Source organism: Mustela erminea, chromosome 14, assembly GCF_009829155.1.
Source record: "Mustela erminea isolate mMusErm1 chromosome 14, mMusErm1.Pri, whole genome shotgun sequence".
NCBI lineage: Eukaryota > Metazoa > Chordata > Mammalia > Carnivora > Mustelidae > Mustela > Mustela erminea.
Window position 1 is genome coordinate 60969581 of NC_045627.1, and position 288358 is coordinate 61257938.

The window sequence follows — 288358 nt, forward strand, 5'->3', positions numbered from 1 at the left end:
GTATGTATGTCCTACTCCATTCACCTATAACCAACTCCCAACTTGGAACCAAGTTCCAATATGGAACCTTCCATATTTCACTCTCTAGGCCCTCCCTTCCCATCAATGACCTTCAAGGTTAAGTACCATAATCTTAGTAGCTTAGACTGAGCCACTAAGAATAATCAGGACATTGGCCAGTTAAAATGACTTATATCCAACTTCTCCATAAAACCATTTCCTCCACTTTGTAAATTTGAAATTTTAACACCTTAAACATGCAAAATTTTGAAAATGACTTAAATACATTTGTAGACTATATTAGCACTGACTCCACACTCCTACTGGAGGCACATTCCCCCCTACTCTAACGTTAAACTGGAGATTAACAGTTTAAGAAAACAGTTCTCACTTTGAAATCCAAAAGCTGGCTATATAATAGAGTCCCTCAGACTCTTAATTTTCCATCCACACAGAAACTGTCCATTAGAGATCAAAAGCAATCCACATTTGTACTAAGTGAAACTATTTGGCCAACAGCAATTGTCAAGTATTTGTATTGACCGAGGTAGCTAAAATTAGGGGAAGAACTAAGAGGGTTGACAAGGACTGAAATAACTAGTTAAAGCAGGAGATGAAAAAGAGAAGTACCAATAGACCTGGGGAAATTACTGATTTTGATGTAGCACAATAAAAATAACCTCTTCTGTTGGAATAAAACACTCATCTTCAATGCGATCTTTCCCTATATTATCTGCTCCACAGGCTAGAGTTGTGGTATTCGCATTTCACAGTGAGAGTGGTCGAGAGGACCCTAATCTCATCTTGATTCTTTCTGGCCTAAAATAATATACTCTTTGGCTGCTCTAGCTTCTTTCCTAGAATATGTAGTAGTCTATCCTATCAGCTTCACAGAAGGGTTGTGAGGGAACATGGGTGGCACTACTTTGGCTAGACAATGTAGGATTAATCATAACAACAGGCCTGGGGATAGAAGGGTTTGAGTGTAGGAGTCAGAGCTTGTACACAGAAGTCAAAAGAATGATAATAGAAGAGAAAAATAATCTTGTAAAGACAAACCTTATACACTGTACCATTCTTTCAACTTTCTGTATATTTAATTTTTTTTTTTTCAAAATAAGCAGTTAGGTGAAAAATCGAATCTTAATTTTTAAATCCTTCATTTCAGGGGTCAGCAAACTGTAGCCCATTGGCCGTTATTGTTATTGTTCGACAATCAATCTGTATATCCAATAGCAAACAGCCATGTTCACTGGTTTATGTCCTATCTACTTCCGCTGCTGTGCTACAGTGTTAGAGCAGTTGCATCTGGCCCTCAATGCCTCAAATATTTCATACCTGCCCTTCACAGCAAAAGTCTGCAGGTTCCTGTTTAACTGTGAAATGCTATCAGTAATCATTTCATATGCATACCAGTAATAATGGGTGATTCCTTAGGCCTGGTTCACTTGTTTCAAAAAGGAAAGAAATAAAGCATCCAAGGAAAGTACATTTAACTTTTTATTATTTTAAAAATCCAACTTCAGTTAGATTAACAGTCTAGATTAGAACCTCAAATGTATTTGATACAGTATATACTGGATATCTATTACTAAAAAGCCAGTTGGAATACGACCTACAGAAACCAAAGGTGGGTACAAAATGGAAGTAATCATCAATCAGTAACAGTTTCCTTCCCACTGGTAACGACTGCCCGTGCTCTGTGGGGATTTATAGGTTCAAATATGACACAGACGAAAAGCCCACATGCGACCGCTTTTCTGCATATACTCTCCTGTCCTTCAAAACGGAATTCCATGTTATTTTTTCCTTGCCTGAAGATCTTACTTCGAACATTTGTTAACTTTCAAATGTCCTAAAATGAGGAACTGGGGTAAACACATAAAATACTGCCTTGTCCGTCAATTACCTGCAAGCCTAGTTCACCCTCACAACAGTTTCTGTTTCCATCTCTTGATACAGTAAAATAAAAACTTAATTTTTACTTTTGTCTTTGCACAATTCCGCCTACAGCTCCAATAAGAATGTCAACTCAGATGGCTTTCAGAAAAGGCTCCTGAGAGAACTAGAATTACTCCTCATATTGAATTTAAACCTTTTAAAATTTCTGCAGCTTTATGTTCACTTTCTGATCTACCCCACCCCTAAATGTAGTCTATTTCTGTAGACACTTCCAAACAATCTTTATAAATTTTCACTGCTCTGATCTCTTTAACATCTTGATTGCGAAAATACAGCTTCATAGCCATCGAATTTTTATGAAGACATAAAACATTAATGAGTACTTGCATTTTCATACGTCACTGCTCCTATTTATTACATGTTCCAATAAATCAATAGACTGAAGCACTACAACATGCTGAAACCTAAACTTAAAACCCAGATGGAACTGCAGTGTATAGATTACAAATAGGCTTTTCTTTCCCAGAATTTATATACAGAAGCCCTTCGGTATGCAGCTTTTCCTGAACAAATTACATTAATACATTTCTTTTCTTTTTTACATTTGTAAAAATTCAAGGAAATTACTCAAAGGAATATTATTTGCAAGACATTTGGCAGAAGGTGGTTTGTAAACATTTAGGAAACACAAGCTTTAACAAACTGAATACAATTTGTGGGTAAATCCTAAATAAACTGGATTTTGGAAAAACTAGAATTTGCAGCAACCACCCTTATAAAGAGATCTGTCCACTGTCAACGAAAAACACCCAACCATACCATTCATTAGGTTCAGATATCAGCACAGTATAATGGATTCTAAGAGGATGGGGCTTGATTCGTGGTCAAACTTAGTACAAATTAGGAGCCCAACATGATATACCAAAGAATGCTTTACCATAGTCCCAGCCATTCCATTTCCACTTTATCCTACCCTTGTACTAGAATAGATGAATAATGATGCCAGTTAGTACTGTAGCTAAATTTTAGTAGAAGCATGCTTACAGATACAAGGAGAAAGTTTATCCTTAGTTTTTGGTAGTGTTCAAAGCATCAGTTGATAAGTTGAGCAAGTAATGTCAACAAATGGATGACAGACACATAGCATTAAAGGAGTGGAAGAACCTCACCCTTTAACTAACTTAAGTATTTTATTTTACTACTCTATAGCCCAGAGCTAGGGAGCTAAACTGTTTGTGGATTAAGTCTTCTTCAAGACACACACATGGCCAGCCCCTCCATGAAGGCATAAATCAATATATATTTTCTAAGCACTTTCAAGGCAATTTATATTCATTTTAATGATACAACATATTTGGAAATTAGAAAACTTTTGTTCACTGAGGATTCCAAAGGACTTGAAATAGAACTCAATTTAGTAAAAGGAATTGGTATACCCGAAAGCACCTGAAGCACACGATTTTTTAAAACCCTTACCTTACCTGCAAGATTCAAGAGAAACAGATTTCATTTTACTAAGACAAAAGCTTGCTGCCCAACTGATACTCCATTAGATAGACTTTATGTTGTAATTACTTTACATGTAGTTAAAGTTACATTACATAAGCCACTAAATACTGACATTCAGTTTGTTGTAAGCTCTTAAAGGCAGGTGAGAAGGAAGAGAAAATGGAAGAGCCACAGACTGCATTTAATACAACATTTTGGCTTGAAGAAGGATTTACCTACAGCTTCTGATCAAACTCCTGTTTGTTCATGTGAGCCATACTTAAGTGGTAAGAAATCAAACTTTTCACTCTTAATAGTCCTTATATACCACATTATAGGATGCAGAGTCAATTTACAGAAACATATTTTTGTAATGAAAACAGCTTATTTAACTATAAATGGCATGAGTTTCACATTAAAGTTTAAATACAGCGGTTCTGAGTCTTTCTAAAAATACCAATATACAGTATTGTTTTAGGTGGTCATTTGCATAGCAAACTATTAAACTAGAAACTCAATGGTTCTAGGAAAACTTCACATTATGGATAGCTCCAGAAAGACGTATTCAAAACTAAATCACTTCTCTTAGAAAACTGTAACCTTTATTAGCTCATCCAATAGCAAGCTAACCACTTTTACCCCATCCCCACTTGACACGGTCCACCAACCTTAACAGCTTTTGTGCCACAATGTAATTCGAAAGGCTTATCATTTACTTTGTGACTCTACTGGATAATCTAGATGTAAGCAAGTCTGGAGATTCTAAGGTGTGGGTCTCCTGTATTAGAAAAGCACAGTTTACAGTATATTTAAAAAATTGCATTCAGTAATATTGCCTTTTGAAAAGATACCTTCAAATTGCAAACACATCTATTTTCACAAAACAATTTGGTCAGGAAAGTTTATTTTAACATTCTAAAGCAGTAATGCTTTAGATGTTACTTAAGTGCCCCAGACAGGATTAACAAAATTAAATGTTTCTAAATTACAAATTTAGCTCCTGTAGGAGACTCAGAAAAGAAACAGAAGAAAACAATCCCCCTCCCAAAGGAAGTATGACACACACATTTTGAAGAAACCCCAATGTTTCATGCAGTGGTAGGCAAGATGTAAAAAGCCACCCAAATTCACACATTTCTACACCAATCATCATCAGAAAAAAGTACTCCGTAGTCAATCTGTACATCCAAATGCATTTGAGAATCTACACCTACGTTACATTATTTAATGTTATATACATTTATTACCCACCCCCTTGTTTTTAATAATTTCTTATGTAAAACCTTCATTCAAACCCAAAAAAGATGTAAGACTAACTTGGGGGAAGGAAAAAGATAATCACTTTAGACATTCAGTTAAAATGTAGTTTATCTAAATCTCAAAATGTTTAATAAAAACAAATATCTTCTCCATTTAACACTTTGCTTTCTAACTGTACAGTAAATTGCATTGTAGAGAGTACACCTCTATCTTCAGACTGTATCTTCTTTGGATGGAATTAAGATGGAACTGAATAGTTTTACGATAAATAAATGGGAAGTTGGTCCAACTAAGATGACAGCAGATATATTACATGCAGGATTTTAATATTTTTTAATTCTCTCTTTTTTTAAAAAAGGATGCAGTTGGATTGGGGGGGGAAAAAAACAGGTCAAAAGAACCCAGATTCAATATATAAAAATGTCCCACAATAGGTTGACGATGGCAGTAAAAATAAGAGAAAAGAGTAATCTTTCTGGAACATCATTTTTCAATAACGTAGAAACACTAAGTGCCAGGAAGATTCTATTCATGTAATTTTAGCATCCAAGTTTCCCTCTATTTATTTTATTGGAACAAATGCTTTAAATAAACTATTTGTCCTCTTCACTGAAGAGAGCTGGTCTATTTCATCTTTAATAAGCTAGTTTTTGGGAAGATTAGCCATGTACTGTAGTAATGCCTACTGCATAAAATCCAAGCATTTGCTGTGAACAGTTGGAGAAAGCAGTCAGTAAGAACCTAGGATCAATGGAAATAGATGTTACTTTAAGCCATCCACGAAAGAGAGACCCACAGAGTACCCAGTGTGAAAGCCCAAATCTCTTCTTGCGCTTTTTTTTTTTTGCTGTGCAAGTTCCACCCCTATGAAAGAGAAATTGATCCGAAGTTCCAGGTTTTCTTGGGTCTCTAGTCAATTTTCACATTAGTATAGATTTTTCGGACAAAGGCACTTGTTCCCATGTAACCAATTGCTCCTGCAAAGATAAAATAAAATGTTTTGAAACTAATACATATAAGGCAATATCCATCATTTACAAATATTAAATGCTCTCTGCTCTGGAAAGTTACTCTTTTTTCAAGATAACATCTTTTATGTTAGTGTTCGCTCTAAACTTGCTAAACTGTATCACTTGTTTTGCAATCACCTATTACTGTCATATACCAAGTTAGACCCGATGTGATATTTTTAGAATTAGAACTATACTACATGTATAATAACTATACGAATTAAAATACATCACGTACAAAGCAAGAGTAACTTGATAATGACAAAAAATTTGTTAAATGAAAAAATATGTATTTTAAAAATTTGAGCATAAATTATTCTAGGTCATTTAAACCATTTTAACATGTTCTCCAAATCATATGATACCTAATGGAAGTAAGATGTGATGGACTCAGATGGTTCTCAGAAAAGGACTGAGAACCATGGCACAATGGCATTTGAAGCTCTAAAGAGGCATTTTCTGGCATAATTTTTATCTTTAAATTGTAGAAGCTCTGTGGTTGGTAAAAAGGAAGACATATTTGAGGAAGACATATTTGAGGAAGTGGATGAGAGAGACAGCTCAGTACGTCAGGAGTTGTGAAATGTTTTGAATAATTAGCCTCAAATGAGGCTCAGAACACCAGAAAGCGAGGAATTTGTCTGTTTTGTTAAATGAGGTATTTATTTTCTATACCCTAGAGAGTACTTGGCACACGATAAGGTACTCAGTAAATACTTGCTGAGTGTATTAATGAACTGGATAGCTCTTCACTGCAAATTATACTAAGGAATCCTCAGAACAAGACAGGTAGTCAATCAAGTCAAAGAGAAGATTCTCCATTGGATTTAGAAATTTACTATCCGAGCCTAAAAGTAAATCTTCCATAAGTTAATAATGATATACACACAACACACACACCCCTAATTAGTCACCTTTTGAACTAACTTCTATTCACCCAACTGGTGTATACAAGGAAAAAAAGAAGTCTACTCTGCCTTTCCTATATATGAACTGTACCTCAAGGTACCAAATAGTTGATGAAAAGAAGTTTATCCTTATAGAAGCACTCCAGAAATATAAAAGGAACGACAGAATTTGAATATTATAACCACCAAAGCATTATTTGAATGAGGCAATAATTAACAATGGCTGCTAACTTCACAGAAAGAATCAGTAACTCCTGATAAATTTATGAACCCCTATTAAGTACTGTTGGACAAGTATTCCTGAGTATGATTAGGCCTATAGCTCTAACTACCCCTTTACAGGAAATATGGGGAAAAACACATGGAGAAACATTAAATGACACCTCAGGAAAATTCAGAGTGTGGGAAACTCTATAAAAGTTAAAACAAACAAAAACTCAAATTTCTTACAGAAATTGTAAGGGAAAAGAGAGGAAACATCAGTAGATTAAAAGAGTCCTAAGAAACATTTTAACCAGGGGGCTGTGTGGCTCATCTGGTGAAGTGTCCGACTCTTAATCTCAGGATCAAGTCCTATGTTGGGCTCCACAATGGGCATGGAGCCTACTTAAAAAACAAAAAACAAAACAAAACAAAAAAAACCCCAACATTTTAACCAAGCAATGCATGGACCTTAATTAGATCCTGATGTAAACAAACTATATTTAAAAAGACATGGAGGGCGCCTGGGTGGCTCAGTGGGTTAAGCCGCTGCCTTCGGCTCAGGTCATGATCTCAGGGTCCTGGGATCGAGTCCCGCATCGGGTTCTCTGCTCCGCGGGGAGCCTGCTTCCTCCTCTCTCTCTCTCTGCCTGCCTCTCTGCCTACTTGTGATCTCTCTGTGTCAAATGAATAAATAAAATCTTTAAAAATAAAATAAAATAAAATAAAATAAAAAAATAAAAAGACATGGAAATTGGTGGGGTAAATGTGAATACTAACTGAATATTTGAACATATGAAGGAATTAGATACATGTATATACTGAAATATGATTATTATGTAATTACAAATATGTAAGTATATAATTATTACATAACTATGTTATAGTTATTATACATGTACACACACATATATATGTACTGAAATATTTACAGTTAAAAAAGACTCATGATTCATATGAGAATAAAAAGAGGGATGAGATGGGATTATGAATAAGACAAGATTGGCCATGTGTTGATAATTATTGGTATTAGGTGGTACATGGGGACTCAGTATATATACTTATTTTTCATTTTATATATATATCCATATATATATAGTTGTCCCTCTTTCTGCATATATTTGAAAATCTCCCATAATTAAATACTAAATGTATTCTTTTTTTAAAAGATTTTATTTATTTATATGACAGAGAGAGAAGAAAGAGAGAGCACAAGCAGGGGGAGCTACAGGCAAAGGCAGAGGGAGAAATAGGCTCCCTGCTGAGCAAGAGCCTGACTTGGGTCTTGATCCCAGACTCCAGGATCATGAACTGAGCCGAAAGCAGATGCCCAACAGATTGAGGCACCCAGGCGCCCCTCAAAGTATTCTTAAAACCCACCAAGCAACAACGCAAACCTATTTCTAATTATTTTTGCAATTAATAGATGTTTATTATAATATGAAGTAGTTATATTACAATTACACTTGGAAATTGTGATATCATTCTGAAATAGTTGAAAAGAAGTCCTTATAAAGTAAGGAAAAAGACCATTCAATTTGTAAATAGGAACCTAAAGTCTTAGAACATAAGAGAAATCTATAAAATTTTAACAAGAATCAAAAATTTAACTGGCCTAGTATCACACCAATCCAATAACCAAATCTAATATTCCAGACTTAGAAAACATTGTTCCCCTCTGAGCAGAGAGATGCTTAAAAGCCAAACAGTATCAACCTAGAGAATCATTTTTCCTGATCATATGAGTTATCTCAAGAATAAGCAGATAAAGATATGACTTTATAAAAGGAAAATACTAAGTACGCTCCCTAGAAATATAACTGTCTTGAGAATAACAGATACACTTTTAATTTCCTTAAAGCTAAAATGATATGATCAAAATATGAAAACTGTAAAATCTCATTATTTCCACCTTAACATATTTCTTTTTCCTGCATTAAAAAAAACCAATAAATATTTTTCTTTCAATCACTGATTTAAAAAAAAAAAAAAAGCATTTTAGCAATATAACCTGAGGAGCATGTACAATTCTGTATTATGATGACATTTTAATCAGTTCATCTGAACTACTTCCTCCCCCTCACCCCCCGCCAAAACAGATTAGCACTGAAGGCACACACACCCATTAAAGAATACATGCTGGGACACTGCCAGGATAGCAAGGAACTGTGAATGTGCCAAGATTTTCAGGCAGCAAGATGAAATTTCAACATAAAAAGCACTAAAAAAATTAACTAAATTCATTTCATTTTCTTTGTAAATGTCAAGATATTATCTCTCTAGGTCTTCCTAAGATCACATATAGAGTCAAGAAAAAAAATTTAACCCTCTGCATAATCTCATGGTTCTACACATCACTGAATGCTGGCGATAATCAAGAAATATCTCCCACTGGGGCGCCTGGGTGGCTCAGTGGTTTAAGCCTCTGCCTTCGGCTCAGGTCATGGTCTCAGGGTCCTGGGATCGAGCCCCGCATCAGGCTCTCTTCTCAGCGGGGAGCCTGCTTCCCCTGTCTCTCTGCCTGCCTCTCTGCCAACTTGTGATCTCTCTCTGTGTGTCAAATAAATAAATATTTAAAAAAAAAAAAAGAAAGAAAGAAAAAAAAAGAAGTATCTCCCATTAAATAAAGAGGAGTTGGAGGAGCAACATTCTGAAGGAAGGCAGGCTAATAACAATACTAAAGCAAACTTCTGACTGCCTAGAGATACACAAGGATGTTCCCTTGTGATACAAATCTAGTTTTAACCTGCAGATTCTAGCCCTCTTTCCCTCAAAGTTGGTTAACTAATTATCACAGGGTAAGGATGGTTATCACAGCAGCTACAAATAAAATATGTGATCATAATATAGAGAACTGTCTCCGCTTATAGCTTGTGGAATCAGTTTTACTACTTTACAGTCAATATTGTGTGTGTGTGCATGCACATGCACAATCATGCACGGTATATATAAATGGGACAGATTTTAACTGACATAAAACATTTGTTTTAGGTTAAGGTGTACAACATAATAACTTGATATATGTATATATTGTAAAATAACCACCACAATAAATTTAATTAACATCCATCACCTCACATAGCACAGAGTTATGATTTTTATCTCGTGATGAGAACTTTTAATATCTAATCTCTCAGCAACTTTCAAATATACAATATTGTTAACTGTAGTCGCCATACATGCCTAGAACTCACTCATCTTATAACTGGAAGTTTGAACCTTCTAACCACCTTCACCCATTTTTGCCCATACTCCTACGCCCCCTGCCTCTGGTAACCACCTATCTATGGAATGTATTCTTTTGATGGAGGTAAAAAGCAATCTTGTACCCCAAAGGGCCACAAATGCCATACCAGAACCTAGCTTTCAACAAGATTATTGTATTTCCCTTATTCTATTGCCCTCCTTAGAGCCAAAGATGGAACTACCAAAAAAAAAAAAAAAAAAAAAAAAGTCAGGGAGCCTGGGTGGCTAAGTGGGTTAAAGCCTCTGCCTTCAGCTAGGTCATGATCCCAGGGTCCTGGGATCAAGCCCCACATCGGAATCTCTGCTTAGTGGGAAGCCTGCTTCCTCCCCACTCTCTCTCTGCCTGCCTTTCTGCCTACTTGTGATCTCTGTCAAATAAATAAATAAAATCTTAAAAAAAAAAAAAAAGTCAATGGCAAATAACAGAGAAAGGAGAAGGGTCTGAATCATGAACTATCTAGAAATGTGTCCACAGTCATTAGTCCTTAAGCCTGGCATTACTCCTATGGGGGAACTAGGGAATTAGCCTCATTCATCAAGCAGAAACCTGAATCAGAAGAAAAGTTAAGTTACTTGTATGCAATTTCCTTAAGGTACCTCTGCTTAAACTCAGTGTCATCAAGTTGTTCTGAGGTGAAAACACATGGTATCGGAACCTAAACAAACTATAGACTCAGAGACACAATCCCAGAAGAGAAGCGCAGGCACTGTTAGCCCTCTTCAGCAGAGGAACCGCGGCAGCCATGGCTCACTGAGCATCCGCCATCTACCTGTTTACCCACATCCAGTCACTGAAGCCTCCATACAACCCTGTGAGGTAGGTGTTACTATGTTTCGCAAATGTGAATGTTGAGGAAGAAAGGTTAAATAATTTGGCTGGAGTAACCTGGTGAGTTGGGTCACCAGGATTCCTACCTAGAACTAACAACCCCAAAAGCCCCCACTCTTCCCACTCCCTGCCGTGTCTCCCATAAAACCTGAGTCTCTCTTAGCACCTGATAACTGACCTGCATTACACTTGTGCTTTACACACGATACTATGACAAATAACTCTTCTGAAAGATATGCCCATTTTACAGATGAGAAAATGAGATTTAGAGAGGTCAATATGACTTCTCATAGCCACCCACACAAAAAACAGTAGGGGAATTTAATCCAGGTCTCTCAGGCTCTCAGGTCGATGCCCTTTCCCTTGATCAGGTTGCTTCTAAAACTTCTTTTCTAGGTATTTCACACATGCCAGACACTCTATTATATGGTGATAAATACTACTTCTTCTACTTAATGGAAGACTGGGACAAACCCCCCAAATTGTGGCATTATCTTATTTTACATAGTTTGAAGAGCTTGGAGAACTGGATCAAGGTGCAGAGCATACACGTGGCACAGCCAGAACTTAAACCCAGTCTACAGATATCCAAGTGTGTACTTATAACCCGAACAATGCCTCTTAGACACGGTTATCTCTGTGAACAGTCTTAGAAACTTCCAAACAAGAATCAAACCTTAACTTGTTTACATTATCTTTTCCAAAAAGACTAAGTTAAAAAACGGCCAAATTTCAACATGAAAAAGAAACTAACTGTGGTATAGAAAACAGTGTAATACAGATTAGGAACAAAACATTAAAAAAGAATCAATGATGAATTTTTGAGGAATAGTCAAGAGGACTGAAATCAGACTCTTGAGATTATTTTGTTGTTTCTGACCAAGCAACGGAATGTAATTTTCAATTACTGTATTTTTCTGATTCTAAAAATCTCGAAGATTTACACATGATATTCCCAAAATTTCAGAACTTACCACACATTATCCCCAAGGCTGTGCTAAATACCGCCATATATCCAAAGTAAAATGATGTTTGAAATAAGCCATACATCCTGAAATAAGACAAAATATATATATATATATAGTATATCCATTTTTACTATCAAAGAGGGCCTTAGATTCTACATTTATTTTTAAAAACTGAAGTACAGTTAGTTGACACACGATGTTACATTAGTTGCAGGTGTACACACAGTGACAAGACAGCTCTGACTGGACAAGTCTATACATTATGCTGTGCCCACGCAAGGGGAGCCACCATCTGTCACCGTACAGTGCTTAGGAGGATACCAATGACTACGTCCCCTAGGCTCTACCTTTTATTCTTAAATTCTGGTATTTAAATGACAACAGTTTCCTAAATACAAAATGAGGAAATGTCTCCACTTACTTTGTTTTGAAAAAATAGTAGTAAAAGGAATACATGTAAACATAGATCGCGGTTGATGCAGCAGAGAGAAAACTTGTCCATTGCCTGAAAAAGAGGTAACTCTTTTGAATAAACAACGCTGAAACAGATTTTAAACCCAAGAATTTTATAAAAACATCCTTGAAAATCCTGTGTATTTAAAAACAAATACATGTGGGGGTTTGAGTGGCATAGCTGGTTAAGCAGCCAACTCTTGACTTCAGCTCAGGTCATGATCTCGGGTCATGAGATCAAACCCTGTATGGGGCTCTGTGCTGGGTGTAGAGCCTGCTTAAGATCTCCCACCTCCGCACACCCCACCCAAACCCACCACACTCAAGCTTGCTCTCTTTCCCTCTCTGTGAAACAAATAAATCTTTTTAAAAATGCAGGTAGATGGCATTTAAATATATCTACAAGGAGAAAGCCTAAGAACTGGAAGGAGAGATCCTGAATTTTGTCAGATGCCCTATTATAAGTGACCTTAAATAAACCACTTCCTTCTTCAGAACTGCCTTTTGTTCAAAATGTAGCAATGTCCTCATAAAGTTCTTACCACATCAAGCACCTTGTAAAAACATATAACACACTGACCACTATGAGTACAAAAACTTTTTTTGGCTGTTATTACTTTTCCTCCAAAATCTTTAATTTGTAACTAAAAATAATTCCCATCCTAAGGACCAGAATTTCTATACAGATCTTTTACTCTACTTAATACATTTCGAATGGCATCTTACTTGAAAATAGGATCATCCCCTGAGGTTCCTCCCCAATATAAGTACTTACCACCTATAATCCTCTGCATTTAGTAGAAAGTACGTGCACACAATGGTCACACAGACAGTCACGATGCAGAGGATGACCAGCACCAGCATCATGAAGCCATACACGTAATATATCTTATATGCCCAGAAAGACGTGAAGATGAAATACCTAAACAAAATGCAATAAACACAGTTTCTAGCCTTTATTCTTGAAGATCACCCGCTTTTGCTATAGCTCACATCTTAGTTCTCACTTTTGTCATACTCGAATTTCAATTATTATTTTCTTTCAAGTAACTTCCAACTCTCTTACTCTTTTTTATCTATTAAATCCTCCAAAAATCTCTCAAAAATATTTTCTTGGATAATCTTTCAAGAACAGATTTTTTAGTAGGGCATTCATCTGAATAAATTAGATGCTTAAAGGAGTAAAATGTGGCAAAGAAAAATAGCTAAAAATTCCTATCTTTATAATAAAGGCAATTCCCTCATTCTTTCATTTTTTTTTGTAGCTGCAACACTACTCAAGCAATGTATTTTATATTTTATAAAACACCCTAGTAAATTTAAAAAGTAGGCTTGATAGAGTAATAATGTACAAAATTAGGAAAATAAAATTAGAAAAAGAAAGCTTGAAGAAGTTTCCTGCTGTTTCCAGACGACAGTAAGAGATGGCATTAACATTTTATATGAAGAACAAGACCCTCACACTAATTCCATTCCCCAAATCATCAGCAGAAAAGGGTCTTTTCTTTTAGCCTCTTTGCCTTCTCTTGTTCTCTTCTGTTTAGCTCATTCATTTGTCATTTATTCTTTCCACAGATATTTAGAGACCCTACCACATGTCCGAGAAGCAGTGAAAACAGAATCGTGACGATGACAGTCTCTCTTCTACCCTCAAGGACATTACTCTAAGGGGGGATCACCAGTAAGGAGGTAGTCATAATGCTCTGTGACAAGTGCTTTATCAATGCACCTAAGGGGGCATCTTACTGGTTTGTTTAGGTAGGGCTCTGGCGAGAAGGGGTAGCGAGAAGAATCAAATAAGGCATGTGGGAGTAAGGGGAGCCAGAAGAATGCTCCAGGAATAGGATCAGCAAAGGCAAAGCTTACAAATAAGGGAATTCACTGTATTTAGAAAAACTCAAAGTTACTGAATATGGCTAGAACTTCAAGTGAAGGGGTGAGAGCTAAGAGATGTGGATGGAGAAGAGATGTGTTATGAAGGTCCTCACTGGCTATGTCATGGGGTTGGAACCTTACCTCAATGAAAATGAAAAAGTCTTTAGTAAAGAAGGGACGTGATCAGATGAACACCTTAAAAAGATCAGTGTGGCTACCAAGAGGAAAATGGGCTTGAGGGTGGTCAAAACAGAAGAGAACTTAAGGATACAGCAGAGAGGCTATCTAATGGAATGGAGTACTTGAGAAAGCAGGAAGAGATGTGATTTTGAAGGTACTGAAAATAGGGGTAAGACAGGAAAATAGAGCTCAAGTCAGGGTGAGGATACAAAGCAGTATATGAGCCTGTAAGTACTGAAGAGGTTCCTGAACAGGCTTTATTAAACCACAAACTAGAGTGACACACAATCCAGTCCCTCTATGGTACTGATTAATACCCACAGCACACTCACAGTTGGCAGGTGACTACCAGGGGTGGTCCAAATCTATGTCAATTGTGCTTGTTAGTATAATTATTTAATGTAATTGAATATGACATACACTGATAAATGTAAAAGCAAAAAGGATGCATGATTCCTACGAACATTATGTTGAATGTTTTGGAGAAATTTAACAAGGTGAGTCACTTAAAAAAAAACAACAACATGAAATTAGGTGTGGGTGAAACAACGATTAAAGTCTGGAGGAGAAATGTATAAATCTAGAAGGATTCTGCACTTAGAATGCTTAAAGGTCTTAATGTTCTTGTTCTACTTTAGAAACACTGGAAACACAGAAGATATGTTATGAATGTCAAAGGGAAAATGATGGAAACATTGACTAGATATAAATCAAAGACTTTGGCTCTACATTTTTAAAAACATGAGTGAAAGATGTACCATTAGCTGTTTTAAGTTAAAATAAAATGTTATGTATGAATCTTTTTTTTTTTTCTTCTGTAATTCCATTACATGATCCAACTTTCAATTAACCAATTATCAGATCCCATCATGTCTGTTAAGAAGGTGTCCACTGTACGGGAGACAATCAGCAGTGAGGCATCTGGAAATGTGTAAGGGAGTTCTGAGTAGTCACAATGACTGGCATTTTGTGGGTAAGAACCAGAGGATTATGACGGCAGTTCTTGAGAAAGTCCCATACAAAGAAGTGTCCTGCCTAAAATGCCAGAGCATTCTCATCAAGGAACACTGGAATACAAGCTGAGGAAAAGAAAGACTTATATTTTGCGGTAGTGACCAGGGATGCAGGTATGAAGCACGGTACCTGGGCCCCAGGTGCGTACCTCCCATCCCCAAACACATACACATTCTCCAGCACTCCTGAAGACTTCTATGGAAGGAGACTTGGAATACATGTATCCGAAGATGTCAAGATCTAGACTGACTGGTAGGTAATGGTTTACCTAGTTCCCCAGACCCTCAGAAACACTTTCAAAATATAATAAAAACCAGAAAACCAGGTTTAGTACTCTTTAGCATTCATTTAGCATTCATTCATTGATTTCTAAGCTCTCCTGTTAGGTAAGAAGGCTCTAGAACATAACATAAAACATAAATTTTACCTGCATTTTTGAGACCACAGCAGAAAACTGCTTTTAGGTAGATTATGTTAGATAATTATGTTAGATCCCTTTCCGGGAGCCATGAAATTATCAGACTATTCTGTTAGATGCCTTCCCATCTGATGATTCTATACCTACTCCAACTCCTAAATTCTCTTATTACAATTATATCCCTCAAAACATAAATGCATTGCCACAACTTACATTTCAATAAAGATTGAGCCAAAAGGTAAAATTCCTCCCAGGCAAACAATAACTGCAGGCTCCATGAACCTGGAAAATATTAAAATTGGCAATAAACTTCTAGTATGATTTTCACATTACACTATATCAATCCAGGTAACAGAAAGCAGATGCTTGGTACTTAAAAATAACCCAAGGGATAGAAACAAACCAGTAAAAAAAAAAAAAAAATTCAAACAGGTTCTAATGCAGAGGTAGGATTCAAATCAGCCATAGGTTTTAGTCAAAGTTCTTTCTGGCATAAGAGGCCGGGATAAGAATTTGGGGAATAAAAATTCTTTCTACCGACAGAACTCAGGAAAAACTCTAGATATTTGCTCCTGTTCTACATCTCTCAAAAACGTCTAAAGACTTTACAGGCACTTATTTATAGAAAGCCACGGGAAAAGTAAAGTCTTTAGAGCCCTATCTGAAATAATGTTTCCCAAACTGTGGTCATGCTTTCCTTGGTTCAATAATTTCTCTGCCTGTGAATTATACAATTAAGGTGTTAAGAGATCTGGGTTACGCTAGAGCCAAAAGAGTGAATAAAAAATAAAATTCAAACCTCACTCATTCACTCAACAAACAAGGCAATTGGTAATTCTCCACCTGGAATGCCTTTTCTTGTCATACTTCTCCTGCAAGCACTGACTCCAGTGTTCTCCCTGTAAAATCCTTCTTAAGTCCCCCAGAAAGAGGTGGGTCCTTCCCCGATACTTGCCCTGTCTCCTGATCATAACCCTGTGCGGCACTTACCACACCATGCGGAACTGTGTGATCACACCCATATCACACCTCACTAGTTTAGAAACTCTGGCAGGCAGAAGCTATTCCTCTAGGTATTCCCAGTGCCCAGCATAGTATCGGGCACATAAAAGACACTAAACTACTATCTCTGGGATAAACAAACTAAAAAACCAAGAAGAGGGGAGTGCCTGGGTGGCTCAGTCAGTTAAGAGTCTGCCTCTTGGTTTTGGCTCAGACCAGAACTCAGGGTCATGAGATCGAGGTCCCACATTAGGCCCCTTGCTGGGCCTGCTTAAGATTCTCTCTCTCCCTCTGCTCACCGCCCCGCACATGTGTGCACACACACACACATACACACACACTCTCTTGCTCTCTTCCTCCCTAAAAAAAAGCAAAACAAAACTGAGAAGAAACTGGGAGTATGAATGCTGAAAAAACAAAACAAAACCTTAAAAACCATTTAATCCAGTTTTCTTTCCTCCCTTTATAGGAATCCAAGTTCCACAGAGGTTAAAAATAATCTGCCCAAGATAACACAATCAATGAAAGCCAGATCTAGTATCCAGATTTTGGATCCCATGTAATTATATATGGAAAATAAAGATACACATGAGCTTTCCTCCAACTAACTGTTACCCAGGGTTTCCAAGGTCAGGTGTTGTTCCTTCCTCTCCTTCACCAGCCCTAGTGACCTCGAGTCTAATCTTGATTTGAAAGAGAAAATGGACTTTAAAAAACAAACTACAGAATTTCTCACAATCACCAATCTAAGGAAAAAATGGAACCTGGACAATCCTAAGACTAAAACAGATCACCCTCCTTTAAAAGCGCTGTTTTTATTCAGCCTCCACTCCTATTAATGACCTCCAACTCTACAAAAGACTGTGTATGTAAGTATCTGAATGCAAACTATGTCTATTAATAAGGTAAAATACCTAGGAACAGAGGCTTTTCAATATATATCCCTTATTATGGATATGTAGAGTTTAATGTGCAACAATTCTTATGAAAGGGAGAATGTAATAAATGTATATATGGTAAGATTGTTCTACTTTTGTCCACTAGTAAGAATTAGGAAAATGAAGAAAGCAGAATAGCATAAATCAGCTCTAAAACATTTAATTTACTAACTTTAAAAGGCAATATATTTATATGAGTTCACATTTTGTTTAAATTTGAATTACAAAACATAGAAATACATTAATGACATTCCATTTTATGTCTGGAATTTGAAAAAATACAAATTCCCTCAAGTTAAAAACCTGTCAAGAATCATACTTGGAAAGTTGATTGGTCAAAGAAATTGTAAACTACGTACATTCTGCTGCAATTAAAGAATGTCTTCAGCCATTTCACAGAAATACTCATCATCTTTTGTCAGGATTAATCTGGAATTCTAGGAGGACCTCAAGAACACATTTTGTGCATACGATGTGACAGAATGTATTTGAGAGATTCTGTACTCTCCAGAAGTGAAGACAAAGAATATTAAGCCAGGAAACTGTAACTGGTCTTAGTCCTAATTCATCCCTCAACCCGTATGATATATGTAGCTATAAATGTGTGTCAGTTTATTTAGAATAATAAAATATCTGGAAAGGAAAATTAAATTATAAGCCAAGGTTGCCAAACTTTTTCTGTGAGGGTTCAGACAGTAACTATTTCAGGTTGTGACGGCAACACGGTCTCTGTCTGACGCCACAGTGTGAAAGCAGTCACCAATAATATGTGAATGAACAGGCACTGATATTTTCCAACAGAACTTCTTTCAAAAATAGGCAGCAAGGGGGTGCCTGGGTGGCTCAGTGGGTTAAAGCCTCTGCCTTTGGCTCAGGTCATGATCCCCGGGTCCTGGGATTGAGACCCCGCAGTGGGCTCTCTGCTCAGCAGGGAGCCTGCTTCCTCCCCTCTCTCTGCCTGCCTCTCTGCCTACTTGTGATCTCTGTCAAATAAATAAATAAAATCTTAAAAAAAAAATAGGCAGCAGGTCAATTTTGTCCTATATACAATAATAAAACTCTTGCAGCTTTAGTTCCCACCCACCTAGATGCACTAGTGTACTTATCAAAGCATTTAACTTATCTGTAAATCACACCAATGTTCAGAAAGTGAAATAAGGATATAATTGATTACTACTACTAACAATATAGGTCAAAGGAAAAAGTAAAAAGATGAATTCTTAAGTTCAAACTTAAGACAGTCATTCTTATAAATACATGCCAATTCTAAAAGTTACATATACATAATTGCCTTTCTATATGGAATTTCTATATTGTGAGGAACAATGACATAAGATTTATCATTCTCTTTACCATTTTTTCTCCGGTATGGGACGAGGCACAGCATTGACACGACAAGGAAAGTTGGGCTGACCTGACAGATTTCGGCCAAGTATTGTACCAACAAGATTTAGAGGAAGAATAACAAAAAAACAGATGCAACAAACGGCCACCTGTAAATTAAATTAAAATGTGTATGATTACTCAGAATAACATTAATAAAAATAAAGGGGACACTTAAAAATTTAAACACAATTTGACCACAAAAGAAAATGTTTAAGTTCAATATAGGTTAAAATTGTATAAGATATACACTAATGAAAAGAGGCAAAGAATGTGCCTTAAAGTATTAGAATTGAACTAAATACAAGCCAAACTGCTTCTCGCCTGCAACAGCTGCTCGTGTGCCCGGTTCTCCCAGTGCTCTCTGCTGCGGTCCTTTTTAATCTCCTGATGTTACTTTCAGCTGTCATGCTTCTAATATATCCTTTATCTTTTCTCGTTATAACCAACTTATCTATTTGGCTGCATTTTATTGAGCTCAGGAAGCTTTGCATGTTATTTCCCTACTCTACATATGAAGAAAATGAAGAGAGGCTAAGTAACCTCCCATGCCCACACAGCTAGGAGGCGGCCAGACCAAAACCTCAGTTCTGATCTCCCCGTCTCAGAGACCGTGCATGTTTCTATTCCACACTGCCTTAATTCACACAAGCATAGCTCTGTTTACGCACAGGCGGGTCAATATTAAAACGGTAGGAGTATTTTTCTGCCCGTCAGCAGTTCAAAGTCTAACGTTACAGGGAAAACCACATAGGAATTCTAGAACCAAAGCAGTCAGTTAGGAAAATAATTATTTCTGTGCCTTTTTCCTTATATAAATCTGAATACTCAAGGACACACACTCAAGCTCTTTGCCAGCCAGGATATGGTTAAGACCACTTCACTCTGAACTCTTGTAAAATGGGAGGACTGAACTGCCTCTGAGATCGCTTTCTATTATACATTTTAAGGTTCTAATAAAAAGTAAAAGTGAGAAAAGTTGAAAGAAAATTGTGAAGAAACTAAGAAAAATGAAGAAGCGTTGGGGTAGAAAATCCAGTTATTATACAAGAGAGTCTATTTTGAAGCAACATGAGTGAAACCACATCTTCATTATATACTTGTGTGTGTGTGTGTGTGTGTGCATGTGCATGTGCTTGTGTGTTTTAAACAAGCCAAAGGTCATCATCTTTCTTCCAGATAAAACTTGAATAAATGTATGAGAGTTAAGAGAGTCCTGGAATTCCATTTTAAAGATCAAGTTTAGGAACTCAAATTATTGGTATCTCAGTTTAGGCCTATTAATAATATGAATTTATACTCCTATAATAAAGAACGTGAAACATGGAAAATAAGCTGCTTTGAGATATATTAATCGTTCAAAATACTGCAAATTTTACATTGTCTCATGCATATCTGGTGGATGAATTCTGTCTCAATTCTTGCTGTTGACTGCTTTCTTATTGAGATTTGCTATATCATTAAGTATACAAGACCCGTACGTGTTAACACATCGTAACAGAGTTCTATATATTTCCCTCTGAATTTACCAGAACTCTTAATTTCAAACAAGAAATGAAGAGAAGCTGAAGAAAATATTCCTATGAGGAATGACATGGTCTAGGAAATGGTTTTCAAATTGTTCTACAAACCCCTCAGGTCCTGCTGAAGAGCTTTAGAAATTCCACAAGAAATTAATTTGAATATTCTTTTGAAAACAGGGTTTTTAAAAAATTAAGTGTGGTTAAAAAACAAAATACAGATCCAAATGATTTCTGTACCAAGTATTAACACACTGAAGCTATCATAACCAGGCTAGCTCATTTTCAAACAAATCTGAGAATAGTTTCCCCTGCCAACAACTCTGAGTACAGATTTGGACTTCTTATAAATGAGTCATTGATTAGGAAGGTTCGTGATGCTACACTGGTCTTTTTTTCTCCCTCCCCTCCCACCAATCCAATTCAGGTCTGCACTCATTTGTTCACCCAAAGTTGTATAAGCAAATGCACTACAGCACATGTGTGTGACAGGCAAGTAAGTGGCAAATGATATGAGAGCATATATTGCCTGTGTGCTCATTCAAAGCATAATAATAATCAATAAAAAGTCTCATCAAGACATTATCAACCGTTTGGTATTCGTCCAATTTTCCCCCTTTTCTTGTCTGTTTTCTTATACATGATAAAAAAAATGTGAGCAGTTTGTTAGAAACTGTAAGAGACTGAACTGTGGAACCAATTTCCTCTTCCTTTATGTTCAAGTTCTGGATGAGTTTACTTGAAGTACTCTGAGATTTTAAGGCAAGCTATTAAAAAAAAAAAGTCGTATGAATTAAATCATCCATGATGTCAGAATTCTTCTCAAGACTGACATTCAACCAAATAAATTGGTTACTGAAGAAGACATGACTGAACTCTTATTCATACCCCTTTATATCAGATCTGTATTCATCACAACTTTATTGCTCCTCATTAAGTTGAGAATGTTAAAATACTGAATTTGTAAAATTTATTAATACTAAAAGATTCATGCCTATATCTGTTTTCTATATTTGGCTTCCACAAAGTTTCATTTTAAAATGAAATTTAGTAGGGGTGCCTGGGTGACTCAGTTGGTTAAGCATCTGCCTTCAGCTCAGATCATGATCCCAGGGTCCTGGGTTCAAGCCTCACATCAGGCTCTCTGCTCAGTGGAAAGCCTGCTTCTCCCTCTCCAGGTCACCCTGCTTGTGCCTTCTCTCTCTCTCTGCCAAATAAATAAATAAGAATCCTTTAAAAAAATAAATAAGTAAAATGAAATTTAGTGGCTAAAAGTTAAAAAAAACATTAGTCTAATACACTGTGAAAATTCCGGAACTCAAACCAATATAGGACTCTCCCCTAGCCTCCTTTCCTAGACCAACAGTAAAAGCAGGAAACGGAGGGAGGAAAGATGACTCCAGGTTGAGCACCTCCACCATCTACAATAAAAGCAAGTTAGAAACAAGTACTGCCTATCAGTAGTTAATACCCCAAAGAAACCAACTTGTCAGCTCTTCCCAATCTCAGTCACAAACAAAGAATTTGGCTAGTTCTTATTCTAGCTCTGCTTCTAGACCAGCCTTTTACGAAATCCATGGTGTGAATGGAATGGAAGGGGAAAATGCATTCGGAGATGGGCTATCTTGGAATGTTAAAAATATGCACTTTATTTATTGTGACAGACAGTAATTGCTTTCAGGTAAGTTGATTCTCAGGAAATATACTGTCTTATCGGTCATTATGTGTTTCTTCAACATCTGCTCAGACTAGACAATTTTTATCACTCTTTTTCTACCTCATACATTTTATGCCTTTAAATCTATATAAAAATTACTGAGCTTCAGTTTAAGCATTTCAACAGTAAGATCTACTAATCCGGGCAAATGATCTACAAATCAAACACAAATGCCCGTAAGAAGTCTATTTTATGAGATTATTTTCACTATGCTAGTAAGTAACTTCTCACTCCACTTTTTGTACCTTAGTACTCTAACAGAGAAACACTGGATTTGAGGTTAAAAATGTATCTGATGAACCTAACATCATCCTGATACCAAAACCAGGAAAAAAGAAAACTACAGACCAGTAGCTTTCATAAATATAGACACAATACCCAACAAATTTTAGCAAATTGAATCCAGCGACATACAAAATAGGTAAGTACATCATAACAAATTGAGGTTTATCAAAGGAATGAAAAATCAGTTTATGATTCAAAAATCAATCAATATTAATTGACCATATGACCAGACTAAAAAATGAGTTAATGATTATCTCAAAAGATGTAGAGAAAGCCAGTGCAAAATCCAACCACCATTCAAAACAAACAAACAATCAAACAAACAAAAAACCACTCTCAGCAAATTAGGAGCAGAAGGATTTCATCAACATGAAGGGCATCAGGGCGCCTGGGTGGCTCAGGGGGTTAAAGCCTCTGCTTTCGGCTCAGGTCATGATCCCAGGGTCCTGGGATCGAGCCCCACATCGGGCTCTCTGCTCAGCGGGGAGCCTGCTTCCCCCGCTCTCTCTCTGCCTGCCTCTCTGCCTACTTGTGATCTCTGTCAAATAAATAAATAAAATCTTAAAAAAAAAAAAACATGAAACATGAAGGGCATCTACAAAGAAAAAATACAGGTAATACTTCACTTGATGGCACAAAAGTGGATGCTTTCCCTCCAATAGAAGGAATAAGACAAGAAAGTCTGCCCTCACTGCCTCCCTTCAACACTGCACTTGGAGGTTCTGGCCAGTGCACAAGAAAAAGAAATTAAAAAGTATACAGATTAGAAAGGTAGAAATGCAAGTGTCTTTACTCACACATAACATAATAATCTATGTAAAAAAATCTTAGGACCCTACAAAAAAAGAAAATAGGATAAATGAGGTTAACAAAGTTGCAAGATGCAAAGCCAATATACAAAATCAATTGTTTTTAAATACACCATCAACAAACAATCTGAGTTTGAAATTTTTAAAATGTCATTTACTAATAGAATAAAAGATGTAAATTCAAAAAAGACATACAAAATTTAAGCACTAAAATCTATAAAAGAGAAAAATTAAAAACACCTAAGTGAGTTAAGAGCCATGCTGTATTCTATAACTTAAAGACTCAATATTGTTGGGGCACCTGGGTGGCTCAGTGGGTTAAAGCCTCTGCCTTTGGCTCAGGTCATGATCCCAGGGTCCTGGGATCGAGCCCCACATCGGGCTCTCTGCTCAGCAGGGAGCCTGCTTCCTCCTCTCTCTCTACCTGCTTCTCTGCCTACTTGTGATCTCTGTCAAATAAATAAATAAAATCTTAAAAAAAAAAAAAGACTCAATATTGTTAATATGTCAATTCTTCCCAAATTGATCTATAGATTCAATACAATCCCAAGCAAAATCTCAGTAGGTTTTTTGGTTTTTGTTTTTGTTTTTTTTTAAGAAACTGACAAGGTCATTCTAAACTCTACATGGAAATAAGAAGAACTTGAAAATACCAAAACAAAGTTGAAAAAGAACTGATTTCAAAACTTATTATAAATCTATAGTAATCAAGACAGTGTGACACTGGCAGAAAAACATGACAAATTAATCCATGAAAGAGAACAGAAAGTTCAAAAATAGATCCACATTAAATGACAAAAATACTAAGTCAATTCAGTGAAGAAAGCATAACTTTTTCAACAAATGGTGTTGAAACTAAATAACCATAAGCAAAACAAAATAAAACCCTTAACTCTTAACTCATACAATAAACAAAACTAACTAAAAATAAAATCACTGATCTTAAATAGATCATACTTAAGAGTCCAAACTATAAAATTTCCAGAAGAAAATACAGGAGAAAAGCTTATTGATCTCTACTTTGGCAAAGGACAGAAAAGTACAAACTATAAAGAAAAAAAAATTTATTAGACTTAATTACTTTTGCTCTTCAAAAGATTATTTGAACTGGCCAAAGTCAAAAGTCTACCGGAAAAGAGTATGTAACATATTATCAGGAATATCATCCCAATTCTTTAATTATATAATTATTTCATTACACATCAACCTGACTGTACTGTTCACCTACATTTCTCTATCTTGTCCAAGATCAATACTTTATATTCCTTTATTCTTCTCTACTAAAACCTACCAAAAAGGGGAAATGAAGTTGTTCTAGCATTTTCGTTTTAATAAACCCATAATAGCTCTTAATGTTCATTATTTCTGTTATTTAAAAGATAAATTTTAATAATATTCTAAAATCTCGTCCTTTATCAAGTTCACATTTTGTAAGGCAGAATCCACTTTTTTCCTTTCCCTCTGGAAAAGTAAATTTGCTTATGTCCAGTTACATAGTGCTTCTGTTCCCTTACACAGTTATTTCAAACACTACTTATCAGCATGATCTTCAGTATATCTAGTCACTTACATAAGCAGCAGACTAAACAGCTAAGGTGGCTGGCTACTCCTGTACCATCAATCAATCTCCTTATCTGTCTTAGGCTTCACTATCCCCTTATCAGGGACTATTTTCCTCTTGTTTTTTTTTTGTTTAAAGGCTATTTTTTAATGAATAGAAAGAGAAAGACTGGCTTAGAGCCATTCTTCTTTCACTCTGTTATGTCACTGATCCTATGTAATGAGCCTGTGGTCTTGCTATGAAAGTATCTTTACAAATTCTTGTCTTAGCATTTGTCAGAAGTTCAGGTTGGTTAACAGAGTTTTTCTAACACTATTTTTACAGATCTTTATTATTCTTTTACACTTAGGTATACTGTATTCTCACAAACTTTGAGAGATCATAAAATATAAAATAGCACCTGTCCATTAATCTTGGCCTCCACTGTTTCCTCACTGTGGTATTCTGATCACATATCATGAATTTCATTTTTGAGAGCCTCCAATTGTTAAAGCCATTTTCCCAGTTATGGTCCAAGACTTGGATCATGAAAGAGCATTTCCCTAAATATTTGTGAAATATGATTTTCTAAAACCGATGGCATATTTCTGATAATGTTCAAGATGTCCCCCACCCAAAATAAAACAGACCTGAAGATGACAGATACAACACGGTTCACCCATGACTGCTGCTTCTTCTCTACCAACTATTCTAACCACGGAGAGAAAAAACAATAAAGTACAATAAGTCAAGGATTTATCAGTACATGCTGAGCTTAATACTAGACTAGAGATAAGGTTATTAGTTCCTATGCTATTCTGCAACTTTGAGTTTTAAAACTCTGCAACTGCTCCTTTGTCCCTTGAAACCCTATAATAACATCAAACCTAGGATCTGAGATTTACAGCCCACAGAAGATTTCATGCCTTAAAACTTGTTTTCAGAACATCCTGAGAAATCTCTCCTCATTCCCAAGAAACTCTCACAGGACCAAAAACTCTGGGTATAACACCTAAATCATTCTTGAATAAGGTCCCCCCAAAAGAAGGTTTTATCTTCTCAGAATCAATCTGATTTCTAGTACATGCTCTCCCCTGTAGCCAGGACAGACCTCTGGCCAGAACACTCCAACTTCTGGAGAGTCTCTGGAGAGTCCATGACCCCAGATTTCATTTAAATGCTCTCTTTAGTCTTCTTGTAATACTCTCTTGACTTTAGGCACCATCCCTTAAACCTAGGGCAGTAGATATCAGCTCAGATTATTACCACCACCCTCTACTTTTATCTTTATTAAGCTAAGAAAATTGATAATTGTTCAAGTTTAATCTGACTTGGATTTAACAGCTTTTATGTGTAATTCGGTACACTTGAGCAGAGAAGCTGGAGTCTAAAGATAAACCTTGCCCACTTTCAGTCTTATCTTGGGCTAGTCTTGATGATAAGAGTAGTATTCCAATAAAATTCGAGATCCCAGTGGGCAAAATCCCTATTATTCAGGTGCCTCGACAGGGCAAGTCAGAAGCCTGAAGTCACTTTTACCAAGGTTGGCTTAAACTTTCACTGTGGAATATCTGAGAAACCAGAGTACTAGAGACAAGATCACCCAAAGAAATGGTTCGATGTCCAAGTGATCGAAGGAATGGAGGACTGAAACAGCTAAGCCTTGGGGAAGAGCAAATAAGAATATCTGAAGACTGATTCGCAAACCAGAAGTTCAGTTAAGTAGGGGCATCCAGCTTCTCAGAAACGTATGCTCTGGGAGCCTCTCAGCTGACAGATCCATCCACAGATGCTGGGAACTAGAATCAGGTAAACACCAGTGATTGGATTTAAAGAAAATCTTTAAAAAATTAAAAAATATAATTTTTAATTGGCTTAGAATGAAGCCGTGAGCACTGAAATTATTAAAATTCCCAAGGATTCTAATGTGTACGCAGGGTTGAGAACCATTGAGTTAATGAGACAATACAACCACTTCCTTCATAATGTCAGTAAGTCAAATAACTAAAAATACGAGTTTCGGTAGTTAAACACTTAATGAACAACTAGGTCAAACATTAACTCAAGTTCTTAAGTTTCATGTTCTAAACAAATTTTGATACTTTTAAAAGGAGAAAAAAATGTTAGTGCACACATCTGATTAAAACTTGAGGGCAATGGAGTATCTTTCACTTAGCATTCCTTCACTCCAAATTAGAATGCAACTTAAGAACATGGTATTCTAGGAGCCTGCTAAACACCAAGAGCCATTCTTTTATATGCCACAGACCAATTTTATAAACCTTCTCTGGCTTAGTATGGAGCCTGGAACTATATTCTAGTAGTTATTAAGTTATCTAAAGGCAAATTACATTGACTATTAACATTTAAAACCACATTTAAGAGTGGTAAAATTTATAATTTTAGTAAAATGAAGCAACTTTAAAATATCATTTTCACCACATCAATTCAATGAGGAAAATTATAGCAGAATCTGAATTTTCATTTTTAAAGCACTATGAAAGTAATTAATTCAGCACATCATCTTTAAGAAGTCCCTAACTCCTTATAGATACTTTCTGATGGCCTGGAAGTACTATCAAGTAAATTGTTTTCCAGTTCTGAATGTAATTAATTACTTTACCCTATCACTCACTTTGGCTTGTAAAAAACAACAAAAAAAAAAAACCCCAAGCAAACAAACAAACAAACAAAAAAACTTCTTCAATTTTGAGGCAATTTTCAAAAATATTCCTAATTAAGAAGTATCAAAGATTTAGTAAAAGTATATATCCAATGTCTTTGAAAAACCTGGATTATAAAGCAAAATCATCTGGAACTTTTGTGAAAACATTTGATAACTCCCACATAGCTAAAAGAAAACCAAAATAAGATTAAAATTCAGAGAGAGTCCAGTTACAGTGCTGCCATGATCTGTATGATCTTGACCAAATTACACAGCCTCTCTGAAAAGCAGTAACCATCCTGCACTTTGCACACATGTGTATATGGGCACACACATGTTTCTACCCTGTACATTAAAACTAAAGTCTACTCCAGGCCAAAAACTCTGTTTCTAGTAAAAAGGTAACAACAGGAGAAATTTGGAAACTGTGGGTTACCTCTGTAAAGCACTGGTATATATCTGTGTTACAGTTTTACTGTAGTTAAAAAATCTAAAATATTTCTAAGTCTGTAATTAAAGGTAAAATAATGAGATAGGATATTAACGTCCAAAGTAACACATATTATCAATATAAATGTTTAATGAGATTCTAAAAATAAGTACACTGCTACTGAAAAAAGAAAATGTGTTCTGGAGAAGATTCACTACCTAATTCAACCAACGCACCCACCTATCACCTTAAAATACCCTCCTTTCTTTATTCTTCTACAATGCAGTCACCAGTTTCTCCCATCTCTGATAAAAGGTATAGTATTCTCCTGTCATACTTTTAAGTTGGACTTTCACTTTACTGGCTCACAGAATGAAGAAAAAAATCTTCTTCACCTAACTTTCCAGGACTGAGCAGGGACTGGCTGCAAATACCAAACCTCTTCTTAGTAAGAGTTACTTCAGAGAGACAGCAGGCCTCATATCCGAACATTTGCATTTTTCCAGTTTCAAAGTAAGATTCAAGCAACTTACCATTGTCCCAAAAGGAATGGCTCTTGAAGCATGGTAATAAATGGCTATAAAATTGATGAAGAAGGCAGTGCCACACACCATAGCTGGGATAAGAAATGCCCCAATAAACATCTGCTTTATCCATCTCCTTCCTGAAAGAGAAAGGAAACAATGAAAATCAGAGGTGGGGAGGGGGAGAGTCATATATTGATGTTCATAAGGTACCCAACTGTTTTTAGCATCAAATTATTTATTTAAAATTCTAATGTACAGGCGCCTGGGTGGCTCAGTCAGTTAAGTGTCTGCCTTCGGCTCAGGTCATGGTCCCAGGGTCCTGGGATCGAGCCCCCACATCAGGCTCCCTGCTCCCACTCCCCCTGCTTGTGTTCCCTTTCTCACTGTGTCTCTGCCAAATAAATAAATAAAATCTTAAATAAATAAATAAATAAATAAATAAATAAATAAATAAATAAAATTCTAATATAAAGATCTTAAAATCTGCCACTCTAATAATTGTTTTAGAACAATGGCTAATAAAGACCAGTCTAGCTATGCAAGTATGTCCGGTGAAAATATAGCTTTTGAAGTGGGTATACTGGAAAAGAACAACGGACTATGGTAAAATATTTCAGTGTTCTGTCCTGACCTCGCCACTGGACTGCTGTGAACTTTGTTAAGTCACTCAATCTTGCCAGTCTACAAGATGGCCTAAAAAGATGTTTCCAAACTAGTACTGGGAGTCCAGGAGCTTCCTAGAGGTGCCCATGAAGTCACTGGTGAAGGAAGAGCCCCAAGTCCTGCTTCAACAAGAACAAGTCCATTTTCAACAGTTTTACATATTAGAGTTTCATGTAAGCTTTAAAAAGGGGGGGAAAAAATGGTGTAAGGGGTCTCTAAATTTACTTATAGCTGTAATTATGATTATAAGCATATATTTACATTTATTTGTTTCAAAAGGGAAAAAATAGGGCACCTGGGTGGCTCAGTTGGTTAGGCGTCTGCCTTTGGCTCAAGTCATGATCCAGGGTCCTGGGATGGAGCCCCACATCAGGCTCCTTGGTGAGCAGGGAGTCTGCTTCTCCCTCTCCCTCTGCTCCTCTACCTCTGCCTATGTTCTCTCTCCCTCACTTTCTCAAATAAATAAAATCTTTTTAAAAAGTGGGGGGACAACAGTGTGCATCTCACGAGCTCTCTCTCAGTCATTAAAACTATAGACTTATAAGTTTCACTATTTCTTTTCTTTCTTTCTTTCCTTCTTTTTTAAAATTCAGGTCTTGAGGGGTGCTGAGTGGTTCAGTCAGTTAAGCGTCTGCCTTCGGCTCAGGTCATGATTCTGGAGTCCAGGGATGGAGCCCCATATCCAGCTCCCTGATTGGGAGGGAGTCTGCTTCTCCCTCTGCCTGCTGCTCCCTGTTCTTGTGCTCTGTCACTCTCTTGTTCTATCTCGAATAAATAAATAAAATCTTAAAACAATAAAACAAAATTCGGGTCTTGAATTCACGACCCTGAGATCAAGACCTGAGCTGAGACCAAGAGTTGGACACACTTAACCAACTCAGCCACTCAGGCACCCCAGTTTCACTATTTCTTTGTATCTCTCTGTATTGCCAAAATTCTGTTCAGTGAGCATGTTACTTAAATAATCAAAGAAAGGAAACTATGTCAATTTTAAACTCTGCAATAAAAAATTCTAGATGACGTTTGTATTGATCAAGAGAGTAACACAGAGCTATCTTTCCAGTATAGCAGAGTGTACAAGCAAGAGCACTACCAAGGAAACACCTGCATACCGCTCAGGAACAAAACACAAAGATTTCCTACTGGATCACTATTAGAATTCAATCCCACAACCAAAACCAATAGGGACCTAAATAGGAAGTATGATAAGCAAAACAAGCAATACCCTAACTTCTGTTTTGTCCTATGTAAAGCTCTTTTAAACATCTATCTCATAGAATTACTATCCCAAACTTTGACATTCCTCCAGAAAAATTCCTTGATTCTGAACTTTCAACTCTATTTTATTTCTTTCTCAGGTAAGTTTCAAGAGCCCCTCCTTTCCACATAAAGACTCAGTATTCAGCATTTGAACAACACAAAAAGGGTGGCAATTACAGTATTATTTTCCTCTTTAATTCTAACTCTTTCCTAGCACTCTCTTTTCCTATACTTTTCATTATCTTCTTGGATTCACATATGTATTTATAAATTTCATATTCAATCCTATTACTTCTTTCCCTCCAAAATCAAAAAGAATCACACATTCCACTGGGTACAGTTAGAAGCCCAGACATCTGCATTGTGTTCCCTGCTGCTCACCACACCCTTGGATATTTTGGTCAAGTTCCAGGCTACCTCTAGCTTTAAATTGGGTCTGGAGGATTATCCAGTACCTTGAGGACAACATGGAGACCTTGAGTTTCAAGATAACCTTGAGATAACTCTAAAAAATTCTTGACTTTCTGGGTTGATCTCTAACATTGACCTGGTATTTAGAGATCACTCAGACAAAAATATTAGTATATGACCAGACCTTCCAAGGGGCTGTCAATCAGATAATAACCTTTAGGGGCACCTGGGTGGCTAGTGAGTTAAGCATCCAACTCTTGATTTCAGCTCAAGTCATGATCTGAGGGTCATGAGATAGAGCCCCATGTCAGGCTCCATGCTGGGTATGGAGCCTGCTTAAGATTCTCTCTCTCCCCCTCTCTCTGCCCCTCCCCCAACCACCACCCGACCTGTGCACTCTCTTTATCTCCAAAATAATAAAAAAAAAAGAGTTAAATTTGGCTGTGTTCTTAACTTGTAATCAATTTATGTCCAAGTACGAATAAATTTCCTGTTTTAAACAATTTGTTTCTGCTATGGAGATTTTTCTGGAGGCCACAGCCTAACTAGTTTCCAGGTCATATTCAAAGCAGAAGTTAACTTTGGCATCCTTAGTTCCTAAGGATGGTAGCCCCATATAAGACCTGTTTCCCATATCTGAAGGTAAAATACAGACACTGAACAGATAACTAAAATAATTAAGAATCCATAATGATGCTCCCTCAGGCAATCTGAAGAATTATTTATACTGAAGGTACATACCACATTAAGTCTCGGAGGACCAATAAAAAAAGCAATGGTAAACCAGGATACCCTGGAAGAATTTTAAATGATCCTATGTATGCTCTGAGTGCCAATAACCTATAAGTCTAGTTGCCAAAAGGCAGGATTCCTTAATGCTGATTGCTTAGGATGAGTTGGGAAAATCACACAAGAAAGTCTCTATTCTTAGGAATACAATTTTAAGGTCTTTCAACAGCCCTTCATTCATAAACTGAAATATGCAAATCTACTACTTCCAGTACTTTTCTGATCCTAGTCACAGGGAAAACAAAAATAACCTGAAGACCCTCGAGTGCCATCAAAGAAAGAAACACCAAGGAGCAGTACCTTTGTATCATCTGTTTATCCCCCATCATTTGCAGATGACAATAGGAAAGAAGGAAGGGTGTATTTAAGATTAAATGCTCTTGGCAAGATTATGACACAGAATAACAGAAATCTTTGTCAGGATCCTTTGATAAATATTTAAGAGTCAACAGAAATAAAGAGCTCTCCTTCCTACTCTCCTTCCAGTCCAGACACTTTAACCATAGCCATTAAATGTGCCTTTATATCCAGCTGTAATGCTATGCAGTCTGCATGGAAGCCTCCCATGGAGCACATCTAGGGAGTTAGGCACCTCAAAGCAAAATAGTATCAATAACTTGAACATACTCTTTCCCATGTGTTCCTCAGGGCTAACTTCACAGCAGACAATGGAGAAAATCTTATTAATTATTCATAATTTTCAGAAACAAAATGCAGGGATTCCATAAAAGATAGACCACAGAGCAGGTTTGGTGGAGATTATGTGAAACAGGATAACAAAGTCTTTTACAATGGCTGATCTGTCCCTTTTAAATTCCAAATACCTAGTAGTAAAATATTAGCATCTAGAATTAAAAATACAAAGTGATAACTTGTAAGTTACCTCCTTGTCTGGCATACAGACTTCCTCCAAAATAACCATTCACTGGAGATGTAGCAGCATAGACAAATATGGCTGTACTAAGCATTGATCCCCTCCTAAAAAGGCGAAACAACATATGTGGTAAGTTAAAGCCAGCAATTTAAAGAAAATATCACCGAGTCTATCACATTAACATTAGTTTAATTTCAAAGATAAATTTAACAGGAACACAAAAAATATCATTCTGGACTGTAAAAAATCTCCAAAGGTTGCCTGGTGAATGAATTTCTAGTTAATATTGCACAAGCTGATACTCATTTTTTTAATCTGCAGTTAAATTTCATAATATAGTCTAAACAAATACTTCGTATTTCTTTGGCAAAAATATTAGAAGCTGGTACTAAAATTGTTTTGCAACCCTGTAAACCAATCACATCATACGGATAGGAATATTCAGCTGTTAAGAAAAATAATTAGAATATTTCCCTTTATAATTTAATTGCTTAAGATTCTTGCCCACTGATAGAAATGAAAAATAAAGTAGAAGTTATATAGTCTATATTAGTGATATTACTTTAAATAGTATAACACTGAGACTTCCTATCCCATTTTCCTTATACTATTAAAAATTATTTTTTAAAAATCCATAGGTCCACAAATCAACATTAACCCAAATCAACAATTTTTTCTTTCTTCCTTCCTTTTTTTTTTGGAGAGGGAGAGAGCAGGGAGGGAGGGGCAGAAGGAGAGAAAGAATCTTAAGCAGTCTCCACACCCAGGGCAGAGCCCAACTCAGGGCTCCATCTCACGACCCTGAGACCATAAACCAAACTGAAATTAAGAGTCAGACACTTAACTGAATGAGCTATCCAGGCACCCCTCAGATCAACAATTTCTAACTTCATCTTCCACTAATGACATCTAGAGAATTCAGACCAACTCTCCTGTTAAATAAAACTGAATAAAATATATTTTTTTAAAGATTTTATTTCTTTACTTGACAGAGAGAGAGAGAGAGAGAGAGATCACAAGTAGGCAGAGAGGCAGGAGGGGGTGGGGGGGGAAGCAGGCTCCCTGCTGAGCAGAGCCTGATGCAGGGCTCAATCCCAGGACCCTGAGACCATGACCTAAGCTGAAGGCAGAGGCTTAATCCACTGAGCCACCACCCAGGGACCCCTGAACAAAATATTTTAAATGCCTAATTGCAAAGACAAATATTAAGATGACAAGTGACTATCATTTGCCATAATATAGAAATGTACTTAAACCACTAATAGTAAAGACTAATTTTGAAACTCCGCATAACTAGGAAGGTAAAATAATGTCTGTAGAAAGAACATATAATCTCCCCAGTCTGAGCTAAAGAATATTCTTTTAAAGAGAATTTACAAGAACATCACACTCATGTGTGTACTGGGAAGATATACAATTTTCATAAATTAACCACCTTCCAAATTAAAAAAATTATTGTATTTCACTGTATACCTATGTAGAATACAAAGATTTCATATAGTTTTGAAATATGTAGCACTCCTCCGCCCAAACAGCTACACTCAACTTCTTAAAGTGGGTATGATACCTAATAAGTAAAACATTATAGTGTTTAATTTCTGCCAATATATAGCTAAATGTAAATGTGGCAGTAATTTAAGAATATATCATTCCCATGTTTCAAATCGTTAAGTCTCAGGGCACTTAACGGACTCAATCAATAGAACAAGTGACTCTGGGTCTGAGGGTCCTAAGTTTGAATCCCATGTTGAGTACAGACCCTACCTTAAAAAAAAAGAAAAGAAAAGAAAAAAGTTAAAAGCTTGTGGGTCTCAAAGTTTTTAAAAGCAAAATTTGTCTTTTCAGCAATTCAAACACTTCAAATACTGTCTCCTTTCAGATTATCATTAAAAAATCTGACCCATTCTCTCTTTGGAACTGGGTGTGTGAAGACTGACACGGGCCTAGCCATGCTGAAAACTGAAAGGCTGCTTTAGTTTAAGACCTGTCCATTACCAGTCAGAAGCTTTTAGTATCAGCAAAGAGGGTTCAAAAGGAATGCTCGTGTGACTGAGAGTCCAAAATGCCTAGCAGGGATTTAAGCTTGCAATCCCCAGAGACACTGCATTAAATGAATTTTATCAGTCACAGTTTTAAAAATCACACATACCCTTCATCTCTTCGTTTATGAATATTCTATGGGCATTTTCCACCCAAAATACACCATCTTCATCTACACTGAATCTGCTGACATAGGGAACCGCCTACTCGTTCACATCTCTAAGACTCCAGGCGGGAAACATCTCAGGAGCTGCTTACACTTGCCAGCTCACCAATGCCCGCCCAAAGTAAGAAAGCAGCAGTATTTTTCCAGACTTACCCACAGCTTCTCCCACACTATGGCTTCTCAGGAGTTAATATCACACTCACAGGTCTCTACACTGATACTGATCCTCTATTTAACTAATTATTTTTTCTTCTCTGATTGTTACGGTCATCACCAACACAAAATAATATTCACATGTTACATTATCTGCCTTTTATGTTTTAGAATCATTCTGACTCTGGAGTGAGTCTTACAAATGTCATGTGCAAGGTTTTTTATTTTCTTACTACTTTGCATTTTTATTATCTCTATTTTCACTTCCACAGCAGACCAAATTAGGAAACGAGTTGTGGAGTGAAGCTGCCTAGATTCAAATCCCAGCTTACTAATACCCCTACAAACAGTTGTATGATCTCAAATTACTTAACCTCTCTGAACTTTACTTTTCTCATGTGGAGAATGGAGAGAACAGCAGCCCCTCCACATGATTGGCATGAAAATTAAAACAGCTAATGTGTATGAAGCACGTAATAGAACCTCAACAATGTTAGTCACTTTGATATAAAAATAATACTCACAGGCTTAATACTAATGATATGATTAAGTATGCTCACTTCAAATAAGCAACAACACAGAAAGACCATTAATAATGGCAGACTAAAATAACAGTGCATGACTTGCCAGCTAATGCCATTTATTAGAAAGTTTCTTATTTCTAAAGTTATTTCTAAAGTATAAGCAAAAGAGCTTCTGCATTAAAAAATGAATTGTCAAAACTGTAACCCTGACATCTGAGAAGGAACAAGGCAAGAATCTGAATTCTAGGAGAGGTTGCCCACTAGTAATTCTGAAGACTAGTGACTGTACAGTCAATGTCAATGCCCAAGTAACAAATTTAATCCAGTATTTAAGGTAAAGCATGCCTTTACAGCAAATTTAAACTATTTTTCTTGTACTTGGGATTTAGTTCCCCTGAAATATACTATATCCAAAAAAATGAACTACCCACCAAAACACTGAAATTTAGGTTTTGGACAATTATTTTAAAGCTTATCCAGTAAATATGATCCCAAAACCAGACAAGGATCCCATCAAAAAAGAGAGCTATAGACCAATATCCTTGATGAACACAGATGCGAAAATACTCAACAAAATACTAGCCAATAGGATTCAACAGTACATTAAAAGGATTATTCACCACGACCAAGTGGGATTTATTCCAGGGCTGCAAGGTTGGTTCAACATCCGCAAATCAGTCAATGTGATACAACACATCAATAAAAGAAAGAACAAGAACCATATGATACTCTCAATAGATGCTGAAAAAGCATTTGACAAAGTACAGCATCCCTTCCTGATCAAAACTCTTCAAAGTGTAGGGATAGAGGGCACATACCTCAATATCATCAAAGCCATCTATGAAAAACCCACCGCAAATATCATTCTCAATGGAGAAAAACTGAAAGCTTTTCCGCTAAGGTCAGGAACACGGCAGGGATGTCCATTATCATCACTGCTATTCAACATAGTACTAGAGGTCCTAGCCTCAGCAATCAGACAACAAAAGGAAATTAAAGGCATCCAAATCGGCAAAGAAGAAGTCAAATTATCACTCTTCGCAGATGATATGATACTGTATGTGGAAAACCCAAAAGACTCCACTCCAAAACTGCTAGAACTTATACAGGAATTCAGTAAAGTGTCAGGATATAAAATCAATGCACAGAAATCAGTTGCATTTCTCTACACCAACAGCAAGACAGAAGAAAGAGAAATTAAGGAGTCAATCCCATTTACAATTGCACCCAAAACCATAAGATACCTAGGAATAAACCTAACCAAAGAGGCACAGAATCTATACTCAGAGAACTATAAAGTACTCATGAAAGAAATTGAGGAAGACACAAAGAAATGGAAAAATGTTCCATGCTCCTGGATTGGAAGAATAAATATTGTGAAAATGTCTATGCTACCTAAAGCAATCTACACATTTAATGCAATTCCTATCAAAGTACCATCCATCTTTTTCAAAGAAATGGAACAAATAATTCTAAAATTTATATGGAACCAGAAAAGACCTCAAATAGCCAAAGGGATATTGAAAAAGAAAAGCCAACGTTGGTGGCATCACAATTCCGGACTTCAAGCTCTATTACAAAGCTGTCATCATCAAGACAGCATGGTACTGGCACAAAAACAGACACATAGATCAATGGAACAGAATAGAGAGCCCAGAAATAGACCCTCAACTCTACAGTCAACTAATCTTCGACAAAGCAGGAAAGAATGTCCAATGGAAAAAAGACAGCCTCTTCAATAAATGGTGCTGGGAAAATTGGAAAGCCACATGCAGAAAAATGAAATTGGACCATTTCCTTACACCACACACAAAAATAGACTCAAAATGGATGAAGGACCTCAATGTGCGAAAGGAATCCATCAAAATCCTTGAGGAGAACACAGGCAGCAACCTCTTCGACCTCAGCCGCAGCAACATCTTCCAAGGAACAACGCCAAAGGCAAGGGAAGCAAGGGCAAAAATGAACTATTGGGATTTCATCAAGATCAAAAGCTTTTGCACAGCAAAGGAAACAGTTAACAAAATCAAAAGACAACTGACAGAATGGGAGAAGATAGTTGCAAACGACATATCAGATAAAGGACTAGTGTCCAGAATCTATAAAGAACTTAGCAAACTCAACACCCAAAGAACAAATAATCCAATCAAGAAATGGGCAGAGGACATGAACAGACATTTCTGCAAAGAAGACATCCAGATAGCCAAAAGACACATGAAAAAGTGCTCCATATCACTCGGCATCAGGGAAATACAAATCAAAACCACAATGAGATATCACCTCACACCAGTCAGAATGGCTAAAATAAACAAGTCAGGAAATGACAGATGCTGGCGAGGATGCGGAGAAAGGGGAACCCTCCTACACTGTTGGTGGGAATGCAAGCTGGTGCAGCCACTCTGGAAAACAGCATGGAGGTTCCTCAAAATGTTCAAAATAGAACTGCCCTATGACCCAGCAATTGCACTATTGGGTATTTACCCTAAAGATACAAACGTAGTGATCCAAAGGGGCACGTGCACCCGAATGTTTATAGCAGCAATGTCCACAATAGCCAAACTATGGAAAGAACCTAGATGTCCATCAACAGATGAATGGATCAAGAAGATGTGGTATATATACACAATGGAATACTATGCAGCCATCAAAAGAAATGAAATCTTGCCATTTGCGACAACATGGATGGAACTAGAGCGTATCATGCTTAGCGAAATAAGTCAAGCAGAGAAAGACAACTATCATATGATCTCCCTGATATGAGGAAGTGGTGATGCAACATGGGGGCTTAAGTGGGTAGGAGAAGAATAAATGAAACAAGATGGGATTGGGAGGGAGACAAACCATAAGTGACTCTTAATCTCACAAAACAAACTGAGGGTTGCTGGGGGGAGGGGGTTTGGGAGAAGGGGGTGGGATTATGGACATTGGGGAGGGTATGTGCTTTGGTGAGTGCTGTGAAGTGTGTAAACCTGGTGATTCACAGACCTGTACCCCTGGGGATAAAAATATATGTTTATAAAAAATAAAAAATTAAAAAAAAAAAAGCTTATTCAGTAAATAAATTGCAAAGCCTATATTAAAGAAATATAACAGAAACTACAAAGAAGGGGCGCCTGGGTGGCTCAGTGGGTTAAAGTCTCTGCCTTCGGCTCAGGTCATGATCCCAGGGCCCTGGGATCGAGCCCCGCATTGGGTTCTCTGCTCAGCAGGGAGCCTGCTTACCTGCCTCTCTGCCTACTGGTGATCTCTGTCTGTCAAATAAATTTTAAAAAAAAGAAAGAAAGAAAAAAAAACTATAGAGAAATAGCCTTACTGATTAATACATTCACCGGCTCACAAGCACTGAGTAACTTTCACATGTTTAAGTAGGTATTTTGAGAATTCAAAGATAAATTAAGACCAAATCCTTGCTCTCAAGGAGCTTCTGGTCTAGAGGAAGAAAGAGTAATTTATTAATGTTAAATATTTAACATAAAAATCAAGAGCTATTCTTTCAGCAACAATTTACTGTCTGTCCACCAAATCCAGGCATATGTAAGAAAGAATGCATTATGAAATGTAACTGGAAACAACTGTCATGCTGAGAGAAAACTTCATGGGGCAGTGTCTAAAGTGCCTGAGTGAGAACCCCAGCCACCCAGGCTCAGAGTGTGTCTGCTTCGCTGAGGTTGTGGCTCTCTGAGCACAGGTTATAGGACCATTCAAGACGATGAGATCTTTGTGAATGTACAACTTTTTCTAATAATCCAAAAACTTTTCTTGCAACCAATTCTGTTCTCAAAGAAGAAAATGTACTACAAACTATGTAAAGGTAAGATAAGTCATCCAATTAGTTTTCTAACATCATGTGCCTTTTCTACTATCCTTTTTCCTATTAATTATTATTTAATAGTTAAATATTAAAATTAACAAATACAATATTAAATATTTCCTAAATATTATTTATTATTTCTCTTCTGCTCTGTAGAGAGTCTCCCAGTTTAGAAGATAAACATGAAGTACTAATTCAATAACTGTGACCTCCTTGTGTGTCTCATAAAGCTCTAATTGCACCTTCAGTTTTCAAGAAAATGCCTATTCATTTCGTCAAACAGCAATGGCTGATAAGTAACTCTGCTCATACCTCTAATGAAACATAACCTTTGTAACCAACCAAAATGTTCAGTTAGGCTAGTAAGTTTTAGCATGTGACAGAAAAATATACTCCTAGCTCAGGATAACTATCCATTATTTAATTTATCTGCAATAATAAGATTCATGCTATTTAAATTCTAAGATAATTGAAATAAGCAAATATTTAATTTTGATCGACTTAAAATGTTTAAGAACAAGAAAAAACAAAGTTAAATACATGTACTTACTCTGTATATAAATCTTCTATCATTGCAACAATAATAACAATAAGAGACACAGCAAATATCTGACATCCAGAACCAATGAGAGAAGAAAATATCAGTGGGTGACTTGAAGGTCTAAATACATCTCCATGTACCTGCTTCCATCCATACTCATCTCCTAGGTCTCTATCCTATATACATATATATGCAGAGAGAAAAGAAAACCATTCAGAATGAAATTAAAATACATAAAGTAGGTGAAAAGTTACAACTCCAGTTGAAAGTTCCCTCCCTTGGGGAGCCTGGGTGGCTCAGAGGGTTAAGCCTCTGCGTTCAGCTCAGTTCCTGATCTCAGGATCCTGGGATCGAGCCCCACATCGGGCTTTCTGCTCAGCGGGGAGCCTGCTTCCCCTTCTCTGTCTGCCTCTCTGCCTATTTGTGATCTCTCTGTCAAATTAAATAAAATCTTAAAAAAAAAAAAGTTCCCTGCCTCCACACTTATACCTATTTAAAGGGTTTTAAAATATCTAGAAAAGACATTTCAAATTTAAAATAATCACTGTCTTAATAACTTATAAAGTATTATGGCATTTACTGGGCCTCAGGAAGGTGGCTCCTAGTTGTGCTCAGAAAATATCAAAGAATGGAAAAAAGAAAAAGTCTAGGAGCAAAAAGAAATGCTCAAAATAAGAGAGGAGCACACTGGTTCCCTGAACATTTACATCACACCTGTGGCGCAAATATAATGAGGGGCCAGGTGGAGAACAAAAGAAAAAAAAGAAGATTGAAACCAGTACTAGATGCCCTAAAGATGCAGAAAAGTCCTTTATATTCTGGATTCTAAGAAAATATATGAGGAAAATATCAAAGTTATATATAGTATCTATTAAATATTATTTAACTATCTATAGCACTTCTTAAAAAAAGATTTTACTTATTTATTTGACAGACACAGATCACAAGTAGGCAGAGAGGTAGGCAGAGAGAGAGAAGAGGAAGCAGGCTCTCTGCAGAGCAGAGAGCCCCATGTGGAGCTTGATCCCAGGACCCTGGGATCATGACCTGAGCTGAAGGCAGAGGCTTTAACCCACTGAGCCACCAAGGCGCCCTCCATAGCACTTTTTTAAAAGTATTCAATTTTTCCTTTTCAACTTGAAGAAGCAAGTATCTAAAATAGTAGTTCTTGACAAGTATCAGTCCCTTAAAATAATCTGGCCTTTTAGGGGCTGGGGGTAATCCTGGTCAGATGTGTTTGAGAAGCACCAAATGTGCTTTCTACATTTTACACTGTGATACTTCACAATGCACATTTGCATATTAAAATTTTAATCTGTCTAAGTCCTTTCCAAACTTACTTAATGAGAGGGCATATCTACACACAACAGCCATTAATATTCTACAGAAGGGGGGGCTCCTGAGTGGCTCAGGTCATGATCCCAGGCTCCTCTCCCCTTTTCCACTCCCCCTGCTTGTGTTCCCTCTCTCGCTGTGTCTCTCTTTGGCAAATAAATAAAGTCTTAAAAAATATATAGTTCTAGTTCTACAGAACACACTTTCACTTATTTACAACACTACCTCTAATACCATAGAAGAATTTAGAAAACAAGACCCCCCTCTGACCCTACTAAACTAAATACAAACTAAACCTTTCACCCACTCCCTAAATTTTATGCAGTATTTAACAGTATTAGAAAGATGTCAGTATAGCTCTACAACTTCCTTGCTGCAATTCTGAAATCAAAAGCTCTGAAAACTGAAAGTTCATTTCAGAAGCCTGCCACATTGTTACTTGGTGGCAAAACTTGAGAGTGAAGAAGAGGTTATTTGTATTGTTTATTTATCTCACTTAAGGTGAACATTCGTATGTTTTGCTGAAAAAAACAAATATTTGATTATGGGGCTGGTAATCAGACCATGTAGAAACATTAATATATATGATTAGAGATCCTTTAGGGAGTTTTACACCTTTCTAAAACCCGAAAATGCTGAATTCTGAAACTCATGTAAACTACATTCCAACATTCAAAATAACACTGAGTTAAATCATTTTTATAAATACAACGTAAAATGTTTGCTTACCATATCATCCATTTCTTCTTCTTTACTGTACCGGGCATAATCTTTTCTTAAAGTTCTCATTAAAATCATTGAAACTAAGCCCACCAAGAAGATAACCATCATGAAAGAGTTGAAAATTGAAAACCAATGAATCTAAAATGACAGAAAATAAAATATCACGAACATTAAGTATCAGTCACAAACTTCATAGGTTTCATGATAACAGTAGCATGTTAGTGCAAAAAAAAAAAGTTTTTTTTTTTAACTTTTATATAAATATCCAAACTTAAGACACACTGGGCTGAGTAGTCACTATGCAAAAAGACTGGCTTTCTTTACAGTAAATTTCAGATGCATTAAAAACATGATTATTGTACACATATATTTTCCCAATCAATTTTATTGTACAAATAAAATACAATTGGACCACACGGCATATGCTATTTAGCACCATACACAAAGAACACGGAATCTGAAGTCAAACAGGCCTGGGTTTTAACCCAGACTCTGCCAATTTCTAGCTATGTGACCCCAGCTTTCCTATATCAAAAAGGAGGACAATAATACTATCCTGATTTGTATGGCTTCATAACACATATAAAAAGAATGATACCATGACTGGCACAGAGCAGTAAATATTCAATAAATGTTACTTTCTTTCCCTCTAACTGAGCAACAACCTGGAAAACTCTTCAAAATTCCAAAGACTGAACCATCATAGTTGACTGCCATGGATCTGAGCCACCCTCTGGAATGCTATGCTTCACTTCCTCCATCCAGTTCATCTTCTCTATCCTATTACCACCCTTATCTGCTCCCTTCTACATGAGCTCTCCATGGTACAGAGAACAATGAGGTATCCCATCATGTCCCAGTGTCCCCAAGACTCTTGATTTTGATTCACTCACCCGTATGTCATAGAATTATGTCCAGATTCTGATTTATAATCACAAGGTACATGATCTCTGAGTGCATCTCAGAACTCAGTGCATCTGACTTCAAATTCTTCTATATTTTAATTCTCAGAAGTTCCTGAAGGATAGTTCCAAAATTTCTCTTCTCTCAGCAAGGCCCCAATTTCATTTATTTTTCTGCATTTTTCTCCTAGCCTCCCATTCCTTCTGTCAATCTTCTAGAAGTTGTTCCACTCTTAAATCAGTCTTTCTGCTAGACTCTACATCTCTTTTATTCCCTGAGGTGCTATCCCCCCATCTCATTTAGCACCCCTGAATTTGCACCTTTACCCAGCCATCTGCAATTGCCAAAGGTCCCCATCTACAATGGTATCTATGCTCTGGAGTGGTTATATGGTTCAAATAAGATAATAATGTAAAGCACATGGAAAATTTACAAGTTGTAAACTGTTGTATTATCATCTTTCAAAGTGTTTGCATGATCTTTTGTTCCTTCATTCTTCCTATCTTCTTATCTCCATAAAACCTCTCATTTACATATTCCATTATTCACAGATGTACTCCTGCTCTAAACTACAGGTACATATGCAGAAGATTTAACTTGAGCTAATATGCTAAGTATATGCACTAGGGTGAAGGGCAGCCCTAGCTCTGTTCCCCACCCTGAGGCTTCTGGCAAGGGACAAACTCTGTGACTCTCCCTGAAAAACAAGAGATAGCCAATTGCCTCTGCCTCTTTATAAAATCATTTTTTCCTATATTTAATAATTTATTGACTACCTACTGAAGTTACAAAGGAAATGACGACTGCATTATATTCTGAAATATTTACAAAAAAGGGTTATATAAGATTTAAGTTTATCATTAAAGTATCATTAAAGATTTATAAAAGCATTCTGTAATTATAGACTTTCCCAAAGATTTGATTTTGTTCTCACCCTGAGAAATTAATGATCCAAAAAAAGATGAGAAAAAATTATATTTATGTTTCTTAGCTTCTCTCAATTTGTCAAATTTCTGAAAAGTAGTTTTATATAGTTACTATTTAATAATAAGAAAGATACACCTAAAATGCAAAACTTTCTAACAAAGCTCCCTGCTATTTTCTAATCTGAGACATAAACTTTAAACCAATACCCATTATAAGGTACTACCATTAACCTGACATTTTTATAATATCCTTTTATTCCAAAAATTACAAAATGCTGTTATGATTTCAAAATTATTATATCAAGGGAAGTATTTCTTAAAAATAATGAAGAAACCAGATATCACAAAAGGCTTACTAATCTTAAGAACTGCTGACTCCAGCACCCCCTAGTATTGCTAACCCAAAAGCAGCACCCTGGGTTCATCACAAATTTTAGGACATTGGAGAAATACATACCCGAGTGGTGCCACTCATTAAGCACCAGCTATGTGTCAAATAGGAACTAAGGCCTTTATGTGCACTATCGAATGGAATATCCCAACAGTGCACAGTACTACTATCTGTGCTCCACTATGGAGGAGGCAGAAAGCTGAGGAACCAAGTGTTGTGCCCATGGTTAGGTGGGTGCAGATACACTGTGTGTCCAGCTCATGCTCTTGAGCCTGTGTTGGTAGTATTAGAAACCATCCCTACTGTCAACCAGTAGACCCTGCCCCTCCCGCCTACTTATGGAACTGGCTGCAGTAATTCTCCTCTCTCTTTTCTGCACTGTCAGTTTTGCACTCGCTGCTGAACCCTTCCACGTATAAAAGTGTTCCTTACATCTCAAAATAAAACCTTCCAATTCCATCCTTCCTACTTCCTACCACATCATTTCTCTGCTCCCCTTAGCTGCCAAACTTGCAGTCTCCAACTCCTCTCCTCCATGCTCTTATACCAGCTCTGTTCAGATCCTGCCCCACCACTACCCCCAAACCGCTCTTTGTCAAGTTTATGGATGACTCCAAATGAATCTTGAAAGTCACTTTCACCTTACCTGACCCAGCAGCAACAATGCAGAACTAATCTCCCTCTCCTTCATGACACACTTTCTTCTCTTGGCTTCCAGAACACCACAAAAGCTTTCCGTTCCTACCTTACTGGGATCTCCCCAGAGCCTGAACTGGTTTCACCTACTCTCCCAAATCTTTTCTTACCACCCCCAAGTGCTCAGTCCTTAGTCCCCTTCTATTTCTACTGTATACTCTATTTATACTCTTCTTGGTAACTGCATCCAATCTCATTTTTATGCCAATGGCTGCACAATCCGTATCTCCAGCCCAGACCCCTCTCCTGAACTGGCGACTCATATACTGGGCTCGGTGCTAAGTATCTCCATTTGGATGTCTTAAGACACTTCAAAACGAACATGTCCCCAACTGTACTCTGAGCTTCCCCTCTGCACCTTCTCCAAATATGGACTCTCTGCCTCAGTGATGGTGGCTCTAACTAATAGTTGCTCAGGCCAAAAACTCTGTAGAGTTCTTGTCAACCTTTCTTTATCTTGCTCTCCACCAGGAAATCCCACCCGGCTCTCCCCTTCACAATATGCTCACAGTGTGACACCTTCTCACCAACTCCCCCACTACACCTTGGTCTGAGCCACTTCCCCTCTCACTGCACTGCTGCAACAGCCTCTTGGTCTCCCTGCTTCTCCCCTTCCCCGACATGGCCTCTTTTCAACATAATAAGCTGAGAGATCCTTTTAAAAAAGAAGTGCGATTTGTCATTCCCTGCGGAAAACACAACCGGGCACTCTTTGCATTCAAAGCCTCCCCAGCAGCCATGGATGGTCTAGCTCCCACTGCTCTCTGACCTCATCCACCCCTCCTCCAGCCACACTGGCCTCCTTGCTATTCCTCAAGCTCCCCAAGCACATTCCCACCTAACAGACTTTTCAAAGGTATTGCCCCTGCCTGGAATACTCTTCCTCTGCCCCCCATATCCATATTCCTGATTTCCATCAACTCCTTCAAGTTTTGACTCCAAAGTCCATCTCAGGGGCTTACTCTGAGCACCACAGTCAAACTACAACTAGCCTCACCTGTGGCACTCTTGGTCCACTGCTCTTTCTTGAAGGACGTATCTTTGAACACACTATACCCTTAACTTAGTATGTCTATTACGTGTCTCCCCCTACTAGAAGGGTAAGCTCCAAGAGAATGCAAATCTTGAACTTCATTCTCTAAATGTAGTCCACTTAGTACCGTGCTTGACACATAGCAGGTGCTCAGTTAATAACTGCTGAAAGGAGAAATATGGGACCTTGTTCTACTAGTGAAAATGCCAAATGGAGCCTTTCCCTCAAGTTATCAACACCCAATGGCATGAGAAACAAGGCAGGCTCACATGTTCCAGCAGAAAATGTCAGTTGAGAGCCCTCGTATTTTCGAGTACTATCTAAACATTTAAGTTATTTGTGCCTATACCTCAACCATGGTCAAGACTGCATGAACACGACATCTGAAGAGAACACTCTGCTGGTAGGGGAAGTGGAGGAGGTTGGGGAGGAAATTTTAGCTCCAGGAGTAACATGCTAGGACCCAGAGGAAAATTAGAAGTAGTGAGAGGTTCCAGTGAAGTCTGGCAGCAATGATAAGAATACTAGACCACAAAAATTTAGATTACCAATAAACTTCAGAATTCCAGTCCAAAAGATCAGATCAGAAGACAGAAGATGCAAGTCAGGAAGAAAGTCAGAAGAATGGATATATCCCCTTATACTCCATTATCCTCCGATGTCCTCTCATCTCTATCCTTGAAGGAGGAAACCACTAAAATAAAATCCATTTTTTCCTATAAAGAACCAAAGCTACCACCTGTACAAAATCAGCAACAATGCCAGGGGACGTAGGAGCTGAGCTCCATTTGAATCTGCTGGTGGGAAGTGGGGGCATTTCTTCCCAGTCCTGATGTTCCTTTTTATGTGAAAAGACTTCTACCAGCAAAAGTTTCTGGTCTAGCTCCACTCTCATCCCTTCCTTTCTAGAAGCACACATTCTGCTCTGTTTCTGCACATTGTAAGTCTCTCAAGGGCAGGTGCTCACATACAGAAGCTTGAAGTAGCCCAGCACTGAGTGCAAGAAGTCAGTCTAATTCTGAGTTTCAATATTAACATGGCCACCTGCCCACAAAATAAGTCACATTTTTCAGTATCAGCATCATTAATAATAAAAGTAAAATTCTGGCTTTTGGTTTGTTTCATCTTTCCTGTGTTACTCAAAATTGGTTTAAAGCATAGGCATGATGAAGGGGGCTTTTGACTGCTCCCCTAAAACTCTCTTATCATCCTAGGACTCTAAGTTTACATGTGAAATCACAAGTCCAATGTGTCTGAACTCCACAGCCTTAACACAGTGCCCCGAATATGGTAGATGCTTCTTAGTGTTTGTTAAACTGACCGAGCACATAATCAATGTCTCAAAATACACAATTTACCTACCCTGTGTTGAAAAAACGATGGATCAAGATATTTGTCAAATCGATCTTCAAATTTTACATCTGACTTTTTCCATTTCACCTGAAAAAAATTTTTTTCACTTAAAAGTAAATGCCAGTAAACAAATTAATAAGCTTATAACAAAACCCTGAGCAAAATTAGTAAAGATCTGGACACTTAGAACAAGAAGCTAGAGAAATTGTAGAAAGCTACTGCCAATTTGAGAAGCTGAAACACCTAAGATAAAAAACTAACCAACTTTCTTCTCTGTGTATTAACAGAACTTCCAACTTTACCTAGAGGGATCACTTCAGTTTTCAAAGACTATTAACTATTGCTGACTTGTATACTTTGACCTGATAAATACGTTAAGAACGAATTAACTAGCCCAATTAAAATAAGAATCTATCCATTTTTGACTTTAGATCACGTTAGTTTTACTACAATTATCAAACTTCTTTAGAAGTTCAGTTACATAAATATCATTTGCACTAGTTACATATGCATGAGTGAAAAAAAAAACTTTCAAAAACTGGCTACTAGCAATGGATTCATTCCAGTTATCAGGGAAAAAACTGGCAAAGAGAGAGGCTACCTACATCAGATTTTTCTTCTTTCCACTATTTTTAATCCTAATGGAACAGAATTAACTTGACAGTTGCAAAGAGCTCTGAGAAGCTCTTACTCTGCAGGAGTATCTTATTCCAACTGATAAAGCAAAACATGGTAAACTATACCCATCCAGCAATTTTCAATACAGCATCATCTCTATCTGCAACAGTAAAAAGGAAAGAGAAACAACAAGGTATGCTGCAATCTAAAAATGTAACCATGAAAAGACATGGCAAGCTTAGCTCTAACTGCTCAGTTGCAATGGTAAACTTTGCTGTAGCCAATGGTAAGTCCTGCAAATGCCGAAATTCTGTAATACAGACCTGAGGCAAATCTCCCTGCTTTTAGAAGGCTTACTTATATACATTAAGGAAATACAGTTTTAATAATATTTTGTTTTACCTTATTTTCATTTATTAAAGTAGTAAAACACACTTAACTGTTGCTATTAGGTCACAAACACTTCTTCTTCTATACATTTTAATACTTACTGAATATGACATCTGGATTTTAGTATTGGGAACCAGTTTCACCTTTCCTTCACTAGTTAGATTAACATCAACAATTCGATTGCCATTAAAACCTATTTCGAGTTTTTTATAGGTCCAAAGATAGTAATCTTCTCCATTTTCATCTGCTTCACCAACAATACCTACAAAAGAAATAACACTTTATACAAGGTAATATCGCTTAATGTTTAAAATATGTTAGAAGCTAAAAGCCCATTAAAAAAGTTTTTATAAACAAGCATATTCTTCATCATTAGAAAAGGACACAAGTACAGGCTGGACTTCTACTCTTTATTAACTACTTGGCAGACCTTCAACAGACAAATGGGTAAAGAAGATATGGTCCATATATATACTGTGGAGTATTATGCCTCCATCAGAAAGGATGAATACCCAACTTTTGTAAATCAACATGGACAAGACTAGAGGAGATTACACTGAGTGAAATAAGTCAAGCAGAGAAAGTTAATTATCATATGGTTTCACTGACTTGTGGAGCGTAAGGAGTAACATGGAGGACATTAGGAGAAGGAAAAGAAAGGTGAATTGGGGGCAATCAGAGGGGAAGACGAAGCATGAGAGACTGTGGACTCTGAGAAACAAACTGAGGGTTCTGAAAAGGGAGGGGGGATCAGGGGATGGGTGGGCCTGGTGGCGGGTATTAAGGAGGGCACGTACTGCATGGAGCACTGGGTGTGGTGCATAAACAATGAATCTTGAAACACTGAAAAGATAAAATTAAATTTAAAAAAATAACTACTTGGCAAACATAAACCATGGTCATGCCATGAACAGTCAGCAAAATCCATCACTAATTTAGTCCTCAAAGTTCATGTTTTGTCATGAGTATCACCTTCATTGTACTAATTATCACCGTATTACTTCCTAATTCCTGAAAATTTCAGGGAAGTATAGTCAACATCTGCCACGGTCACCCAGTTAGTAGTAGTCAAACTAAAATTAAAACCAAGTTCTCCAGAGACCCAATCCAGTACTTTCTCTAACAGCCTGAGATCTACACTTTCCTAAGTAAGCTGCGCATATGTGTGTATCAATAACAAAACTTAAAATGCCTCCTCTTTATGCTTCAAGTACTGGACCTATCCTTGGGAAATCACCAAAACAAAAGGAGCATTGAGGACAAATGTCAATGAGGCACTAGTTTAAAATGATCATTTTGGTTTTGGTGGGTTTTTTTGAAGATTTTTTATTTATTTATGAGAGAGAGAGAGAGAGTGCACAAGCAGGAGGGGAGGGGTAGAAGGAGAGTGGGGAGCAAACTGCCCGCTGAGCAGAGAGCCCAACACAGGGCTTGATGCAGGACCCCAGGATCATGACCTGAGCCAAATGAAGACACTTAACCAACTGAGCCACCCAGCCACCCCTAAAACGATAATTTTGATCATAGTTTGGGATACTGAAAGAACACCCAAACAGTGTCAGGACAACAGGTGGTAGTTGAGATCTACCCCTTGTACCCTCATACTGTCAGCTAGTTATCTATGTCTATCTATCTACCAAACCTACAGACTTCCCAAGAGACGCATCCACTAAAAGCGACTCCTTAGGGCCTTCCCTCTTTGGTCAATGCATCTCATTAAAGTATTAGGGGAAGAAAAGATCATTTCTTCCTCTTCAGCTTATTTGCTTATTAACCAAAGTTAGTAAAAATAATTTCTCTCAAACTGATACAAATTCAAGGAATACAGTTAGTCACTGTGTTTGGGGTTGCAGAGGGAGAATGAAATCTTTCTAATAATTAATTTCACCAAGGTTTATTTACCTATCTACAGTGAAAACTCTGGGAGTGGAGACACAATTACACCTAGGAAGAAGCTATTCTCTACGGGGCTTTTAAAAGACATGGAAACACTTACCCCCAAAAAAGCCAAATAAGAATTTTCCTTCTGCCAAAAATTCCCATAGTGCAGACATTCTCGGACACCCAAATGTACTCTCCTAAACATGGCAGACCCTAGAATCCCAGGGCTAAAAAAGATTTATTTTAGGACAGGAAAGCACAGTTGCCATGTTGCTAAGGTGACCCACAGAAAAAACTGAAAAAACCCTAAGGTTCCGGAGAAGAAACCCAAAAGCAATGGAAAAGAGCACGGGAGGAACCTGCTCTCTCACCAAAAAAAGAGGAGACCCTAACTAACGGGTTCTCTTGAACTACAGGCTCAGAAATCTTGAGTGAATATTCAGCACGTCTTCTTGCTACCCGTGCTGATCACAGAAATGTCGGTGTTAATGTAATATTAATTACAGTCATTTATATGAAATGCTTACTATTTATACCTAATTAACATGCAACAGAGTAGCAATGATGCATACAATTATATCTTGAGATTGACTTTCTTACAAATTTCATCTTCGCACTACATTAAACTCTGGTCTGATATTTTCAGTATTTCAGGTTGCTGCTCACAAATATAGTAGTCTGCTAACAATTTTAAGAATTAAAATATTCATTGTATATAAGAACAGGTGTCCAAAGGAAAAAATAAAACAAAACTAAGAGAATAATATGATCAAACACACTGTCTGATAGCTCACGGTGTTTGCATTTAAAAACAATTTGATCAGATTCTTAACAAGTTCACCATCTTCATGCAGCCAAACCAGCTCTGGGACCTACCCAGTCACTAGTACACATCTGGCAGAGCCCTGTGTCTCGCAAGCTGCCACCCATATGAGAAACAAAGGGACAAAGAGCAACTGTGATCCCCAAATGCCCTGCCAACTGCAGTAAGTACACAACTACCCAGGTTGGGTATTTTTTTTTTTTTTTTTTTTTGCCCCTTTTAGAATATTCACTTACTTTATACTAACTTGCTAACTCATCTCAACAGTACATAAATGTAAATATATCCTTAAAAAATCTAAAATAATTTATCAAGTCCAATACAAAGTTCGGATTTTACACAGGTTTGTATTAACTACACCATAATTCCTCTCCATTAATACAGATAAGTCAGAGCTAAAACAATAAAAATTTTTAGGGGGACCTGGCTGACTCAGTGGGTCAGTAGGGCATGCGACTCTTGATCTTGGGGTTTTAAGTCTGACCCCATGTTGGGTGTAGAAATGACTTAAAAATAAAAATCTTAAAAATCCATGAAAAAAATGTTAAACATATAGTGTTTTGGAAAATAACATAGGAAATACTGAAACAATTCAGGAGACTGTCTTATCTAAAAACCATACTACCAGTTCCCCATGAGAGAAAGCCAAAATAAAACTTCAAAATCCTATTTAGTTCCTTTGGTTGTATTTGGTAGAATAAGTCAAAATAAGATACAAAAAACAAAAGGGAGAAGAGAGGATATTTCTGTTCAAAATACCTTTTAATTCCTTGAATCTGAAAAGTTATACTACATAAAGGTCGTATTTTGAGGGAGTTTCATACAAGGTTTGGCAATGTTAAAACCACTTCAAGTAATAGGGGACCATAAAATCATTCTGTGGAAAATACCAAAAACACATTTACTGATTCAGAGTACAATCAAACACCTTAAGACTCATTACATAAGTCATGTTTATTATGCAAATATTCCCAAACTTTAAATATAACACACAATATAATACCTACCCCATATTGGTAAGTCATCTATGTACATCTGGTACCAGTAGTGATTTTTGATAGCATACACAAATGCATCTCTCTTTTCTTTATCTAAGTCAATTTCACAGTAAGTGGCTGGCATCACATCATCTGTATAAGGTAAAAATTGCAAATTAGCATATTGGTTTGTAGGATAGTTATAGGAAGAAAAAGCCAACATCTCCTGAAGTTAAAATCTATATTCATAATTGCTGAATCTGGGTGATAAGTATATGAGGGTTTAGTATGTAATTTTTTCCCTTTTATAGAAGAACACTGATGAAATAATTTTACATGAGTAACCGGGCTTAAAAAAAAAACAAAAATAAAAAAGCTTAAGACACATGAGAAAGTTTTCACTTAACATATACAAAAACTCAAAACTATGATCCTAAATAGAACGTTTCTAGCTATAATATCTCTGAGATACAAATTCATTTTAATATTCTTAGAGATATAAGTCACTAGAGGCCATAGATTCTATGAGGAATCCCAGTGACTCTTCATAATTAGAAAGATTAAAATATAAATCTCTATCTAGCAGGTGTCACTGTTTATAAATTACCCAAAAGTCCCCTAGAGATGATTCATTTAAACTCTTGACTGCTTTCAAAAATACTGCTACCACAATATTGTTCAGATAGTCTCTAACCTATAAACCTCTCAAAAACGTACTTATAAATAAGCACTAGGGATCCAAAGTACAACATGATGACTCCAGCTAACACTGCGACATGATATATAGGAAGGTCTTCAAGAGTAAAACCTAAAAGTTCTCATCACAAGGAGAAAATCTTTTTCTTCACTCTTTTCTTCTTTCTACCTATTTGTGATCATTTTACAATATGTAAATCAAACCATCACACTATATGCCTTAAGCTTATACACTGATATATGTCTTTATTTCTCAATGGAAAAAAATGTGCTTATGATCATTAGTTTCTGAACAAAACAAAATCCAAAAAACCTGCAAACACTCTAGACGTCCACTGAAATTATTTTTTGTATATGACTTACACAATTAGAATAAAAGATAAATCTTAACAACAAAAAAAAGAAAGCACAGTTGTTTAAGTTCTCCTGTACTGTATTATTGGTTATTTAGAATTTGAAATACAATTCCCCCCCAAGAAACAATTTTAAATTTCTTAAATGTTGATTAAAACTTCTTAAATGTGCACTATACCTGAACCATGATTAGGGGCCAGCTACAGCATTATTTCCATGACAAATAGCAATCTGAGTTATAACTCCAGACACTAACAACTTGTCTCCCTAACCGTCAACAAGAAAGAAAGTTTCTCCATAATATAGCTCAGCTCAGAGTGGGTATCCCAAAACCACAACACCAAGATGGAAACACTAAAGTCCCATAAAGGAGGAATAGGGAAATACTCCTACTCCCAAAGTAGGAGAAGATCACGGTTTTCTTGTTTCCAACAACATGGCTCCCATACAGATTTCCTTTTTATCAATGGCCCTTTTAGGCAGGGAGAAATTTAGGATTTTCATGGCAAAAACTGAGGTTGAGAAGAGAAGGGAGGGAGGATTCAGCCACGAGATGGCTATAAAGGGATCTTCCAGCAGGAGCTAGGAGAACTGGTACCAAGAGGTCCCCAGATAGGATTTCCATGGAGTGTGATAATGCACAAAGGACAGGAGGCAACTACAGCAACGAGAGATGAAAGAGAACCACAGAGAGGTCCAGGCTTCGGTAGCAACAAACAGCTGTGGGAGACCTCATAGCAAAACTCTGCAAAGCCACCAAATCCCTTGTTGCTAAAATTAGACAGTCACCGACAATTGCCATTAACAATGAGGCAGTGTTACGTATGAAGTTCTGAGATCCACAATACAGCACTGACCTGCACAAAGCTTTTAAGAATCCTCACAGTGTGAACTGTGTTCAGCTCTCTCTTACCCAACCATCTCTCATTCTCTCTCCTTATATTCCAGCCACACTCCACTACCTGCAGATGCCACGCATCCTGTGCTCTCCTGGCCTCTGGATTTTTTTTTTTGCCTATGCTGGAAAGTCCACCACAAATGTCCACCCTAAAATACATCCCATCCCCCTACCCTCTCCTCCAGAGTAATCCCTGATTCCCCACCTCTCACACCTCTCAAACCCCACAGCCTGTCCCTTTCTCCTAAGTCCTATGGCTTTCTCTCCATATCTTCCTTTGGTACCTAGGTCTACACCACTTACAACCTCACACCAGTATCTTACTTCTTCAAAAGATCATCAGGTCTTAAGAGCCATGTCTATAATAACTGCATCATTTTCATCCCTAGCTATGCCCATTCTACAGGCGCTAAACAAATAAAAAATTTAGCAAATTTTAAGATGATTTCCCACTTATTTGGCAAAGGAAAACACAAAGTATATTACAGTACGTACGTAACATGCATGTGTGTATGATTAGGGTGTCTGCATGTGTGTATGTGTGTATGTGTATATGTGTGTGGGGGGGGGAGAAAATGCCAATATAAACAAATGAAATTTCTGAGCAGAGTTATCTCAAAATGATTCACAAAGAGGTCTTGAAGAGTATCTTTCACTGATGTAAAATCTAGGAAAGAAATGTGGTCAATGGAAAAACCTATCTTTATGGCAGGCTAGAAAAAGGATCTTGGTTGATCATATGTTAATGAAATTCCCCTTGCAGGCATGTGGGCAAATACAAACATCACAAATAATTGAACAGTCTGGTTGCTTAACTAAAACAGCTTTTCTCTCAGGAGGGATCCGCTCTGAAGATAACTAATGTAATGTGCCTGAATATGCCCAATCATTATTCAGCATTCTACAGAGCTGGAAAACAATCTGAAAACTTTAGCGCCATAAATCACTGCTATTAAATTATAAAAGGACATATCTTTCTCAGATGAAATACACACCTATGAATTCTGAAGAGGATACCACTAACACTTCACCAATGTAAAAACATTACACGGGAAAAATACAAAACCGGAGGTATAAAGTGACAACTGTTTTATACAGATTTTTCAAGCAGAAAGCAAGTGCAGTTCCTGGAAACTACCTACCAACTACCTACCAATAAGTCTGTCATCTATTCACAATTAACACTCCAGACTAGAAACTGAACAGACAGTGAAAACACTGAAAAAAGAATGTGGTATTATTTGAGTTCTCTAAGAACATATCACACCTAGCTTTATTAGCTTCCTCTTTTGATAGCATTACCAAAATGGAAATCACAAATGCTCTACTTTAAATTCAACAGCACTGGACAGTTTTTCATGAAGTCACTATAGACAAATTTATTAAAAAAAAAAAAAGGCAGAAACTTGAGTTTTAGTCTGGGTTCTACTATGGATTAGCTATGTGAATAAAATTCATTTAGCTTCTGTGAACCTCAGAACTCTCAGCCATAAAACAGAGATAACATCTATGGTATCTCCTTCCTAGAGTTGTTTTAAGGATTAAAAGTGTCAATACATTCACACTGCTAAGCTTCCTTGGGCCACATATCCCTATGAGAATCCAAAGAAAGTAATATCTTCCTGTCCCTCCCAAAATGTCCCCCATTCACAAAAAACTAAGTGTACAATTTCAGAGAACCCGTGGACCCCTGAAGCCATAGCTTCTGGTTCAACTTTGTACATCCAGAGCCTACCACGCTGCTGGAAGGCAGTGAGCATTTTAAAACTGCTGAATGATCAAAAAAATGGACTGGAAAATCTGGTATAGTCATGTTAAGCATATATATGAGTATTGATTAACTGACCAACCTATCTGCAATAGAAACAGTACAATTCTTCTAGATGACTAATTGGCAATACACATCAAGAACTGCCTTAAAAATGTTTATATCCTTTGATTCAGTAATTCCACTTCCAAGAGTTTATCCTAATAAAAGACTCAGAGATGCATTAAAATACCCATGTGCTAGGGTAGCCAAATGCATTATTTCCAACAGGAAAAAAAAGGACAAGGAAGGGAGGAAAGAGAAAGGAAAGGAAAAGACAGGAAAGGAGAAGGGAAGGGAGATGAGGGAAGAAGGAAGGAAGGAAAATAATCAGAATATCTTCTAACTGGGAAATGGGGGAAATTACAATATCCAAGTTGCAGAATACTACATAAACACATTTTTAAAAAGTAATTAACAATATGAAGATAAGCTCATAGATGTTAAAATAAGAGGAGTAAAAACTAATTTACATATAACTTATTAAGAGTTAGTAAGTAGTTAGTATCTGACAAATACTAAACACTATGTGTTACAAATTTTTAAAATCATATATACAGCATGAACCCAATTTTAAAATATTCTAAATAATGTGGATGAATGTAAAGAAAGAAGGAAAGATGGAAAAATGTTAACGGTAATTACATCCAGATCATTTTTATTTTCTTCTTTATATTTCTCTGTAGTTTCTAAATTTTGTACACCAATCCTATATCACATCAAAATCAGAAAAAAAATACATACATACACATCCTTTGGGGGGAAGAAAAGACATCTGGAGTAGAACAATGTTATCAATGGCGTGAATAAGAATTTATAAAAAGCCCACGCTATTCAAATTTGCAGGTAGCACAAGGTTTAAGGAACTGCTAACACCAAGAATACAAAATATCTAGATTCAAGATTCAGTACAAGATTCAAATTATTTGGCCTGGCTAAAACACTTCGGTTGAAACCAGGAGAACAAAATATGGCACTGAGTTTCCAGACTTCCAATTAAGGCAGATTAACCACAAGTATGTGTCTCTTCCCTCCTGAAACTCCATTAAAATGTCAACAAAGGAATAAAAGGGATGTAGTACACAAGGACAAAAAGAAGACAGTAAGAAAAAATCTCAACGTACATTTGGAAAATTGAAAACGAACAGAAGATGTCAAAGCAGAGGAAACCATAACATAAGAAAGGGGGTTGGTGTCACAGAACCCAAGAGACACTTGAGACACACATCAAAAAGCAGAGAACAAATGGAGGGCTGAAGACATAGGGGAACTGTATAAAAATATCTTTACGGAAGGCCTGGATGCCCAAGTCCCCTTCTCCACTCATTACAAAGCCAGATGAAGAACCTCAACTACCCCTTATAGTAGATCAGAGGCACCTTCCCCTAGAGAACTCCACCACAGAGGCTGCAGAATTTGGGACGGCAGGGAGAGTAGAATCCAGGGACTGAAAATAGGGTGGGGGGATCAACTTAAATAAAAATCTTTAGGCTGAATGAAAGAACCTGCCACTTCCCCAGCCCTTTCCCCACTCTTTGGCAATCAGGCATTTACCACCAGATGGATATCTGGAAGGACATACTGCATAGTGGTTAAAAGCTCAAACTCTAGGGGCGCCTGGGTGGCTCAGTGGGTTAAAGCCTCTGCCTTCGGCTCAGGTCATGATCCCAGGGTTCTGGGATCAAGTCCCACATCGGGCTCTCTGCTCAGCAGGGAGCCTGCTTCCCTTCCTCTCCCTCTGCCTATCTCTCTGCCTACTTGTGATCTCTGTCTTTCAAATAAATAAAATCTTAAAAAAAAAAAAAAAAAAAAGCTCAAACTCTAGCACTGTGTTCCCTAGGTTCAAATCCTTATTCTGCCACTTTTCATCTGTGAATCTTTGGATAAGTTACTTACCTCTGGGCTCCAAGTCCCCATCTGAAAATACATCTTATAACATTGAGGATGAAAATCATCAAGAAAGAGAATCACTGAATTCAAAACATGTAGGACTCTAACCAGCTCCTGGCATTTCTCTCTACCTGTAGTACTCTCACTTATCATTTTACTCCAGAGAAGTAGAAGAAATACTTATAAAACAATTTCATCCCTCTGTTAAGTTAGGATATTCAAACAAAAGAAAATTCAAAAGATCAATAAAACAAATGGGAGGAAAGACTCCTTTAGAAGCCATCAATTTTTCAATAATATCCTTCATTATTCTGCAAGAGTTCTCACATAAGGAGAAGGGGAGTGGACAGAGACCTCCCCTGGTTAGGAACTACTATTCCAGATCATCTAAAGATCACAATGAGCCAGTTATCTAAAGAACAGATAGGCACAAATTGCCGTGCTACACAATTTGAGAGCTTCCAATGTCTTAATAACTAAGGATAGGAGAGTGAGCAAGAATGTCACATGCCTGCCTGGCATAACTACAGTACCTAGCAGGCTAGTGCAACAACTTGAGGATAAATCAAATCCTACAATCAGTAAACTAATTTAATGTTTCATAATTGCTAGTACCAAATTAAGTCAGAACTACAGACCTACGTTATGTGCTATTTAGTATCCATATCAATGACCATTTTTAAAATGTAAACTATGTATGAGGAACTTTGATAAATGTTCTACATAAATTACCTCACTTAAATCAAACAATTCTATCAAATAGATACTTTCCCTCACTTCAGAAGTGAGGACAATGAGATCAAAGAGGTAGAATAATTTGTCCACGACAACACAGGTAGGCAGAGGCAGCATGAGGATGCTGCAAGTCTCTCAGACTTGTTTTTTCCACTCCACAATGGTCAAGTTCCAAGAAGTACCCTCTAAAATCAGAAGATAACGAATTCAGGCCTGGCTGAAAGATACCCCATTTAATTCTGCCTTTTTAATTTTCTCTAAATGTGCTGAATTTAGTATTTTGTCTAGTGGAAGTATATAACATTATTGTGAGGGAAAAGGTTGTGCATAAAATCTCAAGTAAGAGGCATCCTACATTAGACTTAAAACTATTACTAGCTCCCTAAAAGTCTATTTAGTGACCTTCATTTTATGAAATACCAATCCATTTAGCCTGACAGAATCTACTAAATTTAAAAAAAGGTGTTTGTATACCTACGTGCATGTGTGTGTGTGTGTACAGTATTTCCTAGTTTCAAAATATTTCAAAATTTTATTTTCTTATGTCCTCAGAAGAATCTTTAAAAATCAAATACTTGAGAGATGAAAAATTAACAATATGAATATTTCTATAATTCACATAGGGACAAAAGGTTCTAGTTTCTGTGGCATTACTAATATGCTGTAATATGACTTGGGCAAATCATTTCATCTCTGGGCCTCACTAGGGGGAAATCAGATGATACAATCTCTAAGGTGCATCCAACCTTTAAAATTCTATGATAGTACAAAGAACCAGGAAACCTCATAAAACATTCTTCAAAGCATGATCAACTATGTCTTTGAACAGGGCAAGCAAGGGACTACAGCAGAAAGAGAACTCTAATCAGCATTTACTTTTTCATCTCGACCACTTAATTTAGCAGCTCCCTTAGCACATCCGTGTTGGAGGGACAGAGCTGACAAGATTCCAAGGAACCGCCAACTCTTGGGGAATAACACCTGGCTAGTTCTTGTTCTTTTCATCTTCAGGTGCTCAGTCAGAAAGTAAAGTAAACCCCACTTTTATAGCCCATGAAAACTGTTTCTCTCTATCCAATCTTTCCATATCAGCCTCAAGGAACTAATAAAAAAAGAAAGGTGAAGATAGCTGAATGACTATTATTCTTTAGTAAATAGGGCGAGGATTTCAAAACGCTACGAAATCTGTCCATGGTAGCAAATAAAGTAGGACTCAGAGTTTTTACGTATCTGCTCTCTCTGGTTCCTCTCTAGTAAATTAGAAATGTGCACCAAACATGAAAAAGGAGAAATTTAAGTGAGTAAATGCAGGATTGAGATTTTCAAAGATCCCACAATCTAGTCTTAAGTTTCTCCTTACTTGCAATTAAATATTTAGGTTACCTGATTAAATTAAAACACAGGCCTCAGGGCATGTTTACAGTAATTCATAAAGTTACAGGCCAGGCCCCTGTGGTTTAAATTTACAACTTAATTTTATAATTAAGCCTCAAAGAATATAGTGGAGGAGTGGAAAGGGGGAGAAGAACGCAAAATACATACATCGATTTTGAACAACCGTAACAAAAAAAAATACTTTAAACACAAGAATAAAACTTAACCACCCAAAACTAAACATCTTTAAAATATTATTTTAAAACATCTCAAATCAGGGAGGCTGGGTGGCTCAGTCAGTTAAGCCCCTGCCTTAGGCTCAGGTTGGTGATCTAGGGATCCTGGGATCAAGCCCCACATTGGTCTTGCTCAGCAGGGAGTCTGCTTCTCCCTCTCCCTCAGCTCCACTCCACCCGACGCTCTCTCCCTCACTGGTGCTCCCTCTCAAATAAATAAAATCTCTAAATAAGTAAAATCTCTCAATTACATCCTCCTCTCAAAAGTGCAAAAATTAAAAAACTAATAAAGTGCAAAAATACCAGAAGTCAGTATTTTACGTTTGCAGACAATGAAGTCAAAATTAGAGTAAAGAACTTCAGTAAAATCAATATAGTAAAAGAAATAGGATTAAAATTCAAAGCTCCTGATTACAAGATCCAAGCTCTATTCAAAAATCAAGATGCCTCATCAAAGATCCTGTAAAAATTCAATTACTCAGGCTTCTGCTCACTGAGTTAAAAATGTCTATGCAGGAAATACACTCTCTGGCAAATTTCACAGAGGAAAATTAAAAGTTTAAACATACTTAAAGGGCCTGATAAAATAGATGCCAGCATAATAAACAGATGAGTATTTCTTCCAATTTTAACAAGTCTTTGACCCAAAATTTTTTTTAAGTTTTTATTTGTCAGAAAAAGAGAGGGGGGGGAGGACAAGCAGGGGGAGCAGTGGGCAGAGGGAGAAGCAGGCAGGGGGAGAAGCAGGTTCCTCGATAAGCAAGGAGCCTCATGGGGGACTTGATCCCATGACCCTGGGATCATGACCTGAGCTGAAGGCAGATGCTTAATCGACTGAGCCACCCAAGCGTCCCTGACTTAAAATTTAAAACCACACTACCCTATAAGAACTGAGGGAGTAAAATTAATACATACTGATTAATACATTCTGAGCCAAAGGTACAGTTTGGATTTGAGGCTTTACACAAGATTTTTAAGTATCCCATATACCCCACTATATCCCTGCACCTCCAAAAATTGTGAATCTATGAAGGCCTTTCCTGACCACATACATCCAGTCACTAGAGAGTTTACCAGAAATCATTTTTCAGAAAGAAATAGCGTAAGGAAATAGAATTTTATTAACAATTATTTATTATTTTACAAATATTCCAAATAAATCTTTGCTACTAACATACTTTTCTAAATGCAATACATTTAACTTGTAGATTAAACATTTTTTAGAGTCTAGAGCTGTGGTTCTCTAAGATCAATTAGCAATGCCTGAAGACAGTTTTGGTTGTCACAACTGGAGGGTGTTACTGGCATCTACTGGATGGAAGCCAAGAACTCTGCTAAACATCCTAGAATGTACAGGACAGCCTCCCACAAAAAAGAATTATCTGGCTCCAATGTCAATAAGGCCTAAAATGAGAAACCCTGATCTACAATCTAACTTGTATTACAAGGACTACTAAGGTTTACTTACCTTTGAATTTAATATCCAGACCACTAAATTCCAATTCAACTCCTTGAAGCGCTTCTCCCAGAGTTTCATGGTAATGACTGATACTTTTTTTTGACCCCACACAGAATGGAAGTGAAAAGTACTTATATGTCTCTTGGCGATTATGGTAGGGCCCAACAGTATTCATCCATAAAACGACTTCCTCTTTATCTTGATACTGAAACAAAAAAAGCATATCATAATACTTTTTTTTAATCTAATTCAAATTAAGGGAATATTTGTTATTTGTGCTAAACAAAAGTATACTGTCTCTGGGAACCTATAAAATAAAATACTTTAAGTTTACTTTAATCTGATGACCAACGTCCACACCTTAAAACAGACACTTGGTGAATTTTACAATAAAGTCAAAATCAGAGATCAAGACCCTGAGATCAAGACCTGAGCTGAGTTCAAGAGTCAGATACTTGAACAACTAAGCTACACAGGTGACCTGACACTTAGCGAATTTAAAAATTTTATCTTCTGATTGTGGTCTCAGGCAGATTCTTCTTAAACTTTGTTTTAGAGAAGGTATTATATGAACACAGTCCAATAGCACACAAAAGTCCAATAGCACATCAAATAATGATGAACCCAGAAACATTATTCACCGTGCTAATATGGTCATGGAAGGAAGAAAGAAAATCAATAGCTTACCCAAAACCCATGTTAATCATTAGAAACTAAAAAAAAATCTAATGTTGCCAGCAAACACAAAATTTCATCTACTTTCTAATCTTTTCCATGGCCACTGGTCAAAGTACTAGAAAGGAGAGAAATGACTGAACAAAAGGAAGAGAAAGCCACACTATGGAATCCCCACAGTCCATTCAAGCCATCATGCTATTCCCAGCCCCGCTTTATTAGCCTGAAAGACATACACTGTATGCATATTTCTTTGAATAAAAAACTATGGTTCTCCCCATCAGTAAATACTGTATGTAGCTAAATCTGGAGTGCAGTTCAATGACTTTGGGTAGGTGACTTCACCTTTCCAGCATTGGGGATGTACCAAAGATTTCTAAGATCTCAAGTTCAAAATTCCAATGATTCTATGAAAAGCAATTACCCAAATAATTTTAAAACTAGTAATCCTAATCAGCAATATAAATTGAAGACAACACTGGATACAATTTATGTCAACTAGTAGTATAGAAGTTAAGGCACTGAACAATTACTTAATGAGTGCCTGCCACATACCAATAAATTATGTTTGTAACTGAGGATACAGCTTTGAACCACACATGTTCCCTGTGCTACTGGAGCTCAGATAACTGGAAAGATTGACACTGAACCATTATAATAAAGTAAGGTGCTACGGAGCATGTAACAGAGGAAGCTACCCAACTAACCAAACTACCAAATTCTTACCTCCAGTGCTCCATTTAAATTATACAAATGTTTTTGATCAAAGTCCAATCACTCCAAAACCATACTCATCCCAACCAAATCTAGCCTTTCTTTCCTCTTTGTTTTTCTAATGGTACCACCATTCTCTCAAACAGGAGACTCAAACCCCAAGTTCCTCTGTATTCCAAAAAATACTGACTTGTCTACTCTTACCCAGAGCCTCTACCTCTTCCTTTTGATTCACACCACCAGTACCCTATGATTTAGATCTAATCACCTCTTCTTCAAATATAATAAATATCTCATTGTTCATATAAAATATCATCCAGATCATTAAGAAAATAATAAACTATCCTACTTTTTGAATATATGAGACACATACCACGCATAGTGGTGTTAAGGATACACAGCTGACCCCAGAACAATGCAGGGTTAGTGTTACCAACACACCCCACAGTCAAAAATCCATTATGTAACTTCTGACTCCCCCAAAATAACAACCTACTGTTTACCAGAAGCCTTACTGGCAACATAAACATAAACAGTCAATTAACACATTTTACTATGTTATATGTATTACATACCATATTCTTATAATAAAGTAAGTTAGAGAAGAGAAAATGTTAAAAAAAATTATAAGGAAAATACATTTTATCATACTGTACTGTATTTATGGGAAAAAAACACTGCATGTAAGTGGACATATGCAGTTCAAACCCATGTGGTTTAAGGGTTAATGTACAGATAAATAAAATACTGTCCTTTCCTTTAAGAAGTTCACAATCCATAGTGGAGCCAGACAAGTAAATGCTTAACAATGAATATGTTAAAATTAAGGTAGTAGAGGGCTACTCTAGCAACAATAAAGGAATGATTAATTCTGCCTTGGTAGAGAAGAGTCAGAATGAATAAAAATGCAGAAAATCATAAGTGGTTTCAAGTGAATTCAGAAAAACAATTGTATATAATCTTCACATATGAAGGAATGAATCAAAGGTCTAATATATCCATACATCCCCACTCAGTTATGCATGCCACCACTCTTCCATCCAACACTCACAGTCACACAGCACCAATCAATCAAGGTACTCCCTTCTGCTAAATATGTATGGTTATAGCGTAAGAATTCTCAAAGCAGTGAGCTAAACCAATCAATTATCAACTAACCAGAACTGGTATTAGAAACAAGACCTGCTTGCTAGGCAGAAAGCTCTCCACATAGTGTAATGTACACAAAAAATATTTAATAAATACGATGGGAAAACACTGACAAATGGTGAAATGTAAAGTTCATTAGCAACTGACTTAAAAAAAGCTTGAAGTATGTGTACTGACTGGTATGTGGCACTGCTTGCAACAGTACCCTTTTAGAGAAAAAAGTAAGAGGAGGTAACAAAATACACTTTGTTTTAGAGAAGGTATTGTATAAACAGTCCAACAGCACACAAACATCCAATAGCACATCAAATAATGATGAGCCCAGAAACAACATTATTCACTGCGCTAATATGGACATGGAAGGAGGAAAGAAAATCAACAGATTTTCTTGAGATTTTTTTTCCATTTAAGATTTGAATGAACAAGAGGACCCATCAATGAGGACCTTGTCATTAATCCTGCTGAGAACACAGCAATGTTTAAATGTTACTTGTAAAAATAAGCACAAGAACACTTTCTATAAATTCCAATACTCATAATTCCTTTAAAAATAGACAAAAACTTGAACATAAGTACTTGTTAAAATAGGGCTTTCGTTTATTTTATACAAACTGAAACATAAGATTAATATAACTGAAGGGTCACAGTGTATGTTCATCTACACGTTCTGAAGTCACTTATTTTAGCCTTTCGTGAAACCTGAACAGGGCAGGAGGCTTGTCATGACATGACAGAAACTGCACTGTCACAAAACCTACACCATTCTGTAGCCACAGAGTCCTTTCGGGAAGAGGACTGAAATAATAATTAGAAATATATGTACATATTTAATACACACACCTTCATACATATACAGACACAGACACATACAGGGGGTGTGGTCAGGGTTAACATTAAGTCAAAAATGCCCCTTTTCTTTTACACTACCCTGGTCAATATAATGAATTTAAAATATTACTTTTCATTGCAGTTCTTGATTATCCCTGACAGTAAGTGCTCCCAAGAGAAGAGTTCTTTTTCAAGACAGAAAATGTGTCTTAAAAATATCTTGAAATTAGAAAATATCGAAAGACTTAAAACAACTTTTTAAAAAGGAAAAAAAAAATCTTTCCGTAAAGCTGCTGAGACAGTCTCTGACCTCCACCACTCTGCGGGAAGAGAGCAACAGGTAAGCTCTTCTCTCTACTCACGGCTAAAAGGCTAACCTCATTCACTTTCAAAACATTCCATGAAGTCCTAGCAAGCTCTTTTAAATCCTTTCCTTGGAAGAACTCTGAGTTGGCCAATGACACTGAGAAAGATTGAGTTTTATAACTTCCCTGCAGAGCATAACCAGAAAAAGGGGAGAAAAAAAGCCAAGGAAGCACAGCAGTGAATGAGGGGATCTCTGAGCACGGCGGTGGCTCCTTCCATGAGGCCTTCCTGGGAAGCAGCCGAATGAGAGGAGACCAATTCAGACTAGCTGCTTTCTTCACCTCACCGTTCCTTTCATTTTCCAGTTCTCACTGTTAAAATGAATTTCTGAGCTGTCCACTCTAGCCAAAATGGCTTATAATACGGTCTTCCCTTCATTTCCTTTCCTACCTTGTTTCTCATGCCATTCTCCCAAATCTATAATGCCCTCCTTCTCTCCACTTAGCCAAGTTCTACTTATCCTTCAAAACCACTCAAATTCCTCCTTTCTCAAACCCTTCAATTCTGATGAGGTAAAGCCTTTACAGACCAATCCCTAACATGACCTCACCATCTTTTCTGACAGTATCATTAGCTAACACTTAATAAACACATACTATGTGTTAGGCACAGTTCTATGGTCTTTACATGAATATTTAATCCTCGCAAAATTTTTAAGATAGATCCTAGTATTTCCCCATTTTACACACACAAACTAAAGAACAGAGATGTTAAATAATTTGTCCAAGATAATATAACTAACTAGTATCATGCTTACAAATTTGGGACTACATTTTTTCTAATCCCTAGTCAGTTTCATTAGCTAAAAAGCAAAAACTAAATGAAGAAAATATGAAAAAAGTACAGTTGTACAAAGCAACTAAAGACAGTACTGAATAGCGAACAACTTTTCCACTTGAACCTTTAATCTGCCCCCAAGAAAAAACCTTCCTAGGAAGCTACTTGTGTTCTAATTTCCAAAGGCATGACCTTTATTCTCAAGATTTCACCAATGTTAGGCCTCTCTTACTTAAATACTGTTTATGTGCTGGAAAAGGGGAGACACAGAGGTTTCCCTTCTTGATAGAGACCACGAATTACTTTTTCTCGGGAGGAACACTTTAGGAGATAGAGTTACTGTTGTACTCATGTAAAATCTGAATAAAGAAATAAGAATTTATATATACAGGCAAAGCACTAATGGCTCAGAATAAGCACCCAAATGCCACTACTTTCATGGGATGAAGTAAAAGATGCATGTTTTAAAATTATGTATCTGAGAAAGCAAAAATCTAGTTGTGAAAGTGTTTCAGAAATCGTAATTTCAATGTCTTATTTATTTAAAACACAGCACAATTTTAATACAAATAAATGATAAAATATAGAAGTATATTTTGGGATAGTCCCTTGAGATAACTGTGCTCTCTCCCTCTCTCTCAAAATAGCTTTGTACCTAAATAAACTTTGAGTCTACCATAGAGTACAGCTGAAAATAGGACAACGAATTATGGCATTTCCTAAAACTGATCTATATTAAAGTACTCACAACTTCACCTGTAGTAAAGAATTTGTTCTCTATAAATCTTCAAATAAGTTTTAAGAGTTCCTATACTGTTTTTTTTTTAAGATTGTTATTTATTTATTTATTTATTTGCCAGACAGAGAGACACACACACAGCACAAGAAGGAATACAAGCAGGAAGAGTGGAAAAGGGAGAAGCAGACTTCCTGCCCAGCAGGGAGCCTGATGGTGGGGAGTGCAGTGACACATCCCAGGACCCTGGGATCTTGACCTGGGCGGAAGGCTAATGCTTAACTACTGAGCCACCCAGGCGCCCCTCTTGGGGCTATTCTCTTAAAAACAAAGACAAAAGGCTGCTATTTGCCAAAGGAAAGCAAACAAACTATTCCTAAAATCACTCAGTGGTATAACTGTTTATAGCAGAGGCTGATTGTAAACTACGCACAGATCAGATCCTTCTAACATTACCTACCAGAGCTACAATGGGCCATGAAGAAATGGGGAGTTTAGCCTAATTAGAGCCCTAAGTCACAAAAGGAATCCCAAACACTATGCATCTTAAATGAACAATGGTCTTGATTGGTTCACTGTGCTTTAAGCAATAGGGTTTCTCGCTTCCAACACCACATGTTCTTGTTCCTAGTAGCTCCCTAATTACTCCAGTCACTGAACAAGCACTGATGAAATACCACTGTGCCAAGCACAGAACTGGGGTATATTAACAGACTAAAAGAAAGAAAAAAAAAAATGACTTTGTGACCCTAAGGAAACAGAACCCATAAAACTTCAAGACTGTAGTACAAACCATAAAATGCATTACGATTCTGGTGCCCTTCATTATTGGTTTTTGGTGCTGCCATCCTTACATACTATTGCTACAAGGCAAATAGAAAAACCAAGGACTAGAGAGTCAGTAGGCCTCTTCAGGTCATGGGGAAAATGAGTGTGTTGGATTAAATGATCTCAAGACTTCGGAGTTCTAAAATTCTGATTCTCAATTTGAAATCTTTTTAACAGAGTCCTTTGGAATATTGGGAGACACAGTACTCTAACTATAGATGTTTCCAAGTTCTCTGAGTTTCAGAAAACCAAATAAGCATAAACCACACCTTCTACATCCTTGACTCACTCTAAAAAGTCTTTTTTATGGCCCTTAATCACATATTAAGGGCTGTTTCATGAAAGCGCTCGTTATTTTTTTACTCCAAACAATATGTCCTGCAATCCATTTATGATTCTAGTGTAGAAAGGTGAAAGGACACATCTTTATATATTCTAGATGTTACTATATAGCCTCTATAAGTCAACAGCGTATTTCCTTCTCATTATCCTTGTGAGAACATTATAAGAGCTCTGCATTAAAAAGTGCATAAAAAGGACGCCTGGGTGGCTCAGTTGGTTAAGCACCTGCCTTCAGCTCAGGTCACGATCGTGATATCCTGGAATCATGTCTGGCATCGGGCTCCCTCTGCCTGCCACTGCCCCTGCTTGTGACCTCTCTCTCTGACAAATAAAATCTTAAAAAAATAAAAATGCAGGTCTCCTTGTTCAACATTTATTAAGGAGTTCCTGGCTGGCTCAGTCAGTGGAGTATGTGACTCTTGACCTCAGGGTCATGAGTTCAAGCCCCATGATGGATGTACAGGTTACTTTAAAAAAAAAAAAATTAAAAATTTCTAGATGGTGACAGAAGAGCATCAAATCAAGCAAAGTATCCAATGCTTGCACATAGTATGTGAGTGCACAGGTCAAATGCCCATTAAATGGGCCCTATCCTTCCTTAATGCTATCCAAACATTTCTTCAGTAACAACCCATTAATGGAGCTAGACTTACCCAAAAATTTCTTTAAGAAGTTAAAAATAGGGGCGCCTGGGTGGCTCAGTGGGTTAAGGCCTCTGCCTTTGGCTCAGGTCATGATCCCAGGGTCCTGGGATGGAGCCCCATATCAGGCTGTCTGCTCAGCAGGGAGCCTGCTTCCTCCTCTCTCTCTGCCTGCCTCTCTGCCTACTTGTGATCTCTGTCTGTAAATAAATAAAAATAAAATCTTTAAAAAAATAAAAAAATAAAAAAAGAAGTTAAAAATATTATCAATACAGAGAACTACTCAATTTAATACCAAGTGTTTTACTGTCCTATTTTTACAATGAAGGGCTGCAGAGCATATTCTATGAAAGTGTAAAAGACTATTAATTCAGACAGAGTTCAAATCCTACCTCCTTCCCCACTGGTTGTGTGGCCTCAGACAAATAACTTAACCTCTCTAGTGTTGGTTTCCCTATCTATAAAAAGGGTATGGGGGCACCTGGGTGGTTCAGCAGGTTAAGCCTCTGCCTTTGACTCAGGTCATGATCTCAGGGTTCTGGGATCCAGCATCACTGAGGCTCTCTGCTCAGTGGGGAGCCTGCTTCCCCGCCCCCACTCTCTGCCTGCCTATCTGCCTACTTGTGATCACTGTCAAATAAATAAATAAAATCTTTTTTTTAAAGGGTATATATTCTCTCTCTCACAGGTTATTTATATTTAAAATAAGAGTTAATATATGTAAAGTACTTAGAACAGTGCCCAGCACATGTTGCCAACAACAGTCCTATTAGTTATTATTTCTTTCTGGAAACTATCTTCACAGAAAGTTAATCTAAAGGGCAAACTAACTTCTGAGAATTGCTCTCTAATTCATAATTCAACCCCCCCAAGTTTTTATTACACACCTACTCAATACCATTCCCTTGGCAATTTTTCTCCTCCTTCAATATCATTCTTTCTTCATTAGCTACTTCCATGCTCTTGGGGAAAAAATCCACTTGACCATAACCTTTTCAGTACTTTTACCTGGCTAAGGTGAATGCCCAGTTTCCAAAAAATATTTTTAAGAAACTTGGGAAAAGTAAAAATTTTGGCTAATAGAAGAAAAAAAAGGACACTTATTTAAACCTTATACTTATGGCTTAATGTTATTCTTCCTACAACATTTTTGCTTTTTAAAAGCAAAATGGGGCACCTGGGCGGCTAAGTCATTAAGTGTCTGCCTTCGGCTCAAGTCATGATCCCAAGGTCCTGGGATCGAGATCCACATCAGGCTCCCTTCTTGGCAGGAAGCCTCCATCTCCCTCTCCCACTCCCCCTGCTTGTGTTCCCTCTCTCGCTGTGTCTCTCTCTCTCTCTCTCAAATAAATAAAACCTTTAATAAATAAAGTATAACCAAGTGAGACCAGTTCAATCTAGACACAAATAAAATGAAATGGATTCTAAATCTTTCTGCCCAGCAATTATCCCACACATACTATATCCTCTCAAAAAGCATTTCTCATATATTTTACATTCTATTACTGGTATAAAAAATTGAAATGTTCCCGGCAATAAAATTTCAGTGCAATCTGTGTTTACACTTTACATCTATAAATTAAACTCAGTCCTTTTTCTCTATACCTCAAATTTGAGAAATATTAATAGTTTTCCCTATTTATAACGGTCTATATAAAACACAAGATCAAAAAGAAGAATACTAATCTTAAACTTGTATGCCTGTATGCCAAGAAAGGGCTGTGAGTTTTATCCTTGAGTGTTCAAAAAACTGGAAAAATATTAGTGACAATACAACTGACTAAAAGGATGCCCACTGCAAAGGAACATGTTCTTACACTTTCAGATTTTACCTGACAGAGAAAACAACAGGAAACAGTTCTTTAATTTTACTGTTTGAACTATGAACAAAATTATCTTAAGGTGAAGTCACAAATATAGCACGAAAACATGTCACTGATTTCAGATTCGTGCCTCCAAAAAAAATACACACACACACACACACACACACACACACACGAAGTTTCTCGCTGTGACTGAAGGTAAAACAGCCAAAAGCTTAGAGCTTCCATTCGGTAAAATAAAAGCTCAGCCAACCCAGGAACTAGAGAAAAAGTCTGGTTGATGACAAAGAAAATCTAAAGTAGGGTCACTGAATAAATAAGGACGATCGCTTCACTTCCTCACTTATCAGGAATGACAGCAAGACTCACCCAAATCTTTCAGATCTAGTACGTACACAACCTCTCACGAAAAATCACGTCATTAATGAGTTACGCTATTAAAAAAAAAAAAATTACTCGCTAAGCAACATCTCAGTTTACAAGACTTCCCTGCCTGGTTCGCACCTACCACTCCGAAAACCATCGAGTTACAGCCCTCAGCGAAAGTCATTTGAAGAGTCGTTAACATCCAGGCTTTGATGTGAAAATGCCAATTAAATAAACAACCAATCACTTTTTAAGCCAAACGCGAAAGGGACTGTTCTCGGCCCACAGGAACCCCGGGAACTTCAAGACCCCCTACAGCCAGAAGCTGCCCGGAGACCCCCGGGATGGGAGCCTCATCTAGGGGCTGGAAAGGGTGCGCCGAAAGTTACAAGCAAGGCCCAGAAGCGACTGCGTGCACACTGAGTGCATGCACGTACACGTGTAACCTGCTCTTCACCCCAAGTTTATCGGTGCCGTCCCCACGCCAGGGGCTTGATCCGGTTTGGGCAGGAGAGAAAATAAAGGCCGGTGAGGACCAAGGAGCGGCGGATATTTCCTGGTTAGTGTATGACGGGTAATCGTGATGCATCCATCTTCCGCTGTGTCGTAGCCCCCGGTAGCCAGAGCGCAGCTCTCTTCCCCGGGGGCACCAGCCCCGAGCCCCGCTGCCGGCGGCCGGCCCCTCCCCGGGGAAGTGAGCGCCGACCCCCACCACGGTCCCGCCCCGGCCCCCGGCCCCCGGTCCCCAGACCCTCCAGCGTGGCGCCATTTAGGTGCGGGTTAGACAAGGAGGCCCAGGCGCTGGGGAGAGGAGTCCTGCCCCGGGAGCGCCCACAAACGCCTCCTCCCAGCTCCCGGGGTTCCTGCTCCGCCAGGCCCAACCGGAAGGCGTCCTCCGCGGCCGCGGCGCTCCGCCGGGGCCGCCCAGCCCTCCAGGCCGCGCCAAGCCGGACTGGGCGGCGGGCCGGCCGGGGGTGGGGGGGGCGGCCACTCCGGCCGGGGGAGCCTCTCACCGTGTGCTCGTGCTCGTCCGCCCGGGCCCGGGGCAGCAGCAGCAGCAACAGCGCGGCGGCCGCCGCCACGCCGGGAGCGCCCGGCAGCGGCCTCATCCTCCGCGCTCCCACCGGCACGGCGCCGGCGCACCGACTCCTCCTCCTCCTCCGCCTCCTCCGCCGCCGCCGCCGCCTCCGCCGCGGCCGATTCGCATCCACGGGGCGCGGACAGACGCACGGGGCCCGGGCCCAGCCGCTGGCTCCTCCGCGCCGCCGCCGTCACCGCCCGCTCCCGAGCCTCCCCCGCCCCCCGGCGCCTCTCAGCCTCTTCCTCTGACTCAGCCACGTCATCCGGCCACCCCGGCACACGCCGGAAGTGCCTCGCGACGCGGGCCCGCAACCGCCGCCGGCCGCCCCCGCCCCCCGGGAGCCGCGAGCCGTGGCCGCCCGGGGCCCCCTGCTCCAGCTGCCCCGCGCGCCGCCCGGTCACCCGCCTGGCCCGCTGGGGCCTCCGGGCCGCCAGTCCCCGGGGCTCGGGAGCGGCGGCGCGCACCCACGGCCTCGGCCTGGAGCTCCGCGCGGGTACCCGACCCGCGCGCGTTTCGGGCCGCGTCCGGGCGCTGGGAGCTCTGTGACCTTGGCCAAAACGTTTTACGTTTTCCTGGCCTCGATTTCCTCGGCTGTGAAATGGGTTGGGACCCGCAGCCTCTGGAGCTTGGGGGATCAGATCAGATAACGCTTTGCAGGCTTCCGTCCACCGCCATGAATGAATCACGCGCGCCTCTCATCGTCCAGGGAGATTGTTAGACCCGTACAGGAGTGGATACGTGTTTTAGAGTCACTTGACTATTTATTGGGCCCGTACTAATCGATCTTGTTGAAATTCTTACTCATTTATCTTTTCGATTATACCGTTGGTCACCTGTCCACAGATTTAAACTCCTCTTGGAACCCTATCTCTTCTCCTAAGCAGAGATCCTGTGTCCAGAACAGTGCCAGGCCCGTAGCAGGAACTTTAAAAATGCTTGTCGTGTAAATATGGCACCAAAACGCTGGAACCTGTAGTCGGGCAGTCCCTTTTCAACCATCATAAGTCAACAAGTGGATTTGTCAACAAGTAGGATTTGATCTTAGAAATGCCTCAAAATCTATTTTTCCTTTCTTCTGCCAGTAACAGCCAATCTGGCTGATTGCAACAATCTAACAGGATCCCTGCCACCAATCTTCCCTCCCCGTTTATCCTCTCCAACAAGTGCCAGAGTGGTCTTTCTAAAAAGAAACCTGATTATATCACTCTCTTGTTTAAAACACTCCCTGAGGAGTAGCTGGGTGGCTCAGTCCGTTAAGCATCCTACTCTTGATTTCAGCTGGTATCATGACCTCAGGGTGTTAGGATCCAGCCTGTATCCAGCTCCTTGATCCACGGGAGTCTACTGGAGATTCTCTCCATCGTTCCCCATCCTTCCCCTTGCTCGTGTACCCTCTGTCTAGAATTAATCTTTTTTTTTTTTAATTATTTTAAAACACTCCTTGAATTTTGTTTAAATAAATCATAGAAACACAGCTAAAATTTTCATCTGCCAGGCACTATTCTGAGCCCTTTACACCTGTTGACTCATTTAATACTCAGAAAAACTCAATGTAACAGGTCCTATTAATATGTTCATTTTACAGGTACGATAATGGAAGCGCAGAGAGGTTAAGCAGTTGGCTGAAAGAGTAGTCAGTCCCAAGCAATCTGTTTCCAGAATCAGTCTTTCTTCCTACTAGTGGACCTCCACCTCTACAGTCATTTTTAAAAACGAAATAGACCTGTATGTACTGGCATGCAGTGATATTAAGATCTACTTTTTTTTTTTTTAAGATTATTTATTTTAGAGAGAGAGCATGTGCATGCAAGAGGGGTAGAGGGAGAGGGAGAGAGAATCTGAAGCAGATTCTGTGCTGAGCACACAGCCCAACGCAGGGGTCGATCTCATGACCCTGAGATCATGACCTGATCCAAAACCAGCTGTCCACCCAGGTGCCTCAAAAGATACTTTTAAATGAAAATGCTGACAAAATAGATATAATCACATTTAAAATTTTTATTTACTTATTTTGAGAGAAACAGGGTGAGCAGGGGCAGAGGCAGAGGGAGAGAGAACTCAATACTTATGCTGAGTATGGAGCCTGATGCGGGACTTGATCTTGAAACCCTGGTATCACGACCTGAGCTGAAATCAGAAGTTGGACGCTTAACTGACTGAGCCACCCAGTGCCTGGAATAGAATATCATTTTAAGTGGTCCTAATTTCTACCCAGGGAAAACAATCTGAAAGTTTATGATGCAAGCCATTCACACCAGGTACGTTTCTTCTTTGTATATACCTGTTAATATTTGGATGTTTTTTACAATGACCATGTGCTATGTATATAATGCGGGGGGGGGGTTCTTGCTAAAGGACAGCCCTGTTAACGGGCAACTGCACAATCAGACCCCAATTTATCAGACTCCAACTGCCACTAATCTCTGTCCTGGCTTCATCCCAGTATTTCCCCAAAATACCATGGTTTGTTTTGTTTTTTTTAAATACTTGTGTGCCTTTGCCTAGAATACAATAAGTGGACAATTACTAGATACTCTCCTTCCAGGCCTAAGTGAATCATCATCTCTTCTGTGAAACCTTTTATGACTCCCCCCTCAAGAAGTTGAGCATCCCGGGGCGCCTGGGTGGCTCAGTGGGTTAAAGCCTCTGCCTTCGGCTCCGGTCATGGTCCCAGGGTCCTGGGATCGAGCCCCACATTGGGCTCTCTGCTCAGCAGGGATCCTGCTTCCTCCTCTCTCTCTCTCTCTCTCTCTCTCTCTCTGCCTACCTGTGATCTCTATCTGTCAAATAAATAAATAAAATATTAAAAAAAAAAAAGTTGAGCATCCCTTCTCTGGCACTCCAAAAGCTTTCAATATGTTATGCCATAGTTACCACCCTTCATCTCCTCCTCTGTACTACATTCTAAACTTCAAAAAAAAAAAAAAACAACTTTAACAATTATTAGTCCAGTAGAGTTTTCAGGAATGTGAATATATTGTTTATTTTAAAGATTTTATTTATTTTAGAGGGAGAGAAAGAGAAAGAGTACAAGCAGGGGGAGCGAAAGAGGGAGAGGGAGAAGCAGGATCCCCACTGAGCAGGGAGCTGGGTGCGGGGCTTGATCCCAGGACCCTGAGATCATGACCTGAGCCGAAGGCAGACACTCAACCGACTGAGCCAGCCAGGCGCCCCTACATTCTGACCTTCAGTGATGGCAAGGATGATCATTTGTTCATCTTTGTACCTGTCCCAGCTGCTGGAATAGCGTTCATCACATATAGACACTCAAACTATCTGCTGAGTGAATGAAGACATAAATAAGTGAAAAGTCAAACTGCATAGAGGATTTACACAATACTTTCTAGCCAGTCTAGGAGACATCACAAGGCAGTATGTGATTAATTGCTGAATGAATCGTACACCAGTAATTGCTATAGAAATCAGAGGAGGCGTCTTATACATCTTTGTAAATCCCCTAGAGCACCTAGCAAAGTGACTTGCTCATAGTGAAAGCTCAGTAAATGCTCCGTGAATGAATAATCACTGCTTTTGAATCGAGTGATGATGCACAATTGAAGAACAAGCAGTGTAAGTGCTGAATTAAGATGGATGAGTCGCTTCTTGCTTGAAAATCCATTACCAGCCTCCACAGATCTGAAGCAGCAAGCATCCACTGGGTGTTGTGGGGAGCACTGGGTTGGCAACTGCTCGGGGGTGGGGAGGACACAAGAAGAATTTAAAGCATCCATGTGGGGAGTGTAGACTTAAAACCAGGAAATTACACATGCAACAGAGAACAGGCAGGTCAGTGTACAAAAAAAGATCTGCACAAAATGTGACCAGCTGTGCAAATGTTCCAGAGGCAGTAAGAGCAATGGGCAAGTAGAAAAGAGGAACCCCTGTTTTGGTGGAGTATTTGGAAAAGTTTAATGGTGGGAAGAGCATATAAGGTCATTAACTCAACAACTATTCACCAAGCTCTGCTATGTGCCAGGAATTCTGGTAGGTACTAGGAAATGATGATGATAAATGGCTTCAGGTGATAAAAGTCTGATAATGGTAGGTATGGAAAGAAAGAATAGGAATCAAATAACTGGCTAGAGGAAAAGGAATGTGGCTTCAAATATCTTTGGAAACTGACAACTTTACCCTAAAAGATAAGACTCAGAAGCACCATCAAAATCAGGGCTGTTGCGGGATCTGGGTGGCTCAGTGGGTTAAGTGTCTGCCTTCAGCCCTGATCACGATCTTGGGGTCCTGAGATTGAGTCCTGTAGTGGGCTCCCTGTTCAGCAGGGAGTCTGTTCTCCCTCTGCCTCTTCCCCCATCTCATGCACTCTCTGTCTCTGTGTCTGTCTCTGCCTCTCTCTTTGTGTCTCTCTCAAAAATAAATAAAATCTTAAAAAAAAAAAAAACAGGGCTGTTCTGTAAGACTAGGGAGTAAAAAACATTGATATATCTAATTCCACCAGTTTCTTCATCTAGATTAATGACCCCATTCCCTGACACCAAAATGAATGGGAGAAAACATGCTAGTGAAAGGGAACCCCCCGCAATGGCTGTACAGCCTTTTTACGGTAGTCCTCATCAGACTCAGTTGGTTAAAGGGCTTATGACCAGTAAATGATCCAGAAACCCACCATTTCAATCTTTTATTTTCATTTCTAATGAACATGATCTTCAAAAGTCTTGGTCTATAAATAACAATGTATATCTTCTGATTTCCAATATCAGGTACTGTTGGAGAAGGTAATTGAGAGAGTGTGACCGCCAGTCGACCCTTACACTGTACCCTAGCAGTTGGAGGATCCTCACCCCCTTCCCTGTTTTTGAAAATATACTCTGTCTACCATTTCCAAAATGCTCCAAGAACATAAGTGAGTAAGGTGTTGTTGAGACCATCTGGACGGTATATGTGACTGAACCCAGTTAAGGCCTCTCTATATGAACTTTTAAGACTCTGGTGGGCAAGTGGGGGAGATCTACTTGCCTTATGGCTGCTCAAGACAAGCCTTGTAGAAGGGCTAGTTTCAGATCACCTTTTCTTTGAAAGTCTGTTTCTTCTTTCGGCTTCCTTATGTTTGTCTTTCTGGTTATTTACTTCTGGGGTGGGACAGTCCTTCCGTTGCTATTCCTTGCTGTGTACCTCTCTATTCTGTTCTACCTGAAATGCCCTAGGCATGGAAAAAACTCTGTAATTGTTCTTAAGTTCTTTCTTTGGGAAGCAATGACTTAAAACAGTTGGTTCTCAGACTAAGACAAATCTGTTATTAATGCTTCCTCAGCCAATCAGCTGCAAAACCACACACTAGTCTCTGAAAGAGGACCACAGAAAACCATCTCATTCCCCGGTGCATATGGGAGCGGGATCTAAAAATCCCAACTAGTGAAGTGATACAGGAAAGGCTAGAACCTCCCTTTTTTAGTAACAAAGCAAGAGTGGAGGGGAGAATAAGTACTTAGCTTGACTTGTAAAACTACTCACTGAGGTAATTTACATACTATCACTTTGCCTAATTATGGCAAAGCATTAGGGATTATTCACACCATTAAATATGTCAAGTTAAATTATGTGATTGCAACACCAACCTCTTATAGTCTCAGTCTTCGTGCTTTGTTGCTTATATTGTTGGGTTGTCTTCTCATAGGTCTTACTACGAGATGAAGGAAGAATACTGGCCTAGGAGCTGAAGGACAGTAGGCCTTGTACAGTTAGAAGCAAAGACAATGACCATGACTATAACGAATAGCTTCTTTCTATTGAACCAGCTCATAAAATCTTGGGGAAGGATGGCGGCCACTGAGTTGTTTCCCAGAGCATCATACAGAGAACTTTTTTAACAGTGTCTTTGGATATCTACTTACAATTTCGTTTCTGATCCTCACTGTACTGAAATATATGGTTTTGTTACATAATGTATTCCTAAAAATGTGTATAAAAGTTGTGTGGAAGTTGAATAAGTTTATGTTATAATGGGTACTTCTGTTTCCAGGAAATGAAGAATTTTACCTCATTGTTGGAGCCATTCTTTACAACATGGAGCAGTTTGGATATGCAGTGAACACCTCACCATTTCCACCCATGTCTCCAGTATATCACATTTGTCAGACCCAAGTTTCTAAACAGCATTTTCAATTTTATGTTTTCTACTACTCTCACAGAAGAAGAAAATATAATCAAATATTCCAATATTGCACAAACAGTGATGTGCATACGAAGATGCTAACACCATTAGCTGGCAGTAAGTTTTGCCGTGTTATTGACCTAAATGCTTATTAATCAGAGAATGTACAAAAATCTAAATTTGGCCTCTAAGAAGGGGCCTAGAGATACTGAATATTTAAAAAAGTGTAGCTTTTCTCAAAATTAAATGTGCTTAAGAGATCATCTATAAATAATAGGAAGGACAACCATACCAACATTATAATTTCTTGTTCTCCCCCTACCCCACGTTATCCTCCTTCTCCCAAATAAGTGAGAAGGAGGTTAAAGGAACCACTGCAGAATGGCTACAGTGTGCCAGGCATTTTGGTAGGCGATTTGCAAAACACTCTTTTAATGGCCACAGCCAATAGTGTATTTTATGTCAGAAAAAAAGACCCACGACCCATAAGCTATTAATTTCAATATGAGTCCTTGTTTGCTGGACCGATGAATGAAACTGGAAAACAACCCACAACAACAACCCTGAATCATTAGAAAAGGACACAATAAAACTGTACTTAAATAGATCACTAATACTGGGCTTGTATATATTTGTGTGGGATAGAGAATACATTTCATGAAAAATCACCAGATTTCTGATGTTTTTTAAAGAAATATGTCTGATACTAACTTTACTGTATGTTTAAGTATCAAATTAAGGATTTGTGCTTTAAAGGTAGATTTCTGTGCCAGTGACTCAAAATTAATGACATATTAGTGACATATGACAATTATGACATATTAATGGCTCTCTATTCTCTGCACAGATATTCCAAGTCTACTGGTAATAATAAGGAAATAGATAACTCTTTCTATTTTACATTCCTCCTTTCTCTTTTGATCTCTTGGCAGAGAAAGAGTCAAGGATCCTTCTTTCTCCTTATGGTCAAAACTAATAAGACCTATGAAGGCTGCAGAACAATAATGTGGTCATTGGTTTCCCACGCTTCCGGTTCCCAACCATTTACAGATGTTCCTTGGGAAAAATACTATTTTGAAAGCATATCGAAGTATAAATGCACAAGTTGAAAAAAATACTTGATAGTCCCATGCCTGGGAGATATGGAAGAAGGATATTTCTGGAAGGTCAATAGTCAGTTGGTGACCAAATTTCTACACGTGGGCATTTCTTGAGGGAGAGCGATTGGCTATCTAGAGATTGAAGTGTGGTGACTGAAATTAAGAGACCCAGATTCTCTGAATACATCTCTTCCTCTAACCAATTGTAAACTCTTAGTTTCTGTGGAACTTCGGATTTGCCTTCCACAGAAAAGGAGTTAGGACTAATCCGTCTCTAAAGTCTTTTTCAGTTTGTTCTATGTGACCAGATCTGGCATTTAGGCACCCTCCTGATTCTATAGAAAAGTTGAAGAATCATTTAAAAAGCAGGATATATCTCCTTACACAAATATTGTAAGTCTTAAATCATAACCACTTCTAGAAGTTAGTCTGGACTAGCAAATAAGTAAGTCCTAATATAAGTGCATTTCGGTAAAATCACTTGTAAAGTACACTTCTGACCCATCTTTTCAGGCTTCTGACATGCCAGATTTGAGGTAAATATTCCAATTAAGTCTTTATCCTTTTGGCAAAGAAGGATATGGATCAATATACTTGGTGATGGTGAATAAAGGCCTTTACTTCTTCATGCCTTAATAATATCTTCTCCAAGGAAAGCCCAAACCAGCTGGGCCACAACAACATCAGTCACGAGAGGAGGTCTTAAGGTCAGCAGTCCCGCCGTGAAACTCAATGCGAAGACATCATTAATGGGCTGAAATTGCAAGTCACCAAGTCCGGACATCGGCAGGTTTTAGGAGGTGGAATCAGCGACCTCTGGGTGGAACAGGAGGAGGAGGATGGAAGGTCTCCCTGGTTGGAGGCCTGAAATAAATGATGAAGCAACTTTTTAAATGGATTAACTCATTCTTAAGCAACAATGGTTGGTTGCAAACTTGGTAGACTATGCAAAGAACATGTTCTGTAATTAGTGAAACCACATGGACCGCTGAGCGGCCTACCTGCCGGTTGTACATCGCAACCTTGGCAGCACCTTAGAATCACCAGGGGACCTTTAAGAAATACTAATGCCCAAGCTCTCTCCTAGACCCATTCCTTCCTAACTTCTAGAGGATAAGGCTCAAGCATCACAAATCTTTAATAGTGTCCCTCCCGCAAGAAGTTATAGTAACCATGTCTTTTATTTTCTGATGCTTTGATACCTGGAGCCTGGCTAACCCCTGGAGGGACTGCCCCTCCATGGCAAACTCATTTCTAAGGATAGCAACTCACTGATGAGTACACCGTTCATATGCAAACCACCCAGTCCCCGTCTATACCCCAGCCACTCCCTTTATGTGTTCTCCCATTTGGGCCACTACCCACCTGCCCTAATCACAAGAGCACCAGGTGCCAGACAACTAGGAACCTTTGTCCCAGAGTCCATTGAAATTACTCAAACTAGCTAATCCTAAATCAGCTTACCCTACCTTCCTTGCACCCTCCTGCAGAAACCACAACAAAAGCTCAGGTCCATGTTCCCCACTCCACCACCTTTCTCCGGGACTAAACCTGATACTTCCCCAGCAGGTCCCCATGGCATAATGTGGCCCCCTCCTTTTGCGATCTAGGAGGACAACAAACTATCTTCTCAAGAACAGTTGTTTCCTGATCTGTTGATCTAATCATACCTAAATAATAATAAAGTCTTGGGTGCCTGGGTGGCTCAGTCAGTTAAGCATCTACCTGTGGTTCAAGTCATGATCCCAGGGTCCTGGGATCAAGTCGGGCTCCCTGCCCAGCGGGGAGTCTGCTTCTCCCTCCCCACTGCTCATGATCTCTCTCTCTCTCTTACCCTCTCTCTTTCAGATAAATAAAATCTTTAAAATAATAATAATTATTGTAATGATAATGATAAAGCCTATATTTTAAGACATCAGTGATACAAATATGCAGCCAGGTGGGAGACATACTGTAAGAGGTGGTCCCTTGAGAGAAGAATTAAGAATTCTGTGCTTAGGGACGCCTGGGTGGCTCAGTTGGTTAAGCAGCTGCCTTCGGCTCAGGTCATGATCCCAGCGTCTGGGATCGAGTCCCACATCAGGCTCCTTGCTCGGCGGGGAGCCTGCTTCTCCCTCTGCCTCTGCCTGCCATTCTGCCTGCCATTCTGTCTGCCTGTGCTCGCTCTCTCCCCTCTCTCTCTCTGATAAATAAATAAGATCTTTAAAAAAAAAAAAAAAAGAATTCTGTGCTTCTCACAACTACTTCCTCATGGAGTCACTAAGTGTCTTATCCCAACTCCACATTTGCTTTTCCTAGAAGCCCCCCTTCATGTTATTCTGAATGGTTTTTAAACAATCCTAAATGCCATTCCAGATAGACCTGGGTGAGTCTATTTACAGAGAGGTCCAACAGTTGTGGCTGGTGTTTCCACATGTGTGCCATAAAGCCAATATTTGATTCTCTCGGAAGCAAGTCAATAAGTCAAGAAAGAGAGCTTTGTCAGGTGCTGTAATTGAACTGTGCTATCCTGGAGTTGCGTAGTTCAAGACCGAATGAATCAATGATCAAATATTTACTAAACGTTCTTTGAAACGTTTAGGTCAAGGAAACGACAAAAGAGTTGAAGAAAAAAGGAAGGGCTATCTGAGGAACGGGCAGGGACCTGCCACAAACATCCTCAGAAAGCCCTGCTGTGACCTCTGGAAGTAGATGGTTTTGTGTAGTTGCCTCTTCCTCCAGAAAAGACAAACGGACCATCTCCTTCTGCCTCCCCAATCTGCCCTATGAACCGGAGCTTACAGGAGAAAGCTGGAGGAAAGTCAGGAAATTCTATTTATTACCTGAGTAAGTTAGGCTTCTTGGCTTCCTGGATTCTTTATTTGCTCGCTTCCTTCCTGCCTTCTTACCTTCCTCCTTCCCCTCCTTCACTCCCTCTCAAAACCATTTATCTACTATGTGTCTTCTCCTGAGTACAGCTGACATGGATCCTGCCCTCAGAGTGCTAAGAAAGTAATGGATAAAACAGTCAATGGGAACAATCAGTAAACTGCACTGTTTTGATAAAGGAAATTCATAACCTGTGGGAACATAGAGCAAAGGCAACTACACACACAGCTGAAGGACAAGTTCAAGTTCTCTGCACATGTTTCCCATCTCCCAACAGAAGTACCTATAGATACATACATTGGAGTGTTGCATGAGGTTTGGAGATGACAACTGGAAAGTGTGTAGCACAGTTTGTGGCTTAGAGTAGGCACTCAAGAAGTAAAGCTAATAATTTTATTATTATGAATAAAGATCTGTTCTTAGTCTTTTTCCCATGTATGCTCCGTGAGCCTTGCAATTTATCACCCACCAATGAAGACAGTCATGATTTCCTGATGGCACCTTATCCTCTCTCTGCTGTCCCATTCTGAAGCTGGGTGGGCCTACAAGCAAATTATTTCTGTATTTTATTCTGATGAACGGTCCCAACCTAGGATTGGAAGTCCTCTCTCAGGGAAATGGATTTCTGATGGTAGACATAACAGAACCATGGAAGTAATCAGAATCAAGGGGTGGTGTGTGGGGAGACAGCCTCTCCAGGACACTGGGAAGCTGAAGTTGGAAACACAAGTTCCCAAGACACTTAAGAACTGGCTGCTTTCTCCTCTCTGTTGAGAGTAAGGTCTTGTGGCTGATGAGTTTGGTTCCAGAACCCAGAAATCTTGATGTTGGTTAATGTTCTTTTAAAGCAGGACTGTTATTTAGCTGGTCTGCTTTTGTATCCTCATAACATTGTTGAAAATACTTTTAAACTTCCCTATTAGTAAATAGCTTCTGTCCCAAGTACCCTCACTCCCTGACCACTCCAGCCCCTCCTAGGGACCCCACAGACCTCTTTACAAGTCTGCATCTAAAGGATTAGCTTCTGGCACTGCAGGAGGCCTCCGGAAGTGTGTTCTGATTTTACAGGACCTTGGCTTTGCCTTAAAGGGGAGTGCACAAATTGTTAGTGCTTGATAAATCGCTAGTGAATGGCAAAATATGTTTAAAAACAAAGCAGCAATGGCTCAGTAAGATTTGGGTTTCTTGTTTTTGTTTTTTGGGGGGCTTTTTGGGTCAACTGGCAGGACCTCACCTGTGAAGAGTGTGATATTGTCAGCTGTCTATTCTCTAAGGACTAATGGCCCTCAAAGGAAATGCTGCGCAAAGATATCATGCATCTGCTCCTGTTCTTGTCACCATCCACCTTCCCTGACTTTGAAATACATTGAGAACTTGAAGGTGGCAGTGTGAAGCCTCTTTCCACTAATCTATGACCCACCTGCCCTGTGGCAGATGACCTGACGGCTAACTTTTTAAGAGATGTGTAGTCTAACACAAACAGTACCAATCTTTCTATCCATCCATTAGTTCACTTACATGATAAATATTTATTAAGTTCCTACTATGTTCCAGTTACTGTGCTACACACTGGGACTGGGGACAGTAGGAAAAAAATGTTTTAATCAAAAACAGTTTCTATGCTTTCAAGGCTCACCATCCACTTGAAAGAGATATGTACACAAGGGCCATAACATGGAAGGAAATCTAACAGAAGTATTTGGAGAACCAAAAAAAGGCACAGGAACATTAGGGAAGGCTTCATAAAAAAGGTGATGACTAGACTGAGTCCTAAAGGGTGTACAGGAATCTTCTAAGCAGAGGTTGGAAGGGAGTAGGGAGACAGCATTCCAGGCAAAAGGCACAGACTGGGCAAAGACACAGTTCTAAATGGCACAGCTCTCTGGGAATGCGGGGGTGGAACATCAGTGAATACAGGAGAAGGTGGGACTTGAGGCTGGACAGGGCCAGAGCACGCTATAAACTACAGCATTAAATGTGAAGGCTTTCACACCAGGAAGTGACATCATCAGCAATTTCTGATCTAGAAAGCGCACTCTGGTGACAATGTAGAGGAGGGCGGTAAGTGTGAGTCTCCGAGGATGAACACAGGCACTGGCAGATGGAGAGGGGGAGGATCTGAGAGCTGAAAGGGCAGCAGAACGGACAGAGTCTGGAGACACACTCTGTGGGAGCTGCCCGGGAGGCAGGGATGGTGGGTGGCGCCTGGGTTTGGTGCAGAACTGTGCCATTATCACAGGCTAGGAACTTACCAGAAGAAGACAGTTTGGGGCAGAGAATGGCAGGTGGGATGAATTCAGTTTTGCCCCAGCTCTGTTTGAGATATCTGTGGGGCATCTGGGTCAAGGTCACCAGCAAAGAGTAGGAAACAGAGGACTGAGGTAGACGTGGAAGCTTGGAGTCCTCACTGACAGCTCAAGTTCTGGGGACAGCATGTGGAGTGAGCAGAGGAAGGGACCAGGACTGGGAGCGGCCGACAAGCACTGCACCCCCAGAGCTGTGTGAGAGCAAAGGCGTTCGGGAGACACAGGTAAAGACCAGTTACTGATTCCCAGATCTGGAAGTGGAGAGGAGAACCCCAAGGTCAGCCTCGCCTCCTGTCTGCCAGAGGGTCAAGCATGGAAGCCATTTATTGGCTTTATTATTTGTTCAAACATCTCCTCATTTTATTATGCGAATTGCATACATACTTATAAAACAACTGCATATTTGCAAGTCCTTCTTCACACCAAAAAGGAACCCAAATGCCAAGCTCTATCAATTACAGATTTCTTTGCAAACACCATTTCTTTAATAAAAGTGTTTTCCTCCTTTTTGCTCCCATTTTTATCACAACATGCTTCTAGACTCCCCCCAAATTTCATCAGCCATCTCTTTTTACACACTTATATGCATCCCAATTTCTAGCCTTTGATTTCTGGAACCTGTTTCCCTGGTTGTTGTCTTTTTCTCTCCCATTAACAAAAGTCCTACAGCTATAGTTTTCAAACTTGACAACTATTTTCATCTTGGTGCAATTAGCAACTGCCTCCAAACTCCTCAATCTTCAGTAATAAAAGGTCTTAGGTCTTGGATCTCCTCCTAATGACACCTTGACCTTCTGGAACAGATGTCACCAAATGACTAAGACACTGCAGCCTCCAGTCAGGCACACCCAGATGTGCCACACAGAACAAGTCTCAATCCAGGCCAAGCCCTAGTGTGTACATTTGCAAAATAGGATAATCTTCAATATCACTGAGAGTTGTGGAAGGAACTGAGATAATGCATTCAGTGTGTCGAACATAATACCTAGTACATAGTATACACTCAATACAGATTAGCATTTATTACTATAGTTCGCCGTAAATACCCCTCCCCAATCATCAACTGTATAATAATTTTCAAGAAACAGCACATTATGCCAGTTCAGGGGACTGGACCAGATTATCGTTGCAGGTCTTCCAGGACTAACATTCTACCATATGACCTCTAGTCTACACCAAGGAAACATGCTGGTAAACCTGACACCGCTTATGATTACAGGGATGGGGGAGGTCTGTGTAACAGGTGTCCGTATGTGAATATGAATGTTACTGGGAGCACACGCAGGAGGGGTGAACAGTAAAGGGAAAAGTGGACAGACGCCTAGCTCAAAGTCAGCTTCTCTTTCCAGAAAACCAGAAGAAAAGCCTCCTTGTTGCACTTTCTCAACAAATTACATTGACAAGATTCATTTAAGTTTTAACATTAAAAAAAAAAAAAAGAAAAGAAAAAGAAACGACACTGGTTGAAACAAACAAACAAACATAAAAAACTTCCACCTTTTAATCATTTCCCCCCCACATTATACTTTAGACATCAAAGAAATAAACACCTAAGACAAGCCTAGGCTTTCATTCCCAAGGGCCCTTTCTGCATGGGTGGATGCACAAGCTAGTTTTGACCACTTTTCCTGTTACTCCACAAGACCTTGAAAAGGTTCCTACCAGAGGCCAGACAACCATTATGAACAAAGACAGATACTGGAGCCCGGCAAACACTCCCAGCTTGTCTGTCTAATGCCCATCTCCAAACCTCCATATGCTCATTCTTCTCCCGGATGAGAAAAGTCATTCATTCTACTGAGCTTTTACTATGGGCCCAGACACCACCCTTATGACTCTGTGAGGACATTCTCCTGTTATCCCCATTTTACAGATGAAGAATTGAGTTACATGAAAGTGAAATAATTCACCCAAGTCACAAGTGATTTCTGGACACTGTCCCCAGGTAGTGTGGCACTAGAACCATGCTCCCCACCACACTGAGCTATGCACCCCACCTCCATTTTCATCCCCAACTCCTTATCTCCTGGTCCCCAAAAGGTACTGTCTCCACAATACAGCCAAGGGAATTAGTTATGAGGAAGCTGAATTCTAAGCAAACATACAAATTACTCAAAAAGTTGGTGTTTGCCAACATACATACTTCATTGATAAAATCTTGTACTTGCTACTTAAAGTATCTGCACTTGGGGCACGTGGGTGGCTAAGCGGGTTAAAGCCTCTGCCTTCGGCTCACTCAGGTCATGATCCCAGAGTCCTGGGATCGAGCCCCACATTAGGCTTTCTGCTCTGCAGAAAGTCTGCTTCCTCCTTTCTCTCTGCCTGCCTCTCTGCCTACTTGTGATCTCTGTCAAATAAATAAATAAAGTCTTAAAAAAAAATTTTTTTTAAGTATTTGCACTTGAATAAAGCATCATATTAACAGAGAGTCCCTGTCGAAACGCATCAAAAGTAGGCATTTCATCTCTGGACTCATTCTGAGGTCATCTTAGAGGTCCCCAAATCCTACTCTCCACCTGCTAGAATTCAGAGAGTGAGGAAAACGTTTCTTCTCGGCATCAATGTTACCTCTGTGAGGCAGCTCGGGGAGGTACTCTGGGGGGCCTCTCAAGGGGCACGGCGGGTGTTCCTTCCACTTGTGGGGGGCCCGGGCTACGACTTCTGGGAACCTCAGGGACTTCATTATCCTACAGCAAAAAAGGACAAGAAAGAAAAGGGAAAGTTACATTAGGCAACAGGCATAATTGGACACCATTTCCCAAAAGCCTCTCAGTCCTCCTCAGGCTTTGGCTAAAGGTTATCCGCAAACTGAAAATGAACCTAGCAAACCAGGTCAGCTTTCCATTGAGGCCTACACTCCCTGAGGAGACAATGGAGCCCAAATTATCATTAATGGCCCTTGTTCCTCAGAGTGCCCCCTGTGGGCCATCAAATTAGCATCTCCTGAGAGCTTGTGAGAAATGCTGGCTCTCCACTCCTCCTCAGACCTGCTTGATGAGAACCTGCATATTCACAGGAGCCTCGGTGATTCTCACGCATATTAAAGTTTGAGAAGCCTGCTCTGTCCAGCCAGAGAGTGCTGGAGAAATTTTGTTTTTAAACCCAAGTCCCTTTTCGAGACAGCGGAACCATGAGTGGTTCTCAGTCATAGGGTCATTAACAGTAGCTGCTCGCTGGAGGGGTAGCCCACCCCAAGGACCCTATCTCAGGGAGTCCCCTGGGTTGGCAGTGACCCCCTCCTGTTCATCCCAGCCACTCGTCCCTGGATCAGAATAGATATTTCAGTCTAAGGGAGTAGCTCACCCTCTCCTAAGAGGCCTAGTGGCTCTCAGGGGACTATTTGCCACCATGCATGCAGAGGAGCAGAAAAGGCCAGTGTACAGTGAGAGAAGAAAGCAGGTATGTCCAGGAAGAAGAGACGAAAGAGCATGTGGCCCTGGGGATACACGGAGCAGTGGCCTTGGCTCCACCATTTCTCACGGCTTCTGATCCAGGCACCATATGTGATCTCAACACCCGATTCCCTGATAGTCCTCCTGCTTCTTCTCAGAGATGCCCTTTTGGCTTAACCAGTCAGATAGAGTATCAATTTCTCTCCTTTCCTCCCTCTTTCCCTCCCTCCCTTCTTTCTTTCCTTCCCTCTCTCCCTTTTCGTTGAGGTAGAATTCACCTAACATAAAATTAACCACTTTATTTATTTTTTATTATTATTATTTTTTAATGTATTTGACAGAGAGAGAGAGATCACAAGTAGGCAGAGAGGCGGGGGGGGGGGTTCGGGGGGGGAGGAGTGGGGAGCAGGCTCCCCGCTGAGCAGGGAGCCTGATGCACGGCTCAATCCCAGGACCCTGGGATTATGACCTGAGCCAAAGGCAGAGGCTTAACCCACTGAGCCACCCAGGCACCCCAAAATTAACCATTTTAAAGTGAACAATTCAGTAGCACTTAGTACATTCACAATATTATACAACCACCACCTCTATCTAGTCTCAAAACATTTTCATCATCCCAAAAGGAAACACTGTACTCCCCATGTCCCCCTCCCCCCAACCTCTGGTAACCACCAAATTGGTATTCTGTCTCTCTGATTCTACCTATTCTGGATATTTCACATAAATGGAATCCTACAGTATGTGACCTTCCGTGTCTGGCTTCTTTCATCTGGATTTCTATTTCCTGCAGTGGCATGACCCCTCAGACAAGGAATATGGGGGTGGGGCCCCCACTCTCACCTCATTGTCCCCCTCCATCCCACTGCTCACGCTGAGGAGGCTCCGGGTGCTGGATCGGTTACTCACACTGCCTGAAGGGTACAGACAAAATTAGCTGGACTGTGGAATCTCTCAGGCTAAAATAAAATGCAGGACTCTAGCACTTACTTTTTTTTACCGATAGAAACAATACAGAAGCTGTGAATACGGGATCTTCAAAATGCTGCCATCTTATATCATTTTATTAGCATTTAGATTTTCTTTCAGCATAAAATGAAATGGTTCACCTTCTTATTACCTCTTTTTTCTTCGCTTTATCAGCGCCATTTACTGAGGGCTTACCACACATTACATGCTTTAAAAACATGACTGCACTTAATCCCTGTGAAAATCTTATCTGATACTAGTGATCTGGTTTGTCAGACAAGGAAGCAGAGATGCTCTCTTTCTTACTTGTTCAGTGGTATTTCTAAAATCTGCAAACATCTTGTTGTTGAAGTGTTTTACTTATTTAGGAATTACAGCAAGCATGTACTCACACACACAAACACACACACAGACACACACACACACACACACACACATATACCTTCTAATAAGGGGCCAGTTTGACACAGACAAAATACAAACTCCAAAGCATAATTTATGCTCACAGTAGGAACTATGATTGTGTGAGTTTAGGAGCTCAAGGTTTTTGAATTGGGAATGTATCACCTACATATCTTATGAGGACAGCTCTATCCAATAGAACTTTCTGGAAATATTCTATTGTATACTATCCAATATGGTAGCTTGTGCATATCAGGAATGGTTTTAATTAACTTCAGTTTAAATAACCATATTTGGCAAGTGGCAACCATACTGGACAAGGAGAATTAGAACAAGCTCAAATATGTGATGATCCAGGAGCAAAAAGAACAACAGTCAGTCAACTAAGACAAAAAAACCTGACTTTAATTTACCACTGTCGCCACTACCAGTATTGCCAGATCTTGGGTTTACTGAATTCCTCTTAAAACAGCCCCTTATCATATTAGTTAATAAGGAAATAGTCTTAGTTTCAACTTCATTATGGTATCAATTTTGACCTAATTAATTCAGATGTGTGTTGAAATAGAGCAAGTAAAGATTATAATTTTGGATTATTTCTTAGAAGTAAATGTTTACATTTAAAATAATATATCAAAATACTTAATAAGCAGGGGATTCAGAGTTTGCTTTTTTTTTTTTTTTTTTACTGCTTATGACTTGAGATTATGTTCTCTTTTTTTTTTTAATTTTTTACTTTTTATAAACATATATTTTTATCCCCAGGGGTACAGGTCTGTGAATCACCAGGTTAACACACTTCACAGCACTCACCAAAGCAGAGTTTGCTTTTTAAGGAGCATGTGACCCTTTTCCTTTCTAGTTAGTCACCTGTACATAGAAGTGTCCACTTGGCCAGAATGTCCCCATCCTACCCTTAGCCACAAGGCTAAAACCTCAGGCTGCAATGCTCAGAGAAAATGCTATGGAAACCTTTCCAGATTCCCCCAGTGGAAGCAACCCCTCCCAGTCCTGTGGAGCCAAGTCTCCTGTCCTTCACCATTCTTCATGCCACTCCCTCACAACAAACCAGCCTCCTTCTGAAAGTTGTCCACTGAGAGAGAGCAGAAAGCTGTCCAGGCACTGGCTCCAGGACCCTAGAAATTCACACTCATCAGTTCTCATTGTGCCTTCCCTGGGTATTCCTAAATCTTGAACTCCCAAGTTTGGCTTTGAACCTTGGCTCCCCAGTTCATCTGCCCTGGCCCTCTCCCCTCCCCAGGCTGACTTTCTTACCCACATCCCCTCTGGACTGCATGGTTCGTAGGAGGCTCTGGCCCCTGTCATCACCCCTCTAGCCCGGGGTGGGAGGGGCGGCAGTGCCTTCCTCTTCCCAGCCTGTGTCACCAAGAAGAAAGAACAGACAAGCATCTAGCTCATGCTAGTTTTATGTTTTCTCTACTCCACTACAAGGCCCTGAAGGTGGTCTCCGTTTCTTTTTCATCTTTATGTCTCCAGTGTATAGTCTCACTCAGAATGCATAGAGCAACCCTCAGATATTTGGTGGATAAATGAATGAGGGGGGAAAAGTGACCAAATACAATATGACCCTTAAAAACCATGGACCTGACAATCTATGAAAAGGTTAAAAGTCTTTCTGTAATAAAATTTGTGTTCTATTAAACATAACATTAATATCTTAACTAAAATCTTGGCTATGACCAGATTTAACCTGCAACTGTTCTTCTGTGGTTCCCAAGAGATGACAGCTGCTCTGATCAATATGACATTTGTGAGTGCGATGCAAGGCAAAGCACGATAAGCACCTGCACATCAGGGTCTATCCTCCTGGAATATTCCCTTTCTGGACTGTGTTACCATATAAGTATAAGGAGTTCAGGCTACTGACTTAGAGGCCATAAGGGGAAAGGTCCCAAAGGATGACAGAGCATCTAGGATGGTCCCACCCATGCTGGGCTTACAGCTGAGGACACACGCAGGAGTGAGTGACCCCAACTCACCCACGTGGAGTGGAGTTAAACCAGCTGCACCGAGTCTTGCCCAAGTGCAGTACCAAGTATAAATAAAGGTGCATTTCAAGCCACTGTGTTTCACGGTAGTTTGTTACACAGCAATAGATAACTGAAACTGTATAGCAGGGACTGGAGTAAAATCCGCTGGTCTGGCATTTCATGACATTCTCTAACCAGACGAGGTAGCCATCCCTGGGCCATAAACTGTTGCACAAAGTAAAAAGCACACTTTATGCTTTCCATTCCATCTTTACCTTAAAGTAAAACATACACATAACATCATTTAAGTTAATCTGAACCTGAAATGAGTACTTCCCATTTGTCTTGTTAAATTTCTCCTCCTCTCCACCCCGGAATGCACAGAGGATCTGCACCACTGTGCTCCTCCACCTCTCATCTGAGAGATGGGCCACCTGCCTGGTGCTTCCTCAGCCAGCTGCCATCACTGGGAAAAGCTCTCCCATTTCGGAACTTGTCAGAATTCTCTAAATTGCCTCAGGAGGGCTTTGGATACACATTACCACGCCCCATTATGGAAGGAGGAGTTTTCTCTTCTACCCGGGGTGGAAGCGTCCCCCGTGGTCACGTGATAGGCTTTGGGTCTGTTTCAACAGGTAGCAGTGGCAGGAATGAAAAGCCGAGAGAAGATTGGGGCCTGCTCCCACCCTGGCTTCACCGACTGTGTGACCTTGAGCAAAACTCTTTCCTGCTCTGGATTATACCTGCGCAATCCATAAAGTAAGAAGGGAGACAGGGGCGGGGTTCTTGACGTAAGGCCATGGATGGGCAACCCCGTGTGTGTGTACATACACGCTCCCATGCATTTCTCTGGGAAGAACATCCAGAGCACAGATCAGATTCCAAATGGTCCCTGATGCAGAAAAGATCAAGAACCCCTGGGTTTAGATGACCTTCCTACCCTCATATCCATTTGGGGGTTTTCTGCCTAACATTTAGGAAGCCACGAGTCCTGAAATTCAGTCCCGAGTCTCCTATTCTTTCCTTGTTTTCCTAGCTCTTTTGAAAATGCTCAACTGTGCAAAAGAAGGGAAACACCATCTATTTTGCTGAAGCCGGTGTGCCTGAGGTGCACTACCGCCACCCTAGATATGGAACCAAAGCCCCCACCTCCTGCATGTCCATAAGCAGGTGTTGTCTGTTGCAATCAGACTCCATCAAGCTTTTCAGCCAAAATGTCTCCCACATTTCCTAACTGGATCCTCAATCCTCTATAAGGTTGGAATTCTCAAATGTGAGTCCATCATTTTCTCATGTTTCTGACTTCGCACCCTTTCCTTCTCCTTACCACAGCTGAGGAAGCAGAAGGAACAGTGGTTGAGGGTCTGGGCCTCGGATCCAGGCTGCCCAAGTTCAAATCCTAAAACCACCACTTATTAGCTATTTAACCTGGGGCAAGGCATGAGGACTCCTGTTTCCTCCTCAGTAAACACAGGTCACGGTGCCTATGCCATAGAGCTATTGTGAGAATTAAATCAGAGAATATATAGAAGAGGCTTAGCATATAGTAAATGCTCAGTAAATATTAATTAGTGTCATTACTAGGTTTTTCTAGTTATAAAAGGAACAGTAATAAATTATTACACAAACCTGGCTTTAGGGCATAATGATGTAAAAGATCTTTGGTTCTCTGAAAAAAGGTGAACTGCACAGGCTAAATGTCCCCCATTTCTTACACCCCCAAACCCAAATCAAGCTCCAGCTGGGGTTTGCTGGGCTCACAACAGACTGTTCCCAAAGCCCAAAGGCACCGCTGAGAATGCAGATGTGAAGGCACACCCCCTCCCCCGCTCACTTGCTGTGCTGGAGGTACTATCTGTTTTCCAGTCTCCTCGCCTTAGCTCCGTCCTTGGGGGAAAGGCACTTTTCCTGGGGCCGCTCTCATAGACTCCAAACTCCACTTTGCCAGGCAGGTGCTGTGAGTGCCGAATTGGGACGGTGATCTCCAAGTCTGGAATTAGAAGAAAAAGAGATAAGCTTCGAGGCACCTGCGACCAGACAAACTGCTCATCTGCTCCCTCTCCGCCCGGCTCCCTGGCCCGAACCTGGTGGGTGGGTGCCTGTTGGGGAGGAGAAGGGAGCGAAAGGAAGGGAAAGGGAGGGAGAGAGTGTGGGAAGGTGGGGGGCCCTGCCCAATTCAACACTGAAACTTCACAGACTCCTGTGTGGCCATCACTACGTGATAGAGGAGAGAGGTGGAGGCAAGGGAGAAAGCAAGACTAATGCTTCCACATCAGGCAGAGAGCCTGAGACTGGGGAGAGGTCTGGGGTTGCAGCTCAACCACTTTCCAGCTGTGGGATGTGGAGTACTTCCCTTTCAGAGGGAGGGCCCATGAGCACTGTTGGCCCTAATAGCTGGTTATCCTATGCACCAGCAGAGTTCTAGGAGCTTCCCAACACCCACGAAGTAAACAGTATTATCACCATTCCCAACGGAAACTAGTTCCAGAGAAGTGGAGTAGCACATGGCTGGTAAGTGGGACAGATGGGACTTGAACCCAGGCTTGGAGTCCAGGCTCCTAACCACGACTCATACGGCCTCTGAATCCCTCAACAAATGATGGGTGCTAGGTGCGCAGTCTGCAGCTGACAGCAACGGCCCAGAGGGCTAATGGAAGTGAGTCCATCAGCCCCATAAAAGGTTCTGAGACTTGTGAGGCTGATCAGTGACTTTGGACCCGACAGACTTAGGAAGAGATTATTCCTTCACTCTGCACAGCATTAAACTGGTCTCTTGACTAGCTTAGCCCTCCCAGTAGTTGATCTTCAGTCCTCCCTAGATTTCCACCCTGGGTTCTAGACTGAGCAGAACAAAATATCTGTGAGGGCCCATTGCCCACTTCCTCCCTGGGAGAGTGTGAACACCAGGTGAGCTGGAGTCACAGGGCTCCCGTGATGCCCTGATCATTCCCAAGTCCGGGCGCAGGGCCTCTGGGACAGGTGCGACCAGACAAACTCTGTGTACTTTCCAGCCAGGTGCTCTTATCTCCAGGGCCCCACATCCTCCTCCGCCTCTCCTCTGCTGTGGGACAGGTGTGGCCAGGGGTTCAGGGAGTCCAGGAGCAGAGGTGGCTCCTCGAACCAAAGCCAGAATCTGCCTAAGAACCGCGAATAGGGAAATGACAGCCATAGGAAAGAGGAAGTTCGAGGACAGGGTAGACTGATCCTGTGGGAAACACTACACACAGAGGATGCCACAAAGCTGGACTGTGGTTTGTGTGGACCTCACACATGCCTCATCCTGGAGACGGGTTCCAAGGGCAGTGTTTGGTCCTAGTATTAAACCAGCTTTCTAGGTCTCAGTGTGACACAGATCCTTCCCACACCCTCAGGCTCTCCTCATTACCACGGCTCAGGGCAAGCAGCCTCCTGAGCCTGGAACCACGTGGGCAGAGACCCGCCGGCTGTTCTGCACCTCGGTGTGGGCCCAGAGCGTCTTGGGGCCCAAATGGGTATCAGCCTTTTATTATTTTTTTTTCTTCAGCTTTGACCTGGTATTTTTTTTTTTTTTTAACAACACTCTCTTAAAGGGAGGCTCTTATCTGCTTAATTCACTTTGAGGCAGCGATTTCCCACCCTCAACCGGTTCTAGGAGGAAGGAAAGTAAAATACACAGGAAAAAAAAAAATAGGAGTCAGAAGTTCAAAAAATCAAGTAGAGCCAGTCTATCAAAGCCTGATATTCTTGGAAGAAAGAAACAATGGCAGGAATAGCAACCAGTACTATATTGCACAGTACTTTTCCCAGAGCGTGTCCACATGGGTCATTATACCTGCTCCAAACTTCACTTCTTCCCCGTGAACTTGATAAGTCAGGTACAGCCATGGGTGAGGAAACTGAGGCACAGAGTGGTTTAAGGGATTGTCCTGGATCATAAAGGGATGCAGTGATTGGAGTGGAGGGACAGGAGCCCAGGCTGCCTGGCACCTGGCCTGCTCCTCCCCGTCCTGCCACAGATGAGCCCCCCCCACACACCCAGAACACAAACACAGACTGTCTTCATTGGGGTGTCCAACAAGCCACGGGCCGTGCCAGCCCCTCTGAGTTACACCATCCATGTTCTACACCATCCCAGCAAGAATAAAACAACTCCCCAAGGCTGAAGAAAGACTAGCACGTTATTATGAACAGAATCTTACTTTTTAATTATCCTTGGTATTCTAACCCAAATCAAAGGAAAATAGTTACCGCTTTTCTTTCCTAAGGCAAATGAGATTTCTAAATAAACAGAGACAGCCCTTATGTTTAGAATGGGCTCCGTTCCTAGAAAAGGTCCTTTAAGCAGAAATGCCGTTTGTCAGCCCTAATTTTCCTACAGATCGATGTTACCCTGTGTCACTGGTTTCTAAATGCTTTTCTTTTTTCTTTTTCTTTTGGCAAGGGTGGAGAGGAAGTAGAGTTCTTTTCTTTTCTTTTCTTTTTAAGATTCTATTTATTTATTTGAGAGACAGAAAGAGAGAGAGAGATCAAGAGAACAAACACAGGGAGGGGCAGAGAGAGAAGCAGGCTTCCTGATGAGCAGGGAGCCTGATGTGGGGCTTGACCCCAGGACCCTGGGATCATGACCTGAGCCGAAGGCAGATGCTTAACCAACTGAGCCATGCAGGTGCCCGGGGAAAGCAGAACTCTTTCCTCTGATAAAAACAGAAGCTCAATGTGGAAAACAGATTTCTTTTTTTTAAAGGAGATGCAATGGTCAAAGCAGAGTAGGTTGCCCTAAACCTGTCACAATCCTAATCTCTTCCCCTACATTCCCCTACCCCACCCCAGATGTCTACCCTGTACTTCCACAAGCACACACAAGCAGCCCTGGGGCTATGCAGTGAATATAACATGGAGCATAGGGTCCAACTTCCAAACTGCCTGAGGCTTTCTCTGGAAACTAGATGACAAGCACCCCTCCCCCAAGGAGCTTCCCCCAGACATGGGAGCTGGCGTATAAATGCCCCCACTTTTTGGCCCCTCCCATGGTGCTGTCCATTGAATCCCAGTGTCTCCTGGGACAAGAAGCTCCAGTCTCCACAGTGGTAACTGCATTTTGCTGGTCCCCTCTCTCTTCCTCTCTCACTTCCCCACTCCCCCTGTGTTCCCCGGGATCATCTCCCACATCAGCTCTTTGCTCTCAAATCCTTGTCGGGGAAGAAAACGTTCTAGAAATGGATCATGGTAATGGTTGCATGATATGGGTGTATTTAACACCACTGAATTGTACATTTAGGATCAAGGATAAATGTTATGGGTATTTTACCACAATAAAAAACAAAAACAAGGGGAACCTGGGTGGCACAGTCAGTTAAGTGTCTGACTCCTGGTTTCGGCTCAGGTCCTGATCTCAGATTGTGAGATCAAGCCCCAAGTCGGACTTTGCACGGAGCACAGTCTGCTTGGGGCTCTCTTTTTGTCTTTCCCCACTGTGCTCTCTCTCTCTCAAATAAATAAATAAATCTTTAAAAAAAAAAAGTGAACATGAAAGGAAACTTTTGGGGCTAATGGGTAGAACATTCTCCCTATGGGGGAATGTGGTCGCCAGTTGTTCCGGTCTAGTGTCAAATTAGATATGGTTTGATTTTCTACTAGTTATGACATTAATCAAAGCCCCTAATGTAAAAGTAAAATACTTAACACCTCCCCCTCAAACCTAGCCAGAGGGTCTTCCTCTTGAAGAAGTAGAGGGGAAGGGAAGCGAGGGCATTTAACCATGTTCCTTTGAAAAAATGTAGACCTTGACCATTCTAGTGTAACGACACTGACAGGTATCACTTATTCAGAGCTGATTAGCTTTGGGTGAACTTTGTATAATGTTCCAAAACCCAGGAGTCCAGGACTGGACCCTGGATGGCGAGTCTCAGCCCAGCGCATGCTCCCTGGGGGGACCTGACTGAGAAGACGCCAGCTGCTGTGCAGGTGTGTGGTCCGTAGGGTGTGTCCACGTGCCAGGCATCTGCACGAGGCCCCAGCTGTCCCCTAACTTGTTCAATCCTCACAAAACTCTCATGGGGGAGGCATTTTTTATTTGTGCCACTTTGTAGATGAGGACTGAGGCTCAGTTGGGGTACTTATCTTGTCTGGTTCCCAGCTAGTTGGGGAAAGCAGCAGCTAGGAACTTGACCCCAACCCTGAATGCCACAAGGCCCACTCTGGTCCCCTTTGACTCTCCACCATGTGTGTGGGTCTTGCTTCCGTGTCTCCATTGTCTGGGTGGTAAAGGTGTGAGAACACCCAGAGGGCTCAGTTCTGGACCCCCGCTGCCCAACGCCTGTAATTCCAACACTACAACTCTTGGGACTTAAAACACTCACGTACCACCAAATCACAGCTGTTTTTGAGGCTGTCTCTGTGTCTAAGTATGAAATGTTTCATTTAATCAAGGCTTCTGTCTTTGGGTTTATGCATTCTAGTTTTAAAAAGCACCTCATCCCTTTTTCTACCTAGAACCTATGGTCTGACCTGAAGATTACTATGCAGATCTTGAACCAGATTTTCTGCCTTCTCTCCTTTCTCCTCCCTTCAGCCGAAAGGGCAAACATGTGTGAGTTTCGGTAGCAGAAGCATACATGTAAAATCTAGCCACCCAAGCAGACATCTTAGGATGACCTCTCTGACCTTCTGCCATGGTTATAACCTCTGTATGCCTCTTTTCCCAAATGGTCAAAATCATTAATATTCAGTAGGCTAGGGCCATATGTAAAACACTGCACTAGGCATTGTGGGGCAGGCTCTAGCTGGGAAAATCAGACCTACACAAGGAAAAGACTAACTCATAAATTACCCAGTGGTAAAGATCTTGCTTTATGGGTCTCTATGTCTGGCAGAGAACCTGGCGTTCAGGTAGATGTTTGTGGAATGAATGAATGGTGTTATCAAACATTTTATTCCAACAGAGATTCCTTGAGCCCAATCAAAGTACTGTCCTACATTCTGGGGATTCAGGAAAGCACAGAACAGCCAAGCTCTTGCCCTCAGGGAGCTTACAGGAGATGACGGTGGGGGAATGGGCTAGAAAACTACCGGGAGAATAGGCACATAATTTCAGTCTGTGATATGTGAAAAGAGTGTGAGTAAAAGCACAGTGAGTGGCAGACGGTCACTCTGGAGAGAATGTGGAGAAGGCCTCTCTGAAGAGAACCTACAGCCAAACTCTGAAGGAGGAAAGAGCCAGTCAGTGAAGACATGGGAAAAGTGGAGGAGGGACAAGTGCAAAGGCCCTGGGGAGGGCTGCTCTTGACTTGTTAGAGGAACAATAAAGGAGTCCTTTTGGGATGAGAGCACAGGGTTGAAAGGGAAAGTGGAGGTCAGTGAGGTGAGCTCAGGGCTGAGACCACGTAGGCCCTCTCAGGCCACAGTGAGGAGGGTGATTTTACCTGTGGGACCAGAGCCCTGGAAGGTTTTGAGCAAGGGACTGGCATGATCTGATCTTTTATTTTAAAAGGTCACTGGCTGCAGTTCAGAAGATTAACTGTAGAGGAGTGAGAGTAGACATGGGGAGACAACTGAAGAGGCGCCTCATTCATGCAGGAAGAGATGATGGCAGAATGCATGCAGCTGTGGCAAGGGAGACAGTCAGAAATCATCAGACTGAAGATGCACTTTGGAGGCAGAACCTCTGGGAATTGATGGTTTGAATGCAGGAATGAAGTAACAGCAATCAGAGGCAGCAAAAGAGAAGTGCTGGATGAATGCAAGGGATAGTAGGTCCTATAAATACTCATGTAGGGAATGGGGTGCAGGGGCCCGGGAATGCCTCACAGAGCAGGGGCTGCCGGCTGGGTCTTGCAGCCCAGGAGTCTTCACACAGGAGAGAAAGAAAAGGCATGAGCAAGAGGCCCGTAGGAGGAAGATGTCATTTTTAAAGATGAGGGTGTCACCTGTCTGGCCAGGGTCATGAGAAGTCAGGCTATTGATGGCAGTTGGAGACAGACTATGGAAGTTATACACAAACTTAGTCCTTTATTTACTGGGGCTCTACTCAAGATCCGAGAGTTTCTGGAAGGCTTTTATTGCCAGCTCTACTTGGCATAGGCTGGCCAAAATAAATCATAGAGACCCACCATGCCAGAGGCTCTTGGTGGAAATATTCAATGTAGGCAAATGCCCATCACTGCTCAGGGCTAGCGGTGCCAAGAGGCCTGGTCCTCCGTGTACACAACTGGAATATGTGGCCCTGCTATTGGACCCCTACTCCACCTGGCAGCAGCCCTGCCACTGCTGGGTCCTGGCTTCTGAAGCACTGTGTGCTGTGGACACCCGGGATGCCATTCCCTGCTTCATTCAGAAACAGATACTATATGCATGGGATTTTCTCCTTTCTCTGCTCAAAAAACATGTCTTCCTAAATGCCAAGGGGGAGAGACAGGTGCCTGGGGAGAAAGTTTTATCCTCCTCTTTGAGTGAGAGGACGGGAGATGCAGAGGTTAATCTTTTCATTTCCTTGGTGACATGTCTTATGGGCCAGGTACTAGAGACACAGAATAAACAAGACAGGGGCCCCTGGGTGGCTCAGTTGGTTAAGCATCTGCTTGGTTTTGGCTCAGGTCATGATCTCAGGGTCATGGGATGGAGCTCTGCACCGCACTCTGCACTGAGTGTGGAGTTAGGACTCTCTCTCCCTCTCCCTCTGACCTCTCACACCCCACATGCCCTCTTGCAGGGGGAAAAAAAAAAAAAAGACAAAGCCATTGCCCAAAAGAACCTCAGAGTACAGTGGGGTACCCAGAACTGTAAACAGGGTGATAGGCACTGGGCAAGCATTCTGCCCATTCCAGCCACAGCAGAAAGGAGAGTTAGAAACAACAGGTGCCAGCAGACCCCACAATGCAGCAACCCCAAAAGCTACATACCTGCCTGCTTCCCTGATTTTTGCTTCTCCCTTTGTCTTCGGGTGATGCTGTCTCTCAGCCGTTTAAGATTTTCCTGGAAAAAAATTCAGTTCATTTTCAAAGTATATACGAGAAATAATACCCTCTGGGCATTGACAGTTTCTTTCAGATTTTATGCTGTTTGCAAGATACATTCCATTGCAATAACATCTCCAACATGCAAATGAGACTGAGTGCATTTGCCATCGGCCCCTAGAGAAATTCAAGTACCCGTAGAAGTTGTGCCTGAAGAGCAGACCCCTTTCCTACAACAAAGAGTCTCCCCTTCGCTCTGGTTCCCACCTCTTTCCCAGCCTTATAACCCCCTGCCCTCCTCCTTGTAGGCTCCTTTACCAAGCCAGTCCTGTAGTGTTTGGAAATACTCCATGCACCCATCTGTCTCTGAGACCCTTTGAATGTGAAGGGCGATGATTCCTCCGCATCAGTTCATTCCAGGTCTGGGTCAAGGTCCACCTTCTGCCTTAAGGCTCTCCAGACAGCCCCAGGCCTTAGTGACCATAGATGCCACCTGGCTCTGAGATATGCGGCCTGGCCCAGCTCATTTGTGCATGTGTGTGGCCTTGGGGTGTGTGTGTGTGTTGAATCTTCAGAGACTCTTAAAGGCCAAGACACCAGGCCTTATAGCTTTCCGAGAGCAGGCAGTCAAGTCTATCAGTCATTGAGCAAAGGTTGAATAGACATGTGAGGGCTGTAATTTGTTGCTATTTTAGTAACAACTACCTCAAAGTATCTGAACATCTGAGAGAAAATGCCCAGGGACTAACATCTAGACATCCAGAAAGGTCCCCTGAGAGAGCCAAAGGAGGCCAGCATGGGAGGGGTGTTTGGACTGTGACTACAGCTGAGACTGAGCTGGGTCCAGGAAGCAGCAGGGAAACACGAGAAGGTGTAGGCTGGGCACAGCTTTAAGGTCTGACAGAGTGGAGGTGGGAGGAGTTGGCAGCAAGGAGATCCACCACCTAGAGACTATGTGGCAGGCCCCACGAAGGTGCCAGAAGCTGGCACTGGAGGGCATAGGAAGGAAGGAGCCAATGCAAGAGGAAGGACATCACAGAGCAAGTCCAAGCAACACATGCAGCTGGCTGGAGACAAGGCAGTGAGGGAGAAGAGCCCAAGGGATGGAACGTCTCAACCTCAGAGTCTGGAAGGTAACAGTGCGGTGAACAGAAATGGGGAGCCAGGAGAGGGAAGCAGCCCCAAGGTATGGTTTGTTGCTGGACATGCTGCAAGTCGTGAGCGCCTCAGCAGGACACACCCAGCTGCACCGGTCCACAGGTGGGACCGGAAAGGGGACACAGACTCAAGACCACCTGCACAGAGAAGGACCTGAAGGGAACCTGGGCGGTGCCCACTCACAGGAGGGGAAGTGAAGGAGACAGACAAGTGGACAGAGGCATAGAGGAAAGGGAAGATGGGGGCAGCCCCCAGAACAGTCTTCACAACCACCGGTCCTGGGATGGGGGATGCTCTAGAAATATCCAGAGGCTCTCAGGGCACAGAGTAGGGTCAGCTCCCACAGGCTGGGATTGCCTGCCATTGCAAACATGAGCCCCCGTTGTCAACCATACCCAAGAGTTCTAGGCACGTTCAAGGGACCAGGAGAAGCCTCTTGGATACAGACAGAGACAGCTAACATCTGCTTTGCATTTACTGAGTGCCTGGCATGCTGAGTCCTTTATGTGGTTTACTTTGTCCAATGTTCTCCCTTCACATGTGAGATGGGAAACAGAGGTACGGAAAGGCCGAGGTCATCCAGCCCCGAGTACCAGAACAAGGATGTGACTTGGGCTGCCAGGCCCCGGAACCCTGACTGCTCTTAACTACCATGCTCCGTGGGCCAGTGACTGGCCAGGAGGAAGAAAAACGTTGTTTGCCCAAAGCCAGGCTATTCCCATAGGACCGCAGCTTCCCTGCGTCTCCTAAAAGAGGAGGACCCCGGGTTCCTGTCGGCACTGGAGCACCACCTCACCGTCAGATCTCCAGGAGGAGGGAGGTCGGCCAGCAGAGCGGGGGACCCTCTTTCAGGGAGCACTAAGAAGGCATAAAGTGTAGTGAAGGGAGCATAGACCCTGGTGTGAGAAAGGGCTCCTCTGCCTCACTACTCTCCAAGCCTCAGTTATCTGTAAAATGGGAACAATGGTACTCCCCTTGCAATACACACTATGAGCAACAGAAGAGGTTAGTTCATTCAGTGCTGAGCATTGTCAGTAGACTGCTGGCCCAGCTGGACAAATGCTGCTCGATGACTCACTACTCCCATGCTAGGGAGACAGGACTCCATCTCTGCAGTAGGTGAGTGCTGGCCTCCCAACAGCAGGTGTGTCAGGTCTTCTGAGGACAGAGGACAGAATACACACCTTCTGGGAAGCACCATGGGGAGATGGAGAGAAAAAGCAACCATTCTGATCCTGCCTTTCCCTCCACTTCCCAGGTGAGGGGTCTTGGACCTGTACCCTAACGCCCTAGGCACAGCTTCTTCTTTCTAATATGAAAGGGCTGGACCATGGATATGCTTCCTAAGGTCAAGTCTGAGTTCTTCCAATTGCTTTAAATTGTGTATGAAGTACACGTATGGAGTTATATAGATTCTTACAAAAATAACACGAGTCTTGGGTGCCTGGGTGGCTGAGTCGGTTAAGCATCTACCTTCAGCTCAGGTCATGATCTCAGGACCCCTGGATCGATTGAGCCCCGTGCTGGGCTCCCTGCTCAGCAAGGAGTCTGCTTCTCCCTCAGCCTATCGCTCCCCCTGCTCACACGCTCTCAAATAAATAAATAAATAATATTTAAAGAACAAAACAGGAGGGCACCTGGGTGGCTCAGTGGGTTAAGCCGCTGCCTTTGGCTCAGGTCATGATCTCAGGGTCCTGGGATTGAGTCCCACATCGGGCTCTTTGCTCAGCAGGGAGCCTGCTTCCCTCTCTCACTTTCTCTCTGCCTGCCTCTCTGCCTACTTGTGATCTCTGTCAAATAAATAAATAAAATCTTTAAAAGAAAAAAAAAAATGAACAAAACAGGAGTCTCCTCCAGGAGCCCCATCCTCCAATCCCAGACTCCTGAATGGTCACCCTAGCGATGGCCCTGAGGTACCATCTCCTGACCTCTGGCTCTGCTTTTGTATATGTGCCTACAGAAATACTGTTTGTGTGTGAGCATGCTCTAATGTGGGTGATTTTTGGTCTGTGACTTGTTTTGTTGTCTTAGTTCTATTTCTTGGGAACAGTCCAGCTTCTCTGAGTTCAAAGGTGTGACGGTTCTGTGAGAGAGCTGGCACTAGGAGTAGAGAGAAAGGTTCTGAAAAGAAAAAAGGCCAGGCCAGAAAGCCAAAGTATAGGACCACATGCAGAGGGAAGGGGCAGCTGAAAAATTAGGGTTGACAGGTAAGTCTTTGTTCCTGATCCCTAGACTCACGACAACTGGCAAAGCCATCCAGTTCTCAGCCTGGGGGCCGTGTGGGTACAGATGACAGAGGACAGACATATACACGCATGGATTCACAATGACACTCAAAACACCCATCCCGGGCCTGGCCACAGGGGCTCCATTACAGCAGCACACAAGACAGCGCTGACCCCATCCTCCTCTTTGCCCAGTGATGAAACGGACCTGAAACCCACCAGACAAAGCCAATTACCTGCTGGAAGCGGAAGGACTCCGACCGCTTCTTCTGGTTGAGCTGCCACTCTTTGAAGTGGAGCACAGCCTCGTCCACGTTGACGATGCCCAGCTTCACCTGCTCCTGGAGGGTGATCAGCTGCCGCTGGCCTGGTGTTTTCATCCCAGCAAAAGGGTCATATATACTTGACTGAGGCCTGTCCCTCCATGGTCGGACGAGAGGCTCTGCAAAGGATGGCAAAACTCAGGATGACAGCTCCCCGATCGGGGAGGGCAGGCAGGCAAGTGGGGTTAACGAGGCTGGTCACAGGCTCAGGAGGATGCATCTCAAGAGAACGATTCCATGTGGAATGAAGAAGGGGGGCATAGGACAACGAATCAGGGAGGGGGGAGCAGCTAATGACTTCAAAGCCTGTTATACTAAAGTAGACAAGGTCACAGCATTTTAGGAGGCAGGAACAGCACCCACTGGGCAAGTCAACAGAACCCCCAAACCTGAATGACCAAGAAGCCATTAGCCATTAGTCATTGAGACTAAATTTCTCAATTTAGACACTATTGACACCTTGGACTGGAGAGTTCTTTGTTGGGGCGGGGGCATCTTATATGCTGTAGGATGTAGCCTCATCCCAGGCCATCCCCTCTACCCACTAGAAGCCAACAGCCTCCCCTGCCTCAGCTGTGACAACCAAAAATATCCCAGACATTGCAAGTATCCTCTGAGAGGCAGCACAGTGGTTGAGAACTGCTGCTTTAGACTAAAATCCACTCCCAGAAGAGAAAATACAGGAAATTCAGAGAAGGAGAAAATACAGGAAAGCAGGATGCTTCCCCCAACACGCTCCGGCCCTTTACTTTCCTCCATGCCTCCAAACTGCATGGGCACCATGACTGTGGACCCATGGACATGAAATGCCCAAGAAGACTGGAATGTCAGTGGAACCAGGATCTAGCTCCAGTGTCACCAGGTATAAATTAGATGCTAAGTGGTTCTCCTTGGGTTGTTCCTCTGCCAACCTCTCCTCCACAATACGAAGTCATGGTTCTCTGCTTTGGAGATTCTCAGAAAATATGAAGGCAACTCCTCTCTTTCTCCAGCTGTGAGTCCATTAAGTTCCGTGGAGAATGAGTTCCCTGCAGACGTGATCGGGCCACTGGGGCTTATGAGGATGACCTGACATTTTACTGCTCATTTCACCCAGGGCTATCTCTGAATCTGAATTTCTCTAGCAGGACCCCCTCTGGACATTGTGATTCAGGGAGAGAGCAAGAAGGAAAATGAGAGAGGACTTCAAAGAAGTTCATCTGTTGTTCTTCCCAGCCATTCACTCATCTGTCTATACACACCTACAAACCTTTCTCCCAGACTTGCCTTCTTCGAGGCTGTCTTTAATTGTGCTGAAAGGGGTGTGGGGAGAAAGCAAAAAGCATATGCCCATCAACTCCACTCTCCCGCTACCTAAGTCCTTGGGATGCCTTCTAAAGCTTAGATGGTGTCGTGTCTCCTTTTCATAAGAATCCTCGATGGGATAACATGGAGTGTCTCTCTTTAGTACACAGAAGTTAATTAAGAAAAAAAGGAGCGCATATCTCCTCATACTTCCCGAAAAAGTCTTTTGAGGAGGAAAAAAAGGGAAGAAAAATGTTACCCAACCGCAAGCAAAATGTCTCTTAAATAAAAGATGAATGAAAGTGTTGCCTAGCCAGTACAGCTGGTGTAAGTAAATAGCAGGTAAGGCTGTATCCTTAGATAAAGCCTGGGGGCCAAGCCACCCACTTTCATCCTGTTGGCACCAATCTCACTATTTACACGTTTTGTGTGCTGTCACAGATACATTCTAGTATGTTTGTATTCTCGGTATGATCAATCTGTACGCTATTCTAAGGTGCCCCAATCTCTACTCCTCTCCCCTCACCATCAGTACAGACCACGCAAGGTGTCCCCTGGACCTCTCTGTGTTTCAGGGCTGAGGAGTCGTTACACCTGCGAATTATTGAAACATGAATGCTCTCGCCACCCGGAAGTTCAGGTCATACGAAAGGAAGCTGAGCACATGGGACTTACCTTTCCGGATGCTCTCTGAGGAAACGTAAAAATTCCCAGGCCGCTCTTGACTTTTTTCTGCAAAAACTATGAGATAAAGAATATTCTAGGTAAAAGCCAAATCAGATTTCTTTCTAAGGGGCTTCAAAATATTTTAGATATTTACTGGAAAAATGACCAAAATCTTATGCAAAAATGGAAATGGTGGCTCACATTTTGGGCCACTGTATGCAGTTCTGTAAAACACACCTCCCGTAGGAGGCAGCAAAGGTGCCAAAACTAGAGGGATTATGGAATAAAGGCATCCCAAACAGACAGGATCTCGATGCCAGAAAGACAAAGCCAGCCAGAGGGTATGATGGATCGTTAAAGAAAAGGGTAACGTGGACAAGAACGTGGGCTGGGCCTGGAGCACCTTGAAACTGGAGAATAAAAGGAAGTGCGACTCAAAATCAAAACTGAAAAAAAATGCAATATTTGAGATAGAAATTATTTGCTGTTTGTCTGAATTTCACATGTAGCTGGTCACCCTGTACCTGAAGCTCTGGTTGAGGGTTACTTTCCCAATTTGTGATCTTCTTTTATCACACCTCCCACAACTTCTTAATGCTATTAACAAGGGAATGGAGGTCAGGTGCACAGATCTGGCAATTCCTAGCTCTTACAGTATCTGTAATCCTCTCAACACAATTGAGTCTTAAAAGAGAGCAAAACTGACAATGCGTCAGCATCTAACTGACATCCCGGGCACCACTGTGAAGAAGTCAGACCTGGCTCTCACCAGTTTGTATTAGTGTATGTAGGCAGACAGCCTAGCATAGTGGCTGAAAGCCAGGACTGTGGAATCTCATGTCCTGAGTTCAAATCCTGACTCTGCTACATGGTAATAGTCACCCCAGTAGGTCTCCGTCTTCCTCAACTGTACAATGGAGATGATAACAGCCTTTACCTAATACATTATTGTAAAGATGAAATGACATGTTCCAGATGGAGTACTCTTGGTAGATTTCAATAAATGTCAACTATTAAAAATTAATAATAGTTTAATAGTTTCAGGAGATAAAAATATACCAGCATTCTTGCCATCTGGAGTAGAGGTCTGTCTTCATACGGCATGTGAATATGTCTGGGAAAGCCAGAAGTGACCCTGACCATGGCCTGTGGGCCAGCTCCAGAATCTGCCCTGAGCTCTAACCCCATCTCCTGGGGCTGGTTAGAGACCATTCAGATAAGCACAGTCTCAGCACAGTGGTTCAGAAGCTAAGAGGATGAGGGGAATTCTTGTCAAATAGCCCCAAAGAGCCCGCTGACCATCACTCCCTGCCACACTTGCCTTTAGAAATGTATGGCTCATTGTCAGGCAGGTGGTGAGTGCTAGGGGCACCGGTCTCAGGCCTGGGCACCGGCACAGGGGGTCTGTTGGCCAGGTCCACACTAAAGGCCTCGTCGTCATCCACCGTGTGATACACATCTTCTTCTGGACCTCCGTGGTGCAGCTCCTGCTCCAAACCGGCCATTCTCATGCTGTTACCTGGAAACACAGAGAAAAGTGCCGGAAAGCAATGACCAAACAAACTGGGTGATTGGCAGTCATAAGAACAGAGTGAGTGACCATAACTTATTTGCCCAGTACTGCCCTTCAGCAAAGATCTTCCCCTGTACTGTCTCCTGTATGAGCTACTGAGAACCCCACGCGAAGCAACTGAGAAAACACTGATATCACCATCAATGCAGTGAAAGGGAGTGAGCATTAGGCCCTATCATCTTAATTTTACTGCTGGCATTCAGTTATTCATCCTACTGGGACTAGAGAAAAGGGAGCATAGCCCCCAAAGCCAAAGGACCCTTGGAACCACCCTCTGGTGCCTGGGCAGCAGCATGAGGGCAGCCAGGAGTTGTCGTCAACAATGGCTCCAGCAACAAAATGACCACAGCAAATGCTTGCTGTGGACTTCTCTGTGCCAAGTGCTGTTCCAAGTATATTACCCGCATTTTCACCTTAGACGGTGTTAACGATACTGTGGAAGAACTATAATCATTCTTTTTTCGCAATTGAAGAAGCTGGGCCCTTGGGGATTTAAATAATAGGCCCATAGTTATGTAAAGCTAGTTGGCATCCAGGAAAGCTGGCTCCAGAACCTGTCTCAACCTCCATGCTCTATGGGTTTTTTTGCAACCTTTGTCCCCCACTCTGCCATTCATCAATCAGAAAGATGCTTGCCTCTCCCCCTCTGTCCCTGGGGTCCCACAGCCATAAGGTTTTTGCTGCCCACTTCCTGGTGCGATACTCTGTGCTGGGACCCGATTGCAGTGGGTTTGAGAATCTTGGCAGACCCGACCATATGCATCGCCCCTCATCCACGTGAGCTGTGTGACCTCGGGCACCTCATATACCCTCTCTGAGCCTGATTTCCCTCTGAGACCTATTCACAATGTACTGTGAGGACAAAATGAGACAGTAGAGGAAAAGCAGCCAGCTCAGTGCCTACACATAGTAGGGGTTCTCCTCTCATTTCCTTCTTCTCCCCAGCACCACGCTGCTGTCAATAGATCTTTATTAAATGCCTGTTTGAGATACAGAAATGCATAAAGCTTGGGCCTTCTTCCTACAGGATTTCCAATTCAGTGATTTATCAGAAGCTTTTTAGTTGCCTCTTTTCTGAGCTGTGGGGAGACCACTCTTGGCTTCCCTGTGTCCTGGATCCAGAAGACTCATTAACCAGGGGTCCCAACTTATCCAGGGGCTCTGAGTTCTAATGTCCTCCCTTCGAGAAAGTTTCCACTAGTGGAGAAGTTCCCACCTTCGAACATCTTGTACAAGCGCATGAAGAAATTCTGGAGAGGCTTGTCTGATGTTAACAAAATGAGGCATCCTGGGGGAGCAGGTGGCTACCCTACTAGTGACAGTGATTCCCAAGGTGCCTGTCCCCTTCTGCTTTTACAGCATGAGAACAGCCATAGACAATAGTAAGTGAATGGATATAAAGTGTTCCAATAAAACTTTTTTATAAAAACAGGCAGCTAGCCAGGCTATGGTTTACTTACCACTACTCAGAACTGTTCTTTCCTCTTCACTGTCAAAACTGCTTCTCCCATCCTGAACCCCATCCTCTTAGCATCCTGCTTTCTATGCCTACTTCATCAACAGACCCCACTCCCATTAACTGTAAATGATTGGACAGAGTTAAGAAATCAGCAACACAACTGAACATCTTCCCTCTCTGACCTTCAATGATAATAATAATGACAATAACAACAACAATCATAAACCTTCGTTGCTTGCTCTATGCCTAGCCCTGCTCTGAGGCCCCCTAGACAATACATCATTTAATTCTCACAACATTCACCTGAGGACACGGAGGCCCAGAGGAGTTGAAAGTTTATCCAAGGTTTTCCAGCCAGCTGAAGGGGGAACTAAATACAAATCAGAGTTCATGTTCTTAACCATGACGCAAGATAGGCTCAACTTAACAATGTTTGCATTCACTCCTTTGTGTTCTCCACCTTCTCCAGAAAGTTGTCTCCTGAGGGCACTTGATCACATTTCATTCTTCTCTGTGCCCTCTGGCCCAACATCCAGAGCAGTGAGTAGCTCATAGTTAGTACTCAATAAACTTTAGTCAAATAAAAATAAGCCCATGCATTTTAAAACAGGTCTAGTTGGATGCAGCTTATTACCCACATGAGTGGCTCCGGCGGTCTGAACTCCTTCCTGGCCTACTGTGACAGGCTGATGGGCAGCTCACAGGGATGGAGTGCCTTCAATCACGCCATATGCCAGGTACATGGCAGCCCATTCCGTGAATGGAGCAACTGTCACATGGAACCAGCCAATGTTCTTACGTTTGCTTCTCTTTCCCTCTTTTTGCTTCCCTGCTCACAGTTGGGAATTACCTTCTAAAAACTTGCGGATCATAGAGTCCTTAGTGGTCCGAGAGAAACCATCTCCAGGGATTAGATTAGATGTACCGGCTTGAAGCATTTCAACATCTATAAGAGAAGGAAACTAAGAGTTTAGATATTGTTCTTTCACATAGGCAAGGAGATTTTACAGATGGATGTACAAGATTCGACGAATCAAGAGATCGTGAACCAAGAGATCCAAGAATTCACGAATCCATCCATCTTCCCACCCAGGCATGCATGCGTCCACCCATCTGTCCAACGATCTATCTACTTAGTAAGAACCCCCTGTGAGTGTGAGGTATAGAGGAGAGCAACATTCACAACCGTCAGGCCCTTTCCTAGACCACAGGACTCAAAAGGTATAGATATTATGCTCGTCTTCATTTGAAACAATGGGCTTAATTTTTTTTTTTTTAAGATTTTATTTATTTATTTGACAGACAGAGATCACAAGTAGGCAGAGAGGCAGGCAGAGAGAGGAGGAAGCAGGCTCCCTGCAGAGCAGAAAGCCCGATGCAGGGCTCGATCCCAGGACCCTGGGATCACGACCTGAGCTGAAGGCAGAGGCTTAACTCACTGAGCCAACCAGGCGCCCCTGGGCTTAATTTTTAAATGGATAATATAGCATTGTTTATAACAACCAAACACCAATGGGAAGCAGAAGTAACAAAGAACAGATAAAACTGGTTTACTCAAACAATGGAACTATATGCAACAATTAAAAAGAAGATGTTGGAGCCACTCCTAGCACCGTAGTGCCATCTCAACAGCATAGCAGAAGAATTCTATTTCTAGGTTACCCACGGACATGATTATTTATAAGGAGGAAACACACTGATCTTTAGTTTTCATTATTAAACAAGAACCCACAAAGACCAAAACTGTGTATGAAAACCATTCAGGTCTCACAGTAGCTTTCTACTGTAACCCAAGTAACCAACAGGGCCTATTACTTTATGACTCTGAAGTATCTGAAGTATGCTTTTTGGGAGCAAAATTTCAGCCTTATATTAAAAGTAGAGCTTTGATATTGTCAAAGATTGCACTTTCACTGAGTCATATCACTGAGTCATATCACACAATGAGGACTTATTTGCTTAGGCAAAATATGTAGACTGAAGTTGAAATAGTAAACTTGGAGAAAAGATGGTTTGAATTTAATCAATATACATAGATATGCCATTTGCTTACCACTTTGATCTTTGGGGACCAGCTAAATAAAATCTGGTGGTTGTATGAAGACTTCAAAGCAACTATTTATGTCACATTTCCCAAGAACAGTCACTGAAAAGAGGTCCTGGTCGTGAAGTAATGTTAAGGATGATAAATGTCATATGACATAATCCTTGTTTTGAAACAAAATATTTATTTTTTTTTAGATTTTTTTTTTCATGACAGAGAGAGAGAGAGCAGAGGCAGAGGCAGAGGGAAAAGCAGGCTCCCCACAGAGCAGGGAGCCTGATGTGGGACTCAATTCCAGAACCCCAGGACCATGACCTGAGTGGAAGGCAGATGCTCAACTGACTGAGCCACCCAGGTGTCCCGAAACAAAATATTTGTATATTCCTAGGAAAAAAGACTAGAAAAGAATATGCCAAAATGCATATAGTGGCTATTTCTGAAGTAGTATAGATTATGGACATTTTATTTTCTATTTTATACATACCTTTGTCTTCCAAATTATCTATGGTGGCTTTTGGGGCTTTCATAAATGAGAAAAACTTTATTAACATTTTTTTTAAAGATCCAGATAATTAAATCAAATATATACAATTAGATTTTCAAAGCAAAAATAATTTCAGGTTATTAAAAAAATAAATTGTGGATCACCTGTCAATTATCAGATTAACTGATTTTTTTAATTATAAAAAATGACAGATTTTAAACTTTCTAGGGACCAGACATTACATTATTACATACCACAGCTCTTAGTTTCATACTCCTGTGATAATCAAAATATAAATTATATGACCATAAAAAAAAAACATAAAATTGAATGAAAAATCTGCAGACTGGAGTTTTCAGTATGATATGGTTTATATAAAGTTTTAAGGCCTATAAAACAATACATGCTGGGAAGGATAAACATTGAATTCATGGTAATGGTTACCTCTGGAGAGGGAAGGAAGAAAATTAGACTCCAGAGGGGGTTCGGGGCAGCCTATGATATGTAATTTTTTAAAACTCTGAGACAATAAAGAAAGAAAGAAAGAAAGAAAGAAAGAAAGAAAGACTCTTGATCGATCAGAATCTTTAACAAATAAAACATTTTAGAAAATCAATATAGTAACTATTGCCTCCAAGAAGGGGAGAATAAGATGCTATTTTTGTATTTGCTTATATATGCAAAAAGCAGCTCTAGAAGTAGATGGAAAAAATTAAGATCAGCGGTTTCCCAGAACTCAAAAGATGAGGGACAAGGACTGGAGAAGGATTTTTCACCATTCACCCTTTTAGAGTTGAGTTTTTTAATCTACTGAAAAAAATAGGATAAAGAAATAAAGTGCTTGGGTCATGTTTATGTTACCTTAAATGTTATCCAAAAAAAGAAGAAGAAAAACCAATTACTTTTTTCTACCTTTTCAGTTTATTGTTTCCTGACACGGCGGAGACATCACATGGGCTGTAACGGACCTTGATACTCTCTAGTCCAAAGCTCTGCAGTTCCAAGTAAGGAACCTCTCCTGTCACCACTGAGTTCTATAACGTAAGCCACAGAGACATCAGGGTGACGGAACTGATTCTGAAACATACCTGGAGGTGTTTTAATTTTAAAACTTAAGTTTGTGATAAGAACTGACACATAATTCACTTTTAAAAAAAATTCAAGGCCAAAGGCGCCCAGGTGGCTCAGTCAGTTAAGTGTCTGCCTTCGACTCAGCTCATGGACCCCAGGAGCCCTGGATTGAGCTCCGCATCAGGATCCCTGCTCAGCAGGGGAGCCTGCTTCTCCCTCTCCCCTTGTTCCTCATCCTCTGCACATGCTCTCTCTCTGTCAAATAAATAAGTAAAAATATTTTTTTAAAGATTTTATTTGTTTATTTGACAGACAGAGATCACAAGTAGGCAGACAGAGAGGCAAAAGCAGGCTCCCTGATGAGCAGAGAGCCCGATGGGGGTGGGGGGCTCATCCCAGGAGGCTGAGATCATGACCTGAGCCAAAGGCAGAGGCTTTAACCCACTGAGCCACCCAGGCGCCCCAATAAGTAAAAATCTTAAAAAAAAAAAAATTCAAAAGGGGGGCCTGGGTGGCCCATTCAGTTAAGTGCCTGCCTTCGGCTCAGGTCATGATCTCAGGGTCCTGGGATCGAGCCCCACATTGGGATCCCTGCTCAGCGGAGAGCCTGCTTCTCCCTCTCCTTTGTCTGCCACACTGCCTACTTGTGTGCTCTTAGCTATCTCTCTGTCAGATAAATAAATAAATAATCTAAAAAAAAAAATTCGAGTCCAGAAAATTCTACTTATTTGAAATTTGCTGTTCAACTCACTGGACTGTGGTTTTATTTCCCCCATGGAATTAGAAAGGTGGGACGAAAGGTGTATGCCAAAGACACTGTGTTACTCTGCCTCTAAACACCCCTACCCCAAAACGCACCCTCCTAGCCACCTGACCCTGACCCAGCCTACTTTTGAAACTCCTCATTCACACAGCAATAAAACACAAAGGAATCCATCCCAAAGTAAAGACTTGCTTGGATCAGACACCCTAGAGATGAGGGGAGGGAGAAATTCCGCAGGCCTGGTGCTGCACCCTCTAGGAAATCGCAGCCCCCTCAGACTCCAGCATCTCCAAAAACCTGGGTAAAGCAGCACCAGGACAATTTCTTTTTTCTTTTTTCTCTAAATTCAACTAATTAACATGTATTATTAGTCTCAGAGGTAGAGGTCAGTGATTCATCAGTTGCATACAACACCCAGTGCTCATTACATCACGTGCCCTCCTTAATGTCTGTCACCCAGTTACCCTCCCCTCCAGCAACCTTCAGGTTTTTTTCCCCATAGTTAAGAGTCTCTTATACTTTGTCTCCTTCTTTGTTTTTATCTTATTTTATTTTTCCCTTCCTTCCCCTATGATCCTCTGTTTCATTTCTTAAACCCCACAGTCGAGCACCAGGACAATTTCAATCACCAATAACCAAACCCCCAGGCTGGCAACACCAGAGTGTAAGCTTCACAACCAGCCATTCCCCTTGACAATGGTAACATAGTCACCCAACAGCCTAGCTATTTTTACTAACAAAGTTCAATTTGAGAACTGATTTCTACATCCAAGAGGTCGATGCACAATTAAAGAAGCTACAAAGAGTCTTAGAAAAATAAAATGTGGAAGAAACTGGCTGCAGCATGACCAGGCCTGGCTGGACCTGGTGTGCTAATGTCACAAGGGTACAGGCTTCTGCCCCCAGTATGATGACCCCCATCCTAATATGCTGGGGGTTTTGTGGATGAAAGCATTAAAAAGGAAAAAACAATGAGTACTATTAATAAAACATATCAACATCAGGATCCCTTGATACAATGCACGGAGGAGGACACAACACCATTTCTATGGTATTCTTCCAAAAATTTACAACCTCAGTGTACTCACAGAAAACAGGTAACCAACCCAAACCGAGGGGCAGTCTACAAAATAAATGATTAGCATTCAAGACAAAGAATGACTGAGGGACACTTACACATTGGAGGAGACTAAGGAGAAATAAACACATGCGTTGTGAGATGTTCTGTAGTCTCAGCATCTGAGATCCCATCAGCGTCTAGCATCCCCCCTACAGGGCAGGGAAAACTAGTGCGACATGAACAAGGCCTAGAGGTCTGTTGGTGGTACTGCACCAACGCTGATCTGGTTTTAGTAATTACACTGCGGTTATACAAGAGCTAATATCTGGAAAACCTGGATGAAAGGGATACAGGAACACTGGCATTTCTGCAATTTCTAAGTCTAAAAATAGTTAAAAATAAAAAGGGCTTCTTTAAAAAAGAGGCGGGGGGAGAAAGAAGAGGAGGGGAGGAGATTTGAAAAGCAGAGGAGGAAATGCAATGGGAAAACTAAAGAAGCACGGCCCCCAGGGATGACCTACATTGACCCTTTCCTGTTCACCTATGGACTATGTCAGCTTCCAGAGACACCTGTGAGCCATGCACATTGGGTACTGTGACCCAGGTGGAGCTAAATGGGCTACCCGTGACAGATCTTTTTCTTTGTAATCACACCTTAACTAGACCTGCTAAATATAAGTCCTGTGACCTTAGTAGAGTCATTTCTTCTCCCTGAGCCACGCTGGAAGGGTGAGGAGAGGTGTGAACACTAGGGTAAAAATGCAAGGCTCTAATTTTGATTCTTCCACTCCTGGACAAAGGACTAAGACACCCACCAGTCTGACACCAAGCAGACTTCTTAGATCCATCTGTTGGTTCAGTCTCCCAAGATGACCAGGGGCCATGGTGGCACCAATCTGCTCAGGAGGACACAGGACGCAGGCCAGCAGGTCGGCGCCAGGCAGCATTCCTCCTCGAGGGCAGTCGCCAGTCCAGGAGTTCGTGGGCAAGGAGAGGAGATCCGGGTCAGGCAGGTGGAGGGGCCACCCTAGTGAAAAGCCTCCCAGCCCACAGGAGCGACATTACTCATGGCCACTCCCCAGGCAGCCTTCCAGGGTCTCCACGAGCAGGCCAGAGTCACTGCTCTCAGGGAAGCCCAAAGTATGCCATCCCTTCCGGGTCCTCATAGTGCACACATAGCTCCTCCCAGTTCCAGATGCAATTTACCAACCAATTAGGGGTCATTTTTATCATAAGCAATGTTGCCTAGAAACATAGTTGACATTTGACTCTTATCACGTTTCCAGGGTAACAGAGCTGGAAAGTCAAGCGAAGGTCAAATTCTCGAACAGAAGGGGAAATGATAGCTGTTACATTAACTCTTTGCCCATGATTTTCTTGGGTCAAGTTCTTTAAATCCTCTCAGCTTCTCTCTTCCTGTCTGTAAAGCGGTGATAAGAGTAGTATGTATCTCATAGATTTGCCATGAGTATTACGTGAGAAGGCGGCCAAATGCTTAGCACAGTGCCAAGCCTAGAGAAAAGTGCTAAGTAAGGCAAGCGGTTATTACTACTACTATTATTACTGTTGTCTTTATTATTAAATTCCATTCCCAGGCTAATGTCCTAAGCAGAGAACAGTTTATGCTCAATTTATGCTTCTTCTTTTTTCTTTTTAAAAAAGATTTATTGAGTGCAGAGCCTGATGCAGGACTCAGTCTCACAACCCTGAGATCACAACCTGAGCCAAAACCAAGAGGTGGATGCTTAACCAACTGTGCCTCCCTAGGCGCCCCTATATTAATTCTTCACAGTAACTTTGTTTGAATTCAAATCTCCATCAGAGTAATAAATGCTTAAATTCAGTAATATCTGAATTTCCACACATATTCTCAAATATCACATGTATTGCATTTCCTAGAGAAGAATTACATCTATCACACCCATAAAACATTTTTCTATTTGAATATACTTAGAGCATAGGGGAAATCTTAAGATAACAAATGCCAGTGTTTTATAATAGATTTATGTGTGGAAATCTGACTCACACACAAGGCTTGCCGGGCATTTTCTGGACCCTGGCTCTGGAACACCAAGTCCCAGACGGACAGAGCTGCAGGCCTCTCTCCTCCTTTGCCAAGGCTCTGCCCATGCAGTCCAGACCTGAGCTGGAGGCCCCGTGCCCATTTATCCTGTGCTTTCCTGAGGCCCATCATGTTCTTTATTTGTGGGTTCAGCAATGAACATGGAAATTCTAGTAGCTCTTCAGTGCCTTCTGGTTCCATCCTATGCTGCCAGGATGGTAGTAGAGGCTGATCTTAAAGCCAGAGGCTAAACCAGAGGACATGAGGCATGGCCGGAAGAATAGGATGGGTGCAGGGTGCAGGGAGAGGGAGGGTGGTTTTCAGACACAGGAGAAAGCCTGGGTATCCCCAGTCAAGACCCTGACAAGGGCTGGAGCCAACGGAATCATCCACACTCAGGAGACCATCATAAGTCAGAGGAGAGCAGCAACTGAAGACAGACAAGCAACAGAGGTGAGGACACTATTTACTGAGTGACCAAGGCAGGTCGGCATCACAGTCAGAGGTGGTGGTTACCTGCATGGACGCTGGTATCCGAGAGAACCAGGCTCAAGGCCCGGCTCTGACTCTTACTAGCTCTGTGTTCTTGGGCAAGATACTTGAGATCACACAGCTGTATATGTCTGTAAAGTGGGGATAAAGAATGCTGCTACCCACCACATAGGAAAAATGTAGGGGCTGAGGGAGACAATGCTTATGAAATATTTAGCAACAGTGCGAGGCACTAAATATTAATGGATGCCATTATTATATTGAGGCAGCTAGTGTACTAGTTTTCTGTTGTTGCTATAAAAAATTCACCACAAACACAGTGGCTGAGAAGAGCATAAATTTATTACCTTATAGTTCTGTAGTTTGAAAATCTGAAATGGGTCTCACTGGGCTGAAACCAACGTTTTGAGAAGACTGCCATCTTTTCCAGGAGCTCTAGGGGAGGACCTGCCTCCTTGCCCCTTCCAGCATCCAGAGGCTGCCTCTCTCTACTCCTCAGCTTGAGGCTCTCTTCCTCTTCTCTTGAGGCCAGCAGTGCCAGGCAGCACACTTATCTGGACTGAGTCGTTCTCGTGGCACCATCTGTGGTCTGTTTGCTGATTCCTTCTTTCACTTCTAAGGACCCCTGTGACTACTGTGAGCCCACCCCCACCCCCCATCATTCAGGACATTCCCTTTATGTCAAGGCCAGCTGAGTAGCAACCTGAATCCCAGCTGCAACTTTCCTCCTCCTCCGCCAGGTCTTCTAGCCCATTCATAGATTCAGGGGCTCTCACTCCGCCTACCACAGATGGAACCAAGGATCAGCACAAGTTTCCTGCCCCAAATTTCCTCCCCATATGAGGCTGCCAAGGGCAATACAACCCAGGGATTAGGGCCACCTCAAGCAAGTCCATCATGGCCACATGGGGACTCAGCAGCCCTGGCCAGACGTAGGCATTGCACACTGCCTCAAATGAAGTTACCTAAAAATGACTTTCGTTCTGCTTATATTTTAAGTGAAATGATTCTTTTGATACTGGATTGAACATAAGTGTCCTTGAGTTAGACCAAGAACAGCAAATACATACATTGGCCTCCTATTCCATACACTCAAGGCAAACACTCAGCAGTCATGGCATTCTTTCTGGTCTCAGGATCCTCAGCCCAGCCCCTCAGGCACTTGATACCAACAAACAGACACTGGCACATGAAATTATTTTTCAGGCACTATTTGCCATATCTGTATTAGGGAGTAAGTCCTAGTAATAATAGACCCTACCTTTGTAATAATAAAGAGAGTGTCCAGTTGTTGGGAGTTCGTGAGTACTAAGACTCTCTCCAACTCTAAAGGTGACAACCCCGTGTGCACATACAAATCAGGCATATAGTGAGGGCCACAAGAGTGACTGAGATACACCCTAAATTCCTCAGGTGAAGACCTGCAAGTGTGGTTCCAGACAAAGGACATTTTGTAAAGGAATCCTCCATTTCTGGATGTTCAAGGTTTGTACTTCCGATTCCAAGCACTTAACCATCACCACCTGTCCGTTAAAAATAAACTAAAAAGCCCAGAAACATGCTGGTCTAAGGAGAAAGGACAAAGTTCTTTCACTTCAGCAGAGACAGAAGGAAAAAGATACACATATAACAAGGAGATGAAGGGGCCAAAGTCCCCGGGGAAGAGCCAGCGGCATTGTTACGCTGTACCTCATTTGGCACAATCAGAAAGGAGTGATGGCAGTCAGGAAGAGCCCATGCCTGGGAAGAAAGGAGCTTGAACAGATGAGAGAAAGCTTAGGCAGGTGTTTAATTAAGGAATGAGTTGAGAGCAATAATGAATTTTCAAGGAAGCCCATACGATACTCCTCAGGGGACATAAATCTAGATCATTTAGCTGCAGTGGAAACTCATCCAGATTTTGTGTTGTTAATTTAATATAAAACCCAATCAGTATCTACTATAGTAAAATGTCAGATGCCGAGAGGCCATTCTCCTGGAAAGGCTCTCAAACCCTGAAGGCAGGCCAAGAGAATTATCTTTTCACCCAGTATTTTTATAGCCAAAAAAGAGCCTTAGGGCAAGAAGCAGGCTGGGAAAGCATTCGACAAACCTGGCTGGTTCTACCAGCCAGCGGGGGGACAACGTGCTTTCGTGGGCGACGTGGGCAAGGCCGTCCAACTTCCCCACACCCTGACGGAGAAGTGATGGGAGGGAGAGAGACAGGGAGAGGGAGTGGCGGTCACACACACCGGGGAGAGAGGGACAGAGACGGAGACAGACACAGAGAGAAGGGAAAGAGCAATCTGAAATGACGGGCTAAGGAGGCATGGGTCACGACGCAGGAGGAGCTGGGGACGGACAGGCTAGGAGAAACAAGAAGTCGGGAGGATGTCTTATGCAGTCGAGTGCCTCCGAGCCAGTACAGCACTCCGGGCCAGCCCACAGACCCTCCGCTGGGCAGGAATCCACCCACGAGCAGAGTTCGCGGTGGGCATGCGGGGGTGGGGGGGCGCTCCACGACTTGCTAAGTCACACACCCTCCTCCCCTCACTCTCCAGGGGCTGCCCCATCGGGCCACAGTGGGGGGTTTGCCGTTCTAGATTTAGCATCGTGGTGTTTTTGTTTCTTGCCCAGCTCTCTGCTAGGACAGCTCTGGGAGGCAGGGATCATGCCGGCTTGTTTACTGACTCCCCATCACCTCGCACAGTGGCTGAAACACACGAGAGGTTTGAGAAATACTGCCGAAGGAATGACCGTGCGAAGGGACAAATTAGGGAGGAACAAACACGTGAATATGGACAGGGAGGTGTCCGGGCTGCAATCCAGGCAGCGGGAACAGCACGAGCAGATGAGAGGAGACAGGGTAGGAGAGGGCAGCCGGGAGGGGCGGCTCCCACCCGAGACGTCCCGCACTCAGGCCGTCTACTAGGTGTCTCGCCACCACCTTTCAGGAAAGTCTTTGCACTGGAAGGTCAGCAAAACCACTCCACCCCACAAAACCCAAGAGGACTTTCTATTTTCCAGAGCTCTCGCACATCACTGTGGATGATGCGGGCTTCCTAACTGAGGTGGGAGGCGGTAACCAGAGAAGCAGGTCCAGAACCAGAGTGCGAAGCCATCTGCTTGCCGTGCCCCCAGGAGAGCGTGACCCATGGCTCTCCAGGTCCGGAGGGGAGCAGGGTCACTGCTGGTGGTGGAGATTTTATCTTATTAGCTTTTAACACACTCAGTTCCGCGTGCCTTCACCAAGCGCCTACAACCCCGACACAGTTCTCGCACACCGGGAGGAAGAGAAGCATCAGAACTCAGCCAGTGCCTTCAGCCTCCCTGGGCCCCACTGGGTTGGGGTCAGCCTTCATTTCTATTTAGCATCTGCATACACTTACCTCTAACAAGGAGATTTATTTCTTATATAGTAAAGTTAGGAAGCTGATGGTTTAAATCTGTCTTGAACAAAAAATTCTCCAGAGAACCGGGAGAGAAGTTGAAGGTCTGGTAACAAAGACCGGGAGCTACCACCTGGTGGCAGCATAGCTAAACTAAAGACAGCGAGCGTCAAGGGTGTGAGTGTGTGGGTGTGCATGCTTGTGCACGCGTGTGTGTACGCCCCCGCAAGTTCAAAGGAAGGAGAGCCTGGAGCAGAACCATAAAATCTCAGGGTCAGAAGCCAACAGCATGCCCCCACCCCACTTCATTCAACAAGGGCCTTTCCCTCCCAACCTTCCTACTTAGTGCTTGTGGGGACCTCATTCCTACCCCTTTTCCAAAACTCAAGGCAGAAAAGAGGCAGATTTATCCTGACACCACTGGGTGACCTCCAAAGAAGCAGTAAAGAGCTCACCTGAAACCTGCCCTCCATAATGCTCGTCCTGGGAACAAATGCAGGAATGAACATAGCCTACACTCCTTACTACATTTACTTTCAGCCTCTAGGGTTCAGTGGTAGCGAAGGTGGGACATGGATCAACATGGCTCTTGGGACATTTAGAAAGAGCTCCTGTCTAAGTGTCTCTCCCAGGGCTGGAAAATGCAGATCTTAGGAGGGCAGGCCAGTAGAGTCCTCTGTTCCTCCGGGGCAGCAGACAGACTTGTCCCCGGGAATGTGCAGACCCAGATTCTTGACCCAGTTTTCCCTCAGTGGGACTGGCACAAGCTACTGCATTTTGGAGCCTTAGTTTTCTTCCCTGTGAAATAGAGCTAATTCTATCCACCAAGTCCGAGGATGCTTGGACAAAATAACAGATGAGATGAAAGCAGTCTGCTTACTGGAAAGGCCTGGCAGATGTTGCAAGCTATTACTGTGCCCGGTGGTGTTGCAAATACGTGTCTGAGATTAATCAGTTTGTCCCGCATTTTAATGAACTAGACTGCCTTCTCTCCTGGAGGGTCACGGGTAATAAAAGGAACAGTTCCTCCCCAGGTCCAAGTTGCTGCTCCTCCTGGGCCAATAGGTAAGTGGTCCTTACCAAGATTAAACCACAGAGAGAGAAACATAAACCGAATCAGGTCTAGCATCAGAAAATTCAGAGTTTATACGATCTGGCAAATGAAAAATTCAGTGATCTTCTTTTCCCCAGCCACAAAGCAACCAAATTCTGTAGCCTGCCTATTGGTGGTCTCCTTCTAGCTCCAGGGCAAGTAGAACCCCCCGACCCCCTGTAACTTTACATGTCACCAACAGCCACAAACCAGGCTCTCTCCCTAGTCCCCTGCTGCCCTGGGGAGAGCTGGAGAGGTTCATTGTCCTTGCTGTGGCTGCCTTTAGCAAAACCCGCAGCTTTCACGGGGCTGGAGTGTCCAGGGGGAAAACAAGTGTTAAGCCTCTGTGTCAACACGAAACAGGTAGTGAAGTGGGGGCATTCTTTAACCTTTCAACTGCCCCACAGTAAGGACACAAGGCAGAAATGTTGATACACAATCTTGGGCCTCCCAAGTAGGTACTGACTGTCCTTCAAATGTTCTTTTGTGAATGGGTCTCTGGTCCAGATTGGAAAGTATATTGGCCCTTCTCATCACCCCAACACCTGGAAGTGGCAAGCAGCTAAAACACAGGAGATGCTCCAGAAATGCTTGTTGGAGAGACAGATAGAAGTCAAGTGCTGAGATCACCACAGGCCACTTGGTGAGCTGACCTCACGGCCGGGGCTGTAGTGGCTAGATGACTTCTTCAGAAGAAACCAGGACTAACACTTATGGCATTTGATGGAGACTTCTGACCAAGAATAAAGAATATGGCCCTAGAGACAGAGATCTGAGCTCAAAGGTGAGCTCTGTCACTTAGCCACTGTGAGACCCTGGGACTGTTGTTCAACCTCTCTGTGCTGCAGTTTTCTCATTTATAAAGGGCAGGTTCATCAAAGCATTCTTTTTTTTTTTTTTTTTAAGATTTTATTTATTTATTTGAGAGAGAGACAGTGAGAGAGAGCATGAGCGAGGAGAAGGTCAGAGGGAGAAGCAGACTCCCAATGGAGCTGGGAGCCCGATGCGGGACTCGATCCCGGGACTCCAGGATCATGACCTGAGCCGAAGGCAGTCGTCCAACCAACTGAGCCACCCAGGCGCCCCTCATCAAAGCATTCTTACGTGGCTTAAAGGATTCAGTGAGATAGAGGATGGTGGATGGGGGAATGATGCCCTCTCTCCTCACCACCCCGCCCCCCTACCCCGGGCAGGTGGTGGCTCATCCAGGAAGAGCTTCTACCATCATGTCCAGTTCTCCCCATCAGGTGCAGGAAGGGAGCCTCTACCGAGCTTTCCCGCATTCTCCCCACTCTCCAAGAGGCAGCCAGTTGAACTAGCAAGCACCTCACAATGACTGGACCACAGCTTCCAGGTGCTGGGGCTGCCACGTCAAGGGCCCTGCTGGTGTCAGGGTCTGCCTCTGGCCACACCCCTCCACTCCAAGGCAGCTTCTTGGCACCTGCTCTTCCATTCATGGGTGGGAAACACAAGCCCACCCCCCTTCCCGTGCACCCAGAGCCCCTCCATCTTCTTCTCAGCTGAAAGCTGGTAATACTCGATCCAGACTGTCCCAGAAAGCCCTGTCAATAAAGCTGATACACTGATGGGTATTTGTCTCGCCTTTCTTGAATCTGTTGAATAGCCCAGAGGGAAGGAAGCCTAAGTTTTAGGCCGTGTTTCAGAGTGCTTAGCGTTTCATAGCAAATGGTAGTGACATATAAAGAAGGTTCTTTGAGGGCCCATGGCAGGTCCTCCTGCTCCAACACTGTGCACTGAAGTCCAACATTATTTAGACCAGTGGTTCTCAAGGGCAGCGGCACTGCCCTCTAGGGGAGGCTTGGAAAATCTAAGAAGGGGTTTTAGGTTGTCACCACGATGGAGGGAGGGATAGCTCAGAAGTTCCCCTTATCCTTCGAGGGGGCTACATGCCAAGCCCCCTCCAGCAGATGCCTGAAACCACAGATACTACCAAGCCCTACATACGCTGTATTTTTTCCTATACGCACATACTTATGATGAAGTTCCTATTTTATAACTAGGCACATTAGGAGATGAATAATAACTAAGAATAAAATAGAACAACTCTAACAATATGCTGCAACAAAAGGTTTATGGAAAAAAAGTTTATATGAACCTAGTTTCTCTCTGTCTCAAAATATTTTATTGTATTTACCCTTCTTGTGATGACAGAAGATGATAAAACGCTGACATATGAGATAAATGACGTAGGCATTGTGACATACCATTAAGCTAGCACTGACCTTCCGAAGATGGGTCAGAGGGAGGATCCTCGGCTTGTGGGCCAGCTGTCCATGGGAAGGTGAGACCTTAGCTAAGGGGAGACTACATACCGGCATTTAGCAGAAGCAGAAGAGACGCAGACACTCTGCCCATGGATGGCACTGTACTAGACTATGAAGTGTTTTGTGCCCCTCGTGACTTCTAAGGATTTCCCTAGCCATACATATAGGTTAAAAAAAACTGCTTAGGGGCGCCTGGGTGGCTCAGTGGGTTAAAGCCTCTGCCTTCAGCTCAGGTCATGATCCCAGGGTCCTGGGATCGAGCCCCGCATCGGGCTGTCTGCTCCGCGGAGAGCCTGCTTCCTCCTCTCTCTCTTTCTGCCTGCCTCTCTGCCTACTTGTGATCTCTGTCTGTCAAATAAATAAATAAATAAAATCTTAAAAAAAAAAACTGCTTATGATATACATTTACATATATACATGCATTTCTACAGATCTGTACAAATGTACATATGCATATGTATTTCTTAATTTAATATCAGTAGGTACAAAGAAAAATATGGACAAATATCCCCAACAAACCGTTAGGAGTGCTACAGAGGTTGGTTTTGGGTGGAGTCATAAAGACTTTTAATAACTGTTATAACATTCTTCTTTTAAGCTTTTATAAGAATGTATTACTTTTACAATTGGAAAAACAAGTTAACCCCCCAAATGGGCAAAATTTGTTAAAACAATTTACAAGAAAAATCCTGTCCTACGGATGTGACATTTTAGCAAATCAAAACCACAATGAGATACCACCTCACACTAGTCAGAATGGCTAAAATTAACAAGTCAGGAAATGACAGATGCTGGTGAAGATGCGGAGAAAGGGGTACCCTCCCACACTGTTGGTGGGAATGCAAGCTGGTGCGACCACTCTGGAAAACACTTTTTGAGGTTCCTCAAAAAGTTGAAAATAGAGCTACCCTACGACCCAGCAACTGCACTACTGGGTATTTACCCTAAAGATACAAATGTAGTGATCCAAAGGGGCACGTGCACCCGAATGTTTATAGCAGCAACGTCCACAATAGCCAAACTATGGAAAGAACCTAGATGTCCATCAACAGATGAATGGATAAGGAGGTGGTATATATATACAATGGAATACTATGCAGCCATCAAAAGAAATGAAATCTTGCCATTCGCTATGATGTGGATGGAACTAGAGGGTATTATGCTTAGCAAAATAAGTCAATCGGAGAAAGACAACTATCATATGATCTCCCTGACATGAGGAAGTTGAGAGGCAATGTGGGGTGTCTAAGGGGTAGGAAAAGAAAAAATGAAACAAGATGGGATAGGGAGGGAGACAAAACTATAAGAAACACTTAATCTCGCAAAACAAACTGAGGGTTGCCGGGGGGAGGGGTCTAGGGAGAGGGTGGTTGGGTTATGGACATTGGGGAGGGTTTGTGCTATGGTAAGTGCTATCAAGTGTGTAAACCTGGCGATTCACAGACCTATACCCCTGGGGCTAATAATATATTATAAGTTTATAAAAGAATTATTAAAAAAAAGATGTGACATTTTAGAAATAAGTTTACTATATATGAATCTATTAGAGCTAGGTAATCAAAAAATCTGCTTATAAATTTCTGTGCCTAGAAACTAAACTACTTCACATATAACTACAACTTGTATTTCTGCATGGTTTTAGAATGCATGGAATTTTCCAGGAATTCAATTACTATGAAAATGGAGAGTGTGAAGAATCACTTACTACATAAGAAAACCCAGGCGCAGGTGCCAATGTTGCCGGAGGTACATGAGTCGCGGATACAAGAGACTCATGTCGGTCGCTCAGCATTTGATGCCGTAACGTTGGCAGTGATTCTGGGTGTGGGTGCCTGCAGCTGACCATTTCATGATGTCCTCATGCACAGGCAATCTGAACCCTCCCTCTCCTTTAACTTATATTTCAATCAGGGCATATATTTGATTTCTAAATTTTCATGCATAGGTAGGTTAGATTATTTATGAATGGCACATCAGGGTACCAAAGAGAACATCATGCAATGTTCACCACAGAAAAGGGCCCATTGGGACTGACAGGGCTAAGAGCCACAGACTTCGCCCCTCAGATCCCAAGTCAATGCCTCCATTGACTCTGACCTCCAGCCCTTGCCTGCACTCTCCCGTCACTCATCAGGCCCAGCAAAGGAAGTCTGGAGAAGGAGTGTGCTTGTCACAGCCCATGATGACAGCCATGACTTTGTGCAAAACAGGATCTTCGTCTGTTTGGGGTGGAGCGGGGGTAAGCAGGGACTTCCCCCCTGCCGTCCACGAGAAGGAAGAAAGCCATGGCTCAGCAGAAGGATGGAGGCTGGGCTGTGCTACTTACAGAGGTCTTCGGTGGCAGCAGGTACAAAGGCAGCCATGGACTCGTAGAGCTCCTCGTCACAGCCGGGGTTGAGGGAGCATTTCATGAGCAGGTCTGTGGAGAGATGGGCCATGGACTCGTACACGGCATCAGCCTCCTCCCCTTGCATCAGTTCCTCTTTGATGTGACTCTTCAGCATGTCCACAGTTTCCTGAAAGAGAAGACGGGACTCACAGGCACCTGGAGACACTCTGGCCTTCTGGGAAGAGGGAGGCCTTCGTGCACTTGGGACGGGCAAAGAGGAAAGGTTCACACGGGTCAGCGTTCAGCTGTCCCACCAGCCCGCAAGCTCCTGGAGGCCAGACTCCAAGTCTGTTTGTCTTGTGTGCTTTGTTTTAATCTTTGTGTCTTCTCCCAATGCTAAGCACAGAGTCATGCACACAAGAGATGGGCAGTAAACATCTGAGGAGCTGAGGGTACAAATTAAGGGCTTCCTCAAGACCACCTACTAAGAGTCAGATGCGATGCCAGGTGTTTGCCTATACATTACCTCATGTCATTCTTTCCATAGCTGCCTGAGAAAGCTGCAATATTCACTAGTTCACCCATGAGAAAACCACAGCTCAGAAAAAACTAGCACCTTACTTAAGGGCATGCAGTCCTGCCTTCTGACCTCTCTACTACACCCTGGTTCCTCCAAAGGAAATCAATGATCTCCAAGGTGGTAACCCTTGTAACAACACAGACATTCAAATGAAATGGTGGCCACTAAGTTGTTCTTGCCCTGATATGTAGTCAGATGGCCCTCAGAAGCTCACTCCCTAGTCCCTGTTCCTTCCAGCAGGCTGCTGCCAAGTGCTTGCCTTGGTTTCATACACAGTGTGTCCAGAGGAGAGATAGCCTTAGCTGAAAGGCCCTGCAGTCAGACAGACTGCCCATCCTTCTGCCTCCCTGTGGTGGCAAAGGCAGAAAGCTGGCTTCTCTGAAACTCTGCACAACTTTTCCTGGTAAGAAATTTTGGTGTTTCACAACCTTATTTCAGCAATACCCACAAAAATCCTCATTTTCATCACACCACCTCGAGGGAGCTCATCTGCTGTTGACAGAACCTGCTGGTTTCTTGATGCGACTGAACGACTGGCCCAGGTGACGGCTGTGAGATGTTGGGAGACTCAAGGTCTGGCATTTGGTTTCAATGTGGTGGAAAGAGGAAACGGGACAGTCCTTAGAGGTCCTAAAAACATGCAGGGACCTTTTGGTAGCAATGCTGAAGATGCATTGGCTGAAGGTGATTATGGCTAGAGAGCAAAGAAGGTATGAGAAACGGGAACCCGATTAATTTTGGTGCAAACTGAAAAGGCATCGTTCCACTTCCCTGTTACGTAGAACAAAAGAACAAGCCCCAGAACTGGCATCAAACTAGGTTCCTGTCCCATCTCCACCCTTGCTAGAGTGCAACCCGGGCACAATTATTCTACCTTCCTAAGCCCCATCTTCTCCTTGTTTGTTAAAGACAGACAACAATACTGTCAACTTCCAAGGGCTGCAGTGAGCATTAAGTAAAACATGGCATTTGCCAATCAAATAGATTCAATAACTAGGAGTCATGACTGTGAACACAGTATGTCCCCAATAAAAACTACTGGCGTGGAAACGATGCGCTGCATTTTACACGTTTGTGACTTCAAAGTAAAGCAGAATAAATACTCCTGGACGGTGAGTACTTTTTAGCCTCATTTATGTCAAAGGTGCCCAAAACGACACGCAGGCTATTCTACTTGTTCAACACACTTATGCAACCCCCAAACTGTGGGGAGCCCCCCGTCCATGCCTTAGTGAGTCGCTGCCTTGCAGACTGTGAAATAACAGCATGGAATTAAGTTTCTGGGGAGGTGTAGGCTCACTCCTTTATGGAGATACAGAGCAAGACTAGATTGTCTTTATGGTTCCTTTGAGGTCTCTGCCCCACGCAAGAGACTGAGAGTCCCCACTATGACTCGTGAAGATGAAGGAAAACCAGAAAAGGGAAGAGTCAGGAAGGATGGGGGTCTCCAAGACAAGAGAAGTAATACTGGGGCATGGAGCAAAGACTAGACAGTGGATGAGAACTCGAAGATGTTCCCAGAAGTCGATGATTAAGGAGGATCTGGAGGTCCAAAACCAGGTGAGCCAAGAAACAGGGCATATCTCTCTTAGGATCAGCAGAGGCTCAGAAAGAGAGACAGGCCATTAGCATAACAGGGGACCTCCCCATTGGCCTCCGGGAAGCCTCAAGTGCAGAGCTTTGTTGTGGTCTCTGCTAAGAACCAATCCCAGTAGTTCACCTGGACAGGATGGCGACAAGGCAGCTGGGAGCATCCCACCAAAGTGCCTTGGGGAATGGGGTGGGGCTGGGGAAGAGGGATCAGCATCAATCTGCAGCATATTCAGTCTTTAAATGTCTCTGCAAATCTCTCTGGGTGGACCTCAATGCTTTACATCCATTATTTCCTTTTATCCTGAAAACCACCCTATGAGCAGAACTAGCATTACCTTCCTTCTGCACTTCAGGAAACTAAAAGAGAGAGGGTATGTGATATGTCCAAAGTCACATGGCCAACAAATGTTGGTGCAGGAATGTGGACCCAGGTCCATGGGACTCCAGGGAGCATCTCTTAAGCCCACACAAACTGGCCCTGCCAGAAGAAGAGGCACGTATCTCTACTGAACAGGTAGGCCCTAGGACCACAGAGTGCATTTTCATTCCTGGGGCCTCTCGCACCTTGACCTTACCACATACTCATCGATGAACTGCCGCAGGTCCCTGAAGCCATGTTTCTCAGCAATGGTGTTGGGATAGTGGCCATGCTTGTTGGCCACACTGTATGCCTGTAGGGCTCCCGGGCAGGTGAGCAACAAGGCAGTGAGGTTCTTGAGCCCATACTTCGCAGCAAAATGCAACAAGGTGGGCAACTCTTCATCCCTCTGATCTGAAAATTGTTCAGGAAGACAATGGACAAATAAGAATGAAGGCATGGGCACCCTTGTTCATGGAGACAAAGCTGGCAAGCCTACCATGGCATCCAGCAGGCACTCAATCATTACTTCTGGGTTGATTGACCTAACATCTGACAGTTTCCTTTGAGGCACAGCTGAAGATTCTGCCCTCGGATGATGGAAGAAATGATATGTTAATTAACTAGCAAATCTAATAATTAATAATTCACCTTTTTCTCTAAAAGGATCAAAGAATCCTAAAAAATAATACTAATTCAAAATATGCTGATTTTCTAAAAGCTTAAGTAGCAGCCACAAAGTACAACAGGAATGACGTCTTGACCTTCTCTGCAAATGTCACAGCATTTTTACACAATTGCTTTGTGCTGATTTAAAAAAATTAAGTTCATCTTCTTAGCTCTTATTCCAAATTTCATAAAGTATGCGGAGTCATCCTAGGTATGTTAATTAGCCTTTCCATGGCCCCTAGTTTTGAACTAGAAGATATTTCCAAACTATTTCAAAAGGGCTAGGAGGATTAATAAGATGGTGGTATTCAGTGAGTTCTTTGTTTAGGACAGGTTTTGAGTGTTGGTATTAACACACCTGAACCGCAGGATGTCCGTGAACCTTTTGATTCAGGAGAAACAAAGTACTCCTTCAGGTCACTGGATCCTCGTGACCTCCTCCGCCTACTAATATCTGGATTTAGCAAGCTAAACTCTACCAAGAAAATAGACGTGTTTGCATTGTGGAGTTTGGGACAAGTCCTTCTTTTGTTTTCATAAAAGTTGATTTCTTTTTTTTTTTTTTAAGATTTTATTTATTTATTTGACACACAGAGAAAGATCACAAGTAGGCAGAGAGGCAGGCAGAGAGAGAGGAGGAAGCAGGCTCCCCGCCAAGCAGAAAGCCCAACACCGGACTCAATCCCAGGACCCCGAGATCATGACCTGAACCAAATGTAGAGGCTTTAACCCATTGAGCCACCCAGGCGCCCTAAAAGTTGATTTCTAAACCCAACAGTGATAGACAAACAGACTTATATATACTACTATGCACACACACACGCACATGCAGATTTTTCTTAGTAAAACAAACCCAGCTTCCTATTCATCAGGAAATGATCCTTGGGATGAAAGTCTGAACATGTCCCCAGGACCCCACATTGGCAGGCTATAAATACTCTTCCTGAGCCTCAAGCGTAAGAACAGAGAATATCAACACTGCAGGAAGTAATGCAAGAACATTCCACAGTAGAAAAATGGGGAGAGACAACACAAGAATGACCCCAGGAGAAGGACCTGAGGGTAATATAACCCCATTCTTACGGCTCTCTTGGCTAGGGAAGGATGGGACATAGGGCAGGGGGCAACCAGTCTCCATCACACACATGAAGAAAGAGCAATATCCACAGAAGCTCCCTACCAGTCGTCCTGTCAGCCCACCAGGCACCATCCCCCACAGGAGCCGTTATCCAGCCTGTCACATGCGCACAGGAGACTGCTCCTCCCTCACTGAACAAATGTTTGTTTCCAGCCTACAATTAGCCACCCAGGCACTGCCTCAGCCCTCACGGAGCTGACAGCCTGCAGAGAAGACAGACACAGCTGAGAACTAACACAGAGGACACCCGACATGCTAGGGGAGCCCACAGCACGTAGACAGAACTCACCAAAGGATCAGAGAGGTCTTCCTGAGGAAGTGCTACCTAGGCCGCTGTTCGGAAATGACGAGATGTTAGCCAGGTGCACAGCAACCAAGGAGGACAGGAGGAAACTGAATTCCCACAGAGTTTAGGCAGCAAGAGGCAGGGCAGAATTCTCATGAGATGAAAGAAGTGCAGACTTTCTGTAGAGCAGAGCCCAGGGACAGCATAGGGATGAGGGCAGAAATGCAGTGGGAACCTCTTGGGAAGGCTTGCAAACATGCTAAGGAGTTTGGGCTTTATCAAGAAGGCAAATGGGAACCACAAAGGGTTTTTAGCAAGGGGCTGAAGTATTCAGATCTACAATTTAGAAATCACTCTAGCTTGCCAGTGAAGGAACCATTCTCAAAGGATGAGCTGCGGAGAGGGAACCAAAAGGGTCCAAGCACGGGGGGATTGGATGCTGAAACTCACAAACTAGAATCAGCCCGCAGCTGGTCTGAATTTCTGACTTACTTGTCATCATATCTTCTTCTTCCAGTTGGTTAATTCCAAAGAGGTGCAGTCCACTCGCAGGGATGTTGTTCTTCAGAGACTCCGTGAGCAGTTTATCAAGGGTCTCCGTGTTGTAGGGCACAATTTTAAAGGCCTGAACACAAAAGTGAGGAAGGTCAGATTTTAAATCCAGCCATCTTCCATCCAGCAGATTCGAAGCCAAAGAACCACGAGCAGAAACTACATGTCCAGAAAATGCAGGTTTCCTTTCCACATCCTTACCTGACACATGAACTCCACGGGATTCGCTGCATTGGACAATAAATTCCCGATCTCTTCCATGTCAGTATAATAACTGATCACAGTTTCACACACCACTAAATCCCCGGAATAGATCTTCAAGGAAACATTTCCAGAGGAGAGGCCTGAAGAGAAGAAAAAAAAAAAAAAAAAACAAGAAAACAAAAAAACCACGAAGGTGCCTAGGAAGAACAAGGGCCAGGGGAAACTATCCGTGGATTCCCCTTAATGGTAAAGAAATTAACTGGGGGCTGGAAGAAAGATTTGGGAGGTAGGTGCGGGATAGAGAAGTAAGGGGAAGGGTAGAAGTAGGAAGTGAGGAGACTGGCATCTGAGAGGCCCAGAGTCAGAGGAAATGTCCCCGTTGGTTTGGCAATTTCATTTTTGGAAGATTTTCATCTGTTTTGGTTGCTACAGTAGGCCCAGGACCAAGACAAACAAGAAGAGTTGAGTTTAAAACACTTTCTACAGGGGCACCTGGGTGGCTCAGTGGGTTATAAAGCCTCTGCCTTTGGCTCAGGTCACGGTCCCAGGGTCCTGGGATCGAGCCCGGTCCTGGGATCGAGCTCCGCATCAGGCCCTCTGCTCAGCGGGAAGCCTGCTTCCTCCTCTCTCTCTCCCTGCCTGCCTCTTCACATACTTGAGATCTCTGTCTGTCAAATAAATAAATAAATAAAATCTTTTAAAAAATAAATAAATAAAACACTTTCTACAAAGGTCAGCGGTGGCCGCAAGGTGGGAAAAGATCCTGGCCGGCGGAATTCAGTGCTTTCATAGCCCTGGACTGGGAGAATTGATTCACTGGCTCTGTGGCTGTCATGACTCTGTGCTCTTTAGCTCTTCTCCACCACAGGAAGGGGTTTTGAGGGGGAAAGAAAAATTAAAAATACACCAACCACAAAGATTCGATTCACAAAAGAGGAAATGCAACAAGTAGAGAACATGGAAAAATAGCTTCGTTAGTAATCAAAGAAATGCACATTAAAATAATGGGCTACTCTTTCAAAAGATATCCAATTAGCAAAGATATTTAAAAATGATAATGCCTAGGGTTGGCCATGACACAGCAAACTTGATAGATAGGAGTAGTATTTCCGAAAGCAAGGAAGCCCTGTTTTCCAGGATCCTTCAAAATGCACCACATTTCAAGGGTTCCATCTTGAGGAAATACTCCTCAATCCATGCAAGCATAAAGATATTTGATATATCAGAATTTAAAACAAAAGAAGACAATAAGAAATCAGAAATGACACAAATACATAACAATGAGGAAACGAAAAATTAAAAGATGATACTTCTTTTCAAGGGAGTATAATGCAGCTTTAAACAAGATGAATTATAAGATACAAGTTCAACACAAGGAACTGGTTTATAAATTATGATACATCTATACAATGGATTAGTTTGGAACCATGAAGAATTATGTTGTAAAAGAATACTTACTAATGTGAGCAAATACTCATAGGTATCTTCCAGGTAACAAAAGTGGCCTATGAGACTATACGAAGCTATGTGCATAGATGAGAAAATTTACAGAAATCACTGATTTCCTTTGGGGCATAAAGGCAATTTTCTATTTATTTTCCTTTACCTTGGCTGCATTTATTTACTTTCCGTTATTTTCTCTTTTTTTTTTTTCAATTTTTTTTTTTTTTTAAATTTACTTGACAGACAGAGATCACAAGTAGGCAGAGTGGCAGTCAGAGAGAGAGGAGGAAGCAGGCTCCCCGCCAAGCAGAGATCGCAATGCGGGGCTCGATCCCTGGATCCTGAGATCATGACCCGAGATGATGGAAGAGGCTTTAACCCACTGAGCCACCCAGGTGCCCCTGCATTCTTTAACTTTTCAGTATTGAGCTCACATAAGTTTTATGATAGAAAAAATATATTATAAAATGGAAAGTTACAAGGTCCATGTAACATCAAGGGGCAAGGGGCGCCTGGGTGGCTCAGTGGGTTGGGCCTTTGCCTTCAGCTCAGGTTATGGTCTCAGGTCTTGGTCTCAGGGTCCTGGGATCGAGCCCCACAATGGGAATCTCTGCTCAGTGGGGAGCCTGCTTCCCCTTCACCCTCTGCCTGCCTTTCTGCCTACTTGTGAACTCTCTCTCTCTGTTAAACAAATAAATAAAATCTTTAGGGAAAAAAAAAAAACAGTAAGGGGCAAAAGGATGCTGAGAGAATAAATATTGAAAACAACTCTGTTTTTAAAATCGTGACCAAAGGCCAAAAGACAGGGTAGTAGTGTGATGACTTTTTTCTATTTTTCTCTAATTTCAAAAAAAATTTTTAAAGATTTTATTTATTTGAAAGAGAGAGTGAGTGAGAGACAGTGCACAAGTAAGGTTAAGGGACAGAAGTAAAGGGAGAAGCAGAGCAGACTCTTCTGCTGAACAAGGAACTGACGTGGGGCTCGATCCCAGAACCCTGGGATCATGACCTGAGCTGAAGGCAGACACTTAACCAACTGAGTCACCCAGGTAGCCCTCAAAAAATTTTAATATGTTAACTTCTTACAGATAAAAATTTTACAATATCCATTTTTCCCCCATCGCACATGCATGTTTCTGCGACTTCCTTTTCCTTTAAATAGAACATGACAACAAAATCCAAATCTTGGCTGTCACTTTTCTCAGCTGCTGAATAAAGACAGGACAAGAAAAAGAAAGCAAGAGTGGACCTCTTCCTGAACAGGACACCTAATTTCCGGAGGTAGACAGGGCTACTTACTGGGAGCCTTCACAGAAACGGTGTATTCATTCTCCAGCTTGGCTTCCACCCGGACGGAGGGAGAATCCTCAGGAGAAAACTCTGCTTCTGTTGTCACCCTCTCATCCAACTTACATCTCACGATGATGTAGACAGTGGTTTCCACCTGGAGCAGGAGGCCAGTTAGTGTCCCCGCCCTCTCCTGGGTGCCCTGTCAGGGTGCTGGGCAGAGGGTCTCCTGGCTCCCCAAGCCCCAGCGCTAGCACGGAGGGGTCTGCAGTCCAGCTCTGGGCCCGACTGCCATGGGTCCCAAAGGGACGAGTTACAAAGACCAAGAGTAAACACTTATCAAGCTTTACAGCAGTTTGATGGGAGTAATCTTATGTCTGTTGGACCTAATGTAATAATTTAAAATCCGACAGCTTGTACCTCTTTTTATTTCATTTATAGCATTTCTCTTGTATGGCATTTTTAAAAGCACTGGTGTATGGCAGAATTGGGAATTTTGTAGAAAGAAATAAAAGGGGTCTTCACCGATAGTCTGAGAAGCGCTATTCGGACATGAGCCTGACTGCTCCATGGGAAGCCGGCAGGCTGACACAGCCTTGGAAGCGGTTTGAAATGCAGAATATAAGGCCCCTCCTGGACCCACTGAACCATCAAAGACTGAATTTTACCAAGACCCCTGGGTGACACATGGACCTTACAATGTGACAGGCGTCAGCCTGGAGGACCCCTCCTGGGGTCTGCTTCTTATACTCTTCTTGAATGGGCACAAATACCTTACTGGAGGGCTGATTCTCCCCAGGCATGGAACAACCTGAATTCTATTTCACCTCGCTCCCTCGGATGATCTCTTGCCAGGCAGGCCGCATACAATGATCCTGTCTTACTGTGCAATCTAAACCCAGCATGTTTATGAGCTTGTAGCCACAGGAAAGCATTCTGCTGCCCTGAACTAATAAAATCACACATTTTCATCAAGAAACGAAAGATAATAAAAAACTACCAGTTCTATGGAAGAATTTGCATTACAGTGGCGCATCAATTGGGCCTGTTAACATAGGTCCCATCCTGAAAATGTTAGTCACATTACACTCTGGCTTTTATCTTAGCCCTTTTGGCAAGCAATACTGGCACGTTGCAGCCAGCAAATTTCAAAGCATCCACTTGGGGAATGGGAGTGGTCAGCTGATGGAGAAGCAAGCTTTCAAAATGCACCCCCCCCTCTTTCCTTCCAGCCCTAGGCCTCTCCCTCCAGGGTTAGCATAAATGTCTGGTAAGCTGCCACACATCTATATGAGGGATGACACACACTTTCCTGAGCTCGCCTCTCTCTCTCTCTCTCTTTTTTTTTTTTTAAGATCTTATTTATTTATTTGACAGAGAGATCACAAGTAGGCAAAGAGGCAGGCAGAGAGACGGGGGGAAGAGGCTCCTCGCTGAGCAGAGAGCCCGATGCGGGGCTTGATCCCAGGACCCTGGGATCATGACCTGAGCCAAAGGCAGAGGCTTTAACCCACTGAGCCACCCAGGCGCCCCTCACCTTTCTCTTATTTAAAGGAGTGAGGTGTGCTCAAGGGCCCAGGTACTGGGAATCCCAGGGCAGCTAATCTACAAGAGAATCCCTGAGGAAAGGCTAAGATTACACTCCCTTTACTGCAACAGAAGCAACCACTGAAAAGGCTGTGCACTGCCACGGATCCACCAGCCCCAGGAGCACCTACCCCACAGCGAATACGGTCCGGCTGCACCACCATCAGGTTCCCAGGTGAAGTCTGCTGTGGCAGGTTCTGATGCTTCGAGTAGGAAGGGACCTTCTCGTCCTCAGTCTCAGTGTCAGTGACTGAATCACAGCCAGAATCTACGGGACAAAGGACATCGCTGAATGGGAACACAAGGAAGGAGAACTGATGGACATGTTCCACCCCATGAAAGCCCCAAATATTACCAAATAGGAAATGGCTCTGAATGTCAAATAAATACAAGCTGGAGGGAGTGACTCAGGAAACCGTGAAAGACAACCTACTGGGAAAAAGTCAATTACCCGTTAGGGCACAAGGGTAGGGTGACAGCAAGAGGAAGACTGTGGAGAAGGCCAGAAAGTCTGAAACAGGATGTTGCCCAAGGCTGGCAAGTCTAGTTTCAACCAGTAGTTTTCTGGAAGCTTTACCTCCAGGCTTCCTGCACTGCTGGCTTTGGTGGCTGCGAGGGAAGAAGGCCCCTTCTCTTCAGGTGGGGTCAAGCATGGGCTGTCCACTTAAAGGTCATCTTTTGAACATCAAGTAAAACCTGTGCTGTGCCGGAAGCCATTATTCCTTGGGGTCATGGCTAGGCCATGGCACCACTTTGGAGCAACTGTGAAAAGCAATCATTCTCAACAAATCTTGGATCAAAGTAACTGGGTTCCAGATCGGTACCCCAGCCAACACCTATACTGTGCACGGGTTCAGAGCAAGTGAAGGGGGCGGGCAGATGTGTGGGGCATGGCACAGAATGAGATGATGCTGAGGTGATGTAAGTGGAACCTACCAGAACTCTGAGGCAGGGGCTCTTAACCAGGGTTCATCAATTGATAGGCTGTGTGCAAGATTCTGTGTGTGTGTGTGTGTGTGTGTGTGTGTGTGTGCGCGCGCGCGCGCACGCACGTGCACGTGCAATGCTTGTTTATACTTCTCTGGAGATAGTCCAAAGCTTTCATCAGATCTCCCAAGAAGGACAAAATGGTTAAGAATCATTAAGGGAAGGAAGGTTCATCCAGTTCCTTTCTTGGGCTGCCTCTTCCTCACTCCTAAACCACTTACAGATCCAGCCAAACATGTCAGGCACTGAGGGGACATGAAGATGAATGAGGCATCAAGCCTGCCTTTGGAGAGTCCACGATCTAAAAGGGCAGGTCTAGTGAGAGGCAGGGGTTCTCTTGGCTGATTCCTGCAGGCTGGACTCCCAGGAAGGAGGTGGCCTCTGGCAGAGTCCACAGCACTCAGTCCTAGTAAAATGTTGGTGTGGTGCCTCAGGCCCCCAGAAAGCTGCACCCACAGACTTGCAGATTAGACCTCAGGTCATACCAGGGGACAGGCCATGCTACCATGACAATGAAGGCTATGGTGAGGGAGCTGGGCTGAGGGGCCAAGGCACCATCATGTCTTACCGCTGTAACTGTGAGGCAAGGACCTCCAGGACCTGCTCAGGCTGGGGAGAGGACCCAGGCCTCCCAGATATGCAGCTTAAAAACCCCACAGCATGAGACAGTGGTCTCATTCTAGAGCCTGACATCTGTACTGACAGTTGCCTCTGCATGGTCCCAGACTGTGATGGGTGGGAGGCACACTCCTGCTGCTCTTCCCATCTCTGGGATTTCCCCCATGACTCACTATCCCACAAGGCCTGGCAGAAGCAGCCAGGTCTCTGACCTTGCTTGTGCAATAGGAATCCCAGCAGAATTTAGGGCTAAGAGACAAGGTCAAAAACCCTGGATGTTCCAAGGAGGGTTGATGCTGGTTTTCAGTAGGCATCAGAGCCATCAATATGCTATAGCTCTCTTTTCCTTTCCAGTCCTACTGACTCCTCTATCAGTGCTAATTATCCCCCTCAAAGGCTAAGTGCAGCAGCTGCCTGCCTCACTGCTGTCCAGCCATGTTAACAGAGGCGGCCATTTTCTCCTTCTCTGCTGCCTTCTCTCCTTGATGCGTGACTCCTACAACAGCCAGGACCCATCCCCACGAACAGAGCTGAACATGCCACCCAAGCAACAACCACCCAGTGAGGAAGACTATTTAGGAAAGAGCCAAAAAGATCAGTGATAAGTAGCATTCTTCTTCTGAATATAATATCACATCAAGCATTAATATTTTCTTATTAGATGCCTGAACCATCCCGTTTTTGTTTTTTTTCCATTTCTGAGGTTCTTCCTGGATAAGAAAATTACCTCATTGACTTAAAACACCCCATCAGTTACTTAAAACTGCACGAAGTTCCCTGGAATTCCCCCAGAATTGTTTAGACACTACCCCGAATGGTCCAGTGCTAGGCATCAACTTTTGCCAATTCCCTATTCTAAGTTATTTTACAGGTATAAGCTCCTTGGAACAGACCCATTGTACAGTCTTCCTTCGCTTCAAAAAAGAAAAACTCTCCATTTTTCCCAAATTACTGATCTATTATTAGTCAGCTTGCCAAAGAGTCAAAGCTCTAATAAATATATCAAGGAAAGTATAGAGAAAATATAAGTAAACCAATGAGAAAGACATGACAGTGACATATAAGGAGACGAATTTTAGAAACATACTGATGTGAAAACTTCATGCTATGAATTTTTAAAATTTCAATACAATTTTTATAGAAAAATACGAATTACCAAAATTATCTCAAAACAAGCAGAAAATCTGACAAAATCAATAATCATGGAAGAAAAACTTTCAGTTTTCAAATAAAATTCAGAGCATAAGCCACATACCTCTCTTCTTGCATTGCATTTTAAATTATATTTGCAACAATGTTCTTCTTTATAATAACCAATTTTCCTATCTAGGAAAATTCCCTTTATATAGGTTTTATGCCTCTTACTAATATTCAAGAAACAATAAAATTTAATCCCATTTTATATTACGTTTATAAAAAATTAAACAGTAATTCAGTACAAGGGATAACCCCCAAGTCAAGCTTTAGTCTCATAAAAACTTAATATGTGATAAAGAAAGCATTAGAAATCAGTGTAGAATAAAGAAAATCATTGGTGAGAAGAATGACTCAGCAGATAGTGCTGGGAAAATTTAGCTATTTGGGGTGGGGGTGAAGGGACAGAAGGACTATTTAGACACTTCCTAACTCTCATATACTCCAAAATAAAGCTTTGATTTAAAGTGAAAAATAAACTAAAGTGAAAAATAAAACAGAACTTAAAAATTTTAAAGATGAAAAAAAATTAAAAATTAAAAAGATGAGGGGCATCTGGGTGGCTCAGTCGATTAGGCAGCTGCCTTTGGCTCATGTCATGATCCCGGGGTCCTGGGATGGAGCCCCATAGGGCTCCCTGCTCAGAGGGGCACCTGCTTCTCCCTCTGCCTCTGTTCTTTGCCCTGCTCATATTCTCTCTCACTCTTTCTCTCTCTTCAATAAATAAATAAAATCCTTTAAAAAAATTAAAAACTGAAAATGTTATCATTGGTTTGGGAAAAGATTTGTTCATCTTAAACAACTAAAGAAATACAATCTAGGCAAGCAATAGGGTTGGTATGAATTTAAAACTTTAGTAAACAAAGTTTTATAAAACTAAAATCTAAATTGTATTGCTTTGGCAGCGTTAGTCATAATAGCCAAGGGTGAAAACAACCCAAACGTCCCTCAGCTAATGAATGGATAGACAAAACATGGCATATTATTCAGTCATAAAAAGGAATAAAATATTGAACATTGAAAACATGATGCCGAATGAAAGAAGCCAGCCACAAAAGACCACACATTGTAATAATGTCCATAGGAGGCAAATCTATAGAGACAAAAAGTAGATTAGTGGTTGCCTATGGCTGGGGCCTTGGTGGGGAAGTAGGGCTTGGGGTATGATAGCTAAAGTGTATGCTGTTTCCTTTTGGAGGGTATGAAAATATTCTAGAACTAACGGTGGTGATAGCTGCACAAGTCTGTGAAAAAATCCACTGAATTGTACACTTTAAAAGGGTAACTTGTTTGATGGAATGAGCACTGGGTGTGATATCCAACTGATGAATCATTGAACTCTACCTCTGAAACTATTAATGCTCATATGTCAATAAAAATTATTTTTTGTTATTTTTTGGGTTTTGGAGGGTTTTTTTGTGTGTGTGTTAATAGAATTTAAATAAAATTTTGAAAAAACTGGGTAACTTGTACAACATTATGTGAATTATACCTCAATAAAGTTGTTACCAAAAAATCCAATGGCATATCACAAACTGGTTTAAAATTTGAAATAAATATATATGTCAAGGGGCTAATCTCCTTACTATATGAAGAGATCGTAGAAATCTCTTTAAAAACACCAAATAAGTAGATAATTCACAGAAGAAGAAATACAAATTACCTCCCAATCTAAAAAAAAATCTTCATTATCACTAATTATCATGGAAATGCACATAAAAATAACATATCGCTAGTCTACCTTTTTAAATTAGGAAATGTTTGAAGGTGAGGGAAGACAGATACTTACTCTCGTTTGATGCTGAGGGAAGTATAAATTGGTAAGACCTTTCTGGAAAGGCATGTGTCCATATACAGAGAAAGAGAAAGTCTTTAAAATGTTTGTAGGGTACCTGGGTGGCTCAGTGGGTTAAGCCGCTGCCTTCGGCTCAGGTCATGATCTCAGGGTCCTGGGATCGAGTCCCGCATCGGGCTCTCTGCTCAGCAGGGGGCCTGCTTCCCTTCCTCTCTATCTGCCTGCCTCTTTCTACTTGTGTTCTCTGTCTGTCAAATAAATAAATAAAATCTTTAAAAAAATAAAATAAAATAAAATAAAATAAAAATAAAATGTTTGCATTCTTTGGTATATAATTCTACTGCAAATTTCTCTTAAGTAGGAAAATAAATGTTCAAAATGTAGACAAAGATAATGAACCAAGGTGTCTACTAATTCATTCTTTGCATCCGTGAAAAGTGGAAAACAACTTCACTGTCTGATGAAAGAATACTTAAAAATATTATTTTCGGATGCCTGGGTGGCTCAGTCGGTTAAGCGTCAGCCTTCAGCTCAGATCATGATCTCAGAGTCCTGGGATTGAGCTCTGCATCAGACTCCTTGCTCAGCATGGAATCTGCTTCTGGCTCTGCCTGCTGCTTCCCCTGCTTGTGCCCGCCCTCCCTCTCTCTCTCTCTCACAAATAAATAAAATCTTTTTATAAAATATTATTTTCAAAGAGTTTTAAAGTACAAGCTTATGACATTATGTCAAGCAGCACAGCAAGATATAAAACCATATATCTTCTAGGGTAGGGTAGCAACTATATTAAGAGAAATGCATATAAAAGGTCAGAACAAAATCTGTGCTTGGCTTGTGCATGACCCTTCTTCCCTCCCTCCCCCTATTCTTCCTGCCTTCCTACCTGCCCATCTTTCATATGTTCTATGAGTTTACACAGGGAGAAAGCACCCAGATACTGGGGGTAGGGTAAAGAGAAAGCAGCCACTGAATCTTGTGCCAAATCGTGTCACTAGCTTGGCACAAATGAGATTGACCCTAAGAGTGTGGCGCTTGGCAGATACTCATCAGTGTTCAGATGGGCTATATAAACAGTTCCTTCCAGTAGATCTATCCATTCAGTCACCTGAAATGAATTCGCTCCCAGCAGTGAATTCATTTCAGCAAGTCAGGCAGGATGCCATCCATCCTGAGGCCGACTCTGGAGGCGCTGACACCACCACCACTTACCCACTACTACCTTCCAGGGAAGAGCAAACCCAAAGTTTCCTTGGAGGAAATTCTAAGCAAGATGAGAGCACCCCTGAAACCCACCTGACAGAGAGAGATGGCACCACGCGTGGCCACTGCAGGATGCAGACCCCTTATCACCCTCCCCACCTTGGGGTAGGGCGCTGTCCTGGGTCTCAAATAAGAAATGTTTGAGAGAAGGTGCTCTGAAAACCCTGAGGACCCCCCCAGCACACACTGTGAAGTATTATTAAGGCACCAACAGTATCCTCACTGCTTTAAAATTGAACAGTATTTCCTCAGCTTTTATGAGGTCCACAGGAACTCTAGAGAAATTATAGACAAAGACTTTCTTGGTGCCTCTGGCTCCCTGGAGTCTCATCTATAAAGGATTCATGTGGCAAATACTCATTGGATTCAGAGGCAGGAGAAGTTCCTCTCTCTCTCTCTCTCTCTCTCTCTCTCTCTTTTTTAAGATTTTATTTATTTATTTGAAAGACAGAGGTCACAAGTAGGCAGAGAAGCAGGCAGAGAGAGAGAAAGGGAAGGAGGCTCCCTGTTGAGCAGACGGCTTGATGTGGGGTCAATGCCAGGAGCCTGAGATCATGACCTGAACCGACGGCAGAGGCTTTAACCCACTGAGCCACCCAGGTGCCCTGAAAAGTTTGTCTCTTGAGAGAACTTGCCTGTTTTCTCCTATTAGACAAGAAGAGGCTAACATGTGCATTTCACACTTTGCCCTCTCTGCCAGATAATTCAGTGACCGTTTTTCTTAACTCCTATTACACTCTCATCCAGGGCCTGGGCTTGCCTATTAGTCTTTTTAAATATTGTGTTTCATTTTGGAGTCTGCTCCAGATACTCTAGAGATTTAGGCCAGACGTGAATCCACGTTTCTCAAACTGGCATCTGCCAAAAGGCCTCAGATATCATCCTTATGAGAATTTGTGCTCAGGCTTTTCATTCAGTCCTTATGAGAATCAGTGCCTCTGAAGTAAGATGCAAAGACATTCCAGATTCTCAGGATGGCCATGTTATAATTGGGTCCTGCCAAAAGACTGTGGAGCCTGCGTGTGCGTGTGGGTCTGCAGCTATACAGGGTTGCACGGGAGGTCAGGGGCCAATGAGGGAAGAAGAGAGGCGGCAGAGCGATATGCACTGGAGGCGTCTGAGCCCCACAAACACCAGAAGGCTTCCCTGTACACTACTTCATGCAGAGAAATGTGATGGGAGATCCAAGCCCCAGGATAACCCAGGGGAGTCGCAGCAAGCCCCCTCGGTGGACAGAGCGAGCATCGCAGCCTCAAGCCGCGCTCGCGGTGCTGCGGCAATAAGCCAGCCTCACCCGGCGAAAGAAGCCCGGTCCGCCTGCCTTTTATTCATTTCACACGGACAACAGTATCTTGCTCATGTTTTGCTTTCCGAGTTGGGAAGGAACAGCAAACATAAGGAGATGAATATGTTTATACATATTTAAGAACAGCAGAATAATCTGTCAACACTAAGGGTTCGTAATTTTTATCCTTTATGAGGGCGTCTCTATATTGTCTGGGTCAACAAACTGCAGATTGTGAATGCAACGCATGAGTGTGCGCGGGACGGCCACCACACCCCGTGGAGCCGCGCATGCTCGCATGCTCGGTGACAATGTTGGTGACAGACCCCTCCCTACTAATAGTAACAGTAGAAGTTATCTGTTACTGAATACTGTGGGGACTGCTTGATAGTCTTAATCTCATTTAATACTCCTGACAACCAACGCTGGGAGATCGGAACTAATATCTTATCCTCATTTTATAGATGGAAACCCTGTGCCTGAAGGAGGGAAGGAAGCAAGCCCACGGGAACTGGTCCCCAGCGGTCCAGGCCCTGCTGGCTCGTGGCCGGGTCCAGGGCAGGAAGCAGCTGTCACTCGCTGTTCCTGTTGTGGGGCTGTGGTGGCCACGTAAGGAGACGCAACTGAGCCTTTAGCTCGCCAACGCCTAGTGGGGCTGCCTCAGTCTGAGCCAAGACGCCCCGGGTTAGATGTGCTGCGACCCACCACCTGGGCCAACGGGCACATGCCAAGGGTGGGGTTTAAATCACACGACACTGAACACCCATGGAACCAGCGGGGTCCTGTGAGCTCAAGGGGCCTGACCCTAGGCTGCATTCTCTTCCCGTCAAGTTGAGTTTTTAGACCAGTAAGTTTGCTGTCTTTTTCTTGCACACTGTCTGGCAGTCAGTCAGGACCACGGCTTTTTGACAGCCTGTACAGGGCCGGAGGATGGTGTTTGCTGGTCTTGGAGAGTTTTTTCAGAATACACAAGCTAACTTCTCTTGTAAGTTAATGCTTATCTCTGAGAAAACTGTAAACAAGGATCATTCATTAAAACAACCACATTTGTTGAGCATTTACTATATGCCAGGACCCAGGCAAAACCCTTAACATATGTGATTCTATTCTATCACAACTAAGGGATTGATATGATTCTGCCCATTTCCCAGATAAGAAAACTGGGACATAGAAATTTAAGGAAGTTGGGACACCTGGGTGGCTCAGTGGGTTAAAGCCTCTGCCTTCAGCTCAGATCATGATCTCAGGGTTCTGGAATCGAGTCCCTCGTCAGGCTCAGTGAGTTAAAGCCTCTGCCTTCAGCTCAGATCATGATCTCAGGGTTCTGGAATCGAGTCCCTCGTCAGGCTCTCTGCTTGGCAGGGAGCCTGCTTCCTCCTCTCTCTCTGCCTGCCTCTCTGCCTACTTGTGATCTCTGTCAAATAAATAAATAAATAAATTTTTATTTTAAAAAATAAAAATAAATAAAAATTAAAAAAGTAAAAACTGGTAATGTAATGTACCGAAAAAATTGAATTTTACACTTTAAATGGGTGAACTGCATGGCATATGAATTATATCTCAATAAAATTGTTTTAAATAAATAAATAAGTCTGTTGAAAAAGATAAAACAAAAACCATGTTGATGGTTCTCAACTGATCAAAGTTTGAGGAACGCTGAATTATGCTATACAGTTTCCATTACGTTAAGCTAAATTTATTAGTGATTTTTTAAGTAAGGGAAAGTGAAGGGAGGAAGGGAAGAAGAAGGCCTATAGCATAAATATATGGAATTATTTTCTTGAAGTTTTAGGTGAAAAGGAAAAAGAAAGTGAAAAAGAAAGAAATTAAGGAGGCACATTTTTAACAGAGATGAAACAACTTTCTGCCAACCTAGGCCCAAAAGGAATGAGACAGAAATGCTCACGGGGGCCAGTCCAGTTGTGGTCACTGGGGAACATATATCTATGGGCTGGAATGAAATAAGAGATCATCAGTTGCATCCAAGATTTCCAGTGTAGGTGATAAAAGAAAGAGTGAAGAAGAGTCAAAGATTTCTTAGAATAAAATAGAAATGAATAGCCAAGCAACCTAGTGGCAGGGTCCATGAAAGAAAGGGGCCATGTTCCCTCTGTATTTGCATTCTAGATCAGGGACCCAAATTACCATCACACAGATGAGGCAGGAATACAGAGAGTTACTTGAAGTCTGGAGAAACTTCCAGTGGCTTTCCCACTCAGGATGAAACTTCTCAGGTATTATGATTCTCACCCATCCTAACCAAGCCACCATGATGAAACTACAAAACAAAGATACCTGAAAGCCAGATAAAATGTTCTGAAGCCTGGGTTTCCAAATCACCTAGCAAATATCTACTGAATATGTCTGACATGGGACCCACTGGGGAGTGCCAAGAGTGTGTCCTCTATAGTCTTGGCCTCAAGAAGCTTACCACTGATGGGGCGCCTGGGTAGCTCAATTGGTTAAGTGTCTGCAGGAGGGAGCCCCACATCAGCGGGGAGTCTGCTTCTCCCTCTCCTTCTCCCTCTATTGCTCCCTGTCCCCACCCATTCCCTGCTCCTGCTCTCTCTCATCTGCCTCAAATAAATAAAATCTTAAAAGAAGAAGAAGAAGAAAAGAAGAAGCAGCAGAAGAAGAAGCAGCTGACAGCTGAATTAGAAACAGGAGGCTCCACATGGAAAACCTGAGACAACTATCAAATCCCTTACCAGCAAGCACCAGCCTGTGTGATAAGGCCCTGACTTCGCCTCAGTGATGTAAGTTAAGTTTCCAAGCGTTTAAAAGTGCTGCCACACGAAAAATAGAACAGAAGTTTAGGAAGTTGAGAACAACTTCCTGAAGGATGAAGGCAGCAAGTTAACTTACTTTAACTAAGTCGAATAGCACTTGGAGGCTGAGATTACCCTAGTGAAAAAGGTACATTTCCATTTAATTTAATAAAATAAATCATAGCTCATTCCTTCAACATATATTCATTGCCTATCCATGAATAACCAAGATTCAAAGCCTATCCTAGGACCTCCAAGAAATGTAGGGGTGAGAACATTTCTGGCCTCCCTGACAGTGGGGGGGACCACATAGGCCAGAAACCCGGGAGAGCTTCTCTCCACTTCCAGAGACAAAAGAGAACAGGAATAACTTGGAAAAAAAAATTATGAGGGATAAGCAGGAATTTATAAACAAAATATAGTTTATGACCACCATAGGATCAAAGTAGGAAGGACATCCCCCAAAGAAATGGCAAGTAAGGCCTTGAAAGACACAGAGAATGCTGACGAGGGGGTCAGAGCAACTTTCCCGGCAGAGGTAAAAGCATGGTTCAAGGCACAAAGGCTTGACATCAAATGATGTGTTTGAGCCACAGGAAGCAATGTGGGAGCACCTTGTATATAGGATGAGAGGGGTAAGGGAACCTGAGGGTCAGCGAGGATGCTTGAATGCCATTCAAGGACTTTAGTTGTATATCAAAGACCTGTCAGCAAACACTTCATGAGAAAAGGAAAGCCTATAAAATATAGACTGAAAATACAGCTTCGTTTTTCTAAAAGTGGAAGGACTTTGCTTGTTCTCTGGACTAATTCCAGAGACACAAGCAGAATATGTCAGCTCTTCTGTAAATCTTAGTCAGAATCGAGAAGGGGAGTGGCTGACCAGCCATCACACCCTAAGCAAACAGTGCCTCCAAATATATAACAACATAAACCAGTGGCTAACAAACTGTTACCAAGCCAACATCCTGCTCTGCTTACATGAGCAAACGAGATGCTATAATTAACCCGATGTCTGAAAGTGGACCACAAGCATGGTTCACACAATGCTTAAAGAATTGATTCTCAAGTAGACTAAACATTTCTCCTACCATGTATCTGGTTTCTAAGACATTAGCTCAGAAAATCAGTGTCATGGTTATTATTGTATCCTTAGAAAGCACGAAAGGAGACCTCAGGCCTCGCCTCATCCCCAAATTCCAAAAGTGTGGATCCAGATGAGGGAGATTTTGCTCTCCCTGCGAGAGCATGTGGGTTCTGGGGTGAAGTGAGAGGCCTGCAATGGTGGGACTCAGGTTTTGAGTTTCAATACCCACTCCCCCCCTCCCCGCTTCCTGGCAAACATCAAGACTGCTTATTCATTTTAGTCAACACCCATGGGTCTTTCTCCTGCCTTGTTTACCCACCTCAGTTAATGGGTACTGAATTTCCTGTCCAATGAACCCCTTTCACTTAAAAAAAAACTCCCAACACAGTAACAAGTACACCAAAGCCGCAAGTCACCAACTCCCGGCAAAGGCACATACAGTCATCAGTCCGAATGACAGTAGGAGAGTCAGAGGAATGCCTTACCCGCCACATATCTTACTGGCATTAAAGTCACGAGGGCAGGGGGAATCATTTAGCAGTGTTAGTGTGTGTTCACTAAAGTGACATCAGTCATTGTCCTTGTCACCTTCCTCACCATCATCATCCCCATGATGCCAAAAAGGTAAGGCAGAGTCCTATAGGCATATCCTCAACTCAGATAGCCCCGTGGTGGCCACTCTGCCTCCCTGGAAACAAGGAGAAAGGAACAGAAAGGAGGGGCAAGAAGGAGCCCCCTCCTCCTGCAAGCCCAGGCTCGCTGCCTGATGTAGTGGGTGCCGCTGAGTTTCCCAACACTCGCCAGCTCACCTGTCACATCCAACCTGCTTTGCCATCCCGATGTTCTGTGCCAGCTGCAGGTTCCTGAGGCTACCCAGTTTCATCACACATCAGTGGATCCGTAGTGCTAGCTAGAGGGCTCTGGATCGGGACTCCACATACCTCAACGCCAGTCGTTACCACCAACTCACATGGACAAGGAATCCTTCCTCCTTCCTTCACCGGGTAATTGCTCTGGCCCTCCTCCAGGGACCTGAAGTTCAGGACAAGGAAGCTGCTGTGCAGGAGGAGAGGAGACCTCGGGTCTCTCAGATCTCTATCTAACCCTTACCCAGTGCTCTAAGTGAACTATTCAAAGTGTTAGTTTTGTTTTGCTTTAAAGCAAAAGATGAGGTCTCTTCCCTTCCCCTCCCCAACAGTACCCTACCTGCTCTTCAGCTTGCATAAAAATAGCCCCACAGCTGAGGTTGCCATGACAACGAAAGAGACCTTGACAACAGGACTCATGCCCCCCAGACTTGCTTGGCCTCTCCAGCCCTCTTCCAGGTTCAACCTTCTGGAAACTTCCCTGAGTAAGTGAGCCAAACTGCTCCACTCCCACCCAAGAAGCCAGGGGTTATTTGGAGTTTTCACACAACTTGGTACCTCAGAAAGGCTTAATTTGTTCTCACTTCTTCCTCTCAATGGCCTCAGGTACCCGTGACCGATGTGACTATCTCCCACTTTGCAGACGGCAAAACGGAGCACACCAGGACGTGGACTGACTTGCCCTCGGTCACCAGCAGCGGGTTTAATGGTAGAGCCACATTTAGAACTCAAGGTTCCCATCCCCTAACCAGTTCCCTGGCTGAAGGAATGGCTGATCTCAAGAAAGAGGACCCCACTGGAGAAATAATTCCTCTAGGTGAGCTGCTTCCTGGCCAAAGACAGAAGTGCCCTCAACCAGTCTCTGACATAAATCTGGGAAGGGTTGCAGAAAGCCACGTTTACCCTGGACCCAGCATGTCTCTGGGGATGCTCCCAGCACAGTTTTCATGGGCCAAGTTTATCAAGATCCTTAAGAAGCACTGTCCATACCTGCGTTCCAAAAGCCACCACTAGGGACAAGGGTCTCCACCAGGACTCTCGGGGCTGCAGGCCTGCAGGCCCCTGTTTCACCGTTCAGGAAACCCCAGTGTTGCTAACCAAGCAGGAGGTACCACAGCCCCTGTGAAGATTTCCTCTTTCTTCATCTCTTTCCGATACTTATAAATGTGCTTCCTCTCTCTATGTAAATTTCGTTCAAATGGCAGGACACAGGCTTGTAATGAGGCCATTAATAACTACTCTTTAAACAGCCTCTTCTGAGTTTCCTGGTTCAGGAATCAATTCTAATCTAAACAGACATTGACGTCTGGATTTACTGGTGTGAGGATAGAAAAGCCGGCTTTGTCTAGGGCTGGCCACAAAAATGCAGTTTATTTTCACCTGGCCAAGAACTGAGACACCAAAGGCAACTCTTTCTTTCTTTCTTTCTTTCTTTCTTTCTTTCTTTCTTTCTTTCTTTTTCTTTTCTTTTCTTTTTTTTTTTTTTGAGAAGGGGGGTGGAGAGAGCAGGAGGGGGTGAGGAGATAGAGGGAGAAGGAGACTCCCTGCTGAGCAGGAAGTAGACTCCAGGCCAGATCCCAGGACCCCAAGATCATGACCTGAGCTGAAGTCAGTCGCTTAACCGACTGAGCCACCCAGACACCCCTTGGTAATAGAAATGAGCTTAGGACATTGTGAAGAAAACTCCTTTTGTTTTTCCTCTCTACCACTCCGCTATCACACAAGAAAGGCTAAGGTGACGTTTACTTTTCCCGCTGTTGCTGACCGTTAGCATTCTACCCAGCTAGAACAGGAAACTGGACTGGTCAGTTTCACTTTCCGTTCTTAGGAAGCGTAACTTTCCCTCCTCAGTCTGAAAGGCAGCATCTGGACTCACAGAAGAGTCAAATCGGGCTGGGGACAGGCTTCTCCTCAGCGACTGCCTTAAAAAATAAAAAAACAAAAAAAACAAACAAAAAAAACCCACGATGGCATTCCAAATTGCTTAAATAATTATGGGCCAAAATAGAAACTCCTTTAACCCAGGGGCTGCTGATTGCCTCCCACCCTAGCAATTAAAACCTGCTCCACTAAAGGCAAGGCTCTATAGCTATTATATCCTATTTTCTAGCAATATAAATGCAGCTGTTGGTGGGGTTCTGGAAGAGTGCAGTCAGCAAAACCACAGGGGCCTAGATTCAAGTCCCACCGCTACCACTGACTGGGTAATCATGACTTTCCTAAGCTTCAATTTCCTCTCCTTTAAAATGAGATTATTTATACCTGCCCGACCTGCTGCACAGGCTCATTGGGATTAAGTGACAAATGCAGAAGCCTTTGGAAAACTGAAAAGTGCCTGACAAAGTTAAGTATTTGTTATTTTTGTTGTTACTCATTTACCGAATGAGAGTTCTGCAAGACAAGTGCCCCTGTAGAAATGGGCAGGAGTGTACCGCTGCATCTGTCCAGAGCCAGACCCAGGAAGTGAGGGTCAGACGGCCCAGGCCCAGGGATGCTCCTGGTAGCCAAGGGGACAGGAAACAACAGAGATCAGGCTACTCCCAGACACCGGGCAGCAAGCGTTGAATCTCCACAACAAAAGAGGTGTCCGAGCACACCAGATCATCTAGTGAGATGGTTCTCACCATGGTGGCAGCTGAGGGGATTTTCTGTTGCAGTGGAAGCCTGCGTCCCCAGGCATGGTCACACACGGTTAGAACAAGCAGCACGGTCAGGAGCCATGGAGCAGAGCAATCAATAAGTCCGAGAGCTTTCTGCCTGCGTCCAGACCTGAGCTCTGCCACTTCCTTCTGTCTGCCTCAGCTGCCCCTTGTGTGAACAGAAATCATCATACCATAGATCTCCCACAATAGTCGTAAGTACATCATGAGTTGATTCATATACAACGCCCAAAGAACATCTGACAGAGAGCAAGCCCTGGAGAGTCCTTAGCCATTAGTATTGTTGATGTGTTGACCAAATCGCTCTTCCACTGTGATTCCTTCGAGGCCAGATTCCCTGACATTCGTCTTTTGATCCCCAGAGCCTAGAACATAGTGAAATCGATGAATGCTTCTTCCATGAATGGATGAATCGATGAGTAAGATAAGACTGATCACCTAAGTAACTACCAGGGAGAAACTACAACAGGGAGGACCAACACTGGGCTTTGGGTCATGGGGCTTTTAGGGCAGGATCTGGAGAGAAGCAGGAAATTGTCTGACTCTCCAGTTCATACTCGCAGGCTGAGCCAAGCTGCCCTGGGAATTCGACATGGTACACACACAGTGTTGGTCCAGGTTTTCTGAAAAGCAAACACTGAGGTGGAATTAAACATGTAAGGATTATATCAGGGAAAGTACCTGGGGCAGAATATGGGGAGGAAAGCCAGAGAAATCATCACATGGTCTGAGGCCAGATAAAGAAGAGGGGGAAGGAAGGACGACTGCAAGCGGCCTAGACCACCTAGCTGTCTAAGCAAGTTCCACAAGCCTCTCTCAAGGAGTTCTCAAGCTGCAGGTGGCCCCTGGAGGAGTCCCACATCTCCCGGGAGCCAGCCTGCTGTAGTAGCCCCACCAAGCTCAGCCGCTAGCTGGGAGCAGGAGTGTTGCCAGAACCTTGGGCAAATGCTGGTTTGGGTTCAGATTGTAGCCCTGGGGAGCGTGGTCAATTCCACTCAGCTGGAGGTCTGCCAGGCCCATTTTCAGGGCAGCCACCCATAGGGTAGTCCTTAAGAGAGCTGGACTCTGGATCCAGAAAATCTAGGTTGAATCTCAGCTCTTACCAGCTGGTTACATTAGGCAAATTGTGCAACCTTTCAAAGCTTCATTTTCCTTACTTGCCCCATGGAAATTACAATCCCAGCCTCTCAGGACTGTTACTGTTGTGCACTGTGCCTGACGCACAGTGAGTGCTTCCTAAGAGTCGGCTGTCATTTCTCTACATTTACTAGTAATCATGAAGCCCTTCTATTAGCAATCAGGACATGAAAATAGCCCCATGGTTGTGTACTTGCATTTGAGTCTTGTGAGTCTACTACAGGGCTAAGGGACAGAAGCCTAGAGCCATGGTTAGGCAGTATCACGATTTAAACAACCAAACCAGTCTGTCTACAAATGAAAGGTCCCAGGGACTTCCCTATCTGGCTGTTTCCTGGAGGGGAGGCCAAGGGGAGGTAGTGGTGGGCCAGAATCCACCCTGAGCCACATGCACATCCTCTTTTGTTCCATTTGCCATGGTTTGTCTACAGTGTTGTCAGCCTGTCCCCGGCTAGCTGTCTACCTCTTAAAGACAGCGTGCTCAGCACACCTCCCTGCTGCCAAGAACAGGACCATCCCTGAGATCGGAGAGACAGGACTCTGCAGCCCTACGTCCATTCTGAGTACCAGCTGGGGGACTCTTTGCTTGCCTTTGTCTCTGGGACAAATTAATTGTTCACTTAAAACCTTGGCCAGCTTTCTGCTAGTGGTCATTGCTTGGCTACTACTGGCTTCTGGCCCCTACACCTGCCCACTTCTTGGGCTGGCTATGACCTGGAGCACTTATGCTGCAAAAGCTCAGTTCAGCTACCCTGGGCCTCAACAGCCTTCCTGCTCTCAGGCCTCGGTGCCCCCAGACAAGCAGGAAAACACTCTTAGGACTTCCACCACAGCCTCAGAGGACTTTTTGCCAACCTGCCATTTCCCAGAAGGAGACCGAAAACACACACTGGGATTTTATTTTTCTTCGGGGATAAGGGTTGTCTATAAAGGAATGACCTTCAGTTTTCTAACTGAAAAGAGTCAAAATTAAACTAAAAAATATTGATTTTGTTTAATAATTAACAGCTTGACAGAGCCGATCAAACTGTATCTAAGTTTCCATTTTACTGGGACTTTTTCAGGAAACGTTAACTTTCTGTGTTGGAGCTGGAATCCAACACAAGCCGCCTTGTTAAGTCAGAGGTTGGAAGGCCAAGGGCACAAAATAAAGGAACTCGTTGAACCTTCCCAATCAAGCTGAAGTGGGCTTTTCCAACTGAGGCAAGGGAGGGTCACTCCGGGAAGTGAAAGGAAAGAAAGCTTCCCGGCAGTAAACAGGCCAGCCTCGTGCTTACATGGCTTCCAATGGGAGCACCGAGCCCAGCTCTAAAGGCGGCTTCTTTCTCCCCTCCGGGTCCCTAGCTGGAGCTAGGGAAGCACGAGGGCCAACCTGACACCAGACATAGCTGATGTCCAGGACAAAGAATTCCTGCCACCAGGGAGAAATGTTGGCTGGGCCGTCTTCCCCCGCCACTACACGTAAACATATTTACAGGCTTAGTAATTATCTTCTCCACAACATCTCTGCCTCTTCCATTGCATTGATTGCCTTTGCATTGATCCCTCTTACCAACTGAAAAATCAATCAGATTTGGTTTCCTCGCAAATCGAAATGCTTGAAAACTGATACGCTGAAGCAAAACCTGGGCATTCTCACACTTCGACCCTCAGGTCAATGATCCATTAACCACCTGTCCCTGGTGAGTCACATTCCTACTCCCAGTTGTCCGCCTTTGTGTTAAGACAGTGTGGATGACACAATGTGATTTCAGGGGCCCTGTCCAGCCCTGACACTCTGGGTGACATCCCACCTGCCACATGATCCTCTGACCTTCTGGAAACACCCTTCCCCAACAAGCCCAGTCTGGGTAAGTACGTACGAGATACATAGCAGGAGGGCACACTTCCTGCCTCAGAATCACAGGCATGAGAGCAAAATACAGTTTTCACCGTGATTTTATATTTAACTACAGGAACCACTAGAAACCTAATCAACATTGGGATCAGAATAAAAAAAAAAAAATCTACCCAAGTGATTCACACTTCTCGGAGGAGAAGGCAGGAGTGTTTGCAAATCTCCTCATTTGCAAATGAGGACATTTGTGAACCAGGGTCATAAAATCAAGTGGAGAAATTGTGGCGCTTTTTTAAAGCACAGTCAACATTCTATTACAACATTATATTTTAAAATAACAAAACTGTTATTTTTATAATACAAACGATGAAAGGTGGACGTCAAAAGGGGTTCCAACAAATAGAAAAATATTTCCCCATAATCCTTGCAGCCCTGTGTCCACCACTCCCGCCATGCCCCTCAGCCCCTGGGCCCCTCCCTCCAGAAGCTCTCAGGGCACCAGACCCTGCTCTTTTTCACTTTTCCTCTCCACACACTGTAGGCCCTCTGTATGTTGTGTTTTGCAAATCCAATAGTCACAATATAGCTTATTTCCCCTTTGGTCAGGGTTCAACAATCTTCCAAACCTGGGGGTGGCAGACACAGGCCCCATGAGGGGCAGAGAAGAATGTTCGCTCATCTGAACTGGGCAAGGAGCACCTGGAAGGTTCTCATGCACAAAACCTCCCCCACCTCCACATGCTACTAATAAAAACTTCATCTGCGTTATCACACTGGGGATAATGCAAATGTCCTGAGGAAAGGTTCAGCTTCAAGGTCACTCACACCTTAGTGAGAATTATTTTTGAATCTTAGATCATGACGTCTGAAACACACTAAGGAATCGTTCAGAGCAAAATTCTACTCAGTAAAAGATTTTTTAAAAATCGTAGTGAACCTGTACTTGAATACTTACAGTGGCAAAGGGGCATTCTTGTCTACTTTACTAATGGGAATTTCAAATTATCTGGGAAAGCTCATCCTTGTCTTCAGCCCAACCCCTGCACAGTTTTAATATAAAGATGGTCGGCTGCAAGTAAAGGAAATCCCAACTCAAAAGCCTTCAGCAGATAAGGACCTTGATCTCTCAGAGCAGGAAGTCTTGCAGTCAGGGCACATTTGAGGGCTGGCTGTCACAAGAGTTCATTGACACCACCAAGGCCCCAGGTTCTTCCCATTTCTCTATCCTATCATCCTGCCACATAAGCCTCATTCTCAAGTTGGAAGCACAACAGGGGCAGTGTCTGCAAGTTCACTCCAGCCACAACAAGGCCCAGAGGAAAAAGAAAGATTCCCCCAAGCATGGAATATAAACTCTTCCCTTCCCTCTGACCGCTCCAACGCTATCACCTGTCACCGGGGGAATGCCATCCATTCACCGGCTCCGCTAATCATCCAGGGCGGAAGGATGTTGGAAATTCCACCATAATGTCCATCCCTCCTGCCTGCCAGCAACTTCCACCTCGAACAAACTTCTCCGTCACCTGGCAACTCAGAACACAGCTACCTCACTTGGTCTTTACTCTGTGAATGCACACATCCGGGTCCTAATCTCCTCTTCTTGTGAAGACAGCAGTCATCTTGGATTAGAGCTCATCCTACTGCCCTTACTTTAACATTAAATACTTCCTAAAAAGACCCTATCTCCAAAGGAATCATATTCTGAGCTACTAGGAGGCAGGATTTCAACAAATGAATTTGTAGGGGGGAGAAATAACTGAACCCCTAATAAATTTGATGTCTGTATTCGCCTCAAGGTTAGAGAAAAACTGGACAGGAAATATAAAACCAGAGGCTCTGAAAATCTACTAGCCACTCCTCTGATGACAATCATTAGAGAAGAACCATTAATTCGGTTACCTTCTCATTCTGGAGAGACGATTCTGACAAGGTTTGAGAGAATGCTGAAGAGAAAGACTGTTCTGGAAACCGGAGCATTTCTAGTTGAACAAAAAGAGGATCTCTACAAGGGTGTTTCCCCAGTCAGAATGGGTGACTTTGGATATGAAGGGGACTGCTGAGTAGAGTCACAGTAGAGCAGGAAAAAGGAAAAAGAGCCAGAAGTTTCTCAAAAGGCAAATTCAGTTATTTCCCAATTTTACTTAGAATCTGCACAGCAGCAACCGCAATCAGTACACTGAAAATTATCCTGAATGCCTATAGCCCAGATCAACTATACCAGTCTTCATTATTTGGGTCTGAAATTAGCCAGGTGGGCAGTGATAACTCGGCATTTTGCCCAGAGACCTGAAGATCCTGTTGTTACAGGTGGGATGAATGGAAAGCAACTGGTATGCTTTGTCAAGTTTATCCTCTTTAAAAAATATACACACATAATTATAGATCATAAATAAATAAATGGAGGGGGATACTCTTAGAGCAACTACACATAGATAGTAAAGAGTTAAGTAGGTAGGCTGAAGAGTAAGACTCAAAGAAACAAATGCTAGTTTGTAATCAGGTTGGTTACTCACAGATCCATGACTGTTCCTTCTTAGATGAAATCGCTTAACTGAAGAGGCAAAAAAGCCTGCTTTCCAGGTAGATTTACAATTCTAATGCCTGAAAGCTTTAGGGTAACATGATGTGATTAACCTTTCCGCTATTTTTCCCCCTTCTTGCTGCTATGTACACATACTCAAACACTGGAAATTGAGGGTAGAAGGTCTACAAAGGTCACTCAGCCCAGCTCTTGTATCTGGTGTTGGAATCACCTTTCCCACAAACAAATACCTACTTACAACCAATGAAACAGGCACATTGGAGCTTAACATTGCAAGAGCTGCCTTCTCTCCCAGGAAGATCTCCTCTAGGAAGAAACTGTCAAGGGAGAAGGGAAGCACCATATTTTGTTCCATGTTCCAGTGTGTCTTGCTTTAGTCACTATTATGAGATTAGTCTGTGACAAAATGATACCTGGGTGGGGAAAGAGCTGTGTAATCCCATCTTTCCCTCCCCCTCCCCTCATTAATGGATGCTTTTTAGCCACTTCACCAACTGACACCAAGCCTCACCTCAGGTCTCCAATCAAAACCTTAGCAGGATTTTACATAAACTGAAATTTACATTCAATCATCACCATAGCAACCATCACACAGCATTAGATACAACTTTTCCCTCTCTAATATAATCTTTTTTTTCCCAAGAGCTGCTTTTCTCTTCAGTTGCAAATCCGAGCTATTCAGAAAATAAACATTAAAAATCTATCTTGAAAAAGTACGTTTAAACAGACTGCAACAAGGTTCTAAGAACAGGCATTTGAAATGGTTTCTAGACACTAAGCACCATATGCTTTCTACCTCAACTGATGGTTGTACATTGAAGTCTCAGGGATGCAGCCCTAAGCTGAGAATTATTAAAATCAAAACAAGGCTTCACTCATGTAACAATCATTCCTTGAAAGATGTCCCAAGATAAGAACCATGAGCTTTGGCAGACTACTTTCCAAAGAGACATGTGTATCATGTATAAATAAAATGTTGTTTGGCTTGACTATTCAATGTGCAATTGGAAAATCTGAGATTTTTAGGATTCACATGTTGACTAGAGGAGATACTCAATTGGGAACGTGGTTCAAGGCCATGTGGGAGAATGCAAAGGTACTGGAGAGTAAGCTAGAGATAATAAGATAATCCCCACCCAAGAGGCCTATTTTTTTTCTTATTCTAGAGTACAGTACCACAAAAGCCCTGAATATTTGTAGATGTCAGAAATATATTTCAGATTTAGAAAAAGGTAAGAAAAGAGACCTTTCTAAAATTTTACTAAGACCAAAAAAAAAAAAAAAAAAAAAAGTTTACTTATGACACTAGCTCCACTAACAAATTAGTGAGTATCCTTCCCATCAGTGCTATCCATCTTACTCTTTTACTACTTAGAGTCCCAGATGGTGGGCAACTCAGATGGACTGGCAGTCGAGACAGTAAAATTAAGTCCTTTTCCATGAGCTAAATAATTTGATCTTATTTCTTTAAAGCCAAACCATAAGTATGATTCTCCAATCATTCATTGACTCATTCATCAAATATTTATTGAGCATGAGATGTCAACATATGCTGAGAACTCCATCTCATAAAGATGAGTGAGACTTTGTCCAGGACCTCAAGATCTTCAGTTTTCTAACTCCATTGTATGGCAGTCACTTTAAGCCAGCATGTCATGGAAATCTTAACACATTTTCTCAAAATGAACATTCAAGTTTGTATCTATATATGGGAGGTGATGCCCATCTCATGACTGCGCCACTCATTTTAATGACCCCAGCCTAGATACCAGAAACTAGGCTGATGGTTAATCGTTGTTTTGGGGTTTTTTGTTTTGTTTTGTTGTTGTTGTTGTTGTTGTTGTTTTAGGTACTAAGACATAGTAGAACTCACCAGAGGACATTCATTTTAAGATTTCTGAAAATTCTGTGTCTTTTCTTGAATCTAAAAATGAGGCAACTTTGATACTTAGGAGATCTGGCTGAATTCTACCCCAAATGATAAAGAAGCCTCCCCCAAATGAACAGTCAGATGAGAGAGGCAAAGAAAGGCAGGTCTTTCTCATGTAATACCAATGACATAGCTAGTTAGGCAACCTGAGCAAGAGAGAAATCGGGATTTAACTTTCTTTCTTTTTTTTAAAGATTTTATTTATTTATTTTAAAGATTTTATTTATTTATTTGACACACAGAGAGAGATCACAAGCAGGCAGAGAAGCAGGCAGAGGCAGAGGGGGAAGCAGGATCCGCGCTGAACAGGGAGCCTGATGCAGGGCTCGTTCCCAGGACCCTGAGATCATGACCTGAGCTGAAGGCAGAGGCTTAACCCACTGAGCCACCCAGGTACCCCAGGAGTTAACTTTCAAATAGATGCTAAAATATTTTATATGCCTAGAAGTAAAAAATATTACATATTAATATAAGATGTGTAGGAAAAGTGCTAGAACAGAAATGGGATGCTGGTTTCATCTCAGATTTCAACTCCAGGGGAATGGGGATGGGTGCCTAGAACCCTGAGTAAGGCCAATGCTGAGCCTGATCCCAGCTCAGTGAGAAAAATTACCTTGATCCTTTAAGAAAGTCTGATCTGGGATCAGGCACTCTGCACAGTATATACGAAGACCATGGGAGGAGGAGTTTAGGCTGTGCTGAGGGAGGAGTGAGGAGATACATGCTACTGACCTACCTGGAAAACTATAAAGAAATAATAATAACTTAAAAATCCCAACGCATTTGGGGCACCTGGGTGGCTCAGTGGGTTAAAGCCTCTGCCTTCAGCTCAGGTCATGTTCCCAGGTTCCTGGGATCGAGCCCCACATCTGCCTCTCTGCTCAAAAGGGAGCCTGCTTCCTCCTCTCTCTCTTTGCCTGCCTCTCCATCTACTTATGATCTCTATCTGTCAAATAAATAAATAAAATTTAAAAAAAATCCCAATGCATTCAAAGACCAATGAACCTGTGTCCTCAATCTTTTGAAAAACTTCAAGGCACAACTGGCATAATTTAAGACAGAATGGGTACCTTCCAGATGCCTGGCCAAGAGCCAACCAGATACACTCCATATTAGAAAAGAATGTGCCGAGGAACACAAAAAAAGGAAAACCTAAATATGATTACAGAAATCAGAGATCAGAGCATTTGAGGTGACACCCTCTGACAGACCCACCACGTTGCCAAGTAACAAGACAAGCCGTGAATAAGGTAAAAATCCTTTGGTGAGAGCTGAGGAACCCAGCCAATACATGCATTGCAACTGACACCGGAGTTCTTGGCTTTTCATTTGTTTTTGCTTTTTTGAAAGATCAGTAGGAAGATCACAACCTCCTCAACACAACCTCCTGGTAATGACGTAGATGTGTGGCTTCTGTGGTCAGAGGAAGCAAAGAATGTCATTTTGAGTATCTTAAGCTGCAGACTTACTGCTTTTGAAAAGTATAAATAAATATATCCACAAAAGCCGCAAATTCAGCTTCTGAGCTATTTACGTCTTGATTTTTTTCAGAGTTTCTTAGATGACCGACATTGAATCTAAAATGATCCCCGTGTGGTTATCGAGTGGTCATTCCATGGTCATCAAACTTGAGATACACAAACCTATCACTGGTGTGAATTAAGCAACAAAAGGATACTCCCAGTCTCCCCCATTCTGTTCAGGTCCCTGCACCAAGGAGAAGCAGAAGCTGCCAGGTTGTGGTTCAGCAAGAAAGGAGATGGCCATCGTCACCTGCACACATTCCCTGAGGCATCTTCCTAAGTTAGACTGACAGCAAATGATAGGCCACACTGATGGGCCCCTTGCCATGGAAATAACTTCATCCCCTCCTGCCCCAATCACAGATGAAATTTTCACACCTGACATGTGTTCTAGGGATGAAAAGTTTTTCAAGCATTCACTGTGCACCAGGCTCTGAGCAAGATACAGGAGACAGCCCACCTGGACACATTTTGTTTTGTAGCTTGCTTTCTAGCTTAGCTTATGAATACAACCATCATCTACTTGGTCTGCCTGTTCCCATCCTCAAGGCCTCACAGTCTTTGGATCATGTTCATCTAAACATAATAATAACTCCAGGGCAAAGGAAAAAGGTCAGCAATAAGAGAATACCTAATATGTTCACCAGGCAAAAGGACAGAAAAGAAACAAAACTAAGCTCTTACAAACTGGCTCTCCAAATTTCGATGTCTGAAGTAGGCCATGTAGAATCACTCAAGACATGTCAACAAAGAGTTAATAAACGTGTGAAATTCATTTCCTCTAGGAAAGAAGGTTAAGAAAAAGCTGTTTAATACATTGGGGTATACAAAGGTTTTTTCCAAAGGACAAAAAGCTTCTGCCATGAACAGCAACCAAAATTTAAGGAATACACCAAAGGAACCGCCAATCAGCTGGGGCAAGATAGTAGAGGGCTTTTAACTGTCATATTAAGGAGTCGGGACTTTATTTTATCATCAAAGTCTCCCCCATTTGGGAACTATTGGAATTTCATCAAGATCAAAAGCTTTTGCACAGCAAAGGAAACAGTTAACAAAACCAAAAGACAACGGACAGAATGGGAGAAGATATTTGTAAACGACATATCAGATAAAGTGTTAGTATCCAAAATCTAGAAAGAGCTTATCAAACTCAACAGCCAAAGAACAAATAATCCAATCAAGAAATGGGCAGAGGACATGAACAGACATTTCTGCAAAGAAGACATCCAGATGGCCAACAGACACATGAAAAAGTGCTCCACATCACTCGGCATCAGGGTAATACAAATCAAAACCACAATGAGATATCACCTCAACCCAGTCAGAATGGTTAAAATTAACAAGTCAGGAAATGACAGATGCTGGCAAGGATGTGGAGAAAGGGGAACCCTCCTACACTGTTGGTGGGAATGCAAGCTGGTGCCACCACTCTGAAAAACAGCATGGAAGTTCCTCAAAAAGTTGAAAATAGAGCAAGCCTACGACCCAGCAATTGCACTACTGGGTATTTACCCTAAAGATACAAATGTAGTGATCCGAAGGGGCACGTGCACCCAACTGTTTATAGCAGCAATGTCCACAATAGCCAAACTATGGAAAGAACCTAGATGTCCATCAACAGATGAATGGATAAAGAAGAGGTGATACACACACACACAGACACACACACACACACTGGACTACTATGCAGCCATCAAAAGAAATGAAATCTTACCATTTGCGATGACGTGGATGGAACTAGAGGCTATTATGCTTAGCAATGGGGGGAAGGTGAGGGGGCTATGCACATTGGGGAGGGTATGTGCTATGGTGAGTGCTGTGAAGTGTGTAAACCTGGCGATTCACAGACCTTACCCCTGGGGCTAATAATACTTTATATGTTAATCTAAAAAAAAAAAGAATCCCCCATTTGGGTTTTTAGGAAAACCACTTTGGCATTTTGGTGGAGAGGCATGAGATGGAAACAAGAAGCCCAATTAATCTATGAACTAAGAAAAGACTATCTGCAAAATAAAATGTACAGAATAATCTACTTTATAAAAAATATTACCATGTGTATATATGTTGTAAATTCACAGAAAAAGATCATTTGATTGAAAAATCAAGCTGGAGAAAAGTATGTATACAATGGTTCTATCTATAATGAAAAAAGGCCCATGTGGGTTTGGTAAGTTTATAAAAAGGTTCTAAAAAAGATATACACCAAGCTGCTATGGCAGTTACCTCTACAGAAGCAAATGAAGATTTGGGGAAGTAGACAGAAATTTTTGCTTTTTCCTCTGTAGACTTCTGATTGTTAGAAACATGCTTTATAACAAACATGTATGATCTTTATCATTTTTAAGAGATTTCTAAAACTTAAAAAATAAATTGGGTAATGGGCATTAAGGGGGGCACACGAGATGGGCTGAGCACCAGGTATTATACGCAACTAATAAATTACTGAACACTACATTTGAAATGAAATATGTACTAGTTGGCTAGTGGAATTTAAATAATTTTAAAAAAAGAAATATTAAAAAAAATTTAAAATAGGGGTGCCTGGGTGGCTCAGTGGGTTAAAGCCTCTGCCTTTGGCTCAAGTCATGATCCCAGGGTTCTGGGATTGAGTCCCGTATCGGGCTCTGTGCTTGGCAGGAAGCCTGCTTCCCTTCCTCTCTCTCTCTGCCTGCCTCTCTGCTTACTTGTGATCTCTGTCTGTCAAGTAAATAAATAATATCTTTAACAAAAGTAACAAAAAAAATGGGGGCACCTGGGTGGCTCAGTGGGTTAAGCCTCTGCCTTTGGCTCGGGTCATGATCCCAGGGTCCTGGGATCGAGCCCCGCATTGAGCTCTCTGCTCGGCAGGGAGCCTGCTTCCTCTCTCGCTCTCTGCCTACTTGTGATCTCTCTCTCTCTGTCAAACAAATAAATAAAATCTTTTTAAAAAATAATTTTTAAAAAATATGACCATAAAATAAAAGATACAGTTTCTGTGACAACAAATGATCAGGACTTAAAAGCAAAGCAGTGGCCATGAGAATAGAAAGTGGGAGAACAAATAGACGCTGACCCAGAGGCGAGGTGAGCCCGGCTGAGGCAGGCTGGGGGACGGGGGCAGATGGAGCCATGTGTTTCCAGTCATCCTCTCAGACACATTTTCTGAGAGTCCCCTGAGGTGCACATTTCCACCCATTTTACAAGTAACGAAGCGGAGCCTCTGAGAGCTCAGAGAGACTAGAACTCCCACCCACCTGGCGCCGATACTGATTTCCCTCTTAACCACCTTTCCTGCATACAAGTCTTCCTCCGATGCAGCAGGAAGGCACTAGGAAGCTAGCTCGGACAACAGAGGCTGGGTCGTGAGGTGACTAGCAGGCTAAATTGTGCGCCCAGTCCTGTTAAACAGTAAGTCCCAGGGGCACCTGTGTGGCTCAGTCAGGAGAGCATCTGACTCTTGATCTCAAGAGTTGGGAGTTCAAGCCCCATATTGGGTGTGGAGCCTACTTAAAAAAAAGGTGGGGGAGAATAAATAGTAAATCCCAGATGCCCAAAGTGACCTTTAACAGATGAATTCCCACTGGCTGGCTTGGCTCAGGAGAATTCTTGGCAATAGGACTTATGTTTTTCTCAGATTCTGTAATGCCTTTCCAGCATCTGTTGGAGCACAAGCCCTCCCCAAATTCACCGTGCACTCAATAACTCTGTATTGATGGGAGGGCAGCAGGATAACCTGAAGCAAATGGTGAAACTCCATTTGAGTCCTTATTTAGATCATGAGTGCTCTGAAAGCATTTTTCCCCCTCAACAATTCAGCATGTAGGCAGTCAATGCATATTTGTGACAACTAATAATTGTGACCCCACTGAGAGAGTAATTTAATCGTCGTAACACTCCTTCAGCTAAAAAGAGACTGTTAAGATCTGTGCTCCAACACTTCAACCAAACAGCCAACCAAGCAAAGAGTACTTACTGAGATCCCTGTGTGCCCACATGGTGCTAGGCACAATGGAGAATCATATGGAATGAGAGTCATGGGATCTACTCCTAAGGAATTTACTGGTGGCAGAAGCAAGCTGAAATTCAAGAAGCGATTAGATAAATGAGCATGACTTCTGGATGTCCTGGCAAATGAGTCCCACAGGAATCCAGAGAAAGGGGAAAACAAGGATACTAGAATCTAAGGAAAAGTGACTTGGGCCATGGGGTAAAGAAGAGAGAAAAAAAAAAGACAGGGCTTCCCCCTGCCCCACACCCCCTTCTAGGAACAAAATGGCACTCTACAGTATCCATAAGAGCACCCACAATTTTCAAGTTATTCACTCCCCAGCACGACGTGGCTGCTGGCCAGGACTATTTCAGACCCTGACCACGTCTCTGTACGTCTGTGTGCCAGGAAGCTATTGCAAATTTAGGAGCAACCCCACCCCACCCCAAAACCCCTTAGCGTTTCCACTCTTTGTTCAAGAGGCAAGAAGGCACCTCTCCGTCTTTGCTCATTCCAGCCAGCCACCATCCCCACCCACAGCAGAGATGAGGCCTTTTATAAACAGACCACCTGAGATCTCTAGGGGGCGTAACTACTCATAGTAAAGGCGGGTTGGTGATAAGAGTCACAGAACGAAGACAAGATGTCGTAGGAAACTAGCGCTTGACTCCATCTCAGTACAACACTTATAAGAGCCTATGGAAGGAAATGTACGGATATTTGATCCGCACATCACGTTGTAATAGGGGTCCCATTTCTCCTTTAAGTAGAATCTATTTACATTTGGCTCTACACAAAACCGACTCTGGGGAAAAGCCTGCCTCAGCAACTAGGGTAGGCCCTCAATGAAGGAATAAGCGAACAAAAAGGAGAAACAAATCTATAATAAATACAGAAAGCAAACTGATGGTGGCCAGAGGGCAGGGGTTGGGGGGGATGGAGAAAATGGGAGAAGGGGAGTGCCTTCCAGTTATGGGAGGAAGAAGTCACAGGGAAGAAGGGCACAGCATTGGGAATAGAGTCAATGGTACCGTAATAATGTTGTATGGTGACAGATGACAGCTACATTTGTGGTGAGCACGGATGACAGACAGACTTGTCCAATTACTAGGCCCTACACCTGAAACTAATGCTACATGGTGTGTCAACTGTGCTTTAATTAAAAACAAACAAACACCTAGGGTCGGTCCTTTAGTGGGGCGGAACCATCTCTCCAAATGTCATTTTGGTCATATTGCTGCCCCAAGAGCAAAAGGCTGAGACAAAAGGCACAAGGCTCTTTATATTGACATTGAAATGCCTTAGCCCGCTGATTCAAGTTGATCTTTATAATCCTTTTCCTCCACTGTCCCTCCCCAACCACTTCTTAGCCCAAATTCAAACACATCCTATGCTTATACCCCTCTGCCTTGTGCATAGAGTTCCCTCATCCTAGGATTTAGTCCCTCCTGTTCTCACGAATTCCTCCTCAGAAACAACAGTCTATTTCAGTGCCATCTCTTCCATAAAGTTGTCAACTAATCACCTGCTGAAAGTGCTTCCTTTCTTTCAAATGTCCCCATGCAGACATCTTTCATTCCTGTGTCCTGAATTCACACTCTAAGCTACTTGCCTCTGGATCTGCCTGCTTTCCACCCTCCAGAATGTCCCTTCTTCTCTATTCCCACTGCCTCTGTTCAGCTCAGGCCCACATCCCTTCTCCCCTGGAAGCTGCCCTCTTTTCCTGCCCAGTCTCTAGCCTCCAGCCCTGCCCACAGAGCTGCCAGACTGAACTTACTAGAAGATGAATTCCAATCATGCCAGACACCAACATTCAGACCATCAATGTCTCCCCATGGTCTTCAAAGCAAAGTTTCAGCTGTTTAGATAAATATGAGCATTTTCAGCATCTGATCTCCCCTCCAGCCCTTCCCCAGAAAGCTCTAGACCAGTGGTTGTCAAACTTTAGTACCCACCAGAATCATTAGCATTCATACATATTCCTAGTCCATTCCACCCAGATATTCTGGCTCATTGGGTCACAGGGAGGGCCAAGGTACATGAATATAAACAAATAATGTGGGGTTCAAATATATGGGGAACACGAGTATTTATAAAAACATGAGGTTCAAAATGTTTGGTTCTGCATCAAAACAAAAAACATATGATTCTGACACAGGTATTCAGAGAACCACACTTTAAGAGCACCTGAAGGAGACACGGTGCACATGGGGCTGGAAACAAATCGTTTTTGAGAAGCCACCAACCTGGAAAAGGCTAGAAGTTGGGGAGCACACCTGAAGTCCCATGGGCCACTGGGAAAATAGCAGTGTCTCTGTGTATCATGAGCAGAAAGAGATGACAAAAGTCTCTCTTATGAGTGAAGGTTAGAGGAGATGATCCCTGGAAAATGGTCAGCACAGCACTTAGCACAACTGGCAGATGCTGGAGGAAAACAGTAAAAAGAAGCATAGTCCAGGGCCCGGTGTGTCACTGACACTGCCTCTGGTCTGGAAGGGACTTCAGGGAATACTTCAGCATCTTTGGCAGATTTTATCCAACTGTAGCCTGAAGGCTTCCAGGGACAGGGCCTCTGGGCACTACCTCCTCGGTCAGCCCACTCCATCCTTACACCCGCCCAGGCGTTAACCTTCTTCCTTCAGTCTAGCAGAATTCTGCTTGTCAGTCACTGCCATCCATGAATCCTTATCTGCCTCTGGAACATCACCAAACACCTTCCTCCTTTCCACAGAACTGTCTTTCAGACATTTGAAGGTCGCCATCTTGGCCTGGCGTTTTCTTCTTGGAGGGAGACGATAAACTGCAGTGGCTAGAACTCTAAGTTCAGTGCTAGAGGCCTGGGCTTTTGTCCCTAACTGGCTGGGTATCCCTGGGCAAGTCATTTGACAGTGCTGAGCCTCAGTCTCACTGTCGCCCCCAATATTGTCATTCTGGGACGACACATCCCTGCTTACTCCTACCCCTCAGGCACAAGCATGATCCCAGCTGCCTCAGAGCAGTTTTTTAAATGCTGCTCTGCAAGAATACAACAGTGGGGACGCCTGGGTGGCTCAGTTGGTTGGATGACTGCCTTCAGCTGAGGTCATGATCCTGGAGTCCTGGGATAGAGTCCCACATCGGGCTCCCAGCTCCATGGGGAGTCTGCTTCTTTCTCTGACCTTCTCCTCGCTCATGCTCTCTATCACTGTCTCTCTCTTCAAATAAATAAATAAAATCTTAAAAAAAAAAAAAAAAAGAATACGACAGTGGTCTGAATGGAAGCTGCCAGCCAAGCTTTTAGAAACTCCACCATCCAGACTATCAGTATGGACCATTCACAGTCCTCCAATCCCCTGGCCACAGTTAACTGGCCTAGAGTTAAGCACCCAGCCCAAATTCAACAAATTAGACGCTACTGTGGGGATTTTTAAATTTTGGACCAGAGAGAATAAGGAGCAGTTCCTCTTCAGAGTTGGGACTGGAAAGAGTAAGGTAGGACAGCTCCTAGGGGGTAGAATTCTCCTTGGAGAGGACTCAGAAAATAATGTCCTAGGGGCCCACCTAGGAGGTGAACCCGCTTAAGATCCTCTTTCTCCCTCTGCCCCTCCCCCCACCCCTGTGCACGCACCCATGCTCTCGCTCACGTGCGTTCTCTCTAAGAGAAAAAAAGAAAGAGAAAATGACACCAATATGCAGAGAGACACAGGAAGGAGAGGTGAAGAGGTAATGCAGAGTTCAAGTCCTTAGTTCTAGGTTATTTCTGAGGACCAACTGCACTCCTGACCTTCCTCTTTGTTAATTTCCCTTTTGTCCAACTTGGGGTTCTCTCCTTACAAATAAGTCTAGAGTAATACCCACACCTTTCTGAGTCGGCCTTAAACGGAGAGAGCTCTGGCTTATCTGTTCCCTCTGTATACCAGCCCCCCCCCCAACCTAACTCTCCACACACCCACCTTCTGCCAACAGCTACTCCAGATGGGTAACACAGAGTCTGTGTATAATACAAGAAGGGCTGCCGCTTCGTCCAGTCTGACCACTATCCAGAAGGGCAGTTCAAGACTGCATCTTAAAGCAGTCGTGACACCTTGCAGATTCACAAGGAGCATATGGCCACCTCAAACCCCCAGCTCTTTTTCCTGGAAACCAGTAAGCCAGGACTTTCTCTCTCTGCCATGCTACAATGGAATAATCCAGTTTGTTTTCTAGTAGGGGTGGAAATGCGGGGAGAGATGAGGTTTGGGACCTAATTGCAAATAAACTGTTAGACATCATGCATTGGCTTGGGGCCAGTGTTCACACCAACCAAGCAAAGGTTCCCAACTAGTCTAGCAATAGAATGGGTTACAAATGTGCCAGAATATTCATTCCCTCAGTTATCTGCTTGGTGGAACAAAGCTTGTTAGAGGCTTCTGACAGCCTTATCATCTTCCCAGTATTCCTATCTCGTCTCCATAGCTATGGTAACATAGAAAATTCAATTTTTCATAACATAAAAGTATTTACTAACAAAATGATCGTTTACAAAATTGGTCTCCACTTAAACATCTCTGCTTGCTTAATCATGGTATATATTCTCATCCATTAAGTCATGTTTTTATTGCTTGTTCTCATTCAGATTTAGGATTTCTCTACTACAAACCATGAATGCAATGTGATTTGCTTGTATCAGGTTATTCAAGATTTTGCAAAAGATGCAGAAATTTATGAGGTTGATGAAAGTAATGTTGGAAAACTGAATCACATGTAAAGCCACTGCCCATGGGTAAGGGTACCAACTGACAGGAAAAGTCCACAGGAATGCTGCCTAATAATCAAAAGTGAATTATAAGAATACATAATGACTGAGAGGAAACTTTTAAAATGGTAAAAGTCAATCATATTTCAATACAACTGTTTTTATTTTTTTTAAAGGTTCTATTTATTTATTTGACAGAGAGAGATCACAAGTAGGCAGAGAGGAGGAAGCAGGCTTCCTGCTGAGTAGAGAGCCCGATGTGGGGCTCGATCCCAGGACCCTAGGATCATGACCTGAGCCAAAGGCAGAGGCTTTAACCCACTGAGCCACCCAGGCACCCCAATACAACCGTTTTTAAAAAGTCAAATATGAACTAAGGAAGGTTATCTTGTGCTAGCATCAAACTGTCAGAAAATTATATTTGATCCCTCTTAGATAAAACCCAGCAACAGCTGGTTCAGTCCTTATGTGGCTTAATAATTAGCATATAGCTGAACTTACAATCAAAACTGTGTCATATGATCAAATTAACTTACTTTCTTAATGTTTAGTTTTGCTTTCCAAAATAAAGCCCAATTTTAAAATTTTTATTTATTTACTTTTTTTCTTCTTTTTTGTATTTACTACAAAATTTTGACCTTTGCTTAAGAATTTCCACTTTGGAAACAGTTAACAAAACCAAAAACAACTGACAGAATGAGAGAAGATATTTGTAAACGACATATCAGATAAAGGGTTAGTATCCAAAATCTATAAAGAACTTATCAAATTCAACAGCCAAAGAACAAATAATCCAATCAAGAAATGGGCAGAGGACATGAACAGACATTTCTGCAAAGAAGACATCCAGATGGCCAAAAGACACATGAAAAAGTGCTCCACATCACTCAGCCTCAGGGAAATACACATCAAAACCACAATGAGATACCAACTCACACCAGTCAGAATGGCTAAAATTAACAAGTCAAGAAATGACAGATGCTGGCGAGGATGCAGAGAAAGGGGAACCCTCCTACACTTTTGGTGGGGAATGCAAGCTGGTACAACCACTCTGGAAAACAGCATGGAGGTTCCTCAAAAAATTGAAATTTACCCTACCCAAAGTAGGGTAAATACTATTGGGTATTTACCCTAAAGATACAAATGTAGTGATCAAAGGGGCACGTGCACCCAAATGTTTATAGCAGCAATGTCCACAATAGCCAAACTATGGAAAGAACCTAGATGTCCATCAACAGATGAATGGATAAAGAATAGGTGGTGTATATATATACACAATGGAATACTATGCAGCCATCAAAAGAAATGAAATCTTGCCATTTGCTATGATGTGGATGGAACTAGAGGGTATTATGCTTAGCAAAATAAGTCAGTCAGAGAAAGACAACTATCATATGATCTCCCTGATATGAGAAAATGGAGATGCAATGTGGAGGGTTTGGGGGGTAGGAAAAGAATAAATGAAACAAGATGGGATCGGGAGGGAGATAAATCGTAAGAGACTCTTAATCTCACAAAACAAACTGAGGGTTGCGGGGGGAGAGGGGGGTAGGGGGAGGGTGGTTGGGTTATGGACATTGGGAGGGTATATGCTGTGGTGAGTGCTGTGAAGTGTGAAAACCTGGTGATTCACACACCCGTACCCCTGGGGCTAATAATACATTATATGTTTATTTAAAAAATTATAAAAAAAAAAAAGAATATCCACTTTGGGGGCACCTGGGTGGCTCGGTGGGTTAAAGCCTCTGCCTTCAGCTCAGGTTATGATCTCAGGGTCCTGGGATCGAGCCCCGTATTGGGCTCTCTGCTCAGCAGGGAGCCTGCTTCCCCTTCTCTCTTTCTCTGCCTGCCTCTCTGCCTACTTGTGATCTCTGTCCATCAAATAAATAAATAAAATCTTAAAAAAAGAATATCCATTTTGACCTTTTCCCAACATCACCTGTCTTCGGATTATGAACTAAACTCGTGTCACTGCCATCACTGCAACTTCCCTCGATGGCTCCTTGCCCCTTCCCACCATGGAAACAGAAAAGTCTCACCCCTCTGCCTCCCACGGGACAGAAACTTCAAAACTCGGAAGGCAGTTTCCATGGCTCCAGTGAAACTTCTTTTCTCCACAAACTTATTTCCTTTAATGGTTTATCATGCGACAGAATGTGAAATTCTCTCCTTCACTCCGTTCAGTCATTTCACAGTTTCCTGAGGGTCTGATACATGAGCAGCACTGCCAGGCACTGGGTATCCCCACTCTCCTGAGGGGGGACGATAATGGATGAATGGACAGATGAATATCTGTACGTGCCTCCCATGAAAACAGTAAACACGCCTCCAGGGAAGCTGACTAACCCAGGATAGATGAATAGCCTCTTCTCTGACCCTAGTCCTTCTGTTCGTAAACCTTCTTGTGGCATTTACTGTTTTTGGAAGGTGGCGTTGCTCTGTCGACCACATTTAGCTCGCCTCCAACTAAAACCACTACATCTTCTTACAAATGTTACTCTTAAAATATTTATTCCTTCACTCTGTTTTGCACAACTGTTCAATTATTTTCTTGAACCCTGTGCTGAATTTTATATTGATCCTTACTAATTTCCAACTTATCTTTAGCCCACCCTTCCAACCAACACACATTAAATGAAGTAGAACCCCTAACATCACTGCTGTCTTCAAACTTAAGGAAAGAAACAAAGCGCTCATTTTAAAACGGAGTGCTTGAATAAAGCTACTGTAGAATTTTAGACAGTCTAACCATTACTCTGAGAAAAATGACTAACCTGCCTGAAAGCCATGGTTAACTGAGCTCTGTGTTATCATTAGGCAACCATACGCATAGCTTTTTTTTTTTTATTTTTTAGAGTCAGGAAAAGAGAGAGGAGTGGGTAGGAGCTGACGGAGAGGGAGAGGGAATCTTAAGCACGTCCCACACCCAGTGCAGAGCCCGATGCAAGGCTCAGTCTCAGAACCCTGAGATCATGATCTGAGATGAAATAAAAAAGCTTAACTGACTGAGCCACCCAAGTGTCCTACCAACTGCATAACTTCTGCCATCATTGGAAGACACAGCCTTCCTTCTCTTTTCCAAGGTGGACACTCAGGAAACTCATTCTTTGCTCAGGAAACTCATTCTTTCCATAATGGATGCATTGAGGAACTATCAAAGAAGCAGTCAAGATATCTCAGGTCCCCTTTTTATTCAAAAGGAGCTCTCAGACTTCTGCCTCACGATGCTGGACATACCTGGCATTAGGTAATTAATGGGACAAACAGTGGTTTAATGGCCCTCTCCTAAACACAGACTCTTTGCAAGGGCAGGAATCATCACATCTTCTCAGGACCTTGCAGAGTGCAACTCCCATGACAACCACTCCATAAACTCAATAAATATTTTTAAATATAAACATAAATTAAGTCTCATTTCTGCCACTAACTGTGTAACATTAGTAAGTCCTCGAATTCCTCTGGGTCCCTCTTCATTCATTTTAAAGTAAAGGGAATAGGCCAGATCATCCCAAAGTTTCCTTTTTCTAATATTAATATTCTATATTTTGATCCTGTGAACTCAGAGGCTCTCTGTCCCTATTCTCCCATCAGAGACTCTTATTTCCAGAGTATGGACAAGTTATAACCACATGAACACCCTAGCCCATAAAAGGGCCTGGGGTGAAATGATGCTAAATGAAGGGTTTCTACAAACCCTGGGACTCTGATTTCCAAGTGAATACAAAACAAAAATAAACATTCAGGCAGCCAAATGAGTGCACAATTCTTTCAGTATTAACATTTTTCCTGAAAAGCTTCTAACACAGGAACACTTCACAATTACAGCCGGAGACCTCTGGTGACACAGAGAAATGCTTTGAGAAATGATATTCACAAAGTTCTAGAAAATGAAAGGGGGAATCTGTTCCATAACAAGTAACAGGTTGACTTCATCAGGAATGCTAAATCTGTATCCTGCACAAGAAATGTTTCCCCACATTTTACATGCTCAAAAAAAAGGGGGGGGGTCAGCAGCTAGCATGAATATTCTTCTGTCTGCTAGCTTTGATGGGTGTCTGCCTTTCTGCAAGCTTTAACTACAATTATGGCCTCAGACATTAGCTGTAAAAGGAAACTTATTTAGTCCACTTTTAAAATTAGAGCACTTTCATTTCATCATCAGCCTCCCCTCTACTTCCTGTGTTATCAGATGTTCGAGAGAGAGCCAGCAGGCTGTTTGTGAAACTGGCAACTTGGCAGACAAAATATGTATGTTCAACCAGAATTCTTTTAAATAAGAAGCTGCTATGAGTCTAGCCTTGTAAGAGCGATAGGGAAGATACACATACGCAGAAGGCATAAACCCAGAAGAAAAAGTACCAAGGAATTTCCAAAATGACTAAGCCAAATCTAGAGGTCTCTTTTGAACTCTTCAGATATCTTCACTTTAATGATCTCCTTTAAAGAGGACACATCCAATTTAATCTCTGCTACAGAGGGACACACCCATACCCCCTCACGGAGCAAATGATTCTGATTGTTAGTTTCTATAACAGCGTACTGATTCTTTTGGAGAACAGGATGTCATACATGGTCTGTTTTTACGTATGGACCCAATAAAAAAGATGTACTCTATCACCCTGTCTTGCTTTGAATCAGCTTCAAGTTTCTCTGTAGCTACATCCCTACTACATGACGCAAGACAAACCTGCTCTAGGGAAATGGTTGATGATCCAAATGACACCAGCAGCACACGCATCTAAGGAGGATACTCATGAGAGGGATAGCTTCCTCTCTAACAGAAGCATTCAAAAGTAAGTAAGATGGGGCACCTGGGTGGTTCAATGGGTTAAAGCCTCTGCCTTTGGCTCAGGTCATGATCTCAGGGTCCTGGGATCGAGCCTCGAGTCGGGCTCTCTGCTCAGCCAGGAACCTGCTTCCCCATCTCTCTCTGTCTGCCTCTCTGTCTACCTGTGATCTCTATCTGTCAAGTAAGTAAACAAAATCTTTAAAAAAAAAAAAAAAAGTAAGTAAGTTTCCCTACCAAGAGTAAGGAAAATAGACAATCATCCATGAAAGCACCCATGCATGCAGACATCCATCCAACCCCCATGAACTGAGTGATAGGGAATTGATATTCTATTTGTCATGCTTAAGATATCAGCAGTGTTTTCTTTAAAAACATAAACACAGTGAAACTAAAATAGCTTCCAAGTGCTTTTTCCCCACAGAAAAGGCAATTTTATCAATTAGATTTTGCTCATTTCTTGGGTGTCTTGGAAAACCAATCAACCACTGTTTGCCTAAACTATAGCAAAATAGCTAAAACAGGAAGTCTTCCTCTCAAAAGTCCATATGACAAGCCTCCTGTGGTTCCAGTAATTTCTCCAACAGGCAGATAGAGTCATGTATAGCATAAATCATCCTATTTCCTTGGTCATCTCGGACACACTCTCAGTCATGTGAATGGCAGTGGAAACTAAATTGAAAAGCTGTCAAAACATCCTGTAATAATCGGGAAATTAACAGACCTATTTTGTCATGCATATTTCCCTCCATTTCCCCCCACCCCATTATTTTCCTATAGAGCCACATTCATAAATCCACACATGGACCATAATAAGCAGTATGTGTAAAATATTAAATACATGCATTTTTTCATTCCCACAGCATCATGTTATATTCTCCTAAGACTCAACTTGGAGTAACGTCCATAAAACTGAAAGCTATTATGATGTCATTTAAGGTTCTGTCTAAAATACTATTGTGAAGGACAACTTGTTGGCTGAAATAAAACACTATACCTTGATGGAATTTTGAAAACTGTCAGATTAAGACTCAGCAATGCAAAGTAAGCCTGTTCAACCACACACAGTGGAAACACATGGATTTCATTGGCTGTAAAAGTCTCAGATGTTAACCTGCAGTCGCCCCAGCTTTTTATTATTTTATTTTTAATTTTTTCCAAGTCAGGTTTATTAAGGTATAATTTACACACAGTAAAATTCATACTTTTGGTATACACAGTTCTGTGAGTTTTAACAAAGGTACATAGTCATGGCACTACCACTGCAATCAAGGTATAGAGCATTTCTATCACCCTGAGAGTTCTCTCTTTTCTTTTTTATTAACATACAATGTATTATTTGTTTCAAGGTACAGGTCTGTGATTCATCATTCTTACACAATTCACAGCACTGACCATAGCACTTACCTCCCAGCTTTTTGAAAAGGATAAGAACGGATATAGGGTGACTCGTCCAAGTGACGTGCCCAAGGAGGCAAAAGCAGTTAGTGTCAGAGTCCGTGAAATATACACCCATGTTTTCTTACTTCTTGTCATAAAGACAATATGTAGCACCCTAAGAGGCCATCAATCCAGATTTGATTTGACAAGTGTAAAAATATGACTTAATGATAAGCAGCAGGCTTTAGCCCATATGGAGTGAGTGAAGGTACAGATATCACAACAGTAAACAAACCAATGCCCTATCTCTCCCCCTGACCCAGAAGATCAGTCCCATGACTCTGAGAAAAAGGCCAAGGAGTTCATATAAACGAATTTAACCTGAATTCAACCTACTTGGATTAGCTGGGTACAAACCCAACTCCTTCCTCTGGATCCTGGAATTCCCCACAACTCCATCATTTCTCTCTTTTAAAATTCCTAACTGAAAGTAAAACATGAACATAGTAGATAAAGGGAAACGGCAGAGAAACGTCTAAGACAAAAAGCCTTCCATCCACCCAAAAGCAACTACTACCAAAAATTTCTTGGGGCCCCTGGGTGGCTCAGCGGGTTAAGCCTCTGCCTTCGGTTCAGGTCATGATCTCAGGGTCTTGGGATCAAGCCCCACTTCAGACTCTCTGCTCAGGAGGGAGCCTGCTTCCTCCTTTCTCTCTGCCTGCCTCTCTGCCTACGTGTGACCTCTCTGTCAAATAAATAAATAAAAGGTCTTTAAAAAAAAAAATTTCTTGGGGCACCTGGGTGGCTCAGTGGGTTAAGCTTCTGCCTTTGGCTCAGATCGTGGTCTTGGGGTCCTGGGTTCGAGCCCCGCATCGGGCTCTCTGCTCAGCAGGGAGCCTGTTTCCCCCACTCTCTGCCTGCTTGTGATCTCTCTCTATCAAATAAATAAATAAATAAAATCTTCTTTAAAAAAAATTCTTGTGTATCCTTCCAAGAAAAAAAGCTCTCTATGCATATATTGGTATAAATGTAACTTTTTAAAATTATATATCTACAAACACCCTGGTTCGACTGTCTTCACTTAGGTAGCCAGGAACTCAGTCTCACTGGTCCGGATGATAACCTGGTCATTTCAAGGACAGAAATCTCTTGTTAATCAAAGCTAATACTGTCTCAACTGACACTGAACTTCTAGAGCCTGGGAATACAGCTAAACAGCTAACAAAATATAGAAAGGGAAGAAAGGAAATAAAAAGATAAAGAGGTATTATATATAGGCCAGCACCTGGCAGACAGATGTTCATTCAAAACTTTCTAAATGACTTATTGACCAAATACATGAATGAATGGAAAAACCAGGATAGGCATATTGTTAACACACATGACATTTAACATATTAAATTTTAACTGATAGGGTTCCAATTCTCCAAAAAGTAAGCACCGTTCTTGATCTACACTGTCCAGTATGGTAGCCACTGGCCACAGCTGGCTGTTGAACATTTGCAGTGTATTCTCGAAGTGTAAACTACGTACTAGATTTCAAAGACTTGGTATTAAAAAAGAAAAAAAAAAGATGTAAAATATCTCATTGATACTATTCATATTGATTATATGTTGAAATGACAATATTTTAGATATATTGGCTTAAGTAAGCCATATTAGGGGCACCTGGGTGGCTCAGTGGGTTAAGCCCCTGCCTTCGGCTCAGGTCATGGTCTCAGGATCCTGGGATTGAGCGCCACATCAGGCTCTCTGCTCGGTTGGGAGCTTGTTTCCCTCTCTCTGCCTGCCTCTCTGCCTATTTGTGATCTCTCTCTCTGTCAAATAAATAAATAAAATCTTTTAAAAAAAGAAAAAGAAAAAAAGTAAGCCATATTATTAAAATTTCTTTTTACTTTTTTCTTTTTCTGCAGCTACAAGAAAACCTTAAATTCCACATGTGGCTCACATTGTACCTTTTTTGGACAGCACTGCTCTAGAACGTAGCCCCCATTACAGCAGTGACTACATCTGTCTTTTCCCTGCTCTATCCCAGCACAGGACGTTGGAAATGGTAGATGCCCAGGGAATATATATCAGATGAAAAGCTGGTTGTGGTATATAGATAAGACCATGAGTAGGCCTTGGACTGGATAGCAGGAGGTCCTTGTCCTGACATTTTATGGACAAGCAGCTGCATGACTTTGGATAAGTCACTGTACCTGCCTAGGGCTTGTTTTCCTCATCTTTAAAATGGGCATAAAATAAGATCTTCCTTACAGGGAAACTGCATGGACCAAATGAAAGAATGTCTATAGAAAAGGGTAAAACCTGTGTCAGGTTCCTCCTGAGTTCTAGTATTTTTTACCACCAACAGTCCCAGAAGAAGCAAGATCAAAAACATACCGAAATAACAGGGTAAGAAAGTAACCAGAGAAATTCCTATATCTAGTATTTCCATCCCAGCGTGTGATAGAAAAATCGAGACAAAGACAGGTGTGAAGGATATTTTCCCAGAAGAGGAATCTTGAACATTCATCACTCCCTCTTCACTGCATCTCACCAACCAACCAACCACAGCTGACAAAGGGACTTGCAGATACCTTCCTCCAGGGGCCACAGGAAAGCTAATGAACTGGGAGGAGGCAGCCTCCTCCGGAGCCGCTGACGAAGCTGCAGGGGCAGCCAATTGTACCGCGCCACCTGGGGCTCACGGCTCTGTGGGAAAATTCATAATCGTGGGGACCTCAGAGGCCTCAGGGGGGGAAAGTTCCAAGGGCCCCCACATCGACTCGCCCTTTTTAATTGTTTCAGGCGCAGCTCCCAGGGTGAACTTACCTTATCTTACAGGGCGGGCAGGGCACCTGGCAAGGGAAACCCAAAGGACCCTGGGACACGCTGTGACTTTTCAGCGAACAGCAGGGTGGATGTCAGTCAGCTACCCCAGCCGGGCACCTTCTTCCCCGAGTCAAAGATTATTGCGGAAAGGGAATGAGGGTACTGAAGAAAGTCTCCTTGCAGGGGGACATTTCGGGAGGCTTCAGGAGCCCACTGCAGAGTGGTTAAGCCACAGCAGAGAAAGAGCAGATCCAAACACCCACAGCCTTTAGGCAGAAGAGCAGCAGAACAAAATTTAGTCCGACTCAAGAGGCCAAAGGTCAGATTCTCCCCTCAGCCTCTGCAGGGAACCACAGAAGCCCCAGAAGTGAATGACTTACCATCAGTATGGCCACCGCATGAAGGAGAGCAGGGAGGGTGCAGTGACTTCCCCTTTGCTACAAGGGTCTGACCCTCCCCCCTTCTCTGAGGGCTGCTCCCTGTGACGTGGAAGCGAGTCATGCGTGTGGCCAAGCTCCAAGCCCCTGGGACCTCTGCCCCGTGACCCGCCTCATCACAGGGGCCTGAGCTGCCGCCTGCTCCTCTAAGCAGAAGGCTGAGGGACAGGGCACCAGGCAAAGAGCAGAGCCCCCAGAACACGGATGTGCCTCAGAAGCAATGGGCAAGGCTTGTGGAAATTCACCTTCTTGGGACTAACCCCCTGAGAGTCTGTTTCAGTACGTCTGGGGCAGGAGCCCACTCACCGGCCCTTGAAACAAAGTGGTCTAGAGAACTCAGGGAGCTTCCTCATCCGTGATACTGCTTCTTCCATGAGCTTTCTTCACCCCTCCTGTCTCCCCATGGAAAACAAGGGCAGTGAAAGGAGACTTAGGAGAAAGCAAGGCAACGTGGAGAGCATTCTAGAGTCCGAAGGCCCTCAGTTCCAAAGAGAGGTGTTCCTGTCTTTGTGCAAGTCATTTACACTCTCTGAACCTTAGTTTTCTCGTCTGAGAAATGGCAATAAAACTATCCACCCACGCAGGGTCGTGGCGGGAAGAGGAGGAGAATAAATGCACATAAAGTGCCCTCTGCGTTACTCCTAATAACTGTCAAAAAAGCATTTCTCCACATGTGTATCTCTACGAGAAAAACTGTACATGTAAATAATGGACTTAATCAGGCATAAAGGGAAAGAAAAAAAATTAAAGCACAACAACAAAAACCTGTAGTAAGAGAGGCCACGGATTCAGGTCATAGGGAGACAGGTAGGAAGACACCCAGAGCAGTGATGCCGCTCTGTCCCCAGGAGTCTACAGAGAGAGGAGCAGGGAAATCCATAGACCCACAAAGATTTAGGCACAAAGCTGCAGGAAGATATGTTGCAACATTATTTGTAAAAGGGGAAAAGTGAAGAATAATCTATAGGTATTTTTAAAAATTTTTTTAAACATGATGAACACACGTTTACTTCATTTCAGAAAAAAAATATTCCTTTTTATATTTAGGAAAAGATTTTGGAATCCATATGATGAGCTGAAAGCATTTTTAAGTATCTTTCTTCTAAACTCCAGTAGAATATTCAGATTAGAACATTCAAAGGAAGGCCAGATATGCGCATATGTCTCTAAATGTTCCCCATGGGAACAAAAGGCAAAATACACTATAATTCTGGGTACCACCTGGAACTGCTGAAGTACAAGCATGATGGGGGACAGGGGAGGCAGAGGGAAAACAATGCATATAAAGAAACAGGTGGGATTTCCAGTATAATACTGAATAATATTAGAAGAATAAGGTTTACTGCTTCCCTTCCCCCTACACACACACACACACACACACACACACACACACACACACACACACACAATGATGAGAACTTTGGAAACCAAACTCAGCACCACCTAACAAGTCTTTTCCCACACAGACTAACAATCTATTTTTGTATTCCAGGGAGATTTGCAGCAAAGAATACAGCTCCACTAAAAAGAGGAAATAATTTCTATGCTGTACCTGGGTTTTTCTCACTTCCTTATTTTAAAATAATCACCCAACAAATTAAAAAAAAAAAAATCCAGAACAATAGTACAGTGTTCTGTGCACTGGGTATATATCACTGCAGACATTTTGCAACTAAACAGAATCAATTCCAGTGTTCTGAGTAATTTGCCATCTTCTCGGAAAACTTATAATGATATATTACAGTGCTGGGGGCTGGAAGAAACCTTCCAAATCATGTGGTCCAACCCCATCATTTTACAGATGAAGATTCTAGGAAGCAAACTGCCTGCTCCAACACACTAAAGACTCTAATTAAAACATCTGCTCAATTTTAAGGTAGCTGACAAATTTGGAGAGGAGGTGGGAAATAAAATAAAACCTCGAAAACACTTTTTAGTGGAATGGTAATTATGATCAGCAGGCCTATCAAACGAAAAAGCAGTAAGGATCGTGATGGAAGTATAACCTTCCTCTAATGTCAGGACCACTTACATCTGGAAAACTGAGACTAGAAGTTGCCAGAGCTCACACATCGAATCTGTGAGTAGGAGCAGAGGAAGAGAACTCAGGAACTTGGCTCTGAAATCTGTTGGCCTAAGCACCAAACAGTGGCCGAATTTTATACCTAAACTGACAGGTATCAAGCAGTCACCTGGATGTGATGGTGCCTCTACTTCCAGAAAAGTGGAGATTGGAGAAAATGGTCCATGCACTACAGAGGGACCTGACCACCGACCTGGCAAAGGACGAGGGGCTTAGACCCTTGCTCACATACCCAGTGGACCCTTGACCAGCAGCATCAGCATCATCTGGGAACTTGTTAGAAATGTGGAATCTTGGGTGCCTGGGTGGTTCAGTTGGTTAAGCACCTGCCTTCAGCTCAGGTCACGATCCCACAGTCCTGGGATCAAGTCCTGCGTCAGGCTCCGTGTTTAGCAGGGAGTCTGCTACTCTCTCTTCCCCTCCGCCCTGCTCGTGATCTCTCTATCACATTCTCTCTCTAAAATAAATAAAAACTTAAAAAAAAAAAAAAAAGAAGAAGAGAAGAAGAAATAAATACTAACTCTTGGGCCCCACCCAGACCTACCAAGTCAGAATGTGCATACTGACAAAATCCCCAAGTCCTCCTGAACACAGGAAAGTTTGAGAATCACTTGTTTAGATAATGCAGCAGCAAAAGAAGTATAATTGACTACCTATAACACCATTTACTCTAAGTTTCTGGAATAATTATCTTATTACCAGCTCTGCTCTCTAAAGTTTTAATCTTTAAGTTTTAAATATTCTAAAACTTAGCCTAAATTTCAAATAGTCTCAGTGTCTATCTTCATGAGTAGTCATGTTTTTCCAAAAGGTACTACAGTGTTAAGAAAATATATATATACACACACACACACACACACAAATATGCTGGGAGCTTTACCATTTTTAAGGATTACAGGGATTATAACTTGAGGTCTTTTTTTTACATTTACCTTCTGCTGAGGTCATAGGAGAAACATGACCACTATTTATTCAGGGGAAAATTAGAAAGAACCCCCAGGGAGACCTGGTACAGGAGGAAGACAAGATTTACAATATAAATGTGTTTCCAGGGCGTCTGGCTGGGTGGCTTAGTCTGTTAAGTGTTTGACTGTTGATTTTAGCTCAGGTCATGATCTCAGGTTCGTGAGATCGAGCCCCGTGCTAGGCTCTGTGCTCAGTGCGCAATCTGCTTGGGATTCATTCTCCTCTCTCTGTGCCTTCCCCCCAATAAATAAATAAAATCTTAAAAAAAAAAAAAAAAAAAGAGGGGCGCTTTGGTGGTTCAGCAGTTAAGCCTCTGCCTTCGGATCAGGCCATGATCTCAGGGTCCTGGGATCGAGCCCCACATCGGGCTCTCAGCTCAGCGGGAAGCCTGCTTCTCCCTCTCTCTCTGCCTGTCTCTCTGCCTAATTGTGATCTCTCTCTGTCAAATAAATAAAATCTTTTTTAAAAATTTTTTTAAAAAAAGAAGAAGAAGAAGAAATGTGTTCTTGCTGAAAAAGAGGAATTTCATGTAAGGGAATTTTGTGGTCAAGAGGCTGTGAAGGTCACATGGCCCACCCATGACTCCAAAGCTGAATCCCTTTAGGGCACCTCGACAGTCTCCACTCACATACTCCCAGGGGTGTGGAACTCACCACCTCCAAAGGCAATCTGTTCCACCTTTGCACGCTCCATTAGAAAGGTTTCCAGAAATTTGTCTCCCTATAACTTTCAACAACCCTACAATCAGTAACTCTATAATTACTGTCCCTACTATTAATTCAACCCCATTATCAACTTCCCATTACATTTCCTACTGGGATTTTCTTTCTTAACACAGAAAGTTGAAGATACAAGTCTCATGTATTTATGTATTTAATTCTATGAGAGAAGGTCATCTTGTTGTAGTGGGGTATATGAAAATTTAATTTTTTGCTTTTATTTTGAGGAACCTTAGGAAAACCTCATGTGTACCAGAGAAGTATCAGAATAAGTTGTCACAAGTTATAGAGAATATAGCTAAAGGCATAATCATATCAGAAACCTAGTTTAGGATAGTACTGTTCTTAAACATTGTTTTAACCCTAAGCTTCCTGGGAGTCAAAGCATGTATGAAATGGTGATGAGAAGGTGATGCTTCAGAAATGTTCGAGACTCTCTGGCCTTGGGGAATCATCGGTTATCAACCCTGGAAAGTATCTCAGATCAAGTCTCATTCTGGCCTCTTACAGGGAAGGAAATGGAAGCCCAGAGAGGGTAAGTGACTTGCTCAGTACTGGGCACCTAGTTAGCGCCATGGAGTGTCCCTATCCCTGCTCAATGATCTCTCTGGCATACTGCCAGACTCTTGAGTCTGGAGTTTGTTCAAGAAGCTTGCCCAGTGTAAAAACCAGAGATACAGCACCACATTACTGGGTCGACCAAGGGCCATGGCTATGTATACCTGAAAAGCAAGCCATCCTGGCACACACAGACCCCTCAGATCCCAAAGTCCACAAGTCTTAACACCACAGAGCCATAAGCCACCACTCTTCCTTCTCTTTCCTAGAACTCCATCTGTCCCTACCTATCCACTGATGCTGAACAGCAGAGTTTCCACCGAGAAGCTTATTTTAATCTCCCATTAAAATAAGCTCTTTCTGATGACAGGTTATTTGTTCCCAGAACAGAAACACCACAGAACAGAAACACTGTGGAACACTTCATTCTTTCGGAAACATTTGAAGTTGAAGGCTCAGAGCATACAGAGCCAGAGTCCTTAGTAAATAGTAAATGATTATAGGCGATCGATTTATCCACACATCTAAACATTAGGCTCTTTGAAACGATATTAAAAGAATCCTTCCTATCATGTATTTTTTTTAATAACAGGAATATCTTAAAGAGCAATCTGTTAGGTCATGCAGCATGAGAAGATAGCACAGGGACAATAAGTCCACGGAGCCCTGAATGATGGGCTGGTGGGTCACAGTGACCTGTCCACAAGATCGTAAGGGACCCGCAGGGACAGAAGCCCATCTGCAGAAATAGCTACTTGTGCTTCAGTTCTTTATAAGTTTAGGCAAATCAAAACTCCCTCAAGGCGACGAGGAACAATCATGTAGGACTGGATTATGTGCATTTTCTATCACTGTGATCCTCTGAAGTAAGGAAAAGCAAACCCTAGAAGAATTTCTTATCCAGGTGAGACATGTTTTATATTAATGCTTGTCATTTATATCACAAATTAGCCAGGATCCCACTAGGCTAAGAGATCTGGCCCTATTTATTGGTTTAGAGCAGCCTATTGCTGGATAAAAGTACCGAGGAAGCTACATCAGCTTTGTCAGGTCACTGGGAATTAGTGAATTCTTGATTCAGCCCATCAGAGGAGACGGGTTGGATGTCCCAGCAGGGATAACTGAGCCCTGTTAAATCAACCCATAACTGTCCAGGCTTCTTGGCTGGCATTAGGTATGTAAGACCTCAAATAGCAAGGGAACAGAGATAAACACAGAGCCCACTCAGAGCCCACACTGAGGCAAAAATAGAAAGCAAAAGAGGAAGAGCTGTGACATGCCTCCATCCCAGAACGCGCCTTCCGCTACTGTTCATCAGAGTGTAGGTCACACTTCCTGGGGCCAATGAAGTCATGAGCCCTGGCCAAGGGGACCAGAACCTTCCCACTTTAAAAGGAGAAACAGGACAAAAGACAGAAGCTCAGCTAGTGGGAAATAGAGAAGAAGGGTATTTCTCTCTAAACATGTTGTCCAAAGTGACACGTTTTCTGCAACAGTCCTAAGGTCCCTGATGATAAATTGGAAGCAGCTCACAGGCAGGAAAGCTGTCTCACCTAAAATGCCTGGGGCCTGGATGAGCCTTTTTTTTTTTTTTAAGGCTTGGTTAGCTTTCCTTGAGAAGACAACCTTACCTTCGGAAATGGCCTTCTTCACCGCTGCCACGTAGGTCTCAGGCTCGTCGTCACAGGTGAGCTCCTGCCAGTGCGCCCAGTCGGGAAAGTAGTCCAGGAACTCCTCGCTGTCCTGCACCCCACACAGCAGCCGCACCACGCGGTGGGGCGGGTGGAAGGCTCTCTGCAGCGGGGGCAGCAGGGCCGGCTGGCAGAAGCACTGCGCCATCTCGGCGGACAGGAGCACCACGACACAGCGGGCGCCGAGGAAGAAGTTCAGGTCCTTGGCCGAGAAGGAGGTGTCGGAGCTCAGCCTGTAAGTCAGCATCTTCTGGCTGCGCACCTGCCGGCTGGCCAGAAAGAGGTCCTGGAGGTACTGGCACCACTCCTCGGCATCCGGGCTGTACACGATGAGGATGTCGCATCTTCCAACCGCCCCTGAGTGAGAACGAGGCGGAGAAGCACGGTGACACACCTGCTCTTCCTAGGGCTCCCACGCCCTGCGCGATCAAGCATGCAGACGGGGTCCTGGCCCCACCATCTTTCATAGTCTGTCCCTACGGGAGCCGTCATACCTCTCCCCTACTTCCGAGCTGCGTTCTAGCCGGACCTAGACAGGTCCCTGTCTCTGCCCCGAGACGCCACGCCATTTCTAGAACTTTCCATAAGCTGTCGCTTCTGCTGCCATGCTCTTCCACCTACAGCTGACGCCAGATAAGATGATGATGACGGATGATGATGACAACGATGACGACACCAAGAGCAAGCACTTTATGTAGGGCTTCCTGTGTTCCAGACGCCCTTCCAAGCACATTGCCTAGTAAACTCCTTTAATCATGGCAGCAACCTTACAAGGTAGAGAATACTAGTAGCCTCCCTTTTAAAGACGAGAAAACAAAGGTGTGGCAGCTTACGTATTTTACCCGTGGTGACAGAGTCAGAATTTTTTTTTTAAGATTTTATTTATTTATTTGACAGAGAGAGAACACAAGTAGGCAGAGAGGCAGGCGATTGGGGGGTGGGGGAAGCGGGCTCCCTGCTGAGCAAAGAGCCTGATGCGGGGCTCGATCCCAGGACCCTGAGACCATGACCTGAGCCGAAGGCAGAGAGGCCTAACCCACTGAGCCACCCAGGCGCCCCAACAGAGTCAGAATTTGAACTCAGACAGTTTGGCCCCAGAACATGGCTCTTTCCCAAATACAGTGGTTAGAAGCACAGGTATAGAATCAGGTGGCCAGAGTTGGCATCCTGGCTCTGTGAATTGTTAGCTTTGTCACCTTAGGCATGTTACTTTAATAGTCTAAACCTCAGTTGACTTATCCTGGAAATAGAAATATAATGGCAATATTTATCAGTGATTTGTGAGAATTAAATTAGATATTTCATATAAAGTGCTAAGCACAGCACTTGACATGTGGTAAGCCTTCAATAATTGGTAGCTGGTGTCCTCCTCCTCGCATTAATAGAAACAAGGCATAAACATAAGCAGCAGCTGTGGGTGATTTAATGCTTTGATATACATAATACCATTGGTGGGGAAGGGCGCCTGGGTGCCTCAGGTCGATTAAACGACTGCCTTCAGCTCAGGTCATGATCCTGGAGTCCCAGGATCAAGTCCCGCATGGGGCTCCCTGCTCTGCAAGGAGTCTACTTCTCCCTCTGACCCTCCCCACCCATTCTCTCTCTCTCTCTCTCTCTCTCTCTCTCTCTCTCAAATAAATAAGTAAGTAAAATCTTAAAAAAAAAAAAAAATACCATCAGTAGGGTGTCCCTCACCATGGACATAGGCTTTCTTCCTCTCATAAGACATAAATGCCAGAAACAGAGTCCAAAGCCTTAGAGAAGCAGTGAGTTAAAAAGAGCTTTGGGGGATCACCTGGCCCAAACTCCTCATTTACAGATAAAAGAAACGTTTCATCAGGGAAGATGAAGGGACTCGCTTAAACTCACACCCAGCAAACTAGTCACGAAGCCAGGACTGAACCTCAGGGTGTCCCCTGGTCTCTTGTCCAGTCCTCCCACCAGTCCACCTGCTGCCTCCCATCAGGGATTCGGTCAAGAATCATACAAATAGGGGTGCCTGGGTGGCTCAGTGGGTTAAAGCCTCTGCCTTCGGCTCAAGTCATGATCTCAGGGTCCTGGGATCAAGCCCTGTGTCAGGCTCTCTGCTCAGTGGGGAGCCTGCCTCCCCCTCTCTCTCTGCCTGCCTCTCTGCCTACTTGTGATCGCTTGTCAAATAAATAAATAAATAATTTTTTTTTAAAAATGCAAAAGTAAAAAGCAGGAGCTTTTTACCAACACCCCCACCTATACTGACAAATATACTAGCAAAATCACGTCAACAATTTTTTACAAATGGGCTAGAAGGAGAATAAGATCTTGGGGAAGGCGGGCTGTGGTCCCATATATTAGTGATGAAGCTACTGGTAACGTTTTCAGTGGATGGTAGAGAAATAAGGAAGAGAGAAGAGTATTTCCGAGAGCATAATAAGTACTCTTAAGAAAGCAACTCAGATCTTGGAACAATGACTGACTTAGCAGGAAAAGCAAGTAGCAACTTTAGAATGCCCTGACATGTGGCCATGACAGATGCCACTTTTATGAGGAGACAGTGACCCAAAGCAAAGTCAACCAACAATTTCAAATGACAATTTCTGGGATCAGGGAGGGAGTGAGTGTTCATTTCATCCTGAATCCTGCCTCAACACGACCTGGTCCTCTGTTACCAGGGCAACGTAGTATCTGCTGGGTGTCAAAGACCTCTAGTCATCAAAGGGAGCGCAAATATTAATAATGACGGAAACTGGCTATGGGATATATGAGAACTCTAACATCTTCAGTTTTCCAATAAATCTAAAACTTCTAAAATAAAAATTTTAAAATACAATTTAAATTAAAAAACACTTATGGGGTTAACCTCTTCTGTATGGAAAACATGGAAAATGTCTCATTCCTGGGGTTCTGGTGTTAAATTTGACACTCGACCCCCCCACACACACACACACTCCTTTGAGCAAAAGTACTTGAAAACAAAGTGGTTAGTGCCTCAGACTCATTAATATGACAAGCTACTTGGTCACCCACTTGTGCCGTGACTTGAGACCAGTATACTAAGTCTAAGCAAATTTTGCCTCAGTGTAAATGAGGACAAGGAAATCTATCACCTTCTTGAATTTTGCTTCACTGCTGAAACTGAAAGCTGGGGAAATTCTAAAAAAAGTTCCAAAGTGGAAGTTAAAGTTCCTCCATGATATGCTAAATAACATCACAGGACCAAACACTTTGTCAGCAACTCTCTCTTGTGCGGGGACACCCCTTTCGTGAAGGATAAATCCCTACCTGTATCCACAGGTCATTTCCTCACACGTGCCAAATCAATTCTCCCAGTTTGTTTGTTTATTAAGAAAAATGAAATCTCTGATCTCACGGATACGTGGAATTTAAGAAACAAAACAGAGGATCGTAGGGGAAGAGAGAAAAAAATAAAACAAGACAAAACCGGAGAGGGAGACAAACCATAAGAGACTCTTAATCATAGGAAACAAACTGAGGGTTGCTGGAGGGGAGAGGGATGGGGGATGGGATAACTGGGTGATAGACATTGAGGAGGACATGTGATGTAATGAGCACTGGGTGTTATATAAGACTGAAGAATCACAGGGGTGCCTGGGTGGCTCAGTGGGTTAAGCCACTGCCTTCAGCTCAGGTCATGATCCCAGGGTCCTGGGATTGAGTCCCGCATCGGGCTCTCTGCTCAGCAGGGAGCCTGCTTCCTCCTCTCTCTCTCTGCCTACTTGTGATCTCTCTCTGTCAAGTAAATAAATAAATTCTTAAAAAAAAAAAAAGACTGAAGAATCACAGACCTGTACCTCTGAAACCAATAATACATTAAATGTTAATTAACTGAATATATATTTTAAAAATGTTAAAAAAAAAAAAAAAAGGAAGAAGAAGAAAGAAAAAGAAAAATGAAATCCATGTGGGCGCCTGGGTGGCTCAGTCCATTAAGCCTCTGGCCTTCTGCTCAGGTCATGATCCCAGGGTCCTGAGATTGAGCCCCGAGTCTGGGTCCCAGCTCAGCAGGGAGTCTGCTTCTCCCTCTCCCCCCTGCTCATGCTGTCACCCTGTTTTCTCAAACAAATAAATGAATAAAATCTTTTATAAAAAAGAGAGAAATGAAATCCATGAACCAAGAGGTGTCCATAAATCCCAAACAGAAATGAGGATGGGTCTTTGTCCTTGTAGAGCTTTTAGAACAGCCTGGGCTATAGGAGAAAGCAATGTGGGTAGCAGCGGGCGTGGGTGGAGTGGGGTGAGAGGCGGGGGAGGGAGGCTTGTAGCAACAGCGACAGCAGTGGTTAAGAAAGACAGTGACTGAAAAAGAGCTTCCTTAGAAAGATTCAGAATCCATCTGAGAAAAGAAGAGGGAGGAAGTGGCAGGCAGCTTTTCAAAATACCCAGCCCAGACCATTTCTTTAGTCTGCAAGTGACTCTAGTTCCCCGGTCATCTTTCCCAAGCACCCTACTGAAAAGGCTTGTGAGCTAGGGAAGGTGATCAGGATGGGGAGGGGTCTGGTAAGGACTCACAGAAGGAGCTTCCAGACTCTGAAGCTTTCAAGTTTAAAGACTTGATGGGAGTACTGAGAGAACTCAAGAATCAGATGGGAGTTACTATCACAAAAAATTAAATGTACCTTCAATTTTTTAAAAAAAAGGGGCAAGAAAAAGTATGCAAGCTTTCTTCAAAGATCTGAAGGCTGACACATGGAGGAAAGGATTCTGGTCTTCATCCAGCCACAGACTCAGTCACTTGGGGAAGTCACTTATGCCTTCTTTGTCTCCTCTCTCCCATGCGTAAATGCAATAGATGCCATCAGGAGCCAGGGTAGGCTCATTCCATTTCATTTCATCTTGCTTCCCACGCTCTTTCAAAAACAAGGAGCCAAGATTCTCCTTGATTTCAATAAACAAAGATGTCTTTCGAAAAAGTAAAATCCAAATGCTTTCCCTTCAGCAGAAGGAAATTTGAAGACCACACGATTCAGCCTTAAAAAGAAATGAAGTGCTGACACATGCTACAACTCGGATGAACCTTGGAAACGCTATGTTATATGAAAGAAAACACAGAAGACCACAGACTGTGTGATCGCATTCATATGGAAGTCCTGAGTCGGGAAATCTACAGACACAGATGTAGCAGGAGGAGGGAACAGAGCGTGATAGCCAAAGCAAAGAAAGTTTCTCTCTTTGTTAAATGTGCACCCCTCTTCACGCATTTCTCAAAATGAGTTTCTTTCTGAGGTGATGAAAATGTTCTAAACTGGACCATAGTGATGTTTGCACCTGTGAAGATACTAAAAACAAACAAACACTGAATTGTACACTTTTGGTTGTTTGGGGGTTTTTTTAATTGTATTCTTTAAATGGGAAAAGTGTATGGTATGTGAATTATATCTGAGTAAAACGGTTTAAATAAGGGAAAGGAGGAGGAAGGGGAAGAGAAGTAGAGAGAGGAGGAAGACGAGGATCCAAAGATCGCATGAATGAATGGCCCAGGTGACGCCGCACCCTATCCTATCTTGCAAGAGGTATTCTCACGGCCACCATGAGTCCTTGCACCTCCAGACCTCAGAGAGCCCCCGGGACTTCAGAGGCCCAACTCCCACTTGTAGGACCTGAAGTGGTGTCTCACCGCACTGCATGCTGAGAGCAGCAGGGTTTGACAGCCCTAACCATTACCGACATCAGCAGAAGCCACTACAGAGCCTATAAATAGCCCCAGGTCTGGCCACTGAGCTAGAGTCCCCATGTGAATAGGAGCACACTCTTCTAGCCCCTTCCGCCATGCCCTACTGGAGTCATGCACACAGGACCCTAGACGAAGGTGGTTTTCTCTGTTTCCTCTAGCCAAAGGCTCTTCCAGCTTGCTATTTCTTGCACGTAACAGCCCAGGGCCTGTTCTCAGCCATGGAAAGAGGTGGGAGCTTCACTGACCTCATCTTCTACTTCCCCCCAATCACCTACTTATTCCACCACCTGCTCCTTGTTCCTTAAATACACCATATACACCCATTTACTGTTCCTCTGAATGGAGCACTGTTCCCCTACATGACCTTTCAGATCTTCACTCAAATGGCCCTTTCTCCATGAGGCCTAATCTGGTCGCCTCCTTTAAAATTATAAACCCAGTCTATTAAGCATCTGCCTTTAGCTCAAGTCATGATCCCAAGAATCCTGGGATTGAGTCCCACATTGGGCTCCCTGCTGAGCAGGGAGCCTGCTTCCCTCTCTGCCCCTCCCCTCCACTTGTGCTTGCTTGCTCTCTCTCTCTCTCATAAAAATAAATAAAATCTTTAAAAAAAATAAAAAGATAAAATTTAAACCCAACCTCCTCTGCCCCCTCCACCCCCTCTACTGTTTTCCCAATGCACTTAACATATCATGAATTGCCTTATCAAGCATATTGCCTGCTTTCCCCCACATTCCATAAGCTCCCTGGGTAAGAGGCTTATGTTTGTTCTGACTGTTGAATATACATCTGATACCTACAACACTGCCTAGAAACGGTAGACACACAATAAATAATTATTGAATGAATGAATTTCCTCTACATAACTCTATTTCAGCTTTTGAAGGGAACGTGTGGACTCTGAGACTACTGTTACCACAATACAGCTTCTTCTAACCTCTGGAGCCCCCCTGGAGAGCCACAAGGCTAAAGCTAGCCATTTTCCCACTCCCTTTAAAGAAGGAGCCTGTATTACCAAATCTAATAGAACTCTTACCACTGACCTTCTCTACGCCCCACCCCATAGCTCTCACCCCCAATAATCCCCCAAACCCACCCACCCCCACCCTGCCCCAGCTTCCAATGCACCATGAGAAGGCTAGATAGACCTCAGGGGATACGGGGACAGCTGGCTCTTCATTCTAGCATCTGCCCACATCCTTCAAGCACAGTATCTTCTCCCGGCTGACTAGATTTTAGTTTTCAAGAGGTTTACATCCTGTTTATACATGTTATCTCTACTAAAACATCATAAAATGGGTGAGGAAAATACAAGCAACCCCACTTGCAAATACAGTAACCCTCATCTTCTCACCTAGCAATTCCCTGTTTACTCATCGCCTTCTTGCACAGGACTATAAACTAACTCCCTGCGAGCAGAGACCAGGCTGTCCTGGTCACCACTGAGAACACAGGTGGGTGCACGATAACTATCCTAGTGCATAGTAAGTGGTCCTCAGTTGTCGCTGTTATCATCATTATCACATGGTTTGTCCGGGATCTCAGAGAGTGAGTAACTTTGGCGAGTGTACAACCCATGAACCAGAGAAGAACCCAAGACGAATCAAAAGAGACTCCTGGCACCTTTCGATGGGTAGATTACCCAGTGGACTTCACTTTTCCCCACTCCCCAAAATTCTGCAAAAGACATAAGAGAACTAAAGATAACGGAACGGTGTTCCTAGATTTCTATGGAAATTCTAGATGGAAAGCAAAGCCAGGGTTAGAGGAAGGTGGCCTGGGAAGGTGGCCCAAGGGCCGCCCTCCTGACTGCCTGAGCGCCCCCTATTGGCCCAATGGGGCCCTAAGAGAGGCATTTCCCAGAAGTGGGCAAGTGGGCTCTCTCCGCCTTGTTTCCACGGGACTCGGGTTCACGGAGTTGGAGGAACAGGGGAAACAACTCTAAGAAGCAACTAGAGCCAGTCGGAGAGAGGAAAGGAGACTTAAAAGACGGGGGACAGGGGAGGCGCAGGCGGGGGCAGGAGAGAATCGCGCCACAGGCTGGGAAGGGGCACGTGGGAAAGCTGGGATTATTCCGGGGAAGCGGGAACGAGGGAAAGAGCAGAAGCGCACAGATCCCGCGCGGAAGACGCAGAGCAGGGAGCGGCCGGGTGCTCGGGCCGCGGCGGTGGACAAGAGGGCGCGCCAGCGGGGAGGCTCGGGAGGGGGCCCGGGCCCGCCTACGCACCTGAGGCTGCCATGGCGCCGGGCGCAGTTCACCTGCCCCGCTCGCTGCGCGCGCGGGGCCGGGCCCGGCGGCGTCCCGGGGCGCGGGGCGGCAGCGGCGCCGGGCTCCGCGCAGCACCAGCCGCGGCTCTGGCGCTTCCTCCAGACCGGCTGCGAGGACCGGCTGCGGGGGCGTGTCCACAGGACCCGCCCCGCCTGCGGGGCACTGCCCGCGGCACCTGCACCCGTGGCGGTTGGGGAGGGGAAGTGAGAACCCCCACCCCACCCGGGCCGAGCCGCCGGCTGGCTCCCCGCACTGCCAAGGGGGCTTCGCGCCACGTGCGTCCCACTCCAGGCGAAACCGGCCTGACTGGGCGCCAAAGGGCAGTCCAAGGCGAAGTCCAAGGCGAATGGGGGAGAGGGAGGGAGAAGGTGGAGCTGCCGGACCTCTGTGACCAGGGGCAGGGGTGTATCTGAGCACAGCTGGCACAGCTATCTCCCCATCCCCTGGAGCTTTCTCCCTGAGCCGCCACCCTGGCAGGAAAGGGGAGGGGGCAGGAAGAGGAAGAAGAACCTGGCCCTGGGTGCTTAGCGTTGCCCTTAATTACCCTCCAGTGATTTTTCTGTAATTCCTTGGACCTGGTCTCCTGATGGCACGAAGGATAATCTCCTGTGACAAATGCATGATACAGTTACTGCCTTTTAGGCCTTTGAGGTGGCACCTATCATGTCTTCATGTTTGAGATGAAGAAACATGACAAGCGCCTTGCTCCCTTGCTCATATGCACATAGGGAATAAATGCTCCCTGAGCTTCCAGCAGGTCCGAGTCCAGAACCAGAGCTCTCCACGGACCCTTGTACTCACCTGCCTGCTTTTTGCTCTCCTGCCTCTGCCTGCCTCTATATCTGATCTAAACAGCCCTGGACCCTTAGAGTCCTCAAAAATGCAGGATCCAGAAGATGGGTCCAGAGAGCAGAGAGGAGGGAAAGACCGGGTTCAGGCAGAGGTGGAAATAAATGAAGTGGATTTAGAAATGGAACTATCAGGGCTCAGGCCTATAATTATAATTTTTTACAGCTGCCATAAAAAATTACAGCAAACTTAACATCTTAAAATAACACAAATTTATTCTCTTCCTGCTCTGGATTTCAGAAGTCCAAGAGGAGTCACACTGGGCTAAAATCAAGGTGTCAGCAGGGCTGTGTTCCTTTCTAGAGGTTCTAGAAGAGAATGCATTTCCTTGCCTTTTTCAGCTTCTAGAGACTACCCACTTTACTTGGTTTATGCCCCCTTCCAAAAACCTTAAACCCAGCCACATAAAATCTCTTTGACCCAGCTTAGGATATCACATCTCTCTCTCTCTCTCTCTCTCTCTCTCTCTGACTTTTTTATTTCCTCCCTCTTCCACTTTAAGGACATTGATCCCACCTGGATAATCCAGGAAGATCTCCCTTTTTTAAGGGAGACCAACAACCCTAAGACCATCTACAACCTTAATCTCCTTTGCCATGTGACATGACATATTCATGGATGATAGGGGTAAGGACGTGGACATCTTTGATGAACCATTACTTAGCCTACTACAGACCTGGAATTCTGAAAGAGGAGATGAGATCAATCCTGCTATACCTCACACCTATTTTCCATGTTCAGGCCTTCTCTGGCCTCCAGATCAGATTAGCTACACCTTCTCCCTCCCACTCTCTCCACTCCGCCCCCCCTCCCCGCCATCAGGCATTGTCGCAGCCCTGTACTATTTTTTAGTAGAAATTATATAGCTATGTTTCTGCAATTACTTATGTTAATTTGTGTCCCCTCCATGCAATTTTAAGTCCCTCAGAGGCAGGATCCGGGCTTGTCTTTTTCACCATGGAACCTCTAGCACTTGGAGCCAACTCTGGCATAGAGAATATTAATATACTCAGAAAGCATTTCGATGAGTGAATTAACGAATATGGCCTGGAAAGCCTTCAATTTGAGACTGAAGGATGGGGAATTTTCAGGCACTGAAAATCACTGAACTTGAAGGAGGGGAATATGAGATGTCAAAAATGGGTTGTCCATAATAAAAGCCATCAAGAATAAGGAAAATGATGAGATGAAGTCTGGAAATGTTGAGTTTGCGGGACCTGTGGGGTGTCTTTGGACCTCTGTCCTTGCACGAGAGGTGAGGGCCTACGACTGACCAGGGTCGACCCCCTTGGGGTTGAAGCTGCATGAGTGAATGGGGGAGAGGCGTGAAGGGGAGAAGAGCAAAAGCCTGGCCTCAAGGGCAGAACCTGAGGGAAGGACCATGCTCAGGGGCCACAGGAGACTGAAATAACCAGAAAGACAAGAGAAGAGGCAGACCAAAATAAGCAGGAGGCCAAGGAAGAGGATTCTGAGAAGGTAGTCAGTCATGTGGGTCTCTGAGGAGTCTGGGAGAATGGGATCTAACACAAATGACTCCATAAGCCCTCCTTTTCCTCATGTGCACAATGAAGGCATCCCAGCTCAGAAAATGCTAGGGCTCTGAGGATTACCCTCCTCTTCAGAGAACTTTGCCTGAACACTGTCTACCTCTCTGGTACCTTCCCTCACTTTTCACAAGCCTGGGGCCCTGGCCAGTCTGTATTTCTCTTGTGAGTCCTATCCAAATGCAGCTCTGGATGTTAGGGGGTGAAAGCCCTTTCTTGCCTCCTAACCAAGAAAATCTGGACGACTTTGAACTGAAGGAATATTTCTAGACTTCTTACAACTCTTAGCGGGCATCCGTCAGTTGTGGGTAAGGTCTCTGGTGCTGGGTCAGGAGTCCAAATTCTGAATGCTCCCACTGTTCCACAGCATGGACCTCTGGGATTTGGCTGGGAAGAGGACTCAGAAGCCATCATTCCCCCGGTGAGGTGTCAGCCAGCCCCCAATACTGGCAATTCCAGCCAGGTCCCTTATACAGCAGGTTGGGCTGGATTGGAGGAAGTGGTGTCTGTTTTTACATCTCCATTTGACAGTTTTTGCAGAAGAAGGAAGGCAGGGTGACTGTTCCTCTGAAAATCCCTGCTCTGGCCCGTGGGCATTGGGTCTAGGGGCAAGCTCTGCAGTCAATCCCTCCAGCACCGGGTGGCCCGCAGGTGGGTTCCAGGCAGAATGGAGAACTTGAACATGACTGCTGCCCTACCCTCTTGTTGGCTTGGTAAACAGGAAAGGCCAGGAAGATGAATATAGGTCATCTAAAGAACAGAGAGATGAGGAGTAGGGAAGAAATCCCTGTTCTTACATCTTCAAGATGTTCTTTCATAATCTCTCAGGACTGAGGACCAGACAGAGCCTTTTTTCTTGGTTGTCAAGACCTCAATTATCAGGACAAAGGGTAGAGATGGAGGAGTATTCTGCAGCAGTATACTCTTAATTCATCTTAATTCTCTCTCCTTTTTTTTTAAATAAATAAAGTATATTTTTTTTACGTTGAAACTTTTTTTAAAAGATTTTATTTATTTATTTGACAGAGATCACAAGTAGGCAGAGAGGCAGGCAGAGAGAGAGGAGGAAGCAGGCTCCCGGCTGAGTAGAGAGTCCGATGTGGGGCTTGATCCCAGGACCCTGAGGTCATGACCTGAGCCGAAGGCAAAGGCTTAACCCAATGAGCCACCCAGGCGCCCTCATCTTAATTCTCTTAACTGTCATATGAGGAAGATGCAAATGGCATGCACATTTTATAGATAAAAAAGTTAAATACCTTAACCCAAGGGCATACAGCCAGTGCATTGCAGAGAGCCAAGTTCTGAACCCCAACAGCCAGGCTCTGCAGTCCATGCTTCTGCCCACTGGATGATGTGGTGAAGGCTTAAAGCACAGCCAGCTGTGATTTGAAGAACCACACAAGTCACAAGCCAGTACTGGCCTCACCTCCCACTGCAGATAGGCAGACAACAGCTCTGTCACCTGCAAGATCCCCCTGCTCTGCTGGGAGTTCCAGCTCCTGAAGGCGCTCCTGAAGCGCCTGCATCAGGAAAGGGCATTGGCAGGCCCCACCTCCCTGCTCACCATCCTATGTGTGTCCCATCAGACCTTCAGCCTCTCAGGGGCAGGCTCTGTCTCTTCCTCCACTGTGTCCCAGTCCCTGGCATAGGCTCCAACACACAAGAGATGTTCAACGAGCATTGTTTGCTTTTAAATCATCGAAGCCAACCTGCCCATTTTATAGGTGAAGACGAATCACACAGATCAAGTGACCTGCCCAGGGCCCCACAAACTTCACCTGAGGCACTCGTTCCTTGCTTTGCTCAGTTCAGAAAGACTCCGCACGTTCATACACATAGGGTGGGGGATGTGTAGACCGAATGATAGGGGATAGGCCAAGAGGCCATCACAGGTAGAGGCAGGGAGAAAGAGTTCCAGGGTACCGAGGACCTGGTTTAGCCTTGTCAACACTCTAGAGTTATAAAATCTGCTTTCCTTTCTACCCGCTCAAGACAGTCTCAGCCCAACACAGTGGGCCCAATGCAGACTATCTGGGCATAATTATAGCTTTTTAGGATCAGGTAGCTTTGCAGACAGAACCTAGAAGCCTACCTTCTTGCAAGAGGGAAACCTCCTGCCCTAGTCAACCAAAATGGCCACTCCTTATGCCATAACCCAAGGACTCCTCATTGGACCCCTTTGAGCAATGGCCCTGAATCTCAAGTTCTTCAGAAGAAAATATTCTTAGGAATCTGCTGTGTGGCTACTATTCAGTGTTGTCACTTACTCAGCTTTCATGAATGTTTAACTCAAACCATTGAGGCAGCCATATTATTGTCAGCCCATTTTCCAGGTGAAGAAACTGAGGTTCCAATAAGGTAATTTGCCTGACCCATGGTCACTTGGTTAATAAGTGTCAAAACTAGATTTGAATTGAAATCCATCGGTTACACAAAAGCTGCCTCCCTTGCCACGCATTATGATTCAAAGACCATGCCAGCCATTCTGGGCTGGTTCCCCAACCCAAAATTAACCTTAGTAACAAGGAAAAGCAGTGTTGCAAAGACTGCTGGTTGCCCACCCAATATCCATTTTCCCCATGTTTCTTAGTAACAGAATCCCGTTTGGAGCCGCAGGATTCCATTCCCCAGCTTCTCTTGGAGCCTAGAGGAATCCAGTTGTGAATGGAAGTCACTGACTCTCTAGAGAAGTTCTTTAGAGGCTGCTTAACCCTTCCACCCTCTCTTTTTTTAGTTCCCCTTTGCGTCTCTCCCTCTTTTAATGCCTGCCAGGAAAGTGAACGAGATGACTGGAGAGCCAACAGCCCTCTTAGACTCTGAGGCGATTGTGTGAACAGAAGCCACACACTAAGGACAGTGGAGCAGAAAGATGAGCAGAGTCTATCACTAGTTCCCTAGTTCCCTAGTGACCACGGAGCACCCAAACAAGCCCCAGGTGTCCCTCCGCACCCTCCCCCCGGAACTCTTTTACATGAAAAAGAAACACATACAACTCTGTCTTATCTGTGACTTGGATATTTACATGTCCTGCCACGTGTAGCCCAACCTAATTCTTGACCAATATGTGAATGGAACCTAGCAGTTACTGAGACCTGACCGTAACCACAAATTTCCTAATGCTCTTGCAATTTATCCCCCACAATAATTCTGCATCCCACATATTAGCTCCACTTTGCAGAAGAAGAAACTGAGATTCAGAGATGTTGGAACATTTTTCCAGGATCATTCAGCAGGTAGCAGAACTGGAGCTCAAACCCAGCTCAGTCTGAGTTCAAGTTCCATGGTCTTTCCATACATAGCACCATGATAGCTTGGATGCTTGCAGGAAGTTCATTAAAAGTACCTCCTCAGAACACATGGGTGCTTTCAAGGTGGGGAGGGGTCTCCCTTGAACCCTCAGCACTTCAAGCCACATGCAGATGGTGCTTCATCTGTGCATGAAAGCATATCTTACACATTTTCTACTTCCGTCTTCTGAGGTGATGAAGCAGAAAGTCTAGGCAGCTGTGATAAAAAATTTTAGGACTTGGCCTTATAGACTCTCAAGGTGTTACAGTTGGGAAAGACTCTAAAAGGTCATTATTGGACCCATGTATAAACTAAAACCAAGACAGGCTAAATTATCTTTCTAACATTATCCATTGAGTTGGAGGTGATACCAGGACCAGAATTCTGGCCTTAATTCCTAATCTGGTGGGGTTTTCATTTCTTGGGGATTTTTGAAGCTATATCTGACCACTTATGTTTTTAACTATCAGTAAAAAAAAAAAAAAAAGCAAATGTAGAAATTCTTTCCATGGTTTGATGCTTTAACTTTGCAGTTCTTTCCCCTAAATCTACCATAAGCTCCTAAAAGGTTAAATCAGTCTTGAATGCCTAGGATAAACCCAATTTGATCATGATACATCAGCCTTCTTATATGTTGCCAATTCACTAATATCTTGTTAAGGATTTTTGCATCTGTGTTAAAGGTAAGTATTGTTCTGTAATTTTGTTTTTGTAATATCTTTTAATAGTTTTTGGTATCAGGGTTAATCTGGCCTCATAAAATATGTTTGAGAGTATTCACTTTATTGTTTTCTAGTACAGAAAACTTGGTATTATTTCTTTCTTAAGTGTTTGATAGAATTAACAGTTAAAACTATCCAGGCCTAAATTGTTCTTTGTGAGAAGGTTTTGCCATATCAGTTTCCTCAATAGACATAGGGCTATTTAGATTTTGCATTTTATCTGTGCTCGTATTGGTAAGGTGTACTTTTCAAGTAATTTGTCCACTTAATGTAAGTTTTAAAATTTTACTAATATGAAGTAATTCATAATATTTCCTTATTATCCTTTTAAATTCTAGAGGATATGGAATGATAGTCCCTCTTTTAGTCCTGATACTATAAATTTGTGACTTTTCTCTCTTTCTTTCTCAGTCTAGATGGTTGTTTATTAAATGTCATTTATTTTTCCGAAGAACCAGGTTTTGGTTAATTTTTCCATGGTTTGTTTTTTACTTTGTTGCTTTTTGCTCATTATTTTTTCCTTCCTTCCACTTACTTTGGGTTCACTTTGCTCTTATCTAGCTTCCTAAGATTGAAACTTTGGTGATTAATTTTATTCCTATTATCTTTTCTAATATAAAAATGTAAAGCTATAAATTTCCCCCAATTCAATGCTTTAGTTGCATCTCCCAAGTTTTGATATGTTGTATTTTTGTATTTATTTTTATTATTTTTATAATTTTATAAATTATTTTATAATTTTATTATTGTATTATTTTAGAAATACATTTTATAATTCAAAATATTTTCTAATGTTCCCTGTGGTTTCTTGTTTGAACTATGGGTTATTTAAAAGTGAGTCAGTCGGGGTGCCTTGGTGGCTCAGAGGGTTGGGCCTCTGCCTTCGGCTTGGGTCATAATCCCAGGGTCTTGGGATCCAGCCCCACATCAGGCTCTCTGCTCGGCAGGGAGCCTGCTTCTCTCTGTCTCTGTGCCTGCCTCTCTCTGCCTACTTGTGATCTCTGTCTGTTAAATAAATAAAATCTTTTTTTTTTTAAGTGAGTCAACTCAAAAAATAAAATCTTAAAAAAAAAGTGAGTCAATCTCCAAATATTTGAGTTTTTTAAAAAATATATATGTATATCTCTTATTATTACTGATTTCTAATTTAATTCCATTATGGTCAGAAAGGAGACTTTGTATGACTTCAACTTTTTTAATTTATTGAGATTCATTTCATGACCCATCTTATAATCTATCTTGATGAGTGTATAAGATGCATTTGAAAAGAACATGTATTCTGCAGTTGTTGGGTGTATTATCAATTAGATCAAGACCAATTCTCATAGTGTTATTCTGATCTTCTATGTCTTTACTAATTTTTATCAAGTTCTATCAATTGCAGAGAGATCTACTTTCAAACGTCCAGCTGTGGCTGGGAAATTATTTTCTAATTATTCTCTTAATTCTGTCAATTTTTCTTTCATGTTCCAGAACCTCCATTTTAAGGCATTATTAGGCACATACACATTTAGACTGTTACATCTCTCTAATGAATTAAGCCTTTTAACTCTAGTAAATACTCTTTAAATACTTTTTTTTAAAAAATTTCATTTATTTATTCGTTTGAAACAGAGAGCATGAACAGGGGGAGGGACAGAAGGAGAGGGACAAGCAGACTCCTGCTGAGCAGGGAGACTGACATGGATCTCAGTCCCAGGATTCTGGGATTATGACCTGAGCCAAAGGTAGACACCCAACCAACTGAGCCACCTACACGCCCCTAAATACTTTTTTGTTAGTTTGTTTAAAGTAGGCTCTGTGCCCAGTTGGAAGCCCAATGTGGGGCCTGAACTCAGGAAACTGAAATCAAGGCCTGAGCTGAGATCAAAAGTCAGTCGCTTAATGGACTGAGCCACCCAGGCACCCCAATACTCTGTAAAATCTTTTATCTATTTATGGTGATCCTCTCGGGTTGACATCTGCTTTATCTGATACTAAAAAAGCTATCTTACCATTCTGTGCTTACTGTTTACATAGCATAATTTTCCATCCATTTAACCTTCAACCTACCCACATCTTGATACTTCACTTATATCTCCAAGGTAACCTGCACATGATTAAAATTTTTTTTTAATCAATTCTGGCCATTTCAGCCTTTTAATTAGAGTCTGCCCTGCACAGTTATAGTTCAGGAGTTGGCAGAGCTTTGGGCAGAGTTGGGAGCTCTCCTCCCTTTCCTTTCTGAGATAACCCCCGCTTACTTTCCAGCTGCTTTGATTCCTCCAGACCGTTGGACTGCATGTGATCTATCTGAATTTGAGCTGCCCCGCAGGGCAAAAGTGGGGACTGTGCTCTGGCAAAAAGATGCAAAACCGAGAAACTCAGAACTGTTCCGCTCTAAATGTTGACTCCCCTCCAGTGTCTGCCTGCTTCGCGTTCGTCCACGCCTGTAGGTACTTGTTAGTGTTTCTATTTGTTATGTCATCTGTGGGAAGGTTGGACCCACAGGAGGTGCTCCTCTGTCGCCGGAAGCTAAACCCACTACATTTCGAGCCTGATAAAAAGATAATCAGCTAGACAGTTGCTTGAAGTATCACTCTGGGAATGCTGAAACATCACAGGGATAAATCAGAAATATGGTCCCAATTAGCTCAATTTTCCATGGGTTACTTCTTATATAATAAAATAAAAATTGTTTCCTCTGTTGCTTAGGTAAACACAGTCCTCAAATGGTTGTTTAAGAAACAGGAAAAAGTCCATTGGTCCAGACATGTGACTAGGTCAATGCATATATACATATATATGTACTCATTTCTTTTAAGTTGCATAACACCCCATGTATCCACTCTCCTATACTGATGGGGGTTCCCATTAAGTTCTTTTTCTTCAGGTGCATCTTTTTGCCCCTACAAAGTCATGCTACAACAAATTTTCTTGAATATATTTCTTTATGTACTGTTTTTTTTTTTCTGTAGAATAGATTATACAAAGTAGTATTTCTGGATTAAGGACTATGTGCATTTTTAATACATATTATTATAACATTTTCCAGACATGTTGTAGAAATTCACATTCCATATTCACATGGGTGGTCTCACCAATATATTTTTTATTTTTGCTAATGTGATAGATCAAAATGCTATACTTTTTTGTGCTAATTGCATTCCTTGAATACCAGTGAAGTTAAGAATGTTTTCATATCATTGATGATTTACACCTTTTTTCTGGAAGTTACCTGTTAATATGCTTTGTTAAGTTTTTAATTGCCTTTTTTTGTGTGTAGGAGTTAAGGTACATTAGCAACATTCCCCCTTTGTCATGTATATTTTAAGTATTTAGTCTTCCGATTTTGTTTATAGTTTTTTTGCTGTATAAAAACATGCTCATTTTTAAAAGATGATATATGACGGGGTGCTTGGGTAGCTCAGTAGGTTAAGCACCTGACCAACCCTTGACTTCTGCTCAGGTCACTTTCAGGGTTGTGAGATCGAGCCCTGCATCAGGCTCGGGGCTGAGTGTGTGCCTGCTTGAGATTCTCTCTCCTCCTCTTCCTCTTAGGTGGTGACCCTTAGGGTTTCTAAGTTTTATCTTTTGCATCAGAAAGTCTTCTTTACTTTATAATTTTAAAAATAATTCCTTACATTTGCATCTAATATTTTTATTTTTCACATTTAGACTTTTAGTCCATCTGGAGTTTATTTTTGCATATGATATGGGGTAGAAGTATCATCATATTTTCTTCCAGATGGATAGTCGGTTCTGCCAACACCATATATTAAGTAATCCATCTTTCTCTTTGTAAATGAAATGTTATCTTTATTCATATTAAGTTCTTGTTCAAATTTGTTTCTGGACTCTTTATTATTATTATTCTACTTGTATCATTTATTCCTATGCTATACATACGGTTGCTGTAAAGCTATACAAGCTTTATTGTCTGGTATACAAGGTAGAAATTGTGTTCAACTAGTAACATGGATAGCAAATAATAGAAGCTTAAATGAGAAATAAGTTTATTTCTATCACATAAATGAAGTCTCATATAATAAGGCCAGGGTTCACATAGTAGCGCCATGTTCATCAAGAACCCAGACTTCCATCATTCTGCTCAGCCACTCTCAGCCGTGACTTTCAACCTCATGATCTCCTTGTGCTCCAGGACAGCTGCTGAAGCTCCAGCCATAGATCCCTTTTTTCCAGGCAGGAAACAGAATGGGGAAGAGCCAGAAGGGTACATGCCAGCTGTCTGATTTCATTTTTACGGCTTTTCTGGAAGTCCCAACTGAAAAATGTATTTATACCTATGTCTGTAAGGGAAGCAGAGAAATGAAGTCTTAAAGACTAAACTAAACGTTGCTGGATATTGAGTGTGAACCTAGTTTGTCTCTGCCACATTTAGTAAGGAAAGCCCTCCCTTCCCCTATATTCTTTTTTTATTTATTTTTGTTACTCAGACATTTATGTTTTTCAGTAAATAGACCTTATTTTTTAGGACAGTTTTAAGTTTACAAAAAAATCAAGCAGACAGTTCAGAGAGTTTTCATATACTCCCTTTCTATATTCACTCCTATGCAATTTCCTCTATCATTAACCTCTTGCATTAGTTATGATGCATTAATATGATGTTGACTATCTTTTCATAAACTTGTTTGCCATCTGTATCTCTTCTTTGGTGAGGTGACTGTTAAGATAATTTGCCCACTTTTTAACCAGATTATTTCTTTCCTTATTGTTGGGTTTTAAGTGTTTTTTGTGTATTTTGTATTCAAGGTCTTTATCAGACACGTGTTTTGCAGATATTTTCTCCCATTCTGTGGCTTGTATTTTCGTTCTCTAAACATTGTCTTTCACAGAAATAAAATTTTTTCTTTTAATAAAGCCCATTGATCAATTTTTTCTTTCATGGATTATGATTTTGGTATTGTATCTGAAAAGTGAGAGCCAAACCCATGGCGACCTAGATTTTCTCCTATATTATCTTCTAGAAATTTTATAGTTTTGTGTTTTACAGTTAGGTCTGTAATTCATTTTGGGTTCATTTCTGTGAAAGCTATAAGATCTGTGTCTAAATTCTTCTTTCTCTTTATTTATTTACTTATTTATTTCCCTCCCTCCCTCTCTTTCTTTCTTTCTTTCTTCCTTTTTTTACCTATGTTTGTCCAATTTTCCAGCACCGTTTTTTGAAAAGACTATCCTTTTTCCCTGACTTGCCTTTTATCCTTTGTCACAAAGATCAGGTAACTATATTTGTGTGGCTGTATGTCTGGGCTCTCTATTCTGTTTCATTGATCTTTTTGTCTATTTTTTTGTCCTTACCACTGTCTTGATTACTATGGCTTTATTGTAAGTCTTAAAGTTGTGTAGTGCCAGACATCTAACTTTGCTCTTCTTCAGCATTGAGTTAGCTGTTTTGGATCTTCTGGTTTTCTATATAAACTTTAGGATCAGTTTGTTGATATAGACAAAATAATTTCCTGGGATTTTGATTGGGATTAAATCAATTCTTAGATCAACTTGGGAAGAATTGACTTTGAACAATATTGAGACTCTCTAGCCATGAACTTGGAATATTCCTCCATTTTTTTAGATCTTTGATTTCCTTCATTAGAGTTTTGTAGTGTTCCTCATATAGATCTGTGTATATTTTGTTATTAAGTGTTTCTCTTTTTTCCTAGTCCTAATGTAGAAGATACTATTTTTAAATTTTGAATTCCAATTGTTCATTGCTACTATTTGGGAAAGCGATGGACTTTTGTATATTAACCTTGTCATCTTGCAATCTTGCCATCATAGTTTACTAGTCCCGGGAAGGTTTGTTCATTTGTTTGTTTGGTCAAGTCCTTGGGGTTTTCTACATAGACAATGTTGTCACCTGTAAGCAAAGATGGTTTTATTTCTTCCTTGACAATCTGCATACTTTTTGTCTCATTTTTTTGTCTTTTTGTATTAGCCAGGACTTCCAGTACAGTTTTGTTTTTGTTTTGTTTTAAGATTTTATTTTTAAGTAATCTCTACACCAACCCTGGGGCTTCCTTTCACAATCCCAAGATCTAGAGTCTCGTGCTCTATGGACTGAGCCAGCCAGGTGCTCCTCTAGTGTGATTTTGAATAGCAGTGGTGAGAGAGGACATCTTGCCTTGTTCCCAGTCACAGAGGGAAAGCATGGGTTCTCTCACATTAAGAATGATTCAAGCTATAAGTTTCTGTTGGTGCTCTTTATCAAGCTGAGGAAGTGCTCCTTTGGTCTTGATTTCTGGAGAATTTTTATACTAAATAGGTATTGGATTTTGTTATTTTTTAGCCTATTCATGAGATGGATGACATTCATTGATTTTTGAATATTGACATAGCCTTGTAATACCTGGAATAAATCCCATTTGGTTGTGATGTATAATTCTTTTTGTATGTTGTTGGATTTGATTTGTTATTTTGTTGAGGATATTTGCATCTATATTCATGAGAGATAATCAGTCCTGGGTTTTCCTTTTTTTTTTTTTTAAGATTTTATTTATTTATTTGATAGACAGAGATCATAAGTAGGCAGAGAGGAAAGGCAGAGAGAGAAGAGGAAGCAGGCTCCCCATGGAGCAGAGAGACCAGTGTGGGTCTCAATCCCAGGACCCTGGGATCATGACCTGAGCTGAGGGCAGAGGCTTTAACCCACTAAGCCACACAGGCACCCTGGGTCTTCCTTTCTGGTAATGTATTTATCCAGTCTTGGTAATAGGGTAAAGCTGCCCTCACAGAATGAGTTAAGAAGTGTTTCCTCTAAATGGAATAAATGCAAACTGATATGAAAGTGAAAAGTAAAGAACTGTTTCCTCTGCTTCTATTTTCTGGAAAGGATTATAATAGAGAATTGATACCATTTCTTATTGAAATGTTTGGTAGAATTCACCCATAAACCCATCTGGGCCTGGTGCTTTCTACTTTGGAATGTTACTGATTATTGGTTCAATTTCATTGCTGGATAGAGGTCTATTCAGGTTATCTGTGTCTCCTTTTGTAAGTTTAGTAGTTTTTATCTTTCAGAAAATTAGTTCATTTCATCTAAGTTGTCAATTTTGTGCGCATAGAGTTTGTTCATAATACTTTTTTATTATCCTTTTGATGTCCAGGGGAGATGACTCTTCTTTAATTTCTGATATTTGTTATTTGTGTCTTTTCTCTTTTTTTCTCATTTAGCCTGGCAAGAGGTTTATCATTTTTATTTGTTGTTTTTCCAAAGAACTAGCTTTTGGTTTCATTGGTTTTTCTTTATTTTTTCCTGTTTTCAGTTTATTTATTTCTGCTCCAATTATTATTTATTTCCCTCCTCTTGATTTAGGCTTTTATTCCTCTTTTTTCTTTAGTTTCCTAAAGTAGAAGCTTACATTAATGATTTTAGATCTTTCTTTTCTAATGTACATATAATGCTGTATATTTCTCTCTAAGCAGTTTCACTGCATCCTGCAAATTTTGATGTTATATTTTTATTTTCATTTAGTTCAAAATATTTTTTTAATTTTCCTTGAGACTTCTTTTTTGACTCATATATCTTTTGGAAGTGTGTTTTTTAATCTCCAAGTATTTTGGAATTTCCAAATACTTTCTGTTATTCGTTCTAGTGTAATTCCATTGTGGTCTGACTGCATACTTTATACAACTTCTATTCTTTTAAATTTGTTAAGATATGTTTGTTTGTTTTTAGTCATGGGATGGAGCTCTTGGGCATCACTTTCTTTTTTGGACACCTTAAAAGATTGATATATTAAATAAATATGTAATGTATATACAGATACACCAAATAAACATATAGGTTTAAACTAAATCAGATATTTTCTTCTCTTTGATTTTAGGGTAAACAAATGGTGACAGGGAACAAAATAATTATGAAAATTTATAAGGCACAAACACAAAAAGTAAATTCTTTTTTGTGATGTAGGAAATACAATATAATATTTAATGAAAAACCTTAATGTAAAACTGTATATAATACAGTGTACATATTGTCTAAAACTGTAGGCTACACAGTCAGATCTAGGTTTGAATTCCAGTTCACTACCTACTACTGTGTGACTTTGGACAAATTTTTTTACCTCTCTGTTCCTCAGTTTCTTTTACTGTTAAATAGGAATAAGAATATTTCTATCTCATAAGGTTATTATGAAAATCACATGCTTCAAAATCTGAAAAGGGGGGGCACCTGGGTGGCTCAGTCGTTGGGCATCTGCCTTCGACTCGGGTCATGGTCTCAGGGTCCTGGGATCGAGCCCCAAATCCGGGCTCCTTGCTCAGCGGGAGGCCTGCTTCTCCCTCTCCCTCTGTCTGCTTACTTGTAATCTCTATCTCTCTGTCGAATAAATAAATAAAATCTTAAAAAAAAAATCTGAAAAGGGTTAAGAATGGTGCTTTATCTCGGTAAGCACTCAAGAAATATTAATTAAATAATAATGACAGTTAACTATTATTCATAAATATAGCTAAAATATATTTGTAGTAGGGGTGCTTTGCTGGCAAGGATGCAACCCTTGATCTTGGGGTTTTGAGTCTAAGCACCCCCATGGGTATAGAGCTCATCATGTATATGCATGATTGATCAATATACTCACACACACACCAAAAAAAAGCCTGAAAGGCAATGCACATAAATATGTGGAGGTAAGATTACAGATAACTTCTTTTAATTCTTCTGATAAAAAATATATTAATTTTAAAGCAATAAATAAACAATATTTTTTTAATTCTATCTGCAAATGCAGCAAAGACTTCTGATTTCGCTGTAAAGTATCTAGGCCCAGGGTTCCACATGGCCTAGTTTAAGAACCTCTGTCCTATTGCGTGTCACACACATGCACCCCAGCCCTTTTTGAGGGGCTGCTCTAACCTCCTTTACTCAGTCTTGCCTCTCAGGCAGTCCAAGGCTTCAAAAGAGTAGCCATGTAGGCCCAGATTCTCACGTGGGCCATGCTAACCTTGGTAACTGGGCAAGAAATATGAACTTCGGGTGCCTGGGTGGCTCAGTGGGTTAAGCCTCTGTCTTCGGCTCACTCAGGTCATGATCTCAGGGTCCTAAAATCAAGGCCTGCATTGGGCTCTCTACTCAGTGGGGAGCCTGCTTCCCTCTCTCTCTCTCTGCCTGCCTCTGACTACTTGTGATCTCTCTCTGTCAAATAAATAAATAAAATCTTTAAAAAAAAAAAAAAAAAGAAAAAGAAAAAGAAATATGCACTTCCTCTCCCAGGCAGTCTGCTGACTTTGTTGGGAGGGCTGCACATTGGGGAGCCCTCTATGAGTAGTGAGGGGTCTGTTGCTCTTGGAACCTTCTCTGGAGGGAGGATCTTTCTCCTCTGGGACCCTCGCTCCTCTATCTCCTTCCATTAGCGGTTGGACTTAGGTCCTGAGAATAGGGCTTCAGTCACATAGCTTGGAGCTATGAGTTTTGTGGGTACATGATGTCCTCCTCACCTGACACTTTCTACCCTTTAGTGTCATTAGGTCCACACCATGACTTGCCTAATTAAAAGCCCCATTTCTATTTAGGTTTTCTGCAAGTTCCTACCACCCCTCTTCTTCTATGACTCCCACTGGCTTAGGCCCACTTCCCTTTCCAAGTCTGGTCAACTGGCAGAAGTCCCTCAGCTATCAGCCAACCCCGTATGATAATATTATTTTTCTAATATAGAGAAATAATTTATATATTTTAAAATAATATGTGCATATATCCTTTTAATATTCTTTTGGGTTTTCATCATTCTAAGAACTTCACAGTCACTCAAAACCATAGAGACCCACATTAAAATTTCCTCCTGCTGGGGCGCCTGGGTGGCTCAGTGGGTTAAAGCCTCTGCCTTCAGCTCAGGTCATGATCCCAGGATCCTGGGATCAAGCCCCACATCAGGCTTTCTGCTCAGCAGGGAGTCTGCTTCCTCCTCTCTCTCTGCCTGCCTCTTGCCTACTTGTGATCTGTCTGTCAAATAAATAAATAAAACCTTAAAAAAAAAATATTTCCTCCTGACATTGTAATTTCCCTCCCTCAAATTGTTCAAGTGCCAGAGGCACTGAGCACAAAAGGGCCCCTTGTTTCACTGCCCGTGGAACTCAGCAGGGTGTCCACAGACCTTTCGACAGGGACACTTCCCCTTTGGGGCCTGCATTTTGCCTGGCCTGCAAATTCAGCCTCCAGCAGCTGCCTCTCTCGCCTTCACTTGACCACAGCTTTGCTCAACGACTTCTCCTTCCTAGTTCTTGAAACAGTTCAGTCTTTTCTGCTTCTTACTGGCTGTCTCTCTACCTGCTTCTCCCCCCACCGCTTGCCTTGGTCACCAGCAGCCCCCAAGGTCAGAAAAGCCTGCCTCACCTGTTTCTTCTTCTTCCTTTCCATTGACACTGTCCACACAGACGGCCCTCCTTTCCCCACATTCTCAGTATTTCTTTTTCCAGCTTGTGGTTATTGTTGTGACTTTACCTTTTAACATAAAACTAATACATCCGTATCAAGAAAGAGCAGGTAAAATGTTATCAAGTTTCTAGGGGGCTTGGGGCCCTTGAGTGGCTCAGTTGATTAAGCGATGGCCTTCAGATCAGGTCGTGACCCCAGGGTCCCGGGATTGAGCCCCGCATCGGGCTTCCTGATGGACGAGAGGCGTGCTTCTCCCTCTCCCCCTGCTGCTCTCTGCTTATGTGCTTCTGCGCTCTCTCTCTCAAATGGATAAATGATTTTTTTTTTTTTTTTTTTTTTCCAGGGGCGCCTGGGTGGCTCAGTGGGTTAAAGCCTCTGCCTTCGTTCGGCTCAGGTTATGATCCTCGGGATCGAGCCCCGCATCGGGCTCTCTGCTCAGCGACGAGCCTTCTTCCCTTTCTCTCTCTGCCTGCCTCTCTGCTTACTTGTGATCTCTGTCTGTCAAATAAATAAATAAAATCGTAAAAAAAAAAAAAAAAGTTTCCGGGGGGCTTGATCTTCCAGGCCATTGACTGTTGGGACTGGCTTAAAGACACAAGAAAAAGACCTGAAAATCCCATTCCATGTCTTTCATTGATCCTGTCTTCCCAGAGAAATATTTCCTTAGGGCCAAAAATGAAATTTATTAATTTGATGCTGATTGAGAACCTTTCGGGTTCCATGGAGCGATACAATATTCCCCCATTTTAAATTTATCTGGACAGATAAAATTTAAATAATCTATCTGGATTGATTAAAATTCAGGAGGCTATAGGCGCCCTCACTCAAAAAAGGTAATGAATATTCACTGCAGAAAAATTTAAAATATAACAAAGTCAAAAGGCAAAGATAAAAACAAGCTACAATCTCGTCAGTCCACAGGAAGATTCTAGCAATGCAATGCTCACGGGCTCTCCTGATGCCTGTATAGAACACAGGCCCAGAGACCCTTCCCTATAGTTCCAGGAAGAGAAAACTTTGGGAAGAAGCACAAGGTTGTTCTGCTTGTGTTTTTGTTGTCTAAGTTTGCAGCAAACTTATTTGGCTACACAACGCGACCCAAACTGATGTGACACAACTTATATATTCATCCCTCTTAGAGGGAATATTCAGGTTCTGCTGCAGAAATTTTCGTGGGTTTGATTGTAAGTTGCTGCCTCAGACACGCTGAGGGTTTCCCATAATTAGGCACCTTTGTAAAATCTGAGAAATTCCAAGTTCCAAAACATATCTGACCCTCAAGGGTCCGAACTGTGGACCTGAAGACCTGGAAGAAGCAATGAGAGTAACGATACCGCGTGACATCTACACGCTCCGGGCCCTGCTCAGAACTCTGTGTGTACTGATTAATTAAATCCTTGTACATCCCCACGAAGTAAGTACTCTTATCTTCATCTCCATTATACACACAAGGAAAGGGGTAACTTTGTACTTCCTGTTTTATCGCTTGCTTTCCGTGCTGGATAATATGTCTTGAACATCTTTCATTTCAGTGGCTGTGACTCTCCAGCCTTAACCCTAGTGATTACATTATGTCCTATTGTGTCACTGTGTTTTCAGCCAGTCCCCTGTTGTTGGGCACAGGCTGTGTTCACACTCTTCCTTTTGATGCATTTCTCTCAGAGATCCCTCAGTAGAGGCCTGTGGCGTCCTTCTCAGACCTTTGGTTCTGAGAGGTCAGTACCTCCCAGTACTTGCTTCCTGGCTCCTTAGAAGAAAGCCTGTCCTGCCTCTTGACCATCTCCTTTTATATTTTTTATTTTTTGTTGTTCTAACATAAACGTTCTCACCCTCTGTGTATCTCTACCCAATTCCCCAGCATTTGAGACATCCATTTCACCATTATTGGGGCAGAATCTGAAATGGCAGATGTCTCTCACTTCGTCAGCACGGCCTCTCTTGCTTCCTGCCCTGAACTGACCCACTTCCCTCTCTGTGTGCCCTTGTCTCAGAAGGCTCGCACGTCATCTCTTAGGTCTATATTCCTATTGCCTAGTCGCTAAGCACTTAGTCCAATGAGTCCTTCTTTGATGTCATGTAATCTTGATTCTTTTCCCACAGCTGGCACTCAGATTGTCTTGTGGCACCTGTATTGGTTTCCTGTGGCTCCTGGGACAAATGACTACAACCTCGATGGCCTGAAACAAAAGGAATTTTTTCTTTCACAGGTGGGGTCAAGAGTCCAAAATCTAGGTGTGGGCAGAGCGGAAAATCGAGGTTTTGGCAGAGCCACACTCCCTCTGAAGGCCTGGTGAAGAATCCTCCCCTCCCCCCTCCCCATCCAGCGTCTGGTGGCATCAGGCATTGTTGATGGCTGTATAACCCAAAGTGCAGTCTCATCCTGGACTTCTCCCCTTCCCCTTGTGTCTCCCCTTTGTGTCTCTTATGAGGACACTTGTCATTGGGTTTAGGCTCCACCCAGATAATCCAGGATAATCTCATCTTGACATTACATCTGCAAAGATCCTTTCTCTGTATTCGGTCACATTCACAGCTTCCAGGGGTCAACACAGGGACCTACCTTCTGGGAGGCCACCACAAAATCCACCACAGCACCACTCTTCCCAGGTCTAGGGATTGATTTTTTTTCCCCCTTCACACTTTCCAATGAGGGTCTCTTACTTTCCCACTTCCCACCCAGGAGAGTCCTTATGTATTGGATATCTTTCAGTCGTGGGGAGCTTGCAGGGATAAAACAATGGTCATGAGAAAAAGGGTTCCTTTCTTTGGCTGGTCCATAAAAGAATCCCAAACCAGTCCTTTCACATGCATTAAATATATCTTCTTTAGCAAACTGAGTATTTTTACTTATGCTAAAATGAGGCACAGCTGTCTTTATTTCAAAAACCAAAGGTTAGGGGCACCTGGGTGGCTCAGTGGGTTAAGCCTCTGCCTTCAGCTCAGGTCATGGTCTCAGGGTCCTGGGATCGAGCCCCGCATCAGGCAGGGAGCCTGCTTCCCCCTTTCTTTATGCCTACCGCTCTGCCTACTTGTGATCTCTTTCTCTCTGTCAAATAAATAAATAAAAACTTTAAACAACAACAACAACAACAAAAGGTTACATTCCAAGGAGGAAGGAATGATTTCTTGAGTGCCTAGAATATAGTAAGTACTGTTCCATTATGTCATTTAACCCTCATAACAGCTCTGAGTCTTAGAGTCCATTTTCTCTACTTTAAAGAATAGAAAATTGGGTCACCTGGGTGGCTCAGTCCTTAAGCATCTGCCTTCAGCTCAGATCATAATCTCAGGGTCCTGAGATCAAGCCCTGCATCAGGCTCCCTGGTCAGCTGGAAGCCTGCTTCTCCCTCTCCCACTTACCCTGCTGTGTTCCCTTTCTCACTGTTTATCTCTCTCTCTATCAAATAATAAATAAATAAAAATTTTTTTAAAAATAGAAAATTGTGGCTCAGAGAGGTTCAGTAACTTGTTAAAAATCACACAGTACCTAGGAGGACCCAACTCTGTCAAACTTAACAGCCTTTTGATCTTGCTTATTTTTTTTAAAGATTTTATTTATTTGACACAGAGAGAGAGAGAGAGATGGAATACAAGTGGGGGAGTGGGAGAGGGAGAAGCAGGCTTCCCACCGAGCAGGGAGCCCAATTTGGGGCTCAATCCCAGGACCCTGGAATCGTGACCTGGGCCGAAGGCAGACACTTAATGACTGAGCTACCAAGGTGCCCCTTGATCTTGCTTCTACACCAAAATGACTTTTGGATTTTTCTAGGTAAGTGCAGCACATAAACGATAAATAACTCAGAGGTCACTAGTAACAGCAACAAGACCAGAAGCTTAGTCTTGACAGTCAGTTCGTTGCTGTTTCCCCCACACCACACTCTCCATTCAGAACAGAGGGCACCATTTGAACTGACAGAAAGACACACACCCTGACCAAGTCTAGAAACATCCTCAACACTGGAGTTAGAATCCTTGTCTGTTCCAGCTTCACTGCTTGGGGACCGCTGCTTCTGGACCAATCATTTGGCACCTCTGAAGCTCAGCTCCCTTGTCTGTAAAATGGGATGATAACAACACCCACCTCTCTGCACTGCTAACGTACACAGTACGGAGGTGTTCTCCAAATGGTAGCCATGACAACTATGTGTGAGGCAATCTGATGTTACTTAAAATTGGAGGGTTTTCTATTATTAAAAAAAAAAAAGTAATTCATGCTTATGGTAAGGAATACAAAATGAACACCTCACGGCTCTAAAAGAAGCCCGTCCTAGTTCCTGGAGGTAGCTGTTGCTAACAGTCTTCTGTAAGTTTCCACAAATATTCCATGCGTTTGGAAGTATATATCGAATTGTGACACAAATGGGCTCATACAAGTTCACAGCTTCCTTTGTATTAAATCATTGTCCCAGGTGTGTTCTCCAGGATGCAGACTCTGAGATGGACCTCAGTAGGCAGAATGCTTATGCGGAGGTGCTGGTGGGACTACCATCCGTGGAAGGGAGGGAGGGAACAGGAGTGGGGAGACAGAGAGGTCAAGGTCTCAGACAGCTTCAGCTAACTGAAGTTCCAGAACTCCACAAAGTTCCGGAGTCACACTTCCGCCACTCCAGTCCTGGTGAGCCAGCCTGGGCAGGCAGCTCTCAGCAGCCAAGGCCATCGAGCTCTCAGCAGCCAAGGCCATCTCTGACAGGGGTGAGGGCTGTCTGCTGCCAGCACTTCCTGCAGCTGGCCGCAACAAATCCTTCCGCGGGGGGCTCTAGCAGCACCTGGTGTCCACCTCAGCAACATCGGGATGACTTAATAAGACAGCAGAACGCTGAGGGACTAAGGGTATCCAACCCCTGCCCCTGGCCCTTTTGCCTAACAGTTGGAAGACCCAAACCCTCTAGACTCAGTGAGTCTGGATGCGTGGGGCTGTGTCAACTTTAAACTAGTTTTATGAGAGTTTTTATTGTCCAGGGACAGTCACCATCACTTTGCCTTCCTCTTCTGACAGCAGAGCTTCTGGTTTCTCTTTGGCTGGGATGTATGGCAAAGGGCTGAGGGAGGAAGCAAATGAGTTTCAACACACATTTCTCGGACAAGTAATGAAAACAGAAAGTCGCTGAGGATTCCCACCCTGTAAAAGACGAGCATAAAGGGTCATTCAGTTAGGGGACAATGGCCCTCCCTATCTACTTCCTTTTCAAAGTTCTTTTAGTGTTTTCCTTTGTTTAGCACTTGCTGAACAAAGCTAAGAATCTGGGGCTACTTCCCCATGGTGCCATCATCTCCCCGGCCATGCCCCCAAGGGGGAGTGCGTGTAACTCATGGGGCTCCACAACTCCCCTGCCCTTCCCTCCCTCCTCCTCCTGGAAACTTGGGCTATCACTCATCCATAGGGAAGCAAAGGTCGGGAAGGGGTAGACCGGGCTCCATCCTGGGGATGGTGACCTGCTTGAAAGTAAGAATTTGGCTTTAATCAGTATTACCAAATGGTACCTAGCTGGCTCAGTCAATAGGGTACGCAACTCATGATCTCAGGGTCATGAGTTCAAGCCCCACATTTGGCCTAGACCTTACTAAAAAAAGAATAATATATATATATATATATATATTTCTATTTGGAGGGAAAGTAATATATATTTATCTGGAAGGAATTAATATATATATTATGTAATATATATATTTATATATATTATCTGGAGGGAATGTAAAATATATATATATTTATATCTGGAGGGAATGTGAAATGGTTTCAACCATTTTGAGAAACAGTATGGTAGTTTCTTATGAAGTTAAACAAACGTAAGAGCTAAACATTCCACTTCCTAGATCAATGAAAACCCATCTTCACACAGTGACTTGTACAGGAATGTTCACAGCAGCTTTATTCATAATAACTTGAGGTGGAGACAACCCAAATGTCCATCAGATAAAAAATTGTGATATATATTCTTGCACTAGAAAAGTTATCCTCAGTAAAAAGGAACTGATATACACAAAATATGAAGAAACCTCAGAAAGCATGCTGAATGAAAGAAGGCAGACACAAGAGTACGTACTATATGATTCCATTTACGTGAAACCCTAAGAGAGTCCATCTAATCTATAGTGTCAGAAAGCAGAAAAGAAGAGAAAGGGGTATGTATGGACATGCTTGGGAAACAGAAAAATATGCTCCAAAATATTAAAAGTACTTGGCTCACTGGGAGGTGGTGGATGTCAGGGAGCATTATAAATGACTTTGACCTTATACAATTCTGTATTTTACAAACTTCACAATCTGGTTCAACTACTCTACTCCTAAGTACACACCCAAGACAAATGAAAACCTATGTCCACATAAAAACTGTACACAGATTTCATAGCAGCATTATTCATAATAGCCAAAAAAAAGTGAAAACAACCCAAATGTCCATCAACTGACGAATGAATGAATAAAATATGTTTTTATCCACATGGAGGATTACTTGGCAATAAAAAAATGAATTACTGCTATGTGCTACAATATAAATGAGCTTTGAAAACAATGCTGGGGTGCCTGGGTGGCTCAGTGGGTTAAAGCCTCTGCCTCCAGCTCAGGTCATGATCCCAAGGTCCTGGGATAGAGCCCCACATCGGGTTCTCTGCTCAGCAGGGAGCCTGCTTCCCCCTCTCTCTTTGCCTGCCTCTCTGCCTACTTATCTCTGTCTGTCAAATAAATAAATAAATCTTTAAAAAAAAAAAACCACGATGCTAAGTGATAAAAAGCCATCAGATCAAAAATATTTACTACAAATATGACAGAGGATTAATTAAAAGGTCTTATTCTAGCTAGGAAAAGGAAAGAAAAAGAGAACCCAGTTGGTAAAACCAAAGGAAATGAAGACAATTGCTCTGAGGGAGCTAAGAGTAAACAGACACGGAAGGGTAACAAGGCTTGTCATTGCTAGTCGGCAAAGAAACGCAAATTAAAGCAACAGCATTCCAAGCTTTGGCACAACGATTAACAACCTGCATGCTTGCCTCGGATTCTGGACCCTCACTTGCTTCAGAACTGGTTTCCCATTCTTTCATTTACAGAGAGCTAAACTAGTGCTCAAATATAATAACCTCATGATCTACACGAAGTTAAAATTATCTCCCATCTTTTTTCTCCTTTTTTCCCCACCTCACATCCCATATGTTCTCCAGAAAAAGAAAGTTACTGAACATGTATACAAACACACTGCCTCAATCCAATAATGATGATATTAATAATAATTATTATTATTTTAAGTAAGCAAGTTATAAATCTATAAAGCATACATAAATGAACTTTTTAACCGATAAGCTACCAGATGTCTCGTGATTCCTTCAGGCATGGTTTAGCCGGCCCATCTGGTGGCTCTGATGGGGGACACTTGCCCCAACACTCAGAAGTTTCCCTGACTCCCCGCCCTTGCCTTGCATTCTTCCTGAGACCCCCGCCATCATCCCTACGTGGGGTTGCTTAATGAATTTCTCCTCCCTTCACTTTTGTGCTTCACACAAATTTGCCACTCACAACACAGGCAGGACCTCTCTGAAATGAACCTTTCAAGCCTCCGATCTGACACTTGCCACAAAGTCCCCCTCCCTTTATAAAACAAGGTATGCATTGTTTTGTTTTTAAACTGATGTTGTTGGGGCATTTGATTGGCTTGGCAGGTTAAGCATCTGCCTTCGACTCAGGTCATGATCATGGTGTCCTGAGATCAAGCCCTGCATCGGGCTCCCTGCCCAGTGGGGAGTCTGATTCTCCCTCTGCCTCTGCTCCTCCCCTCGCTTCTGCTTTGTCTTGCTCTCTGTCAAAAAAATAACAAAATCTTTAAAAATAAACAAACAAGTAAACATGGTGCTGCTAAGTTATCCCAAAACCAAACATAATTTAATTATGACCTTTAATGTTAGTATACTAGTACAATCTTATACCACTAAAAGAAGTGGGAAATGACATAAGACCATCAGGTTGTACATTCTTTTTGATTCTGAGAATGTGTGCATGTGGGGGGGGGTGAGCGTGTGAAGATATTCATTGCAGTAGCATTGAAAACAGCAAAAAAATGTGCACTCTCTAAAGGTACAATAACAGGGAAACAGTTAAATTATGAGCCTGCTCTCTTGCAAAGACTAATTAGAAAAGACTAATTAAAATAAGAATAGACCACTGACCTTATCCATTTGCTAGCCAGTGACTGGCCTGGCCCAGAAAAAAAAAAAAGAAGATAAACCAAATTTACTAGTCTTTCTCTCTTAAATAAAGCAATACCAACTGCCAATTGAGAGGGTATTGGAGCTGGAACATCACTTAGAGCAGTGGTTCTCCTACCTTGATGTTCACAAGGCTCACCTCAAGAGCTTATCAAAATACAGGTTGCTGGAGGTGCCTGGGTGGCTCAGTGGGTTAGAGCCTCTGCCTTCGGCTCCAGTCATGATCCCAGTGTCCTGGGATTGAGCCCCTCATCGGGCTCTCTGCTCAGCGGGGAGCCTGCTTCCTCCTCTCTCTCTGTCTGCCTCTCTGCCTACTTGTGATCTCTGTCAAATAAATAAATAAAATCTTTAAAAAAAAATACAGGTTGCTGGGCCTGGTGGAGTTTCTGATTCAGTAGTCTAGGGTTGGCCCAAGAATATGCATTTCTTTTTTTTCTTTTTAAGATTTTATTTATTATAAGTCAGAGAGAGAGAGAGAGAGCAAGCAGGGAGAGCGACAGGCAAAGGGAGAGGCAGGCTCCCCGTTGAGCAGGGAACCAAACATGGGGCTCGATCCCAGGACCCTGGGATCATGACCTGAGGTGAAGGCAGACACTAAAACAGACTGAGCCACCCAGGCGCCCCAGAACATGCATTTCTAACAGGCTTCGGTTGACTTTATGCTGCTAGCCCAGGCACCACACTTGGAGAACCACCTATCTCGATCTTGACATTACCAAGGTACAGTTGATTCTAGACTACGGGCAGAAGGGGAAAGACAGAGAAGTTCACAGAAGGAACTAAAAACCATAATGGCTCCTGACTACTTTCCATTTTCCATGAGCCCATCTATACTTGGGTTCCTGATTTGAGATTCTATGTGACTCTCTTCATCCTTATGCTCAATCTGAGGGAGTCTCTTTGCAACATAAAAAACGTGCCTAGAACACAGATGTAAGACTATTCTGTCCTTCAGTGGAGACAAAATGCAGAATCCTGATTCCATCCCAACCCACCCCCTGTGTAACCAAGGTCATGATTTGGTATGTATACATCCACATCTTTCTCCAAGCTCCATATACCCCTATATGCAAGTATTTTACAATGTCTGTTAACAAAAATTAAATGGCTCTGAATTAGCCTTCAGATTCTGCTATAGACTGATATATCTGTGGCTTCAACAAGCTGAAGTTTACTTCTCTTTTGCACAACAGTCCCGAGGTGGCTGGTCTGAAACTGGTGAGAAGGTTCTGTGCTCTGAGGTCAACTTAAAATCCTGTCTCTTTCCATCTTGCAGCTCCACCATCCTTGGGGGTCACATCAATCACATTTCCCAGGGTGGTTCATATGATGTCTATATTCTGGTCAATAGGAAAGGGAAAGGGAAAGCATGGTGGCAGGAGGGCATGCCTTCCCCTTAAAGAATAGACTTTCAAAGATGCACAGATCACTTCGAATCATTTCCCGTAATTTAGATCCATGCACACAACTATCTGCAAAAAAAGCTTGGAAATAGAGTCTTTAGCGGGTCGGTCATGTTCCTGGTTAAAACTGAGAGGTTCTGTTACTGAAGGAAAAAGGGGGGATCTTGAGGAACATTGAACCATCAATGGTACTCAAACTATACATTATACTCTGCAATTTGCTTTTTTCATAATATCCCGTCAAGTCAATAAATCCAGCCCCAATTGCCTTAATGGCTGCCAATCTAACGCCTTATTGGATAATTATCATGTTTTTAGTTAGTCTTTTATTTGTGGGCCTTCAGGTTAAGTCCCCTTTTTTTGTACACATGAAGTTTCTCCAATAAACATGCTCGTTCACAGACTCTTGCTTCCTAGAACTTTTGTTTTAGTAGGATGAATTGCCCCCAAAGAGTCAAAAGATATGTGTATTTTATTTTTATATACATTGCCAAATTACTTCCTTAGACGTCTATAACAAGTTATACATTCACCAGCAATGAATGAAAGTCCCCATTCCCTTATATTATCATTAGTGATCTTATTTTTGACCCCTGTGAATGGGTGAGAAATTCCACTTCATTGCTCCTTAATTTTTTTCAAAGATTTACTTATTGGGGCACCTAGGTGGCTCAGTCCATTAAATGTCTGCCTTCAGCTCAGGTCATGATCCCGGAGTTCCCGGAGTGGAGCCCTATGTCTGGCTCTCTGCTCAGCTGGAAGTCTGCTTCTCTCTCTCCCTTTGCCCTTCCCCCCGCTCATGCTTTCTCTTGTTCTCTCTCTCTCTCTCTCAAATAAATAAATAAATAAATAAATAAATAAATAAATAAATTTTTAAGAAAAGATTTATTTTTGTATTTGAGAAAGAGATAGAGTTGGGGGGTTGGCAGAAGGAAAGGGAGAGAGAAAGTTAAGCAGACTCTGCATTGAGCCCAGAGCCCTACATGGGGCTGATCCCAGAACCCTGAGATCAGAAGCTCAGCTGAAACCAAGAGTCAGGACACTTAACTGACTGTGCCACCCAGGTGCCCCCATTTTTACTTAAATTTGAATTTCTCTGAGTACAAGTGAGGTTAAGGATGTTGTCATATCTTTATTGATGATTTGCATTCCCTTTTCTGTGTATTGCTGGTTCATATCTGTATCTATTAGGATCCCAGCAGGAAACAGAATTCACCTCAGATGGTTCTAATGAAAAGACTGGCATGAAGGCACTAGTCACGGAGCTGCAGGCAGGATGAAAAGGGTAAATACAAGATAAAAAGCCATCGAGGCACCCAGAGACCAAACAGCAGGAATCTGTTGCTGCCTCTGAGAACCAAAGAGACCAGACAGGGAACGAGTGTTACCCAGTAAGCCCAGTGAGTACTGAACCATGGAGGGAACACTCTCCTCTGAGAGCTGTGGAGATGCAAGCCCTTAGCTTCGGCCAGACACAAATCCCCAGAAGGGGACACATCCCAACTTTTCTCTCGTTCAGCCCACCAATCTCCTGCCAGTTCTTTGCATCGGCCAGATCAAAGGGCAAGGCAGCCAGCAAGGATTCCAAGTGACACAGCCCACAGGGCATCTCCTAGGACACAGATGCGGGCAAACAGGGTGGAGAATAGATCTGCGGAACAAGCAGAGAAAACAGCATAGTATCTTTTCCCCCTTTTTCTACAGAGTACGCGTCTTTTCCTTATGGGTCGGTGAGCAACTCATCAAACACAAGGGATGTTAATCCGTTGTCTCTAAAATGTATGCAAATGAGGAACGCCTAGGTGGCTCAGCTGGTTAAGCAGCTGCCTTCGGCTCAGGTCATGATCCCAGCGTCCTGGGATCGAGTCCCACATCGGGCTCCTTGCTCCGCAGGGAGCCTGCTTCACCCTCTGACTCTGCCTGCCGCTCTGTGTGCCTATGCTCGCTCTCGCTCTCTCTCTGACAAATAAATAAAATCTTAAAAAAAAAAAAATGTATGCAAAAGATTTCCACAGTCCACCACCAGCGAATGACATTTACCTGCATTTATTTTTCCATATAAATCATTTTTATGGCTTTGGAGTCTACCTTACATAAGAGAGTAGCCACCTTCACCTCAGAGGTTTGACAAATCGTCTTCTACAATCTCTTCAAAAGTTTCTTTTTGTAACATTTGCTCCTTTGCTCCCTTTTGAGTTTATTTTTATACAGGGCATGAAGTAGAGAGTCTGGCTTTGTTTTCTTCCAGATGAAGAGCCAGTCATGCCAACCATTTTCTCTGCTGAGGTAAAAATCACAACTTTGTCCTGTAGTCTTAGAACATATACTTAGATTTATTTCTGAGAGTACTTTTTCCTTGCTTTGAGTGGATGGTGTGCTGGGGAGAACAGGATAAAAGCACCTAAAAATCTGCAAGGAAGAATCAAGTTCTGAGAAGTGAGGGAATGGCTAAGAAATTCATGGGAAGGGATGCCAGGGTGGCTCAGTCAGTTAAGCATCTGCCTTTGGCTCAGGTCGTGATCCCTGGGTCCTGGGATCAAGCCCCACATCGGGCTCTTTGCTCAGTGGAGAGTCTGCTTCTCCCTCTGCCTGCTACTCCCCCTGCTTATACTCTCTCTCTCTCTCTCTGACAAATAAATAAAATCTTTAAAAAAAAAAAACAGAAATTCATGGGAAGAAATTCTTCTATAGCCTTGATATATTAGATGCTAAAAGTTTCTATAATGCTAATCTTTTTTTTTTTTTTTTTAATGTATGGTGGTGCCTGGGTGATTGAGTGCCCCACTATTGGTTTCAGCTCAGGTCATGATCTCAGGGTTATGAGATCGAGCCTCACATCGGGCTCCCCAATCCGCAGAGTCTGCTCAGGACCCTTTCTTCCTCTCCCTCAGCCCCACCCCTCAGGCGCTCTCTCTCTCTCTCTCTCATTCTCTCTCTCCCTCTCTCTCTAAAATAAATAAATAAATTTTTTAAAGTATTTTATGCCAAGAACAGATGAATAAATACTAACTAAATTTGAAAGCTTACAGTTATGTTCTATTACTCTCATATAGTAGCTGTCTTTAATACTTTATCTTACATTCCATCCTTTATCTGTACGACCTAAAGGTCAGCCTCCTGATTATCATAAATTCATCAGTTCACTGGAGACATTTTTGTTTTGCCACATCTTTTGCTTCTCGTTAACTCCCTCGCCCCTGCACTGTTGCCTCACAGTCGCTCTTACAACATTTTCATGGGCCATTTCTTCTCTGGAAGTCTCCAGCCTTCCGCCTTTTGCCCACCTTTCCCTCTCTGACCTCACTGCTCATCTCCACCAGCTTCTGCCTATTGCTCTCTCTTCCCCCTTCACTTGCCCTACAAAATTAAAAATTTGTCTCTCTTTATTGGAAGAGCAATGCTGTATTACTCATCTCGCTCTAACCCAGGCCAGCCAAGCTCTAGATTGCTATGACCACGAGGGTCTAGAAAGTGTGTGGCAAAGCAGAGACAGCTCAGTTCCTGAGAATTTCTGCCTCCAGCTTCTTCTTCTTCTTCTTTTTAATCAGCAAAATGGGTTTAATTGCACTTCCAGACCTGCCTCCAGCTTCTTAAAGATTTTATTTATTTATTTATTTGACAGAGAGAGACATGGTGATAGAGGGAACACAAGCAGGGGAAGTGAAAGAGGGAGAACAGGGAGCCCGATCCCACGACCCTGGGATCATGACCGAACCAAAGTCAGACGCCCAACAACTGAGCCATCCAGGCGCCCTGCCTCCAGCTTTTTAAAGCAACAACTTTCCCTCCCTCCTCCCTGGGCCTAATTCTCAGATCTGTGATCACGGCTTATGCACTCACTAATTTGTGTTCTACTTTCCTTTGATGTTCGTTCATCAAACGTACACACATCAATTTGATGTTTTGTAAATCTTTTTCTCATCGTCTTATCTTAAAAAAAAAACTGTATAATTCCATCATATAGAGATGACATTACTGACAATCATTTCTCTAGCTTTGAACACTTAAAACATTTCCACCTCTTTTTTTAACTGGGGAAATTGGTTATAAGATACTTTTAAGCAATTAATGCTCTCTGTCAAATCATTTTCTAACAGTTTGAATTTTTTATTTTTTTTAACTCTGAGGTCAAGAGTTACTTACGTGTTGTACTGATTGAGCCAGACAGGTACCCCCTATTAATTTATTTTCTGAAAGGAAATCCCTGGGAATATGCAAAATAGAGAAAGAGGAGCTTACATTTTTATCACCCTTGATATATATTGTTACATTTCACACAATTCTACAAATTCTCAGTGCCACCAGGAATGACTATTTCTCCAGTCTCATTTCTGTTGGGTTTTGTGTTTTCAAGGAATTTCCACGTTTAGGGATGCAAACTGCACTTTGTTTTTATTCCCAATTCATGTCCTTGATTACTGGGATGGTTGAAAAGTTTGCCACTTACTTACAATTTGGATTTTCTCTTCTGTATACTGTCTGTGCTCTTGTGATTGACTTCTTTTTCTTTTTTTGGTCATTGTATGGTTTTACTGACACAAGTACGATGTGCACAGAAGCAGTCTGTCTATTTGTTTTCTTCATTGTGCAGCCTGGGATTGGGCTGGGCAACTCAGGGCTGGGCTGCTCTTTGAACACTGGCTTTGTGGTTGTTGGAGGCAACATTGTGAGCAATCTCTGCACAGGAAGATTTTTTGGGCTGCTCTTTGCACACTGGCTTTGTGGTTGTTGGAGGCAACATTGTGAGCAATCTCTGCACAGGAAGATTTTTTGCACGTCCGCAGACCATCAAGCTCCTCGACACCCATGGACTAGGAACTTCCAGAAGCCACAGGGTAGCACGTGCTTTGTTTTCTTGTTGCTTTGTTGCTCCCATAACCAGTGTTGAGCATCAAGAACTGGCCCTTGAATCTTCTATGGACCCTATGGTCAATGTCCCTGGATTTCCAACCATTGTGCTTAATTTTGACCTATTGGTCTGATGGGTGCCAGATGAACTTCTTGGTCCTCTTTTTAACAATCTTGAGCTTCACCAGGGGTTCAAGGGCGGCCATGATGCCAAGGGGGAACGGCTGCCAGTTCTGCAGGCAGCGCCAAGGAAGAGAGGTGACTGACTTCCCGATGGTCTTACTCACACACTTCAGAGAGCGCAGGTGTTGATCCTTGCTTGATCACTACAATGATCTGCTACAATGATTTTCTCTAATCTCTTCTTTTTAAAAAAAAAATATACATTTTCTATTTATTTGAGAGCGAGAGAGAGAACAAGCAGAGAGAGCAGCAGAAGGAGAGGGAGAAGCAGGCTCTCCACTGTGCAAGGAGCCTAATGAGGGGTTCGATCCCAGAACCTTGCAATCATGATCTGAGCCAAAGGTCCCTAATCTCTTCTTTCTATATATATTTTGTATATTTGCTTATATTGTACATTTGTATGTTTGTAAATTTAACTATGTTCTAGCAGTCCAGTTGTTCCCTTATTGTTCATTGATTTACATTGGAAGGTAGTAGAAGAGGGATGCCTGGGTAGGCTCAGTCATGGGACGTCTGCCTTTGGCTCAGGTCATGATTCCAGAGTCCTGGGATCAAGCCCCGAATCTGGCTTCCTGCTCAGCGAGGAACCTGCTTCTCCTTCTGTCCGCTTCACCCCCTGTTCCCCACTTATGTGTTCTCTCTCTCTCTTTCTGACCAATAAATAAATAAAATCTTAAAAAGGAAGACGAAGATAATAAAAGATAGTTAGGACTGTAAGAATTGCTATTCCACCATTCCTAGTCTTACTCCACCACTCTGCAGATCTCGCAGCTCCCTAAGCCCTCTTCCCACCTGACCTCATGGCCAACGGCACGGAGTGCACAGGGTCTGAGGAGGATTAGATGACATAAGACATAAAATGCCCCGACCCCGACAGGTGCCCTGCAACAGGCCAATATTTGGCCAGGATGCACCACAGTTGGCCATACAGCGAGACCTGAAACACTCTCATTCCGCTAGAAAGTGCATTTCTGTAAGGGAGTCACTCGTTGCCAGAGGAAAATCATAAGCATCATCAGGAAAGCAGGAAGCCTCAGTCCAGCTGCTGCACTGATGGCACAAGCCCTTTCAGCTATAGGTTAGGGAAATTTAAAATGAGCTCTCACACCCAGAGCCCTTTTCTCTGGCTCCAGGCACCGTCTCCTGGGCCTACTGAGCAGCACTGAGAGCCCACTGCCCTCTGTACTCTCCCACACCTGCCAGGCCAGCCCTAAGTAAAGCTCCTCCAGCATTTTCCCACCCCGTCATGCTGCACATTTGAAATATCCACTGTGATGGCTCCAGCCACACGGAGATGCCCGGGCGATCCAAGTTCTCCCCTGATGGGCAATACTACCATTTGCAGTAGTTTTCCAGTTACAGACGTGCGTTGATCAGGAGTGATCAGCCTCTAACCCTATTTTCCCCACAGCTCTTTTATTTGTACTGCTTGATTTTGTGGAACGTAAGTTTGTTCAGGAATGGGTTAAGTGTTGGGCCCTTGTATGGACAGCCTTATACCCTCTTGCTCATACCTTCCATCCCGACCTTGTTTGGAGGCACAATTTCACACAGGCTTTGGCCTGCCTGGCCATGCCTCTTCCCGGACCCCACAGGGATCCTCTGATGAGGTGGGTGGGGGTGCCTACAGGAGTGGGCTCAGCACTAGCTCATGTGCAACACAGAGGGGCAAGGCTGTTGCAACCCCTTGGGGCAGCCCTCTGCCAATGCTGGGTGGAACTCAATGGAGGAAGACTTACAAATGCTTCTCCCCTTCAGCCCTCAGATGGTCGGTTTGAGGTATATTCTCAGAAGTTGTTACCATTGGCATCGAAGCCCAGTTGTCCACAATGGGGACCCACACAACCGGCTTGGCTTGCCCTCCTTCCTTGGCCAGACTCCCTAGGCCTGCCCTTTTCCCCAGGAAGCCACCTGCACCCATGTCCTTGTCTTGGCTTTTCTTTCTGGGGCAACTAAGTTACCATGGGCTGCATTAAAATCAAAACACCTCTCCCAGCTTCCCTATGACCCTGCAATTGCTCTCCTGGGTATTACCCCAAAGATACAGATGTAGTGAAAAGAAGGGCCATCTGTACCCCAATGTTTATAGCAGCAATGGCCACGGTCGCTAAACTGTGGAAAGAACCAAGATGCCCTTCAACAGACGAATGGATAAGGAAGATGTGGTCCATATACACTTTGGAATATTATGCCTCCATCAGAAAGGATGAATACCCAACGTTTGTAGCAACATGGACGGGGCTGGAAGAGATTATGCTGAGTGAAATAAGCCAAGCAGAGAGAGTCAATTATCATATGGTTTCACTTATTTGTGGAGCATAACAAATAACATGGAGGACATGGGGAGATGGAGAGGAGAAGGGAGTTGAGGGAAATTGGAAGGGGAGGTGAACCATGAGAAACTATGGACTCTGAAAAGCAACCTGAGGGTTTTGAAGGGGCAGGGGGTGGGAGGTTGGGGGAGCCAGGTGATGGGTATTAAGGAGGGCACGTATTGCATGGAGCACTGGGTGTGGTGCAAAAACAATGCGTACTGTTATGCTGAAAAGAAATTAAAACAACAACAACAAATACCTCTCCCTGCTGTTGGGCGCGACAGTCATTTCCCATACCCTTCCAAGGACCTTCATTATTTCTCCCCCCAGGATCCTCTCACGTCCTTATAATGCCCCATCTAAAGCCTCCATTTGGAATCTTCTGTTTGGTTTGGGTAGAAGGATCCAAGTTTTCAGCATCTGGCCCAGTGTCTAGATTGAACAGAAGTGGCTCTTCTGGGTCAAGGGCTAGTCCGAATCCCCAAACAGGGACAGACTGTCACAGCCCCAACTCCAGGTGCATACCAGGATTCAGAAAAACTATCTGCGGCCAAAAGGGTGAAAGGAATTTTATGAGTTCCGACTTTGCCCTCCTTGTCACATTCAAGATGAACTCAGAGGGGAAGAAATGAGACCATTACTAAGACCTATTCTTTCCACTGGGGCACTTCCTTCTTAGACTTTGACACTTGGGTGTGCGTGCGTGCACGTAGGCCTGACTTTGTCCTCCTGTTCTTTGCATTCTTTGTATCCTAAAATCTAGGTCATTGATTCTCACACCTTGGGCTTTCGCAGAACAGTAAATTAAACACATTTTTTAAAAGATTTTATTTATTTATTTGATAGAGCACAGCAGGGGGAGTGGCAAGCAGAGGGAGAAGGAGAAGTAGACTTCCTGCTGAGCAGGGAGCCTGATGTGGGGCTCAGTCCCAGGACCCAAATATCATGACCTGAGCCGAAGGCAGACACTTAACCAACTGAGCCACCCAGGCGCCCCCTAAACACATTTTTAAAACTGTAAACCACGAGTTTATGAGTGTGGTCAGTGTCACCAGCCTCGAAATCTCACCTCATTGTAGCATCCTACCCCAACTTCTCTGCAACTCCTTCCCCCTGCCATTAGAAAATGAAAAAGGAATTATCTTCATTCTGATATAATCTCTCAAGGCCTAAGGTGTGAACTAGGTCATCCGGCAATGAAACTTACAAAACTCTTACACATGATTTGCCATTAATAGGGTGTAAAGAACATTCATATATATTATTCTTTGATCCTCAAACTAGTCCTAAGAGGTAGACCTAACTACCTCTTTATACCAAGGGCAGAATTGAGTCACACAAAAGATAAATGACTTGCTCAACATGAGAGCTAATGAGTAGCAGTGCCAGGGTTCAGATCCAGGCTTTGAAAGACTAACTACTAGAAGTTTAAACTGTTCAGGGCACCTGTGTGGTTCAGTTGAGTTAAGCAGCCAAATTTGGATCTCAGCCCAGGTCTTGATCTCAGGTCATGAGCTCAAGGGCCACTTTGGGCTTTGCACCGGCAGAGATCCAAATCCATCCATCCATCCATCTATACAGACATAAATGTTTAAATTTTCAGGGCGCCTGGGTGGTTCAGTGGGTTAAGCCGCTGCCTTTGGCTTGGGTCATGATCTCAGGGTCCTGGGATCGAGCCCCGCATAGGACTCTCTGCTCAGCGGGGAGCCTGCTTCCTCCTCTCTCTCTGCCTGCCTCTCTGCCTGCTTGTGATCTCCGTCTGTCAAATAAATACATAAAATCTTTAAAAAAAAAAAAAAAGTTTAAATTTTCCAGAGATGTAAATTTCCAGAAATATTGAAACTAAGAGAGAAATTTGTTGTCCTAATTGATGCTATTTCTTAAACATATGAGAAATAATTAGTAATGTTTAAATACATATAATACTTATTTTTATTAGGAGATAGTACAAAAATATAAAGAAAGCATTCCATCCATTTAAAGAAATAACTTAATGTAAAGGAATATTTTGGTAAGTTTTATCATATAGCTATACCTGTGAAATCAAAACTACGACCAAGATAATGAACCCTCAGAGTTTCCTTTGGTCCCTTCACCTATTTCACCCATCCCCCCACCCACCTCTCTTCTGGTAACCATCAGTTTGTTCTCTATGGTTAAGAGTCTCTTTTTTGATTGTCTCTTTTTTTCTTTGTTCATTTGTTTTGTTTCTTAAATTCCATTTTTGAGTGAAGTCATATGGTATTTGTCTTTCTCTGACTGACTTACTTCACTTAGCATTATACTACCTAGAACCATCCATGTTCTTGCAAATGACAAGATTTCATTCTTTTTTATGGCTGAGTAATATTCCTGTGTGTGTGTGTGTGTGTGTGTGTACACATACATACCACTTCTTCTTTACCCATCTATCAGTGGACACTTGGGTTGCTTCCATAATTTGGACACTATACATAATGCTGTAATAAACATAAGGCTGCATCTATCTTTTTGAATTAGTGTTTTCATATTCTTTCGGTAAATACCCAGTAGTGGATTTACTGGACCGTAAGGTAGTTCTTTTTTAATTACTGGAGGACCTTCCATACTGCTTTCCATAGTGGCTGCATTAGTTTGCATTCCCATTAACAGTGAGGGAGGGTTCCTTTTCTCCACATCCTTGCCAACATTTTTATGTTTTTGAATTTAGCCATTCTGACAAGTGTGACATGGTATCTCATTGTGATTTTGATTTGCATTCCCCTGATGCTTAGTGATGTTGAGCATTTCTTCGTGTGTCTATTGGCCATCTGTTTGTTTTGGAGAAATGTCTACTCATGTCCTCTGCCCATTTTTAATTGGATTATTTGTGGGGTTTGGTGTTCGTTATATACTTTGGATACTAACTTTCATTGGATATGTCATCTGCAAATATCTTCTTCTTCCATTCCATAGCTTGTCTTTTAGTTTTGTTTATTGTTTTCTTTCCTGTGCAGAAGATTTCTATTTTGATGTAGTATATTTAACCCAATAGTTTATTTTTGCTTTTATTTCCCTTGCCTCAAGAGACATATCTAGAAAAATGTTGCTACAGCCAATGTAAAAAAAAAATTACTGCTGTGTTTTCTTCTAGGATTTCTATGGTTTCAGGTTTCACACTTAGGTCCTTAATCCATTTTGAGTCCATTTTTGTGTATGGTACAAGAAAGTGGTCCAGTTTCATTCTTTTGCAGGTAGCTATCCAGTTTTCCCAACAGTACTTGTTGAAGAAACTTTTTTCCATTGCATATTCTTGCCTTTTTGAAGATTAATTGACCATATAATTGTGGGTTTATTTCTGGGCTCAAGTTTTGAGAGTTCTTTATATATTCTGGGTGCAAGTCCCTTATCAGATATTTGATTTAAAAGTATTTCCTCCTAGGGGTGCCTGGGTGCCTCAGTTGGTCGAGTATGCAACTCTTGATCTCAGGGTAGTGAGTTCAGGCCTCATGCTGGGAGTAGAGCTTACTTTTAAAAAATAAATTAAATAATAAATAAATAAATAAAAATCTTTTTAGAAGGGCATTTCCTCCTAATCTGTGACTTACATTTTCCTTCTCCTAACTATCTCTTACTAAGAGCAGAGATTTTAGACTTTGATGAAGTTCACATTTACCTATTTGTTCTCGTATGGCTGCACTTTTGGTGTCATTTCTAAGAAATCTTTGCCCAACTCCAGGGTTAAAAGTTTTCCTCTAGAAGTTTGATAACTAAAGGTTTTACATCTTGATCTATGATACATTTGGAGTTAATTTTTGCATATGATTTGAAGTTCATTTTTTTCATGAAGATATTCAAGGTTGTCCTAGCAACGTTTGTTGAAATGACTACCCTTTTTCCAGTGAATTGTTCTTGCACTTTTGTAAAAAATCAATAGTCCGTATATGTAGAAGTCTGGACTCTATTCTGTTCATTGATTGTCTGTCTTTAAGCCAATGCCACATTGTCTTTGTTACTGTAACTTTATAGTAAATCTTGAAATCAGTTAATGTTACTAGAGTCATACTGTATAAAATGTGATAATATATATTAAGGGCAATAAAAATAAAGAGAGTAAATTCCTCTTCTCCTCCTATTCTGCACATTTGGGGGGGTTACTTTTAGGAAAATAATTTGAAAGAAAAAGAACTTTAAGAGCTTTATCTTAAAACATTTTAAAACAGTTTTTCCCCAGCCAAAGAGACAAACTAGGGTTATATCAAGGGTAATGAAAACATAAACTAGTCATTCCCCATTCTGCATATTCCCAGGAGTTTACGTATAGAAAGTAATTTGACAAAGAGAGAGATTTAGTTATTTAAAAGTATTTTGTGACAAATATTCCCCCAACAAAAATAGTGGGAGTGTCTTAAATGTTCAAAACTAGAGAAACTATTGTTAATTATGTCATCTCTACATGATGGAATCATACAGTTTTTAAAGATAAGACTCATGATGAGAAAACGACTTAAAAAAACCATCAAATTGATATGTGTATATGTTTGATGAACTAACATCAAGGGAAAGTGTGTGTACATAAGCTGTGATCACAACTCTGAGAACTACACCCAGGGAGGAGGGAGAGAAAGTTGTTGCTTTAAACAGCTGGAGGCAGGAATCCTCAGGAAGTGAGCTGTCTTTGCTTTGCCACACACTTTCTAGACCCTCATGGTCATAGCAATCTAGAGCTCAAGGCTGGCCCTGGTTAGAGTGAGATGAGTAATACAGTATTGCTCTTCCAATAAAGAAAGATGGGGAGAGGGGTGCCTGGGTGGCTCATAGGGTTAAGCTTCTGCTTTCAGCTCGGGTCATGGTCTCAGGGTTCTGGGATCGAGCCCCGCATCAGACTCTCTGCTCAGCAGGGAGCCTACTTCCCTCTCTCTCTCTGCCTGCCTCTCTGCCTACTTGTGATCTCACTCTCTCTTTCAAATTAAAAAAAAAAAATTCTTAAAAAAAAAAAAGAAAGATGGGGAGAATCCAAGATGGCGGAGGAGTCAGAGTCCTAAATTTCCTCTGGTCCCAGGAATTCAGCTAGATAGTTATCAAACCATTCTGAACACCTGAGAACTCAAGAGGAGATTGAAGAAAAGAAAAGCAGCAACTCTATGAACAGAAAAGTGACTTTCTGGAAGGCAGGATGTGCAGAGAAGTGAATCCAAGGTAATATATGGGAAGATAGATGGTGGGGGGAGGGAGTCTCTGTCAGCCGGCTCCTGCCAAGCAATAGAGCAGTGGAGCACACAATCCTTTAAGGAAGTCTGCTCCACTGAGGGACATCACTCTGGCAGCTAAGCAAGGGGTGGAACCATCGCTGGAACAGTGCGCTCTGAGGACCCTTGGGGTCACAGGAAGACCAGGGGCGCCTGAGTGTGGCAGAGCTCCCAGGTATCTGAGTGGGGAAGCTGACTGCAGAGACAGAGCCGAGGAGGGGATTTTCAACTTGGGGTTACCAGAAACCAGGATACGTGGCACAGTTGGGCCCTGCTTTCTGAGCAAGTGCCCAACAAGCAGCGTATCTGGGGAGACTCCCCTTCCTCCCCCAGGAGGAAAGGCAAGAAAGTGTGCTTCAGGAATCTGCTGGGTTTGGAGACTCTAAATGGGACCATGTGCCTAAGATAGAAACACCTGGACACAGACAGGCTGGAGAGTACAGAGTGCGGCCACATAGTGCAGCCAGAGAACAGAGGGACAGGAATGATTGACTGCTTTTCTCTAAGGGTGCACTGAGGAGTAGGACCCGAGCTCTGGGGCCGGAGATTGGGAGGCTGCCATCTTCGTTCTCATCCTCTAAAGCTGCGTGGAAAGCTTTCTGGGAACAAAAGCTACAGAGAGCAAATCAGAGCAGGTTACTTAACCTGGCCCCTGGCAAGGGTGGTGCAATTCCGCCTTAGGCAAATACAATCAAAGCAACAGACCCTCCCTCAGAAGATCAGTGAGAACATCCAACCAAGACCAAGTTTACCAATCAATGAGAACTGCAAAATTCCAGCAGTATGGGAATACAGCACATAGAATTCATGGCTTTCCCCCCATGATTCCTTAGTCTTTCAACATTACTTTCTTAAATTTTCTTTCTTCATTCTTTTTTTAATTATTCTTTCCTTTTCAGCCAACATCTTATCAATTCCTTTTTAAAATCTTCTTAAATTTTCATTTTACAGTCATATTCTATCCCTTCATTGTATTTAACATTATTTTGTATGTGTATATATATATATATTTTTTCTTTCTTTAAAATTTTGGAATGCAGTTTCTTCTAACAGACCAAAAATAAAATCTAGTGTATAGCTCTGTTTTATTCACCTGCCTGATCACAGTCTCTATCTATCTGTTTCTCTCTCTTTTTTCCCAATTTTTCTTCTTTCTTTTTTCAACCAACTTCTTATCAATTCCTTTTTTTAAATCTTTTTTTAATTTTCATTTTTATACTCATATTCCATCCCTTCATTGTATTTAATGTTATTTTTATATATACATTTTTTTTTCTTTCTTTAAAATTTTGGGATGCAGTTTCTTCTAACACACCAAATACACCCAAAATCTAGTATATGTCTCTGTTCTAGTCATCAGCCTGATCATAATCTTTTTTTCCCTTCCTCCCCCCACCCACTCCCCTTTCAGGTCTCCTCTGATTTGTTTAGTGTATATTTCTCTGGGGTCATTGTTACCCTTTTAGCATTTTGTTCTCTCATCCATCTATTCTTCTCTCAACAAAATGACAAAATGGAAAAACTCACCTTAAAAAATAAAACAAAAGGCAGTATCAATTGCCAGGGACCGAATCAATATGGACATTAGTAAGATGTCAGAAATAGAGTTCAGACTAACAAATAAAGGTACTAGCTGGGCTTGAAAAAAGCATAGAAGACACCAGAGAATCCCTTTCTGGAGAAATAAAGAAATAAAATCTAACAAAGTCAAAATAAAAACGGCTCTTGAGGTGCAATAAAAAATGGAGGCACTGGATCATGAGGGGAGAATCTGAAAGATAAGTGATACCAGGGGGTATCACCAGGGGGCAGAAGATATATTGGAGCAAATTATAGTGGAAGACTTCCCTAATTTGGGAAGGAAACAGGTATCAAAATCCAAGAGTGACAGAGAACCCACCCCAACACCTAATAATTTATAAGTAAAACTTACAAATCTCAGAAACAAAGAGAAAATCCTGAAAGCAGCTGAGGACAAGGGGTCTGTAACCTACAATGGTAGAAACAAAACAAACAAACAAACAAACAAAAAGAATGCTTTATCCAGCTAGGCTGTTGTTGAAAATAGAGGGAATGTTATAAAGCTTCGAGGACAAACCGAAACTAAGAGAATTTGCAAGAACCAAGCCAGCCTTACAAAAAAATATTGAAAGGGGTCTCTAAGCAAAGAAAGAACCCAAAAGTAACACAGACCAGAAAGGAACAGAGACAATGTACAGTAACAATCACCTCCCAGGCAATACAATGGCACTAAGTTCATATCTCTCAATTGTTACCATGAATGTAAATGGGTTAAATGCCCCAACCAAAAGACACAGGGTTTCAGATTGTATAAAAAAGCAAGATTCATAAATATGTTGTCTGCAAGAGACTCATTTTAGACCCAAGCACCTCCAGATTTAAAGTGAGAGGGCAAAAAAACATTTATCATGTTAATGGACATCAAAAGAAAGCTGTGGTGGCAATCCTTATATCACACAAATTAGATTTTAAACCAAAGACTATAGTAAGAGATGAAGCAGGACACTATACCATACTTAAAGGGTCTATCCAACAAGAAGACCTAACAATTTTAAATATTTATGTCCCCAACATGGGAGCAGCCAATTATATAAGCCAATTAATAACAACATCAAAGAAACACATTGACAATAATACAATAATAGTAGGGGACTTTAACACCCCCCTCACTGGACAGTGGACCGATCATCTAAGCAAAAGACCAACAAAGAAATAAGGGCTTTAAATGACACACTGGACCAGATGGACATCACAGATATATTCAGAACATCCCATCCCAGGGTGCCTGGGTGGCTCAGTGGGTTAAGCCTCTGCCTTTGGCTCAGGTCATGATCTCAGGGTCCTGGGATCAAGTCCCGTATCGGGCTCTTGGCTCAGCAGGTAGCCTGCTTCCCTCTCTCTTTCTCTGCCTGCCTCTATGCCTACTTGTGACCTCTCTCTGTCAAATAAATAAAATCTTTAAAAAAAAAAAAGAACATTTCATCCCAAAGCAACAGAATATACATTCTTCTCTAGTGCACATGGAACATTCTCCAGAATAGATCACTTTTGGGTCACAAATCACGTCTCAACCAGCACCAAAAGGTTGTGATCATTCCCTGCATATTTTTGGTTCAACATCTGCCAATGAATCAATGTGATACACTAATTAATGAAAAGGACAAGAGTGGCACCTGGGTGGCTCAGTGGATTAAAGCCTCTGCCTTTGGCTCAGGTCATGATCCCAAGGTCCTGGGATTAAGCCCCTCGTTGGGCTCTCTGCTCAGCAGGGAGCCTGCTTCCTCCTCTCTCTGCCTGCCTCTCTGCCTACTTGTGATCTGTCTGTCAAATAAAGAAATACAATCTTTAAAAAAATAAAAAATAAAAATAAAAGGACAAGAACCATATGATCCTCTCAATAGATGCAGAAAAGCATTTGACAAAGTACAGTTCCTTTCTTTTTTTTTTTTTAAAGATTTTATTTATTTATTTGTCAGAGAGAGAGAGGGAACACAGGCAGACAGAGTAGCAGGCAGAGGCAGAGGGAGAAGCAGGCTCCCTGCCAAGCAAGGAGCCCAATGTAGGACTCGATCCCAGGACCCTGGGATCGAGACCCAAACCAAAGGCAGTGGCTTAACCAACTGAGCCACCCAGGCATCCCTACAGCATCCTTTCTTGATTAAACTCTTCACACTGTAGGAATAGAGGGAATATATCTCAACACCATAAAAGCCATCTATGAAAAACCCACAGCAAATATTCCCAGTGGGGGAAAAACTTAGAGCTTTTCCGCTAAGGTCAGGAACATGGCAGGGATGTCCGCTATCACCACTGCTGTGCAACATAGTACTAGAAGTCCTAGCCTCAGCAATCAGACAACAAAAAGAAATAAAAGGCATCTGAAACAGCAAAGAAGAATGACATGATACTTTATGTGGAAAACCCAAAGACTCATCCCAAAACTGCCAGAACTCATACAAGAATTCAGGAAAGTGGCAGAATATAAAATCAATACACAGAAATCAGTTGTATTTCTATATATCAACAACAAGACAAGAAAGGAGATAATCCCACTCACAACTGTACCCCAAACCATGAAATACTTAGGAATAAATACAACCAAAGAGGCAAAAGATCTGTACTCAGAAATTACAGACTACTCATGGAGGAAATTGAGAAAGACAGAAAGAAATGGAAAAATATTCCATGCTCATGGATTGCAAGAACAAATATTGTGAAAATGTCTATGCTACCTTGAGCAATCTACAAATTCAATGCAATCTCTATCAAAATACCATCAACTTTTTTCACAGAAGTGGAACAAATTAATCCTGAAATTTGTATGGAAAGAGAAAAGACCCCAAATAGCCACAGGAATATTGAAAAAGAAAACCAAAGTTGGCAGCATCACAATTCCAGACTTCAAGCTCTATTACGAAACTGTAATCACCAAGACAGTATGGTTCAGGCACAAAAACAGATACATAGATCAATGGAACAGAATAGAGAGCCCAGAAATGGACCCTCAACTCTATGGTCAACTAATCTGTGACAAAGCAGGAAAGAATGTTGGATGGGGAAAAACAAAACAAAACAGTCTTGGGGGGACTGGGTGGCTCAGTGGGTTAAGCCTCTGCTTTCAGCTCAGGTCATGATCTGAGGGTCCTGGGATTGAGCCCTGCATTGGGCTCTCTGCTCAGCAGGGAGCCTTCTTCCCCCTCTCTCTCTGCCTGCCTCTCTGCCTACTTGTGATGTGTGTGTGTGTGTGTGTGTGTGTGTGTGTGTGTGTGTAATAAATAAATAAAATCTTTTTTTAAAAAAAACAGTCTTCTCAACAAATGGTGTTGGGAAAATTGGATGTCTACCTTCAGAAGCATGAAACTGGACCATTTCCTTACACCGCACATAAAAACAGACTCAAAATGGATGAAAGACCTAAATGTGAGAAAGGAAGCCATCAAACTCCTTGAAAAGAACACAGGCAGCCGCAACCTCTTCTACCTCAGCCACAGCAACTTCTTCCTAGAAATATCACCAAAGGCAAGAGAAGCAAGGGCAAAATGAACTACTGGGACTTCATCAGGATATAAAGCTTTTGCACAACAAAGGAAATAACCAAAAGATAACCCAAAGAGTGGGAGAAGCTTTTGGAAATGACGTATCTGATAAAGAGCTAGTATCCAAAATCTATAAAGAACTTATCTAACCTAATACCCAAGGAACAAATAATCCAATCAAGAAATGGGCAGAGGGGACGCCTGGGTGGCTCAGTTGGTTAAGCAGCTGCCTTCGGCTCAGGTCATGATCCCAGCGTCCTGGGATCGAGTCCCACATCGGGCTCCTTGCTCAGCGGGGAGCCTGCTTCTCCCTCTGCCTCTGCCTGCCATTCTGTCTGCCTGTGCTCGCTCTCTCCCCTCTCTCTCTCTCTGATAAATAAATAAAATCTTTAAAAAAAAAAAAAAAGAAAAAGAAAAAAAAAGAAATGGGCAGAGGACATGAACAGACATTTCTGCAAAGAAGACATCCAGATGGCCAACAGACACATGAAAAAGTGCTCATCATCACTTGGCATCAGGGAAATACAAATCTAAGCTACCATGAGATACCACCTCACACCAGTCAGAATGGCTAAAATTAACAAGTCAGGAAACAGTGGGTGTCAGCGAGGATGCGGAGAAAGCGGAACCCTCCTACACTGTTGGTGGGAATGCAAGCTGGTGCAGCCACTCTGGAAAACAGTATGGAGGTTCCACAAAAAGTTGAAAATAGAGCCACCCTACGACCCAGCAATTGCACTACTCGGTATTTACCCTAAAGATACAAATGTAGTGATCCGAAGGGGCATGTGCACCCGAATGTTTATAGCAGCAATGTCCACCATAGCCAAACTATGGAAAGAATCCAGATGTCCATCAACAGATGAATGGATAAAGAAGATGTGAGATACACACACACATATGCGTGCACGTGCGCGCGTACTGGAATATTATGCATCCATCAAAAAATGAAATCTTGCCTTTGCAATGATGTGGATGGAACTAGAGGCTATTATGCTAAGTGAAATAAGTCAATCAGAGAAAGACAATTATCATATGATCTCACTGGTACGTGGAATTTGAGAAACAAGGCAGAGGATCATATGAAAAGAGAGGAAAAAACAAAACAAGATGAAACTAGAAAGGGAGACAAACCATAAGAGACTCTTAATCTCAGGAAACAAACCGAGGGTTGCTGGAGTGGAGGAGAGTGGGAGGGAGGGGATGCCTGGGTGACAGACATTGGAAAGGGCATGTGCTATGGTGAGTGCTGGGTATTGTGGGAAACTGATGAATCACAGATCTGTACCCCTGAAACAAAGAATATATTTTAGTAATAATTTTAAAAAGCAAAGAAAAAAGGCAAAGTTTTGATGTTGTAGTGTAGTGAAGGGGGAAGAGAGAGCACTGAGCATTGAGGTCAGAGAAAGGAGGGCAAAAGGGCGGGAGGCTGGAGACTTCCAGAGAAGAAATGGCCCATGAAAATATTCTAGGAACAACCATGAGGCAGAAGTGCAGGAGGGAGCTAGGAAGAGACAGAATAAAAGCAAGTAAATGTCGCTGGAAAACTGGTAAATTGGGGATTTCCAGGTGACTTTTGTGCCATACAGATAAAAAGTAGAAGATAAGGGGCACCACGGCTCAGTTGGTTGGGCGCTGACTCTTGGTTTCAGCTCAGGTCATGATCTCAGGGCCATGGGACTGAGCTCTGCACTGGGCTCCACGCCCAGCATGGAGTCTGCTTGAGATTCTTTCTTCCTCCCCCTCTGTTCTTCCCCTTCTTGTGTGCTCTCTCTCAAATAAGTAAATAAACTAAAAAGTTTTTTAAAGTAGAAGATAAAATTGCTATTTTATAAGAGGGATGAAACATTATTGAAGAAAGTTTTTGAATTCAATTTGTATCTATTTATTCATCCATTCCTTTTGATCAGAACAGCTCTATAGAAATGTTTAGCATCTAGGGCGCCTGGGTGGCTCAGTAGGTTAAGCCGCTGCCTTTGGCTCAGGTCATGATCTCAGGGTCCTGGGATCGAGTCCTGCATCGGGTTCTCTGCTCAGCGGGGAGCCTGCTTCTCTCTCTCTCTCTCTCTCTCTGCCTGCCTCTCTGTCTGCTTGTGATCTCTCTCTGTCAAATAAATAAATAAAATATTTTTTAAAAAAAGAAATTTTTAGCATCTAGTGTCTCTCTACTTATAATTTTATTTCATGAATTTCTTGGTCTTTCTCTGATTTCTCAGACTTTGTTTCTTCCATACAGACTCATGAATAATTTAATCTACTTCTCCCTAGCGTGTCCCCCCAAATCAATGAATGAATGGCATAGCAAGATAAAAAAAACAAATCTAAACATATATCCCAAACTTAATGACAAAGCTGGTATTTTAATTCAGTAGCGAAAGTATGATTATCATGGCTGACTTAATTACTCTTCATCTGAAAGAAAATAAAACTAGACTCCTTATTCCATGTTCTATATGGAAATGAATTCCTAATGTACCAGAGATGCAAAGATTTTTTTAAAAATCTGGTAGAAGAAAATTCAGGGGACTACTCATATAACTTTGGAGTAAAGGTGGAAATTATCTTAAATAAGGAAAAAAATCCAAAAACCATCAAAATATTCATGTCTACGTAGATTCGGAGAAACTGAAGGGAAATATAAACTGTAGAAAAAGAAATACTTTTTTTTAATTCAGTTAGCCAACATATAGTACAACATTTGTTTTTGATGTAGTATTCAATGATTCATTAGTTGCATATAGCATTCAAGAAATACATAGTTAAGTTGGAATTCCTGAGTGGCTCAGATGGTTAAGTATCTGCCGTTGGCTTAGGTAATGATCCCAGGATCCTGGGATCAAGCCCCACATCAGGCTCCTTGCTTAGTGGGGAGCCAGTTTCTCCCTCTCCCTCTGCCTTTCCACCCTACTTGTGCACTCACTCTCAAATAAATAAATAAATAAATTTTATTTTTAAAAAACAAACAGAGATGCCTGGGTGGCTTCTTCCTCTGCCTGCTGCTCCCCCTTTTGTGCACTTGCTTGCTCTCTCTCTCTTCCACACGCAAATAAATAATTAACAAAAGAAGTATAAAACTTTAGGGGCGCCTGGGTGGCTCAGTGGGTTAAGCCGCTGCCTTCGGCTCAGGTCATGATCTCAGGGTCCTGGGATCAAGTCCCGCATCGGGCTCTCTGCTCAGCAGGGAGCCTGCTTCCTCCTCTCTCTCTCTCTCTCTCTCTGCCTGCCTCTCTGCCTACTTGTGATCTCTCTCTGTCAAATAAATAAATAAAATATTTTTTAAAAAAAAGTATAAAACTTTATTCTGCAAACACAAAACATTGCTGAAAGAAATTAAAGACCTAGGGATGCCTGGGTGGCTCAGTCAGCTAAGCATCTGCCTTTGCTCGGTCACAATCCCAGGATCCTGGAATTGAGTCCTGCACCAGGCTCCTTGCTCAGCAGGGAGCCGCCTTCTCCCTCTGCCTGCATCTACCCCTGCTTGTGCATTCTCTCTCTCTCTCTCTGACAAATAAATAAATAAAATTTTAAAAAAAGAAATTAAAGACCTAAATAAATGGAAAGGTAGCTCATGCTCATAGGTCAGAAACTTAACATTGTAAAGAAAGCAATAATCTCCAAATTGATCTACGGATCCAAAGCGATCTCTATCTAAATCCCAACTGGGTTTTTGCAGAAACTGACACGCTGATCCTAAAATCCATATGAAATTTCAAGAGCCCCCCAATTCTTTATTTTCAGTCTTAAAAAAAAATAAAAAGAACAAACTGGCAGGACTCATACTTCCTGATTTCAAACCTTACTACAAAGCTACAATAATCAAGACAGTCTGGTACAAACATAAGGATAGACCTATAAATAAAGGGAATAAAATTGGGAACTCGGAAAAAGAACTCTCACATCTACGGACAATCAATTTTCAACAAGGGTGCCAGGACCATACATTGAGGAAATAATAGTCTTTTCAACAAATCATGCTGAGACAACTGGACACCCACGTATAAAAGGACACCATCGGACCCCTACTTTATACAGTATACAAAATTTAACTCAAGGTAGATCAAAGATACAGAGTTTCAAGACTCTTAGAAGAAAACAGGAATGTAAACTTGCATGACTTTGGGTTAGGCAATGATTTCCTAGACATGATACAAAAAGCATGAACAAAAAAATACACTGGGCACCACCAAACATTAGTGCTTCAAAGGACGTATCAGGAAAGTAAAAAAAAACAAAAACAAAAACAAAAAACTCGCCACAGAATGGAAGAAGATATTTGCAAATCATATAACTGGTAAGAGTCCAGTGTATGGAATATGTATATATTTAACTTCATGAACATACAGAATACAGTTATAACTGCCTTAATGTCCTTCCTAACATCGGTGTCAGTTTTAATTAGTTCCATTTGGTTGACTTATCTCATTATAGGTTGTACGTTCCAGGCTTTCTGCATGCCTGGCAACATTTTTGGACGCGAGACATTTTGTACTTTACCTTGCTGGGTGCTGAATATTTTTATATGACTATAAATATTCTTGAGATTTGTTCTGAGGCTTACCTGAGTCACTTGGAAATACTTCAGTCCTTTCAGATCGTGCTTTTGAGATTTGTTAGGTAGTTCTTGGGGCACCTGGGTGGCTCAGTCAGTTAAGCGTCTGCTTTCAGCTTGGGTCATGATCCCAGGGTCCTGAGATCGAGCCACACATCTGGCTCCCTGCTCTGTGGGGAGCCCGCTTCTCCTTCTGCCCTCTCCCCCTGCTTGTGTTTTTTCTCTCTCTAATAAATAAATAAACTCTTTAAAAAAAAAAAAAAGATTTGTTAGGTAGTTCTGGAACAATGCCCAGCCTAGAGCTAAGTATCCCCACTAGAGGGCAAGACGCTTCTATGTACACTACCCGAGGTCCTGTCAATCTTGAACTTTGCCGGTCTGGCTGCCGGAACAGACACTGTTCCCGGCCTGTGTGAGCCGCAGGTACTCTTAGCTCGAATCATTTCAGGTGATATTTTCCCTGCCTCCGGTGGGGAGTTAGTTTCCCCACATGGATGCACTGATCAGTACCCAACCCCGTATTCAAAGGGCCTGCCTATGCCCAGAGTCCCCTGTCTTTGCAGCTCTTTCCTCCCAGCCCTCTGTTCGGTGGCCTGAGTTGCCTTGGTCTCCCCAGCCTGCAGGGCACTTATAGGGCTCACCTCATTTGTTTCCTCTTTCTCAGGGATCATTGTTCTTCACTGCCTTTTGTATCCTCCCAGAAGTTACACAATCATACACAAATGCACGTACACACCTGCACACACCCCAAAATGACTTCATAGAAAACATGCACTTTTGCACCCTGCTTTTTTTTTTTTAAGATGATTTATTTATTTATTTGACAGGCAGAGATTACAAGTAGGCAGAGAGGCAGGCAGAGAGAGAGGAGGAAGCAGGCTCCCTGCTGAGCAGAGAGCCCGATGCGGGGCTCCATCCCAGGACCCCGGGATCGTGACCTGAGCCGAAGGCAGAGGCTTTAACCCACTGAGCCACCCAGGCGCCCCATGCACCCTGCTTTTTAAAATTGTAGTGTCTTGACAAACCATAAGAGACTCTCAATCATAGGAAACAAAGTGAGGGTTGCTGGAGCAGAGGTTGCTGGGGGGAAGGGGTAACTGGGTTTAAAGAGGACGCAGGATGTAATGAGTACCAGGTATTATAATAACACCCAGGAATAACTGACCTCTACCTATGGAACTAATAATCCATTAGACGTTAATTAATTGAGTTTTCATTTTAAAAATTAAAAAAAGAAAGAAAAATGATTAAAAAATAAAATTTAGTGTCTCGAATACCTTCTGTATCATGGCCTATAGGGCGATCTCAATTAACAGTTGCATAGGGTGGGGCGCCTGGGTGGCTCAGTGGGTTAAGCCTCTGCCTTTGGCTCAGGTCATGATCTCGGGGGTCCTTGGATCGAGCCCCACATCGGACTCTGCTCAGCAGGGAGCCTGCTTCCCCCACCCTCTCTCTGCCTGCCTCTCTGCCTGCTTGTGATCTCTTTCTGTCAAATAAATAAAATCTTAAAAAAAAAAAAAAAGAAATGTTTCCATATTAAGGAAATTAGCTCTTTACCTGCAAATATTTTCTGATTTGCTGGGTATCTTTTGACTTAATAATAATATTTTGTTCGATAGAAACATTTTTAATGGGTAGAATTTACCAATTACTTAATTTGTGCTTTCTGGATCTTGTATTTTGTTTCAAATGGCTTCCAACTCTTAGATAATCAAAATCAAAACAATGCATTCCCATTTTCTTTTTCTTTTTTTTTTTAAGATTTTACTTATTTATTTGAGAGAGGGGGAGCACTAGAGAGTGAAAGCACGAGTGGGGGTCAGAGGGAGAGGGAGAAGCAGGCTCCCCGCTGAGCAGGGAGCCCAATGTGGGTCTCTATCCCAGGACCCCAGGATCATGACCTAAGCCAAAGCAGATGCTTAACCCACTGAGCCACCCAGACTTAACCCCATAAGCCACCTCTTATTTTCTGACTCAACTTTTTTTTTTAACAATTAAATCTGTATGGAATATGTTGGTAAAGAATAAGGAAGGAACCCAGTTTTATATACTTAATTTCCAATGATGCCATCACTATTTACTGGTTAATCAATTTTTTCCTCACTTTGTCAAAGTGTCACACCTACGATTAATGAATCACATTTTTTAATCACCTTCTGTATCTAGCATTTTGTATATGAGAGTCATTTCTGAGTTATCAGGCCCTTATGATACTATTTTTTAATAAAGCTTTCCCAGGTGACAAAATCGTAGAATTCTAGCACTAGAAATATGTTCAAAATTATCTAGTCCAACACCCCATTCGAATTTAAAAATTCCTTCTACAGCACACATGACAGGATGTCACCTAATCCTAATTTGAAAATCTCTAGCAATGGAAAGTTCAAACTCCATGTGACAGATGCTTCCATTTTTGGACACTTGTATTCCTTCTCAGCCTTTTGGTTAAGGTCAAGTGCAATTTTTGGACACTTCTAGTGATTAAGAACTTTTATTATGTTGTGCTAAAGTCAGCCTCCTGAAATTCCTGTCCACTTTTTCTAGCTCTACTCTGACAGGGTACACATCTGTTCCTCCTCAAACCTATCAACCTTGCAGTGCGTGGAGACATTCCTCCTGTCTTCCTCTGGCCCTCTTGAAGGGAACACGTGGGTCCTCTACTCCCCACAGGCTCAACAAGTTCTCTCCGCTCTGGATAATTAACCAGTTAGCAACGTGACTTCTTTTTTATTTGATTTGTCATATTTCAAAAAATACCTCTATAAAATAAACACTCATAATCTTCACCCCCTATATTCTGACCTTCTTGAATTCTTTCTCCTCAAGGAAACCACTAATGACCTTATGATGTATATTATTTTGTGGTTTTTTCCTAATGTACGCATATTAAAAAAATGCTTTAAAAATGGTGTGACTTGCTTTTTGCATATGACAATATTTCATGTACTTGACATACTTCTAAATCAATACATATAGATATCAACAGCATTCTTAGAATAACTTCAGGGGCACCTGGCTGGCTCTGTCGGTAGAGCATGCAACCCCTGATATTGGGGGTGTGAGTTCAAGCCCCACATTGGACATTAAGTCCACACTAAAAAAAAAAAGAAAGAAAAAGAAAAGAATTCAGAATATTTCATAGTACGGATTTACCATAATTTATTCTAACATTACCCCTGTACATTCATGGTGACTCTGTATTTTTTAACCATTATAAATGACACAGCATATATCCTTACAGGCTGTTATATACTACTCCTTTTATTTCTATAAAATATGTTTCTAGAAGATTGGTGATCAAAGGGTATGTGCAATTTATTCTTAATTTTATTGCAAAAGAACACTCAACATGAGATCTACCTTCCTAACATATTTTTAAGTGTACAATATGGTACTGTTGAATATAGGTACAAGATGTACAGCAGATCTCCAGAACTTATTCATTTTGCTTAACTGAAACTTAAGGCCTGTTGTCTAGTAATGTCCCATTTTCCCTACCCCAGACCCTGACAACCAGAGTTCTATTTTTTGCTTCTTTGAGTTTGACTATTTTAGATACCTCACATATATGAAATCACATAGTATATGTCTTTCTGTGACTGCCTTATTTCATTTAGTCTTATTTCATTTAGCACATTGCCCTGAAGATTCATCAGTGTTATCACATATGGCACGATTTCCTTCTTTCTCAAGGCTGATTAACATTCCATTGTATGTATCTACCACATTTTCCTTATCCATTCATCCACTGATGGATATTTAAGCTGTTTCTAATCTCGGCTACTATGAATAGTGCTGCAACGAACATGAGCTCTTCAAGATCCTGATTTTAATTCTTTTGTATAAATGCCCGGTAGTGGGATTGCTGGATCATAAGATAATTCTAGTTTTAGTTTTTTAAGGAAACTCCATACTGTTTTCTATAGCAGCTGCACCATTTTGCATTTCAAACAATAGTGTACAGAGGTTCCAATTTCTCTGCATTCTCACCAACACTTGTCTTTTGGGGTTTTTGGTTTGTTTTGGTGGGCTTTGATAATAGCCATCCTAACAAGTATGAGGTGATCTCTCATTGTGGTTCTGATTTTCATTTCCCTGATGATTAATGACAGTGAGCATTTTTTCACGTACCCGTTGGTCGTTTGTATGCATTTTTTTTTTTGAGAAATGTCTATTCAAGTCCTTAGCCCATTTTTTACTTGAGTTATTAGTTTTGTTGTTATTGCTGTGTTGTAGTAGTTCCTTATGTATTTTGAAAATTATTCTCTTAAAAGATGTATGGCCAGTATTTACTCCCATTCTGTAAACTGTTTTTTCCTTTGCTGTGCAGAAGTGTTTCAGTATGACATAGTCTATTTTTGCTTTTGTTGCCTGTGCTTTTGGTGTCACATCCATGAAATCATTGCCTGGACCAATTTCATGAAATTTTTACCCTATGTTTTCTCCCAGGATTTTTGCAGCTTCAGGTCTTACATTTAATGTTGAATTGATGTTTGTATATATATGGTACAAGAGTTTCATTTCATTATTTTGCATATGGACATCCAGCTTTCCCAATACCATTTGCTATAGAGACTGTCTTTCCCCATTGTGTACTCTTGCCATCACCGTCAAAGATCAGTTGACCATATGTGCATTGATTTATTTCAGGACTCTCTATTCGATTCCATTGGTCTATATGTCTATCTTTATGCCATTACCATATTACTTTGATTACAGTAGTTTTATAATGTATTTTGCATCAGAAAATGTAATGCCTCCAGTTTTGTTCTTCTTACTCAAGGCTGATTTAGCTATTTGTGGTCTTTTGTGATTGGGTGCCTTGTTTTTTCCTTGCCTAATTGTTCTGCTGGCACTTGCAGTATTATGTTAGAAAGAGATGACAAGAATGGGCATCCTTGCCTTGTTCTTGACCTTGGAGGAAAAGCTTTCAGTCTTTCATGGTCAAAGATGATGTTAGCTGTGGAGTTTTCATCTTTATTACGTTAAAGCACCTTCCTTCCATTCCTATGATGCGAATTTTGTCAAATGCTTTTTCTGCATGGAGATGATCATATGCTTTTTATCCATTATCTTATTAGTCTGATGCATCGTTTTAATTGATTTTTCATATGTTAAACCTCCTTGTATTTAAGGGATAAATTTCACTTGGTCATGGTGTATGATACTTTTAATGTGCTATTGGATTCAGTTTGCTAGTACCTATTGGAGATTTTTACATTTACATTCATCAGAGATATTGGCCTACGGTTTTCTTTTCTTCTGGTGTCTTTGTCTGGCTTTGGTATCAGGACAAGCCTAGCCTCATAGAATGAGTTTGGAGATGTGTCCTCTCTTCAACTATCATATGATCTCCCTGATATGTGGAAGTGGAGATGCAACATAAGGGGTTTGGGGGGTAGGAAAAGAATAAATGAAACAAGATGGGATTGGGAGGGAGACAAACCATAAGAGACTATTAATGTCACAAAACAAACAGGGTGGCTGGGAGGAGGGGGGCAGGGAGAGGGTGGTGGGGTTATGGACATTGGGGAGGGTATGTGCTAGGTGAGTGCTGTGAAGAGTGTAAACCTGGCGATTCACAGACCTGTACCCCTGGGGCTAATAATACATTATATGTTTAAAAAATTTTTTTTAAATTGAAAGAAAAAAAAAGGGTATGTGCATTTTAAATTTAAGTAGCTATGACCAAATTACTTGCCAAAAAGATTGTGGTAATTTTTACACTCTGAAAAAGGTGGGGGATAGAGTGGCTCTCCATCTGGAAGAAAATAGTTAGAACCTTGTCTCACACTATAAACAACAATAAATTTCACAGAGATTAATACATAAATACAAAAAATAGAACCATTTCCTATTAAAATAGGAAAAAATAAAAGATAACATTTGTTTAACTTCAAGATTAGTTTAGCCCTTTTAAAAAAAGACTGGGGGCGCCTGAGTGGCTCAGTGGGTTAAGCCGCTGCCTTCGGCTCCGGTCATGATCTCCAGGTCCTGGGATCGGGTCCCGCAATGGGCTCTCTGCTCGGCGGGGAGCCTGCTTCCTCCTCTCTCTCTCTGCCTGCCTCTCTGCCTACCTGTGGTCTCTCTCTGTCAAATGGATAGGTAAAATCTTTAAAAAATAAATAAATAAAATAAAATAAAATAAAAAAAGACTGGAACTGAGAAGCCATAAAGAGAAAACTGAGGGGCCCCTGGGTGGCTCAGTAGGTTAGGCCTCTGCCTTCAGCTCAGGTCATGATCTTGGGGTCCTGGGATAGAGCTCCGTGTTGGGCTCTCTGCTCAGTGGGGAGCCTGCTTCCCGCTCTCTCTCTGCCTGCCTCTCTGCCTACTTGTACTCTCTCTCTCTGTGTCAAATAAATAGATAAAATCTTTAAAAAAAGAGAGAGAGAGAAAATTGATGTACTCAACCACATAGATATTTAAACACATAAACAAACCCCAAAGAGAAATGAATAAAGTGAGAGAGAAGCTTACAAGATGTGTCAAAGGGATACCACCAATACAGTAAGAAAGAAATATATAAAAAACTAATAGAGGGGTGCCTGGTTGGCTCATGCCATAAAGCATGCAAATCTTGATCTTGGAGTTGTAAGTTCGAGCCCCATGTTGGGTGTATAGATTCCATTAAAAAAAAAAATTAAATCTTAAAAAAATCTAATCAAGAAATGGGCAAAAGATAGTTACAAAAATTGATAGAGAACTATAAACAGCCAGTTAACTTATGAAATGTTCATCCTCAGAGGTAGTACAAAAATCACACACTTAACCGTTATCATTATTCCCCCAAATGGCAAAAATGGGAAATATTGCTAATATCTAACGCTACTGGACACTGAGCCCTCTTGGTCACTCTGACAAAGGAACCATTTTAAATAATCAATTAGTCAATTGCACTTTCACACCTTACTTTTTTTGCTTCATTGACTGCATCTCCAAGCAAAAGATATTTTATCACCAGCTGCAGAAGGTAACACCTGAATGAGGTGTGAAACAACACGGATCAGCAGCTGTAGCACCTAGAAGCCCACTCACAGGGCTGAGTGTTTGGAGCAAAGCTCCTGCTTCCCCTTTCCAAGTATTCTATAATGTAATCTTCACAATTCGGGGGGCAGGGGAATTAGCAGGAGAAAAAAAAAATAACATTCTTGTATTTTCCCTGAGCGTGCAGCTTTAGTACCTCATCGTGCAGTCCGTAAGCAACCTACACTTTGGCCAACAGCATGAATTCACTAAGAACAAAATTCTCACTTCAAAATAAAGACTTTGTTTTATTTTCTTCTTCACTTACAAGCAGAGAAAGAGGAAGGACCCCGGGAGCTTTAGGAGGGGCTCTTGATCCACATAAAGAAAGAAACACTGTCCAGAAAGGGAACCTCAGGTTCACCAGGTTGCCTTTATCATATATAGAAGAGGAAACCCTAGGTGAGGAAAAACAAGACCTCAGAAAACACACAGGTTGGAAATGTATAGTTGTTGCCAATGGACTTTGACATAAATCATTCCAAAGGGGTGCTTTTTTTTTTTTTTTTTTTTCAGATTTTGTTTGTCTGAAAAAAAAAAAAAAAGATTTTGTTTGTTTGAGAGAGAGAGCACAAGGCAAGGAGGGGTAGGGGAAGAAGCGGGCTCCCTGCTGAGCAGGGCTCCATCCCAGGACCCTGAAATCATGACCCCATCGGAAGGCAGACGCTTAACCAACTGAGCCACCCAGGGGTCCCTGATCATTCCAAAGGAGTTCCTTACCCGCTTTTGTCCAGCCCCTTCTCTGTGGTCCCGGGCTTGCCGAAGAGGGAGCCTTCTGGTGCAGTGTAACCACTAGGTGGCACTGCGCACTGCTGGGCTAGTTCTGGTAAAGGAGCCCTCGGTCCAGCTACTGTGTTTCCGTTGGCTGTGGACGGGGTCCTTTTCATACCTGCTAAATCATAATTCTCCTCCAAAATTTATAAACTTAGCCAATTTTAACCATTTCATTTTTCTTAGAAAGGATAGAATTTTGGTTCATGAATTGGGAGGGACTTTCACTTGGAACATTTTCTGGAATTAGTCCGTTCCTAATTGTTACTGTAAAACTCAGGCAGCCTCTAGGGGCTCCTCAGCGCGCCCAGGGCGGAATGAGCTATGAGTTACACGACCGGAGGACTAGTGTGTGGATTGCAGAGTGCGTGGAAATGCTTCCTGAGATCCAAGAAAAAAACGAAAACCTCCAGAACAAATCATGCTGAACACTTCGGTGTGCTCCCCACAAACTTTTTTTTTTTTTTTTCCCCACCATAAACCGTTTTTAGATAAGCCTTTCAGGTGATTTCTGAGGCTAAAGTGTTGAAACAGTTTTACGAGATGCATAATTAAAAGGCAGTTTCCCTTCTGACCCAGGCACCATCCTGCCAGCTATTTGTCTAGCTTCAGCAAGCCTGCGGGAGTGATGATAAAAAGCATTCCTGGGGTCTGGTTCTATATTTCCCTGTATGGAGAATGCCACCCATGCTGGGCATCAGAAAGAGCGCACAATTAGCTGCAGCCGTTGTTCAAGACTGTTGTTACAAAGCCCGGCACACACAACAGGTGTTCAGGGGATATCTGTTGTCAACAATAAAATAAAACATTTTATAGGCATAGTACTATATACATTGTACCTCATATACGTAATATTGAGTAAATGAAGCCAAACACTGAAGTTTACACACTCCGACTTCATTAGATGAATACCAAGAAAGAGCAAGACTACAAAGGACAGAAGTCAGAAAAGGGCTTGCCTCAGAAGAGGGAGGATTGACTGACAGAAGGAAGTATTGACGGATGGCAGAATGACGGCGTGTCTGCGATGCTGGAACAGGACCTGGGTGATGGCTACACCGGTGCATAGATACATAAAAAAGTCAAAAGCCCGGCTGGAAAGGAAGACAGAAAAACAAACATGAAAACGAAAATAAGCTAAAGGAAAAGCGTAGAACTACAAGAAATACAAAGGACCGTAATTTATATAATTGGAGTCTTTAAAAAAGAAAACAAAGCAATGGAACAGAACCAGCATTTAAAACTATAATCCAAAAAACATTTCAGAAATCACAAACACCTGAATCTACATATTGAAAAACCTGCCAACTACCTGAGAAAATTAACTTAAAACGATAGACTCTGAGACCTATCTTGGCAAAACTGTCAGACTGGTAAGATAAAAACATTCTGAAATCCTCCAGACACAAAAGGACATAATTTGCAAGTGTAAAAGAATGAGATGAGCACCAGACTTCTCAAAAGCAGCATAAAAGGAAAGCAAAAATGGAGTGGCATTTTCTAGAAACTGAATGGAAAAAAAGTGTGATCCATGGAAGCCAAACACTTTTTCAAGTGTCAAGACAAACATTTTTTGGAATTTAGGACCTTTTCTGAGGTATCTTTTAGGGGTTAAGCTTCATCCAACAAAGAGATGACTTGGAAAATTTTAACAAAGGGCTAGTGGGGGGTGCTGGCTGGCTCAGTTGGTAGAGCACGTGACTTTTGATCTCAGGGTCCTGAGTTTAAGCCCCACATTGGGTACAGAGATTGCATACATACATACATACATATATGTATACAAAAACACAAAGGGCTGGTGGTATTTTAGTACAGATAACTGCAGATCAAAGACTAAAACAAAGGTAGAAATGAGGGTAGAAGACCCTAGTACAAGTGTAAGACATTGTGACAAAGCAGAAATCATGCAATCAAAAGATGGGACAAGGAGGAAAAACGGGGAAATGTTGATTGATTGTCTCAGAGTCAACAGGTAGGGATTAAAAGAGGCCGTTAAAACTGATGATCTTGCAGATATATGTCAAAAAATTTTCTTAAAAATGGGGGACACCAGGGTGGCTCAGTTGGTTAATAATCTGCCTTCGGCTCAGGTCATGAATCCAGGGTCTTGGGCTTGAGTCCCACATGGGGCTCTTTGCTCAGCGGGGAGCCTGCTTCTCCCTCTGCCTGCCTCTCCCCCGCTTGTGCTCTTTCTGTCTCTGACAAATGAATAAATAAAATCTTTTAAAAAAATTTGGGGCGCCTGGGTGGCTCAGCGGGTTGGGCCGCTGCCTTCGGCTCAGGTCATGATCTCAGGGTCCTGGGATCGAGTCCCATATCGGGCTCTCTGCTCAGCAGGGAGCCTGCTTCCCTCTCTCTCTCTCTCTCTGCCTGCCTCTCTCTCTGTCAAATAAATAAATAAAATCTTTAAAAAAAAAAAAAAATTCTTAATAATGGGCGCCTGGGTGGCTCAGTGGGTTAAGCCTCTGCCTTCGGCTCGGGTCATGATCTCAGGGTCCTGGGATCGAGTCCCGCGTCGGGCTCTCTGCTGGGTAGGGAGCCTGCTTCCTCCTCTCTCTCTCTGCCTGCCTCTCTGCCTACTTGTAATCTCTGTCTGTCAAATAAATAAATAAAATCTTTTAAAAAAAATTCTTAATAATGTATTCTTTATTAGGTCATGAGAAAAACTTCAGTAAGTTCTATCAGGTGGCTATTTTATGGACAACATTCTCTGATCACAATACAATAAGACTAGAAAAAATTAACTAAAAAAATTTTAGGAGGTGCCTGGGCGGCTCAGTGGGTTAAAGCCTCTGACTTCCACTCAGGTCATGATCCCAGGGTCCTGAGATCAAACCGTGAGTCGGGCTCTCTGCTCAGCAGGAAGGCTGCCTCTCCCTCTCTCTGCCTGCCTCTCTGCCTACTTGTGATTCCTGTATGTCAAATAAATAAATAAAATCTTTTTTTAAAAAATTGTAGGATTCTTAAATATTTTAATTTATAAAATTTTAAAATTGTATATTTAAACAAATTTCAGTTTAAGAGGAAATGAAACAAGAAAAAATTATTTTGTAACGCTGTGTGGTGATGGATGTTAACTAAATGTATTGAGGTGATCATTTATCTGAACTAAATTTATGTGGTATACATATGCATGTGGTATACATATATATATATATATATATATACATATGCCAATTATATCTTAATTTTTAAGAAGAGGAAATACAAACTTTAATTATGGAATTTCTAAAACAATGATTAATGAAAATACTCCATATCAGAATCTATGGGGTACAGTAAGACTATGATCTACATAAATTCACAGTACAACAAAATACTTTCATCAATTAAAAACAAAAGAATGAAAATTAATTAAATTATTAGCTCAAAAGACAAGAAGGGGAAAATAGGAAAAGAACAACAAAATAAACCAAAAGAAAGCCCAAGGTAGGAAATAATAAGGTAAGAGTAGAAACTTAAAGAGTCAAGGAATAGAAAAGTAGAAAATCTAATTAATAAATCAAAATCCTGGTTTCCTGAATAATTTAACAAAATAGACAAATCATTCTCTAACTTGATCAAGAAATAAAGGAGAAAGCACAGATGTACAAAATAAAAAATGATGAGAGATATACCATGGAAACAGAAGAAATTTTAAAAATCATGAGAGAAAATAAATAAATAATAATCATAAGAGATTAATTTGCAAAGCTCTATGCAAATAAAATTTTTAAACCTAGATAAAAGGTATATCTTCCTTTGGAAAAATAGAGAGGTGTAAAAGTTGGTGAAGAAAAGGTAAAAACATCTATATTGCAGATGACACAATAGTGTACCTGGTAAGACCTTGAGAATCAAGAATAAAATTAACCCAATTGGTAGAAGAATTCTGAGATATAACAAGATATAAAATTAACACACACAGAGCAAGAGCCTTCACATACATTAATAACAACCACCTAGAGGATATAACAGAAAAGAAAACCCCACTGACAGTAGCAAACAATTAAGTATATAGAGGTAAATTTAACAAGAAACGTAAAAAACTTGTATGAGTGAAACTTTACAATATTTCTGAGAGATACAAAAAATAGACTCAATTGAATGATAAAACATTTTCTTTTTTTTTTTTTAAGATTTTTATTTATTCATTTATTTGACAGAGAGAGAATCAGAGACAGGCAGAGAGAGAGGAGGAAGCAGGCTTCCTGTTGAGCAGAGAGCCCGATTCGGGACTCAGGACCTGAGCCAAACGCAGAGACTTTAACCCACTAAGCCACCCAGGCACCCAATAAAACATTTTCTATGACAACACAGTGTAAAGGTATAAATCCTTCCTAAATTAATTTATAAAGTTAATATACTCCCAATAAATTAAAAACAGTTGATAATAAAATTCATATAGAAAAACCAACCAGAAAGAATCACCAAAAAAATGGTGAAAATGAAGTACAGGGGCACCTGGCTGGCTCAGTGGGTTGAGCGTCTACCTTCAGCTCAGGTCGTGGTCTCAGGGTCCTGGGATCGAGAGCCCTACATCCAGCTCTCTGCTCAGCAGGGAGCCTGCTTCCACCACCGCCCCCGCCACCGGCCTCTACCTACTTGTGATCTCTATAAAATAAATAAATAAAAAAAATAAGTACAGTGAGGACCTAACCCTACCAAACATTAAAACATGCAATAAAGCCTCTACATTTAAAGCAAACTGGTACAGATGGCCAAATAGACTGACACTGAAACCGAACAGAAATCCCAGAAAGAAACCCTAGTAGATAAGGAAATTTGTATACAACAAAAGTGGCATCTGAAATCACTGGGGTAAATAAAAGAGGCAAATGAGTAGCCTTTTGGAAAAAGATAAAATTATATCCATACCTTATTCCATGCACAAGAATAAACTCCAAACTGATCGAAGACCTAAATGGAAAAAAAGAAAAAAAAAATCCACCTAAGTTAATAGAAGAAAATATAGGTAAATTCTTTTTAAATTCAAGTACAGGTTTCCCCCATTTCTGCAAGTAGAATGTTCCTATGAAACCTTTTGTAAGCCAAAATAAAATAAACCAAAGAAAACACTTACCGTGATACGGAAAAAATGTTGAGCATGCCCAGACCCAAAAAATAACCTCTTCTAGGCTCTTCTGATACCTTAGGGCACATCTTGCTAACGGATGCACAAAATAGATGGAGGTAGGGCACAGACACTCACAGACACGAGCTCCTGCCCAGCCTGATGCTGGGGTCCTCAGTGCTGCGCCTGGGAGGAGGCGAGGGGAGGAAGCCAGCCAGCGAGGGGAGGAAGCGAAACGGGGCCGCTCTCTCTGCTCCGGGGTGCAAACTGCCTCCAGGACTTCTCGCGGCAAAACCAACACTGAACGATTGTTTCTGCCCTTCACCTCTCTTCATAGAAGCAAAAAATCCTCTTTAGATCTCTTTCCCTTAGCAAAAACAGGTCCTAACGTAGGGCTCTTGTCAGAGTGAAATGGCATCACGAAGATTTTTGAAAAATGGGGAAAAGTTTTCAAATTAAAGATCCAAGAGTAATAAAAGATTGATAAACGTGACTATGTACAAATAATTTTTGAAAGGTAAAAACAATACCACAAAGTAAAAAGGTAACTGGTACACTAGGAGAAAATATTTGCAACACACATGACTGATAAAGGGCTATTCTCACCCGCTTATTTTGAACTCTGAAACTGAAGAAGACCAAAACCTCAACAGAAAAAAATGAAGGGAATAGGTACGAACAGACAATTCACACAGAAGTACAAAAATGGTCTTTAAAATAAAGATGTTCAATCTCACTCATAATTAGAGAAATGAGAATTGAAACTACACTCATATACCACTTCTCACTTACCAGATTGGCAAAAATTGGGAGGGAAAAAAAAAAAAACAAAAAACTTGTGACAGTACATTCTATTGGTAAGGCTGTGGGGAAACAGGTACTGTCATAGATTGCTAGGTACAAATCAAAATGAGGGGGTGCCTGGGTGGCTCAGTTGGGTAAGCAGCTGCTTTTGGCTCAGGTCCTGATCCCAGGGTCCTGGGATCCAACCCCAGATCTGGCTCCCTGCTCAGCGGGGAGTCTGCTTCTCTCTGCCCTTCTACCCAGTCCCTGCTCCCCACCCCCGCTCATTCATTCTCTCTCTCTCTCTCTCTCTCTCTCTCTCTCAAATAAGTAAATAAAATCTTAAGAAAAAGAAAAGAAATCACAATCAGTACAACCTTTTAGAAGGGAATTTGGCAAAATCTGACAAAGTACTCACGGGCTTACCTTTTAGCCTGGCAGTGCCGCCCTGGGTGGGTCCCCAGAACATACACCTCCACCAGGGTGAACCTAGCTGGGGACAAAGTTGTCCACAACTGTATTGTGTATGGTTGCAAGATCCAAACTCCCCCATACACAAGAGTGTTTGAATAACCCACGATACTTCCACGAAACAAAGGACGTCACATGGTAAATATAATGCAGATCTCCATGAACTGATAGGACGTGATTTCTAAGGCACATCGTTCAGTGAAAAAAGCAAGGCGCAGAAGAGCATTTATTGAGACCCTTCTAGAACAGTGGCATGAGGCGCTCCAGCGGAAACAAACTGGTGGAAGTTAAGAAAAGAGAAAGGAGGGGCGCCTGGGTGGCTCAGTGGGTTAAAGCCTCTGCCTTCGGCTCAGGTCATGATCTCACAGTCGTGGGATCGAGCTCCTCATAGAGCTCCTCATCGGGCTCTCTGCTCAGCAGGGAGCCTGCTTCTCCTGTGTTTCTGCCTGCTGCTCTGCCTACTTGTGATCTCTCTCTCTGTGTCAAATAAATAAATAAAATCTTTAAAAAAAAAATTTAAAAAGAGGCAGTAGACAATTGAGGCCAGACGACTTAGGGTCAAATACAAGGTCTACCACTCATTTGCTAAATTCCCAATTTCTCTGGGCCTCAGTTTCTTTATCTGTAAAATGGGAATGACGCTAGTGCTTGCTTCTGAGTTAAGGTGAGGATTAAATGAGTTAATGTATATAAAACAATATCTGGTGCATAGTAAGCACTAAATAAACATTAGCTGTTATTATTATCATTATTATTCAGGCAAGACACTTCCAATCTTCTGCCTTGAAAACAGAATCCTGGCTCTCACTTCATAGGAGGGTAAATTCTGGGGTTGGAAAAAGCTGGGTTGGAGAAGAGGGCTCATGTATTCTCTTTGCTCTTTTTCCTGGGGAAGGGGGAGATTATGCCCTTATTTTCTCCTATTGTATTTTGGTGAGCTTGGGGAAGGAGCAGAAGTGATACATCAGTTTATCCCCCAAGGAGCAGAAGTGATAGATCAGTTTATCCCCCAAGGTTCCAGGAAGGATTTGTCAAGCAAAAGAGCAGTAGAAAGTCTTACTACTAAGGAGCTGAGGTGATCTGATGACATAAAAATTTAAATTATATATATTAAAAGCATCATAAGTAAAATCATAACATCATAAAAAATTAAAGATAAACAACCAAGTGTGGAAAGAACTTGCAACAAAGGTAGTACGGAAATAAAGACCTACTCCTGTAAGAACTCAGAGCTCCTGATCCAGGGAGTCACCACCCACACACGCTTTGGGCAGAGACTGAAAGCCTACAGGGAAGTGAGAAAGCCTTGTGGCTGCATGGAGATAGGTGGGGATGTGCTTTTATTTATTTATTTGTTTGTTTGTTTGTTTGACGGACAGAGATCACAAGTAGGCAGAGAAGCAGGCAGAGAGAGAGAGAGAGGAGGAAGCAGGCTCCCTGCCGAGCAGAGAGCCCGACGTGGGGCTCGATCCCAGAACTCTGGGATCATGACCCGAGTGGAAGGCAGAGGCTTTAATCCACTGAGCCACCCAGATGCCCCTCAGATGTGCTTTGATTGGAGGTTTTAGACCCAGAGAATGCGGATGCAGGCTAACTAGATGCAGAGCATCTTATGTGATTAGTTGGGGGGGGGGGAGGCAGATGTTTGGTTTTCTCAAGCTGATCCTGAGTTGGAAATTGGAAGGCGGAAGCAAAAAAAATGGGGAAAGCAACAGTCATGGATCAAGGCCTGATGCTGTGGGCAGGTTACTAGAGAGGCTGTGGTTTGGTGGCCTGGATGGGCTGCTGCAGGGGCTCTGAGACAGAAGTCTATGGTCCCATGCAGTCTGACTGTTGTCTGTATTTACACTCAGTCTCCCAGTAAGTTAAGGTGTATAACATGTGAAGCTTATACAAAAGGGATAAGAAAAGCCTAGGTGTCTCCAAAAGATTAAACCATCAAAGGATACAAAGTATGATTTTTATATTTGTAATTAGAAGTAGCCAATTCAGTAGATTCAAATCACAGTTAAGTTTGGTTTATGCATATCCGATTGCAAACGCTCAAGAAAAAAAGAAAGCGGTTCACTCTCTTGTTCCCCGCAATGAGTGTGTGTCACAGGCAATGCAGACTTGGCATGGCTTTGTTTTCAAGAAACAAACTATAGAATTAATTATCATGCACAGAGAAACACTGATAATGAGTAAGAGGAACTGATAATATCAGCTACAGACGATACAATTAATATTTTATGGATGATTTAAGACAGTGTTTTCAAACCATGGGTTATGATCCATTAGGGGGTTTGAGATCAATTTACAGGGCAATCAGTATTTTTTTTTTTTTAATAGACTGATATAGAATAGAACAGAATATTGTCTTTTTGCCTTATCAGTTAACTTTTAGAACCCAACATTTGGGTAAAATGTGATACCAGTGTCAACACTGAAATAATTCAACCTCATAGGAGAAGTATGTAGGGATAAAACAAGATACTGTTTGTCTGAACAGAACTACATCAGGGGCACCTGGGTGGCTCAACATCACTAATCATTAAAGAAATGCAAATCAAAACCACAATAAAATATGACCTCACACTCATTAAGATGCTTACTAAAAAAAAGTGTTCCCAGGGATATGGAGAAATTGGCTCCATTATGAAACATTGGTCGGGGGCACCTGGGTGGCTCAGTCCGTTAAGCAGCTGCCTTCAACTCAGGTAATGATCTCAGGGTCATGGGATGGAGTCCCACGTGGGGCTTCTTGCTAAGCAGAGATCCTGCTTCTCCCTCTGCCTACTGTTTCCCCCTGCTGTGTTTTCTCTCTCTCTCTTTGACAAATAAATAAAATCTTTAAAGAAAAAAACCCGAAACGTTGGTGCGACTGAAAAACGATGCAGCCACTACAGAAAATGGTATAGCAGTACCTTAAAAAATTAAAAATGGAAAGCCGCATCACCCAGCAACCACACTTATGGATATATATCCTAAAGAATTGCAAGTAGGTTCTCAAAAAGACATTTGCACACCCATGTTTGTTTTTTTAAAGATTTTATTTATTTATTTATTTATTTGACAGACAGAGATCACAAGTAGGCAGAGAGGCAAGGTGGGGGGCGGAGCAGGCTCCCCACTGAACAGAGAGCCCAAGACGGGGCTTGATTCCAGGGCCCTGAGACCATGACCTGAGCCAAAGGCAGAGGCTTTAACGCACTGAGCCACTCAGGTGCCCCCACACCCATGTTTAATAGCAACATTATTTCACAACAGCTAAGAGGTGGAAGCACCCCAACTACGTATTGATAGATGAATGGATAAACAAACTGTGGTATATACACATAACAGAATACTTAGCCTTCAAAGGGAAGGAAATCCGGTCCTGTTACCAGGTGGATGAACCTTAAGGACATTATGCTAAATGAGATAAGCCAGTCGCAAAAAGACAAATACTGAATGATTCCACCTACATGAGATATCTAAAGTAGTCAAATCCATAGAAAGAGAAAGTAGAGTGGTTACAGGGATTAAAGGGAGGGGATATGGGTTCAATGGGTATAAAGTTTCATTCGGCAGGATGGAAAGGTTTTGGAGATCTGCTGCATAACACTGCGAATATACTTAACACTCCTGGACCATACAACAAAATGATGAAGACTAGATGGAAGAAAGGCAGGCAGGGACAAGCCCTCCGCCCTGCCCCCAACATGCCGGGAGAAAAACCAGCCTTGATTTTATACCATCCTGGAAGGAGCCCCCCCACCCCTTTTCCCACCTAATAGATGACAAAAACCTGATTGGATGACACTAGTGGAGAAGGTTAATCAGATTAAAACCACCCACCAAAAAGCCCATAAAAACCCTTAGACTTAAAAAGTTTGATGGCTAGGGGCGCCTGGGTGGCTCAGTGGGTTGCTCCTCTGCCTTCGGCTCAGGTGGCTCTGGTGGCTCAGGTAAGCAGGGAGCCTGCTTCCCCCGCTCTGCCTGCTTGTGATGGCGCTCTCTCTGTCTGTCAAATAAATAAATAAAATCTTTAAAAAAAAAAAAGCTTGGTGGCAACTTTTTTGGGTTGCCTCCCTGTTCAGGAGCTTTGTGCTTTTGTTGTTCAATAAACTTTACTATCGGGGCACCTGGGTGGCTCAGTGGGTTAAAGCCTCTGCCTTCAGCTCAGGTCATGATCTCAGGGTCCTGGGATCGAGTCCCGCATCAGGCTCTCTGCTCGGCAGGGAGCCTGCTTCCTCCTCTCTCTGCCTTCCTCTCTGCCTACTTCTGATCTGTCTCTGTCAAAGGAATAAATAAAATTTAAATAAATAAACTTTACTATCACTCAATGAACTTTGCTTTGCTGCCCACCTCTCCGGTCTACCTCTTCATTCTTCAAAGCGGCTTGACCAAGAACCACAGGCACAAAAGGAGAAGAAATCCCGTGACAATAATAATGGCTAAGATGGAAAGTTTTATGTGTCTTTAGCACAATTAAAAATAAAATTTAGGGGCACCTGGGTGGCTCAGGGAAAGCGTCTGCCTTCAGCTCAGGTCATGATCTCGGGGTGGTAGGATAGAGCCTCACATCCAGCTCTTTGCTCAGAGGAGAGTCTGCTTCTCCTTCTCCCTCAGTGCTCGCTCTCAAATAAAATTTTAAATAAAATTTAAAAGTGAATTACTTTAAGGTTTTATTTTTTAAGTAATCTCTGCACCAAAGTGGGACTTGAACTCACCACCCTGAGCTCAAAAGTCACATGCTGTACTGACTGAGCCAGCTAGGTGCCCCTAAAAAACTATTTTAACTAAAAGAAGATTACCATTTGTTACTACCTTCCCAAAGCTTTTTAGTGATAATCTTAAATGTTGGTGAGACTTTAATGAGTAGTCTTACCGTTACTGGTAGAAGCATCTCTTACAAGAAAGCAGTTTGACAGTATCTTTCAAGAGACCTTGGGGCTCCTGGGTGGCTCAGTGGGTTAAGCCTCTGCCTTTGGCTCAGGTCATGATGCCAGGGTCCTCGGATCGAGCCCTGCATGGAGCTCTCCGCTCAGCAGGGAGCCTGCAACCCGCCCCCCACCCACTGCCTGCTGTTCTGCCTATTTGTGATCGTTCTCTCTGTCAAATAAATAAAATCTTTTTTAAAAAAAGAAAACTGAAAGTATTAACACCTTTCAGCTCAGTAGATCTATTTCTAGCAATCTATCCTAAGGGAAAAATTTTAACGTGGACAAGGATTTGGAGACAAAGATGTTCATTACATTCTTTTACTATTTAAGAGAAAAATTGTAAGCAGTATAAATATTGAAAACGTGGCAACAGTAATGAACATTTGGACATCAGAAAGTGAAGAAAATGTCTTAAATTCACATGATGCCATGCCATAGAGTCATCCAAACGCATATTCATAAATGTTAATGGAAAAATGTGTATGATACAATGTTGTTAGGATAATTTTTTTTTAAAGATAAAATCATGACTCTCACATAAATATAGAGAGCATTCATCAAAGATTGAATTTCACTCATTCATTAATGAGGGGAAACAGTAAGGTGTTAAAACCAGTTCAAACAAGAATTCAAATAATCCCACAGAAGCAGGTCAATCAGGAATACTTTAATGAATTTACAAATAGATAAAAAACTGACTCTATCTACTTAGGGATTTGGAAATCTATCCCTCCACCCACCTGAGAAATTTGCATATCTATGAGCCAGAGTAATTTGCATCTCTACCTCTCAGTGCAGAAAGTAGTGAAGAGGACACGGAGGTATCCTTTTTCTTTCCTCTTCTTATCTCCATTTCAAAATCTCTTAGAACTTTTCCTAACAGTTGAAATCATCAGAATATAAAATCAAATATATAGCACTGTCTCAGTTAAGGAAAAAAAAAGAGAAATTCACCCTAAATTTTAAGTATGGGGGTTTTTTGTTAATGGTGGAGTTAGTGGTTTCTTTGCTTCCTTCATCCTTTCTCTTCGCCAAATTTTCATTTATAATAAAAGTTTTCAAAACTACAACCAGAAGACAGTTTACCTGAAGCACAAAGATCCCAATGACGGTACAATTAAAATTAACTAATACTCAGGAAGTTTTGTATCTAAATCTAAATAAATCTATATACGATCTAAAGAGTCAAGATGAAATGCCTGGGATTAGCTACCTGTGGAAATACTCACCAAAAGCAATCTTCCTCTGAACAAATTTGATGATAAATATTTTTGAGGAGACAAAGCACGCTTTCAAATTCCTTAGGGAAATCACAATCTAAGTCTACGAGATGAGTTTTTTTTAATTATTAATTCTAACAAGAATTATACTAGGGATGAGATTTGGTAAAGGTAGCTTGTGATCAGCCTGGAGTGGGGGAGGGGTAGGAGGAGGGGGGGTGGGGGGGGAGTCTAAACATAAATGATTTGCCAGTGTTTCCTCAGTAGCTCTCAGAGGAAGGAATATACTGATTTGAAAAAAAAAAAAAAAAGGAATATACTGATTTGAAACAGCTAGTCCTAAATACGTCAGGAGAAATATATTTTCTCAGAATAGAGAAGGACAATTTAACTGTTTATTGTACTATGGTTTAAGAGCTACTTCTAAAAGAACATCCAACTCCTTTTGTTCTCCTAAGGTAAATACAAAATGGAGACCAAACTTGAGAATTCCTTGAGCCAAATAAGCAAAACTAAATCTAGCTTATTCACGAACTGAAGTGAAACACGTTATTTCTTATAAATGTGTCTGATAATCATAATAGAAACTGAGATCAGCTTCCTAAAAATGGCATAAAATAATCACTTCTCACCTATCCCTTACCGTCTGGAAACTCCCCATTGTAATAACCAGTCACTGTCAGGGTTAACAACTTCCTCATTTTTATTCTATAAGCCATCCTATAACTTCAGTAACTCTGAACTTCCTATGTTTCGTATTTAAAAGCTCCCAATTTGCAAACTGTTCATATTTGCACAATTAGCTCTTATTAAATACCATTCTACTGATCTGGTGCTCGTAATGTCACTATTTCTGGGTTTTTGACAGTTCTCATTCTCTCTTTACCTCTTCTATTTGATATCATGTAATCATATCCACTAGAATAAGTTGTATACACTTTTAATCCCCTGGTATATGAATCAATGAACCCCAGGTGTGTGGGTGAGTTTCGTCCACTTAGAAACTCATCCTGGGCCTGGGCCTGGGCCCGGGCCCAGGTGTCTTCAGAGAGAACTTGAGTCCATCTTGGCAGCACCTCCAACGGGAGATTCTGGGAGGCACCTGAGGCCATGGCTGGTTCTGTAGGGGAGAATTGCTTTCTTCCTTAGTAGACTCAGAGTTCCTATCAGGTAGCCAAGCTCCCCTGAACATAGAGCAATCTCTATCAGATTCCCAAAATACATCTTGGGCAAATTAACCAGGAAAGGAAAACAGAAGATAAAGGATAAACATCAGAGAATCAGAGGCAAACCTGTATTTCCTGAAGTCATGACCATCATTTTCATTTATAACTAGACTTGATCTATCACTAGACAAATGTGCACTGTAAAATAATTTCTTTGTATTTATGATACTAGGCTATTGTTTGCATTTCACAGGACTCATTTTCAAAACACTCTTATCTTGTCTCAGGAACAGTAGAAGGAAAAGAATTACTCTGATCTCCCCCTAATCTTTTTCAATACAGAGAAGGACCAGGTGTTCCCCTGGGACAATAGTTCTCAGACTCAATGAGATTAAGGATCATAGAGTATATCAAAATGAAGACTTCCCTTTAACCACCCTTAAGATTCTGATCTTTTGAAAGCTCCCTGTGTAATCTTACTTATAGCCAGAATGGAGAACCCCTAAGTATAGGGTTTTACCCTTTTAAGGGCTTTCACAGGCCTTCCTTAAACATGTTTTAAGTGACCCTCTCCCTATCCTCAAGCAGTTAAGGGTACACAGTATGTCTTAGTACAGCCAATTAAAAGCTCAGCCTGGAACACTGACTCTTGAGAGAATGACTGCAAAGTCTCTGGGCCAATTAGAAATTATTCGTGAAATTGTGGTAGCATTGTGTCAAGGACAGCAGCACCTGGTGGTGTCTTAACCAGAACTTCACTAAGTGTGGGCTTGCCTTTCCAGTGAATATCTGAACTATCCAGTTCCTTCTAATAAATTCCTTTTCTGGTTAAGTGAACTAGAAGTGGTGTCTGTTGTTTGCAATCTAGAACCAGGGCTGGTTCAGTTAAGTAGGTCCTACTGTTAACCATTTTGCAGATGAAGAAATCAAGTTTCAGAGAGATTAGGTTACTTGTCAGAGGTCCCTTGAAAAGTGACAACACCAGGACTCGAATCAAGATCTTCTTTGCTCATTGCTCTTACCATCATGATACGGGCTAGGGAAAATCATAGCGCAACCATAATACTCCCTCTCGACTCACAGAAATAGTCTCAGTGGTTCTCAGACTGGTACGCACATTAGCATCACCTAAAAGTGTGACCAACTTGAATTGCTCAGGGCTGTCCTGTTTTTATTTATTTTTTTGTTGATTTATGTATATTTTTTGGTCCTGTTTTTAGCACTGGAAATCCTGAAGCCTTGGGGAGACTGGGACAGTTCGTCACTCTACTCCGGGGTGGAGGCAGCGGGGTGGGGGCGACCTTAAAAACAACAATGACAACTGCTGAGGCTGTCCTCCAGAGTTTCTGAGTTAGCTGATCTGTGTGGGACCTAGATACTGGCGTTGGCTTAAGTGTCAGTTCAAAGGATCAGTACATCCAGCTAGGGCCGAGAGTCACTGGTTTGCATGAAATCTTTCAGAGTTTAGCAGCCCCCTCATCAGTCTGTCATATTTGTCCATCCACGCCTGGCTCTTTTACTGTGGTTAGTATCTATGCAAGCAGGCATTTGATAAAGACTCTGAAATACTAAGATCAGAGGACAAGGCAAAAGGTGCTCAGAGCCAAAGAGCTGGTTTCAGTGACTGCCTCCCTGACTCCTTCAAGAAAGAGCAAATAGGGAAATATCAGGGGCATTTGAATGGCCCTGCAGGTGATAATTATGGCTTCTGAGGTTAATCTAGGGATCTCGGGAAGGGTAAGGAGCTCTGGAACAGTGGTTAAGTAGTGCTGTATGTGGGAAAAGACGAGTGTGGTGAAGGCTGAAATGGGTAAATGAGGCTGGGTTATAAATTGGTGATGACTCAAACTTCTCCGGTCGTTTGGTGACGGGAGTCTGACTGGACTATTCTAGTTGGGAAATAGCTTTGGCTATTTGGCTAAAAAAGCTTTGACTCTAATCTTGCCATCTGACATTGTTACTAAGGGCCGGGGAGAAATCCAGAGGACCAGGTCATTCTTTTAGTCCTCTGTAGTCCTGCTGGCCCTGAAGGAAAAGCCTAGAACCTTGGCATTTCAGAGTTCTTTTTCTCTTAGAAGTTCATTTGTTGATTTATTCACTCATTCAACAAATATGTGTTAAGTACCTACTGTGTACCAGACACCATGCTGAGGGTACAACACCAAGGAAAACTAACGTGGTTTTTGCCCTTAGGTGGTGTTGTGGGGGTGGGGAGGAGAGACTGATCCCTAACCGAGCCATTGAAAATAGCATGATCATTGCTAAGGTGGAGAAGCACTGAGCGCTGAAAACACATGTCGATGAGGTCCAGGAACACCTCCCAGAGGAAGTGTCACCTCGACTGGGACTAAAGGGTAATCCGGGTTTAGCCGGGCCAAGGGAAACGCTCTCTCAGGGGGAGAGAAGAGCAAATGTAAAGACTCCAGCTGGACAGTGTGAAGCCTTGTCGTAGGTGGAATAATTGCCCCCAAAGACTGCATCCGAATCCCCAGCATCTGTGAAGAGGGAACCTTACCTGACAAACAGGGACTGACTCACAGATGTGAGTAAATTAAGGCTCTTGAGATGGAGGCATTATCCTGGACTGTCTCGGTGGCCCAGTGTAATCACAGAGTTCTTATATTTGAAAGAGGGACGTGGCAGATCAAAGTCAGAGAGAGACTTGAAAATGCTGCAGTGCTGGCTTTGCAAATGGAGAACGAGGCCATGGACTAAGGAAAGCCGGCAGCCTCTAGAAGCTGGACAAGGCAAGGAAACTTTTCTAGAGGTTCTCCCGGAGAGCATCCAGAAGGAACACAGCCCTGCTATCTCTTTAATTTTAGTCCAGAAAAACCCATTTTGAACGTCTGACCTCCAGGACTGTAAGATTATATATTTATGTTGTTTTAAACCATGAAGTTTGTGGTAATTTTTAATAAGAATAATAGAAAACTTATACAGGAACCTACAAAAAATAGTCTAGTATGGTGGACATACTAGACATAGTATAAGGTACAAGTAAGATTAGAAGAGTAAGCAAAATCAGGCAGAGCCTCACAGAGCTTGTTAAGGGTAAGGCTAAAATCCACTTCATCCTTGGGATACCCTGAAGGATTTTTAAACGGAGGAATGATCGAATGAAGTTTACATTTTAGGAAATTATATTTGATCTAATTCAGGGGTCAGCCACCTTTCCCGGTAAAGAATCAGATAATAAATACTTTATGCTTCCTGGGCCATACGGCTTTTGTTAGGTAGTCATTTTTTTTTTTTTTTTTTTAACAAACATAAAACTTAAAAACATAAAACCTGTTGATAGCTCAAGGACCCATATAAAAATGGACAGGCCCCAGCTCTGAGCCACCCTGTTTCTATTGTTCTCAGCCGACCTTGCAGCTAGGTATGGTGATGGGAGTCAGGAACCCAATTCTAGCTAAAGAGATAAGGGAACATCTCCCAAAGAATTCTGGGAAAACTTTAGCTGTGTTTATGAGAAGTTTGGGTGCTGCCTTTCTGCTTTCTCTCTGCCCTTGAACACTGATGCGATGCCTTATCTCTTAAGATAAACCAAAGGGGAAAAAGCCAAGATTAATAGCAATGACAGGGGCGCCTGGGTGGCTCAGTGGGTTAAGCCTCTGCCTTCGGCTCAGGTCATGATCTCAGGGTCCTGGGATCCAGCCCCAACTCAGGCTCTCCACTCAGCAGGAAGCCTGCTTTCTCCTCTCTCCCTGCCTGCCTCTCTGCCTACTTGTGATCTCTGTCTGTCAAATAAATAAATAAAATCTAAAAAAAAAAAAAAAAAATGACAACCCAGACAGAGATGGACTGAAGCAAAACCACAAGTGCCTATCTCTAGATTTCTTGTAATGGGGCGGGGGGATCAAGTCCGTTTTAAGTAGGGTATCCTGTTACTTGCGATGGGAAGAATTTCTAAGTGAACAGACAGATGCTAGGAGATTGATTAGGAGGCTCTGCACCAATGGGCGAGGGATGACAGTTGCCCAGACTAGGGCTGTGGTAGTCAGGAAGTGCACGAACTTGAGACATATTTCGGAGTCAGTATAAATAAGATACAGAGATTGTATGTGGAAGGAGAGGTGGGAAGAGGGAACAAGTTATGTCAAAGATTAATCCCAGGTCACTGATTGTGGCGGTAGCGCTATCTACCCAAACAGAGAAAGGAGGAGAAAGAGCAGGTTTGGGGAGAAAAAGCGAGAAGTTGAATTCTACAGTCTGGGGTTCCTGTGGGCCATCTCAATGGAGCTGTCCTTAAGCCATCCCACATGAGAAACTGCTGCTCGGAAAAGAGGTTGAGATGCCTGTCCTCAGCGTCGATTCATACCTTTTCTTCTTCTTCTTCTTTTTTAAAGATTTTATTTATTTATTTGACAGATGGAGAGAGGGGAAGAGCACAAGCAGGGGGAATGGGAAAGGGAGAAGCAGAATCCCCGTTTAGCAGAGCCTGATGTGGGGCTAGATCCCCGGACCCTGGGATCATGGCCTGAGCTGAAGGCAGAGGCTTAAAAGACAAAACCACACAATCGCCCCATAATTTTTTTTTTTTTTAAAGTAGGCTTCATGCCCATCGTGGAGCCCAGTGTGGGGCTTGAACTCACGACCCTAATATTGAGACCTGAGTTGAGATCAAGAGTTGGATGCTGAACTGACTCAGCCAATCAGATGCCCCTGTTTTTCCATTCCTAAACCATGTTCAAGAAAATCATATTTGGGGTGTCACCATCTTCGCAGTAGTCCAGCAAGAGCCATGCCGTCTGGATTCACGTTTTCACCAATAAAGAACTGGTAGTTTTTTAAATTAGCAAGGATGTGCTTGATTTGTTCTGCAGCCCCTGTCATTTCTGTCCTCTGTTCTTCAAGTTTGCCTTTGGTTGATTTCGTGTAATCTTTGATGTACTTTCTGTAGAAGTCGGTTTCTTGCAAGGGATGGTTCATGACAGTCTCAACACCAGGGATGACTGAGCTTTCGGTACCCTCCCAGCCTTCAGCAGAGGAATCTCCACCAACCAGCGAGTCACCAAGGTTACCCTCTGTCCTACTGACTGTCTTCCCCTCTGCCTCCAGGCACAGTCCATCTGCAATCTCCTGGATCTTATAGATGTTGGAGAACATGTCATCATGGCTGAAGAGGTCCTCGCAGATGATCAAAACCACTCTGAAGAGAGACAACGACTGTGTGAGCTCAGCGGGAGCCAGGAGCTCTAAGCCAGTGCAGTAGAGCCTGAACCACACTGGGGTATGGGGGAGGGGGGGCAGGTGGAAAAGTGAAAGATGCTTTTCAATACCTTATCTTGTAAGTTAGATGTGACACTTTGGACTGTCTCAACTCTTGCAATTCCTTGAGATAAAAATATCTTTTCCCTGAAATGCAAAACTGTAGTCAATTTAATTGTAAGTTCTTGGGCTACTTGCTCAGCCACACAGATTGAATTTCCTTCTGTGGAACAGTCCTAGCAATGCTTACTCCATAGTCTGTCAAAAGCATCTAGTGAGAATCTGTATATGAGAGTCCTTTGTGAACTACACAAAAATGATATTGAGATTAGCTGGGTGTTTATGCACACGTACTTTTGTATACAAAGACTTCATAAGAGTAAAGGGTTTCATATGATCTTTGTAGAATGGGTGGGAGCCCAACTGGTAGAGAAGAGAAGAGATGAATCACTATGTGGGAAAAATGGTAAGATAGGATGAAGAACAGTTCACCAAAGCAAATAAAATTAAAGGGGAAACATGAGAGGCACTCTTTCAAAATAATGATCATAATGATAATGATGGGGACCGTTACTATCAATCATCATCTACTGTTTTGAAAATTCTTCCCCATGCATCTACTGTTTTGAAAATTCTTCCCCATGCAGTAAGGTATGAAGTAAAATAAGAGGAATGAACATCAAAAGGAAGAGAGAAAAATCATTATTTGTAGATGATACAGTTTTAGTCCTAGGAAACTAAAAAGAACGGGTTAAAAGCATTGAAATTAATAAGTGGGTTTGGTTAAACAGCTAGAAACAAATTAATATAGAAAGCAATAGCATTTCTTTAAACAGTTGGAAAAGAGTGAAATCTTCCCTACATGTGATTCTGAGTACACCTACCGCTTACTTCCCAGTCAAGTGCATTGTTCAAGCCAGGTCTTCCCACTGTCCTTTTCCTTCCTTCCCAGTGTAGCATTGAGCTACACTGAGAACAATCACATGCATCATATATATTTACGTTCATTTGTATCAATGACGAGAAATTTTATCTTGAAGATTCTGTGTTAATATTTTAGGTGGACCAAGATTCTCCAAGAAAGGCACTTAAGAGAGGCCCCTCACAAAATGTGTTTGTGGTTTCTATTGATGCTTATCTCCCTTTCTGTTCCCCTTAGGTCTGGTTTTCCTGCTCTCCCAGTAATAACTCTTTGTTATAAAATATAATAACTTGTAGACTTTGGTGATAAGCCTGTAATAAATGCCAGGGTCTGTCTGCACATGGAAGTAAGCGGTTACCTCTCTCTTTTCTCCACCCATTTATCTCCTAGACATAGGGTCTGGGGAAGGTTTGCAGAGTTACAGAACCATGGCCTCTCTCAGCCATCCACCTGCCTTGTCCCCCAACACCCACTGACGATTTTATGGCCCAATCTGACTGCAGCTCTCCAATCAGATAGGTGAGCATGCTCACATCCTTAATCTAGAAAATTTTACCTTCTCCGGCCCCAAGGGGACTTTGGCCCTAAATTTAATTTTCAAGTTGAAGAATGTTGTAGGGACTATGCTGTGACTGGGAGGGCTGAGTAACCAGAACAGAATGTGGGAGAGGAGGGCCTTCTTTCTGGGTCAATTTTGTACCAACAGAAGCACCTAACTTCTTGGTTAGAAGTGCCTAACCAAGGGTATAGTGCCTCTTGAGTTTCTTCTTGTGACTGCTCTCGAGTTTAGCTTAGCCCTTGTTCTCTCATGCTGATCAGCACAAGACCAGGCGAAGGAGTAGGAAATGTTACCAGGCTTGATGGCTTTGCCTATTAGACCCCATAGCTCCACCCACAACCTGCTGACACAGCTCCTATATTCTCCTACTGTTAACATCTTATATGACACAGTACATTGTCAAACTAAGAAACCAACCTTAGCACATTATTGTTGATGAAACTCCAGACTGTACGTTGCTAGTTTTAACTAGTATTAACTAAACTAAACTGATTTCAATAGTTCTTTCCAGCTAATGCCTTTTTAAGTTCCAGGATCCAATCCAGGATACTACATTGCATTTAGAAGCTAATATGCTTTTTGCCATTCTATAAATCTCCTTCAACACCCATTTCCAGCTCCATCCCTGAACTGTCTCCTAACACTTAACATCAAACATAGGGGAGGAGAAGGAGCCAAGGTCCTAAGGTCAGATCTAAAAGCCACCTCAGCATTTCTCATCAGCATTTCCCAAAATGAAATCTCCAGATAAAGAGTTCAACAAGATACTCGGCTACTTTCAAGGAAGGAGAGAGTCTATAGTCAAATGAATTAAAGAAATGCTTGATGCCAAATCCCTTCTTGAAGAGGCAAAATTTTCATCAACATGACATAATCTCTGAAAAGTCTTGCAGCATATAAACCAGTTCAGTTTGGCTCAGCAAAACTTTTATCAAATTTCAGTCATTTGCACACCATCTTCATGCCTTTTGCCATATCTGCAGTCTGTACTGTTATTGACTTAATATTCTTCTTTTAACCTACTCATCTTTTAAAAAATACTTTTAAAAAATTTTATTTATTTATTTGACAGAGAGAGAGACAGCAAGAGAGAACACAAGCAGGGGGAGTGGGAGAGGGAGAAGCAGGCCTCCCACTGAGCAGGGAGCCCTATGCAGGGATCCATCCAAGGACCCTGGGATCATGACCTGAGCTGAAGGCAGACAATGACTCAGCCACCCAGGGGTCCCAAAAATACATTCTAAAGAGCATTAGATATCACTACTCTCAATGGAAAATTTAGGTCATTTGCCAAAATTAATTAGAACAGAAAAATGTTAATTTCAACCAAGAACCTCCTAGAGTCAACTCATCTATCACTGGTGGTTCACATATGATAGTCTGGGAGATATTGGTTAACCAGATCCCTTTTTTCAATAACACCTGTTAAAATGCTGGGGAGGGGCGCCTGGGTGGCTCAGTGGGTTAAAGCCTCTGCCTTGGGCTCGGATCACGATCCCAGGGTCCTGGGATTGAGTCCCTGCTTTCCCCTTTCTCTCTTCCTGCCCCTCTGCCTACTTGTGATCCCCTTTGCCAAATAAATAAATAAATAATAAAATCTTTTTTAAAAAATAAAATAAAATGCTGGGGAGACACTTTGGAAAAGGCCTAGAAGATCAGAAAACGTACACAGAGAGCTAGTGTTAAAGCCCAGACTAAACCTGAAGTCCCTACTTGCATCTCTAGTGCCCTCCTCACAATCCTACTCTGCTTCTGAGGTTGACCTCTCTTGAGCAGGACCAAAGGAGATTCCATGAGGGCTAGAGTTTGTAACACAAAAAGTTCAGATTCCATGTGAGTTGGTTTTGATTCTGAGTGTGGGATTTTAACAGATTCTCACACCTAGTTCTGAAGTCTCCCTATCTTCTTCCATTCTAGGGGCAGAACTTGGATCTGATTCTTTGTCAAAGTACATGGGTACAAAGTGTTTTCTGATTCCCAACTATCATTGCTACCTATACCCCGCCAATTCCCACCTGATCCATGACCTCCTACCTGCACTTTGTCCAGTTCTTCCTAAAGTCATGCTATTTAAAAATTTAATTGTGTTTGAGCAAGAGGGTGTGGCAAAAGAGATGCCTACTGTTAATCAGTAACAGAGAGCAGCAGATACACCAGGTGCTTCCAGCCAGGTGGGGCACATTTGGCCCTCAGTTCTCCCAAAAGTGGCTCCAGACAGTTGAGTAGGCTCAATTCGTCTCGTGCTCTCGGCTGTTTTCTCATTGCAAGAGGCCAGACCACAGGTGTTGGTTACCCCTTCTCCATTTGGTCAGCTGCTTGATGCCTTGAGTGGATTTGACAACATAATGTGCAGTAATCCTACCCTCGCTGGTTTCTAACATTCAGACCAGGTTTGAATGCCACTGGGCTTGATGATGGCTTCTGAGGTCATGCATTCCTTTCTTTATTCAAAATATTGAACATGCAGAATAAGCCAGTCTGTGCTATGGTATATATAATAATAGATAACATTTACAGAGCGCTTACTCATGTGTTAGATACTCCTTATACATTATCTCATTTAATCCCGGATAACTTTAGGAAAAAGATACTCTTTTTCCCATTTTAAGGTTAAGTCACTAGGGCTTGAATGACTTAAATACCTTTCCAAATTTTACGTAAGTATCAAATGACAGATCTGAGATTTGAACCCAGGTATAGATGCTTGATGCCAGAGCTTATACTCTTAGCCCTTAGTCTATACTGCCTCCTTGGGAGAAGGCATGGTTTATACTCCCAAGGAGTTCACATACTTATAATAGCTATTCTGAGGTCCTTTATTATTTTTTTTAAAGGTTTTATTTACTAATTTGACAGAGAGAGTACAAACTGGGGGAGCAGCAGGAGGAGACAGGGAAGCCGGGAGCCCAATGCGGGGCTGGATCCTAGGACCCTGGGATCGTGACCTGAGCTGAAGGCAGATGCTTCATCTATCTGACTGAGCCACCCAAGCACCCTGATTCTGATGTTCTTTAAAAATCTCTGTCATCAGGACAGGGAGCCTGCTTCTCCCTCTCCCCACGTGTGTGCTCTCTTGCTCTCTGTCACACAGACAGACAGACAAACAAACAAACAAATAAATAAGATCTTTAAAGATCTCTGCCATCTTTAAATAGGTTTCTATTATTTGTCTCCTCCCTGGTGACTTATCATATTCCCCTCCCTCTCACAACTAATAAGGGGTTTTTTGTTTGTTTGTTTTGTTTTTTGCTCAGACAGCATCCGTTCCCTCTAGCTTCTTTGAAGAAGACTGATCATCAGTGACCAAGCGCAGTTGCAAAAAGAATACCCAGGGTCCGCTTCATGCTCGGGAAAGGGGACTCTGTACCTCCTCCTCCTCCTGGTTTCAGGAACTCTACACGTTCAGAGAAACTTCTCTAGTAACGAACTATAGAAACGATCCCTCACAGTAGAGTTTTGCAACTTTTTAAGTTTTACTGAATGTTGTACGTTGTGGACACTATATTGTAGAGCTAGATTTGGTTGTCTTCCTTTAAAAAATGTTAGGACTTTTCTTTTTCTAGAAGTAAATTAATTTTTAATTTGGATTAGCCTGATCTTGTTGGAGTTTCTTTCTTTTTTTTCTTTTTTTTTTTTTTACTTTTTTAGGGCTAATCCAGAGTTCCCTTATTCTACAGCGAAAGGAGCCCTGTTCCTTAGGCACGAGAGATTTGAGATCCAAACTCAAAGCCCAGAGTTAAACAGCAACATCTACTTTCTTTACTTAGAACTCTGATCTCTAGGACTCTGTGCATCTCTGTTCTTAGAACCCACTAGGGGCTGTTTTTTTCTCTCAGGTCTCCTGGATGTTTTCTCCAGCACGTGCAACTTAGCATTCGGTCAAAGACCGGACTTCCATTAAAGGAATCCCTTTGCATAACTTTGGAGCTGCTTTTTGGTGCAGATCTTTCCTTTCTTCTAACCTGCCTCACTCATTGCAGTCACTACAATAGTCTAGAACCCTGCCTCTTGTTCTGCTGAAGCTCTACCTCCTTGCCCCATGGTTTAGCGAGGTGCCCAGGCAGAACATGGGGTTGAATATGGAGACTACCTCACATATTTCCATTTTGTTAAGGACCACAGATCAGTGCTACTGCTCAATGCCTACAAATAACTGCTTCATGTATTTTGGAAATTTCATAGTTGTATATGGTGAGAGAGTAAGAAGAGTACCCATTATTCATTTATGGACAGCCCTAGAAAGTCTGGACATTCTTTTTTATAACAATATGACAATCTCTGAATTTTAACTGGAATTTTAGTCTAAGCACATATTAGAATTCGTTTCTATCGTCTTTTTGCTGTGTATATGCTTTTTCAATGATTTGCTTTTTCAATGATTTGCTTTTTCATTTTTTCTTTACAAAAATTAAAAGTTTGTTTGCTTTTTCAATGATTTGCTGTTTTGTTTTTTCTTTACAAAAATTAAAAGTGTCATTTTTTAAATTTCATTTTACCTCTCTACAAATTTTAAGGTCTACATACTATTCCCATTCGTTTACTAGTTATTCTTGAAAAGTTTATCATGCCTGCTTATACCAACAAGTCTATAGTTCATTATCTGTTCCTCTGCTGAATTACAGTCTTTAGAACACCTTTAAACCCTCTACTCCTAACTCATAACTTGTTATTCGGTATTTTCATTTAGTCCTTTAAAACACACAAATGATACATCATAACATTTTTATTTCATATAAATAATGTTTATTTAACGTTACCCACAAGTTCACCAGTTTCCTTGCTATTACTCACCAGATCTCAAGCCTTTGTTCCAAGATTTTTTTTTTCTTTCTGAAGTCATCTTTTTACAGTTCTTTTGGTTCAAAAAAAAAAAATCCTTTTGGTGAAGATCTGTGGCAGATTTTCCCAAATATTAATCTCAAAACAGATTTGTTCTGCCCTCATTCTTTTTTAATATTTGAGAGAGAGTGCACATGCTCACAAGCAGGGAAAGGGGCACCAGCAGAAGCCAAAGATGGGACTCTCGAGATCATGACCTGAGCCAAAATCAAGAGTCCAGCACCCAACCGACTGAGCCATCCAGGTCACCCTGCCTTCATTCTTGAAAGATAATTTCACAAATTCAGAGTGGGTCAATGTTTTTGTTACAGGATTTCCTTCTCCTTCGTGCCCAAGGTTCTTGGTCCTGCTGCTCTGAAAAATGAAGACCAGGCGGGCAGCAAAGCAAGGTTTTATTGAACAGTAGTAAAGTACATTGAATGAGAGTACAAAACTCTTGAAGACAGAGGAGGACCCAAGAGGGTTACAATTGGAGTTTCTAAGTCTAGGGGGTTTTATGGGCTTATTGGAGGGCTTTTCTCTGATTAAGCACCAGTCATTCAATCAGGTTTTTATCATCTATCTATCATGTGGGAAAGGGTGGAGGGCTCCTTTTAGGTAGTGTTGTAAGGTCCCCCAATAGTGGGTCCTTGATTAAAGGAGCGAGACTGATACAAAGCAAAGGTCAAGCAAAGCTTTATTTCGCGCCAAGCATTGAGAATCAAATTGACCAGTCAGGGCAGTCTCTTACAAAAAGGTGACCCCTCCCTGCCTTACAGACTAACTCTTATAGAGCAAAGGTCATGTGGTTGGCCCTGGCCACACACAGGTGGCCAATGAGATTGTAACACACAGAGAAAGCCGCACAGCCATGTTAGGTCACACACAGGTGGCCAATTGAATTACAATTCACCCCATAGTAGCTATTTGGACTAGCCTATCACCTTGGTCAGAATTGGCGCCCAGAAGGTGCCCAAAGGGCGGGGCCCATACTCCTTGGTAGCTAGGGAGACAGTATGCACCCCCCCACTGATTGGATGTCTCCCTCTGGCATGACGAACCCTTGTATTTGGGCTTTGTTACCTGGGACTCGTTTCCTGGGCTTGCTTTTAAGTAAGTTATCTTGGGAGGGGTGGGGCAGGGTCAGTTTAAGTTTTACTGCAACAAAATCACTGTTTAACCCAGATGGAATCGCTCTAGCTAAATAGGCCCTTACAGTGTAAAATCCTTTTAAGGGTGATTTCTTTTCAGGGTGGGGGCCCTTGTCTATCTGGGCCGGCCTTCCAATTATCCTTCATCATTTTCTAATTCCAAATTAATAGATTCTTTTGGCACTTGGAAGATGTTGATCAATTTGTTTTCTAACCTGAATTGTTGCTGGACAATCTTCAGTCAGGTGGTCATTCATTTCCAATTATTTTTTCTCCTAAGTTGCTTGTAAAGTATTCCTTTGTGTCCTAGAGTTTATATAAAGTAGGTGTAGAATGTTTTACTTACAAGCTTGCGATAAATGTTTGGGGTGTTTATGGATCTATATCTTTTGTCGGAAGTGGAACATTATTATCTATTAAGTTACCAGCGATTTCTTCTCTGTTCTCACTAATTTATCGCCCGGAAATCCATAAATTAACTTTGTTATTCTATTTTCCATGTTTCTCAGTCCCACTTTCAAAATGTTCATACCCTTTTCTTGGATGACAGTTTGGGTGATTTGTTTAGATTCAACTTCCATTGCATCCTTAACATCTGTGCTTAATCTGCTGTTTAACCAATGGCTTTAAGAAATTTTAAAATGTCTTAATATATATTTTCATGAACACTCTATTTTTTTAAAAAGATTTTGTTTATTTATGTTTTTTTTAAAAGATTTTGTTTATTTATTTGTCCGAGAGAGAGAGGGAGAGAGCGCGAGCACAGGCAGACAGAATGGCAGCCAGAGGCAGAGGGAGAAGCAGGCTCCCTGCCAAGCAAGGAGCCCGATGTGGGACTCGGTCCCAGGATACTGGGATCACGACCTGCGCTGAAGGCAGCCGCTTAACCAACTGAACCACCTAGGCATCCTTTTTTTTTTTTTTTTTTTTTTTTAAGATTTTGTTTGTTTGAGGGGCACCTGGTGGCTCAGTCAGTTAAGCGTCTGCCTTCGGCTCAGGTCCTGGACTGAGCTCTGTGTCAGGCTCCCTGCTCAGCTGGAAGTCTTCCTCTCTCCCTCTCCATCTGCCTCTCCCCCAGCTCATGCTCTCGTTCTCTCTCTCAAATAATCAGGATTTATTTAAAAAATTAGGATTTTTATTTATTTGAGAGAGTGCAAGAGAGCAGGAGGGCAGGGGTGCAGAGGGAGAGAAAGAAGCAGGCTCCCGGCTGAGCAGGGAGCCCATCAGGGGTCTGGATCCCAGGGCACTGAGATGATGACCTGAGCCAAAGGCAGACAGATGCTTACCGCAAGTACACTCTAATTCTATTTCAAAAATTCCCACTTTTGGTAGCCGGTCTCTTATTGGCTTGACCATTTTTGCAATTCAATTTAAAATTTCATGCAAAGGTATTCTATATTTTGATTTTATAATTCCGGTATCTGAAGACCATGGAAGTCTAAATCTGCCTGTTGTTCCGATTGTAGGTCATAGTGGTTTATTTTCTCTTACGTTTGGCAATGGCTGAGATTATATGTATTTATCTTTGGGGATCCTACAGGCCTAAACTGTGGGTATTTTTATGCTTCTACTAGGAGCCAACAGGAACCACCATCTTGGGAACTATAGCTTTTTTCAAAGATCTTTCCTTGTTTAGGAATCTGAGGTTCAAGGTTCAAGAAGTCTCTGTGGAACTAGCCAAAGGTTTTGTCTTTGATCAACTGATACACTGATATATTTACCTTCAGGGCAGTACAATCTCCAAGCTTCTTGCTATTGCATCCTGGTTTTAGCATACTTTTTACTATGGACTACTTGAAGATTTTGTTTATTGCAATCCCATGTGATGTATTAACATTAATGTTTTATAGTGTCTAGGCTCCCATATTGATGGAAGTCAGTCACGAAAACTGCTTTTTTTTATTTTTTAAAGTTAGCTCTCTGCCCAACTTGGGGTCCAAACTCATGACCCTGAGATCAAGAGCCACATGCTCTATCAACTGAGTCAACCTGATGCCCCTCTTTTTCCTTTTCTTTGAAAAATGATCTCTGGACCATGTGGGACATTAAGAGTAAATAAGGTAAAATATGCATTTGAAAGTTGATTCACTAATTTAGCGCCCGGAAATCCATAGTAAACAAGGCAAAGTATATATTTGACTAAAGATTCTGATATGAATTTGAAAAGAAAGCATAACACAGTATCTGGGGTTGGGGGGCACACACAGGTGGGGGACTGCACCAAAATAGGTAACAGTTGATGGCCTTAGAGAGAGTACTGAATGGTACCAAAGATACGTTTGCCCTGGGGACAATTGATGACTGTAGCAGGAGGCTGAGAATCCAGGATTGGCCCTGGGACAGAAGATCCCAGTGCAGGAACAGCAAGAGATTTTAGCGTATATATGGGGTTGTAGGAAGACATTGCATGTTTCAGGAGTCAAATGAAGACATCTAGTCTTCATATCCCCTTAAGGTATATGCCAAATTTTGAAGCTGTTAGCAGTGCTTTCAACAAGAGGTACACATAAATTTCCTACATATACTGTCTCCTTCCTAGAAAACTCCTAATATCTTAAGCTCTGAAGCTGAGATACACATATGAAGTGTAAAGGCCTATTCAGCCCGAGCGGCCCCACCCCAGTTGAACTGCCATTTTGTTGTAAAACTTAAATTGACCTTGCCCCCTACCAGGGGATCTTATTTAAAAGCAAGTCCGGAAACCAGTCCCTCGTAACAAAGTCCAAGTACAAGGGTGGGTCAGGCCAGGTGGAGATATTCAATCAGTGGGGACGCATACTGTCTCCTAGCTACCAAGGTGAGGGGCTAGTTTCCATGGCTACTGTGGGGTGAATTGTAATTCAATTAGCCACATGTGTGTGGCCAGGCCCAACCACATGGCCTTTGCTCTATAAAAGTTAGTCTGGAAAGCAGGGAGTGGTCGTCCTCTGTAAGGGGTGTCCCCGACGGGTCCGTTTGACGGTTGGTCTGATTCTGGATGATTGGCGTGAAGTAAAGGTTTGCTTGCCTTCACTTTGTATCAGTCTCGCTCCTTTAATCACGGACCCATTATTGGGGTACCCAATATGGGGGGACCCAACAGAAGAACAAGCAGTTACTATAATATTAGTTACACCGAATTAAGATGTGTGGGTTCATTCAAAGTTGAGTCTACTTATTTTACATAATCTGCCATGGTATTTACTCACAATTTTTAAATTATTTTTTCCATGTTGAGGTATTTTATGAAATATGCAAATGTGAAATCATTCGAAACTTTCAAGCACTTGACATTGATGAATCCTAATAACTAAAGAGAACTTAAGCTCTAAGGAAAGTTGGAAATACTTAGCCAACCTTCTCCTTTTGAAGAAATAGAAAATGAGAGCTGGGGACACTTGGGTGGCTCAGTGGGCTGGGCCGCTGCCTTCGGCTGAGGTCATGATCCCAGGGTCCTGGAATGGAGTCCCACATCGGGCTCTCTGCTCAGCAGGGGGCCTGCTTCCCTTCCTCTCTATCTGCCTGCCTCTGTCTACTTGTGTGCTCTCTCTCTCTTTCTCTCTGACAAATAAATAAATAAATAAATAAAATCTTAAAAAAAAAAAAAAAAGAAAATGAGGGCTGGAAAAATCAGTGCTTTGTTGAAAATCATAAAGCATTATCAAAGGAGATGTCCAATTGATTTCAGAAGTATAATGATGACATGGTCCTGAAGTGTCTGAAAGGGTGATAGGTCAAAGAACTGACCAATCGAGTTTGCTAGAATCGGAAGTGTCACACAATATGGAAGCATCTGTGCAGCAACATCCCTTTCTGGAACCCTTAGAGTTTATTGACATCATTAGCACTGCATCTAGGAAAGCATCTGTCAAGGAGGCTCTGAAAGATGTTACGGAGTGTAACATCTTCAGAGAGATGTTACAGAGTAATTTTCAAGAAGAGTTATAACAGGGAATTTTTTATGCTAAGGTTACATCAACTGCAAGCAACTAGTGGAGATTATATATATATATATATATATATATATATATATATATTTTTTAAGTGAATGTGTGGAAAAGATCAAGATGTCATTCATCACTTGAGTATATTTATTCTCCTTCTCCTTATGTGAAATGTCACCCATTCCACGAGCAGAGGAGTTGTCCTTTGTTTTATGCTGTATCGGTTTATCTACAGCGTTTCAAGGCTCCTACAGTGCATGCTTCGGAATTTGTTACTTCTGCATTTCAATTGATTTGAAAAGAACTGCTATTAGTTCAATAAGACAACGCTTGAGAAGAAATTACAGGCCTGTGCTGCAGGGAAAATAAGAAGTCATAAACATATGTAATTGTGTAAGACATTCAGCATAACATGGCTGTAGTGACAAATGACAGTGCTTGAACTTAAGAGAAGACATTTCCATGAGAAATCACAAATAAGAGAATACTAATAGGATTTAAGAAAAAGAGTGTGGATTGGTTAGTGGAATTACTAATTATGTTCTAATGCTGTTATCATCTTTCAAGAATAACTGTATTAGTTAGCCCAGGAGCTTTAATCCTCTGAAGAAACAAGGATCCCAGATCCCAATTAAATGATGTAGAACCTCAAAGACTCAGTGGGTAAGCATTTGTTAAATGCCAATAGCATGGTGTTTAAATTGATATAGACAAAGTAAAAGGAAATTTGGCTATCTTTTAATTACATTCAAAAACCACACTAGCATTTACCTTAATCTGTGAGACGGTGAAAAGGATAAAAACCAAATTACTAGAATCTCCTGAGTTCAAAGTTTTCCGTCTACCTGTTGTGTGAATTCGAGTAAGAGATTTAAACTCTGTGCTTTGTTTTTCCCAACTCTAAAATGAGACTTAAGAATATTACTTATTTTGTGGAATTGTTTTAAGTATGAAATAAAATAAGGCTAGGTAAAGTGCTTAGCTCAAGACTTGGAGTCCTCACTCAACAAACAATATCATTATTCCACAGATTCATATAAGTTACTCTGATATTTCCCCCCTAAACTGATAGGCATTTAAGAAATCTGTATTGTGGCTTGTGTGTGGGACTGTTAATTATCTTCAAGAAATAATTAAGATTCACCTGCACTGATGAAACTACTTTTTTTTTTTAAGATTATTTATTTATTTATTTGATAGAGATCAGTAGGCAGAGAGGCAGGCAGAGAGAGATGGAGAAGCAGGCTCCTTGCTTGCGGAGTAGAGAACCCGATACGGGGCTTGATCCCAGGACCCTGAGATCATGACCTGAGCTGAAGGCAGAGGCTTTAACCCACTGAGCCACCCAGATGCCCCGAAACTACTTTAAAACAAAAAAAAAATTTTTTTCATTTATTTATTTGTCAGAGAGAGAGCACAAGCAGGGGGAGCAGCAGGCAGAGGAAGAGGGAGAAGCAGGCTCCCCACTGAGCAGGAAGCCTGATGTGGGGCTCCATCCCAGGACCCAAGATTATGACCCAAGCTGAAGGCAGACGCTTAACCAACTGAGCCACCCAGGTGCCCTGAAACGACTTTTTATAATAACCTAGTATGGGGCACCTGGGCGGCTCAGTTGTTTAAGCGTCTGCCTTCGGCTCAGGTCATGATCCCAGGGTCCTGGCATGAGTCCTGCATGGGGCTCCTTGCTCAGCAGGGAATCTCCTTCTCCTTCAACACCTCCCTCCCCTGCTCATGCTCATGTACTAGCTCTCTCTCTCGCAAAAATTAAGAAAATCTTAAAAATATATAATAACCTAGTATAGTACCATATCATATATATCATATCATATCATATCATATCATAACATACTATATTATATCATATCATATCTAGCATTTTTGGAGGCCAGCATTGAAAGACCATTGTATCAGGAGTGAGTAGATGTGAATTCTATGCCCCAATTTATTTCTTCTGCTTCTATCCTCGAAGATAATTTACATCGCTAATGACTCTGCACCTGCATCTTCAGACCCATGAAAATAACCTGGCCTAGAAGTCATGTGTCTCCCTTGTGCTCACAATCAGTTCATTGACCAGAACAAGCCATCCATTCTTGGGTAGCTGGTACACAGCAGGCTCTGTATAACCAATCTTTCTTTTTTCTTTTTTTTTTTTTTTAAGATTTTATTTATTTATTTGACAGAGAGAGATTACAAATAGGCAGAGAGAGAGAGGAGGAAGCAGGCTCCCGGCTGAGCAGAGCCCGATGCGGCACTCCATCCCAGGACCCTGAGATCATGACCTGAGCCGAAGGCAGCGGCTTAACCCACTGAGCCACCCAGGCGCCCATAACCAATCTTTCAAAGATGACATGCGAACAGATTAGAGTGGCTGCTCAGTAATGAGGGATTATCTTTGTCAGGTATTAATTTTGAAATGTACATTTTGGCAAAGCTCAGCAAGAATATTTAAGTATTCTGTGATTTTACCAAACTTTCTTTTTACTTAAACTTTTCTTTGAAGACTTCCTTTGTTTTTAAACACTTCTCATTTTGCTTAACTCAGAAGCGTTTTATACCTTTTCAGGCTTAAAAGTTGAAACAAATTTTCCATGGAAACAACCTTCATTTGCTACCTAGTTATAAATAACTCCTTTCTGGTGATTCTTCTTCTTCTTTTTTTTTTTTCCTTTCCCCTATAGTCACCTAACAAAGACAACAGTGAACTGTTTGTTTGTTTTTTTCCTGAGAACCAGATGAATGAAATACCATATGTTCAGGTAAATAGATCAGTATAAAGATCAACATAGAATATGATTCTGAGGGCTTCTAGAAGAAAAGGCTCACTTACTCCTTAAAAAAAAAATGCTAAAGATATTTTAAGATTTTATTTATTTATTTATTTATTTATCAGAGAGAGCTCCCATAAGCAGGGAGAGTGGCAGGCAGAGGGAGAAGCAGGCTCCCCACTGAGTTCAGTCCTCCCTGCACACACCCATCCCCGCCCCCACTGACTCCAGAATCATGACCTGTGCTGAAGGCAGATGCTTAACCAACTGAGCCTCCCAGGGGTCCCAATGCTAAAGATATTTAAGTTTTATTCCTACAACCTCTGAAAACTCTTTATATCTTAGTTAATTAATTCCATTGTCATTTGGGAAAATATCTAATAAACTTAAATTTTTTCTTAACGTAGTGGCCCCAAAGATACTATTTTCTATCATCTCCCTCTTCCTATGCTAGCACCATGGTAATTTTATTACTATGGCCTTATTTTATAATATCTAGTACAATTAATCTCTCCTTGTCACATGTCAGATTCCCTGGAAGCAGAATTGGAGATGAGCTTTGGGATGCAAAGGTTTATTAGGGATTAGCACCCTGTGAGTGGAAATGGTGGGGCGGGGAGCAGAATTGGGTAGAGAAAGTGATCTAAGGTGCAAGTCGACAAAGCCTCAGCCAGCCAGTCCCGTGAAGTACTTTGGAACAAGTGTTAACTGTCAGAGTGTCCAACATCAGGCAGAAATGACCAGGCTATAGCCTCCTAGCCCTTAGTCACCATATCCTGGCAGCCCCAGAAAGATGTGACCTTGGGCAAGATAGCTCTGAGCAGCTGAGGCTAACCCTGAAGCTGTTGACAGCAGGAGGCTGTGTAGTGATCACATTCCCTACAAGGCAAACTGTGAGTTTACCATGAAGGAGGATTTAAGCTGCATATTTCTGTGTTGACCATACTCATCTTTGCTGTTCTTTTTCTTTTTTAAGAAATTTTTTATTGTTAGAGAGCGCACACGTGCATGCATGCAGTGTGGGGGGCAGGGGCAGAGGGAGAGGGAGAATCTTAAGCGGGCTCCACATCCAGTTACAGAGTCTCATGTGGGGTTCTATCTCTGACCCTGAGATCATGACCTGAGCAGAAATCAAGTCCGATGCTGGATGCTTAACCAACTGAGCCACCGAGGCACCCCTGCTCTTCTTTTTCAAAACCAACGTTGTAATTATTCATTGATCTTTATTTTTCTTTATAAATCTTGGAAAGTTTCTAGAGTTCCTTTTGGAACGTTGGCGAGAAAGTCACAGAATATATGTCATTCGATGTGCAGAGAATTGACATCCACTGGATGGTGGTGCATCATGTAGATGATGATATTTGGGTAGCCAGAAGATGATACTCTTGAGAAGGGTTTCTGGAGATAGCAGGACGAGAAGGCAGGAGGTTGTTAAATACAGTGGGGGTTAAGCAAATAAATATACTGAAGTCAATATGAAAAAATATGGGAACCTGGATTCTCACTGTCAAAGGGGGATTTATAAGTGTGTAACAGGGAAAGGCTTGCAGATATTCAGAGGTGCTGGATTGGAATCAAATGGATCGCATAAACTCATGGTGTATAAGTATATTTAGAAATATACAAATATAAATATAGGTGTATGTGTCTATATACATATATATACACACACATGTATTTCCTAGCTCTGACTGCTGCAAAGGCCTAGTAGCCATGACACCCCAGTAGTAGTGAACACACTGAGCCCAAATCTTGATATCTAAATACTATCCTCCACTAAAAGTAACCAGGACTCATTCTAGAGCTGAGGCAGAGAAAATACAAAATGAGCCTAGAACACCTAGCTGTACCATAAAGTGAGGAAATTTTTTATAGAATGATGGGGGTATGCCAACAGGATAAAAGTCAGCTCGAAGTGACTCCCACTGGCCAAATCTGGAATGATGACAATAACTACAGCAATACATTACAACCAACTGAATGAAATAGGAAATAATGGGTCCATAAGTAAAGAATAAACAAGTAAATGAGGAAGAGGAAAAAACTCTTATATTCGAATGTAAACTAAATACAGAAGAAATGATGAAGTAAGAAAATCACTTTTTTTTTATTAAAGATTTTATTTATTTATTTATTTGAGAGAGAGACAGTGAAAGAGAGCATGAGCAAGGAGAAGGTCAGAGGGAGAAGCAGACTCCCCATGGAGCTGGGAGCCCGATGCGGGACTCGATCCCGGGACTCCGGGATCATGACCTGAGCCGAAGGCAGTCGTCCAACCAACTGAGCCACCCAGGCGTCCCAGAAAATCACTTTTTGACCATGATCATTGTGACAAGCAATTCAGGCAATGATTCATGGATATTAAGGCTGGCAGGTAGTTAGGGCAAGGGACAGAACATTGGCATAATCTCAGAATACCTCCCTACAAAATATTTATCAAGTATAAAGGAAGCAATGGTGATTTTATGGTGGAGAAAACCACTTGGGGGCGCCTGGGTGGCTCAGTGGGTTAAAGCCTCTGCCTTCGGCTCAGGTCATGATCCCAGGGTCCTGGGATCGAACCCCGCATCCCGCTTTCTGCTCAGTGGGGAGCCTGCTTCCTCCTCTCTCTCTGCTTGCCTCTCTGGCTACTCGTGATCTGTCTGTCAAATAAATAAATAAAAATCTTTAAGAAAAACAAAACAAAACAAAACCACTTGACCAGATGAGCAAAATTTTCAACACAATAATATGAAGAGTTAACATCATGAATCCTTGATGAGATGCTCAGAGACCCCAGCCTCATTTCTGTGTTTTTTTTGTCAAAATGTATGACCTGAGTCTAGTCATAAGGAACACTGCATAGACCCAGTTGATGATCATTCTACAGAATGAGAGGCCTGTTCTTTTTAGTAGTGTCAAGGTCACTAAAAACAAAACAAAACAAAACAAAACAAAACACACACACACACACACACACCAAGAAAAGACTGAGGCATTGTACCCAAATCAAAGAGACTGAGAATGTATGTATTAAATTCAGCGTAACTTTCTGGTTAGGATTCTGGGCCAGAAAAGGGAAAGAGACATCGTTGGTAACAGAGAGTACAATTTTCATAGGGCCTGTATTGCATCAGTGTTGATCTCCGGATGTAATGGAGGGTTATATGGTGATTATGAAGGAGAGTGTCTTTGCTTTATAGACATTCACACTGGATATTTAGGGATGGTAGGAGTCAAGTCTATAGTTTTCTATCAGATTGTTTATAAAAAGACTCAACAACAAGAACAAAACCATGTATATAGATACATAGAGAGCAAAAATAGATGTGGTAAGTTATTAACAATTAGGGAATTTGTGAGAGAGGAATATAGAAGTTCTTGCAACTTTTCAATAATCTGAAAGTATTTCAGAATAGATAGGCAAAAATGCATATTCAAATTTAAAACAAACATGAAAACACATGTTTACACAAAAATGTGTTTAGAAATATTCATTGCAGCATTACCTGTAATAGCCAAAAAATGAAATCGATCAAGCATTCATCAATTGGAATGGATAAACAAAATGCTGTATATCCATATGATGTAATGTTATTGGGCAACAAAAAGGAAGTAAGTGTTGATCCATACTACAACGTAGATGAACCTTGCAAACAGTATGCTCAGTGAAAGCGACCAGTCGCAAAAGACCACTAGTTGTATGATTCCATTTACCTGAAATGTCCAGAAGAAGAAGATTCACAGAGACAGAAAGTAGATTCGTTGTTGCCAGGGTTTGAGGAGAAGGGGGAATGGGAAGTAACTGCTAATACACCTGGGGTTTCTTGAGGGCTGATGAGAATGTTCTAATCGTGATTGCGGTGCTGGTTGCACAACTCTGTAAATATACTAAAAACCACTGACAGGTAAATTTTATAGTATATGAAATATATCTCAATACAACTTAAAAAAAAGTCACTTACACACAGAAAGTCATAAAGTTTTCTGGCGACACAGGCAGACTGAAAAGAGAGGAACTTGGAAAGTCTTACTAAAGCACAAAGAGCCCCTACAGAAGCAGTTCTACCGAGTGTCCCAGTTTCCTTTCTGTCTGCTGGGTCTTGTCTCTCACTCTAGGTCCCCTGCTCAGCTCAGGAAGCAAAATAATGCAAAGATTAAAGAGCCGGCTCTGCAACCAGACTGCCTGGATGTTTTTTTTTTTAAGATTTTATTTATGCATTTGAGAGAGAGAGAGACCAAGAGAGCGAGGGAATGAGCATGAGCAGGGGGAGGGGCAGAGAGAGAAGTTGACTCCCTGCTAAGCAGGGAGCCAGACTTGGGGCTCGATCCTGGGATCCTGGGATCATGACTCGAGCTGAAGGCAGACACTTAAGTGACTGAGCCACCCAGATTGCCTGGGTGTGAAGCCAAATCATAGTTAGGCATAACCTATAGTTAGGCAAATTAGCCGTTCATGCTCGGTTATCAAATGGGGATGCTTGACTGGGTTGTTGTAAGGAATAGAAGACATAATCCATGAAAAGTGGTTTTAAAAGTGTCACTCATTGGAATTCATGAGAAGTTGACCATGTTTTTTAACAGGTCTCCCAACAGGAGACTTCTTTCTTGAAAAGGCTCCAATCCATTTTATCCTCCCATTTCTCTGAAGTCCTTTCCCTTATTATATGCCATCTCCAACTAATCAGATGCAAGCTTGATATAATCCTGACCAGCCAGTCCTATGGTTCATAGAGGCTACCCCCACTCTCTGATTGTCATTTTCTGTGCTCTGTGTTTCCCTATCATCTGCCCATTGCACGAACTACAGAACGTGACTCAGAGAATGTTGTTTTCAAAGGTCAAGGTCATTGCTGTTATTTCTTCACCCTGTTACATATTCATCCCAAACTGTACAAGCATCATGGTTTCCTGTCACCCTGTAGTCAGGACAAGCAGATGGGAGCCTCATCATGAAAACTGATGGTCATTTCATGCTAACAATGTGACAGCCACTGTCCATGATTGTTTCATTCCATCTTCACACAATCTACATCTTAAAGACCCTTATCTTCTTTGTCACATGAGGAAACTGATGACCAGGAAAGTTAATTTGTCAAGTCCACACGGGTTCTAAGGGATGGAATGAAGATTCTAATCATTCTCTCTGTGTCTTCAGATTCTACTCTCTTAGCCACTGTATTGTAATGCTCAATCCTCCCCAGAATGTGAAAGAACTTCCAACTACCCTATCCCAGGGTAGCCGAAAGAGTTAGAGTTCAGAAATTATGTCTTAGATATTTATGTGTCCTAGGTGCCTAGGACTGCCTGACATATGACAGGAGGTCAACATTTTTGTCAACTGCTCAACTGTGCAGTGGAACATAACCTCTCACATGGAATTAAATGAATCCTCTGCGTGTAGTATTCTGCTTCTACTTGTAGGACAATTAGAGGGTTTTGGAGTCAGAGAGATCTTAGAATTCTGATTTTGCCATTTGGTAACTTTGTGGCTTTGGACAAAGTCACTTAACTCCTCTGACTCTTGAATCTCTAATCCGGAAAATATAAAAAGTAGGTAAAAATCATACCAGCTTTTTGGCATTGTTATTCAGATGGAATGAAATAAAACTGCCATGTTAGACAAATAGTAAATACTCAGTAAATGATAATTACTTCTATTGTTCCCTCATCCCTTCTTACAAATAAGCCTTTGTGAGAAGTCAACTGTATATTGGTTCCCAACTTAAAATAAGTAAAGCAATAATTGCAATTCAAAGTGGAGTAATGGAAATAACAATGAACTGGGAACTGGGAAATCTGGCTGCTGGCTTTTATTGTCCTCTTTCTACTGAGCAGCTATGCAACTTTGGTCAAGTCACTTTGTCTGGGCTTGTAATTCCATACTTCAAATTAGAGTCAATCTCTGAAGTCTCTAGGATCCTTTTAATCTACATGTCTGAGACTTTAAGAGATTATGTTGAGGAAGTATTACCTTTGGCTTGATCATTTCAAGAAGATTATATGGGTAATTGGAAAGCACATTCATTAACTCATTTTAAAGTTACATGTCATTCATTTATTTGAAACTTTATGAAGCAGAACTCCTGCAAAAACCATAGAAAATTGGTTAAAAGCTGCAAGACTCAAACCTACCACCTAGTGGCAAAGAAAAGAAGATTCAGATTGAAGACAGAAAACGGCCTGCCATTACATGCGGCAGGGTGGGTGTCCTGAGCGGTCCTTCATTTCACGTTTGTCCTTTCCCCTCAGTACTCAGGATAGTTTTGTGTACACAGAAATTCAGTACTTCCTGACTTAATAGTTTGTTCATTTGACAGTTCTCTTTAGCAGGTGAAATATGGTGGACTTCTGAGAATTGTGGAATAATCATTGGTGTTAGATTTGGGGAGCAGAGGTGCCTTCCTACTTGTACATTTCAAACCAGTTCTACCCAAGAGGCCCACCTAGTCCATCTCCATATCTATCTCTGGATAGAGAGGGCATTCCACAAGTGCCTGGTTGAGAGACCAGGGCCTCTACTTTGAAAAGACAGAAATCAATACACCAATGGAATTCTTGCCTGCCAAGTATTTAGTGACTTTGTTTTACCTACTACAGTAATTAAGATTAAGTCTTCACATTTAAATTCAAATATCTAAAAGCAGGAATGCACCGTCCTTAAACTTAAACCCCAAATGTGAGGAAGAGGCCAGAACCCCAGGGTACTAAAGAGGGATCTATTTTCCATTTATTCTTCACTCCCCCGCCCCTCCTTTCTCTTTTCGTTCCATTTTCTTTTTTCTTTCCCTCCCAAATAGCAGTCAGGCAATTAAGCTCAGAATAATGTTTAAACGGGTAGAGGTAGTGCCCTACGTACGCAGGGTGATTTAATTACCCAGGTTTTCACCTGAAAATCTCCTTCGTCACTGAAAATATTTCTCGAGTCTTTCCTGAAATACGGAATTACGTCATTTTCCAACACTCTAAGTATTGTTAACCTAGCCTTCTTTTGAAATACCATTCTCACTTTAGCACACTTTTCTTAAACCTCTTACTACACAAACAGGAGGGGTTCCGAATGTGCCACCTTGAGAATTTCGCCTATGATCAGCCTTGTTAGTAGAAACCTCGTAGTTTTTATTTAAAACGTCTGATTCAATTTTTACTGGGTTTACGGACGTTGACCAAGTCTTCCCATTACTTAATAACTACAGCCTACCCGGTTTTTAAAACTTTGGAGCTTAGTGCCTCCATGGGCATCGGGTATTGAACTCTGCTTCTTACAAACTGTCTCCCGAAAGCAGCAGGTTCGGCTGAGTTCAGAAAAGCGATTACCACGGAACTCGCAACAGTTGGTGGGGGGCGATACGCAGGATAGAAGTGATACATGGGGCTAGTTTAAGACACAAAAAGTCCCGGGAAGGGAAAGGAAGGGGCAGCGGTGGTCTTGGGGCACAGTGCGAAGGCGGCGCAGGATCGGGGGTCCAGGCGAGCTCCTGCCCCGCGAAGGCGCCTTCCCGGGCGGCCAGAGCTGGCGGCGGCCGCGGACGAGAAAGCGCGGTCGAGCTACCTCTCCGCGACAAGCGCGGGGCCGGCGCACGCCCAGGGAGCCCCCGGGACGACGCCGGGGCCACCGCGGGGTGAGCCCGGCCCTGCCCCCGCGCCGCCCCCGGCGGGAGGTGCGACGCCCAGGCCGCGGGTGCGTGCGCGGCCCCGGGCGACGCGGCTGGGCGTGCGCGGGGCCGCGGAGGAGGCAGGGCCGGGCGGGCGGCAGAAGATGGCGAGGGTGTGTAGGCGGCAGCAATGCTCCGTTGAGAGACGCGGCTTTCGGCAAGAACTGGACTCGTGGCGCCACAAGCTCATTCACTGTGTAGGTGAGACCCTCCCCCGGCCGCTTCCGGCCCTCGGGCCGCCCCGCCACCGCCTGCCCCGGACAAGGGAGGGAGCCGGGGCAGAGGCAATTGCTGCTCCGGCCCGCCCGCCCTCTTTGGCTCGGGCGTCCCCCTCCCCCACCCCCCGGAGTGCGGGCGCGCGCAACCTCCGGGCGGGCTCTCCCCGGTCAGGCCTGAGCACGCGCGTCGGCCCCTCCCCTCCGCGCGCCTTCCCCGGGGCGGGCTCTCGGGCGGGAGCGCGTGCCCCTTCCTTCCCCCCGCTTCCCTTCCCACCCCCCCAGCCTGGCGGCCCCGCGTAGCCGCCGGCTTATTGTGGAGACTCGCCCCGCGGTGCTGCCACTTGACCGGGGGCGCCGCCTCCGGTTCCGGGGAGCTGGGGGCGGGAGTGGGGGGACCTCCTCAGCCCCTTCTGCCCGGAGCCTTCCCCCTCCCGCGCCTCCCCTCCCCCACGCGCGGCGACGCGCGCCCCAATCCCCGCGTGCACGCGCGGCGGCGGGCGGGCGGACGCCCGGCGCTCGGGCGTGTGCGAGGCGTGAGGTGGAGATGGGGGCGGAGGGAGCCGGAGCTGTCACA

At 42.1% G+C, this 288358-nt stretch overlaps 4 protein-coding genes and 1 non-coding gene across 13 annotated transcripts in view; 1 reads left to right on the forward strand and 4 right to left on the reverse strand.

The window, feature by feature from the left end:
- Positions 1–1487: 1487 nt before the first annotated feature.
- TM9SF3 (transmembrane 9 superfamily member 3) lies at positions 1488–71854 on the reverse strand. The gene is made up of 15 exons (XM_032311998.1): positions 71557–71854; positions 61308–61503; positions 51880–52002; positions 48270–48430; positions 47170–47247; positions 41865–41996; positions 39810–39976; positions 32575–32669; positions 28575–28705; positions 19046–19185; positions 15966–16034; positions 13041–13187; positions 12234–12317; positions 11819–11895; positions 1488–5627 (listed from the first exon to the last, which is right to left on the reverse strand). The coding sequence occupies exons 1-15, from the start codon at positions 71650–71652 to the stop codon at positions 5560–5562; spliced, it is 1764 nt and encodes a 587-aa protein (XP_032167889.1). The 5' UTR covers positions 71653–71854; the 3' UTR covers positions 1488–5559.
- Positions 71855–76242: 4388 nt separating this feature from the next.
- PIK3AP1 (phosphoinositide-3-kinase adaptor protein 1) lies at positions 76243–190766 on the reverse strand. Of its 4 annotated transcripts, XM_032312033.1 has the most exons (17): positions 190624–190766; positions 182669–183085; positions 135253–135389; positions 133547–133691; positions 130802–130944; positions 130541–130673; positions 128173–128369; positions 125422–125611; positions 109224–109319; positions 106663–106860; positions 105351–105416; positions 103305–103510; positions 99632–99704; positions 92590–92745; positions 88237–88307; positions 86573–86691; positions 76243–79694 (listed from the first exon to the last, which is right to left on the reverse strand). In XM_032312033.1, exons 1-17 carry the CDS (start codon positions 190634–190636, stop codon positions 79637–79639), a joined length of 2418 nt encoding a protein of 805 aa, XP_032167924.1. In that variant the 5' UTR covers positions 190637–190766; the 3' UTR covers positions 76243–79636. The 4 variants fall into 4 exon arrangements, with proteins under 4 accessions (XP_032167924.1, XP_032167926.1, XP_032167928.1 ...); XM_032312035.1 differs by lacking the exons at positions 182669–183085; positions 190624–190766 and adding an exon at positions 176655–176790; XM_032312037.1 differs by lacking the exons at positions 182669–183085; positions 190624–190766 and adding an exon at positions 154034–154064.
- Positions 190767–265258: 74492 nt separating this feature from the next.
- Positions 265259–265715, reverse strand: LOC116573131 (translationally-controlled tumor protein-like). The gene has a single exon (XM_032312938.1). The coding sequence runs from the start codon at positions 265687–265689 to the stop codon at positions 265294–265296; it is 396 nt and encodes a 131-aa protein (XP_032168829.1). The 5' UTR covers positions 265690–265715; the 3' UTR covers positions 265259–265293.
- A 4807-nt stretch (positions 265716–270522) lies between these two features.
- LOC116573830 lies at positions 270523–270730 on the reverse strand. The gene has a single exon (XR_004279027.1). It is a non-coding gene; the product is annotated as a small nucleolar RNA U3 (small nucleolar RNA).
- A 16904-nt stretch (positions 270731–287634) lies between these two features.
- LCOR (ligand dependent nuclear receptor corepressor) overlaps positions 287635–288358 on the forward strand; it is a 144171-nt gene continuing 143447 nt past the window's right edge. For 2 of the 6 annotated variants that reach the window (XM_032313082.1, XM_032313083.1), the window contains exon 1: positions 288267–288358. This exon is cut by the window's right edge and continues 120 nt beyond it. The gene's annotated coding sequence lies outside the window, so the exon portion shown is untranslated. Of the gene's footprint in view, positions 287768–288266 lie in introns of those variants that run through there. The other 4 variants (XM_032313085.1, XM_032313086.1, XM_032313088.1 and 1 more) reach the window with 4 other exon arrangements.

Bases quoted from the DNA above. Each gene is read 5' to 3' on its own strand.
- TM9SF3 (XM_032311998.1), bottom strand. From the start codon at position 71,652: ATGAGGCCGCTGCCGGGCGCTCCCGGCGTGGCGGCGGCCGCCGCGCTG. The intron at 32,670-39,809 runs GTAAGTACATGT...TCGCCTTTTTAG, and splicing joins ATAGAAGATTTATATACAGA to GAGGGGATCAATGCTTAGTA. The intron at 12,318-13,040 runs GTAAGTACTTAT...CCTCTTTTTCAG, and splicing joins AATGCAGAGGATTATAGGTG to GCAATGGACAAGTTTTCTCT.
- PIK3AP1 (XM_032312033.1), bottom strand. The intron at 109,320-125,421 runs GTAAGTAGCACA...CTTCTCTTATAG, and splicing joins TGCTGCCACCGAAGACCTCT to ATGTTGAAATGCTTCAAGCC. The intron at 106,861-109,223 runs GTAATTCCCAAC...CTGTGTTTCCAG, and splicing joins GATCCGCAAGTTTTTAGAAG to GTAACAGCATGAGAATGGCC.
- LOC116573131 (XM_032312938.1), bottom strand. From the start codon at position 265,689: ATGTTCTCCAACATCTATAAGATCCAGGAGATTGCAGATGGACTGTGC.